Here is a 270175-nt window from a genome sequence, read left to right as displayed (position 1 = left end):
CGGTCTATAACTGCAGGCCATGTTCCTGTCATGCTATACGTACTTCTCAGTTAAGAACAGCTTCACATATGAATCTTTATATATACATACAGTGACATTCTCATGAGACCTGGGTTAAAAAAAAATCTTAGCAAATACTCTTTAATGTCATATTTTTGTCAACATTGGCTGCTTAGTATCAGTACAGTGAGTGTTTGCAAGTGTAAATGATCACATGGCTGTGTTTTTAAAGTAGAGTTTTTGGTAGCAATAGTAGGAAACTACTGTTATATGATCTGTCCTCTTTCTGACTTAATATTCAACAGATATTAACAAAATTGCTAATATAGTGGTGAACCATCTCTCATGGCTTTTGCTCGTAACTTTGTTGATTTCAAGACTGTGTAAAACGGCTGATGTCAAAAGAGTGAGACGTGCTGTTTGTAGCCCATAATTATTTTTTTCTTTAACAGGAAGAGCTGAAGTGTGTATGTGGCACGACTTGATAAAAAAGCAACACCAAAAGAGAGACTTTGATCCTGGTAACTACAAAGTAACTCCAATTACGGGGAGGAGAGAAACACAAATAGCAGAGGATATGGCTTTCCAAACAACATGTCATCAAGCAGCAAAGCAAGTTCATTTGAGGAGAACTTGGGGGGAGGAGGGAATAAGTTCATTTTCTTTCTCGTTCTCTCTCTCTCCCTTTCTGCCTATCCTCCCTGCGTTCCTCCCACTTCTTTTTTTTCTTCATTCAGCCTTTCTGTACAGTATGCAATAATAGTGTTGCACACACTCAACACAAACTTAAGAGCTGACTCGACTGTATGCAAACAAAGCAGCGCAGCATATGCCAAAACGTTTACAAAGTCAGTTCGTGTAAGTCTAATTCATGCAAGAGTGTAATTTGTCTAAAAAATGAATTTTCCTGTAGATTTACTAACTTATACTGTTAACGCTGCTTTCAATAGCTTTTATGATCGAAAACAAACACTAATAAACCAGAGAGGCTTGATGTGAAACATAGTGCTGTAATCCTTAATACAAGCCCCTTCATGTATTGTACAGTGCTTGCAACAGATGGATCTGGTTCATACTGGTTTTCCAACAGGCCTGTTAAACAGCAGTATTCGAGAAAACGACATTAATAATCTAGTTTCACTGTATGATTGAAACCACAGGATGCTTTTTCATTTTCGCAGTAATAGATGTTTAACAGCAGATACAGTGCAACGGGGGGATTTTTTGATGTTGCAGAGTTCGTGCACCTATGCAGCAGTCCTGCAACACAAACACCAAAGTGCTTAGATAAAAGCACCAACTGCCTTTTTATTACAGAGAATTTCCTGTTTGAAACGTGGAGCTAATAATCACTTTTTTTTCCAAGGGCAAAGTTTGTTCAAACTACTGCAGTTACAATGTCTTTCGGCTACGACTTGCTGTAAAATATGCCAGAATTTTTATTTCTGCTGCAGGTTTGTGCTTTAAGAGGCAGTAATGTCAGTATTAAAATTTCTTTTTACTTGGTGGCATGTGTTTGCTACGTAAACTTCTCACATCAGTAAGTTTATATAAAAGCTTTGCTTGCAATGCATTTAGCAGAACAAATAGTATGTGAAACAAAATCCCTTCTCAGTAGCGGTTAAGATTTAGGCTTTGTGTTCGGTGCAAGCGAATTAGACACGTGTACAGTGTGGAAGGTGACAGTAAAGGGAGTGTAAAAGTGCAGACATGAATAAAGGGAGGCTTAAATACAAAGAGGAACATCAAGGCCTAAACAGAAAGATAATCAAAAATGAGAAATACCTGAGGGTTTGTTTTTGTTTTTTTGTCAAGATCAGGATAGCGTTCACCAACAAACAATAAGGCGGTGGTGCAGACGAAAAATAAAGGCGGCTTAGAAAAGAGTCAAGAATACATTTCCACATCCCTCTCTTTTGCTTGCAAGACGAGGGAAAGGCTCAGTAGTGTACCAGCAAGCAACCCCACTCGAACAGGGGTTGGGGCTTGAGAGCAGTTTTTGGGCCATGCCCTCCTCTCTCCCTGCCCACTTTTGCCTTACTGCCAAGAGAGAGAGACAGTAGGAGAAAGGGAGCTCGGCAAACAAATCACATAGTCACTAAATTTTACTTACATGGTTCCACAATATATACAAACGTCATGTGGCTTAGAATTGACGTTCCCCACACTAAATGGGAAAAGCCATATGAAGCAAAGATTATGTGTCATCAAATAGACATCTCACTTTACTGTAGGATTTGCAGCTGGGAGGGGATAAAAAATGCAGAGAAAAAGACAGAGATGTAAGCTTGGGCAAAGAAATCAGAAGTGAGTACTTACATGCTGTGTTGTAACAAAGCCAAGAGGTTTGACAGATTTATCTACAGTTGGGAAAGACTTCAGTATTCCTGTAGCATTTCAGAGCAAATGAGTTAAAGGCTTCTCTTGGAGCTGAGCATTAAAGGCTTTTGTCAGCAGTTGGCATCATTCCCAGGTAGTACATGCCTCCCATTTTCATCGTCTCTCAGGACGTCTTTAGTTGTTCTGCACCTGCCTGTGTCTTTATTCAGATTTTGAGCAAAGCAGCAAAGGCAGAGTTCGCCTTTCAGACTTTGGTTTAGTTTTGTTGTAGCTGAGAGTGGAAGGCCCTGTTTACTGTCAACATAGCGTACTAAATGAGTGGTCTCGGGTGTTTACCACAATACATCCTGAAGTAACAAACTGTGTCATCGAGCTATGAAGCAAAAACAAAGGCAACAGTGCAGGCCAATCTGTGAACATAAACAGATTCAAAATAATGTTGCACACGGAGCTTCACCCAGAAATGAAAATCACTTTGATAATCCCATATTCCAGTCTTGAATAGAGCGTACAGGTTTAATGTTCGAGGGTGTCCCTGCCAAGAATGCCACAGACAATGCATCTTTCCTCAGGCAACATCCAAGACAGCTTCCTGAGTGACGTCACTGAGTCTTCATTTTTCTTTTATTCATTTCTTACACATACTTTGAAGCCTTTCTCTTCCAATGCAGTCTTCGATCCAGAACATTTCTGTTGATAATCTTGAAGACTATATACATTGTCAAAGAAAGAAAGCGTGGCTCTTTGCTTTTTTTTATATCTCGACAGGCCGAGGAAGAGGTAGGAGCTGCAAACTCCTTGCACAGATCTTACTCTGTGTCTTTCCCGTTCTGCTCACGAGCTTGTAAAAGTTTCAGCTGCAAAGATTTGGGCCAGCCTCCGCTGGCACCATTTCAAAAGAGCACTGCCTGTTTCAGAAGAACAGCGAGGACAAATCTGTGAGGAGAGCGCTGTCTTTTTGCACTCTCTCCCACCACCCACACTCTCTTGGGGGCTCAGGGCAGTGACCGCTCTCAGGACTTTTACTCTGCTCTCAGGGTAATGTCAGCTCATGCCAGCTCAATCCTTAAGGCAGCAGTACATCTGTTAGAGATCCACGATGGTTTGAATCGCTCAAGCAAGCCTGGTCTCTATCACAGACACCCAGAGAATAGGAAATGCAAGCTACAGCACTCTTTCCTGGATACTTTGTCCTACTTTTCAGATGTGTGTCAAGCTCTCACGAGGCTCAGCACTCCTTGTGTTACAGTTCGCACAAGATCCTGGCTGCTCTGCCTTTTTCTTTTTTCTTTTCTGCTCCGAGTGGCCCCGGGATTCTCGTCTAACCCTCCACGTTGCTGCCTTCTTAAGAATTTATAGCACTCCAACTGTGCTTTTTATGCAACTTTTACACAGAATGGCATTAAAGAATAATGAACTCAGTGACAGGAAGTGCAAAAAAAAAAAATAGGTTTATGTTTTTACTGATGCAGTAATTTAGCCTGAGTAGTGATTTGCTCATAGTCTAAGAGTAAGCTCTGGGTCTCAAGGGGTTTTAGTTGTTATTCTAATACTTTTTTGAGTAGTGGGCAGTACTGTGCTATAAAATCTAAATAAAGAATAGACTGGGGTTTTTTTTTGCTTTTTGACCACACCTTGAGTTTGTGTCAAATTTCTAGATTCTGGATCCTTCCCTGCTACATTGCAACATTGTATTACTTTTGCTATCTATACTCAAGAAACACTATGACCCTTCACACAGCTATGTACAAGTATCACATATGAGAAGCACACTCACCTATGCATATATGTGTATCTTTGTGTTTATTGTATATTTTTACGGGTTTAGTTGGTGCCAGTGTGTAAGGACTCTCTTCACTGGGACTCTACCCTTGTTTACATTTGTCATCACCTAGTCACCTACAATCTAAGTCAACCTTTAACCTTTTTCAAGAGTGTTATGGCTAGGTAGTTTCAGTTAATACACTCTATGTTGTACAGTACAGCCTTTAGTTGACCTGCTATTATCCAGCTCAGAGGATTTTATAAACAAGAACGAGCTACTAGCGAGGCTTCTGAGAGAGCCAGTGTTTCTAATTTGTTCCTTCGTTGATTTGGCAATTTTTTATGTTTGTGCCTTAGCAAACTTTGGTTTTCAGCATGTTTTTTAATCTTCCCATCAATTTAACCCTTGGAAAAGCTCAATTATGAAAATAGAAAGATAATTTATTGTTTCACCCTTTACTAAAATCAATATATCAATGGCATAAATGAAGAGGTTTGTTCATTTAGGTGTGTCTGTTTGTCCATGCTGGACTCAAGTGGCCTGTATTATAGCTGAACACAGTACGGTATCCATGGATTTGTGCCCAGCCATCTGAAGTCCTCTACACTCACTACAAATCCTAAAAGAGGTTTGGGATTGTTTAGCTTTTTCTCTTGCATTAGCAATATGTCAAGATTTCCACTAACAACTCTGTTTACAGGGTTTTTTCCTGGCATCAAATGGGCCTTCAGTGGGGTGATCATGGTGTACAGCTAAAACAATGAATCTATGTCTTATTATTTGTCCGGAATCCATACATCTTAAAAAATTATTTCTGAACATTATAAATAAAAATCTAAACAGAAAAGCAACATTTTGAAATGATTTAACTCGCCAGCCTCAGTTCTTAAAATTAGTGCTTAGATGGGGTACTATTGTAACAGTAAACGTCAGCAAGTATACATTCACTGAAGCAGTTTAAATGTTTCGTTGAGACTTTCCTTGACTTTTAGGTGATGAAATGATGAGGACTTTCCCACACGCGAGGAGTAGAAGAAGAACTAAGCAAGAAGAGCTTGGTAAATCAGAATATAAATATGATACCATAAAGACCTTAAAATGAATGCAGTTATTGTGTTATGTCTGTATGTGAATTGTGCTTGTATGCTTGAGAGGTTTGATCTTTGTACAATCCTAGCTGCTATTTTTGTTCCTGAATAACATATTTCCATTTATAATGAATGGAAAAGACCTCCTGCCATTGTCTTTTTGCTATCCTTCCACCTTCCTCAGACAGTCTTCCCTTTGGGGATATACTCATGTAAACCAGATTTCCCTGTTTCGTCTTCATTGTTTGTGCTTCCTGCAATATGGGCCTTCTCTGAGTTGATTCACTCGGTTTTAGAGTGTCTCCGGGTTCACGTCCTTACCAGCATGCTGTTTCAGCACTAAACCCATGGGTGAACTAAAATACCACGATCATGCCCCCTTCTCAGGTCCAAGGTCAAGCTATATGTATTTCAACATATATCTTCTTTGCTTAGTGTTTGCACAACTGCTTTGAATGGCCTCCATTTCACCATAACAAAGATTAATGTGTTTTCATTTCATTCAGGCTTGTTGTTACAGTTGTTGGCATAGTAAGAGCTGCTTTTACAGCCGCTCTGGTATAGTCTGTGACACTGCTTCTCATTGCTTTGACGATGTTTACTATCTTCCTCGTGGTGATAAAAATAAAACTAAAATGGGCTGGAGACACACTGTATGGTGAGAGACACATTGTATGGTGAGAAACACACCGTGGTTTCTGTCTCTTTAAGATCGTGATGGCTTCTCTGCTGCTCCCTTAAGGTCACTCGCCCTCCTTAGGCCGCCTGCCAGCTGCCATGTTACTGTCAAGCATTTGCAGAAATGCCAGCAAGGCCATTAGTCCAGAGCGTTTTCAGCAGTCAGCAGTCTGGACAGTGTGAGCTGCACAGTGATGCAGAAAAACAAAGAGTCTGGCCCATATAAAACTACAACACAGTGCTTTCCCGTCTTTGTTTCCTATTACTTGTTATTGTTCACTTCTGCTTTGATTTATTTCCTCCCATTCCCTCTGTGAGCACTCAGGCTACAGCCGCATGGGACACGATGATGAAGAAAACCTCCTTTTTAACTGTGAACGTGACAGCTTGTGATTCAAGCCGTCATTTTTAAAATATGTCGAGATGAATCAAATTACAGTTTCTCCATGTTCCCTCTGGTGTCTCCCAGCTGCTTCATGCGTTGTTTTCTGTCTCTTGGGGTACAGCAGCATCTGGTGGTCAGCTGAGGAAATGACACTTTGTTTTTGATAGTGACACTAATTTTTAATCTCTATTTTTAAATGAAAGCAGGAAGGAAACCGCAGGGCTTGTGGTTATAACCAGATCTCTAGATTCAGTAGTCTTTTTGTAACGCAGTGTGACTGTGCGGTTACACCTACCTGAATTAAGACTGCACATTTTTATTTGTTCTGAATCTCTTTGAATTTCCATCTTCCGTGTTTCTCCACAGAGTTGATGCTAAAAATTAAAAAAAAATGTGCACAGATGGTGAATAGCTGATTATAGTAATCCCAGTTGAACAGTCATGGCATCATGTTTGTCTGCAAGTTCATGGGGGGACCTGTTGCTCGATGAAAATCCTCTTACAACTTGTATCACGTGACTACTTTGTGGGCTTCACTGTGTATATGGAGGCTTGTGAGTAGTTGAGACACCGTTGCCTAAGAACCACACACCTACTAAAGAATTGTATGTTTGTAATGGTATGGTTGTAATACGTATAAATATGTACAAGTAGGTTTAAAATCACACGATTTTTGCTGGATATCTTACAATTTCTGCCTCGCCACAAACACATCATGAAAGAGGCCTGGATGGATGGCAAGTACAGTATGTAAACATTCCATGCAGCACTTTAGAGCTTTTCATAGTCCTTACCATGCAAGCTTTTTTCCTCTTTTTTTTCCTTTTCTCCTCATGCCGTCCATCAGGTTTATGGATGATGAATGGTTATTACTGCGCTACCACACTCAGTTTCCAATGATACAGACCAAGTAGCGCTAAACCAATAAGAAGGGAAAGCTTTATGTGCTGCTATCGGGTGGACCTACTTAGGCCCAGTGACCTGTTAATCTAATATATCCACCATTGCATTTGCAGGCTATAGCAAGGGTAAGAGTTTGACTGCTCTATAAATTGTTTCTTTACTGCTTTATTAATTGTTTTTGTAAAACTGTCATGGACTGAATGATTCTTCTTAATGCTTCTCAAGCTTCCTTATTCTTCCTTGAAATGAAACATAATATCTTTGGGTCTTGGACTTTTGGATTTTTATTGGGATTAACAATTAACTCATCAAATAAATAAATAAATAAAAACACCACTAACTGTCAGCTTTGTTGACCTTTCACATATTTAGAAGTAATTGGTTCCGAAATCCGAATCAGAGAAACTTTATTAATCCCAGTGGGTAATTGAGTTGTCATAGCAGCAAATATACAACAAACAGTAGAAACCGAGTTATGACAGATAAATATTAAGATAGATAGATAAATATAGAGATATAGGCATAAATATGAATATACATATAAATATAAAATGGCAAAAGTGACAATGAGTGCATTGATGTGTGATTAATTGTGTTCCACATGTGTGGATCTGACCCAAGTGGATGAATTAAAGAGTCTGATAGCAGCGGGAAGGAACGACCTACTGTAATGTTCCCTCAGATAGCGAGGTTGAAGAAGCCTGTTGCTGAAACTGCTCTTCAGATTGTCCAGTGTGTTATGGAGGGGGTGGGATTCATTGTCCGTGATTGCCAACAGTCTTGCCAGCATACTGTCACTAATCATCTCCTCCAGGGTGACGAGCTTTATGCCAACAACAGACTTGGCCTCCCTGATGCGTTTGTTTAGTCTGTTTGTTTTGATGCCTGCACCCCAGCACGCCACAGCAAAGAAGGTGGTGCTCGCAACAACAGACTGATAAAACATATAGAGCAGCCTGCTGCATACATTGAAGGATCTGAGCCTTTGCAGAAAGTAAAGCCAGCTCAGACCCTCTTTGTCTGTGTTGGAAGACCGCTCCAGCTTGTGATCCAGATTGCAACATTGCAAGCCAAGATACTGCTGACTGTAGGTGTGACACACAGTACATTGGGGGGTACCTTGCCCTGAAGTTGTTATGAAGATGCCACTGGCATGAAAACCTCGAAAAGAAAATTTTCATGTAGTTTTCTGAATGGTTGAAACACGTGACAAACAACTCTTCTCCCTCCTCCCGAGCCTTTCTTGGTTTCTCCCGTTGACGTGTTCCTGCAGAGCAGATGGCTTTACACATAAATCCTATTAACAACTTTCTGCTGATGGAGATGCAGTGAGCACAGGGTTTTCTCTCTCTGTCATCATCTCCCCTGAGAGGTCTGCTTTTTTATTTTCTAAGCCATAAAAAGAAGCGGTGGGAGAGCTAAATTTGGAGGCCACGTCATGTCTGCAGAGAAGGTAAAAGGTTGAACTTAGGTTTTTGTAGATTTTCTTTAAAAAAAATATTTTAAATAAGATTACTTTTCTCTGGACTTTAAGCTCCTCGGGGATAAAATGTGCCAATATTTGGGAAGTGGACTACACAAGTTACTTTTATAAGAGTAACTTAACACTTCACATGACGTTATTTATCGATATACTGCAAAGTTTAAAGTTGTACAGGTGAATTTCTCATATTTCTGTTTGTTGTGGAGAGGACACATATTTGGAAGCATGCTTCAGGGATTAAAATCAGTCAGTAATCCAGACATTCAAGCAAACTGGAATGCTGCTATGGTGCATGTCTGAACCAAATGCAACTGCAAAAGCATTTTCTTAATTCTTACTTTACTTTAACTTTTATTTCTATATTTATTTATTTATGTATTGTCCTGGATTTTGTGGCAAATCTTGCACCATCAGTAAAATTTGTTTAATTTGACTCAGTAACATTATATTTGAGAACAATACAGTTGCATATTGTGTAGTTGTACAACTGACCAAAATTAATTACACTTGTGACTGTTGTTGGTGAAGTCTAAACTTACAAAATGAGCATCAATAATCATAAGTGCTATACGAATAGACAAATATAATAAACAAATGTGGTAATGTGGCTAAAGCGTCCAGTGACATTTGATAACTTAAATGCAACAATTCATCACAATACAGCAAATGTCAAATCTGCTGCCATAACTCTGAGATGCGGATTTCCTGTGGACACAAATAGGCCTGCATTTAATAGGATTACTTTTCCCATCTCCGGTGCTAGCGATCACACTGACCTCGTTGTCTGTGACTTTAGATGTTGACATATTGTTTTTGTCACTTAGCACAAAAGTTTAGTCCTAAGACTCAATAAATGTATGAGATGTTTGGTAAAATAAAATCCTTTTAATTTAATATCACTGATGTAGGCTGTGTGTATTTTACTGAAAAAATATCAAAGCTAATCTCATTGTTTAGATGATTTTTTTTTTTAAATAAATAGATTTTTCAGAAAGGACTATTTATGGCTTTGGACATATCTTCAGTTGAATGGGATTCATGTTTTCAAAATGTTAATACTATGTATAAAGAAACAGGCAGTAGATTTATTCAACTTAAGATAATCCATAGGTGGCATTGAACACCGCAACAATTGTATAAATGGAACCTGGCCTCTACGGACGAATGTTGGAGATGTGATGGTCAAAATGCTTCGATTTTACATATCTTATGGAGCTGTTTGGCACTTCGGGATTGGTGGGAAAATATAATGGAGGTAATTTTCAGTGTTTTAAAAAAGAGATTTGGTATCTCACCAAAACTGTCCATACTTGGTATAACCACAGAACTTTCTGATGGAGATTTTTCCAGTTATACAAAAAGATGTATTATTTTTGCTCTTACTACGGCCAAACGGGTCCTGCTAAGACATTGGCGGAAAGAGAACCCCCCTCCCTATGAAGAGTGGCTAAAGACAATGGCTAAGTTGGCGTCTTACGAAAAAGTGACTTATGGTTTATTAGACAAATTGCATCAATATGATTGTATTTGGTCCCCCTTTACAAGCTGGCTTTCTGTAACTTGAAGAACAGAGGAGTAATGACAGAGTGGTGGTGTGGGGATTGGTGTGTGAAGAAAGAATAGGATAACTTCCCTTTGTTTTGGTTTTTGTTTTGGTTTTTTTGTTGTTGTTGTGTTTTGGGGGTTTTTTTTTGGGGGGGGGGGGGTTGTTGTTGTTTTGTTTTGTTTGTTTGTTTGTTTTTTAAACTATTTATTTATGTAAAAAAAAGAAAGGACTATTTACAGGGAGAAGAGCCCCCTTTTGACTTGGCTTAAACTTGTATACACTTTAGGAAGAGGTTTGTGTTATAGACGATAAAGAAGGAAAAGCAAAAAAAGAAAAGTTATAAATAACTGCATTTAAGATGCACAAAACAAATGTACTTTATATTTCAGAATCAGAATTGAGTATAAAATACTTTCTCGTAATTTACGATCCCATTTTAGCTGTCACGTTTTCATCAGGGAATCGTAGCAGGCATGACTTCATCACAACGCAGTGCAGTGGGTGTTTTCTCCAGGGCTTGAAGGCCTTGGCAGGTTACTTAAAATTGTTGCAAAACCTGTTTGTTTCTCCTTTTCTTGTGTTTCTTATGAAACGGTCTCATCAAGAATAGAAACAGATTGTTCAGTTCTAGAGGAGACAGACTTACATGCATCACATCATTATTACCTCATGCCCTGTTTCTCCATTAACTTCCTTTAAACAGTTTTTATGCTGATTTACAAATCCAACGCTAAACTTATCAGGCAGATTTGACAGGAGCTACCAGTGCAAAATAAACAACTTTCACTTCATTTGAATCATTTAGAATAGAAAAAAATAATGATGCCACTTCTGTTCATCTTTTTATTGTCTTTCTTCCCACTGTTTTCCTCACATCTGAATTTGTGATGGTGAGTTGTTACATATAACAGTCTCGCTAGTTTGACTAAATCTTTCACTGCATTTTATGTCTTACCATTTTAATTTAGCTCAGTTGTAGTAAGGGCTCTATGAGTATTGCCAATAATCTTTTTTGTGTGCTTAAAGAAAATCTATAGAAACCAAAAAAGAAGAAAGAAGAGGCCAATGGTACAACAGAAGCCAAGCTGAATGGAATTGAGACCAAGCCCAAAAAAGCTAAGACAAAGAAGAATGAAGATGTAGCCAAAGAGGACAGTTCTGCCATTCAGAGTGAGGAGATAAAAACAACTTTTACTATATCATCTCTATTGTAGTCTAACGAAAGCAGTTACATATCTTTTTCCTTATCAACATTATAGATGGGAAGAAAGTGAAGAAAAAGAAGCTAGAAAAAGACAAAGAGGAACCAGAAAAGGAAAAACAGACTAAAAAGAAAGCAAAAAGTGCTCCAAAAAAGAAAAAAGGTAAGTCAACAATGACTGTAATATTGAGTTTTCACTGGGCTGTGTTAAAGCTGGGGTGTGTTTCCTATACAATGACACTTTAAGTAACTCCCACAAAAATACGCCATGTAATTTCAATGTAGATTGAGTGCACTGATTTCTATTACTATAGATTCAGACTCAGATGATGACGATGAAGAGGACGGTGAAGATACTCCGAAAAAGAAAACTAAGAAAAAAGCAACCAAGGATAGTTCTCCATCTGCAAGCTCCACCCGAGAGAAGAAAACTAAAACTAAAGGTATGACGATGAGGAGAAGAAAGCTGTTGTCTAAAGGGCGTTAATGGCGTGCTCTAAACACAAGTTATATGACCAGATTGTAATTAAGAGGATTAGATGATGTTATTGTGTAATGGCGTGTGAGCCATTTAGTGGAAACACTTACTTACTTGGCTGTGTTGTCACATAATAATGAACTAAGTGGTTTTCCTCTAAGTAATTAACTGTGGAAAATGTAATTAATTATTGCAGCATGATGTTACACACCAGCATGTTTTTGAAGTAAGTGAATAAAACATTCTGAATAAATAAACAGAATAATTCGGAAAACTGAATCAGTGAAATAATCCAAACAGAACTGAATTTTTGATGTGAAGCCATGTTTTCTAAGAGATATTTTCTTTATTCCATCCCATCATCACTTTCAGGTGTTGCTAGAATGTGGATATTTTTAGTCCTGCTAACAGCATGGCTTTAGCAGTGTGAGTCATTCAGTAGGTCTGTCCACAACTTTTATCCAGATTGAACAAACTACTTAATCTACTGTGGATTCCCAGATAATGTGTCCAAGTGAACCTTAAGTTTGACATTTTTGTGGTTTTATGTTGTGGCATCACCATATAAAATTTCACTTGTTGCAATAGTATTGAGTGCATGAACAGAAGGCAGCTTGACATGTTTTCAGTTCATTGCGATGTTTTAGCTCTTCAAGACGCTTCAGTTCTCAAAAAACTCCCAGGTATTTAACCCCCAGCAATAGCTGTGCTCTTGGAGGTGATCCTAATGGTGACTGACCCACTGTTAATCATGTGAGTCATCATGATGTGAGCCAAGATGGGAAAAAATGTGTGGGTCATTGCCATCATCTGGGTCAAGGTGTGAAACCTTGCACCACATTGTCTCACCTCATCATCATGAGAGCTTTTGTGGTTTCTTGAGGCAAGGTGTAAGTGGGGCTTGAAACATCTGGGAGGGGATCACAAGATTACGTTGGAGCTGATAGTTGGTGTTGTATGGTAGAATGTGAGGTTTTTGTTCTTGTAGGTAGAGCAGGGCGATATGACCAAAAATATTTATCTCGATATACATTTGAAAATTTGCAATAACGATATAACTGACGATATAATTGACACTAGACAAAATACTTTACAACTCCACAACTTTATTAGTGCAAAAGTGTATTTTTTATTATTAGTGTATTTTCACTTAAACAAGCAGCTGTTTTTTTATGTGCATTAAAATTATATAAAAATGTAACAGTGCAAATGCAAATTCCTCGCTGACAGTTTAACCAAAAGGCATTTCCAGTGGAAACTGGCCGACATATCCTGAGCACAACCATGTATAATATCCACAAAACTTAAAAAGGGGTTATACACACACAATACGGTAATATTATGTTGAAGCACAGTACGTATCACTCCGCGAGGCTCCTGCCTACGATAGCCGTAATGCTCCGACAATCCATCAAGCGGTGCGGGTTTGTAGCTTAGCAAAGTCGTACTAAAATATTTGACAGATTTTTGAGCGCCGTGTACGACATAAAATCGTTTCGAGGTCAGTAAACACAACCACAATTCATACATAAGGCACACGGGATTATAAGGGGCACTGTCAATGTCAAAAAACACAGTAATAACGACGGCCTGCTAGCATGCTCTACCAAAAATAGTGCTTTGTTGTGTATCTGACGGTCGAAAGCTAAACCAGTTCCACACCACTGAAGCTGCAGCATTTTTACAAACCACTTCTGGTTCATCCGTTTCATTCAACGATCCACTTTCGCCCTTCTCATGCTCCGTCGCCGCCGGCACGCTTTTTCCGCCATGTGCATATGAAAACAAAGGCACCGCGCATGCGCGTTTTACCCAAATTCTATCGCAATATTTCATTTTCTTGTCGTTGCCGAACACTATACCGGTATTACCGTGAACGATATGAAATGGCCCAGCCCTACTTGTAGGCTTCCTCAGTTATTTTAGAACTGAAGAAGCCTCTTACAGAAGGTGAGAGGAAAAACATACAATCTGAAAAGATGTCCAGTCATTCAAGATTACCATGACCTGGTTGACTGAGAATATACATAGACATACTCTATATGTTTCAATACTAAATCTTTAGCTATTCATTGTAGTGCTTTATAAAATGTCTGGACTTTTGACATGATTTCTCCTAACTATACTTAAATATACTCTACCTGTACTTTGTCTTTTTTGCTGTTAATAAATGTGAACGTGCTAAACTAAGATGGTAAACATGATACAGAATGAAACCCCTGAGCATGTTGACACTGTGAACATGTTAAGGTGTAATCATGAATACTTTACTCAGGGCGCTTATAACCTTCTCCCACCAGTCTTTGCTTCTGTTCCCTTCATTTATTTGCTCAGTGAATCTGAGCATAAGATATTTGGAAATGATGTTGCTATAATTATTCCCAAAGCGCTCTAACTCACCTGTTTGTCAAGAATTTTGCAGTGAGCTGGTTTTAGCAGGACTCATTCTTTGATTGCAGAAATGAACTATTGGCTCAAATCTCTGCATGAGATACAGTATTTATAATAGAAGATTGGCCACACAATTACTTATGTGATCAATCTCAAAATGCTCTCCAAAGCATTTTGTCACCTTTCACCTCATTGTGTTTTTTCTGCTTGCAGCTTTAATAGTTTTGTTCTGGTTGTCCTGTTGTCAGCTTTCCTTGACAGCTCTAAAACTCACTGTGCACTCTTGCTCAGTCACAAACAACAGGAATAGTGAAAATAGTGGAGATTTAAAAAGAAAAAAAAACAAACAGCCAGATATTATCCTCAAGATACAGTAGACAGTTAAAAGAGAGTAAATATTAGGTAACTGTAAACTTAACTCTTAAGTGAATGCTAATGTTACTCTGTAATTTACTTGGCAGGGAGTTAGAAAGGTTTTTACCAGTGTAGCAGTGCATACCTTAGCGGATGTTTAACTATGTATTTTTAATCCCCAAAGTTCAACACTGCCAAAAACATTCAGGGAGGACTAACAACTTTTAGCAGTCTAAACGGGAGTAAGTCTAAACGGGAGGGCATGTTGGGACAAATTCGTCATTGTGGAAAACGTTTTAAGAGGAAGCACTGAGAGTGTTACGAGTGTAATCGAGGTTCTGAGAAATTTGCTCCACAGATTTGCGCAAGGAATTTGTTCAAATCCTTCACTTCACTTTGATGTCCTCCCAGTTATACACTCCTTGTTTTAGCAGCTTGGATCCTATGAAGGTAAACAAACTGAGGGCTAAAATATGTCGTCTGCATCCCAGTTTGCTTCATCAGCTTTTCCTTAACTCTGAAAATTAATAAAAGGTACTACTATAATGGAAGCTTAACATCTAAATTCGGGTGGATCCAAGCTGAGCCCTAGTCACTCTCACATTCGCATGCTGTCCGAATCTGGCAACACAGCTGGAAGAAGCAACGAGAGCAGATTTTAAACTGAATCCACACGGAGTCAAGATGGCATGCTCCAAGTTAGTTCTGTTGCTACACATCTGTCTCACACATAAATCTTTGTTGACTTAACTGATAACAGTTTGCATTTTTTGGAACTCACACCATAGTGCTCACTAAGATTACTCTCTACACTCTGCAAGGGAATTTACATTTTGTTACATTTCTCAGTGTGTGCTTCCAATTCTTCAGGTTATCACATTTAAGAATAGACAACATTTTTATTAAACTATATACTTTTTTTCCTTAGATGACAAAGATTCTGATGGAAAAGAAAAAAAATCCAAGTCAAAGGAAAAAGACAAGAAGAAGGAACCAGCTTCAATGTTCCAGATAAATGAAGACAAAAACTCAAAAAGCAAAAAGAAAGGTGATTGCATTTTTTTAAACTGACGAACTGTAAAACTCTGTCTTTGTTTACTTTACCAAATGCTTTGCCGCATAGCATCCATGTTAAAATGACAAAAATTGAAACACTTTACACTTGTTTACTGAACAGCGGCCAAATCGGAAAGTGACGACAGTGAAGAAGAAACAAAGTCAACCAGATCAAAGAAAAAATCCAACTCCGGCTCTGCATCGATGTTTCAAACATCAGCAGATAAGGACAAAGACAAGAAGACAAAGAAAAAAGGCAAGTTTATTACTAAAGCTTTCCTCTGTTGTATTCACAGACAAGCGTGTAACAGCTCTGTTGTTTTTGTCAGCAAAGGCAGACGAAAGCGATGATTCTGAATCAGAAAAAGAAGAAAAAACAAAGAAGAAGAAGGGCAAAGGGAAGAAGAAAAAAGTATCTGACTTCAAACAAATCAACCACAACATTTTATTCAGTCATATTACACTTTAACTTTCATCAGAGTGGACCATGTTTTGAAATGTTCTTAACCATTCTTCTTTATCAGGAGCGCTCTCCCTCACCTGAAATTGAATTTGACAACTTGGAGAAGTTTGTGATGGAGCCAGCTCCGCAGGGTGTGACTGTGAAATGCAGAGTGACTCGGGATCAGAGAGGGATGGATAAGAGCCTCTACCCTTTGTATTACCTTCATCTAGACAATGAAAAAAAGGTCAGTATCATGTTTTAAAAAGTTGCAAAATGCAGACCAAAATTGTAAACACAGTACAACTGCACATTCAGTAGTTCTCCTTTCATTTATTAATTTTAATTACTGCTATCATGGACAGTTGTCATTTGTCTGTGTCCTGTCCCCCCCTCCCTTTTTTCTTTCTTTCTTTGTAGACGTTTCTACTGGCTGGACGGAAGAGAAAGAAAAGTACAACTTCAAATTACCTCATCTCCATCGATGCCACAGATTTATCAAGAGGAGGCGAGAATTTTGTGGGAAAGCTGAGGTAAAAGGATTTTTGTTTAAATTGCAAAGCAGGTAAACAAATTGTCACATATAAAGTATTAATTAGGTGCATTTAACTGAATGTGTTTTATACATTGCCTAGGTCAAATTTAATGGGGACTAAGTTCACTGTGTTTGACAACGCTGTGAATCCAGAAAAAGCTCTTCCAGACATGTCTAATGCTCGGCAAGAGTTAGCAGGCATCATCTACGTAAGTCATTTTACTGCAGAACATTGAACTACAGTGCATTATATGAATAATAAGAACTGTATTTGATTTTGTTTTGGTTATTTCTGACAACAGGAAACCAATGTCTTAGGAATAAAAGGACCCAGAAGGATGACTGTCATCATTCCAGGAATGAGCAAAGACAATGAGCGAGTACCCCTCCGACCAAGAAATGTAAATTCATTGTAAATACAATCATATAAAACACCAGGTCAATGAGGGCAAAAGATAAAGGCCTATATGAAAATTCAATATGAATTGACTAGTCATAGTTTTTGTTTTGTTTTTGAATGTCACACAATCTTAAGTCACACAGTCCTGGAGAGTAAGTGGAGGCCTGAGGAATGGAGAAGTGTACTGGTAGTGATCTTTAAGAGTTATGGTGATGTACAAAGCTGCAGTAACTACAGAAGGAATAAAGCTGATGAACCATACCACGAGGATATGGGAAAGAGTTGTTCAAGCTAGATTAAGTAGGGAGTTGATAATAACTGAGCAGCAAATATGGTTTTATATTATGAAAGAGCACAACAGATGCAATATTTGCTTCGAGAGTGTTGATCGAGAAGTGAAGTCCAGGAGTTTTACTGCGTTTTTGTTGATCTAGATATGATAAGGTGCCAAGAGAATAGTGGTGCAACGGATCACGGTTGATCCGTAATCCGAACCGATCACACTCCATGGTTCGGGACGCACGTGATCCGAAGATTCAAAAAAAGAAGGAAAAAGTCTGTCAAGTGATAGTTACGGCCAGCGCTAGTGGTCCAAGTGGAGGAGTAGAGGAGTTTGCGGCATTTAAGCAGTCCTTTGCTCCCCAATCCGACCGGGCTAAAGCTATTACAAAAGCTACTGGGGTGTTTAGCTGCAGACGTGAGGCCGTATTCCCTTGTGCAAAACAAGGGGTTTAAACTATGATGAACATGCTTGAGCCACGCTATGATATTTCGTTGCGCATCCACTTCAGTGACAAGATTGTACCCAGGCATGTATGAGCAGGAAAAGTTATGGCTGAACAGTCCCAGGCATCTTCTGTTGCCCAACTACAAATGGGTGGACCTCCAGGTCAACGGAAAGCTACGTGACTGTGACCGCTCATTATGTCACAGCGGAGTGGTAGATACAAAGCCCTGTACTGCCCTATACTGCACCTTAATTTGTTTTTATATAATTCCGTGGAATGAGTCTTGAGTTGAATGTTTTTAATAGGCAAAAAATACTTAAATAAGTTAATAAGTAAATGTTAAAATTTTGTCTTTTTTTCTTTTTTTGCTGATCCAAAAATTGATCCGATCTGTGACTTAAAACCGGGATCCGATCCGAACCGTGAGATTTTGGATCCGTTGCACCACTACAAGAGAAGAACTGTGACATTGCATGAGGAAGGCAGAAGTGGTAGAGAATTATGTGAGGGTAGTGCAGATGGATTCAAGGTGTCTGTGGACTATGATATTTACAGAGGGCATTGTGATTTGTAGTGAGGGAGCAGATAGAAGAGAGTTTGGAGAGGTGGAGGTGTGCTGCAGAGAGAAGAGGAATGAGACAGAGAGAGCTTACTACGTGTTCTAACTCTGCACTCTTGTGCAGTCAAGCGTAACACCCAACAACTAAGATTAGTTTTGTTTCTAAAGAATGCAGATAAATAACTGTAATTTGTCATCTTAATCATTAGAATAATAATGTGCTGCTTTCAAGCAAAAACAAGAAATTTGAATATTCACAAATGACTTGTTAAGTCTTGTCTATAGCATTAAGAGCAACACAAGGCCAGTGGGAATGAACTATTTGATGTTGATGTTTACCACTTGTGTTTTGTTAATTCTTTGCAGGAATGTGATGGCTTGCTGATAAGATTCCAAAACAGAAGGATGGAAAATCTGATCGAGCTTCACAACAAGACGCCTGTGTGGAACGAAGAGACGGCATCTCATGTGCTCAACTTCAACGGCAGGGTCACCCAAGCCTCCATCAAGAACTTCCAGATAGTCCACAACAAAGATCGTGAGTGGCTTTAGCTTGTCCACAACTACTATATGTTAAATAGTTGGGCAAAGAAATGAAAAGCAGTTTACTGGCAATGCATAAAACAACACAAAGATCTACACAACCTAAATGAGTATCTGGGTATTACTGCTGACAATGTCCATCTCCCAATAACCACAGTATATCCTGCAACCAGCAGAATAATGTGCCATGCCATAAACTTCAAATCATCTGAGAAATTATTCCCTGAAGAATACAGTGAGTTCAGTGTACTGAAATTGCCTGCACAGTCCCCAGATCTCAATCCACCAGAGCACCTTCGGGATGTGGTGGAACATGAGATTTGCATCATGGATGTGCAGCCGGCTGCATTATGTTATGTCAATATGAAATAAAATCTCTCAAATAAAATCGTAGTTAACCTAACCCCATGCATGTGTTTGGACTGTGGGAAGGTGCTGGAGGAACTAGATTGAACCCATGCACGCACTGCAAGAACATGTTAAGGTGTGCACTGGGGGCAATATTGTTAACCACTGCATTGCTGTGCTGCCCCACAAGGAATTGGGCAGTTTTTAAGCCAACAGCAGGCCTAACCTGGTACTAGCAAACTGTACCTAATAAAGTGGCCAGTTAAATTATGTCTCATAGAGACAGACATTGGTCAGTGATTATTTTACTTCTGCCTGTACAACCCTTAGATACAATTTTTAAAAAAATGATTTCTTCTGAAATTTAGAACTGCAGTTTTTCATATTTGAAATTTCTTATTTATTATGCCAAATGTTTTGTTTGTTTGTTTGTTTGTTTGTTTGTTTGTTTGTTTGTTTGTTTGTTTGTTTGTTTGTTTGTTTTAAAATCCCAAGTCAATTTTGAAGTTTATATGCTGAACTTGCTTTACAGTCTTTAGACTGACCAAGCAGTTTATGCAGAATAAACGTATATGGGAATTCAGCTTGAATATTTTATATATTTTATTACTTCTAAGTACGTACATTGCCATGATCCATCTTATTAACTCCCTGCCTGCCTACTTACGTACCTACCTACCAAACCACCTACCTATTTATTTATTAAGATAATTACTCCATTAATGAATTCTTTTGCTTTTTCCAGTGGACTACATTGTGATGCAGTTTGGACGAATAGCTGATGACATTTTCACACTGGATTACAACTACCCGCTGTGCGCTGTGCAGGCCTTTGCCATCGCACTTTCCAGCTTTGATGGCAAAATTGCTTGTGAATAACACACAAGTCTTCAGTTGTGGACTCACACTTAAACCAGCATACAACAAACCCACATTCACATCAGATCAACCAAGCGTCTTTGGAGTCGCCTACACTTCCTGTGATAGGTGTCGATAACAGCAACGGTTCCTCAAATGTGACAATACCTGCTGTTGTGCTGCTGTTATCCGTGTGAGTGCCCCCAGGTGTAAGAATCAAAATTGTTGTCATTTTATCGTCTGATCTTGCATGACATGGTGCAGAAGAATCCTCTGTTTTTCATTCTCAGTATTTCACTGCAATCATCTGAACTTCTGGGAACTACAGAAAGACACACCATTGGGAGTCCAGTGACTGGAGAGTTATGTTTCAGGGAGATAATTGTACACCTCATTTATGAAGGTGTTTGAAGACTATTAACATCATTAAAGGATGTTAAACCATGAATTTATCTTTTTGCTTTGTTGTGCTCTGACGTATTGTGTTGCTGTATAGCGCCAATTTTTTGTGTCAAATGTGACCGCAGGAACACCAAATTACAATAAAAATATTTCTCTTTAGGGCAAAATCAAAATACTTTGTGACAGTAATCATCTGCACAAAAGACACACTTTTATTTTAGGTTTATTCAATTTTATTTAGCGACTGTGAAACCGTTTTGTGTATCTGTATACATTAATATACACATAGGTGTGAAAATCTTTTTTCTAGGCATGTATGTTACGTTTCTCCAAATATATATGTTTCTAGATAACTGGCTCTAATGTGAACTCCTGTAGGTTTTTCTATGTTGTCTTTTTTAATTTCTTTATATTCATAAACATTGCCTTTGCTGCAGGCTTATGGGAATAATTCAAATGAATTAAATTTCCTTGTTAACTAAATCGCTATGAAGTCAGCTTGTATAAATGTATGTTTTTGTCATGTTTTTGTTGTTGTCATTTTTTATCTTTTCTTGTCGCCCTGATTCACAGTAATATAGTAAATTTAGAGTGCTACTGACTGTTTGAAGATGGTCAGTACCACTCAGTACCACCACAGAATGACAAGATGTGCAGGTTACCCCAATCCTTCTTCCAACCCTACAAATGGTGTTTTAATGGGTGTTTTTTTTTTAATCTGTTAGAACAGATATTTATAAAATATGTTTTATAGTTCTATCTTCTCATGCGAGAGAGCGCTTGGCAGATATTCAGTCACATTCCAGTTTCCAGTTTTACAAACACCCACGATTTTCTTCAGTTGCCTGCACGTTGAGAGGAGCTTCACTCAGCATGGAAAAACCTGTTTGAACCGAGTGCCTCCAGAGTAAGTGAGAGGTGTGTATTCTGCCTGAACCTGCTCAGGCAGTTGTCCAGACTCGCAAATTAAATGAAGCCTAAAACTGGCAGCTCCTCTGGAGAGATGCTGTAAGGTGAGTTCTTCCTACCCCCATTGTTTTTTTTCTGTAATATGAGTAATAGTTAAACAACTGCCAACATTATTGTAGTCATGCTGATACATTTGTACTCTTAGACACAATGTGTGAAAATGACTGCACACTACTGTCTAATATGTGTGTGGTGTATAAACGTTCATAATCTAAAAATGTTGCAACCATGTTATTGACCAACAGAAGGAGCTGTTGCTGGATGGAAAGGTGTGAGTGTAAGCTTATAAGATTTACAGTGATACACACATGGTTACTAGTTAAACCCTCTTTCCAGTAAATAAGCGATAATACGAGGGAGATTAATATTCATAGTTTCTATGGGAATTTAGTGTAATCTGAGCATTTACAGCGTATATTTGTATAATTGCATGACAAATGTATTATTATTTGTATAGTTAGACTAAAATGTGAAAGTAAAACTACAACAAAGACTGTTACAGATTACACTCACTAATTGGCTATATACTCGAGGTAATTGTACAATAAATGCCAAGAAAATACTATATAATATAATATTAATATAACATAAAATATTCCATTACTAGTAAAGGTCCAGCTTTCATGTTTGTGTCTCTGTCAATAACATTTAAGCAGTAGTAATGCTCCTTCTGATTCTCATTCTCATTAATGGGAAATACCCCACTTGTATTGAAACTGTCTTTTATTTTGTAAGTAAACTCTAGAAGCTATCTACACCCTTAACATCTGGACTTAACCCTTTAATTTACCTCAAGGTTGAACATTTTTCTAATGAAATGGTTTTACTTACTTATTTTACAGGATAATTCAGACTCAAAATTGACTTATTGCCTCATTTAGACTTTAAATTGGAGTTTTAAATGACTTTCTGTGGGTTATGCAGGTTTGACTGCATTAATGTCAACATCTGTTAGGGGAAAATTAAACCACAGAGTAAACCACTGAATGTGTGCTGTTTGTTCTGTGTGACATTGAGATGGCATCATTTTCTATTGAGTGTGTAGGGGACCTTAACATTTTCTTTTTCTCTGTCTTACTGTAAAATTAAGACTAAAATTAAGTTCCAAGGCAACGTGAAGGTGACTCCATCGTTTAGTAGTGAACATATTCGCCTTACATGCAAAAGATTCCTGCTTTTAGAATGAGAGAAGACATAAACCCAGCCTCAGGGGGTCACGAGCCCAGGTAATCATTTATGTGCCAGAAGTGGCATCCAATGTGAAATCTGTGCCAAATCAGATATGCATACCCATCGCTTGTGGTCACCCCTTGGGGATGAGCCAGCAGGTGAAAATACCTCCAACATATAAATCCCATTTATTCAGTAGTGATTAGTAGTGATGTAATTTGTTGTGATCTTCTCTGTTCTGTTTATATTTATATACTATACCATATCTTTTTATCACTAATATTTTGGATAGGATAATATTTCCACATGTAACTAACTGCACAAGTTTCCATTTTAAACCCTATATATTATTATTTAGAAAATTTTAAAAATTGCATTGAGGTTTTGAAACATTAAATATTCCATGTTTCTTTAAAGTTATTAAAAGTAATACAACATAATATTAATAATGTTTTAGAAAGATTCATTTAAATACTGTTCCAGTGTTTTTATATAAACCCACGGAGTCTTTTATGTAAATGGCCTTTATATATTTCTTACCTTTGACATATTTCTGCGAGTGTATGTACTGCCAGACTGGTTTTTCGGACAAGAGGTTCCAATCAGCGTTCAGGGATTTTGTGGGCGGGGCCTGCGGTGAAGTCACTACCCCCCCTCCAAAAGCTTGTTGATTGACGCGCACCAATGGCTCCTCCTTGAAAGTCTTTTTTTTCCCTCCCCCTTCGTTTTCCAGTGTAGTGAGTTGATTTCATACCAAAGTCATACTTAACATTCCACTTATACTGTCAAACCTCTGAGAAATATTAAGGAAAACAACAGCGCGCCAAAATATAACAAAGTTACTGAATTGACCAGTTTCCCCCACTGAGGAGAATAAGCTGACTGCAAGAATAAAAAGGTAAGTCTTCCACAAATGTTCCCTCTTTCTGTCCACAGCCTTTTTTCTGGGGAGTTTTTTCATGCCGCTTGTCTCGGTGAAGTTTTCAGATCATTGTCATTTTTTACATTTTTCCGCGGAGCTCCCTGCGTTGGGAGGGAAGAAAACATTTGCAGTTTGATACTCTATTGTGTTTGACTTTCCCAGTGTGCATGGATATCTTTGACAGCCTATGTGCAATCATATTTCCACCGGTAGCCCGCTCATTGGCACATACTTTTACCTAAAAGAGAAAAAAAAAAGAAAAAGGTTTTCTCGTTTGACAGAAGGAAATGGGAAAAACATGTTTGTTTTTTGTCTCGGACAGTTCATACCTGGATCCAACTCTTCCAGCGTTGCTCCTCAAGAAGAATCCAACAGTTTTACAGACAAGCACGGAGAGAGACGATTTGGACGAAAACGTTTTAGAGGAATACACAACATCAGCGTGATTTGGACCTCTGCATCACTAAGGTAAGACAGCTTCTTGATTAGGAAGCGAGGTTAAATAAATTCTGGAGGTCTTGTTGATGCTTCCTACATGGAATTACAAATACAGAGTAGTTTTCTTGATAACGCCTAAACAAACCAAGATTATCTCATATAAAAGTGTGTGTGTGTGTGTGTGTCAGCTCAGCTACGTCTGCTTTCGCTTTAGCTCTTGCCGGGCAGACTGTGAACAACATTGCAGTATGTTAATACATTTTTAAGACTAAATTTAAATCAAGCATTTTCTTCATCAAAACACTCACAAATTAATATGAACGATTTTTAAATGGTTTGCATTGAATCAAAGTTTTAGATTAGAAAACCAAAGCTTTTTTTCACTCACATCTGGAATTACACCTTAAAGAAAAATCTAAATTCATTTATGTACATGCACATTGAGGTGTACAAGAGTATGCAGTGTAAACCACAGAATAAAAGTTGTTATAGAAAGTATCTGTCTATCTATTTAACTATCTATCTATCTATGTAGTTCTTTGTTCTTGACTTTGTCAAACGTGGCATGTGATGATACACTGCAAAGTCCTTCTAAGTACATAATTCATAGGTGAGGATTTGAGATGCATGGATACGTAGCGAGCTAATTGTATAATTATATGAGTGCCACCTCAGGCTACACCTGCTATACAACTGTTAGTAGAGACCTAGGCGAAAATAATATGTGTCCGTTTTGACAGAGCCAAACGTTGGCACCTCCTTTATCCTAAGTTTGCGCGGTCATATGAACTGCACAGTTAAATCACTGACAGTCAACACGTTTGACTCAACGGCAGAATGCGGTCTGTCAGGTTGGTCGCTGTTAGCAGAATAACCTGTTAACGTCTGTTACTGTTTTCCCCAGCAACATTTCCTAAAATTCAAGGCAGAAGGAAAGCCTTTCTCTTTTTTTTCTTCTTTCACATCATTGTCTTTCATAAACACAGTTGTAAATTAAAGTATGACATTGATTTGGTGTAGCCCTTTAAGCCCAATCTAAAGCCTTTTAAAGCAGAAGGATAATCGGCTATCAAATAGGGTGGCTCTTTTCTTGCTGCCACGTTAGGTCATGGTTGAGAAGCCAGATCTCCAGTTTGGGGCCTGCTTAAGACCTACATGTGGAAATGTTCTGAAATGAAACACCAACATGAACAACCAAACAATGTGCCCTTGGTAAATGAGACACGCCAAGATGCCTAATAATAGATTTTGATGCTGATGGGTAAATCTGGAGAGGATTAAGCATTCTGCTGTTCCGTCAGATTCTCTTTCATTGTTTTCATGCAGCCTGAATACATCAGGCCTCCCACTGTACAATGTGGTCTTTTTTTTTTCCTTGAACATACTTTATATTTCTTAGCCATTGCGGATTCAGTATTTACACTTTGTACTTGTGTAGGAGTTAAATTAGGGGAAAGTTTTATAGCTTCACCATGTCACGGAGGTCAATTAGATTACTTGTGGTAGTATCCCCTAAATGTGGCTGTTTTCTCTCCTTTTTTCATCCCCAGCTGTGTTCCTTCGGGCTGTTTATTAGAGGGAAGAGTTAATGAGCATGTGCTCTCTTCATTAGGGTAACAAATCAATCCCCTTATGTTTTTGATTTTTCTTTTTAAATATGCTTAATCAGAAACTGCAGCTACTATAGGTATTTCACATTATTTGCGGTGTAGGGCTAATTCCAGTGGTGAAGTGCATCCTGTGTTTGCGCTGCAGAGAGTTTACTTTGGATGCAGGTCTGTTGACCGTTTGTCAGTAGCAGCTTCACCCGTTTGTGTCAAACCCACAGAAGACCAGCTAATGAGCTTTTGCCCATTTGTGCAGACATTGGTCGCTTTTTAGCACCAATTTCAGAAGTTCTCGTCCAAATGGTGGACACTTTTGCCTCTGTCAACCCAGACCTGAACAAATACCACTTATGTCTGTGCGGCGAGGACACAAAGAGAAAAGCCTGCAGCTCTCAGCAGAAAGGCATTAATGATGATCTGGATTACAATATGCAGTTTGACACTGTCAGCTAGTAACGGCTGGACTGAGCTACTTGTTGGAGTCATAGAGCCAAAAAAGAAAGTGTAAAAATCTTTCAAAATAGAATTCACTTTGAAAGTCCTCAGTAATGCAATTTATCAATATTTTATTCACATTAATTCACTGCACATGTTTACATATCCTCCAAACTATGAGGTTTGAACAGATAAGCTTTCTGGCCTCCTCTTCAGACCACTGAGGGGAGGAGCTGGGGAGTGGCTGAGAACAGAATACTCTTTGTGTCAGTTGTCCCCAAGTTGCCAAAGGTTTTAGTTGTTCTTCCTCTGGCAACCAAGTGTTAGCAATGTTCCACATTTCTTTACTCGAAAGAAGAACTCAGAAAGAAATGTTATTTATGACAATGTCTGTCTCCTCTCCAGCCTCCATTATAAATAACAGGAGGCTTACTCCTGCACTGCTTCATAAAGTGTCTGTCTGTGTGTGTGTGTGTGTGTGTGTGTGGCCTGTGTCGCACTGGAGCTCCAGTGACCCAAGGGCACTCATGTGAAACTCCTTTAATCCCTCTGCTCAGTGTTTTGGGTTGGGGGATGATCTCCCTCTGCAGCACAGTTCATTTTAGTTGCTCCTAATATAAAACATCACAGGTGTAGTCGTTTTTAGGCTGATTAGACTTTTGTCTTCAACAGAAGAACAAGTTTAACCTTTGGGTGTGCTTTTTATGTAAGATTGGAGGTTTATTTTCCTCGTGATACAGCTCGTATACAGCTCTGATCACAGCCGTGGCTGCTTTTAAATGCCTTGTGCCACGATTTATACGGTTGCATGAATTATTGGCTGGTGCATTCGGCTGCAAAGTTATGCATGTCTTAAAGGTTTCACAGATTATGGCTTTAAACCGCTCCTCTCACCACAAAATGACCAATTCAGGCTAGAATGGCTTCTCTGCAACGTTCCCCAGAAAATTTCCGATTAAAATGCTGATTCAGGCTGTAAAGAAAAAAAAAAAAAGTAAAAGCTCTCTGGCTTTCTGGCCCTGCTTTGTGTCAGTCTTTCCCTTTTCAGCTGGATTAGGCTTAAATCTCTGAACATGTCACAGTTCAAGGTAGACTAAATAGCCAGCAGCATCCAGTGTTAAAATAGAACAACAAATGAATGAATCGGGCCTTATGTTCATTCTGTGCCTTGACGTGTGATACTCATTTATCCGCCTTAGACTCTGTGACTCATAGGAAACCAGCCACCTCTTTTTGCCTCCATACAGCATGTTAGTCAGTTTCCATGCTATGTGAAATGATTAAAAGAAAGCAATAAATAATAGTCATTTCTCTTCATTTTCATGGTGTAAATAATCGAGGAATGTGTGCCAGACTCTTCCAGCTCAGATCGCTTTCTTTTCTTCGTGCAAGATGTTATTCTGAGCCTTGTGTTTTTTTCCTCGGGCAGGCAGCTGGTATCAAACTGCAAATGTCTGACTTGACAGAGTGTGCATGTGGTACATGTGTGTTCATGTGTTTGTCTTAGCTTTTCCCCCTGCCTTTCTTTCTGTCTCTTGCCGTGTGAGCTGTTGGCCGTCCAGCCCTCCTCTCACTCTCAGCTCTGATTGTTTCCTGAGTGCCTTGCCAGATAGGAAGTAGGAGGAAGTTATTGGAGGAGCTGGAGAGAATTTATTAGGGCCAAACACAGACGCAGAAGGGAGAGGGGAAGGTGGTGACTCTGATTTTTTTTTTTTTTTCCTTTTTTTTTGGAAGATGGGGCTCGTGCTTTCATGAGTCTTAGAAAGGCAGCGGTGCCTTCAGCAAACGCAGAGAGCACACAGCCTGACACTTGTGCCAGCTCATCACCTTAGATTTATCTCCTAAATGAAAGAGCAGTGCTGCAGTTAAACATGTGCATATGTGTGTTCTGTGTCAGGAGGAATAAGGCCATGTTTCTAGCTCTTGTCAGAGAGCAGCTTTCCTGGCCCGGAACCTAAAATGTTTTCTTTATCTGTAATCTGACCTTAGAGAGCAGCTGCTCCTTCTGCCGCCAAGACCTGTTGTTTCCCCTGTTAAATGTGTGTGTGTGTTTGTGAGACTGTTGGTGTGTGTGGTGGGGGTCTCACTTTGAACGAGAGCACTGACCCTACAGCTGTGAGCACCCTTCAACCTTAACAAGATGTGTGCTTCTCTAATGTGGAGGAGTTTGGGTCTGTGATTTGTAACTGTGTATACACGAGGCTTTAAGTTCAGTGGAGGTGTGTTTTACTCCCAGCTAAGCGGGGGGGGCTTATGTCTGCCAGTAGGGGCCTGTTCTTTGCCAACAAGTGTCCCAACTCTTACAGCAACTAAACAAAGACTTCATTTATAACGACAGGAACAAATCTTGTAGTGTACAGATGGAAGAATATACAATCCGACTGTGAGCAATGACAGAGAGACATGCAAACACAACAGGCTTGATGGATCAACAGTGGAAGAGACAGATTTGAAGGAAATCTGTTAACAATCTGCTTTGGGACATGAGTCAGTAGAACTGAGTCATGGGGTGTACAGAGATGTGAACAGATGAAGGAAGCTGATCCTTTCATGGTGCTTTGTTTGTGCTTTATCTGAAAAAAACAATAATAATACAAACGATATGCACCACCCCAAGTGGCCAAATGAATCTGATGTACTAACATTACAGCCAAAATAGGTTTTTGCATCCTGGTATTCAGCTAGTGAGCTTTATAAATAACTTGATTCTATAAAAAATTATGGCTGACACACTGAAACAAAATCCTAAAGCAAATGTGCGTGTTGCATTACATACACCTTCATTTTGATAAGGCATGTAGAATTTTTTGTTTAAAAAAATAAAAGGAAAACACCTGTAAAGATATATTGCAAATATATCTAATGGCTGTGTCAGATATCTTGTTTATAACCTTGGCTCCAATGTGTCTTCTACTGTTTCAGTCCTGTGGACCAGGTTCAACTTTTTAATAGTTGCTGTTAAAGGCTTAAATACCACAATGGCAAAAAAGGATGATTTCTGTACCAACGTATTAGAGATCACAGAATTCATTTTATATTTACTTCAGGTGTTTTTAAAATGTTTAAATGAGTTACATTTACAAGGTTGTGTTTTCTACCTTAAATTCAGAGTAGGAGTAACCAGAGTAGTTTGATGGTTTTATTTTTAAAGCTACTAGTGTATTACTATGATCCATCCTGTCTGGTCTTTACTGCTTTAAAAAAAGCAGTAAAGAAATCAAGAATTTATTTTTATAACGTTTTTTTTTCCTTCAATTTTCAACAGAAAATGTATTTGCTGCATTGACTTCATTCTCCATCTAAGCCTTGTTACTGGCATTCTACACAGCCAGAAACTGCAAGAAAAACAAATGTATTAATCAAAAGTGATGAATTTGTCAACAGTTCTCATGGAAAAAAAAAATTTTTCACAGCGTGTGCAAATAACTCATAAACAGAGAAGCCGTGCAGGTTCAATGGAACCAAAACGGATTCAAATGGAGTCAAACATTATGCTCGTCACATCGACAGCAGAAGGTTGAGGGAAAATTTCTTCCTGCTCTGCTAAACCATGACATGCTCCCTCGGATTTAACAAGTACTGTCATTGTGAAATGGGCACTTGTAATTGGTCGGGGGGGCATTTAGTTTCATTTTTATTGAAATAATTATTTTGAAAATAGAAAATAGAACCTAGTAAAATACTTATTATGGGCTGTCAGGATGGGTCCATTGTTGAAGTCGGTGGGCCCAGGACTCTTAGGCTGACCCACAATGCTGTAGACTGTTTAGAAAAGATGCATATAGCCCTCTGTCACATCCCTAACTTTAGCAGAAAACAAAGAAAAAAAAAGATTTGGCTCCTGTACTGCTGTGAAGAAGGGTTGGCTAGTCAGACCGAAATATTTTTTTGTATATGGCTATAAACAAGTAATTTCCATGACTGAATGTTAGCATAGGGGTCTATGGAGTCTGATGATCTTTAGGAGCCAGCCTCAAGTGGCCGTTAGAAGAACTGAAGCTGTTGGCTTCATTCTTATAAGTTGTGGTTTTGTTTTTTGGGAGGCCTTTCTGTGACACATGTAACCTGGGCGTTGAAATAATAGTTTCCCTTATTGCTATACAGCAGAAGCTTAACTGAAATGGCACCCCCTAACAGCAGCAGCCTCCTCTAGCAGGAGAACACACCTTGCAGTGTGGCAGGAGCAGCTCAAGGAAAGCAATAAAGTGCCTTTTACCAGGCCTCTATATTCTCAGATCCCAATCCAGTAAGCATCTGCATGTTGCACAAACCCGATCCATGGAGGTACCACTTGCACCTACTTCTGTCCTAGTACCAGTAACTGCAGGACTATCATCAAAAGGTCCTACATCGATAATAGGTCAGAGCTATTTGGGTGGCAAGCTCGCCATTTTAATATCATGGCCTAATTAACATTTTACTTAACCTCTTAAGCCCCAACGCCCCCTGATACGGGGGCAAAAAGCAGTAGATCAGGTAGGCTTGGGGCTTAAGAGGTTAAGAATGAATCAATTGTGTTGTGTTAGACAAAAATGAGACGGTGGTCACTTTCATGAGTAAACCATAGTATGAAATATAAATCTTATAAGGGTGATTTCTGTTTCTTTTCCATTCAGCTTAGACAATTGTGACACACATTTGCTGACATTTTATAGCACAATTGAGAAACTGTTATGGAACTGATACTGATAATAACCAGCAGCTCCCATGTACAAAACTGTGTGTAAGACTTTTAGATCTTTTGCCAGATGGAAACACTTATTTTTAATGTGTCCTGGTTGGATGACACACTGCTCTCATATTTTACATAAAAATCAGGGACACACCTCCCCTTCCTCTGTCTGGGAGTCAGGCCATGGGACTCTGAGACCAACATGCTACAGAATTCCAATGTGCAGCAGGAATGTAAATAACACTGCAAAGCTATGTGGCTCGCACAGTCACTGAAACAGCACCATTCATGCACCAGAATCCCTCTACCCATTTTCCCAGTCCTGTACCCAGCGATCACATTACATTCTGTTTTCAGCAATCGGCTTATCTTTGCTCCGGCTCCATCTACGAACTGACCGGAGTTTGTTGGCACTGCTGTGAGTTTACCTTCTTCTGAGACAGGGCTGTGTGTGGTAAAATGTACCAATGAATTCCAGAAATTCTACTGAGTCACTCTCAGCTGGCTTGCTTGAGGAAAGTTGTCAACATAGCCTTAATCAGGAAAGGGAATCCATAAGTCACACAGAATGGAGGAAATCACTTACAAACACCTACAGGCCGGAAAACAGATTCTGTTTCTTTCAGTAAAAATGAAATAGGTGTCTTGGCATTCAGCAGTTGGTAGGATAACATTTAGTCAAACAGAAAAGGCAGAGCTGAAACATTTTATATGTTGTCTGTTATTCCTCAAATTTATCTTCCACTGAACATGATATCATCTTGGGTCTCTCAAATGGACCAACCAGATGGGTTTCTACTTACGCAGCGGAATTCCAAGACTACAGTGAGGCAAGACCTTGAGTCAAACTTTCTCTGTCATGTCTGATTTTTATGGCCTGACGGCAACATCTCCTCTCGAGTCCAGCGGTGGGAAAAGAACATCTGTCGAACCTCGAAGACGTTTAAGGCCAGACAGGATGGATCATAGTAATACATTTTAGCAGAGACTAAACATCCCACCGTGAGAGCCATGTGAGCCCACTGAGCTAGGACAGCAGTGTAAGTACCACAAGGGCACAGTATGTGTCCAATAGCTTACAAGTGCAAAGTTAAGCTTTAAGGCTGTGTTTGGTGTGCAAAACCAGAATGTCATTAACTTTAATTTGTATTTAATTTCAAGCCCAAAACATTAAGGATATTCCTTTTTAAATCTCATGTAAGAGGAAAATTCGAGTAGAGAATGAGAAACTGAGGATTTTCTGTCACCTTTGCTTCACAAGTACTTATTGCTCATTCAGTTAATGCCACTCAACATCAGTCAACTGATTTATTTTTTCTATCAACACTGAGGACTGTTTGTATTTTAATCATTGCAAGTTGTTACTATGCTGTGGAGTTTCTCACCCAAACTGGCTCGAAGGGACATTACAGTGCATTGGTGAGAGATCTTCTAATTTAATCAGTATGTTAATTACAACTGCTTTACTGGTATTTTGGGAGCAAATCATGTTGGACAACTAAATCCCAAACCTCCTCATCCTGACTCATTTAATTGGCGCTCTCTACAAGTATGAAACTAGCTGTTGCGTTTGAGTCCATAAGACTGTCCGTCCAACATTTATCATGATGTCGGGGCCATTGTCCTGACTTAAATCCTGTGACTCCACTCGGAGATGTATTGAAAAATTGCTCCACTGACAATGCCCTCCCTCTAGTCTGAGCTCTGAGCGTCACAAAGTGGGAGCGTGTTCACTGCTGATGTTGCATTCCAGCTGGAACAATCCCACTGTTTTCCAGACTCCAAAGTGGACGCCTAAATTGGACCCCCCTTCCCCCCTCCAAAGTCCCCCCCTAGTCCCCCCCCCCCCCCCAAATACACACCCCTTTCCCCCCTCTGCTCTCAAACCTACCATCCAAACCACCCACCCACTCCTCCTCCCATACATGCATCCCCTGGTCTCCTGTCCTTATTTGGGTAAAGACGTTCTGAGTGCTCGTTGGAGGGGAGGGAGGGGAGGGCGCTGGGTTGACACAAGGGAGGCAGGAGGAGAAACAGTGAGCACTCGCAGCCCTTTCTTAATAAGGACATGTCTGGAATTCAGGCCCCTCTCTTAGTGAAGAGCCTCTCTTTTGCAGCACCTCACTCGAACACGCTCTTGTGAGCACTTGGAGCTCCATTGAGGTCGTCGGATCTGATGTTACATTGAGCGCTGTTTGCGGCTCTTCGCTGCTCACAGTGCAGAGGAGGTTCGCAGTGTTTTCTCTGCTATAATTGGAGATAAACAACAGAGCAGCCACCTCTCCCTCCACGCCTCCTTAACTGTGCCATCAGCCTATGATTACGGTCTCGGCTTTACTGAGGCAGTTACCCCGCAGCACCTGCGCACACATTAATGACATACTTTGAAAGACATCTTCACACCAAGCTATATGACCACCATATGCTATACTTGAGATTGAGATAGACGTGTATTGAAGATTACATTATTGTTTATAAAAGTAGACGTTTTGTGCTGGTTTAGTTTTTAATTTGTTCCAATGCGGACAGCGTGACAACAAAGTAAAAATCACACTGGCAAAACTCTTGTGGTTGTTTCAGTCTGCTCACACATTTTATGGTTTTAGCTTCTAAAATGTAAAGATGTGATGCTAGAATATGCCATGTATTATAGTAGATTGGTTATTTTAGGGTTTTGAGATGTTGCTGAAATAAAACATTGCACTTGAAATCATCACATTTTGCTGTTGGAAACCATAACAAGCATTTCCCAATGTCTTAATTTATCTGCCCACATGACATTGTAGGCCCAAACTTTTTTTTTTATTGTTGGTTTGTTTCTTTAGCAGTGCAAAATGTAAGAAGTTAAAACCAGATTTTTTTTCTTTTCTACATAAGTAATTAAATGGCAATTCATAGTTTATGAAATGGTTTTACACAAGTCAGTGCAGGGCTTTCTAATTGTTTACTTGAACACATTTTTGATTCTTATTTATCGGTAAAGTATCACAATTTTCCCCCCCCACAAATTGGCTAGATAGATTATAATTAAACTAACCCCAACTCTAGCAGTCACTGGGAGCAGTCCAGCCCAGTGATTCGTGAGGACTGAGATCATTTGAGCTGTTGATGAGTGCTCAGTTTCAGTGTTGAGTTTTAACACCGTGACCCTGTCTCAAAGGGTCCACCGTAACCAGGACCCTCTCAGCTAAAATTAGCAGCTTGACTTGTGGATATTTCTCAAACTCTCGCTTTGGTTCAGTGTCATCCATAAAATGAATGTTGCATGTTGCTTGTGGTAGTATTTCACTGTAGGAACAGTATTGCCATACTCTATTCACCTTTGATCTTTTGTAATTCCTTTTAAATGATGATGGGAAGGGAATGAAAGCATCGCTAATCCTTCGCCTCTGCTTTTCACCATCAGACATTTTGTTATAGCTACAGTAATTGTAAAGTGTGTGTGTTGTTCTACGTACTGATGAAAAGCATGGAAAAAGAAAGCCTAGGAGAGATTCCTGTGCTCATGAATACATTATAGTGTATGTGTAGTATTTTTTTTTTTTTTACATTTATATTTAAGTTTCTTCTTGTTAAAAGGAAATTTATTCTCTCTTGTCTCATCAAGTTCCTCGTAGTGTGTTGTACCGTTGTTTCCATTTGTGAAGTTGTAGATTCTTTACCTTGCACTATAGAGAGGATGTTATAAATGTCTTGGCTGTAAAACTGCCATTACAAACAGGGGTTTTATTCACTATTGTTACTAATTTATATTTTCACCTGAGAATAGAAATGTTATGGGTTGATTTTTATGCTATTATCATATCCTGCATTTCTAAACCTCGTAAAATAATGGTCAGTAATGGAAAAAAAGAACTGGCTGGGTCTGTATTTATCCATTATACTTTATTTTTGTCAGTATCTGCAGAAATGCTGAAGCAGAAACATAAGCATCCTGGGAGGATAATGGTTACCTCATAGACTTCCATTTTAGAAACAATACAATGCTGAAAAGGCAGCTTGAAAAATACTTAAGAGCCATGCCTGCAGTCAGCCATAAGCCAACCACACTGGAACACAGTTCCCAGACCACAAGAATTTTTTGAGGCCAGCGCTGATTAGTGAGGTCTTTAAACTTCGTTTTATGGAATATCTTGAATTCATTTGGCCATTTCAGAGACATAAAATCAAGGAAATTATCATAATGATTACGGGTTGCATTGTTTATTCTTGCAAATTTAATGACTGCAATAAAAAAAACGTCAAAGAAGGTAGTGGCTGTATAGATGAACAACATTCCTCTTTCAAGGAGATCTTCTTTGCTTAAGTCAAATGTTTCCAGTTGTGAGGATTTCTAAGACAAAAAAGACAAATTTGAGATTTGAGTCAAATTTGAGTTGTCTTAGATATAACTGAATTGATTGAGTTTTACTAGATATCTCCTCAAGGTTATCTGGTGTCTGTTCATAGAAAGCATCAAGTCAAAATAAATTTTTTTTGAAGCTCAGCAGTGTTGCTTCATAAACTCTAAGAACAATGTAAGACACTTGTTCACTCCTGATCCATTTGCCTGCTGCTTAGCACATATCACAGCGTGTCCATCAAATTCATGAAACTCCCCCATCCAGTTAAAGCAGTACTTCCACAAACCGACCTCTGTACAAAAATAAGACAATTTTATGTTGGACATTTTATGTGTGTTGCCAGATAATGTCACATGTCCTGTACCTTGGCTTAATTTGGACATTTAAGTGTAAAGCTGGGACCAGCATGGATGCCATAGTGTAAACAATGGCTTTGATCTTGATAAAAGATCAAACTTCTACTATGGCAACATCTGTAAATTCTACTAGGTGAGGTTTTACTGGAGAAAAAATATATAATAAATATTATTATAATAGTAATAGGAACTAAAGTGAAACATTGTGCTTCACTGATTTGTTTTATATTCTTTTTTGGCAACAAATAAGGGTTAAATTATGGCTTTGGCAAAACAGACAATACTTTTTCAATGAGCGTTTCCAAATAATGCTGGACTGACGATAAACTGTTTCTACATTTCCTCAGACCCTTTAACTTGCTGTTTGGGTGGAAAAACACTGTTTGTTGGGTTGTGTTCTGGTGATGATCATAAAAATTGTGATCAGTATGGGACTTTTAAACATGTTTATGCAACTGTATTCAACAGATCACCTACAGATCCTTTAATACCGGGGCTCAGGGTTGGGCCCAGGTGGAGCCGCCACAATTGCGTCCAACGAGTGGAGCGCCAACGGTAGCCCAGAAGATGGGCTGGACGGGGACAATGAAGACAAGACCATGGACGGGGATGCCGAGGGTGTGTGGTCCCCAGACATTGAGCAGAGCTTCCAGGAGGCCCTCGCAATCTACCCTCCCTGTGGAAGGAGGAAAATCATCTTGTCAGATGAGGGAAAGATGTATGGTGAGTTCACTGGATAACTGCCAGAGTAACAAAAGAACAACAATTACATGGAAATCCACTCCATAATGAATGCACGAAAATGAGAGAAACATTCATTCCACAGAGACTTGTGGCTAAAAGAAAACAAACACTGGCAATACTTTCCTGAAAAGAAATGAAAAAAATACTTTTTTTCTTTTTGCGCTCAAAACTTTGCTACAGAATGTTTTCTTTCCACTCAGAGCTCTCTTTAACAAGTCTGTACCTGTTGTGCTGTGACCCAGGGGCAGGTTCTTCCAGTCGTACCAGCACTCTCAGAGCTGGTTATTGCTGTCCTGAGAGCAAATCGGCTGCTCTCCCATTGATTTACACCTGTCTTTTTCTTCAGAGTGTTTTTATTGCTTTGTTTTTTTTTCCCCCTCCTACTATTTCACAACCTGTCCTTGTGTTAGACACACAACCTCTTTATCTTCTTTTTATCTCTAAACAACATCTTATATACTTTTTTTTTTTCTTAAACACACTGGTATCACTGGGAGAATTTTGCCTTTAGGTAACCGGTTAAAGCCGGTTTTCAGGAGAACTGTTGCGTTTGATGCAGGATGGCTCAGTTAAATTAGCAATAATTAGCCCAGCATGCATCGAGACTCAGAACAAAAACATCACATCGGCCTGCTGTTCTGCCGAAGAGTTTAAACATCCATATGGTTTCGGAATAGTTGCGCTGTTTCCTGCAGCGTGTCCATTAAATTGCAGGTGTTGAGCCCCTAATGTCCTGAAACGCTCCAGATGGAGATGTTGGCAAGGCCTTCCGTAGAATCACTCGCATGCAGGTGTGGGAAATTTAACACACTTGTCTTTGATTATTTTGATCGTACTCTCCCATTCCTAATGTCGAGACTGTTTTCTTAATGAGATTTTATTATTTTATCTTGGAAATGTAGCTGAAGAGCCATAAATGTTGAATGCGAGAAATCAAGCTGGGTTTTTTTTTTTACGTTTGTAATTGCTGTGCCCTCTTTTTGATTTTGCTAAGTTGCAGTGATATTTTTTTCAACATTGTAACTCAGCCCCGTTGTGCTTAGTAAGAATTTCCTGCCCTTTAATTAATGTCCATCAAGGCTCTAAAAGTTTAAACTTATTGTAGCTTCAGTGCAACCATAAAAACCATCAATCATGGCCATCAAAATGTCAGAGGGACTGTGTATCTTAGAAGCATCGATGTTTGTTTCTTGTGTGGCTTTTATTTGCTTGACGTCAGATGGGATTCTTTTGGCATGATTCAACCAAGATGGAATCTTATCCTCATTTGTTCAGCAGATTCGGATATTCAAGGACAAGCACATACCTGAGATTACTCAGCCACTGCTGCAGCTTCTGTTGTTACTCTCAACCTGCCTTAAGGAACAAAGTAGTCATGAAACGTGTGGTGGATTAAACGATTACTCAAAACTTACTTAAAGTTTTGTTTGCGTAGATGAATTTCTAATAATTAGTTTGTTTATCAAATATTTCTGACATACTGCTTTTTCTTTTGGATAATTTTAAATTGAATATTTTATGGTTTTGCTGATTAATGTAACATTTTATGGCATTAAATACGGTCACAGATTAATCCGCCCCAAAAAAGGAACATTTTAGCATGGATTTAACAAACAAATGACATATACGTATACTGTAAATAATGTAGTTCAGTTTGCACTCACTATGTGATGGCACAAATTATCCCAAAGATCTAAATTTTTATGTAGGTGTCTATTGCACAGGATACACCTATGCTGATACATTTATGACAGGTTAGTACTGGCTGACAACAATATTGGTTGGGTTTTATCCAATGCGATTTAATTTTATATGAGGTAAATCAAATAACATCTATCAATTTTTTATTTTGGCGGATTTGAATATCATGCATAAACATATAGATATGATATAATGGGAAAAATATTGTGACATATGTCTACTAGGTGCCAGAGCTAGATTAGAACATGCTTTGACTTTTGCACACACATAAACTTTTGAAGCATTTTCAAATTTACCCAAGTAATGTTTTATTCCACTTTAGCTGTGCAGTGCTGTGTCTTCCCTTCCAAACATTTGTCATGAGAACACCAACAAAGAAGCAGGCTCAAACCTGCCCCTTCAGCAACAAACTGTCAAGACCCCTTTTAGAAGCCCTTTTTTTTCTAGAGCATTAAACACCCTCTCCTTTTACAATAAGTCATCGGAGGCTCTGCTGGGAGAGCCAAGGAATGCCCCCAGAAGAAGCCTTCTCACAAGGTGATTACCTCAGACATCTAAAAGCTGCCCTGACGTGAGGTTAGGGGAATGTTAACGATTGCACTGTATGTAAGACTGTCTACCTAGCAGTCTCAGACTCCAATGGCCTCCAAAAGCAGGCAAGTCATCCCTCCCATTGGGAATTCCATTTTTTCTTCCAGGATTTTTATTTGCTGGGAAACCTTTGCAATTTTCCATTAGCAAGAAAAGACCACTTTATACTCATGTGTTCACTGCTCCACAAGCCTGTCTAGACTTCCCAGTGTCATTTCCAGTCACTTACATAGCTCAGGGGTGACAAAAAGTTCAAATAAGCCCAACAATAAGTTTTATTAAATCATGTGCTAACAATCAGATTCATAATGTTAAAAAGTAAAGTAAAGTTTTATTACCCTAAGTTGCTATTATTTAATTTATTGGCTTGATTCTGCTTGCATTCAGTGCAGGAAGTAAAATGCAATACACTAAAATACAGTAAAATTGAACACCAATGAGGTTGGTTATGTTTTAGACTCAGAGGTCACTGTCTCAAAGTCAAGTAGCTAATTCATGCCCCTATAAAAGCAAACTTTAATGGGTTTTATGACCCCCATACTTACTTACATACTACTTTAAATGTTTTATGCTCCACTTTTTAAATATACTTAATGTCTTTAACAAGTTTTAGAGCTGCTTGTTTGTGGATTTTTTTTAAACTTGGGGATAGGACCAAGCAACCTATTTACAAAATTCAATGCAAGCTAAAATGCATATAATGCTACAATGCAAGCTTATAAGCTTATATTAATAATCTTATAACAGACAGGTGAGGGGAGTCAGTCATCTCATCTTATTCGTAAGTAAATATTTACCAAAATGTCAAACCTTTTGGTTGCTTTTTCAGATCATTTGTTCAGATTAAAGGAACTCAGTTGTTACAGGCAAAGATTATCGTCTGCATCTTTTCAGATTAACGAAAAATAAAACATTTAAACAAGAGTCAGGAACTTTATTCTTGGTAAAATGAACTGGTTGGCTCACGGCACACAGTAAATTTAGAGGAAGTGTCGTTAGAAGATGGAAAAAATGTTGCCCGTCTTGTTTGGCCTTGGGGCTGTGCTGACATGTTGTTCACCTACGTTTTCTGGCCTCAACAGGTGTGTCAAACCCAAAGCACACACCTTTTTCGCTTTTAGACCTGCAGCTGTCACTACTAAAGAGGACTCTGGGTAATAAAAGTAGAGAAAGATTTGAGTGCTAAACAGGGATTTATGTCTGTTCCTACCTTCGTGGACCGATGTTGAATTGCCAGCAGGTTCAGTGCATGTGCACAACTGTCACAAAACACAGCATGTATGTGGACATATTTAAGAAAAAGAAAAGGGGGCGGGCAGCTTTGATTTGTAATGATGACTGAGCAGCCATGTAGCTTCTCTGTCAGTTACTCACTGAGATGTAAGGAATGTTTTCAGTCATGGCTGAGCAGTATGTTAGCAATTTTGGATTACCTCAGTGTTATGACAAGGGAGGAGAGAAGATAATAAGGGCGTATAAAAGGTTCTGGGTGGTGGGGGTTATGGGGAGTGAAGAGAGAGTACCTTTTTGCTCACTATCTTGGTGTGTAAGTGGAAAATTCCAGCAGTAATGTAGTATAAGAAAAAGATAGGCGTGTCTTGTCAATGAAGAGGTTAAGAATGGCAGCCTACAGCGATCTGAGGGGGTGTTGAGCAATCAACAAAAAAGTCATAAGCAGTTCAAAAGGCGGAAAGAGAGATGGAACGACCAAATGTAGAGAAAATAGAGGACAATGAGACTTTGCATACCACTGTACAAGTGTGTCTGTGTTTTTCTAAGCACCTGTCATGATCCCCTGCAGTCCGTGCTACTCCCGCTCTGATCCCCCTGACCGTGTCAAATCTGAGCAGATGTTGCTACCACGGGTGCGGATTGAAGACGCAGTAATTCTGTTGCTTTTTTTAATGTCTTACAGTTTTAAGGAAGTAGTATCCTTAAAAAGTATCAACTGATCTAACCGGTCTTTCTGGGTATTCTTTCTAAAGAAGAACTTGCTGAAGTATTAATTAGCACAAAAAAGCTACTGGCGTACACTGTTGCTACTGCTTTGATGTTTTTAAGAAATTAATGAATGAATTATTTTGTTAATTTATTTTCGGAGTATATTACACCTACTGCCTCCATATATTTTTATAGTCAGGAACCTTTTTATTCCTGCTTAAAATAAGGGTGCGGGATCACCTTTGCTTAAAATCACTATCCACAATTTTAATTCCAGTTTTTCTTACCTGTGTCTAGATGTGATCTAGTTACAACTGCGCTATAATGTTGGTTTGTGCAGTTCGTACCCATTTAAGGAGATTGGCAATATAAAATTAAAAGAAAAAAAAACAAACAAACAAAAAAGAAAAAAAAAAACAAAGTCACTTCCTTATGAGCTGTAGTTAACATCTTTAAAGGATGTCATGCTTTTCATTTCAGATGGTTGACATAATTCCTGGTACTACATTTAGTTGTTCAGGACTTCCCCTGCAAGCTTTACCAGTATGATTCAGCTGCATCTAAACAAAAGAAAGGAAAAACTCTTTACAAAATAAGTTACACCTCCAAGGTCCAAAAAATGAAGACGCACCTCAACTAAAGAACTTCACTGTCCAACAGGTGAAAGGTTATTATTTACCACACAATTCAGAGCCATTACTGTGCTCATCACTGTGGGAAATTTCAAAAATCTTAACATCTTGACATCACCATAACAGAAAGTTGAGTTTTATTCAACCTCTTTGTAGTCCGGAAAGTGTGCGAGTTACACCTCATCCACATCTTTCAAGTTCTTATCTTTCTTGGTCAAGCCTGTAGCACCAAGTTAATTTCAGTACACAGTAATGTACAGTGAGATATCGGTTATATTCATATCAGAACTGTGGGGTTGTTGTTGCTGCATTGCTTTTTCGCCAGCTGAAGCGATTGAGAGTGACAGTTGGGTGGGGGTTGATGTCATTGTTCTTTCTTTGCCACACTCTGTTGGGATGGTCGGCAGCAGGTGCGGCTGTCTGCTGACTGCGGGGTCACAGGGTGCTGTTGTTTTGGGAAATGGGCTACTTTACTGCCAGGTGGCAGTTGCTGGCAGAGACAGTTATGGCTTTGTGTTTCCTGCAAGAGTTACTGCCCTTCTCAGCTGCCCTTTTGCCCCTTACCCCATCCTGATGGCCTTCACTCCAGCTCTAACCCCTGCTTCTCCCAGGGCTGGGAGTGCATATGAACATATGTGTGTTCACCCGAGTTCTGGCTGTGTTCACGGGCCCAGGCCAATCAGACTGGCTAGCACAGATGTGACAGGCTTAGAGGAATGCTAGGAATGCGGAGGCGCTGAAGCGGGTGTGTCCATCCTTGGCCCGGGGCAGAAGGGGAGGGACTACCTCAGTATCGGCAGACAGTTCAGCTCTGCTCTGCTGGCCGACTGCCGAACTGAGTGGTTGGCTTGTACGGTGAGTACTGCAAGCCTACTGGAGATGGCCTGCAGTACTTTTATGGTAATTGCACTAACCATGGCCTTCTGGAGGCCAAGTGCTAAAGTGAAAAAAACAGGACTTGTTTCTGCTGCTATTATGTGTCTGGAAAGCTGTTGAACATCTAGACACATAGTCTTTTGTGTGTTCATGAAGGCGCATCTTGACCAATTTTGTTGGTGTAAATTTATGTCAGCAAGTTTTAGCAGAGTTAAGGCCATTATTCATAATAATACGGCAGTTCAGCCTCTCCCTCTGGCCCGATTTTCAGCCACAGAAACCTAATAAGCGTGACTTGGCAGAGAAGATAACTGAAAGCACTGATGGACTGATTTTCCATTGAGACAACATAATAACACTTTTTGCACTTCTCATACTCCAGAGATGATTTTTGCATGACCACAGCTGCAGTTGTTGAAAAGGTATGGCTTGATGAATCACATGCGCCGCACTGTAGATATAGAGGACCGTGAAAGCCCGAAATAGAATCCTGTTCTCTGCACAACCTGTTTGTGCAGAATGTCGAGTGTAGATGTTATGGCATGGGGGAAAAAAAAACGCGGTTCTGTTTTTAAGTACTCTTAGTAATTAGGCTTTAGGGCCATGTGAGCTGAATTTAAGGAGGTGTGAAACAAGCTAGTGAAAACCCAGGGATAAAACAAATAAATGTACTATTTGCTAATTTGCTTAAAAAAAATCTCCCTATAGGAAACAGAGGTGTTTCTGTGGCTCCTGACAAGTGTTCTGAGCTTTGAGAAATGCCACACTACTTTTCTTTTGACATGAGATCAAGACTTGAGAAGAGTGCCACCTTCTGTCCAATTTGTGATATTGCAAGTAATCTCCAAATGTTGAATGATATTTTATTTTCAATCTGTCTGCCAGTTTGTGTGTCATCGTATTAAAAATGACTCTGGAGACACCTGCTGTTTGTCTGTCTGTGCTTAGTGTAATCCAATTACCATCCTGTAAGATAAGCCCCCACTATTTTTTTGTCTCTCTTTTACAGGTCGCAATGAATTAATAGCGAGGTACATCAAGCTGAGAACAGGCAAAACCCGGACAAGAAAACAGGTAATCGAGTTTTTTACGACTTTAATGTTTTGGTCCAGCTACTGACTGGGTGACGTAGGAAAAATCCATCATCAAAACAGCTTTGTCTGGTGGCTTCCTTAAAAAAAGTGGATTATGAGTACTTCAGAGGACAAGCCTGGTTTTAAAATTTACTGTATTATTATTATTATTATTATTATTATTATTATTATTATTATTATTATTATTATTATTATTATTATTAACAATTGATTTGATTTTGGACAAAAATCGTATAGACCACAAATTATCAAACTGAAACATTAAACAAATACATTTTGTCAAACTTTTAACTTATCATTTTTATTAATTAGTTCATTCAATGTCTGTCTAGACCAGGGGTCGGCAACCTGCGGCTCTGGAGTCCTTATACTGCGGCTCCGGGTGGTTTGGGAAAATAAATTCAAAATATTTAGCTGAAGTGTATTGTATTTGTGTTTAGTTCTTTTTTTTTAACTTGTAGTTCTAAATTGGAAGATTATTGTGATTTTGAAATATATAAAAATAAAATTATATTCTATTTTCACCGCTCAAAATAAGCGTCACACTCGCGGAAGCCGGTATACCCGCCGAAACGCCGTGCATTTATCGAGACTTTCGACCCCAGGTAGGCCAGTTATGGATCTTCGGATCCACATTATGTCAGCAGCTCCACCATGAACTATGTTAAAACAAACACCGCTCACGCCTCACAGATGACAGCTTACAGTCCTGCGTAAAGATTTTTCTGTTCAAACAAGCCTTTTGTTGATCTATGTATTTTATATTCTTTACATTATTTACATTTGATCTTTTACATTGTGTATAATGTCTATTGATTGTATTGTTTATTTTAATATTTGTGTACAGCGCTTTGTGACTGCCTGTCTGTGAAAAGCACTTAATAAATAAACTTTACTTACTTACTTTAGTTGTTCACACAAAGCATAAAATTTCCCAAATTTCCCCTTGTGGGACAATTAAAGGATTATTCTATTCTATTCTATTCTATTCTAAAAGTAAAAAAAACAATATATACAGTGTTATCTTCATTTTAGATTTCAAAAAGTATTTGCGGCTCCCAGTGTTTTCTTTTGCGTGGAAACCGGGTCCAAGTGGCTCTTTGGGTGTTAAAGGTTGCAGACCCCTGGTCTAGACTTTAATATGAAAAAATAACTGCTTTGTCCTTTAAATCCACTTTCTTATTTTATGTGTAGATTTCTTAGTGTGTGTCATGATCCTGTAAAAGGTGTGTGTGTGTGTGTGTGTGTGTGTGTGTGTGTGTGTGTGTGTGTGTGTGTGTGTGTGTGTGTGTGTGTGTGTGTGTGTGTGTGTGTGTGTGTGTGTGTGTGTGTGTGTGTGTGTGTGTGTGTGTGTGTGTGTGTGTGTCAGCACTTGTATAGATGAGTGGCCTGTGTGCATGGATCTGCATGCATGTTATCTTTATGCTCAAATGCTGTTTCACACCCCTTTAGGTGTCTAGTCACATACAGGTGTTAGCACGGAAGAAAGTTCGTGAATACCAGGCGGGTATAAAGGTAGGTGCTGCCAGCCTGCCTCCCGGCAACACTGACTGGGCGTCTCTTTCCTCTTTGGTTACGGCTTCTCTCTTTCTTCTCTTCTCTCTCTGTCTCCTTTCTTCTTTCCTCCTCTTGGCTATTTTTCTGTGCAGGTTTCTAGCCACTTGCAGGTTCTCGCCCGGAGAAAATCTCGCGAGATCCAGTCAAAGCTAAAGGTATGCGCTTCACTGCGGCCTGTGGGGCTGGTAAATGCTTGGCTTGGCACTAACCTGCTAATTTGTGAATATATTTATCAGTCCTTGCTTTAAGATGAGGTTTATTCTGGCTGCATAAGTAGATGCAAGCTTGCCATGCACATTATTGTTTAACAGTTAAGCTTTAGAAATCATCATAATATTGCATCTGTGCCATGCATACAATGCACCGACAGAGAGAGTTTTTACTATGATTTTGAGCTGTAGGAATGCATTCAATCTCATCCTCTAGCCTTTACTTGAAATGAATGCTGCACAAGCTGATGAAATGTGAATGAAAGATCATTTAGCTGCATGTTGCTCCAGCTATGTATCTTTCCTTTGTGCCAGTCATGCTGCTACATCACACTGTACTCTTCTGAGACCTTTCCTTTCCCTGAAACTGTCTCTGACATCCTGAGCTCCTAGAGTGTGCTTCTTATTAATGCCTTTTGTAAAAGTCAACATAGAAAAATAATCCTCCATTGTAATCTTGTGCCTCCTTTTGACTTTTCTCAAACTTCGTAAATCCTCTTTCAACTCTTTATGCTTTTTGTTGTTTTTTGCATTTTCACATATGAGTAACAAACTATATCCAGACACTACTTAATACTAAAGATACTGTGATCTTTTGAATCCTAACCTAAGCCTAAACTTGAATTAACACAGACTAATCTGGGGGGAAATGGCATTCATAGCAGACTACACAGAAGAAAAAACTGTGTAGTCTCATTTTGTCAGTGGTGACATCCTATATTCAGTGCAGTGCACCCAACAGTGGCTAGTATTCTAAATTAAAAAGAAGCAGATGCATCAAGCATCACCTTTCATAAATTTTGACTTTATTTCTGAGCTGTCTACAAACTCCTAGGTTATGTTGAATACAAAGACCCCATTTAAAATGAGATGTGTTTTTCTGATTACATAGACTTTTCATGGTGAAATCTTCACCCTGTTCCTCCCTTGTTTGTCTACAAATTCTCCGCTAACCGTACAGGTCTCACAGAGGTCACTTTATTAGTCCTTCTAATTATCTCACATGAATATTTTAATGAAAAAATAATACACTTTTAAAATGACTGTCTTGTTTGGACAAGACATAAAGGATCAAGGAACCCACTTTCTGTTTGAAAACATTAACATGGAATAATTTATTAGAATTTATAAGAATAAAGATTATTTTCTTCTGTTTTGACACGAAAGCATTAGATACCCTCATTCCTTCTGTGTCCATGTAAGAAAAAAAATCCTAATCGATTTAATACACTTTACACCAAGCCCATTAAACATTCACTTAACTTGTAAATCAACTACTGATTATATATTTAGTTCAGTTGTTTGGATTTAAAATGCATCATGAGTGCATTTTTGATAGGTGCAAGGATTGATGAGGTCATTTTTACTTTTTGCCTTGGTTTTGAAACGTTAACACCCAGAGGTCGAGGGCAGCCATGACGGACTCTGAGTTTATCCAACTCAAAGTTCTAGAAACAAAAAAAGAAAAAAAAAAGTTTTCCAAGCCACTTTTTAAGTGAAGTGTACATCTGAAGTGTAACAGTTGCAAATATCTACCTGCTGTACATCTCATATGTTGCACAGCGATAAGTATTAAGTAACAAGTTATAAGGATTTAACTTCCTTGAGATTTTATATCTGCTGAGAAATAAAACAAATAATCCTGTTTTGAATTGCACTCAGATTTTATATCCTCTTTAAAAAAAATCAAATTCATTCTTTCCTCAATGAAACAATGAATTGGCTTTGTGTTTCCCCACATATTTACAACAACTTGAAATTGTTAGTTATTCCTTATTTTCACAATACAAACAAAATCAAATATGGACTTGGATTTGGACGCTCAGATTTATACGTATGCCCACCACAAAAAAAAAGATTAACCTCAATATAGTTTTGAGAATTGAACAGTACTAATGGTTTCTCTCTTTTTTGATTCAGGCGATGAATTTGGTAAGTGAATTTGACTTGTGCAATATGCTTCCCTCCTCCCCTTTGTTTGGCAGCAACACTGCACTGTCCCTTTGCTATGGCCCTCTGCTGGCATGGCGCCCCAACCCATTGCAATCCCGCAATGAAGCAATGCTTCGAAAACAGCCACGCTTTGAGCACAGTGTTGCTCCACATCCTGCTACAATAGTTTAATATCCTCCAACCTCCGCCAAAAGTCAGAGTTCTGCTTGCTTGGCATAAGGTGTCATTCTTTGATTCGGGTTCTCGCTTCTGAGGCGTATTTCTTTAAATTGCAAAGTCACATTTTGGTGGCTAAATTGCTTTTTGCCATTTAGAAAAAGAGGAAAATAGTACATTTCAAAAATCTGAATTGACATGTTTGTAATTGAGAAACAATGTGTACTTTCAAAATAATGATAATTTACAAAACAATTACTTCAGGTAATTTAGACACCAATTGGCTGCATTTGGATCATTTTTATGCTACGTTTCAAGTTTCTTATAATAAATTTTAATCTAAATTGTCCATGTGTACTCTTGCAACTTGAATCTCTTTATTCTGTTTTCCTGTGGTGAGCCTTATAACACACTGACCTTGATTTTTTTCTGTACTTCTCTTTGCTTCCTTCTGACAGCTGCTCTTTCAAACAAACATCTTCAAAACAATGTTGTATTGATACTTTACAATAGATTGAATGTTGAGCTAAGCTAATGTTAACTTTATTTAGAATAGACTAATTAATCATTTATGAAACATACACAAACAGTGTCATTGTTTTGTATTATCATTAGGATAGCATACTGCATTGGATTATGCCGAGGTTAGGCTGCCACCTTGTGGCTGACTCCTCTTGTTTCTCTCTGTCAACCTGCAGGATCAGGCATCTAAGGACAAAGCCCTGCAGAACATGGCAGCGCTGTCATCTGCACAGATCGTCTCTCCGAGTATAATAAATAAACATCTTCCACCACTGCCTCCGGCCCCGTATCCACCAGCCAGAGTGAGACTGCTGTTCAATTTTTGGCAATTAAAAGGCATTAATGTTTTTCATTGCAGTTTGAAGTGATTCAAATGGGCACTGACTTTTATTTTCTTCTTTACTCTGTAGTTCTGGCCTGCTCAAATCCCAGGACAGCCTGGACCTTCTCAGGAGTAAGTAAACCCCTGCACTGAACGCACAGGAACTTTGTGGTATCATGGTATTCTTTCTGAAGTAAGACGTTGGTGATAGAGATAAGTAAACGCATGAATAAGTAAATGAATCACTGATGAGGTTAGGTTTAATATCAGGTGGGTATTGCAGGGAATGTTTAATGAATAACGTTTTTGTACACCAGGCTGGTTCTAGATTTCAACCCGGGAAGGACTCCTGGGCTTGGCCGCACCAGCCATGCGTAAGTTCCCCCTAGCCAAGGTTCAACACTGAGCACAAAGCAGTACTAACTCTTCTACACTGCATTGTATGTTTTCTGCACTGATGTAAACCACCATCACCACCACCACGCAATAGACTGCTTCAGATTTTATTAAGAAAAGAGGAATGTGGTAGATGAATCCTTGTAGTGTTTGATGATTTGTGTTCACACAAAAAACTTGTATGCATTTTCATGAATTTGTCAGCAAAAGCACGATTAAATGATGCTGTTTTGCATCACTATTAAGCAATGAAGCAGGTGGACTTACGCCTAGCTGGTGCAGCAACACATGCTTACACTGATACACTAACAATTCTGCATAACTGAGGTACCCATGTGTCACAAAAATCTGGTATTGGAGTCTTTTTCTCACTTTCATTCATTACTTTTCAGTATCAAACCATTTGCACAGCCCCCATACTCGAGCCTACCAGGTTCTGTAAACCAACCCATACCAAGTAAGTTTGAACAAAAATAAATCAATAAATGGAAACCAGAAAAGGAAAATGGGCGTGATATATTAATGCTTATGCGTATGTGTTTGCATACATGAAGATTATGAGCCCTTGGCGCCACCTCCTGCTCCAGCCGCTACTGCAGTGCCAGTCTGGCAGGATCGGACCATTGCCTCCTCTAAGCTGAGGCTGCTGGAGTACTCAGCCTTCATGGAGGTCCAGAGGGACCCAGACAATGTGAGTTAAATATGGTCTGCACCATATCCCAACCAAACAGCATTTGAGTAATAAGAACCTGTTTAAAAGTGTAGTGGCATTAATACATTTAATCCCATTTGCATTGTCCTGATAGTTTACATCACTCTCTCTCTAATGCTGATGTTTGAGGGTTGTGTTTTAGTTGTTTTCTTGTTCGTGCTCCCTGTACTAAATCAAGTCCTATAGCCAACGTTTATCATCTGCTCTGTCTCTGTCCAATATAGTACAGCAAACACCTGTTTGTCCACATCGGACAAACCAATCCCTCCTACAGCGATCCGCTCCTTGAGGCTGTGGACATTCGGCAGATCTACGACAAGTTCCCTGAGAAGAAGGGTGGGCTCAAAGAGCTTTATGAGAAAGGGCCCCAGAATGCTTTCTTCCTTGTAAAGTTCTGGGTATGTTGTTATTATAATCTGTCACTTAATATTATCATGCCTCTGTTTTCTACAATTGGAAATTATGCAAACTGCTTTTTTTCTTACAATACCATGCTACATGTGGTGATAAATTACATGATTTCAAGATAAGAGGCAATGCATTTCATAGAATGTTGCTTCATTTACATTGCGTTTGTCTTTAGTTAATAAATGTTCTTTTGAATAACTTGCATCCACATCTTTATTTATTTATTTATTTTTGCAATTTAAAGTTGATGTCATGTGAGGGCCTTTTGTCATGATGACATGTGTGCACTCTGCAGGCTGATCTGAACAGCAGCGGTATGCCAGACGGTCCAGGTTCATTCTATGGCGTCAGCAGTCAATACAGTAGCATTGAGAACATGACGATCACTGTTTCAACCAAAGTCTGCTCATTTGGCAAGCAAGTTGTCGAAAAAGTAGAGGTACGCCGGTGCTTTATCTGAGAAGTATGTTTAATATTATATGCACATTGTTGTCTGTTCTTGACTCGCCTGTGTGTGTGTTGCAGACAGAGTATGCCCGCCTAGAGGGAGGAAAGTGTGTTTACAGGATCCACCGCTCTCCTATGTGCGAGTACATGATCAACTTTATCCACAAACTGAAACACTTACCTGAAAAATACATGATGAACAGTGTTCTTGAAAACTTCACTATCCTACAGGTAAAATACAGTAAATTATAGCTGCTTAGTTCAACATTTAACCTTAAATTTACGCTTAATGTCCCCATTAAGACCAGTTTATCAGTTGATATTTGCTATTTTCTAATTATTCACAAATCAGCTGATCATTATGGGCTTATTTCTAAATGGACTGTTCTTCTCCTCAGGTGGTGACGAATCGCGACACACAGGAAACCTTGCTCTGTATAGCATTTGTTTTTGAGGTTTCCACGAGTGAACACGGGGCTCAGTATCACGTCTACAGACTTGTTAAAGACTAACAGCTCTTCAGGGAGGTTTTGGAAAAGCCACACAATAAAGTGTGGCACAGTCTCTCTTTAACCAGCTCAACGATCCAGGAGAAATTATGAAAACATTCAAAGCAATGCTAGACCGAACTAACATGGACACATTATATACTTTAAAAAAGTATCCAAGGAAGAAAAAAAAAAAAGAGCGAATCTCAACATGCCAGCACGCAAAGAAATTTTGAAGAATTGCAGACAAGTTATTTTCCATGTGTTTAAACATGATGTAGATGAAGTGGGTCACTTTTGCAAAAATCGATGGAGCCTGAAATGTTTTATCGAGGGGATGAGAACGTGTTTAGGGTTGAAAAGACTCTTAAAGTATCCAAGGGAACACACTCTGAGCAACAAGAGAAGTGTAAATAGCATTGAAAAAGTAGAGAGAAAATTACCATGGAAGTGGAGTCAAGTTGTGTTTAGGTGTTTAGGAAACCAAGTGCCTTTTTCTCCAAAGATTATGATTGCCTGCCACTTCGGATTGCCTTATTTTTACTACCTCTTGTTTTTAAATGAAAAGAAAATATTCATACAGGTATTTTGAAAAGAAAATGTGGAAAGAAACCTCCGATCAACATCTTTTGGGGCAGTTCTTGTATTCAGGCACGCAGAGGAGTGGGATAACTAATTCTGATGAGGTCTATGTTACAAAAAAAACAAAAACAACATCCCAGGTTTTACAGTCCAAGTGTACAGGGAGAAGGTTAATTGTGTCGCCATGTTATTAAGGTTCTTTTTTTTTATACATATATTATTACACAATTAAAAAAAAATCAGGTCTTACAAGCATCTATCTATAACTGATTTTGACACTAGGGATGTCATGAACCTTTGCTTTCCTGACATAAACCCAGGGCTTTGCCTTACTTATGAGACGCCCTGTTATTTCTCTCTGTTTGAAGACGTGTGCTCAGTTGCACTTAAAAGATTAAGAAGTGCAGCAACACAGTGCTTATTTTCTGCCTTGAGGTATGTAGCGTTACTGAATAAAATGAATTGTTTCTGTACTGTGAGTAAGTGGATACTAAAGGAATATGTGTTACATAGGAGTATTTGGGGGTGGGGGGGGGGTCTTCATATTTGTGATCAGCTAAACTCAGCACAGAGACCATGGTTAAAGCAGAGAGAAGTTAACCACTGTTTCTTTTGTTTAAAAAAGAGACTGTATGCTGTGAAGTTGGTACATTTGCTTCACTCCTCTCTGTAATGTGTGGAGAAGCTGCATTCATTAATTAAAATACTTTTTGATATTTAAGACATTTTTTTTTTACTGACATTACATATGAAATAATTGTTACATCAATCTGAATAACTGTCTTGAAAGAGAGCTATTGTCTCTGTGCTGTGGAGTATGACCATTGATTGTTATTTATAGGGCTGACAAGAAATAGCAGGAGGGAAGGGTGGGGTATTGGTGATGATCATTTTCCACCATGATGGAGATGTTAAAAGTATTGTAGGACTTATATTAGAGATAGAATTTACTGCCAACTCATGGGTCCTGCTAGATGAGTGTCTACTCTGTGAGGTTCACTGGACAAGTTCAAATTTAAAATATTGTATGGTGGCATACTTGCACCTGGCTTTGAATGTCATATTTCACAAGCTAGATACAATAACACTCCTCCTCTAGTAGGTATCTCAGTCTATCTTTTATACAGACATTTTTGCCATTATAAAGATTAATATTTTGTTTTGATTCAGTTGTCTTGACTTTCAGTGTTTGCCATATGCTTCACTGAAAAAAAAATGTGTGATTGTGCTGATATTGATAATTAATAATGAGATATCTAATGTATCATATTCTGAATGGTGTGGGCAGTTTTCTTCTTTGTTTTTTGGTTTAAGATGGTTTACTATTGTCTTTGTTACCAATGTGCATTGCAATTTTATACTTTGAGTAGAAGTTGGACTATGTAATCAACAAATGTATCTAACAATACATGACGCATGGTGCCTTTGGGGCCATCCCCCCCCCTCCCCAGAAAAGTCATTAAACCTGTTTGTAAATTTGTTTTGTCTATAGTGATTCATTTTACAGTGGGTGCAGTGGTTAGCACTGTCGCCTTCCAATAAGGTTATGTGTGTTATAATTTGTTGCTTTTTGCAGTCTTTTAACCTTCCATAGAATATTCAATGCTTCACTTATTCCACATTTTATCATGTTAGATTTTTATTACAAAATTGATAATATTCATGATTTACTTTTACACACAATACCCTTAACAAAAGTTAGCTTGAAATTCTTGCAAATGTATTAAAAATAAAATACAAAAATGTAACATCTACATGGGTATTCACAGCCTTTGCTCAAAGGTTAAATTGGTCAAAATAATTAATAACAAATTTAAATGAGTCCTTCGGAAAAAAAACTGGAACACAACTGATGACAATTGAGCAAAAGTAGAAAAAGGAAAGGGAAAAACATTTACCTTATTTGGTGCTAGGAGATCAAAATGATCTCAGTCTGGAGAAAATGTTCCTTTTCTCACTGGATAATAAATGTGGCAAAAAGAAACACAAAAACTGCACTAAAGACAATCTTATCTCTTCTCAACGTGAATGCAGATGAGTCAAAATTTTCACTTTCCAATAAACATAATTTGGTGCCTCACCGCTGTACGACACAGCAGCTGTATTGGTGATTTTACGTGATACACGCACCGATACCGCTACAGGGCTTCAGGGCTTTGTTCTGGATACACACAACAGCGCTTCGGTATTGTTTGATCCATAACTAGTAGGGATGATATTGGCCAGGTGACGAGTAGTGTCTGGTTTCCTCCAGGCATGACGCTTGTTATTCAGAGTTCAATTTTTGTCTCATTTGTTTCCCATGGTCTGAGAGTCCTTCAGGTAGGTGCCTTTTGGCAAAGACCAGCTGTCATGTGCCTTTTATTGAGGTTTGGCTTTTGTCTGGCCACTCTACCATGCAGGTCTGATTGGCAGAGTGCTGTAGAAATGGTTGTCTATCTGGAAGGTTCTCCTCTCTCCATATAGTCAGTCATGAAGATAGTAGGAGTACTGAAGGCTAGCTGGAGAGCAAAAGAAAAGGCTTATAGTGTGTTGTATGTGAGACTGGATACTAAGGAAGGAGAAAAGGACTAATGACAGGTTAAACAGAGAAATCTAGCTGGAAATGATGTGCAGAAGGTCAAGGTGATTGAAGATAGACATGGAAATGTGCTAATGAGTGAAAAGAGTTTGCTGCAAAGATGAAAGAAGTACTTTAAGGAACTGATAAATGAAGAAAATGAGAGATGATGGTAGATGGTGGACAGTTATGAAATCAGGGATTGCTAAGGTTAAGTAAGGAGGAAATGAAGGCTGCTATGAAGAGAATTGAAGCCAAAAAGATGGTTAGTCCAGATGACTTATGTGGAGGAGGAGATGTCTATGAGAGAAAGCAGTGGACTTTTTAACCAGATTGTTTAACACACACACTGGAACGGTTCGCAGCCGAGTGTGAAGCAGCAGGAATGAGGATCGCAGATACAAGCGGCGGAAATGAGCTTCCTCCGAAGTGTGGCTGGCCTCTCCCTTAGAGATAGGGTGAGAAGTTCAGCCATCCGGGAGGGGCTCAGAGTAGAGCCGCTGCTCCTCCACATCGATAAGCTGGAGGAGGTGGCTGGGGAGAGGGAGGTCTGGGCTTCTCTGCTTAGGCTGCTGCCCCCGCGACCCGGCCCCAGATAAAGCGGATGAAGATGGATGGATGGATGAATGGATGTTTGACACAAACTGAGTGAGAGGAGGCCGAATGAATGGAGAAGTAGTGTTCTGGTACTGACTTTCAAGATCAGAGGGTGATATGCAAAACTGTAGTACCTGCAGAGAGATAAAGCTGATGAGAAATACTACAAGGAACTCTGTAACATAAGCACAGAGTTGTTGAAGCTATGTTAAGAAAAGAGTTGACAGCAAGCAGCTTCTGTAAATAACCCTAAATGCCTTTTCAGTTTTCAGCGGCAGTCACGGGAGTTTGAAATGTGATGGTTTAACGGAACCTATGGAGATTTCTTTTGTCATCAGCAGCCCCCTTGATAGAGGCACAAGGTATGGTTATGACATAAATAAGGACATGTTTAGATGTTTTTGTGACAGAGGCTATATTTGTTAAATGTTACGTTGAAACGTACTTTATGTTATAAGGTTTACGATTGTAAGAGTGTGGATTTTTTTTTGCTTACACGCTGTTTCTATGTATACATCCCCAGCTCTTACGGTGAGATTGATGGTTTACTGCCATTAAACCTTCAAAACGTCATCAGTAAAGTGTCATCCTTCATTTGGGGGAGGGGGGGGGGGGGTTGCTACAGTTTCATACTGAGAAAGTATGAAGCCATTGTATGACACTGCGATCTTTAGTGAGAGTGGGAGCAGGTGGAATAGAGCCTGAAGAAATGCAGGCATGCTTTGGAGAGAAGAGGAATGAAAGGTAGCTCATATTTCCATTGGAAGTGACCACTATGGACAGGATTCAAAATTAGTACATCAGAGGGACAGTTCAGGTTAAACAATTTGGAGAGGAAGTTGAAGAAGAAGGGCTGAGATGGACTGGACATGTACAGAGTAGCGATAGTGAATATAATAGACAAAGAATATTGAATATGGAGCTGCCTATGACAGTTAACAGATTTAACTACAATGGTCAGCTTTTAACCACGTGTTTTGCCCTATAATATAAATTTGTCTTTTGCCTACAGATTGATGATAGCGCAGAAAAAAAAGAATGTGTATCTACAACATAGAAAAAAGATTAATACACAGCTCCAATAAAAGATTTGCACATTTTATCATTCTCTCGGCTCTTGAAGGAGGCGGTCGTACTTTCTCCCTCTCCCTTATCTTTCCTGCTTGGCTTCTCATGTCTTGTATAGTCTCGCTTATTCTCTAATCCTAACAGAGTCTCCCAGACTTGTTCTCTAAAAACCTAAAGAAGAATTATGGATTTGATACGGAATTGACATCCTCCTGGGCTTGGGAGAGCCCAATTGTCCTGCGGAGATGTTTGCTGCCGGATACTCAATGGTCGGTTGCGTCGTGTGTCTGGCAACACTCTCGATGGAGGACATTGAACGACATCTACGAATTCGGAACTATGATAGCAGAGTTCTGGCTGAATGGAGCTGGCTCGGACCTGGCTTATTGAAGAACAAGGAGCGGCTACAGCTGTTCAAAACCCCACAAGGCTGGCCGACATGATAGACGATAGGCAGGGCTGTGAGTACTCACACTGTGTTTTTTTTTAACGCAATATGGATGCAATCTTGGAGAAGCTCATGGCTCTGTTATATGGATAAGATCTTGAAGAAGAACAACGGGAATTGAGAGACCTGGTGACCAGTGACGGACATTAGACCTACTGTAAAACTGGAAGCAGTTTGTTCGGACTAACCAAAACAACTACCATCTTCATCTCATGCGGCCCCCCTGGCGCCAGCTGGATGCTCAAGGAAAAAGCTGACGGGAATCACAAATTCTCCTTAGATAATAAGACTGTTTGTTGTGACTCTCTCCCCCCTCATTCATGGCCACCCGCGTCGACCAAAGATTGTTGACTTTTGCCTAACTGGGTGATGGGACACCTTCTCTCGGCTGAACACGGAACACACACACACGCATGTACACTGACACAGACCTACACTCACCCCCCACCCCTTCTAAACGCCTTTGAAGCTTAGTCTTCTATGTTGTGAGATGTGATGATTCATGTGCTATGTGCTGAGGTGTTTTTTTTTCTGTTCACAAACTGATCTCCATGTTGGAGGTCAGCCTGGAGGAGTTATTTTTTTTCTCCTTGCCTTTCCTCATGTTGTGCATTTTCTATGGTTTCGGTGGTCGCTGCTTGTGTGGTCGACCGGCCAGTGCTACCTAGCCTGACCTGTCATGTTTGTGTATTGTATGTATGGTTGGCAAGGTATCATCTATGTTAATTGCCCCATGGGGATAGATAGTCTTTTTGACTTGACTTGATATCTAATATTATTCAGGCAATTAAGCATTTCACATGAACTGTTCACATTGTTGTGAGTAACAATTTTGCTGAACCTATCACCTGCCAGTCAGGCTGCAGAGTGCTGCCTGCTGTGGCTTTCACATTTTGTGTTACCATGCAGTTTTTATTAATTTAAATTTTTGTCATTTCAACCTTTATTTCTGTGATATTCGGACATGTGTATTTCCCTTACTTTCTCCATATTTTCTCCTTATTGCCCGAGTCTTTATAGAGCATTAGCGCACTTTTTTCCAGATTTTGTTTCACTTGACTTATTTACCACCTGACTTATTGCTGTGCCTAGGGCTGTTCGATATAACGATATATATCAGATGACGATATAAAAACATCTATAGTTTCATTTTACGCTATTGTTTGTTTCGTGGTGTCGCAAAATAAACTCTTTACGGCAATATTTTTTCATCATTTTGATGGTCACTCTAGTGGATATATTAATTTCTTAAAGTTCTCTTATTCTTTTATATTTTATATAACCACACTACTGAGGGACAAGCACCTGTTTTTATGCATTGTGGTTAGCAACAACAACGGTGACAGCATCGCGTGTCCGCTTGTTTATGTTCCCCATAAACCTTTCACAATAAAGCTCAAGATCCTGTTGAGACTTTTCAGAATAAACTGAATCACGTGAAAGAGCAGATTATTTACGGATGAGTAAGTAAAAAAGAGCCGCTGGGTGCTAAAAAATAAACCTTAGACTCAAACGTTGGAACAGGCTTTTCACCGCAGCACGTCGTGTAATAAATACTCATTACTCACAAAGAAAACGGCGGCCGTTACAACTTATGTCTAAAAATGTATCGTTTCATGCATCGGTTAAAACACTCGACTCCAGGTACAAGACGCCCAGCTGGAAACACTTCATGTGGTGTAATCTATATTGATGTACATCATGCGCCCCTAGGCGGCAGTACTTACCATCTAGTCAGGAAATGGTGGTATGTGATTAGCACGAGAGTAAGCTAAAATAAAGATGGTTGTTGCTCCACGTTATCGCTTGAGCGGGTAGTTTTATTCAAGAGCCCAACACAACATGGTGTCAGAAGTGCACTCGCTCTAAGCGGTGAACTGAGAAAATTGAAAAGAAAGTCAGCTTGGCGATCGGCTAGCGACAAACATGACGGAGCAAGCAGCAGCTCTACCGGCGGCAACTAGCCCGGTTATGGCAGCTCCACCAGCGGCTACTTTCACCATCAAGCCACCGGAACCGTTCGACTTCGCAAAGCCCCAGGAATGGGAGAAGTGGATCAGACGTTTCGAGCGTTTTAGAATGGCAAGTAATCTGAACAGTTCAACGGATGCTAACCAAGTGAACACATTAGTTTACTGCATGGGAGATGAGGCTGACGACGTGCTAAGGGGACTTGACCTAACAGACGGGCAGCGCCAGCAGTACGATGCGGTCAGAAACGCATTTGATAGACATTTTGTCCCCAGAAAGAATGTGATTTATGAAAGAGCAAAGTTTAATAAGCGAGTACAACAGCCATCAGAAACAGTTGACTCCTTCATAACAACTCTATATGCTCTCGCTGAAAACTGTGAATATGGTGAACTTCACGATGAACTTTTGAGGGATAGGCTCGTTGTGGGTCTTAAAGATTTATCACTGTCGGAGAGAATGCAGCTCAACAAAGATTTGACCCTAACCAAAGCTATCACAATGGCGAGACAATCTGAGGAAATAAAAAGACAGCAAACTGACCTAAGAGGTGAAAGCAGCACTGGCAAAACAGCCGTGGATGCCGTGCATGTCAGAAAATCACAGCCAAATAAATTCAGAAGCAGAGAGCAAAAGCAGTTCAAGCCACAAAAACCACAAACGACAAAACAAGAGAAAAAAACATGTTCTAAATGTGGAAAAGCACCGATGCACCCAGCAGCACAGTGCCCAGCTAAAAATGCAGAATGCCACAACTGTGGGAAACGTGGACACTACGGGAGAGTTTGTAGGTCTACAACTGTGCATGAGGTGGCAGACAGTGCAGGTGGACTTTTCCTAGGTGAACTGGATTCAGGAGAAGACCCGTGGCTTGCTAACATCTGCGTGAGAGGCAAAAGCATGACATTTAAATTAGACTCGGGGGCAGATGTCACAGCTATCTCAGAGGAGACATTCAAAGACATTAAGCAGCCAAATGAACATTTGCAAAAAGCTGAAAAGCCACTGTATGGACCAGGAGGTGCAGCACTGACCGTGCTTGGGTCCACAAAGGAAGACATTTCCTACAGTGACAGGAGCACTACAGAGACAATCTATGTAGTCAGAAATCTGCGCGTAGCTCTCTTAAGCAGGACAGCTTCTGTGAGACTGAAACTAATTGCCCGAATGGACAATGTTGACCTTGAGACAGTGAAGAAAGCGTACCCGAAACTATGTGATGGGCTTGGGCTTGTTCAAAAACCATACACGATTAAGCTGAAGCCTGACGCTAAACCTTATTCACTGAAAGTGCCAAGGCGTGTTCCACTGCCACTACTGGGCAAAGTCAAAACAGAGCTGGAGAGGATGGAACAGTTGGGAGTAATCAGTCGTGTGGAAGAGCCCACAGACTGGTGTTGCGGCATGGTCGTAGCCCCCAAAAAGGACAAAGAGAAAGTCCGTATCTGTGTGGACATGACACCATTAAATGAGTCAGTGTGTCGTGAAAGATATATCCTTCCCTCTGTAGACCAAACACTAGGCATGCTCACAGGTGCGCAGTATTTCTCCAAGCTCGATGCTAACATGGGCTTTTGGCAGATACCGCTGTCCAAAGAATCTGCTCTCCTCACCACATTTATTACGCCATTTGGTAGGTACCATTTCAATCGTTTGCCATTTGGTATTTCCAGTGCACCAGAGCATTTCCAAAACATGATGGTGACGGAAGTGACAGCCGGCCTCGCGGGAGTCGTGTGCCACATGGACGACATCCTGGTCTGGGGATCCACGAGAGAGGAGCACGACATGAGACTCCATGCTGTCCTCGACCGTGCAGAGAAGGCGGGCGTCACCCTGAACATGTCAAAATGTGAGTTTGGCAAAAGAGCAGTGAAATTCTTAGGATTCATTGTGTCATCTGAAGGCATGAGTCCTGACCCTGACAAAACTAGTGCGGTGCAGAATATGAAAGAGCCAAGCACCGTGAGTGAGCTTAGGAGCTTCTTAGGAATGGTGAATCAGCTGGGAAAATTCATCCCAAACCTCTCCGAAAAAGACAAACCACTGAGAGACTTGCTTTCAACTAAAAACATGTGGTACTGGGGGCATGAGCAACAAAACGCGTTTAGCAGTTTAAAAGAAGAACTGTCATCCGCTCCAGTACTGCAGCTTTATGACCCAAACAAACCCCAAAAGATCTCAGCAGATGCCTCTTCATACGGGTTGGGGGCAGTTTTACTACAGAAAGACAATGACGTGTAGTCACCAGTCGCGTATGCCTCACGATCATTGACAGCCACGGAGCAGCGCTATGCTCAGCTGGAAAAAGAAGCACTGGCGCTCACCTGGGCCTGTGAAAGATTCAGTGACTTTATTCTAGGGCTGCACTTTGAGCTTGAGACTGACCATAAGCCACTTGTGAGCCTACTTGGAGGACAAGCCTTGGATTTGCTTCCACCACGGATACAGAGATTCCGCATGCGCCTAATGAGGTATTCTTACACTATAAGGCACATTCCAGGCAAAAGCCTCACCACAGCCGACACGCTGTCACGGTCACCGCTGGCAGGCAGCGTGATGCCCAGAGACAATGATCTTATGGAGGACACCGATATTTACGTTGACGCGGTGCTGGAGGGCCTTCCTACTAGCAGCAAATACCTTACAGATCTCCGTGAGCAGCTACAGTCTGACAGCGTCTGTTCCCAAGTCATGAAGTTCTGTGCAGAGGGCTGGCCGGACAGGAACCAGCTGCAGGGAGTGGTAAAACACTACTGGTCCGAAAGAGCAGTTCTGAGTGTACACAATGGACTACTGCTGCGAGGCGCGAGGTTGGTCATACCTGCAAACATGCGAAATGCAGTTTTGGACAAAATACACGAGGGACACCAAGGGGTAGTTAAGTGTAGAGAACGTGCCCGACAAGCAGTGTGGTGGCCAGGCTTAAGTAATCAGATCAGTGAACTTGTCCTTAAGTGCAGGTTGTGCATACAGGAGAGAGTTAACGCGAGGGAACCTCTTATGCCCACACATTTACCTGAGAGGCCATGGCAGAATTTAGGAGCTGATTTGTTCACACTAAAAGACAAAAACTATCTGTTGGTAGTAGATTATTTCTCGAGATATGTAGAGATTGCTCAACTCAGCCCAACTCGTTCAGCCAATGTGATTGTGCATTTAAAGTCAATGTTTGCACGCCATGGCATACCTGAAGCATTGATTACCGATAATGGCCCACAATTTGCATGTCAAGAAATGAGAGACTTTGCAAAGGACTACTGTTTTGAGCATGTCACCAGTAGTCCCAGGTACCCACAGAGCAACGGCGAGGCGGAGAGGGGCGTCCAGACCATCAAGAATCTCCTCAAAAAAGCTAGCGATCCATACAAGGCATTGCTGGCATACAGAACAACAGCACTGGCGAATGGCTACAGCCCGGCTCAACTTCTCATGGGACGCAGGCTTCGTACTACCTTGCCAATGCTTCCTGAAACCTTACAGCCCTGTCTGCCTGATTTTCAGCAGATTTGTCGTGCAGAGAGAGAGAAAAGGCTGAGACAAACCGAATGTTTTAACAAAAGACATAGAACAAGAGAACTGGATAAATTGTTGCCAGGGCAACCAGTCTGGATCACGGATGCAAAAGCACAGGGCACAGTGACATCAGTCCACCCAACTCCGCGATCATACATCATCAGTGGACCCCAAGGGACAATCAGAAGGAACCGCAGTCATCTTGTGCCGATCCTGCAAACAGAGACTCAAACCGAAGCAAAACAGATCCAGTCCACTCCTACAGAGACTGTTTCTGAGCCAAGCGCACCACATACACCAGGTGTGGTTAGAACCCGGTCTGGTAGGGAAGTGATTAAACCGAAAAGACTTGATCTGTGAAGCTAATTGTTTGGAAAGGGGAAAGTTGTATTTCAAATGCTAAGTTGTGGTTTTGAGAATAGCATGTTTAAAAGGTAAAATGGTTGGACATATGTTACAAGAGAAAAGAAAGTGTTTATGAAAATACCAAGTTTATGTTTCCTGAAATGCGGGGGTATGTCTGTATTGAAAAAAAAATATTATGCAGTTATGTTTTGTTTGAAGAGCAAAAGAATGTACCAGCCTAACTTCAGTAAGGGGGATGTGGTGTAATCTATATTGATGTACATCATGCGCCACTAGGCGGCAGTACTTACCATCTAGTCAGGAAATGGTGGTATGTGATTAGCACGAGAGTAAGCTAAAATAAAGATGGTTGTTGCTCCACGTTATCGCTTGAGCGGGTAGTTTTATTCAAGAGCCCAACACAACACTTCACGCAAGTCGAGCTGCGCGATTTTCACAGAATTTAGAGGAAATGTTAAATTTTTGTGATTTATATCGTTATCGGACAATAGAATTCTTATATCGGGGTATGAGATTTCGGTGCACAGCCCTAGCTGTGCCATTGCATTTACTCCTTAGATTTTTTGTTTGTGTCATAATACTTACACATTTTTGCTGTAGCAGTTTTTAAATGGTTGAAATATATTCATTTTACTGGTTTAATTTAGTCTGAGCGCCTTTTCAACTGATTACATGGTTTTTGGCTTAAAGAACTTCACGTCCCACAATTGAGCGCGGCCAAGGAAGCCTAAGTCCGGAAACAAGCAAGGTTTTCCAAAATAAAAGTACTTTTACAAAATGTAACTTTTGGGATATTCAAAATGAAATCGGTGTAACAAAGCATTTATACCAGCAATTATTTTATTTTAAATACATACGAATGAGATATTTCCTCTCGCTAACATAGTAATACTGATGTTCTGGTTTTATTTTGAGGTAAAAAAAATAAAACCGGAGGTCATAACCATTATTTATTTCCTTCTGACTTTACATAGACAGGAAACCCACGCAGCAATGTAAAACGTTGAATGCCGTTAAAGTCTGTCCACTTCGTGAGATGCCGACCGACAGACAATGTGCCGTCTTCATTATTATTACTTAGGGTAACAGTGATAGTGAGCTAGTACGGCAGCAGGAAGTGTTTTGTACACATTTACGACGCATCTCTGCATGAACGGCCCAGTTAACTTCAGCTGACGTCAACAGACTCGAGGTGAGTTAAACCAATTAATAAATCATAATATAAAAACCGGCAACAGGTTAACGGAAACTAGACCCAGCTTCACTTCTACAGACTAGCTAAACGGATATTTGGAGCTTACTAGCCGTTATTTACGCTCACTAGTTAGCCACGCCTACCTACCAGCGATTAACACTTTGACTTTTATACTACATAGTATCAAATTTCCACTAATGAAGCATTCCTAGTGTAGCAGTGGAAGTACCGAGGTATCTAAAATGTTATCTTCTTGAGTGTTCCGGGAATATTATCTGCTTTTCCTGCCATAACACCGAGAACAACCTGCATTTCTTCACTGTTTCTGCATTAAACAGACTTTGAATGATTTGGGCACATTTGAGTTTTAATGGAAACACTTAAGCTGTTATCTGGCTACGATTAATTATTAGTAATTATTGTGAGTTTACTGCTTTGTGGTTGGTGTAGAACCCCTGCCCTCTTCTTTGTTCAACCTTTTTTCTAATGCTAGTCTTTAAATAGCAAGGACATTGTATATTTTATTTATGCCACCAAAAAAAACGTCACACAGTCTAATATTTCGTTGGACCGCCTTTAGCTTTGATTAGGCACCCTGTGGCATTGTTTTGATAAGCTTCTGCAATGTCAAAAGATTTATTTCCATCCAGTGTTGCATTATTTTTTTCATTAATTCTCAGTGGGGTTAAGGTCAGGATTCTGTGGTGGCGAATCCTTTTGTCAAAATGATGTCTCATGCTCCCAGAACCACTTTTTCGCAATTTGAGCCCGATGAATCCTTGCATTGTCATCCTGGAATATGCCCGCTTCATCAGGGAAGAAAAAACCCATTGATGGAATAACCTGGTCATTCAGTATAGTAAGGTACTCAGCTGACCTCATTCTTGGAGCACATACTTTTGCTGAACCTAGACCTGACCAACTGCAGCAACCCCAGATCATAGCACTGCCCCCATACGCTTGTACAGTAGGCACTAGGCATGATAAGTGCTACACTTCATCTACCTCTCTTCTTACCCTGATACGCCTCTCGCTCCGGAACAGGGTAAATCTGGACTCATCAGACCACATGACCTTCTTCCATTGCTCCAGACTCAGAATCTTTATGTTTCCTAGCAAATTGAAGTGCGTGTGAAAATGCTCTTGCTTTCACTATTAAACCTAGCCCTGAGTTCTACTATTGTTTTTCTTCCATTTGAATTCGCCAGACGTTTAAGTGATCACCGATTACGATCATTCAGGATTTTTTTTCCGGCCACATTTCTTCCTCGAAGATGATAGGTTCCCACTATCCTTCCACTTTTTAATAATGCATTGGACAGTTCTTAACCCAATTTTAGTAGTTTCTGCGATCTTCTTAGACGTTTACTCTGCTTGATGCATGCAAATGATTTGACCCTTCTCAAACACACTAACATCTTTTCCACGACCACGAGATGTCTTTCGACATGGTTGTTTATGAAATAAGAAGCAACTCCTTGCACCAGTTGGGGTTTAATAACTTGTTGCCAGCTGAAAGTTAATCGCCCATGCAGTAATTGTCCAATTGGAGGCTCTTACCTATTTGCTTAGTTATATCCAGGTGGCGACTTTTTTTGGCCACGCAGTTTATAAGCTTCTACTATCATGTTTTGTGTGGGCTAAACCAATGATGCTTCTGACCCTTTGATTCTTTCACTGCATTGCTGCTTCCCCCTTTTCTCTCTAGCTATGTCAGCAATCGGCAGGCAAGTTGTACTCCAACAAGAAAAAAATCTGCAAAATTTGCCTAACATGTGACATAGTAAGTTCTGCCTAGGTCAGCTTTTAATCATGTGTGTTGCCCTATATTATACATTTGTCTTTAGCCTACAGATGGATGATAGTGTATGAATATGTATCTACAACATAAAAAAATAAATAATACACAGCTGCAAAAACACGTGCACATTTTATCAATATGTAATATTACACAGCCAGTTTAGCATTTCACATGAACTGTTCAAACTGTTTACACTGTTGTCAGTAACAATTTTGCTGAACGTGTCAGCTGCCAGTCAGGCTGCAGTGTGCTGCGTTTTCACATTTTGTGCTTACCAAGCAGTTTTTTTTAAATTAATTTTAATTTTTGTCACTTCAACCTTTATTTCTGTGATATTCGGATATGTGCACGTCCCCTTCTTATCCAGATTTTTTTTTTCCTTATTGCCCGTGTATTTATAGGGTGTATTAGCACACCCAGATGTTCAGCTAACTACATCGGCAGTAAAGCTCAGGCAATATCTAACAACTGTTTTTATGTGACACTTTAGGATCCATCCTAGTCACCTCACGTGAGCCGACATTCCTGATTTGAAGCTTCACTGATACGCCAACATGTCTAACATGGACTCTGTCAGAGTGCGAGTCTTCTCTCTGAACTGCTGGTCAGTGGCTGTGGTTTGTGGAGATTCTTAATGCATTGCTGTGATACACCCATTAAAAAATAAGTCATGCTCCACGCACTTTATTTTTGCAGGGGGATCCGATATCTAAGCAAACACTGTCCACAGCGCTATGCCATGATTGGTGAAATGTTGTGTAAGGAACAGCATGATATTGTGTTACTGCAAGAGGTAGGTGGAAGCCAGCTTACAAAACAGTTGATTGCAGACTCACTGTTCTGATAAAAACAGGGACTCTGCAGGTCGTACATAATGTGTTTGTTTTTTAATTTCTTATCTGTACACCGCCACAATGGATTTAAAATAAAATATTCAGTATGTGATTGATGTACAGGAATTACACCTATTTTTATACATAGTCTCCCATTTTCAGAGGCACCGCCTCGGACTGACTGGGCTGTTGAAGAATATCTAATTTCTTTGCCTCAGAAACTCTTGTTAGCTTTTGCAGCATCCTTTGTGATCAGTTTAACAGCTTTTGTCTGAATCTGAGCAGAATACAACCCTATAAACCTTAGAATTCAGAGTGCTAATTCTTTTAGCAGTCACGTTATCAAACACTGGCAGCCATATATGCTATAGAATTGCCTCCACCTTGTTTGACAGAAGATATTCTATGTTTTGGATCATGAGCTGTTCCTTTCCTTCTCCATACTTTTGACTTGCAGTCATCATGGCACAAGTTAATCTTGGGTTCATCTGTCCAAAGATTTTTTTCCAGAACTATGCAGGCTCCTGTAGACGTTTTCTGACAAAGTCTAATCTGGTCTTTCTCTAATCTTGTGTAATCAACAATAGCTCGTTGTGCAGCTAGTTTCTATTCATGACCTTGATAATGATACCTCTGCCTCCTCAAGACTTGTTTTGGTACTGCTGAGCTGGCCAGTGTATTCTTTCTTTTTAAAATGATATATTGTTGATTTTGCTACACCTGTATGTTTTGCTGTCCCGCCCATTGGTTTGTTTTGGTTTCACCCTCCTTCACTTGCATTAAAAACTCTTGAGTTCCAATGAAAACATACAAGATTTAAATTTCAATGCTTGGACTCAATTCCAAATCTTTTATCTGCTTCATTTGTTGTGAATGAAAAAGGGAACACGCCTCAACTTCCCATGGTTAAAGTCTACACTTCAGTCTCATCTGGACTGATTTAAAATTACAAAAAGTCCCTAACAAATTCTAGGCTGCAGTGCAATGAAAGTAATTTGACCCCAAGTTATAAATTAAAATTAGACATGGGTAAATCCTCGTAATAATGCGTGGTATTCAACTTTCTGAGTGACATGCAAATGTTTTTACAGGTGTGGAGTGAGAAAGACTATCTCTTCTTGAAAAAGAAACTTGCTTCTTGTCACCCTCACTCTCATTACTTCAGAAGGTAATGTTTCTGCCGTCTCACACAAAAGCTCACTGTGAAATAGTTTCTCTAATTTTTAACCTTGAACATCTCAGTCTGAGATTAAAGGTCATGATTGGTCATATCTTCAAAAGGCCATAATGTCTTTATCTCTGTAAAATGTGCTTGCGTAACATTGATGTGTTTGAGAAGTTCACTGAAACTATCAAGGGTTCACTTTTTCTCCTTAATTCTTCCTTGACCTCCATACCAAAGAACAAGACTGTGATTAAGCTAAGGTTCTACCTTTCTAATCCCCTCTGTAGCTCACAAAAATGTCAACTCTAATAGATAAGTTCTCACATCTGTTGCAGATACTACCGATTTGTACTTAGAGTAAGATACTGTTGAACTACACGGAAACCAAGTATATGAGTCATTATTTATAACTTTTTGTCACATGTTTCCTTTGCAGTGGCGTCATAGGCAGTGGACTGGCCATTTTCTCCAAACACAGAATCCGTGACACATTTCTTTATCGCTACTCACTGAATGGTTATCCTTACATGGTAAGTCTGGAGCGATGGAGATGGAGAAAACAGTATCTTGTACTCGTGTTTATCAACAAATAAAAAATCTCCTGTAAGAGTTGCACCGTTAAAATTCCCCAAAGTAAAACACTGCGTCATCAATAGTAAAATTACTTGTTTATGCTAAAAGACTTTAACTGTATTAAATATATTGTGAAATTGTCATTGATGTATAAATGTGTGAACAGACTTTTTGAGTAGACATTAGGGGAGTAGCTCATTTTAATTACTGTATTCACATACTTCGAAAATAGGTTCTTTGTTAGCGGTAATTTTAGTTGTTTTTCTTTTGCTATTACTCTATGTGAGAATGCACAACTTTAAGAAATAAATAAAATATGCAGCAGAACCAGGAGCAACAAATTTGAGATAAATACCAAACTAAAAATAGCTGGGTTTTTTTTTAGGATTGTAGTTAAGTATATTTAACAAAGAATTCAATTTTTTGGCACAACCCTGATAGCACGACAGTATTAGTGTCAACTTTTTTTCCCCTGCATTGGCTTTATCCAAAATGATCTGTACTCCTCATATCACTCTTCGTTTTCACTGTTTATTCACAGTTGTTATTTTCCTTGTTAATTAGGCTCACCATGGAGACTGGTTTGGTGGTAAAGCTGTTGGCATGGCTATCCTAAACCTCGGCAGCCTGACTGCAAATGTCTATGTCACTCATGTAAGGTTTCATAACAGCAGTTTTCAGCCCTACCTGTACATGATTTTCTATTATTGATCAATGTGCTGTTGTCCTTGTGTACTGATTTTAGCTGCATGCAGAGTACTCCAGAGAAAAGGACTCTTATCTACCTCACAGAGTGGTTCAGGCCTGGGAGCTGCAGCAGTTCATTCGGTACTGTGCCTTTGCTTGTTTCTTTATATTTGTTTACATATTTACTAAAATGTTTGAAGTAACATTACAAGTAACATTTATCTCATTTGTAGAATACAATGACTAACATGTTTGGTTTTTTTTTCTGTGCTTCTTAGCCACACCTCTGCTGGTGCAGATGTGGTCATTGTTGGTGGTGACCTCAACATGCACCCTCAGGACCTTGGGAACAGACTACTGAGGGCTTACACTGGACTGCAAGACTCTTATTTAGAAACAGCTAAATTTGATGTATGTAGAAGTATTAATCTGTATTCAAACAGTGAGTGCAGTAATGAAATCAAGTGCCTGTTTTTATTTATGTAGATTCATGCAGATTTTAGTGCATTTAAATTGACATCACTTCAAGTTGAAATACGAGGCACAGTGGCAGTCTTAGAGTTGCCACATTTAATTTGATGCAAAAGGAAGTTGGACCATAAAGTCTTGGCTATTCATTGTGGTTCTTAGAGCTGCACACGACAGATTGGCTCAAAAGTAGCTTTGCTACTGTGTTATTGTGGTCTCATATCTTAAGGTCTGAGCTGCAAAGTAAAATGGTATTATTCAAGAAATGCCAGGGTTGTAAACGTAGAAGCAGCTTTCTGTTACACTTTGGTTTTATGTAAACTGAATTTAAGCAAGTTTTTTTTTCTTGCAGGGATGTGAGAATGGTATGACTCTTATAGCAGACAACCCTTTTATTAGTAAAAAGGAGCTTGTACCCTTTGAGAAGGGGATTCGAATCGACTACATACTATTTAAGGTGAGTGAAAGCAGCATGTCATCTGATGATTTTTATAAAGCCATGTAACTGCTAAAGCATGATTGCCCTCTTGTTATTCCCAGGGTTCTACAAAAGCCGAGGTCCATTGTGATTCCATGTGCACTACCAAAGGCTCCGTTCCCAACCATCCTTTCCCATACTCCGACCATGAAGCTCTCACTGCTGAACTGAGGCTGGAGCCGCACACTCCGGCTGAAACAGGAAGTGACAGAAAATTGAAGAATAAGGACTCTACTACAGGTATCTGCACACTGCATGCCAGCAGGTTGTCTCGTGTAAAGGTGATTGATTGTACAATTACTTTGGTATAAATTATTCAATGGAAAACCCATTTTGATTCCTCCACTTTTACCTATCAGAGTAATTTTAATCTGTCAGACAAGAAAGAAAAAGAAATAACAGCCCTAGTGAAGCTCTGTAGCCAGGCTGTACTGCCAGCTTTAAGTATATGCTGGTGTTTTGTTTTGTTTTCTGGCTGCTCTTCCAAAAGGACTATTCCAGGCCACATGTTGTAATTTCATCCATGGTTAAATAGTGCCAGGAACAGTGGGTTAAATAACATGGAGCACAGTGAATATTTAATGTTCTGTTGTAACAATAATCCTGTCCAGTATAGAGCTTGACTCTTCAACACTTTCTGCAGTGCTTTACTGTCCAGCTTTGTACTGGTATAAAGGCTCCACTCTTTCTCTTGTCTCTCTTTCACGGACTTAGGGAAACTGGCTGAACTGGTTGACATTGTGACTGAGGCCCGCACTGAAGTCAAAGTGGGCTTGCACTGTGCTGAGAGGATGCGCTACACAGCAGCACGCACTGGAGTGATGGGGCTGGCTCTGCTGTTCCTGGAGCTGGTCATCGCCGCGGTGCCCTACTTAGCTCTGGGAGCAGAACAGCCTTTCCCTCGTACCTCCTTCTACCTGCTGGCTGTGCTGTGCTTTGCCATTCTGCTGACCACCTCCATGTTGTACATCTTTTACACAATGGAGCTGAAATCACTCCAGGGGGCTGAAGACCAGATGAGGCTGGGTATAGGTAGTCTGCAAGAGAAGCTTAAGGGCTTTTGTCTAGCTCAACTTCATAATCCCTCAGGAAGGCCCCCAGAGGTTCAGGAGCCCGGTGCCTTTGAGCCAGAGGAGTAATGCAGAGGCCAAGAATGTCAAAGTGGAAAAGGCGACTTTGAAGTCACTTTTATAGTGAACATGTGAGGAGCTTTGCTCCCCTGAATATTTTAGATTTGGAGATTTATATTCATATTGCAGAATCAATCATAATTGAAATGCTTCTCTGAAAGTAGTGCAGGGCACATGCATTGACATTATATACTTTTATATAGAGATCTGTAGGCTTTTATTACACCTACATTTCACTTGATGTACCTAGAATATACAAATGTACTGTAATGCTTCTGTGCTGTTATGCTGAAGGTCATTAAGTCTGACCATTTGTGTTTTTTAGCCTCAGGTCCGATTTGCATTCCACCCACCAGTAGATTCACCGGGACCATTTTTTTCTGTTTTTATTTTAATGCTTCCCTTTTTTGAGTTTAATAATTAACTGCACAGAGATTATGGTTCCAGGTTGAGTTTGACCGTGTCTTTAATGTGTTAAATACATGAAGAAAGTAGCTCTGTGGTTTCCATTGCAATAGAAGACACAGACACTCCACATGTAGGAGGTTTACATTTCAGTCAGTAATATTTTTCCTCTACAACAGCACTTGTCAGGATCCTTTGTACTGTAGATCAGCGGTCCCCAACCTTTTTTGCGCCACTGACCGGTTTATGCCCGACAATATTTTCACGAACCGGCTTTTAAGGTGTCGCGGATAAATACAACAAAATAAAACTAGTACCGGTACCGAAAAAAAGAAGATTTATTCATAACACACGTGAAAAGACCAAGGAAAACCGAGTAAACGATAAAAAACGATAAAAACCCTGAAAACTATACATTTCACACCTGAGCCTCAACTCTCGTGGCCCGGGACCAACCGACTCACGGACCGGTACCGGTCCGAGGCCCGGGGGTTGGGGACCGCTGCTGTAGATAAAGGAACCAAGTCTGTATGCACGTATCATTTGTCATGCTCTCTGTTATAGTGTCTTAATCTTAAAGACAATCTACTCTCCTCTCATATGTTCAAGTATAGAGTGAAAATACTGAAAATGTTCTGCTCTTGACTTTGACCTCCTTTGGTCACATTTTTACAAAGCACAATATACCATAGACAATAAAAACAATACACCAGTTAGTGTGCAGTGCACTTTGTTGATTAACCTGGTGAACCACTTCCCTATAGTTTTGCTAGGAGATTGCTTAATATGTTACATTGCTAAAATACCATGTTGTAACTCAAGAGTTGGAACGTTTACTCTCACCTCAGTGAAGAAGAAGCACTTAACAGTTCTTAAGTTCATTATGATTTATAGAATTTCAGATACTTGATGTTCATTCCAACTCTCAAACTGTGATGGGCATGATCATGAAAGCAATAATAAAGACTTTATGCACATGCTTATGAACTGCTGTGGCTCTATGTAGACCTGACAAGTCGTCAGGAGATGGCGTCTGACATTTCAAACTATAGTTTGTATTCCCTGAGATTCACATATTCACCACTAGAGAGCAGTCAAAGTACAGTACAGTAACAGAGCTGGTCTTTCTCTAAGTATGTCATTGATTTAAAAAAAAAAAACAGCCTTCACAATATTAAATATACCAGACAACGGCTGTGAAAACAACAAAGCCAGTGAGAACATAAGAAGCCGACAACCTAACATGATAGATTAGGTGCCAGCTCACACCTTTAGCATGCACAGTAGACAAGCTCAGACATGGGTGTGGTGCATTCAAATGCCCTCCCCCCCACTGCAAATATGAATAATACATTAACTGCACACAAGGTAGAAGTTTCAAAGTCGAAACACAAATATGGCATATACAACTGCATATGCAAAAGTTTAAGACGCGCTGACATGTAAGGTGTTGTACACCTGTGCAACTTTGATTAAAACTGCATGTTTGGAAGTTATTCTGTTGCACTTTCCAAAATCTAATTAATAACCTTCCATAAATTATATAGGTATACAAAGCCTGGCGTTTGTAAAATGGAAAAAGGATACTGGTAATGTAAATGATAGTCTCAAAAGGCTATTTACAGACTTTTGTTGTGCAAAAGGAACTTGTATTGTAAATTTTAGCAAACAAGTAAGTAGCACCTTACCAGTTGTGCTTTTTTCTTGTGCGTTATTATTAGTCAAGTTATATTATCCTGTTATGGGACATATTGCACACAATATAAGTCAACAAAGTCAACTGTTTTGTTTAATACTTTTATTTCTTTTGCAGCATGCTGTAGAAATTGCAGCCTTTTCCGGCTTTCTCTGTGCTCAAGGAGGAGGAAAAAGAGCGTGTGAACAGGTCTAAACATGGGTTGACCTCACTCAACACTTCGTTTTCCTTCTCCTTATTTGCTTGACTTTAGTTGGCAACAAAAGTCTTGTTTCCATAACACAAACAACACAACTTTTAATCACTCAGTTATTCAATCCGTTTTTACTCCTGTGATTGTTTTTAAGCAGATATCTTTTGAGTGAGTGCCTATTGACCTTTTCAGTTCAAACAGTGCGTGTGTGTATGTATACAAGTTCATGTTGCTGAAATGTGTGCTTTAAATCTAGTATTTTCTCTCGTTGTCATAGGTTTTGGTTAAACAAAAACTAAACCTGGCATTCATTTCTAGGTGAATAATTACTTACAGCATAACTGCAACTACAACGAAGTTACATAAAGTAGAAATATTTGATGACAAATAGACTGCTTCACTGTTATTATTTTCCAGTACTTTAAATGCGCCTATGTTATGTTCTTTGCCAGACGGTTTCTTATACGTATATGTTAAAACAACAGAAAAAAGTAAAAGTGTCACGCTACGGCAGTCCTGTCGTCCTATTGTGTCCGTATGGGCGCGGTTTATTGCGCAGGGCAGGGCAAGGTGCGCTTTCTTCAGACTGCACGTTCGGCGGCTGTCGAATTTCACTTATCTCCCGCGGAGCCGTCGGGACATTTAGCAAAATGTCGAAAGGAAACCCGTTAAAATCTGTCATTTCCATCGGGAATGTGGACGACACGTCACTTGCGATGCCGTCGGTTAACCGGAACCGAAGCGCACAGCAACGTGTCCTGGAGCAAGTTCAAAGTATGAAGCGGACAAAGTCGAGGTCCAGCACCAGCAGCAGGAGTGGAGCTACTTCTTTGCCTCCAACAAGTAAGATCTGCCACGACACCCAGAGCACAGATACAGCTTTGGACGCTTAGGAGTATCAAGGAGGAGATCTTGGAGATTGTGAGCCTGAAAGTGAAAGAAAGCAGTTAAAAACGTTGACCCTGTCGTCTTCTTCAGGTCTCAAAGGCTAGCGCGTAGAAAGCCATTCAAGAAACGTGTTTCTCCCGTTTGGGTTTCGCCGTTTAAGGTCTATACAGAACACAAAACCATCTCTCCTTAGTCCCTCAAGACGAAATTCACAACTTTTTATGTTCGAATATGAAGTCAACATAAACCGAAACTTCATATTAATATGCTAATCATTTGTAGATGTTTTTGTTGATAATATTCTGTTTTTAATTACAGAGAAGCTGTAGCTCGAGCTGAATAATACAATGCATCAAAGCAAAAGGAAAAAATGACTTTTTGTTATGGTTTTAACAAGAGAATCAGTCTTAGAATGCCTTGCTATTGGTTCTCCAAATCTCTGGATTCTAATATTTTTCTGAAAGATTACCTGATGCATAGTGTTTGATTGTGCTGGAGAGTACTCGACATCAGCTCAACGTCAGCTTTGAATTAAGATAGCATTTGATTTGTTGCATTTTCATGCTTATTCATCTGATTATTGAGCCCTTGTGTTCCATGGGTGCATCGTCAGGTCAGGAGAGGAGACCCCTTGCATCAGGATAGAATTTTTTTTAATAACTGATAAATTGCTTAAAGGCTTCAGTATTCTTGTTTTCATCCCGTTTTCACCCCAGTAGTACTGAGAAGGCATTTAACCATAATTTAGGCTTTTTTGTTAACAAAATGTACTGGTTGTGCAACTGAATGTGCAGCATAAACTGCAAAGAAATATTAATGTCACCTCTGATCTGTGTACTTTGAATTAATATCTACTACTACAACAAAAAAAAAAGAAACAACACAAGCAAATCACATTGCTGTGTTTAAAATATAAGAAACATTTTGAAATAAGAAAGATAGGTGTAAATTATTTAATTAAGTTATTATGATGTTTTTGACATTGCTCAGCTTTACTATACCACAGGAAGTATGACAAATGATCATTTACTATAAAAAGTGTGGGGAGGAAATAATATTTATTCACAATATAACATTTAACAAAGATTGGATTTTTATAAGAGACGCTACATAACCTAAATACAATTCACAAACTGAGGATTCAGAGTATCGGTGCAATAGAAATGACAATAGAAGCCTGTATAGCCTTAAAGACAAACGTAAGACTGTTATGAAGCGCAAATACTGCAAAACTGACCTTACAGAGCTACAATAGGATGCACTTCAGAAATAATTTGAGTAATGTCAGAAAGCAAGTCCAGCACAACACAGTCTGCAGAGTGTGCACATAAAGGTCAGTAAACAAATGGACACTTGTTCAGCAGCCTAACTAACAAACAGAGTGCAATCAGTTATGTGGGTGTTATGAGGAAAGGCGTAATAGAGCTAAAAGAGAGAGCGCGGTGAAGCTTTCTTTCAGGAAGAAACCAAAAGTTAGTGGATGTCACATGTGTAGTGTTGCTTTCTCACAGAATTTAATATATGGATTCATAAAATGAGAGTTCCACTGTGACCGTTACATGTTTAAAGACAAGAACCCTTACAGACGCTGATATATTTATGCTCCCACTTAAGGCCTCTGCTTTCTACTAGGCTGAAGTGTTGTCTAACTTTTATTTCATTTCCTTCTTTTTTCTATCAGCACGGTAAATTTATGCATAAACACTACATCAGATATGCCGACAGAAAAAAAGAAGTTTAACTTTTAACTTTTTTTGCTAAAGGCAAATGCTGTAAATTAGTGATCATAAATCAGGGGATTATTGTACTGTTTTACAGCTTAATAATGTCTTCATTTCTCCTCAGGCCCTACGTATGACTCTGTGTTTGAAGAAATTCCAAAATCACCGCAGAGCACAAATGGAATTACGCTTCTTAAGAATGGCTACTCTAGAAGTGTAAGATTATGAATATCTTTTTTTTTCACTATTTGTAAACACAAATATTTTGTGGCATTTAGGAATGATTCCTGACATTTTCGGAATTGTGGCAAAAAACTACCAAAAGACATTATTTATATTAGAGCCTTATTTTAGACTGTATTACATTTAAAAAATACCACATACATTATAGCATCTTCTTTTATTAGTATTATTATTATTGTTTTCGTTGTTTAATTAGTGACACTATTATCAAAAATTAATTTCTATTTTTAAAAAATAAAGGAATTTTTAAATCAACCATCAGATAGTGGGTGAATGAAATATTCCACTGACACATTGTGGGACTTGTTGAGAACGAAATTGTGTAACAATGGTCAATCATTAACCCTTTGAGGGTTGGATTCAAAATCACACCAAGTTTAATCTTGTTTCCTTATTTTTTTTTACGTGTATTTTTGGAATCATTCCACAGTCAGAATATTTTTAGAGACAAGTCCTGTGGGGTAATTTTTGCTCGACACCCAAACCTTCTAAAATCTTACCTGCATTGCTATTTTTGGGAAGTACTGATTTATCATTATTTTATTATTTTATTTCTTTTATGTATATGTATAGATGTAGCTATCTATCTTTGTAAATATAAGGTTTGAATAGAAAACGTGAAGACACAAAAAATGTTTTCAGATCCTTCCAGAGGCTCCTCCCACACAAATCTATTTAACAGCTTGCCAGGCATTACACCACAGGGTTGCAAACCAAAACGCTCTTTCACAGTTTGATTTGCTCCATGCGAGTCTCAGTGCTGGTAAAATAAGTCTTTGTGACACAGTAATATATTTGATTGCAAACACATGTATCTTTTTTGTGGCTCTGCAGCTCAGCTATGAGAAAAACAGTACCCAGCAAAAAGCCAACATCTCCCAGGGATCCAGTGCGAACAGATACACAGTATCTTCTGCCTATCAATATAAGAGTCACTATGCCCCTGTTGGGCCTATGGGAGTCGGTCAGAGCAACAGCAGCCGCAGCGAGCCCAATATGGCATTACATCAGCGCACTGTGCCATCACGTTCGGGCCCAACAAAGAGAATCCAAACCATGAAGACTGGTGCCAGCAGGTCACAAAGAGCCACCAGCCAGTTTATAGCGAGGACCACGGTACCCCCACCGCAGTGTGCTGCAAACGGTTTGACTAAAGCAAACAATCAGTTCATATACAGTCGAATAGACACAGTTAAATCCCCAAAGCCGACCGTTACCGAGCCTGCATTCAAAAGCAAAATGGATTCTGGGTGAGGCGGAAAATACAATTTATCATTTCCTGAATTTCACATTTAAATTTTATGTTATGATTAAACAAAATTGCTAATAAAAAACCAAATATCTAAATATTTTTTTCACAGCTCCAATGGAAATGCCAAAATTGATAAAGCTGATATTACTATGAAGGAGGCTGTGGACTATCTAGCCAGTGATGAGGAGACGTATCAGCACTGTGGAGCTTCCTGCATCCAGCACAACACTTTCATTGACGACAAAGCTAAAGAGGAGGTAGCTTACCTCATTCTTAATATGGTTTTAATATGTTCATATGTTTTTATCTTATCTTGCTGTGGTGTTGGAATGCTTATCAAGTGTAACCTGGATCAGTATTGCTTTTATGAGACATGGCAAATGACAAAGGTGAAGGAAATACATTGAATATGAATCACTTGTGTTACAGTAAAAAGCACCTTCAGCTGACTTTTGTGATGCGGTGCTATATAAATAATCTTTTATTTGATATTCTAAAAAATTGCAACTGGCATATTACCAAAACCAGTTAAACTTAAAATCCTTCAGATTTCAGTCATAATTTATTCAGTGACGCTTTATTGGATTTGTAGTAGCAGTGAATGCAGTTTCCAATTACAGCAAATGCTGAGTAGCTGCTAAGTCATACCATTGTTAAAAATGTACTTCATGCTCTTTAATAATGCAATCATTTTATATTAAGCTTCACATGGATTCAATACTAAATGATCACTTGAACAAAAATCATTTTCTTTCTAATAAAAAAATGATTCCAAGCTGCACTTATCCTGAAGTCATGTGTTCCCACAGGTCTTAAAGCTTAATGGCATTCCTCCGTTGGTGAATCTGCTGCGCAGCCCCAGTTTGCAAGTCACCTCTACAGTCTCAGCTGCTCTTCGTAACTTGTCCTTCAAAAACGAGAAAAACAAAGAGGAGATACAGCGCTGCGGTGGCATCACGCAGGCTGCTGCTCTGCTCAAAGATGCAAACTCTTTAGAGCTACAGAAACAACTGACAGGTACATATTATCACACTGAAATATGCACCTCTATACAAACGGACACACACCTAACCAAACAAGTCTGACAGGGAGCAACTGGTGTGTAGTATCACATAACAGTGTTTACATACTCATCAAGTTCTGGCACATTATATATGTTTACTGTTTTTCAGAGGAAACTACCCAAACGGCTTTCATTTAGGTGCAGTTAAACAAAGATTCTGTAAATGTGTTGAAGAAGGAACAGTTAACACTATGATTGCATCTGAGTAACACGTAAAATAGTAAAACAGTTGAGAAAACAGCCAAATACATATATAAACCTAAACCTATAAAATCAGCATGAATTCTTTTATATTTTTGCGACAGGCAGTGAACGACTTGGGTTTTTCTCTGTATCTATGAAGCGCCTTGAGGCGAGTTTTGTTGTGATTTGGCGCTATATAAATAAAATTGAATTGAATTGAATTGAATTGACTATTTCACTCAAAAAAATAACTCTTTGAATGAACATAAAAAAATCATGGAAAGAATTTCCACGTAATTAAATTGCTTTATTTTAGCATTATGCAATTCTGTTATTCCAACTTGATGTACTTGAGTTGGACTAACGTGATTAATTAAGGATGAATCAACTGTTTTACTACAGTTGAGTCCAACTTAATTTAATTGAGTTGATCCAACCCATGCAAATTACGTTAGTGCAACAAAAATGCTTAATCGTGATAGAAAGCCATTTATTAATGTGGAAATCCTTTCCATGATTATTTTACGTTCATTTAAAGAGTTTTTTTTTTTTTGGAGTGTTCAACAAAGTGTAACAAAATCTAGAGTCTGGTTAACATAAAATGTTAATGGATTTATAATAACTTGCACTCCTCTTATCTTTACCAGGGTTGCAGTGATGCTGGGGCCTATCCCAGATGTGATAGGGTGGGAGTCAGAGTACTGGACAGGTCACCAGTCTATCACAGAGAGACAGACAACCATTTACACTCATGTTCACAGATATTTTAGAAACTTCAATTAACATAACTCTAATTTATGCATGACTTTAACTGTGGCAGGAAACCAGAGTACCCAGAGAGAACCCACTGCAAACTTGGCCAAATTGCAGATTTGAACCCAAGACCTTCTTGCTGCGAGGCAACAGGGCTAACCACCGTGCCACCGAGCTGTCAATCTAGACTTAAAAAAATAGGGAAACTATGATTACAAGGCTTTATATAGAATCTTCTGTACATTTTTGTCCTTTACAGGTTAAACCGCAATAAATAGCTGAGGCATATACGTAGTGTGTGTATGGTTGTCTGTCTCTTCTAACCCTAGTGATTTTCCTGTGGTTTGAATTCTTGTGTGATCTTGTGAATTTTGTGAATACAGGCAACTAACCACTCTTACTAGATCGTATCATGTCATCTCAACAAGAATAAATTAAGTTGCTGGATTTCATGCAGATCCTACATGATTTAATTACGTTCACCACAGAAACATGAAATTATTTTGTTCACATTACAAGTTTGAATTTTGTAAATGTAACAACCGCCCAATTTCATTTTTTTGTCTGTTGATTGACATTTTGATCTAACCGGTCATGTTTCCTTATCTTTCCAGGTCTTCTGTGGAATCTGTCTTCTGTAGACCATCTGAAGCCAGAGCTGTTGAAGAGTGCACTGCCAGTTTTAATGGAGCGTGTAATCCTTCCTTACACAACAGGTCCCAACCAGCTCAATGGGAACAGTAAAGATGCTGACATCTTTTTTCACACCACAGGATGTCTTAGGTAAGAAGAATCATGTTCTAGCAGAGCATCACCAATGAATTCATTGCCAGTTACATGTAGCGACTAAGTGCATTCAGGTTTGTAGACACAATTAACAGGATCTGCTGAAGCTCTAACTGAGCATCAGAATGAAGAGGAAAGATGACTTCAAGTGTGGCATGGTTGTGGGCAGATGGGCCGGTCTGAGTATTTCATAAACTGTTGATCTACTGGAATTTTCTCACACAACCATCTCTAGGATTTACAGAGAATGGTCCAAGAAAGGGAAAATATCCAGTGAGCCTTCTTGATGGCTCAGAACAGAGTCGAATGCCCTGGCTTCTTTCAGCTAATGAAGCAACAGAAACTCAAATAACCACTTGATACAACCATGGCCTGAAGAACACCGTAGTACATCGAATGTTAAAGCACATGGGCTATAACAGCAGAAGTCCACACCAGGTTCCACTCCTGTTGGATAAGAAACTGAGGCTACTGTGTGGACAAACTCACTGAAGTTGGATAAAAGAACATTGGAAAAAAATGTTTTCTGGTCTGTCTTGATCCCTACTGCAACACTTAAATGGTAGTGTCAGAATTTGCTGTAAACAACATAAAAACGTAGATCCAGCCTGCCTTGCATGAACAGTTCTGGCTGCTGAGGGTTGCTGGGATATCATCTTTGCACACCTTTGGCCCCTTAGTAACAACTGAACATTATTTAAACACTACAGCCTTATTGAGTATTGTTGTTCCATTGTTATAATGGATGCACACAAGGTAGTTTATTAACTCAAAAATCTGTTTGAGTCAATTTGAACATGTGTTTAAAAAATATGTATGAGTGTTTTTTTAAGGTAAGCTAGCTTCTTTATCAGGGTTGCTCATTGGGGTTGCTGCTTTTGAAGGATTGTCTTGAGAGGTCTGTTGTAATTGTTGGTAATACATTGTAATCTAATAACATAGAGTATGATAGGGTATCAGCTAAAAACACGACTCCAATCTAAAGCACCTGCCTGACTTCCTGTATTGTTCTACATTGCAGCTGTTTGTTTTCTGTTTTAATAATGACTGTACAGGATTAACATTGTTTACTTTTAAGGTAAGGTTCGATTGTTCTTAGATGTGATTTCTTTCAAGGGAATCTTGATACCTTTTCTGTGAGGCCTTGTGTAACTGCTTTAGTCTGACAGATAAACACAGTGGAGTACATACAATGACTGAGTAAAGTATTTATATACTTTGCTTGTAGATGGGTTTGCCAACAGTATTTCTTACTCTGGGGTGTCTAATTAGCATGTATCTTGTGTTTTAATTTCAACAGAAACCTCAGCTGTTCTAAGCAAAGCTACAGACAGACAATGAGAAAATGTCGGAGTCTGATCGACTGTTTGGTCGCTTATATCAAAGCGTGTGTGCAAACAGGAAAACAAGATGATGAGGTAAGTTGTGTGAAAAGCATTGTATATGTAAGTTTTGCATAACATGCTATAGAGAAAGCAGGGTAACTGCTGTGCTCAGCTTGTACATGTGCTTTTTAGAACCTAGAAAGTTCTCAAAAAGTGCTTATTATTTAATTCTGCATAATTACCTGCTCTAACTGACTTTCACATTTAGTGCCACAAAGTTTTGTTATGTAATCAAATGATCTTAAAGAACCATCTGTCGTTTTGCAGTAATTTTCCATAATAACTCATGATGTAATTATTATAATTATTGAAAATCTGTCTCCATTATTCTATGTTTATTATTTTAGGGTTATAGTATAAAGCGCCTTGACGCAACTGTTTTGATTAGGTGCTATGTCAATAAAAATTCATTTGAATTCATATTTTTTATTAGTTTACATTGCACGTTTCATGTCAGTGAACTCAATGAACTCTTATGTATGACTGTTATCGTCTCTATGTTTTCCCCTGTTGAAATCAGTCAGTCGAAAACTGCGTGTGCATCCTGCACAATCTGACATTCCAGCTGGAGGCCGAGGCTCCTGAGCTGTTCATCAGGATCAATGCTTTGGGTAAAAACATATACGGGAGCAACAGCCAGGACAATATCAATCCCATCGGTTGTTTCAGCACTCGGAGCAAATCACTAGAACGTGAGGTGAGAAAGACAAATGCACATATTAGAATGGATAAAGTCCTAAGTAGTACTTTTGAACTATCAGAAGTAGTTTAAAAAGTACCTACAAGTACCTGTCAGTCTAGACAGAACCTGTTGTCCCTACCTTTCCGCTCTGCTGGAAGGGTGACAAATGATTTATCACTTGCGCCAACATTAGAGAAGTCATTATTAATTCCAGTGTTTGAAATTGACAGTGACGGTGGGAAACTTTCCGATCTGGCTCCTAAATGTCTGTGATAATTGTAACCTTATACTTCAGTCTGTTGCTCATTTGATAAAACTTTTAGAGCTGATTCAAAACAAAACTGACATGTTCTTGTAAAAAAATAATAATAATAAACCAAGAGACAGAATCTTCAGTCAGTTTTTAAAGTCACATCACCTGAAAAGCATATTAGCACTTAAAGAACATACATTTTTTATATTTTTTTTATGAATAGAACTAAAAGCAAAGGTTTATTTATTCAAATAATTAATCAATAAGAGAAATACACTTAGCATACCGATCAAGTAAATTTAATTTGACCAGATTCTATTAAATTAGAAAATGGTTTATATCTCCATCTCACCATCTCAATAGTTATTAAAAAAATGTTTACTCAAAAAGCAAAAAACCACAGTTCTTAGACATGCATGGAAATGACTAATCCAATAGTCACAACAGAGACTGAGAAATTGTTTAATAGTCTTCAAATCTCGTAAAGGCGTGTCCTCTTGGTACATCTCCAAACCTCTCTTTCACGGTTGGCTTATAACCCAAACAGACCTCTAAAATAAATCTTTTAACAATAAACAAAATTGTATTAAACTTTTTGTAGAGTTGCTACATGATTTTTGGGGGTGGAGGGATGAATTGTTGTGTGGTGTACTCGACCCTGTGATGAAATGGCTTTTTTTCTGCATTTAAAAAAAAAAAAATCCAAATAGGCACATTAATAAGGAGAGCACGCAGGATGGGTTTCAACGTGTAGCACCGTATTGCAGCGGTCTCCAACCTTTTTTGCGCCACTGACCGGTTTATGCCCGACAATATTTTCACGGACCGGCCTTTAAGGTGTCGCGGATAAATACAACAAAATAAAACTAGTACCGGTACCGAAAAAAAGAAGATTTATTCATAACACATGTGAAAAGACCCAGGAAAACCAAGTTAACGATAAAAACGATAACAAAATAACGCTGAAAAACGATAAAAACCCTGAAAACCAGACATTTCACACCTGAGCCTTAACTCTCGCGGCCCGGTACCAAACAACTCAGGGACCGGTACCGGTCCGAGGCCCGGGGGTTGGGGACCGCTGCCGTATTGCATTCAATACCATCCCTTTTTTCTGAATTGCCCATATTTACTTCATGTTCCTGCAAAAATTGTTATGCACACTGTGAGTCTCCACTACTTAAAAACAATCACCTGCATTTAGAGATTAAAAAATGCTTTTTCAACTCATTTATGGAGGACAATTTAGTAGGCCAGAGATAGATAAAGATCTTGTTCTCTTTCTTGTCCAGTATCATTTTGACTTCCCAGTTATTGAAGAGTCACAACCTGCTGGGGCAAGCTGGCTGTTTCATTCCAAAACCCTGGAGAGTTACCTGTTTTTGCTTGGCTCTAGCCAGCGAGAAGAAACACGGGAAGCCTGTTGTGGAATATTGCAGAGTCTCACTGCACAGGAAGGCCTCGTAAGGAGAAATATGTTACAAATAGCTGTCTAACACTGATAAAATTTTCACTTGTCTTTTAAACTTAATTTTGGTTGCATCTACAGCTGTCATGTCATTTGCTGAGTTCAGAGGCTGATATGGGCTCTTGTATTCACAGGTCTCCAGGGCAATTGGTCAAACCATTGTACAGAAACTGAATGGGCTTCAGGTTATCAGTCCCCTCTTGAATTCAAAAAAAGTCAACCTGCAGAGGAGCACAGTGGATTTAATAGCCAACTTGACAAAGAATCCTGTCCTGCACAGTGCCATCAGTAAGAATTGGTTTTAATTCAAAATCTTTATATTTGCCTTTATTGTGTACTTTATTCTAAATCTAAACAAAAGGCATTTTACTCTTAATTTTATCATCCTAAAACAATAGAATAGTCTTTACCGTGAAATTTATCATCCTGAAAAATCCTTTGCAGCTTTACAAATTAGTTTGTGTTAAACAGTCAGTGGATTTTGTTTATCTTATCATTAAAGGTCGTAAAGGGCTTCCAGAGCTGCTGGTTATCCTCAGCAATGGCACCACGGGAGGGAATGAATCTGATGATACTCTTGCCATGGCCTGCCAGGCTGCCAGCTGCCTGTTTATGAAGAATCCCGAGATGAACAAGAACTTATTAAACAACAAGCTGATAAGCTCCCTGAACGATCTCAGCAAAAACATGTACGATTCTTTGTTTGACTGCAGAGAAGTTGGTGGTTTGTATATGACTTAAATAAACAAACAGGTTTATTCAAGCTGTGGGGAATATCTATGATTTCTTTGGAATTTGTTTTTGTAAAATGTACACGCCAAGTACATGTGAATTTCATGCTTTCAATCCAGTTTAAACACTTCCTTCCCCTCTCTCATAGATACTTCCCTAAATCCAGCAAAGCGTCAGCCCTGTTTCTCTGCAAACTTTGGTCTGACAAAGATTTACAAAGCTTCCTGAAACGGGTGAGTGCTAAGATCTGCCATGTTTGGGTGTGTCCTCCGATTATCTTACCTTAGACTCCACACCTCCCTCAGGTATTTGTGAGAATCCCATTTAGAAAGATTGAAGGATTAAAATGCCAGCTTAAAAACGACTGAGACATGAGTGATGTAGCTGAGGAATCCCGCAGCTCAGGTTTTAGAAATCACTTGGGGGGACTTTGTTTGCACATGTTTGTTGTCAAGATAAATCATTTTTTACCTTTGCCATTAAAGCAAATGAGGTTAATGTTTGAGTTGAATGCACCGCTTACTGTTAGACGAGTGTATTGACCGATGCAGAACACTCATTTATATTTAACTATTTATCCTGCAGCAAGGGATGAGCAAGTCCTTATTTGTGAATGACATCACCATGGCGGTACAGCGGTCACTCCAAGTTGTTGATTAACAGCTTATCAGACCTCTGAAAGTTGTTCAGTGAAGTAACTCACCTGCAATGTGTCTACACACCCACAGGACATAAAATCACAGAAGCAGAGCAACATTTCCCATTTCATCCATAAACTCTACATAGTGCATCCATGAACAAATCACTACATGATCTTTTATATGCTGTAAATTTCTGTTTCATTGTTGGAATATGGGTGAAAGTCTAGTACAATAAGAGCAAAAATGCAGAAAGTGCACACTTCTATTTGCTTTTCTCATTTTTAATGCTGTCATGTCATGTTTTTATATACAGTTTGTGTCCAAGCCTTCACTTTGGAACCATGAGCTTGCATAAATATATAGTGACACAATGCCTTGGCTTTCATCTTGCACTGAAATGTGTGTCATAGCATGTAATGCACATGTAAAATTTTTGACAATGCATAACATGACCAAATAAAAAAATAAATGATATTCTGTTAGCATGGCTGCTGTAGGACATTTGATGTATATCTCTATTTGTAAATACAACTTTTGCTGTTGGGATGTCCATCTATTTCATATGTAGGATTGCCATTTTGAAATTAGCTAGCTGTATTGAACACAGTACTGGTAATAAAGCTGAAATAAATATATTCTTTTGGCTGCAAAGGTAATCCAAGAATAGTAAGTTTCACGGTCACTGGTTCAGCATGAAGAAGTTTCCAATCTCCTTCATGTCTTGTCACACCCCTTGGCTGCAGTTTGAAATGCTTCAGGGCAGATTAGCAACTCATCTCTCGCATTCTGTTTACTCCACCCCTATGATTTATTTTATCAATCCAGGCACTGCAGCTGTTGTTGCGCTCACTCTATTATATAACTGTTGACTAGATTTGAACTTTGGTCGTCCACATTTCAAACCACATAATCCACTGAACAGCCATGAGGGGATTTTGGGTCCGTGGGTATTATTTAGATTTAGACTTCTGGCACAGCTGACCTTTTTTTAAATAATCACTTCATTGTACACTGGAGATTTATGTGTCTGAATGTGTTCATTAATAAAAAAGCTTGTATTACTGTGAGAATGCATCAACCTTATGTGGATGTCATATGTCAAAAGCCACAAATAAAACAGGATAGCAAAGTAAAAGTAAACTAACTGGAATCTGTCACATAAAACTATTAAGTCCAGTTTGCCAAAAACTACAATCTGGCTTCATTGAAGCAGGTGTGGCTTTTATAACTATCATAGAGTTGGTATTCATCTGTAAGTTCCCACGAGTGCTGGAGCCACAGATACAAATGCTACGTTCATTTTCATAGATACAAGTTTATTGAAAGTCCTTGCAATCACAAAATCCTACACACCAGAATAGGTTCAGTTGCTCTGATTTCTTTCAGTCAGTTTTTTAAACTTTTGGATTCAGTCTTAAAAAAAATCCTTATGTGTTACACATGGTCAGATGAACACAAGTTAAACCACATCATCTGATCTGTCTGCTATCAGTAACTTAACATGCACTTTATTCCACTAACAACATCTAAAAGAGCGTACTTTTTTTTATTGTTCTTGCATTTTCAAGTATTAAGAAAATATTATTATCCAGCTTCTTATTCTCAGTCATTTATGGATGGCTGATGTTGCTGATGCTCCAGCTGATGTCAGACGTTACTTCCTCAGGCCACGCTTGCTCCTGCCACCCTTTGAACTGAGAATAAAATGAAAGTCAGCAGAGATTCATCATATCAGCGAGCACACAGCCTAGCTTTTTGGTGGTCATCTGTAGTGCTTGTTCAACCTTGTATTCACTCCCACTGGTCGTATATCTGTTTGTGAAAACTTGTATGCAAGGCTGAGTGGCTGCATTCCTTGTGAGCTGACCCTTGAATTGATCTTTAGAAATGTATTTCATTCTACTGATGCAAATAAGTCACTGCGGCTGCATTTGAAATTTAAATTATTTTAAGTAAATTTTCTGTCTTAGGGCTTACCTGTGTCTTTTCTAACATTTGAACTTCGTGTCACTGACTTTTTACATCACATTTCTTTGTCTTGCTAAAATCTTGGGTTGCTTTTTCTGAAGTAACTCGAGTCAATATCCATTTGCACTGTTAAGCAGTAATTGCATTAAGATCAGTTTTGCAGCATTTCACTGAATCTGAATAGAGAGTGTAGCCCTGTGCACTTCAGGATTCATTCTTCTACCTTTATCAGCAGTTAAAACATCAATTGCAGCTAGTGACCTACTTCCAGTAACAGCCATAACTTTGCCTCCACCGTGTTTAATAGACAATGCGATATACTTCAGAACAGAGCTTCTTCTACTTACTTTTCCTCTCCATCACACTGGTAGAAGTTACTCCTGGTTTTATCTGTCTAAAGATTTTTTGTCAGAACTGTTCAGACCCTTTTAGATGTTTTCTGGCCAAGCTAGGAACTCATACCTATTGTGTGGCTGCTGTTCCTGCTCTTGATTGTAATCAGTGGTTTGCACCTTAAATCCTTTTTATGCCCATTTATCACTGTCTCTTGAAAGTATATCTTGACAATTATACTACAACCTCCTGGAGAGTTTTCTTGACTGGGTCTGATGTTGAAAAATATTTTTTTCTCTTAACCATGGAAATAATTCTGTCATCATGCTCTTTAGTTGTCTTCTGTGGTCATTGAGACTTTTTAGTGTTGGTGAGCTGGCCAGTGCATTCCTTCTTTTTAAGAACCAGATTATTAATGAGGCCATTCCAAAGGGTTTTGCTATCTCTTTGATGCTGTCTCTCAGACTAATAATGGCCTCGCTCACTTGCATGAACATGTCTTTGGAACTAATTTTAAATAAAAAGTGAATAGATACCAAATGCAAATTTTACATTAGGAATAAACTATTTTATATGTTTAAGATGTCAAGGAAAACAAGGGAAGAGGCCTTATCTAGCCATGAAACCGTTTATCAGAAAATTGCTCAATTACTTTTGAGCCTTTAGAAATGGGTGACTGTAGAAAAAGTCGTTTTTGCAATGCAGTGCAATATTTTGTTAAACTTCAATGTACATAGACAAAATTGCAAAATTACCACAAAAAATGGTCAAAAATACTTACAAACCCATGTCAAATGTTTGTGCCTTTGGCTTCTACAAACTTGATGTCACACTGGGTGCATTTCAGTAGCTTGCAAGAGTTATGTTTTCATTATCATTTGAATTATTTTCAGAATATGGTGAGTTAAAATACTTTAGTGAAAGGTTTTTAGTGATAAAAAATTAAAATAAATAAATAAACAGTGTGCGTATTTGTGTGCATATTATCTGAATATAGAATTACCATGACTCTACTCATTCGGGTTGGAGAACACACTACAAAAGCAGCCCTCATATACTGGAGTGACTTTAATAGCTGTATAATGGGATGTGCTAACCAATAACTGCCTACTATGTTTATCTGTTGTTGTTACACAAGTCCGTGTCCCCTGTACCTTTATAACCTATGAAGGTTTTTATAAATTCAGATTTATTTCAGTCTGATAATGTTTTTCTCTTATTGACTCAGGTGTGTTCCTGGTTTGCATATTCTGCATGAAAACCAGTATTAGAACTTGTTAGTTTTTATTCAGCCCTTCAGTATATTTATTGTAAAGCCTACATGGCGTCAGCTGGAAAAATATGCATGGTCTTAGTTTGGGTGTGTATGTGTTCTTCAGACATGACAGCATACACTTTTCCCAGTCCTGTTTGACTGGATATATTCAGGAAATTTTAGCCCTACTATAGGGGTTGCCAAGACAAACGGTTACTTCTTCTACTGTTTCAAAAGAATGGAGACCATTGTTGTTAGAAAGCAGGGGGGGAAGCTGAAATGAGAGGAGGTGGAAACCTTTTATTGATAAGTTTCATTACTACTTTCTCCTCTTACTTTGCTGTAGTTCTACATTTCTACCCAGCTTTGCAGTCTTTAGTCCATGCTATGTGTTAGAAAGCACTAAATAAAATCCTAATTTTTGTACGTTACCTTTGCTACTCAATGACAACAGAAACCACAAAAGAATAGACTTACATTTTCTGATGATCACTGACACGATTTCTCAGCACTGTGACCTGAGAAAACAGTAGTTTAACAGTTCATTGATATCTATACTGTGAAAAACCAACATGTTGACTTCTTGGCATTTGCTTTACTACATAAAAATTTTCACATGTTCTTGAAAACTGTGCAACTAGAAAAACAGCAAAGAAAGTCAACCTACAATATTGTTTTTTCCAAGAGTAACTGGGGAGGTTAAATTCATACCAGTCAGACATAACATTATTAACTCCTGTTTAATGTTGTGTTGTTCCCCTTTTTGCTGGCAAAACAGCCTTGAACCATGGTATCTAATAGACTCTTGAAGGTGTGCTGTGGTATCTGACACCAAGATATTTACAACAGATCCTTTAAGCCCTGTAAGCTGCAAGGCGGAGCCTCCATGGATTGCACTTGTTTATCCAGCAGGACCCAAGGTTTCCAAGCAGGTATCACTGGTGTCTTGCAAACATGATCCATGCGACCAGGCCACATTCTTCCATTGCTCCGTGGTCCAGTTCTGATACTCATGTGCCCATTTTTAGCACTTTTAGTCATCCAAAGGCGCCAGTAGGGGCAATAAGAATTACCATTACCTCTGTTGCCAATTTGAGTTACAGTAGCACATCTGTTGGACCTCAACACAAGGGTCAGCCTTCTCTCCCTATGTGCATCAATGAGAATTGGCCATCCATGCTACTGGTTCACCACTGTTCCTTGTTTGGACCACTTGCAGGGCTAACACAGTTCAAACTCAGATTCACACCTATGGGCGATTTAGAATCACCAATAACCTAACACCACTACTCTAAGGAAAGCATCTGGACTTCTTTAAGTTTCTTGAAGATGATTCACCTCTCATCTGAGAAGCTTCTTCAGTTCTAAGAGCAATTGGTGAAGAATCACAGATTTTTAAGGCTTATTGTTCCTCTGCCTAATCCACGAGCCAAGCTGTGAAAACAGGTGTGGGTCACAATCACCAAAACCTTGGCTAGATGAGTACTATATCCCTTCTATTTTGGATCTTTGGCTGAGTTCCACTCATAATATATAAGAAAAAAATTGTGACTCATTGCAATGGGTGTTCCCAGGCACGACACTTTCATGTTTTGTTTTCATCTTGGCCTGTATCCTAGAATCTGTCCACTCAGAGAAACTTTTTTAGGTACAAGTGGCTGCAACAACATGAATCTGTTGACATTTTACCTCATACTTCTGCTTTGTGCATTTTTGCTGAAGTTCAAATTTCTCGGCCTCTAGTTGGCGCAACCAGTCCCAAAGATCCTTAGCCTTTTCTCTGTGGAGAAAATGTTATGACAGTTTACTGTATAGTGATCAGATGATGAATAGAGATGTTTTTTTTATGTAAATGAAACATATTTGGAATAAATCAAGAGAAAGTAAAGTGTTTTAGTTACAGTGTCCTTTTACCTGAGTTTGTCCTCTTTCAAATGATCAATATTTAATTCTTTGCGTCGATCATTCAGGATCTTTCTCTTCTTTTCTCTTTCTGTTGGTTTTTTTGTCCCATTCTGTGTTTGCTGGAAAGGAAACAAGCACAAGCTGAAATGCACTTTTATTTGGACTTTATAGTAAGATGCTTTAAGGGTAAACTAGATTGTTACCCTGTATCCAGTGAAAGTCAGGTTGGACAGAATCATCTTCTTCCTTGCATCGTCATCTGCTCTCTTCTTGGCTTCTTCTTCTTCTTTTCTGGCTTTCTCTTCCTGTTGAAATGATGTAGAGTACCTTTGATTGTTCACACTATTTTGACTGCTGGAAGTGTCTGAATTTGCACAGACTGAATACAATTCATAGGTACAACTGTGGATTCTTAGACAACTTAAACATGTAGGAAATATCTGTTATGTTCTGAAAATGTTACTCTGTAGCAACTACACTTACTGCTAGTTTGTTCTGCCGTTCTCTTTCTCTCTCTGCTCTGATCTTCATCTGCTCTGCTCTCTCAGACCTGCGTTTCTCCTGATATTGAAAAGGAAGGACATTTTTAGTTGAAACGTAACACAATCAAATGGTTGTTGAAACTATAAAAAGAAAAAATAACATACAATACGCTGTGTGAGGCCAATAAGCTCTTCTTCCTCCTTCTTACGCTTCTCAAAGTGAACTTCAATCAAAGTCTGGAGCTCAGTCAGGTCTTTTTCCATTCGTTTCCTTTGAATGTCCTGAAAACATCAAGCTCATATTTTATTTAAACAACAACGGACTAAAGTTTACAAGTGTTTGGATTATTTGTTCATTTTAGTTGGCCCTAAAATTAACTTACGTCAAAGTCCACTTTTTCTCCATCTGGGATCTTGGGAGCTGCCAAGCCAGGCACAAAATTTGGCCTAAGGAAAACAAGAATAAAAAAATGTACCTAAGTATGTATTTTAATAGAAATTGTATTGTGTTTGACTTATACAAATATTTTAAAACTTTTCTTACCTTTGCTTGGGCTTTGCATCATCTGTGTATCCACAATAAAAAGAAATCAAAGCATTTAGTAAATTAAATTAAAGCATTGAGAAATATTAGAACACTTATCCTTTGACACACAGTAGTTCCTGTGTTTTGTAAATAACCCTTCCGTACCTCCTTCATTTTCCTCTGTGGCATCTTCTGAAAGATGAGATGCAATGTCAATACTGATTAAAGAAACAAAGAGCTCACAGCTTAAAGCTTAAAGCTATGGAAGTAGAAATCCTAATAATGAGACGCAACCTACACAAAATCTTCACTCAACAAAACCGTTAGTCACTGTCACTTTAGACGCTAAGTGGCTGTCAGTGACGATGGCGTTGGAATGACCCTAAGGCTCGTAAAGCACTTAGTATATGAGTCCGTTAAGAGGAACATCTCCCAAAGAGATGATAGATATAAAGGGCCATGCAGTCATACAAGCGTTTCTTGTCCACAGGCTGCTTCAGATTATCTTGAAAGACAACTTCATGTCTCTACTAGAGTCTCTGTCCATACAAAGAATGTTTATCTATCGATGCAACATTTTGAGTTAACACTTAAAATGTATAACTTTACTTACAAACTACTTACGCTTATAAAATATACACCTAAAGAAAATGAACATATTTTCTGTGGTTCAGGTGCATTCTCAGCTATGAAACTTTAGTTTAGGGAAAATTGTAAAAAATAATAATATTTAATGTTTTTACACATTGTTTTCCTTTTACCTGACTTTTGGAATTCCTTCTTTTCCATCATAGATGAAAAGTTTGTTATTTAGAGCCCATCTGGATAACCCCTCCAAGCTACATAACAGAAATGTCATAAGCTAGTTTGCAGACTTTTTTCCTTAGATGGAGCCCTTCTGTCAAGTCTAGGCTTGAATCTAAAAGTGACACGACTTTGCAATAATGGTCCCATGGCTTTGTAATACCTTACCTGAAAATGTAAGAAGCAAATCTGATTATTTTAAATCACTTCATTTTTTAAAAGAGTTAAAGTTCTTTTTATGATGCTGTCTTTTGTCTTTTAGTTGTGTTATATTTTTATTTTTGCTTGACAGTATTATGTTAATATTAAAATTAAAATACTAGCTTTTTTGGATAGTGTTCCAGACAATACAAGTGGCTTTAGTCATAACACTCCTGTATTTAAAAATTCCTTTTAAACCAAAAATATCAATAAAGTAGGGAAATTACTTTTTGGCTTTTTCGACCAGCTTCCCTGTTTTCAGACTTTAAATTCTTCTTTTTTGTTTTGTTTTGTTTTTGGGGATTTTTTTTTCCTCCTATCCTCACCGCACGTCTGTAGGGAGAATCATTCCATCAAACATTTGTGGGCACAAATGGAAACTCAGCCTCCTGAAAAGAAGGTAAGTCAAACCAGCATTCGGGAGGTCCTCTAACAGGAATAAAACCGAACGTGTGTATTGTGCTCCTGCTGCTACCTTCCCCAAGGGCTTCTACTGAGAACATAGCCTGACCTACATTACTCACTAACAGCTACTGTTATCTCCATAGAGGGAGACAGGTGCTGCTTGGTTTCAGCCAATCTTCACATGGGCTTGGTTGGACAGCCCCACAAAGGAGACAGAAATAGAGGTATGATCCTTTGTCTCTGCAATGGTGACCCACTGCACCATTTGACTGGAAAGGACAGATCCACTGGGATGTTTATAAAAGGTGAACTATCTCACATCTCAGACTGAGAGGACTGACTCAGAGGACAAAGGTCAATCTGGCAGAAAAACTACAGAATAGCAGCCATCTCTACAGTGGCAACAAGATGCCAAAAATACAGTGGGCTGTTCAGTGAAGCCAGCAGCTTAGCAGATGCACTGTGTTAAGTAATGATGAATGTTTAAATGGAAGAGTGGAAAGCAACAAAGTGGCAGACAAAAGAAAAAAAGCAAAATTTTGCATTGTTGTCATAGATATTGTTTGTATAAACAAACAATAATACATTCATCTCTTTCACAATGTAAAGAGCAGAGGTCAGCGAAAAGCTATGAACTTTGGCAAATTAAATATGGGTGAGGCATTTCTACTGTAGCCGGATTTATGTAATGCATGCAGACATGCAGGTGCATGAATCTGCAGCTTGTAAACTAGAGTGCAAACAGAAACAGTCAAAAACTTATCTAGCCCATGCATGGGTTAGGTGAACTGACAAAATGACTCACGTTGTCCTCTGAAAAAATAAAAAAACAGACCAAAATTTATTTTGTTTCACTTTTTAATTCCATTTGCGCTGGCATAACTTTGCGAACGTCAATCTTGTCTCTACAGAAAATAATTCAGTACTTACTCGTATTCGGCATCCTCTGTGTCTGACATGTTTAGGATGCAGTTCCTGTAAATGCAAATATACATAGAAGCCAAGTTAATAACTTGGCTTCTACAGACTGAGAGAAACCCAAAATCTAACAAAAAAAAAGTATAAAATAGTTACAGATTTTGTTAGATTGTTTAAAAAGACAGAACAGGAGCATGCAGACTTACCCAGCTCGTGCAATGTGGCTCAATGGGGAATTGTATACTGTGTCCTTCACTGTGGGCTATAAGCTTTTAAACCCAGTAGTGGATCACATGGCGGCAAGCTGCCCATGTCTACAATGGGTGGGCACATACCTGCAAACAGATGGCAGATAGCATCTACTAGAATGGGAAAACATGTATTCTCTATGGACTTGCCTTGACTATTTTTACCCTTTAAAACCTCCGCCAAACTGCACAGGATTATTGCTCTCTGAAGGTTTCAGTTTCTCATGAGTTAGATTACCTATAATATTTCTGTCTGCAAACAAATACATTCTTGCATGGCTCAAGCTCTCCTGATATTTGCTTTCACTTCCTATTAAGATTCTGAAGATGAGTATGGTTTGCCTGCAGTTTTGTTATACAGTGAAGTAACTGTGCATTTTTCCCACAGTAGAATACCAAAAACAATACTCACATAAAATTCACACCCTTTTTCAGACTCCAGCCTGTGTTCATTGTCTTTGATCATAAACTCTGCCCTCAGTCCTTACATGCAAAAACATGCTACCAACAACATCATTTATGACCGTGCCAAGTCTTTTGATACTCCCGGTGTTTTCGGTAATGAATTTGACCCCACAATCAGGAGATTAGTCTTGACAGCTGAAGCCAAAACTTTCTTTGCAAAGGTAATTCAATGGGAGTTCCTCCTCCACCCTAACTCTTTTCAGGTTGGCTCTGTTTTCTCACATGTCAGTCACGTCTTGTCAAAAGTACAGTCAGTTACATTTTTTGCAAATATTCTATTCATCTATATGTATCATTATTTATTAATAATTTCACAGTTCATTCACTATGAGCTCATATAGGACCACTGAAAAAGAACATTACTCTTTGCCGGAAATTGTAAAAACTATTCCTTCACATCACCGAGTGAACTTTTTGACATGTTTCTAATATGAAACTGATGCCCGATGAATTATGGCATTTTATCATAATGTCTTTTTCTTTCTTTATTGCTTTTTTATGTGAACTATTTACACCGAGTGACATCATAGATCAGATAATTTTATATTTATGTTTTCTTTTTTTGTATTTTTGTGTGCATGCACATTATTGTGTTTGTGTTACTCATTCACAGAGTCAGAATCAGTTTGGTCAAGGAATTTACTGTCAATGTGATTTCCTAACAGGCTGAATGATGCAACCCTGTGTACCCATAAGCACTGTGTGGACCAGGATAAATAACATGCTGTCTTGTTTCAGTCTCATTTGAGATGAACGTTTGTTAAAGATTTGTCCACTAAAAAATAAGCATACAAAAAAAGCTGGTCGCATTTTCAAATTTTGGCTTGTACGTGTAAGTTTTTCCCCATAAAAACACATGTCATATATGTATATTGTTTTAAATATTTATGCCTAAACTTCAGGAAAATTTAAAATACAGTAATACAATTTTTTTTTAATGATTTTGATTTTCTTTGATTTAAAAACTATTTTGCCATACACATAAAGAACGAGGCTAAAGCTCACAAATATGAAGGTGGATGTTGACCTTTTTTTTGTATCATTCATTATTTTATTTTTTTTAGAAAGTTTGCTTTTTACAAAGTAAAAGCATCTATTCCTCTGCTTTTCATGTAATACGTGATGCAAACCACAGGTTACAACACTATCATGTTAATAAAGATATGTTCTGTGGAGAGATCTCTAATATTGTTATAGTACATAGGTTCTCAAGCACCCCCAAATTTCATCAGAGCACCCCTAAAATAGCTATATTAATAGCACTAATAAGAGCATATTTTAGAATTATTTTCTGGAATTATCTTCAGTGTTATATTTTCCAAACGTGTATGTTTACATCAGGTTGAAAACAAGTTTTATGTGCAGTGTTGTTGATGTCATGATGTTATAGTGCACTCACACAGAGGCGTTGTTGCTTTGTCATTAATAGACTAAGTAAGACTTTCGTTCCTGTGGCAGAAAGAAGATGTTCAAACTGTAAAGTTCAAACTGTTCTGATAATGCAGGGACAACGCTGTGACTTGTGAAGTGTCTGTGTAACCGGTGTGTTCCTGCGTTATGTCTGACAATGAAAGGTAAAAGAAACAAAGACCTCCAAGTCATTAACTTGCCCACTCCAGCCCCTACGACCAAATGCAAACAGTAGGGAAGAGGGTTAGCTCAAGCCACCACAACTTCCAAGCTAGCAAGAATTATCTGTTCATGCTATTAACTGTGTCTATAACACATATGTGGCACACACGTACTACACATTTACAGTATCTACCAAAGAGAGGCACAATGATGACGATATCTGACCTAAAAACACAATCAGAAACATCAGGGTGACTAAATATACAGTATATGTGTGTTGTACAATGTTGTGAAAGAAATGACACCAACTTCTACCACAGGGGAATTGTAGAAAAGGGGAAAGGCCAAAGGGGTACCCCGTATTTATAGGGTTGCACCAAAGAAGAAGAAGAAGGATGAGAAATGAGAGAAAACTGGTGGATTAGATTGAAATCTGTGATTACTCACTCTGAATCCTTCCTAGACACTACAATCGCTCATCCAGCATTGTAATGTGTATCCAACTGAACTGAGGTTTGGGAATGTGAAAAGGGTTAATTGCATATGAAAACAGCATATTCCATTAATATTAATTGCAAGGCACTGCTATCATTATGATTGAGAGCTGAGCCCCCCTACGTTTGAACCTAGAATCGCCTCTGTATAGTATGTAAAACAGATGTTCATAAGCCATGTTAGGCTTTATTCGTTTTTGAAATCAAACTTGTTTTTCCTCCTTTTAGACGTCATCTTACTTTCTAAATATTTGTTTAGCGGAATGGATCAAAAGCTGTCAAGTCACACCTTCTCTTCTTGACTTTATTGCTGAACCCCGCCTTTCTGGCACCTGAGTCGACGACTAAAACCACACAGATAAGCCTTTACCTCGTAATTACACTTATAAAATTCCCTTTAATTCCACGACACACAGACTCTCAACTCCAGCACGTTTTGTTTTTCTTACTGTACCACCGGCTATCACTGCAACTTTCACTTAATTGATAGCTTTTTCATCTGAACGTTTACTCGATGCATTCATTACCGAACCCACAATTATTCTCGTTGTTTGAAGTGAAGTCACAAGCAAATACTGCCACCGTGTGGTAAAATCAAAACTTGCTGATATGGACCAGAGCACCAGTTTTAATCTTTAGGAATAATCTTTAGGAATTATTTTGAGCATCCTTGGTCATCAGTAACTAATAGGGGGCAATTTAGCGAAATACCAAACTTTCCCCCTTATTAGATTCAATCCAACAGCAGAAACTACCGTATGTTATGTTTCTTTATATGTCGGAAATATAAATAAAGAATAGTGACTGTCACACACTGGTCACCACTCAGTGCACCAGCTCACATGAAAATGATGGTTAAGAGGTTACAGGTGGAAGGTTCCGTGCACAGGTTGGATCAACAACAACTTCAGCTGTTTTAAGTAGGCCTATTACCTCAGGATTACAACCCCCCTTTTCTTTTCCTGATGCATGCAGGGGAAAACAATTTTCTCTGCTTTTCATTTTGGAAACATATTCCTTCTTTCTGAGAAAAGTGAGACTGAAAGGAGACTATATTCTTCTGACTTGTGAAAACTTGCTTGGTGGGCATTTTAGTTAGAAGTTGTCCAAGACTAAACGGAATTTTGCAATTATTTCACATCGAGTCGATAAACATATTTTCAGAGATGGGTGGTGTGGTCCCAGAACTTACAAGCACACTTGGCTAGTGTCGGCAAATGACAACGTGGTGTCTAGTCTATTGACCTATGCAGGGACATGTGCAAAATTCACTGCTCAATAAACGGCGGTGGTTTTCTTTTTTTCTTCTTTTTTTGGCTACACGGAGCATGCGCAGACTGCAATGACGCGGTCTATTTAAACTACTGGTCCCGAGCCCAGTGTTTGCTCCAGTTCCAGGTTCGTGTGGCGTTTTCATCGTCCACAAAATGTCCAGTCATGTTGGACAGATGAGTTTTTAAGATAGTTGTGTTCTTCCATTGCTTCTGTGATTCTTCTCTGTTTCTCATCCTCGAGTGAACTAAAACTGGAGTTTCCTGTCTGGAGTCTTCATGGCAGACTGGTTCTTCCCGCTGGGTTTATTCTTTGCCTGTTCACTTACCAAACTTACAGTAAGTATGTGCGCTTTGTATGCTACCTTAGCCTGCAAATTTCCAGTTGCTGTACTGTTGAGCACGTTTATCTCTTGGCGGGTAATTTTGTTTCGCGTGTGCAGCTGTACAGAACTGAATCTGTGTGCTTTTGAAGTAAAGTTTCATTTAGGGTATTTTATTACAAAGGATATGCTTCTGTGTTTTAGTGTGTATGCATAAACACGAAACAGAGAAATCACTGAACACTTCTTCGACACAAGATGACTCAGGGACGATGAGTATAGAGATGTTGTGTTTATTTCAGTGTTGAGGAAAGATACTGGGTATTTAAACGACATGAATATGTGAAGTCACCAAGCATCCCTTATGCTTTGTGCTCAGAAATCTTTGGTATGCAAGTGATGGTGATTAGATGAAAGCCAGCTTTTTGTTCGCCAGTTGTTTTATTGATTTTGGCCTTTTGCAGCATCAAACATTTTCTTGCGGCCCTCCATGCCTGACATGGCCTCCACATTCTTCCTCCAGTCACTCACCTCCACTGTCTTCTCCTGCAGCACACACAGAATACATATGAGAGATATGATTTTTCACAGTTTGCCACTCATACTTGGCAAGAACATCAGCAGAAGACCTGATGTGCACATATGGAAACATCTTGTGCACAAGGGGAGTAAATGATTATCTGTATTAATTTCTTTTTTTTGCCCAAAGCATCTCCTGTCAGTAGCTGTGTCTGTATATTTTGCTTTTCTTTCTCATGACTTTACCTTTTCTGTGTCCTCCTTTTTGACGGATTTTAGGTTAGCTCGCAGATCCAAAGAGACCTTGTGTTTAGAGCCCAGTAGGGAGCGCAGGATGGCATCAGCAGAGACCCTCACCCTTCTCAGGTTAGGTCTCTTGAACTTCCCTCGCAAGTCCAATACCTTGATGTTCAGGTCTTTGATCTAGAGGTGATAATTTGACATAAACCCCTTACCTTTTATCTGAAGCCAAAATAAGATATTATAAAGTGACATACAGATATAAATGTATCTATTTGATGTTGATACATTTATTTTAGTTTTGTTTTTTTTGTTTTTTAAATTTATTTATTTTTGCTACAGTTTTGTGTTTTTTACCTCTCTGGTGTTATGGAAGACCTTGGCTTCAATATCATAGCGCTCCTCGTCCACCACATCTATTCTGGCATGCAGCTCCTCACATAATATCTGCAAAGTTAGATCATTTCCCCGTAATGTCCTGAGATGAATAACTGAGTTCTTGACAGTGTAATTTCTGTAACCACACGTAGCTTTAGTCTGTGGGTGGCAACAAAATGATGATGAATGTTAAATGGTACCCGTAGCTCTGCTAAGGAGAGGCCACCGGTCTGTATTGGAGGAGCTTTTTCCTCCAGATACTTTGCCTTTTGCTCGTCTTTTTCTACAATCTCCTGCTCCAGTTCCTCCTTGGCCTTGGCTACCATCAAGCTCTGAAACACGAGACACCGAGTAAATTTAATTATTTGATCGATCCTTCTGAGTGAGATATTATTGTGTGCCAAACGCTGCAGATTACTCACCTTCAGCATGAGCTTGCGAGAGGCTGAGATTTTAGATTTCCTCTGCGAAAAGCACAGTTTCTTTAATCATATTGTGACATTTTATTAGTCTACAGTAATGCTGATTGAAGTGGCTGTTTTTGAAGCATTAGTAAGTGTAAATGTATTTAGTTCAGTCTTACCTCTGGCCTGTTGGTTGAAACAGAAGGCCAACATTAGTGTTTTATTATTGATGACAGGAAATTCAATTCATTGTAATTCTTGACTGCTCCTGTCATGTTTAAATTATATTTCTACTGATTAAATTCTATTTACTGTTTGTAAATGATCCTCTCAATCGGCAATTAAAATAATAATAGAAACTCAATATACTTACGCTTTCTCAGGCATCTTGACTATTCAATTCCCCCTGGAAGACAAAAATAAAACCTTTTGTTTTTGAAGTGCTTGACAGTGGGAGCCACTTAAAGACACAATGGGCGAGTCAATGGTATAGTGTTAAAAGACTTAAAGTATACATTAGAGATATCCCAAGGCCTGTTATACCAGATTCTTTACGACAAGCGAGGTCGGTTATTCATGAAATTGATAACGGATGACAAAACTTTATTTTATCTAGCAATATTTTTTTTTAATTAAATTTATCAGACATTGTTACTTTGTGCTCATTGAACCTCCTGGATAAAATCATCTAGTTGCCTCTTAGTGCTGATAACACTGAAAGGGAAGTGATGGCAGACATGGAAAAGCATGCCAGGCCCTCGACATGGCAGCCACTCCTGATAGCATTTATTTCCCACTTTCACCCTCACTGCTTTGTAGGATCAAGACACAAATATAGATTGGCTCTATAAATCTTAGAACATCCCAGACTTAAACTGCATAACTGATGTTCACACACGACACGTATGATATTCTTTTTTTCTCCATTGATGGTGTAACATATTGTGTTACAGTACTTTGTTGTTTTAATTTATAGCCATGCATATATTTAGCTTATAGCCACATTAGCCAAAACAAGCAGACACCCTTCATAATTTATTGTCTTGAAGTAAGCAGTTTGGCCTTTACTGCTCAAGAGAGTAAACTGAATCTAGTTCAGTGGTTCTTAACCTTGTTGGAGGTACCAAACCCCACCAGTTTCATATGCGCATTCACTGAACCCCTCTGTAGTGAAAAATAAAATATGATTTTTTTCAAATTCAAGACATGCATATGTTTTTTACTGATGCACAAAATGAGCCGTGCATGTCATGGCGGAGGCTCTGCTGAACCCCTGAGACCGACTCACCGAACCCCTAGGGTTCGATCGAACCCAGGTTAAGAACCACTGATCTAGTTACAGATTTATATCGAGCTACTGAACAGTGTTAGCAGATCAACAAATCAACAACTGGGAGTGCTTTGTTGTAATGCTTTAAAAAGAGCAATACATTTCCTGCTATTCAGGTTATTTACTGTTTGACATATTTGTTACTTTTATGGTTTATGAAAAACAATTTTAAATTCTTGCACAAGAAAAGAACTATTATGGTTTGCTTTTCTTCCTGTAGGTAATTGAACTTTAAATCTTTGAATGTCAGACTACTGATCAAACTAAACCAAAAAAAGGAGTTGTCACCTTCGGTTCAGGTAACCTGTAATACATGTCTTTTTTTATTATTATTACTTTTTGCTATTTACTGAAATGCACACTATTTACTGATCTTTTCTTAAATACCAGCAGATTATATATTTGTAATAAAATTATATATTGAAAATTAATATATTACAAAGTGAAAAAGAACAGGGAAAACTACACTGGCTAGTATTCGGTGTAGCAGGAAGACTATGCCATTACCTTTCTTTGCTGATGTTGTGGATGCAGACAAAGATGAAGTGATGGAGAGAAGAACAGTGAAACATTTAGCTCCAGCTCCCTTTTGGCCCTTCTCTCTATCACAATAAGACTTAAATAGAAAAACACACACACACCATAAGAGGGGGTGGTCTCAAGATAATCGCGCCTGTGCTGCTTGTGTTGTGTTGACAGATCACCGCTCTTCTATTCTTCATAATAATATGTGTGAACTTTAATGTGTGGCAAAGTGGCATAAACAACATTCTGATGTGTCACCTCAGCAGTTTGGAATAAGTTTTTCATCTTTAGTCTATTTTTCCAAAAGTAAATTATTTAAAATTCTAGGCAGGATCAGTTATTGTTTTCCTCTGACATTTGGTCAGTTTTGTGTATACCTCCTCATCACCTCAGTTAAATCAACTATAAAGCAGCCCACAGTGTGTCTTGTTAGTACAGATGATTTTCTGAGGTTTTCTGTGGCTATTGAAAAAGATACTGGAGACTTGCCATGTCCCCTTTGAGACTGAAGGGCCCCATTGGTCTGATTAGGATAATGGCTGCAGACAACATTAAGCCCTTGGTTTTAAGACAGGAATGCAGTTTCCAGTGTTCATTTGGCCACGGCCTCACAACTAAACATAGACAAATTGCAACACCGTGTGATGCTGCCACTCTTTGATACTGGGTCTCAGTCTGCAATTGTGTGCATGCTTTGTATTTGGGGGTTTGTGTGCTCCAAGCAAAATAAAAACACAGATGAATATGGCTGTCTTTGTGAACACACATTTGTGTGCTCAGTTCACACTCACAAGGACAGTAAGTCCTTAAAGTAATCCATGAAATTATTTGTGCCTGGGCGATGTTTGTGTTACTGACATACGCTCCACTTAGTACAACAAACATGAAAGTCCAGTTTGAAAGTCAGTCATGTACATAATAGCCTAACAAAGTCCTGATTTGATACAGCAGCTTTGATCTAGAGTTCACACAGACAGTCCGATATAACCATCCACAGAGCCTAAAACATGTGGCTGTATATTTGCTAAAGCCTAGATCTGCTGGATAACGGGCACCACCTGTTGGTCGCATGTGACCAGAAGTGGGGCACTATATTGTTTCCATATATGCTGTCAATATCAGGAACTGCAGCAGCCAGAAAGGATAGAGGGTGGTTGCCATGAGTTTGCAGTCTATAGTCAGTCTTCTGCTGACAGAGGTCAATCAAATAGCTACGCACCTGTCCAGTGGACATCCTGACTGCTGGAACACAAACAGTTATTTGACAAAGTAACTCTGTCGAAGCTCTGTCAAGTAAGGGACACCAACAGTCATCTTTAATCAGAAGACTCTGAAATTGATGGTTGTATTTGTTTGATGTGTTGCTTTTTATAAAGGGGCAGATCAAAAGGCAAGACTGGGACTTGGGACAGCCCAGGCCTGTCACCCAGTGATGACTGAAAGCTGGGAAAACATTTCGTTTTTCAAAACTATAGCGAGAGAACAATGTGTTTGTACTCTTTCAGTTATAATGTAAGCTGTGTCTTATTCTTATTTATTTATTATTTTTGAAGCAAGGATGTGAAATGGACTATGCAGGAAATAATCTTTTGCTCTCACTAAGTCAGGACTCAATCCCTGCATCTGATTTGAGTTGCCCTCCTAGCTCATGGCAGCTGATTCTAATTCCACAGCATATATGGCAGATCGGCAGTCCTCTGAGTGTAGCACTGTTTCCAGGAAGCAGGAAGGATAAATACAGATGAAAGGGGATTATGTGGTGTACATCGCACTAGTCTCTGGGTGTTTTCTGGGGGTTTTTTGTTAGTTTTTTTTCTAAGACAAAAAACTTTAAAATGTCAACCGAATGATTCAGGTTTTATTACTGTGTATGTGGATAAACTGTAGTGGCAGTATTTGTTCTGTAAAGTCTGATATGACATAGAACTGAGTGCCCTGTCACTGAGTGGTCACATGACAGCATATTCCCTTCTTTGCTCTTGGATTTTTAATGTGATATGGTAGTGTATAACAAGTACACCAACATTACTTCAATATATGGAGAAATTTAAAGACAGACCTATTGATAATTGAATAAGGCATCTTATTGTGATGGAGTGCTACTCTGTTGCTTTCTATAGAAACTGGCTTAAGGGGATCTGTGGGGTTTTCCTATTTAACACAAACTGCTGCACCATTAAAATCACAGACGAGGGATGTGTGATTAATAATGCTGTTTAAAAATGCAACAGTCGATTCAAAAAGCTTGAGTACTGACGCTTATCTGTATGTTACCACCCACATAAACATTGTTCCAAAATGGCAGAAATCCCTACGGCAATGGCACTCCCAAACAACACATAACAAAACACTGGTTTTAAGAAACAGGACTGCAACTGCCACCCAGGCTAGATCCACAAATAATCTGCAAAGAAAGAATGAAGGATGGAGAGAATAAGTTCAGTCCATAGCAGACGCCACAGGAAACCCTCAGCTGCAACTGGATCGCCTACACAATATTAGCCATAACATTCTGGTGACTAGTGTATATTTATGTAAGCATATCAACAAAATGAAAGAGTTACGCTTTTCCCTGTAACACTTTGACGTTTGCGTGACTTTCTGCTGTAGTTTTGTTGCCGATGTGACTCACACATATTATAGATGGTGCCAAAATAAACAGCTCCTCTACAAATACCGCCACCACAGCTGCATAGCGCTTTGACCAGTGTGCCAACTCCTCGGTGCAGCCAGAGATGGGGCTGAATACTATGGCTCTGTTGTTCACCACAACAACTGGCATGTTGTTAAGTTGGATGATCATTTAGAAAGAATATCAAGCACACTTGAGATCACATAAACATGCATGCTGATTTAATCAGATCTGAGTAGCAGATAAAAAAACAACAATGAAAAACTTTGCACTACGACAAGTAAGGAAAACTTTCAAACTTACTGTTTGCTTTTGCCATTACATTTATTTTGTGTTAGAGCAAAAAATGCATTTCTTAAGATATTATTTATAACATTCGGCAGTAAGAAAAGCTTCAGCACCAATGTAACTGAGGCATGATTTAAGACTGTTTTCTCACAGTTGTCAGTGTATAAGTGTATTTCTTCTTTTGTTCTTGTTGTCTATTGTTTTTAGATGTTATTTAAATTTAGCACTCGATAAGCCAGGTTGCTTTTGTGTACACGTTCTAGTGCTGTTTAAGCCAAATTGTTAACTACTCAGTGAGTGCACACTTTGTGTTTCTAGTAAAGTAGAATTAGATGTCAGTGTAACATTTGTAGATGTGTTTGCTACACTTGTGTCAATGTAGCAAATGTAATCAGGTAAATAGAATGCAATGATTTGCAAATCTCAAACTTACATTTTATTCACAACAGAATATAAAAAGCATAACAAATGTGTAAATTGAGAAAATGTACAATTTTTTTAAAATAAAATATGGTCATTTTGAATTTGACAGCAAAAACATGTTACAGCCTTGTCCCAAGCAAGTTGTGACACGGCCGTGTTTACCACTGTGTACCAACTCGTCTTCCTTTAACGGTCCATACAAGTCTGGAAATTGTTTCTGTAAACTCTGTATTTGTCTTCCAGCATCGATGGTGTCTTTCCAGATGTGCAAGAAGCCAATTTCACTGCTAATGATGTGCAGGCTTTAAAATGGAGCACTAATAACAAGTCAAATGGTCCATTATTTAGTCCACAGGATGCAGTGCGCATATTTCCCAAAAAATAATTTTTAAACTTTTAATCATTTGACCAAATAAATAACTAATTTGATTTTTAAAGGAGTTTTGGCACAAGTTAAGATGGCTTTTATTAGTCCCAGAATTGGGAAATTCTAATTGTGACAGTGGTGCTTCTAGATGGTATTCACATCTGGCACTTCTTTGGATAATAGAGGTTTAACCTGCATGTGTGGATGACACAGTGAACTGTTGAGAGACGATGGTTTCTAGAGGTGTTCCTGAGCACATGCAGGTGATATCCATGACCGTTATGTTTTTAATGTCGTCCCGCTGAGTTTACTGATGATCACATGATTCCACTACTGATTTTCATTTTTGTCCCTTGGACACAGATTTCTTCAGATTCTCTAAATCTTTTGATGATGGTATATTACTTTCTGGTAAAATTTCAGAATACTGATCATCAATTTGTGGAGTGTTTTCCAGATTGTTGAATCTCTGTTCCTACTGCTTTGTGTTTTTTAGTATTACGTTTGCACTTTTGCTGTCGTCATCCCAAATTATTTGAAAGATGCTGCTGCCAGCAAATTCAAAATGACCTAAAATGTTAATGAAAAAGTAAAATACCTCATTTTAAGTATGTAATGCCTTTTCTGTGTTCCATTGTGAATAAAATATAGATTTATGAGATTTGCAAATCACTTCTGTCCATCTTTATTTATAACCCATACACATCCCAACTTTTTTGGACTTGGGGTTGGACTTGGACACTGGAGTCTAATGCAACATCAAGTAAGGAGCGGACTCTGCTTGGTGATTATTTTCAAAGAGCTGCTGATGTGTGCTTCTTTCATTTTTCATTGCCTGTAGCTAAAGTGAAAGGGCAGAGTGAAATAAGCTACATGTTGACTGAGAGATCCCAGAAGCTGTGATATCAGAGCCCACCAGATGACAGTCCCAGGTGAGCTAAGGCTTCAGGCTTCACTGGGAATGAGCAAGAGCGCCTGCACCCTGACCAAAGCCAAAACCCTTTGGACCAAAGTTCTTTGCATAGCAACCTGTAAAGGAAATTAAAATGAATGAGAAATCCTGTGCATAATTTGTATATAGAATATAGAACTAATGCTGGAATTATGAGCTTGATAAGGATGTCAACATTTAAGCATATAAAATATTAACTATATACTGGGAAATTCTAATTTTATTGCTGTTTGTCAAGGGTTTACTACGAATGCATGAACTTAGAACTGAGAAAGACCTATAGTGGACCATTTTGCAATGCATAAACGTGTTAGTGCTTTCTGATGGAAGACAGAAGGAATGTGTGGAAAACATATTCTTAATTGTCTACTGAAATGTTCCTGTGATTAATGAATATCACACAAAGCGTTGGATTGGCCTCATTGATCATTAAATATTGGATTGGCCTTACAGTCATAAAGTCAATGAGGCCTGTCATTAGAATTGGTGTTAATTTAAAAAAAAAAAAAAACCCGAATGCATAAATTTAATGAAATCTTGGTCAATGTGTCAGAGCTGCTGCCATTTGAGCATCTGTCTCAAGTAATTTAGCAGTGGACATGCAGTTCAACTCAAACATAGTTACACATTACCAGAGATATCATAGTGATTTTCAATGTTATTTTGTCTTTTAACCAAGTTACTCAGTTGAGTGACTTTGAACAGAGAGATGGGAAGTGTTTAATATGCTTTATTATTTTGTCAGTTATAAACTGACATGTCTGTTTAAGGTCTTTATTTGGTAATTAAACTATGGTAATATAATATAATTACTATACACTTATTACACAAGGAAAAAATGGCATTTTCCATATTTAATCAGTGTGAACCTGGGGATATTTCTGTCTTTTATATAATACTTTTATACACAAACCTTTACAGTAGATCTCCCCATCTCTATCAGCAAGGGTTGTGGACTCCAGTCCTTTTCCACATTTGGCACAGCGAAAACAGCTCTTATGCCATGACTGAAGAGACGTGAAAGAAATGTTTTAAATCGTCATCTACTTTTATTTTGAAACAAGACTGCACATTGAGACTGCAGCTTTTCTCTTTCTTACATTGCCTCCCCCAACAACCTTCTCTGCTGCATACACTGTTTTCCCACAGCGTGGACACACGTCTGAGCCTCCTGCTTTCTGGGCAAACTTGGAGGAGTTGGGGTTATTTGTAGGGCGATGAGGAGCTTGTCTGCCATTAGGAAAAAAAAAAAAAGCTTTTCATATGGAATTAAGAAAAAGAAATTCTTTCCTCGTAAACTTTCCTCGTACTCATCTGTCATTTAAGCTTTAAATACAGAACCTAAAGAGGTTTGGTGTGTTTTATTATATCATGTGGTAAATCAAACATAAATAAAATATTAGTCTTTGTTTTGATTATAGAGTTCTTTGTTATATATCTGAATGTTTCAGCAGTTAAAGAAAGGAGGAAGTGATGTTTTTCTCACACTTCAGGCTTGATTCCAAGACCCTCTCCCGTATCCATACTCAGCGTGCCAGCTCCACCTCCGTAGCCATAGCCTTTTGGCCCATATTTCTTGCCATAGCACGATTTGCAGTAGATCTCATCCACATGAACAGCCACAGTTGTGCTGTCCAAGTTTTTCTTACACACCACTTAAAACAGAGATAAATGGAAAAACAAAAACAAATATACACATAGTTTTCTTTCGTTAGTTCTCAAGCATCTACAGCACGAGCTTATCTTTCAAAAGCAGCCACCCACCACAAGCCACCATTTTTTTTAAAAACAGATGTTTAGCTGTAGCATACCCACAAAGTCTGTGTGACAGAAGGGAATGGTGTATACCACAGTGGCTGTCTCAGATAAATACTGCTCAGTGTTTGAGACTGAGTGTGTGTACCTTCCTTCGCCATAAAAGGAAGCCCAAGTATTTGTCACATGTTTGCAGTGGATCCAAATAAGGACTGAGATGTCTTAGTGAAAAGCTGTGGATGCTCACTTTACTCCTGTGATGCCAAATACTCTGCATTCCTGCCGGGCACTTCTTATGATTTTAAAAAAGTTGTTGATCAAATGATTCGGATTACCTTAAATTCTCAATACTTACTGCACAGAAAACAGGATTTATGCCAGCTCTTTCCCTCACACTGCACTTCCTCAGCAAAGTAGACAGGTTTCTGGCAGCAGCCACACTTATTTCCTCCCCCTAAAGGCATTCTGCAAACACACAGGAGAGCTGCTTATGTATATTTCTCATCCACTGTATATATAATGTTCAGATCATTCTTGGTCAGCAGACAGAGGCCTTCTGCAGCACTTGAGGCTAGATACAACAATTCCTATAAAAGGAGAAGCACCCGTTTTCTTTGATATATTGCTCTTTCTTCCGTTTTCCAGTTTAAGCCTGCTGGGTTGAGTGGATAATAGAAGGGCTGTTCAGTCCTTATTGTAAAATGCAAAGTATCTTGCATTTTTTAGATAGCACTAAACCAGCTTACTCAGATAAAATGACGTCAGGCTCTGTATAAACACCACATCAATATCGCTCTGGGTTTCAAAAATTCAAAGCGTTTTAATGGCAAACACACTATGTGACATTTCAGATATGCCTGGCTCGTGCTGTCATACAGAGAAATCAAATAATCTACTTTCGATTTGTTTTGTAGTCACAACAACATTGTTAACAACTTTTGACGATCCAACATTGTTTTTTTTTTTTTTAAAGTATAGTTAATTATTTCTAATCACACATAAAACTGTCTCAAAAAATGAAAGTTTGTTTGAAGGTATTTTTAGCTATTAAACAGCAGTTATTTCTTATTGGATGCCAGTGCTACTGATGCTCAGGAAAAGCCTCTTGACTATTTCTAAATTGTATGTCTACAGTGCTTCTTTTATGTTAATATATTTACTTCCCAATTTAAAAAAAACAAAAAAACAAAAAGAACCCCCAAAAACATTTCAATTTCAAGTAAAACTTCCATCGTGCATTTCTTGCTTGCACCAAGTAAAGACAAATTTGTGCTGCAGCGTGAAATTGTATGATTAAGTGCTGAGATATAAAAAAATTATTCAAATTTATCTTACCCGTAACAAGTCAAAGCGACGCTCCTCTCGGTGGGTGTCTGATGAAACTGTGAGACAGCTGAGCTGAGAAGAGACACTTGTTAGCTGAGAAACAGAGGGAGGCCCATGTTGAAGTGAGGGAGGAGCTGTGACAAAAAGACACGGAGGGAGAGAGATGCAGGGAGGAAGAGGAGGAGGAAGATAATGAGTAGTTATCGAGAGATGGGAGGGTGGGAGAGAGAAGGAATGAAGATTCACTGTCTTGGCATGTGTTTTATATTGTGTTCTTGAATCAAATTACTAAATGTCTGCAACTAAGTTTGCACACTCATTGTCCCAAGTGGTAAGAAGAGGTAAAAGGTTGAATTTTGAGAGCTTTGAGAATTGAAAACTGATGTAAATATTAGATAAACATCATTTAATGACTTATTTTTAAACACACACACACACACACACACACACACACACACACACACACACACACACACACACACACACACACACACACACACACGATCAAAGCAACAGAGAGACAGGGCTTATATTGTTTGCACATGTGCAGAGGAGGAATAGTAGGTATTCTGGGTAAAGGGTGTTGAATATGGAGCTGCCAGGCAACAGAGAATGAATAAGACCTCATAGAGGGATGAATGTGGTGATGGAGGAAATGCAGAGGGGTGGTGTGACAGAAGATGGTCCTGAGGATAGAGTGAGATGGAAGCAGATGAGCTGTTGTTGACCCCTAAAGGCACCTGAAAGAAGAACAAGAGGAAGAAAGGCAGGGCAATGGAAATGCATTTTTTCTAACACAATGTATTTTGAAGTACGTTACATAAGCAAAGAAAATCATTAGAATATAAAAAGACTGAATAAAATTCTGAGAAAACTAAGCAAGATATAAAGTACATCCTCCACAAGTCCCAGTGACAAAAAATATGTTTTAGGTTTACTTTCTTTGTAACCATAGAAGTAACAGTGCACTAGAGAAACCACCAATTAAATAGCACAAAAGAGCAGCAGAACTTTTCATTTCAATAAAGAAACCCATTAGAAATATTTAGGAACCTTTAAAAAAAAAAAAAAAAAAAGAAAATCCATTTTTCTGCCATTTTGTAGCTGAGAGCAGCTTTAACTGTTTTGGTTCTGACTTTAGATAAGAGCATTACTATTATTCTTCAGGGAGAAAGACATTTGTGTTTGTCTAAATGGGAAATGTGCACATCCCAGTTTTTGTAGTGCTTGCACACATTCCTTCTCTCAGATAAGCATGAATAAAGGATAAAGTTTGTACTGTTTCCTTACAAGGTGTTTTACTAAAGAGATGCAACGTTCGTTTCCCTTCGGTACTTTCTTCAAAGACATCATTGAGTTTAAGTGATTGATGCAACTTTGTGGGCAGTAGTTTAGATATTTCTCTCGCGTTGCATTCACTTCACATGTACACTATATGGACAAAAGTACTGGGCCACCGACACATTACACCTACAGGAGCTCCTTGGCCATGAAGCTACTGGTGCACAGTTTTTGTGCTGATGTTAATGCCAGAGGAGGTTTAGAATTCTGCTGTTGAGTCAGCAGAGCATTGGAGACTTTTATGCACTATGCGTCTCAGAACTTGTTATCCCCACTTTGCTGTGGTTCCTAAATGCTCCCACTTTGCAATAATACCACTTACAGCTCATTGTGGAAAACCTAGGAGGAAAGTGACATCCTATTACAATGCCATGCTCAAATTTGATTCTTTAGAGCAACCTATTATTTCACAAACGGTGGTGAAGGCAGTCTGCTTGATTTAAGACTGAAAATACTTTAAAAATTAAGAGCTGTGATGCAATACTTTTGCCCATAATGTATGTTTAGGAATCCAATGGGACATTTTGAACCAGTGCTGATACCAGTGTGTTTGATTATTTTATTTCTGTTATTTCATTATTATTATCTCCTTTTGTACCACTGACATAAAATATATGTTATTATCAAAAACTAGCTGAACTGAAATGAATTAACTTAATCACGCTATATTTAAACATTCAGCCAGCTGAAAGCTGATCTTGTTTGTTGAAATATAAAATTTCATAAAAGCAACAGACATGTGAAAAAGAACTGAAGCTAAACATGTCTGTACGTCTATTATGGCAGACTAGCAGCTTTGCATATTGTGTGCATGTACATTTACCTGCTTCTGCTTTAAGAACAATTGCTGACATTTTGCTGCTGATCTTGTGCACTGTGACATTCAACAATTGTAGAAGGCATTCCCCTTCTTGGTGGAAAAAAAAAATGCACGCATGACCTTTCAGATGGAAGAGATTGATGCACGGTATGATATAAATCATCCCACTATTCAGTAAATCGTAACACAGAGTCACCGTTTCTTGTATTTTGGATTATTTTTTTAATCTTTTGCTTTGTCGTTCATTCGTAAACATGATTGATGCTAGGTTCAGATATCTCCCTATGAAAGAGACGGATAAGGAGAAGTGAAACCGATATGGAGATTACAGCCGATGCAAGGAGAGAAGTAAAAGCCAGCAGATAGTGATGCTGTGCCTTTCTCCCTCCCTCTAAGCCCTCCAGGCTCTTCACCATCATACGAAGAGACAATGATGAACTCAAGAAGCCTATTTATAGCCTGCCATTGGCTAACACTAGCCCTCTGTTTCTGCTCTGTGGACATCCGCCTTGGCTAGTTGTAGAGTATGTGCACATGTGATTAGGCTCATGACAGAGAGGGAAACGAGAGGAAGAGAGGGGTGGAGTGACAGCTACTCAATGGATTAATCCAGAGGAAGAGCACAGACTGAGAGGGAAAGCATGATAAGAGGCAGTGACGGAGCTGGGCTGTGGTCCATCCATCAGTGTGTGGAGGAGCAGTGATTGCTCTTGAAGTCTCATGGAGGAATTTGGTCCTTTTTTTAAAAGACAAAACAAAACACCTGACTTAAATCCAGCACTTCTTTGCTAATGATCTTGCTTTTGGCAACATTTCTTGCAGAAGCTTTGCCAGTTATCAGGTGAGGAGGAAGAGGTGAGCTGACTTCACACTGAGAATGTGTTTGTGTTGTGTTGGTGTGTTTGGCTGGGTACACAGCAGTGTTTCGTATTCAACTGATTGATATTCATAGTTTGGTTCATGTTGTCATATGTTACTTCTGCCAAAACAACCTCATGTAGCCTAATTTTTTCCAATTTTTCACTGGTTGTTTTTGTGTTTGTTTTCATTTCACTACTTAAGATTAAACTGTTTAGTTGAGGAATCTTTAAAAGTAATCTATGTCATTATATAAGCAAAATGCAAAAAAATGCATTAATATGTTACCTTCATCTTTATAAGTTTTTACGGCAAGTTTTTACTTTTTGCTGACCTTTTCCACACCATTTAATCAAACAGAGAAAGAGGAAAAAGACATAAAGAAAAGAAAAGGAAATAATAAACAACATTGTTTTGTAATTTTCTGATTAACTTCCTTAAATATTGCATTTAAGGATCAGACTGATGCAAAAGTCATTGGTTGCACTAGGCGCCCTTTTCGGCACATTGAAAAGTGTATTGAATTTGAACTTTTTAGCAGTAAACCTGTTTTCCCTCCATTCTGAATCTCTATTATTTTGTGTGAGAAAGCAAAAATAGCTTTTTAAACACAAGTAACCAAACGTGTTTGCAATGTTTTGTCTAATGTCATTAGAGCAGATTAGGATGGAAAAATATAACCGTGATTTGTTCAGCAAAAACATCGGATGCATTTAGAGTGGGGTGGGAAGGAGATAATTGTGTTTAGAGGGATTTTTGGCAGGACTTCAGCACTGAACAATCCTCTCTGTCTGATTCAGGGAGCAGCAGTTTGATGTTTTACTGAATCCATTGCCAAGTCCTGCTTTGCAGCACGCACTGTGGCCATAATGAGAGGCGTAGAGATGTAGCTACATGAATTAGCCAGCAGAGGTCACATATGGGCAGAGCTTATGATTGAGACACACCCGTTTTTCTGTCTGTGTTATATGTGCTGTATGCTGATGCAAAAGGTGACAAGGCTTATTATCTGAGGCAGCACATGCAAGCATCAGAGTGTGAAGTGCACAGTTAGTAACGTGCAAGGATACGTAAGACGATGAAGGACTTTTTTTATCATTGCAGTTCACTTGAGATGTTTGTACCTGCTTGTAATACTGATTGTTTATCTTGGCACCTTTAATTAAGCTGTGACTATGTTCAGCCCTGTGCGAGGGATCTTATAATGTAGATAGCAATTTGTATCTCTCAAGGTCAGTCTGTGCAGCGTGAGGATTAATTACAGTTTTCTGAAAATTTCTGCGTCCAGCCAGTGCACATCTTTGACTGTAATCCTCACTTATCGCCTGTTTAAGACTCAGACACAGAGGACATAGGGGTCTAATTTCTAAACTGTCACAGTCTATAATCTCCCCTTGTGAACTTAAGTCATCCTGCAGAGCGATTTAACTTCAAGGGCAGGCAATTTTCTCAAATGTGCGAGAATTATGGCGTACCCCACCATCAAATCACTCATTGCCCTCTGCCTTCACACCCGTTTGAAGTGTGTAGTTTCATTGCTTTCAGCACAGGTTAATTTTAGTTATATTTTACTACATGTCCTTAGCCTGCACATATTCAACCTTGTAAGCTGATCATATGACTCGCTTTCTAATATTTGGTTGTACCACACAGAGAGGGGTGTCTTAGTCACAGTTTGTAATCCCAGCCTCAAAGATTGAGGAAAAAAATGTGTGAACCCATGCTGTCACCATATCATCGCTCCTGTCATTCTTTTTTTTCCCCGAGCTGACACCTCTGAGCCGGCTTCCTTTGGCCCAGATTCTCAGTAGGGGTCTTGTTGCCTGTGCCCCGTAGGCAGCCAACTACAAACATGCATTGACAATTCAAATTAGTCCAGTTCACTGGCTCTAGCTGTGACTCAGGACATTGAGCGCCAGGCAGAAAAGATGCATACGCAACCCGCCAAGCTATGCAGTGACAGAAAGCGCCAGAGATTACTAAGTGCAGAGTATGCAGCTGTTTTATGAGCGTTTCACCAGGTATACGACCCAGTTTAAGCTCAGCACTTTTGTTCAGAAAGACTTGGACTGGAACAGTGCCAGGTCCATTTGCAAGTCAGAGAGAGATCGCCTGGTAGCTAAGTAGTCCCATCCACAGGCACCAGCAGCAGCTGAGGATGTGTCTAGAGTATTGTTATGCAAGCGGGAAGAGAGCAGTCCCACTTTGATCCAGGCATCGGACAGAGGCTGGGATGCTTCAGAGCTGGAAGCTGCTTCTTTGGGGTTCTGGGTATTTGCATACCGGACAGTAGACTTCCACAGGACTTTGAGCTGATGGAGGTCTGGAGATATTGCTCATCACTCAGCATCCACATGTTCTGAGCTTGTTAGCATCTCATTAAGTTTTGTCAGCGTCAATTATAGGTAAGTTTGGGTTTCTTGCTTAATAAATAGAGAAAACAATGTCTGTTTAATAATCCGTTATAATAAAAATAGACTAGCAAGAAATATGCTACCTGTTAAATTATTTTGAATATAACTGGACTTGAAATCATTTAAGTTAATACTAGCTTTTTATTTCCTGTTCTCTCTAAACATCTCAGTTGAATGATTCTACTACCATAAGTGCATTTTGATGTAGTATTTGTTGAGCATGCGAGGAATCGGCGCACACACAGTCCTTTAACAGCAGTGTCCTGTGGAGAGATTTCTATCATGTGTATGACAAAAAAGAAAAAGAGCCTGAGGGGAATAGGACACAGTCAAGCAGCTCAACTAATTCCTGCAAAGATTTTTGTCGTCCGTGCCTTGTACAGGGAGTCGTATGCCTTGCAAATGTCTGGGATATACTGCTGACTCATAACTGTTTGTGCTGGAGGCTACTTCTGCATCAGGCTCATCCATATCACTGCTAATCTACTAAGTTTACACAGAGCCTGTGATTATTCGTGTTTTGGTTTTTGATGTCCTCATCAAAGACTGAATCAATATGAGCTCTTGTTTCAGTGCTGGAAGACAAGACTTCCTTTGAAATTTAAAGATCCTTTTATGGCAAAGTTTTAGTTTTAAGGAGGGAAAAATATTTAAATATATCATTATATCAAGTCCGTGTGCTAATATATTGTGTGATTTTAATGGCTGCTTCAATGCCAATAGGCCTAGTTTAAGCAGAGTATTTAGCAGCCCAAAATTCAAGATATTTCTTTGAGAGGCTGATATAAATTCAAATATTGGGTTTATTGCACTGAGCTCATTGAGTTCTTTTCATTGACCAGTAATCCAACTGAAAGAAAATATCTTTATAACTGTTTACAGCTTTTCATCTCCGAATGGCCAAAACTCAGCTACAGTTTCAATGGCAGATTAAAACAAAAACAAGCAAACAAACAACTTCTCAGATGTTTAATGGTTTCCCAAATGATATACAAAAACTCTTCCACAATGCAGTGGAAAACAAAGAAATTCCTGGAGACTCTGTGAGGTGGTTGTGTAAGCTACACGCTGCACTCATCATGCTAACGTGCTGTGTGCATGCTGGCACTTCCACTATGCTGATGTTTAGAAGGTAAGCTTCAGTATCTTAGTGTAAAGTTAGATTGCTAACATTATGGGAATAACATTAGTTGGGCAAGAATACGATGAGGATTATGAATCCTGAAATTACTGGGAGTCAAACTGCTTGTCTGGTAAAAATGTGCCTATCTGTGTAACATCAATGTGATGTTTAGAGGGATAAGAAAAAATCTGACAAAGCATGCTCTATCAGCACTTTTTTTTTCAATTTGGTACTTGGTAGTGCTTTTCCGCAGACACATGCTGGTCTGTACTAAACAGAACTGAAGTGCCATTCAACGTGAGCATGCACTAATGCATACAGTGCAAACCATAAAGTAATTCAATTCTACAAAGGGAGTCCATACATGGGGCTTGGCATAACACTATAACACTAATGGTGGGTGATGTCATTCTAGATAAAACAGATCTATCATGCATGCAACTTGAACTTAACTCATTTCAGAGTTGCTGGATTATCATGACACAACACAGAAACAGTCGTCTGTGGTGAGACATTTATTACGGTGATTTTTATAAAATGTAGCTAAGGGCATATTTTAGCCTCTTCCCGGGAGTACCCATCATGTCCAAAAGACTTTCAGACCTGCTGCATTTGCAGATGCTTTGTAGTTTCCTTTTCATCATCCTGTCAAAAGAAGTAGCAGTGTAGGCATTCTGGTCAGTGAGCTACTGAACAGTAAAATAGCTCATTTCAAGTTACAAATACCATCAATAACAACGACAGTTGTGATGTAACAACACACGCATGCACAATGACGTTATGATGGGATGTTTTCAAATGCTGGAGACCATGATGTTCAAAGGGAGATTTATTTATTTATTTTCCCTTCTTGTAAATGCCACGTCTCAGAGCGTCCTGAATCCTGTGTGTGTGCCAGTGTGTGTGTGTGGTTTGTCTGGTTTGGAAAATCTCGTCCGCAGACACGCTCCAGTAGCAGACATGTTCCACCTTGGCTAACCGAAAATGACATGTATGCCGGCTTCGGAAAACTTGATACATATTTTATGTTTTCCATATAAAGCTGTTATATAATAATGGGTGTTCAGAATAAACCTTTGTCAGAGCTCAGACATGACATGGGGTGACTTCTCCCATTTTGTGCATGTTCTAGCTTTATGTTGTGTATGCAGGGTCAGTGATGGCTGCCAGGGGAAGCATGTCAAAGATGGCAATCGTGGGCTGCTTCTGCGTGACAATGTCAGGGTGAGCTGTGCACTCACATACGGTTTTCTGGATCATTTTTATGTAAATGGCATGGAGGAAAGATTAATGCATGTTATGACTCATTCTAATTGCTTTTTTTTTTAAAAGTGTACACATATAAAAATGAAGAAATGATTGTTTTGACTAAGAAAACCTCCAGGAAGAGCAGCGCCTCAGTTTTAAGTCTTCTGGTTACAATTTATGTCGCTGTTGTCAGCTGCTGAGTGACATGTTGCAGGCACACTGACATTTCAGCGCAGTTGCCCCCCCATTCTTCCCCTATTCTTCCATCAGTATCTGCACAGCTGAGCAGATAGTGATGGAAGAGCATTTTTGGTGTACTGTTAGTGAAAACCGTATGCATATTAACCTAGGGAGGTTCAAATTCTTTATTAAGCATTCACAGGACGCCACATTGCTGGATGTGTGAACTGTGTTGAACATCTGGCAGCTGTGGAGGTCTCTTGCTGGCAGGTATGTGGCTGAAGCAATGGACTGTGTTTTAAGTTAAACAGTATCATCAGTTTCTGGGAAAAGAACACAAACTCTGAACCCCACATGTGCAGTAGCACTGGGACAATGCATTAAAAGAGAGAACTGTATAACAAAAGCACGACTGTTTCACTTTTTTCTTGTGTTTCATGTGGAAACCTTAGCTGCTTGCGGAAAAGTTCAGTTTGCTGACTTGACATGCTTCAGCTAGGATTATGTTAAGACCCTACTGGGAGGAAAGCTCAGCCTTGATTGAATCTGGACTGATAACACTGCAAGATGAAGAGGGTTAACATTTTCATGAGTTTTTGTTCACAAGTGTTAATGTACACAGTTTTCACTGCGACTTTGTAAACTGTTGTAAGCAGTTTATTCCTTTCTGGCTAAAGGTGTGTTGTAGTTAAGAGAATTCTTAAATGAATGACAACTACCATACATGTATCATAGTGAAGCACCTTGTCATACGGTACAATTTTCAAGTTTGTGTCAAGAGAAAGGAAAGAAAGCCCTGGCTTTACTCTGCCATTCATTTTACTGCTGGCTATTGTGACAAGCTGATTGTGGTGACAGCTTTCGGGAATGGCATGAGCAGATGCTCAGTCGGTCATATCAGATGTGACTTTGACTGTGGCAAGTGAAAGAAGGACTTTGGTGATTCTGAGTTTGACCATGTACTGTTAAATAAATGTCTGCAAGGTAAAGGCTGTCACTGGCAAACTATCTGCTTTATTGCACATGGTATGGTGTAAGTTAGTTTAGTGTAGTCAGTCAGTCATCAATCATATAGTTTCAGCAGAATGTAGATAAAGAAAAGAAACTTGTAAATCTTTTAACCTCAGGCAGCCTGGAAGATGAAAGTAACAAATCATGTCTTACTTTCTTATGCATGATCTGAATCACTGTTTCTATTTTGGGTGTTGCTGGAGTTTGGTCCATGATTAAAGTATATTTTTGATCCACATTTCCCCTCCTACCTGTTCTAATAACCCAGTTCACAAGGCTGTTGAACCATCACAGACAGCTTCCCACACTTAGACTCATCGCGGTGCTGCAGCATGCAGGGCCAACGCTTTCATTTTTCTATATAATTTTCTGTTCACCTCAAACAACCGTGTCAGTTGCATAACAGCTGCATAACTACAGCAGCAGGTTGTTTTAGTGCGCTTAAGGGATTTCACAGCTGAACATACTGCACTGCTCATAATCCTTCAGGGCTGTGTATACTTTTGTTTGTTGTAATTCAGATAAATTAAATCATTTATGTCAAAGAGGCAACATGATGTGGCATGTCTACATGAAATGACCTCACTCACTTTTTTAAACGACAACTAATTACTAAATAATACAGTATGTTACTTAATTACTTCGTGGAGAAAGTAATTTGCTACACTACCCGTTACATTACTTTCAGTTTACTTCATAAGATGTCACATAATTGCCAGGTTAACAATATAAACCGTAGGCTGCAGTCCCACATGCCACACAAATCTCTATCCTAATGAGGGCACACATCCATTCTTTCTTTTAGTGTTTATGTATGAACACTGCAAAGCTGAAAACCAGTTCAACACAATTACAAAGTGATTGTCACAGTAATTCTACTATAGAAAGATGTACAGATAGAAATGCAGGCCACAATGCTGCAAACCGGACTTACTGCCTTTGTGACTTGTTCAAGTTCAGGGTCAGGCTGCTGGGTTGGGGTCAACATAGACTCAGCTTTGTCATCACTCTGGGTTATTGGCTTGCTTTGTGTTAGCATGCTGTCTGTGTGGATATTTGGAGCCGATGCTCTTTCTAAGCATCTGCAATATAATGTAGCTGTTTCTATTCTGGATGCAGCTTGCACCATTATGCGCCTGTTCCCCCTTGTTTGTCCTCCTCCATGCACAGGAACTGAAATCAGCTCATAATAGCTCAAGTGCGCAGAAAATTACAGAAATTAGAGCCCTATTTTACACATGGCACTTGCAGTATCTGTAAGAACTGCTGCTGACATGCATCCAACAATCACTTTAATCTTAAGCTTGTAATCTGTCCTCTGATCCCTTATTTGTAGCATCAGAAAGTTTTCCTGGATGACCCCTAGGTAATTCCACTATAGGATCCAGTACACCGAAAGGAATTTAGTTCAAACTCATTTATAAAGAAATAAATGAACAAAAAAATGAATAGTTTACACTATAAAAGTATAACAAGATAGTCACATTTTATCCAAAAAAATTCTCTGAATTGACATTTTTTGGAAATCATAGGATTTTTCATGATGGCATTCTTGTTGTTGGAGCACTTGGCAACACATGCTTCTGTATTGGTTGCTGCCTCATGAAGGCATTGCATGATGGCTCAGAATTTGACATCGATGAACTGCACAGATCATTAAAGCTAGCAAGATAATCACTAAACGTAAGGTGATAAACTACAAGCAAACCCATGCATAAATAAACTACTATTATATGCAGTTAACATCTCCCCAATACATATCCATTACAGTTCCTCCCCTCTTCATCTCTGCAAGCCACGCATTGGTTGTTGACAAGAAATGCACAACTACCAGTGCAGGAAAAATATGCTGGGATGCAACTATGAAATACTGTTCAGTACTGAGAGTTTGACTTCATTCTAATAGGATTAGTAAGCATTTATTTTGCCTATTTGGCAAGAACATGAATGTATTTGATGCTCATTTATAAGGACAAGTGCTTCACTCAAGCTTTAAAACATATAGATCAATACATCACCAGTGGCCCATAATATGGACTTAATATGTAACTTTTTAATGCTGTTGATCCTGCCATAGCATTACTGAACATGGTTAATTACATAAAGCGACTAATAAGGGTAAATCCCTGGATTAATGCACTTGCCTAAATGTCCCCTCTAATCTCGACATCACAAAAAGTACAGCTTTAATAAAAAAAAGACAATATGTCAGTAGTTAATAGTTTTATGGTAACATTTCACTAATTGAAGAACAACAAATATCTACAAGACTAAATGAAGTGATGAGAAGTTGGAGATCACAAAACTCACTTTACATAACAATGTACATGCCTTTCTATGTAAGCAGACACACACGGCAGATGAATGCTCCTGCAGAGTGCTATAAATGTGTTAGTCAGTGTGATGGATTGAGGAGGGATTACTTAACTATTGTGTTGAAATTGGGGAGGTGATGTGATCGCTGAAAAACTTGCAGTAATTCCCAAAATAGTAATACGGCAAGTTTTTCAGTTGGGCACTTAAAACAGTTGCTGTAAATATATTAGATGTTCACAAAAACGTGTTTGAAAACAAATCATAATTTGTTCTTAAAATTACTTAATATGTCATCAAACACACAGGAATAAAATGTGATTTGTTTTTTTTATATGATAGATGCATAGAACCACAACATCTAGTACTCGTCATTTGTTAAAATGAACATCTTCCATATTACTTAAACAAACAACGGCGCAGATAAAGTAATGTGTACCTGACAACACAGATCAGGGTTCAGTGTACTGGAGAAGGGGAGAAGTAGCAGATGAGAGGCAATAACCGTGGGTGGGTATACTTGTGTCCACTATTCAGGTTTTCACAGGTGAACATCAGGGGTACTTCCTTGCTTTTGTTTATTTTTATGCACGGGCCATCTTGGTATCTATCAGCAAGGTGCTGAATCATGCCCAATTTATAGACTCTTTGTGGCAGTGGCACTGAAACCTTGAGGGATGTGGTTGGCGGGAAAGACCTGCTTGATTCAAACCTGAGTGGCTCTTTGGTTATTGGAACTCTGTTGCAGTTTTGCTACAGTGTTCCACCATAAAGATGTGTAGTATTGGTTATTATTTACAAGTGTAATATTGGGTATTAGACACAGGCTTGCGGGCTATTTGGTCCAGGTACAACCATAGAGTGTTTTGGTTTGCATTAAAAGTCAGACTCAGTTCCCAATGGGAGTTAAGCTTCACCAGGGCTGCACTTTATCAGGATATTGTTTACGAGTAAGGGGGAATGGAGAAGGAAATTTAATTAAAGGACTGATGCCATGTCTGCCATGGTGCTTGTGCCATACAGCTTTGTTGTAGTGTAAAGAGAGCTGTGAGTGAAAGCAAAGCTGTCAGTTCACCAAACAGTCTGCCTTCCCCATTTTATCTATGACCAAAAGCTGTGGGTAGTCAACAAAAGGATAAGCTCATGGATACAAACTGCAGAAACGATCTCCTTCTGAAGGGTCTCTGTACTTACTAGATAGCTTACAGTAGCACCACTACACATCTACACATTGCAAGTACCCAGTTTTAGGTAGTTCAAGCCTTTGACCTGAATGCCTCCTAGGTAATGTGTTTTATGATTGTCAAAATGGGAGGAGGTTCAGAGGCCCCGTGGACTCGTAGAGATTATGGCTCTCGGCTGGTCTGGGAATGCTTTGGTCCCCCACAACCACTCTTCCACCACTCCAAGAAAAGCTGGAGGAGGTGGCTGGGTAAAAGCCGATCTGAGTATCTCTTCTCACATTGAATATGAATGAGTGAATACATTGTGCTAATCAAAGTTCACTCAGTTTTCCCAAATGTGAAAGTGTAAAGTTAGTAAATTGACTAACTTTGTGAGCTCCAGTCACACAACACTAATGTGGCTAAACACAAAACACTGATTATTAAGCAACAAGATAAATCAAATGCTACTCTTATTTCAAAAAGCTGATTCTTTTTATTTAGATAAACAGAACTAACTTTTTGGGATGTCCTTGCCTGGATGATTGAGCATGCATCACGATATTTCCATCAAACATTGAATGGCTGCAAATTTCCTCCAACTCAACGAGGGGAAAACTGAAGTCCTCATATGCGCTCCGGACAGCTTTTTATCCTAGATAGTGAAAACCCTTGGTCCTCTTTTAATGTATGTTAAATCCTCTATCAGAAATTTAGGTTTTGACTCGACTCTCACATTGGATGGGCATGTGAAATCTCTGGTTCGGTCTTGTTTTTATCATTTAAGAAATGTGGCTAAGCTAAGCCCTATTTTATCTTGTTCTGAACTGGAGATTGCTATACATGCATTTATTTCCTCATGCTTGGACTATTGTAACTCTTTATGTGTCTAAGCAAAGGTTCTCTGGATCGTCTGCAGGGTGTGCAAAATGCAGCTAGGCTGTTGACAAAGTCCTCCAAGTATTCACATGTGCCACCATTGCTATTTCAACTACACTGGCTTCCTGTTGAATTTAGAGTACATTTTAAGATCCTGGTCTTGACATTCAGAGCCTTGCATGGACTGGCACAACCCTACATCTCCGATCTGCTACAGCCCTATGTCCCTAGCAGGTCCCTGAGGTCATCTGATCAGGGCTTACTTGCTATAAAACAGACTAAGATGAGAACTAAGGGTGACAGAGCTTTTACCACTGTGGCCCCGAGACTCTGGAACTCTCTCCCTCATACATTAAGAACCGTAGACTCGGTAGTTGTTTTTAAAAAAACAACTCAAAACTCACCTTTTTAAAACTGTTTTTGGTTAATTTTTGCCTGTTTTATATTGTCTGTTTTACCTTTTTATTATTTGGTATCTTTTGTATAGCACTTTTTGAGGTGATATATAAATAACATTTTATTTATTTATTATTTATTTTTTTTTTATTTGCAACTTTCATTTAACATTTTTTTGTTGACTGGATTCAATTATCTTCTGGAAACTGGATCACTTACACTGTGCCTTACACCAAATATAAGAAGAACCTTCCATTAGTTACATATTTTCATAGTGCATATGCATATATTAAATTTGGATGTGTGCATCTGTGTGCTGCTGATCATTCTGAGCTGACCTCAGTTCATGTTTCCCCCAGCAGAGTTTCTCCTTGGCAAAGCTAGGTCACAGAAAGAAATGGTGAAAATTAGGAATCTGGGCCTTGGTGCTATATATAACAATTAGATCAGGCAACTTGTAAAAGTAGATAATATGACAGTCTTGAGAAAATTGAGTTATGTAGATAATGTAATGATGTACTCATTCAGCTCTTATCTGTTGGTGCTGGGCTACATGGGGAGAAACGTGAGCAGCAAAGAGATTGGGACTGTGCATTTCTCCAGCACCAAAATTAGGCCTTGCAAGCGAAATAAAATAGTTACTATTTTGCATATAATTATATGTGGCTTGATAAGCATTTAAAAGGTTCACTGAATGTTGATTATTTCTAGATTTATTTATTTTTTTATCCTTATTTCAGACATTTTCCAAAATGGATTAATGGCGTTTCCTGAAATTTAATCTGCTGATGTGTTATGAGTACATTATCAGGCCTGACATTATCAGCTGTACAGGGCTCCTGAGCAGTCTGGAAACTTTAGAGTAGAGTAAACTGATCCTCTGCAGACATGATGTTGGTCTGTTTAAGTATCTTTAGTCTGGCCTTCTTGCTTGATGATAGGTTTGGAGAACAATTTTAGCAATTTTAGCTCCACATAGAGTTAGCATGGTGCTTTGATGATGGCTTGCTGAAAGACTGGCATGTTTAAAAATAAATAAATAAAAAGCTTACAGTCACGTTTAAATTGTGACACATGATTCCAAAGGCAAAAGACTTAAGTATGACTCACTAATCTCTGGTCAGAATAGGTGAAGTGGGTGTGTGTATATGTGGCCTCGGGGAAGAGAAGAGAAACTAGAGATTGTTGAGCTGTTGGAGATGAAGGTTTCCCTCTAGTTTTCTCACTGACTTCTCATTTGCCAAAGCTCTCTGCAAAACAGCACTCTTACTTTAAGTTGCATCTCCCTATTAGGTGTAGCTCTACTATGAGAGCCAGTTAGCCTGCACATCACACTGCTTATTGTCTCTTTGTGGAACACAACGTTTGGACATTCTTTTATTCAGGTAAGATGAAGATTTTTTTGGCTATGCCAGTGTAGATTTAAAACAGAATATTTATTTGAGATATAGGTAAAAATGTAACTTTTTCTCAATGTCGATACCACCCTGTTATTTATTTAGAAAATTTAGAACAAATTAAGTTGTTGACTTTCATACAGATCCAACATGATTTAATTACGTTCACAATAGAAACATGAAATTATTTTGTTCAAATTACAAGTTAGACTTTAGTAAATGTAACAACCACCCAATTTCCTTATTTTCAGGTTTCCAATAAACCTGAAAATATTGGATACGATTTTCAGTGTACGTATCAGGGTTTCAAGGCATCAATAAAACACATGGAAGTATTGTGCAGATTTTAGTACCAAATATTATTTAAAACTATCATTAAAACTACTACTAGTAACAGTTATTTATTTAGACTAAAATCACATGTTTAATCACATTATAGACTAAATTAATGGAATGAGCACTGGCAAAACTGAATCTCGGCAAACTATTGGGAAGCATGTACTTTAACTTAATACAGTAAACACAAAATAAAAGTGTTTTTTAAATGCCAAAAACTACCTTGCTTTGGGAAAAGAAAAATGCAAAAACTAGTTGTTACACACTGAAACAACTAGTGCAACAAACTCTGCAGTAAAATGAATGATTTCTATATTAAAAGACAAACATGAAGCGCTTGAAAACATTTCAGGAACTTTTTTATGAGCATTGTGTAGCTAATTGAATGTCTACACTACAACTACACCAATGTATATCACAGCATTCCCACTGCTAATCATAAAAAAAACCCAGATACTAGAGTCATGTGAACAAAGGAGGTTTTTTTTTTTTTTGTGTGTGTGTGGTTTTTTTTTTTTTTTTTTTTTTTTTACATTGGCTTAAATTAGGTTTTGTATGTACATATTCAGAAAGATTAACCCTCTCAGGCTTGTTGCTAATGCACAACCAAGTCCTGCAGTGGTACTTCTGAGTAAAAAAACTCAACATATGTATGTGGGGTAATCAGGTTGTTAGTTTTTAACTGTTGCAAATTGGCAACGTCTGCCTTGAGAGGGTTGACAGGGCATGCTCATTATTTTCCTTTCTGTGTATATTTAATCAGAATGCATTATAGTCTTTGTAGTTATCTGATCGTAGGGCTGAAACCAATTCTTTTTATTATCTACGAACCATAAATTTTATATCTATGAAACTGTGTCAGAAAACTGCGAAAAGTGAAATGTCCAAAACAGATAGCCATCTAAATTTTAATTTACAATGATGTAAATAGTCAAATACTTGCACAATACTTGTTTTAGTTGTTAAATGAACTATAAATGTGTGATTATTCCATCAATTTTATCTGTTTTGGTGTTGAATGTAGCCTTATGCAATGTTGAAAGGGGTTCAGAAACATCACTGTGTCTGATCCAGTGGTTGGGCATTTGGATTTCTATCATTGTTACAGAGAAAATAATTAAAATATAGAGAATTAAAGTTGCCGAGCTTAAAAAGGATTCCAGTTTTGACTGAGGGCTTTAATGACAGAAAGTTTTTCTAGGAAATAAAATGTGAATCTGTAACACCTACTATACAATCCATTCAGGAAAGTCATCCTCATTGAGTTCATTGAAGTGGTATATATTGTTGAATCACTACATTGTATCTTTGGAGGAGAGGTGCTGTCTGCTGGCCATGACAGGGACAGACGGTGTTGGCATGGCCTGAAAGGAGCCATCCTCCTACCGCATGTGCCAAATGGTGTCAGTCTGCCACTGGCTTTCACAGCACGTTTCACACTGGAGGTTGTGGGTAAAGGACCAAGAATACATTAGGCAAAGCTGTTGAAGCATATGGCACATTTTGAAATGCACATGGTGCTTTGATTAATTAGAAATTAGGCAGTTTGAATTGTGATCAAAATAAGAAGAAAACAATTAATCTATTGTATCTTTTTAAAAAAGTGTTGTTTTCCTTTCATTATTATTAACCCTGGATTTTTTTTTCTTGCTTCACTGCTTCATGACGAGGTGCAATCAAAGGCCACACAAACATCATGAGTCTTTTCTGATCTTAGTGTTTCTCCCCAAACAGGAATTTGAACTGGTGACTGGTCTGTTTTTTAGACCTTCAAGCTACTTTGATGCTGTAATCGATACATAATGGTATAATGCTCCTTCCCCTCAAACCATCTTCTCCTCTTTCTTCTTTCCCACTCGCTCATGTTTGTATTCACTCAGTAAGTCATGTGGTTAGAAACTGTGTCTCTGAAGCAGACAGCCTGGAATGTGCAGCTGTTTTACAGTATTTAGTAAGATAAAAATCTCTAAAGAACACTCGTTATCCATCATTCACAATGTAGCAAATATAAATGTCTACACATAAACATTTGTATATTTTGATGTGCACAGAAAGGTTTAAAATACTGTTATTTTTTCAGTATATAACAGTAAGAAGGTCACTTAGATCTATAGCTTTTTCAGTGTCAACGGATTTGCTGAGTATTTTGTGGAAAATGTAATTTGGCTAAGTTTGTACACACAAACAAAGAATTTGACTCTGGTTCATATAGGAATATAACTGAAATAAAACCAGTTGGAAGCCAGTTAAGTTTAGTAGCCTGTAACAAAAAGGCATCAGAGATGAGTTTTCGCTCTCTGGTGCAGATTGATTGCAAAGTGCTGGCAGTCTGGTTGCATTTATAACTTGGTAATTATTTGAAAGCCTTAACTGTAGTTAGTCAAAGTAAGATCCCAATTATCTAGAGACAGTTTGCCACCAGCCACGTGAGCTTGCAGTCAAAGCAGTCACACTCTTAACCTGTGGTCAACTAGTTGGTCACTCCAGCTACTTGCAATTGGTTGCTTACAGCAAAAAAATTCAGTCCAGTCACCGGGCAAAGACGTTGTGATCCTATGTACTATAGTGTGACTTAGCCCTTATGTTAATGTTTAAAGGTCTGCATCCAGTAAATAAATGCTCACTGATTTTTCTGTTTCTAACACGTCATTGTTTGGTGGCATTATTAAAATCTGCAGAATGTTTATCACAAACTGGCTAAAAGTAGGTGGCAAGGAGTCCACGCAAGATGTTTAATTGAAGATAATTTAATAAACATAAACTAATCAAGCCACAGACATTAAAGAGGGTTAATGCAAGGTGAACTGGAAGTGAGAGACTGAACAGTTCATCTGAGCCAGCTTATTTAGCCTCTGAGGCCCAGATGAATGCATTAGCTGATGGCCTTGCCATATCAGTAGTACTCAAGTACTCACCCCATCCCACACCAACCCCCACCCCCCACCTCTTAATAATCAAGATTCAACCTTGACACTGGAACTGAACTAATCAGAAATAAAGCAAAATAACAGAAGGCAATATTGAAACATTTGAATATTTATTAGTACACATAATACTGCTACAAACATGTACTATTATTGCTGCTGCTGTTGTGAAAATATATTTTTTATCTTGTACTTGTTGTAACTGCTGTATTGTATTTGTCTTTCCTGAATTCTTTTCCAGATCTCAGAGCAGTGACTGTCAACAACCATGAGCAGCGGAGTGAATATCAAAGTCATATCTCGGAGGCAGAGTGACGCAGGTGTCAGCTCCAGTCTGCCGTCACCTCGAAGCACAATGTCGGTCTCAAAGGCAGAGCCCAAAGAGCAATACGGTGGGCTCCCTAATCCCACAATGCAGTATCAGCACAGCGCAAAACGACGGCCTACATATTCTTCACTGTCTGGTTCTTCAGGAGCTGCAGAGCTGCTGAGAGGTGCCGCTTTAAAGAACAACCTGCTGCACCAAAAGACTAGCATGTATTCACATAGAAGCTCAGCAGCTGCAGGGCGAGCTGATGGAACCTGCTCAGCTTACAGCAGCCCTCAGATACCAAGGAGGGAAGTTCCACGCTCGAAAGACACATCAGACATCCGCAGCGACACGATAACCCAGAAAGCTTTGAGAGACCTTCAGTTAAGAAGAAACACTAACAAGAACTGGACCTTTGGAAAGTATCGTCAGAGGAGTGTGGACAATGCACAAGAGGGTAACACTTTGCGACACCGCCCACCAAATCCTCAAGTAGGCTACGGAAGAGGACGTCTTCTTTATAGTAAAAATGCAAATGGAAATGAGATACCAGGAGTATCTTCAGCAGGAATAGAGAACTTCCAAAAAGAAGTGAGGAACATCTCCAACTATGACCTGGAAGCTTCTGACAGGGAGCTTTTCAACAAATCAAAGTCTTCCCATCAAACATTCAACCTGCCACGCAGAGGGAGTGAGCCAGGAAAGGTCAACATGGCTGCTGTTGCTCCATTTAGATTCAGGTGAGGGCAGTGTTTCACCTTTTAAGATAGGAAGATATACAATAGATTACAGTTTATTTCTAGGACACAGAAAATAATGCACACTAATAATGTCTCATACTTTTTTATTATTCATGGTCTTATTAAAAGAAAGACAAAAAAACCCTGCTCCCTGGTATCTGTTAGTTTATGCATATAGCCTCACTCTCTTGAATGCAGTATTCAGTGATCAAAAGTTATGTCTAAACAGACATGGATTTAAACCACCGTTTGTTTGTTTGACCTGTTTGTTTCTTTGTTTGTTTTTTTTGTAGGTTTAAGATTCACGAGGATACAGATACCTCCCTGGATGATCTCAGTGACTGCTCCTCTGACTCCATGGAGGTCTGTTGTGATGATCTAGGTGAGTCTTTTTGAAATTCTTTCCATTAATCTTTCTACTGGACACATCTGTTATAAAGCAGTTGTTCTTAATGTGGGATCTTGCACCTCTAAGGAGTTACCAAATAACTTTGGAGGGTCATAGACTTTGGAATTTCCGTGATCTTTGCTGCTGTCATATGAAATATTTAATTGTTCTCATTCATATGAGTAAATAATTATAAGAAAAATCAACAACTCTTTTGTGGAAGTGGCATCAAATTTAAGGTAAAACTCATTAATCTTTTATCTGGTATTCCATTTCTCTCTTATGGTTTATTCTTTGCTCTTTGATATTCAGTTAAGGCAAACAAATCACCTCCAAATACATGAAACACTCACATGTGCTGCCCAAACTTTTAAATGGGTGTCAATATAAACCCAGTAAAATTTATGCTTAATGATAAAAAGGGTGAATTCAGGATGCTAAAAATTATGAGCAAGACTGATGGATTTCCATCAGTCTTTGACTTTAAATCAATTCACTCTTCTTCTTTTCACTCTTTAAGTCTTTTCTAGTATTGTTATCCCCAAAGGACCTACCTAATTCATTAAAAAAAATGAACTTTTTTGAATTTTAAAAATGAACTGAAAGGGTCAGGCAGTTTATGCAAAAAAAAAAGAAGGAAAACAAGAAAAGAACCCTGTTTTCCCATTTGTTTTATATGCATCGTGTAACACTCAAGTTTTTATATGGCTGAGTGTTGACACTGAACTCAGTTCAGCTTGACAGTTGTTCTCACCAAACTGCTGCCAACTCGCAACAAAATCTTTATGCTGCTTGTACCACCTGTTATGTTCATCAGGATTTCCTGAAGCACTTCACTTTTTCTTTGTGTGCATGTGGGAAAACAGATTGTTGGCAGAGAGTACTTCTCTCAAATCGCACACCACTGTTAATGCAGCACTGTTTATCAATGTTTTTGACATCTCTGATGTTCCATTACATTCAAATTTCCATTTTTTTTGCATCCCTGCTGTGTAAAACATAAAAAGTTGAAAGTTATTTTTGCATCAGCCCTGTTCCTCACACATCCTGTTGCTTGGACACTGTAATACAAACATAACGTGTGAACATAAACAGGGACAGTGTGTTAAAATAGTTTGTATGGTCACTATTTCATCGTTTTAAGGGATACACTTTTCCAAATGAAGATTGAAGCAGTTACCAGCATGGCAGATCTGTTAAATCAAATTAGAGAGAGACTATTTTATTAAAGCTCTACTGTAAGTAAGTAATATTAATTAAGAGAAATAAACAGACATCACAGAACAAAATTATTATTTAAACCCGTATGTTGTAAAACTGTTACACATAAGCTTCTATATTTTATATTTTAATATTAAACATTGTTTTTAACCATTGTTGGAGAAGGACCAAGTTCTTTTAGAACTGTCACAATGATTGACAGTAATAAACTGGTCAAACGTGAAAAACCACTAATCTTTTCAGACAACAACACACAAACAACTAAAACTCAAAGTGTGAGCAACAGAGTGTGGAGCATTTAAAACGTGGACCCCACCATGATGTAATCGATTGTATCTGAACTCTTGAATTCTTGATTGTAATATTGTGGTTATTTTTTATTATTTACTTTTGACCCAGTGTCAATGATGTTTAGAAAAGAGAATGAAGAGCATCAGCAAATTTAACTTGTTTGGGCAGTAAGTGGCATACATACACTATAGTGTTGAATCGCATGGCTGCAGATACCAGTTTATTTGTGTATCTTACATGCGTGAAGTCTCGGTCTGTGAACTCCTACACAATCAAAAGCTGAACATCAAAACTTGGCACTTCGGTACATTTTAGACCCCTAAAGGTTCTTATTTTTATCAAATATGTTATCATGTTGCCTAGCAACCACTTATTAACAGACTGAGGTGACCTATTTGTAATGTTTAGGCATCTATAATAACTTATAAAGGCATCATACTTAATTTCATAACAGCAACTAATTTATATCTGCAAGATATTTGAATTCTGCATGATATAGCATGATGTCATCATGTTGCCTAGCAACCACATATTAATGGGCTAATTTATGGACCTGTAACACTTTATAAAGGCATTGTTTAATTTCAATTTCATGACAGTAACGTCTAATTTTTTGATCCACTAAATGATATTATGGTCTTATTTTTAGTAGATATTGTGACCATTATGTTGCTCAGCAACCGCCTACCAATGGACAAAAAGAGCCAATTTTTAGCATCTTTGCACCTGTAACAGCTTATGAAAGCATCATATCGTTTTTCCTTTTTTTGTGTGGGTGTGTTCTTATTTTCAGCATGTTAAAATCCCATCATTTATAGCCAAAAAACATGAATATTATAGTGTGCTATATAGGACATAATGAGCCCATCGCATTGCAGCCAACTAGCAATGAACCAAAATTATATTTATATAGTATATCAGGCTTGTCAGACATGTATGAGTATTACTGGCATGAGTTGAATACAGAAATCAATAACTACAACTGGACCAGATTTAGTCTTGGTTGGGCAACTAGTACATTCAGCCTAACAGCAAGCGATATTGACTCAAATTAACAGACAGTGATGCCCTCTTTAATGATTGAGTTAGCAAAATTCATCCCAGTAAAACTGAATTTACAGGGATGCATTTAAGTATTTTGAATTAGTTATGTTGTTTATTTTTGGATAACCCAAATCACACAGACTTTGAGGCTATTTGAAAACCCTTTAACTGACTTCTTAATTATCTTAATCACTTTGAGGGTTGAGAGCCTTCAGCCAGTCTCCTCTGGGAGAGACCAGACCAGCAACTGAGTGGTCCTCTGCCGAGGGTGGACAGATGCATGACTGAGAGACTGAGTGGTTTGATGGGAGGATCAGCTTTCACCTCCTGTCTGGGAGTTTCTCTTCTCCCCAGTGGAAAGACTTAGGGAACGCTTAAATTCATAGAGATGTGTCTTTGTAACCTGTCATATGTACATGTGTAATACTGATGGTTCCATTCGGCAGAAATAACTGTTCAGTTAGAAAAGTTTCCGGATAGGAAGACTCACTACTTTACAAACAGCAAGTAGTAGACAAGACCATTTAACCTTTGCTATTGTGTCTTGCAGCTTGAGCTCATCAGTAGACTTTCGTTCAGGAAAAAAAAATCATAATTATTCATCCCTTAGGCTTCTCACATTCCAGCTAACACAATGATTCCATTACATCTGTATTTAGAGACTCTTGCATCGCATTAGTTACCATATGTCTTCAACACAATTTTTACATGTGCTTTTAATTCTATGCTTCGACCTACAGCTCTCTGCAAAAGGTACACCTGCACATATTATGTCAAGTCACATGGCAGAGAGGCTGTTCAAATCATCTTGGACAGATGGTTTCTAATGACTTTGGCTGTATGGTTGTTGTTTGATTGCTTGGATATGATTCTTGACAATATTTTGTGATCAATACGTTTCAATATCAATATCAATTTCAGTATAATATATGTTATCCCACCTATTTGTTTACATATGAAGCAGGAAGGCAGTTGTTGTTTCAATCATTTGCAACATTGATTTTTCACAAATCAGAGATGTTGTGTTCTTTTTAGGCACACACATTTGTGTTTCATTAACTGGAAATGGCAATGGCACGAGTAAGTGGAATATGTAGTAAATCAGTAGTTGATGGAGTGATGGTTGCTGCTTAAAAAAATTCAATATATCCTCCAAACTCAGCATGGCACAAACCATTACAAATAAACACTTTCAGAATGCAATAGGCCTTTTTCACATTCTGTCTGAAAGCCCAGTAATGTCCATGTGACTCTTTGTGGTTTTCCCCTTCATGCACATGTGTTGGTCTGCCTGATGTTCCTCAGTGCATTGCATCATAGCAGCTGAGCACCCCAAAAACGATTACACGTGCTGAAAAAGGGAAATGCACCACAGACAGCTGTGTAGCTGTCCTGCCATAGAAGTGTGTGCGTATACACACACACACACACATACACACACACACACACACCTGCATTCACATATGGCCTCCTGGAGGATGTGAATCAGACCCACATACAAAAGAAACCAAATTAAAGATTCAGCTCCACCCACCTCGCGCTTGATGATGCAGTTTAAATTCAGTTTTTATATGTTTTCTAAAGGTGACAGTCACTGATGAGGTTTATATGTTGTTAAAGTGTATTGTCTTCTTACCAACTTCCAGTAATAGCACTTATTCATGTTTGTAATGCTGGTATTAATTCAACATTTATCTTAGCTACCACCAAGGAAATTTATAACAAAACTATTAATTAAAAAACAATGAAATCTGTACATTACAACCAGTGTTTGGTATCTGTACATTTTATCTTTGTTATGAATCTACCTGCACAAGCATTTAGCACCATCGGGCCTCTCTTGGCTTTTTGGAGGCTTGCACACAAATATGTCTTCACAGCATCTGTGCAGCTTGCGTTCCCGGAATCTTTCCCGCTGTTTTGCCAAAGAGCTAAGCAAATGAACATATGACGTGCCATAAATCCTGCATCAGGCAAAAAGGGTTTTTACATATAAACCCAGTCAAAACTTTATTTAGATGTTAAGTTTGTTTCTATGTTAGTTTCAGCATGCTAACATAATTAACCCTGTCATGCATGAATTATGACAACCTCAATCAGGATTTTTTTTTCCTGAAGTATTTTTATTCATTTTTAGGCATGAAAAGATGAATAAAAATACTTAAGAAAAAATCCTGATTGAGGTTGTCATAATTCATGCATGACAGGGTTAAATAACAATAATTACAATGAAACACGTCACACATTTATAGTAACATCAAACGACCAGTGGGTGGCAGGGTATGGAGTGACACATCAGTGTCCAATGTAGTGGTTTATGTGCAAGTATACCATCGACACTGACACAAATACAAGAAAACAGCCTTTGAATAGCGGCCCACTGTATTGACCACTATGTGTAAAAGGGTTAACAATGTCGTAAAGCAGAAACTTACTGGATAAAAATGAAAAGGACCATTAATTCTGAGAGGGAATGACCATATCTGGACAACATTTTTAAATAAAGTTAATGTGATTTATACTCTAAATGTTTTTTGTTTGTTCTAAAGTTGATGTTGAATTATTCCTCTCTGATCCAAATTAATTAGTTGGCCCACTTTAGGGACTTTCAACATCATTTGATAGAAAGTATTCAGTTTGTCAATGTCTGATGCAATCTTTATGCATAGGGGGCTTGTGATCCTATGATTCATTATGAAATCCCCACTCCCTAAACAAACCAGTTATTCACTGCATCGCAAGAGTGAGGTCACCGGCAGTGATCGCAAGTCAGGCAGGGAGGCTTGGATCTCGTGATGAGGAAGAACAAGAGTTGACATTGTTCCAGAAGCTAATTGCCAGATCAAACAGGGTTGCTAGTCCATGAGCCACCCCAGGTGCTCTGAAAGCCTAATAAAAAAGGCATTGGAGTGTGTTGCCAGCCTATTGTGAGAGTTAGAGTTGAACCCTCTCGACACTTAAGCAAGCAGGTCAAACACATCCGGTGGATTTGCACCAATTAGCGTTTTTTTTTAGTCATGTTGGTTAAGTGAATTGTGTACTTTAAAGGATTTTTTTTTATTTCATAGAATGATTACATATCAACATGTTCTCATTGTCACAGTTTAGTGTTTGGGTTTTTTTGGCAGCTGTGGTTGTGCATATCTGGCGTGGATGACATGCAGCATTTGCAAAAGAGTATTTCCATAGAGCAGCCTGCATGCGAGTTCTGCAGAGCCTGAGCCTCCTGAATCTTCTTCAGAGACTGCTGTGTCTAATACTGAATGACAATTATACTCGTATGTCAGCAAATAAACCCTGCACAAAATGATGTGACTGGAGTTGCAATTTGAAGTGTGTGCGTGCATGCATGTTTGCATGTGTGTGTGTGTGTGTGTGTTTAAATGCATCTTTTGGTGACGTAAAGATATTTCCAAAGTGTGGTTTTGGGTGTGTTACTTGCTTACACTGGCACATCTTGTTGCTCTCCCAGTCTGCAAAAGTGAAGTCACTCTTTTGGCAGATACACTACATTTTAAGTCATATTTCCAATTTTTTTTTTTCAAGCAGTGAACAAAACTATTCAGTTACTTTTCCTTATTTTCTCTGTTGACATTAAGTTTAAATGATTTTGTGCTTATTGTTGATATAGTATGACTAAAGGTCCACTAATCTTTTTTTGGCATAAATCAAGAATAGATATCTTAAAGAAATAGAAATCCTGTAGATAAGGAAGAGGTTCCTCCTTTTGTTGCAATCTGGCAGCCATCCTAATTTATGCTACAGGATGTAATTACATATGTAAATGGGTATCACTTAACACATTAATAACACCTCCACTACAACAATTCATGCACCACGTTAAGAGTATTGAACAGTGAGTGAAGAAGGGGGAGGGGAAGAACAAAGGAACCAGAGGAGATGGTGCGATAACGTGCTGTGTTAGAGGAAAATTGTGCCGGTTTAAAAAAAGCCGCACATGATCTATTTTCCTCATTCTGTTGTATTTTACATATTCTGCTGAGACACAGCGAAGCATCTTTAAATGAAGGAAAAATGAGGGAAGGAGGAGGGAGGATGGGAGGGAAGGCGGAGGCGAGGGAGAGGCAGCAGAGAGCAAGGGGAGGAGGGTGCACTGTTGCGTCTTCCGCCGCTGTCATTCTGCTGCTGCGCGGTTCAGCGGCATGAGGGTGTGCTGAAGGGAGGACTGTGGAAAAAAGAGGAAAGGAGGACTGAAAGGAAGGAGAGAAAGGGAGCGCCTGGGCAGCACTGCAACAGCTGCAGCTGCAGCAGCCTGTCAGGAAGAAAAGGAGACAGAGGGAGACAGAGGAAGGAAAGGCTGAAGGATTGCTTGGACCATTTCTATATATAATTTTGCACAAAGAGAAGGAAGTGTAGAAGCCTGTTTTCTTCCTCCTGATGCTTTTTGATATGGTCTCATGCAGGAGGAATGCTTGGAAATAGTGTGAAAGACAGAGAAGGAGATTTAAAGATGGAAAGGACGGATAGCACAAAGGCATACGGCCAAGCAGATGGCAAAGGAGTTGGTATGGCAGCTAAGAGGGCCAAGTCTGGAGTGCCCCAGAGCACACCGAGGGGAGAACTAAAGGTTTACCGGGCAGGTAGCTCTGAGGGCAGGATACCAGTGCCCTCTAATCTCCGCAAACAGAGGTCTATGACAAACCTGGCTGTGCTCACTGACGCCGAGAAGAAGTTACACCTTTATGAGCCAAAGTGGTGTGATGACATGGCCAAGCCTGGAACAGGGCAGATCAAAACGTGCAAGCCAAAGACAGCAGGGGGTGGCAGCAGTGCTGGAGGGGGTGCCCCTCTCTCCCGAAACCTATCCAAATCTGAACACTCACTGTACCAAGGCAAACCCAAGCCCTTTAGCCCTCTGGCTGCTCCCTCTGCCCTGAACAAGCAGAGCCGCATACCTCGTGGTCCTTACGCTGAAGTGAAGCCTTTGAGCAAAGCACCTGAGGATGGAAAATCAGATGATGAGATCCTGTCCAGCAAGGCAAAGGCCAATGGAAAGAAACCTGGAGCTGGAGCTGGAGGGGAATGCAGTGCCAAGGGTCAAGGAGAGGAAGGAGCAGACAAACCTTTCCTGAAAGTGGACCCAGAGCTGGTGGTGACAGTGCTGGGTGACCTGGAGCAGCTGCTCTTCAGTCAGATGTTAGGTGAGTACAGCCAAGAAGCCCTAATGCCTTTGCCACCACTGGGCTTCTCAAATACGATGTGCTATGAACCACATCTGCAACACGCCCCCCTTTGAAACAGCCACCACACGGCACCTGCTTGCTGCTCCCGATCCACATTTCCCCTGAACGGATTTTACACAGCTCACCAACTGTGGGGGGGGAAAAAAGCACAAAGACATCTTCATGCTTGCAAAGCATGCTACTCTTATTTTATTGAATACAGGCACTGTTTAGCATTTTAACATGAAGCTGAAATGATTCTTATTCCTCTAGCATGTTACTCAGGTTTTTGTGCTTTGGTTTTGGGCGTGTGAGATATTTTTGCTCGCAGTCATAACATTGCTGCCTGATTGCATTATGCCTGGGGGGGTTTTGGATTATTACCAACAGGCTGATCTCCTTCCGAAAGACTCTCATTTATGGCAACATGTGCATATGCACTCGAGGGTCCATCAGCTTCTCCACATATGCTTCCAAAAACCAGAAATGGGAATAACAGCATGCCATATTAAGTTCCTTTTAGGCACAGAGACACACATTTAGCCTCCTCCCAGCTTCATTCATCTGCAGAGCACTGACAGACGGCTTCCACCCAGTGTACTACTACACTGCAAATGGCAAAGAAAATGGCTTTGTCTGTGGAGGTTGTAGGTCAGGTTTTGTATCGGGAAAGCTTTTATGATAAATACAGGTGTTGATTATAATATAGTGGTGATTATGATTCTGATGATTAGATGTTGTATTTGTTTATTTTCTAAATAGATAGCTTTGTATTTAATTGCAGGTGTGTTGTGTATCTAATTATAATCTAATTTGGATGCACTGAACACCAAATCTAATTGTGAGATGTATAAAATGGCATGTTGGAGTGTATGTATTTCACAACTGTTAATCTTTGCCCTTATATATACATTGACAGACAAGCAAGCATGTCTTCTTCCATTCAGCTCAACATCATCATGTTTGCTGTTGCGTCTTAATGAACACATCTGTAATGATTTGATCTGTTATCCACGCTTCATTAGTATGTGGACATTTATCATTCATACTGGTTACACTTACATACTGCAGAGACCAGTAGGAACTTTATACTGTGCTGGATATTATACATGTCAGCAGCTCGAATCCCTTTTCTGTGGAGCCACAACCAAAATTGCTAAGAGTTCTGGAGGTTCGGCACCACACCCATATCTGCTTTATTAGCTTAAATTTGCAGCTCAGTGCTTGAGGCTGATATTTCTGTATCCCTCTGGCTCAAATGGAAGGCATTTTTGAAAAAGTTGTTTTATCTTTTTAATGAACTGTAAAAAGAAAAATAGCCTTCCAGAAACAGGCTACAGGGAAACACGGAAAGACATTTAAGTTTTAGCATCGAAGAAGAATTGATAAGCAAGAAACTGAGAAAAAATCTTTTCATGTTACACTAGTAATGTCATTGTTTTGGGTTGAAGACAGCATTGTCAGAGTTATAACAGAATGTTATGTTTTACCAGTTTACAGAACTTTTACAGTGAACATGCCCATTACTGCAAATATTTCTTTTCATGTCTGCAGTACATTCAAGGCCTGGTTAATGCTTATTTCTGTGCTCCGCATCAGCAGCATCTCTCGTTATGAGCTCCTTGAAAGGATGCATTTATTTATGAGTATAGTGGGTCTCTTTGTTTTCCAATAGGGCAAGAATGGTCATCTTAGTTAATAGGGTAATTTATTAATTTAACCATTTATGTTTGTGCAGGACACTGGAGCATTACTGTACATACGACTTCCTCATCACAAGGCAAGGTTTCATGCACATGGATACATAAAAAACTCCTTCCTAAGATCTAGAATAGCTTCACAGAGCAGCAGAATTTGGAATAAATTAAAAAATCAGTTGCATTACATTATTTTCAAAGTAAAGCACATACAAGACGTCCACAAAGTAGTAGAGTAGTACAGACAGAAATACATCTGATAAAACCCATCTACCCTAGACAACATGGGGACGAACAAATCTCATTTTGTCATAATTGGAATCTGTCATGCCAGATCTTCAGAAATGAAGCAGTGGTCTATATCTATCACAGCGGATCTAGAGATTATGGTTATGTTTGCCTTTTTTGTCGAAGCTACAGAGGCACGCAAGTGTCAGAGAAGTTCACTTTTACACAGGTTATCATAAGGGTAACTTTTTAAAGGCCACATTATCATTCTCATTTTACTTCTTTTAAGGTGGTATTTCCAGTGTATTAGTGGGAAACTCTTGTTATCTCATACTTAGAAAGGAGTATTAGTGCCACAGTAAGAAAAACAAAAATTGTATTGATCATTTTGAGAATAAAGTAGAAATTTTGAGATCAAAGTTGCTGTTTCAAGACATTATTTATTGCACGAGGGTGTAAGTGTTGGTATCCTTGCATCTGTCCATTGCCAGCTATTTCATTTTGTACAAAACTGCCAGCTCTTCATGTTTGTGTGGTTTCTCCATTTGACCAGATGCAGCTTTCTGCACCATATTATCAGTGCCCTTTTACTTATCACCACCACTAAAACTGATTCTGAAGTACGATTTCACAAACTCTACACAAGGCATGAAGAGGGTGTAGGAGCTGTGGCACTTTGTCTTGAAACAACAACTGTAATCTCAAAATTTTGACTTTCTCAAAATAGGATTTAGACTTTTTTCTCAAAATATAAATTTGACTTTGGACTTTTTCTAAACTTCTACTTTAATCTCAAAAAGATTAACATTTTTTTCTTAATGTAGCTCCAATATTCTGTTGCACATACCTGTGTTTTATACATTTTGAAATTTTTTTAAATGAAGAACCAAAGACACTTTTCCTCTTACACAATATTTTGAAAAGGTAGGGACTAGAGATTAAATAGTTTTATGTATTTTTACCACTCCACAAAGATAGTTTAACAATGACTGTTAACCTCTTTTTTTTTTCTTTTTGCACCATTAGTCACAGTTCATGTTTTCTTAGAAAGATAAATATTTTCCAGTTGTCATCTACTACGTCTGCCTTTGAAATAAGAAGGTTCATGTGAGCTGCAAAAAGATCCTGCCCTTCCTTTTTGCCCTAAAGCAAAAACCTTTTTTTCCTCTTTCTGTCAAGTTCTTATATTTCCATGTGCAATTTAACCCCTTGAACAGGCATAAAAGTGAAATGTGGAGGTTGAAAAAGACTGCAAGTCCCTCTTGTTTTATTTCTTGGTGACCTGGTGCAACATGCAGTTCCTTTAATGTTAATTTACCAGTGTTTGTAAGGTTAATTACTGAGGACCTCTAGCTATTTTAGAATGAGTCTTTTCAAACTTTTATCTTTTCCTACATTGTGAGTATATAGAGTATCTCCTGAGATGTTGCATCATTCATAGGACTTTCCCATTTCAGATCTGCTTCAGTATTCTGTCTGAGTTTCCCTTTCTCCATCCAACTGCAATGCAGGGTACCACACCGCTACTAAACAAGAACACAACACATAAATCTAATACTCACAGCAGATGTGATTCACATGAGCACTTTGTGTCTAGCATTCCTGCTGAAGTGTATCTCCCAGAATTAATCGCAAAGGAAATGAGAAGACTGAATAAGAATGCACTATGACAAAAAGATTTATTGCTCAGTGGACACCTCTGCTGATCTCATATTAAGGACATATTTGTGTTAGCATTGCAATTTCAAGATATTAATCTTCTTTCTGATAATATCAAATATATTAAAACTATTTGGGGTCACGTGAAGCCCATGCTTTCCCCAGAGTATAGTGTTTAGAACAGGGGTGGGCAATCTCAGTCCAAAAGGGCCGGTGTCCCTGCAGATTTTAGATGTGTCCTTGAACCAACACAGCTGATTTAAATGGCTAAATTAACTCCTCAACATGTCCTGCAGTTCTCCAGAGGCCTGGTAATGAAGTAATCATGTGATTCATGTGTGTTGACCCAAGGTGAGATCTAAAACCTGCAGGGACACCGGCCCTCGTGGACTGAGATTGCCCACCCCTGGTTTAGAAGAAGGCCACTAGACTACAAACAGATAAAGAACTGAAGAGCAGGATGTTGACTATATACCATTTTTATTTGAAATTCATGTCTAATCTGCTAGGAATCTCTCAAAGCAATGTTTTAGATTGTCAAAGGAGCTTGCAAAGAAAAGCGTCTGGACTTCTTTAAAGTCCAGACGCTGAGTCTTGCCACCTGTCCTGTGGAGGTGGCAAGACTCAGCTGTCCATCTGCATCTTAAGGATAAAGTTCACATTTTGGACAGAGAGGACAGATGGTTTGAAAGAGGAGTGAAAGAAGCCATCTATGTCCACTGTGAGCGACCATCTTTGAACAGAGGCGGTGGTTTACGACACCAACTGTCTGCCATCTATAATCCAGTTTTGAGTTCCCTCCCCAGACGCCTTAACGCCCACTCAGATCCTGGGCCATCTGACCTCAGGAATTCGCATGATAAGGTGGGGCCAGGTTTCACAATGAACTCACCCGAAACTCTGGCTGATTGGGACCCACACCCAGTTTCACACCTTGGCTCAGGCGATTAGAGGATCTTCAAGGGGTCCTTTTGTCCCTCTGTGGGGGGATACTCCCACTAGGTTTATATCTGGGACTCTCCACCATTTGACCTTAGAACTGAAGAAGCTTCTCGGATGAGAGGTGAAACGTCTTCAAGTAACTTAAAGAAGTCCAGACGCTTTTCTTTACAAGCTCCTTTGACTACGATGACCTGGATGACTGAGAACCTTCACAGACAATGTTTTAGATTATAAACACTCAATGATTAGCAATTGTGCAAGAAGATGATTACATGTATGTAATAAAATGAAAAATAATGAGGCAATAGCAAGAACTGCTGAGTATCTTTTATATGGGAAACAATGGAGTGAATTCTTGGCTGACTTTAGCTGTAGTTTGTACTGTAGCACTCCAGCTGCACTGCAATCTTTACTCAAAAATAGCTAGCAGAGCCAGACAGTTTTCTGTCAGAATAGCACTGAAGATTAAATCAATATTTCATTCTGGACCAGCTCTTGTGTGCTTATAAATTAGTTGTTGTCTTTTCTTTTTTTTTTTCTTTTTTTTTTTTTGCAGATAACATATTTAGCTACTGTATATTATAGTCCCCCTAAGTACACACCATTCAGAAAGCTCAGTTTTTTCAGAGTGGCATAGTAAACAAGGCTTTAGTTTGACTTGCAAAAATCACAATAGTGCATTTCAATGTGTAAACTCAAATTGAGGCTTAGAATTCACTCTCTGTGTGCTCTGCAGATTTAGTTCAATATCTACTTATGAGACGAGCATATGAATTGACTTTTGGTCCCCTGACATCCTCGCCTCTGCTTCAGCTTTTGCAGCTAATACAGTGAATATTAATTTCTTTCTGCCTGAGGGTTTTTGCCTCAACATTGCTGGGGAAAATCCCAACTTCCTGCATTTATGTGACAGGGGGTTTCTCTCGTTTGTTACAGCTACCACAACAGCGCTCCTAATTGTACTGTAATATTGATTTGACACGGTCACAACCCACTCACTCTATATTTTGCAGTGCACAGAGTATAGTCCAAGTAAGCTGACCTTCACTGAAACTGTTCTGGCTGCAGTTCAGCTTATAGTTAGCTGTATTACTTTGAACCGAGTGACTCTGAGGTAATGCTCAGCAGATCAGAAAATCTCTAGAAAGAAAGTAAAAGCGATCCTGGTGTGGCATGAATCCCCCTGGTGGCAGGTCAAAGTCAATGGCAGCCTTCCAATGGTGCATTTTTAGGCTGTACCACATCAGTTCAGTGGGGGGTAGAGCAGGGGTTGCCATGGTGAAGCTGCCTATGGAGTAACATTTGTCTGCTTAACGATGTGAACAAGCATGGGAGGTGTTCTTACACAGAGGATGCAGGTCACAGCAGTCCAAATAGAAATAATAAAAGGAAGAACATGCATATGGAGATGACTCAATATTAAAAACTAAGCTCAGAACACCGTGTGTCTGGCTTTTATTGTGATCTTCTAAATGTTTTATAACCTTTGCTTCTGCATCATTCACCCACAGACCCCGAGTCCCAGAGGAAGCGGACCGTGCAGAATGTCCTTGACCTACGCCAGAATTTAGAAGATACAATGTCAAGTCTGCGGGGCTCCCAGATGAGCCATAGGTAAGTAAAGTATATATATACATGTATTGATAAAATTATGAGATAAATCCATTAAAGTCAGTTTAAAGTGAAAAAACACACTTAGACCCTGCTGGATTGATACATAACATAATCATGTGTAAGCAGTTGTAGTGTGGCTGCTTACAGTGTTGCCACTTGGTAACAAGATAACAGAAAATTGGTTTATTGCACCAAGAAGGTAATCCTCGGTGGCATATATCTGCATGGTGTGCAGTTTTGAGGACAAAAGAAGTGGCAGGCCTACAAAAACTATCTACAGCAGAGATACAAAAAAAAACCCCGAGATAAGACTTAGAGAGATTAGACTGACCTTCAGTTGATCCAGCAAGTGTTTGCTAAAGTGTTACCAAAAATCTTCTCAAGTTATTTTTCAGCAAGGGAAACAATGAGAAAGGGCTGAGGTATAACAAATTACACAAATACTAGACTGAAAATCAGTGGCAACAGGTCACATTGAGTGATGAAAACAAATGGGAGATTTTTAGTTCAAATCATTGTCAGTATGTACGGAGGAGGTCAGGGGAGAAATAAAACAGTCAGTGTCTTCAGAGAACTGTACAGATAATTGAACTTGTGTCATGGTTTAGTGCTGCATTTCACCCAAAGGTGTTGGTCTTATAGAATACCAGATTTTGATCCAGTATCATCTGGAAAGCATCTGATTAGAAATTGCTTCATTTTTCAACATGTCAGTGATCCAAAACATAAAAGCATAACTAAACAGAAAGATACAGTCATGAACTAGCCTCCCCAGAGTCCAGACCTCAGCATTATTGACTTGTACAATCTGTTTTTGCCTTATGTGCTGCATTTCCATTTATGTTTCCACATGTTTAAAAAAAAAATGCTGTAGCCCTTCCATATTTTTTTACCTTCCTTCTTCTTACATAATTTTAACACTAAACCCATTGCCTCTATATTTTAAAACTCTCTTGGATAAGTAATGTTTTATGTCTTATCTATAACAAAGATTTAGTTCTAAACACCCACATGTGCATCATGGCACTGATTACAAACTATTATAAACTACCTGCAAAATAATTGACGGAGTTAGAGACTAATAGATATGGAAAAGTTTAGCACTAATGTTTTCAGTTCTATCCATCCAGAGTCTATCCCAACTATCACAGGACGATGCTATTCTGTCTTTTAGATGTTTAAAGAGGCTGTTTGGCCCATAAGCTTAATCTTGTTTAGTGATGGCTGTTATTATACCAGAAAGTTGAGAAGTGCTGCTTTAAAGCATTTAGTTTTAATGTAATTGCTCTGCTCAACCTCTTTGAAACATGTTGTTTAACAAAGAGTTGTGATTATAGTAAATACTCATTTGTGTGATTGCACGCTAAATCTTTCTTAGGCAGCTATCAAAAGGACTTCAGTTAATCAATGACTGACCCGAGACTTTGTTAATGGCTGCTTGCAGGACCGTCCTGTAATTTTCATCATCATAGTATTTTAAAGTCACTGACAAATGCAGAAATTCTCAGCCTTCAGGTTGATGAATTATCCACGAAGAATGGATAAAAATACTTGCATGGTCGTGGGCACTGCAATATTTATTTGGGTGACTCGGTTCATCTAGTTATGTAATCGACAGACACAGTAGACGCTCCTAGCCATTTGGAGGACGTTTCTGATTCTGACCCACTTACAACAGAGAAAATTTTTATTAATATTTTCTGTGTGTGGTCCTGAAAAGCAGAGTCCTTGCTAACCTGGAATACTTCCTGGTACACAAAAGCAGTATATTGAAGAAACAGAGAGAAGAGAGAGAAATGATATATACAATGCAACACGGAGATATCAATTTATCCATCTTTTAATCTTCTCCTAAGCAGCATCTTTTCTAGTTTTACTCCCTGAACTTGATACAACACAACTGTTGTATCTAGGTCAAGAGCGACTGAATGCCACTGTTGGTTTCTTTGAAGAGAAACTCAGAAGAAAAAAGAGAGAAGTTTTCTGGGTGTGCTGTGCACATCTGGAGTCTGTCTTTTATGTTTCTTTCGGGACAAGACTGTTAACCAATTGCTTTGAACATGTTTGTAAACCACCCTGACCCTCTCCCTGTGTGTCCCTCTAGCTGTCTGGACAGCAGTAATGTGGGCTATGACAGCGATGAAACCAATGCTCGCAGCATATCCAGCCTATCCAACCGCTCATCACCTCTTTCCTGGCGCCACGGCCAGGCCAGCCCTCGTCTTCAAGCTGGCGATGCCCCATCCTCCACAGGTGGCGGATACCAGGGAAGTAAGAGTGGTTCCCAGTACACAGCCCATACAATGCCTGCTCGCTGCTCCAGTCGACTCAGCAGCACGTCTCGTATTGAGCTCATAGAAAGCCTTGATGTTGATGAACCCGATCTCAAGTCTGGTTACCTGAGTGACACTGACCTTCTAGGAAAGAGCCTGCCAGATGATGATGACGACAACCTGGCTAACGGGTAAGGGCACTTAAAAAATGAGAACATGAAGCAATAGTTTGCTGCAGATGGTGCATACTGGTTTGTCCTCCATCTTTTTGCCTTAAGAAGGTCAATGAGAAGCTCGGCTGCATTTTAATAAGTAGGCACTCTTCTTGAAATGCTGGACATTACCTCATACAATCAGTCCTCATTTGCAAATGTGTGCATATTTTGCTGGTCAAAAAAAAAAAACCTTCATGAAGGAAACTTTTCACGTCGACATCATGAATTTCTCTTTGTTGCTGGAGCCTGATGTTGCTTGGCAGGCTTATCAGAGAGCTGTCATCAGCAATCTCTATAGACGTGTTTGGTATTTTCTTGCACTTTAAGGACTTCTCAAACTGCCCGAGACATTGTCTGAGCCTGTTTTTGCTGACCGTGTGGAAAGCTTCTTTTAACTTTTTCACTGAGGAGAGAAGTTATCTGGGGCTTTCTCAGTCACACAGTAAACACTCCCTCATTTCTGTGGTGTTGGAATCTTGAAAAGAGACACAGTATATACAGATGCACTAAATAGCTCCGATGACATATGTAGAAAGCTGCACCTGTGCAGTTTTTTTTTGCTCATCTTCTCACTCACTTTCCATCTTCCGTGATTCCCTCATCTCACATTCTTTATCTAATTCCCACTCACAACTTGACAGCTGACAGTGAGAGTGAGAGAGAGGGGAAGAATCCAGGACACTTCTCCAGTGTAGCAGCTTTATCACGGTTGCACATGCAGTGGGACTTAAGCTCTCTGGAGCACTCCAAAGGCCCTGCATGCCAGGTCACGTTCTTACTATGTGCACTAAGGAGACGAGAGGAAGTGAGGCACAGTTTAGATGAGTAGAAATTGGAGCATAGAAGAAGAAAATGCAAACTAGAACAGGGCTAAATTAAATGAAATTAACATGGAGAACTGGCTTCACAAGTGAAGATAGATGGTTAATTTGAAAGAGAGAGGTGAAAAAAGATCAAGCAGCAGAAGGCTGATAAGGCCAGGATTAAACGGGGATTATGTCAAATGGGTCCATTGCTCACAGTAACATCCATGCACTAAAAGTGTCCATTTAAATCTGCCCTGTATTTCTCCTTGTTTCTCGCTGCAGTAGCTCTGCTGGGGTGTTTCAAATTCATTAGAGAGGTGAGCGGAGAGCCTCACCTCTGCTTTTTGACACCGCAGGCAGCAAAGATGCTAATCATTTTATGTAACACTAGTTTCAGAATGCCTCATCGTGCTCTCGGTTTTAGGCCACCAAAGTCAGCAATCCCTAGACGTGCTTTCAAGGTGACTGGAAGAACTCTTGATGGGAAAAACGGGTCCCCATAGAGCATTTTTACCATTTATACCCAAAGCATGCTATGGATATGCCTCCTGTTATGCGTAATAACAGGTCACTCAGTCTACAAAACATACCAGGAAACAGAAATATTTTGTGCTGTTTTCTCGCTAACCTGACTAACGTTCGTGCTTATACTGTAGTTGGAAGGTTGAAATCCTGCTGGTTTGTTGGCTTGGACGTGACTGCAGGAATAACAGGGTGCTAATGCTCTATATCAAGAATGAATTGTGCCGCAGAAACATACCAACACCCTTTGGTGTAGATAACAAGCTAATCCAGTTTCTGAAGCAGGCGCTGCAGCACATGCTCTAATTTATGTATTTATTAATTTTTTTTTACAGTATTCTCTGTGATGCATTTGCATTTACTCCACATCCCCTGTCACACACTTACAGTTCAGCTCATTGAGAAGCTACCAGCTCTTGAAAATAGATCAGGCTCCTCCCGCGTAACCATGGAAACCCACTGAAAATCGACTGTAAGGAGAGGTGCCATTTCTGCTCCCCTTTCAGTAAGGCCCCAGGTTTACATTTTCATAAAACGTATTGATCTGAAATGAGTACCCATATAATCAGCTGGATATGAATGACACATTGAGAATGTCAAGTCACTAATGCAGTTGTAGTATGTAATACTTAGATCATGTAAAAACAACCCTGAAGGCTCAAGAGAAATGGGCTAGAAATGGAAAACTGAGTCAACTGTAAAAATTATAAAACAAAAGGCATGTTGTTAAGACTAACAAGTCTAATGGTACTGCAGCACATTGGTCAAGGCGTAATGGATATTGATTAATCCACACCAGGGAGCACTGCTTACATAAGATGTTCACAAAGACTGTTATCACTGCTACGGTGTGTCTTCATCATCAATAACCTGATACATAAGTCAGTCTCCTCATCAGCTCCAGCCTTCTTCAGACAGGAGAAGTCTGAGAGAAAGCTGCAACATGTAACCTAATCATGAGCTGGTTTGTCCTAATTTAATTACAAAGAAAGGATACATACCCTATCTAAAGACAAACAAGACGATCTGGGGATATACAGGTACAGTTCTGCTGCTTCCATTTGTCACCATTCAAATCTTAAGCCATCCAACAGTGCAGTGTACACCTACAGTTAATGAAATATTAATGACTTAACACTTCATAATCAATGTTTGTACACTGATATTGTACACTCTGTGGAACAAAGACAATCTGGCAGACTTTGCTGTGATCTAATCCATCGTTTTTGTCAAATCACTAATACAAAGGAGATGGAATGGCATTATTGAATTTCTGAGCCCTATAGGAACAATGAAGTCCAGCATCTCTAGCTCAGCAATCCAGTTTACTTCAATTTAATTCATTTAAATAACACCAAATTGCAACAACATTCACCTCAAAGTTCTTTATACTGTAACTTAAAGACCCTAAACGAATACAGAGGAAAATACAAAGTCAGATGACTCCCTAGCAGTTGGTGACAGTGGGAAAGAAAAACTCCCTTTTAACAGGAAGAAACCTCCAGCAAAACCATGCTCAGGGAGGGGCACCCACCTTCCATGAAGACAGGAAAAAAGACAGTAGAAGAAGAGAGCAAGAGACTAATAATAACTAATGATTAAATGCAGAATGGGGTATAAACACATGAAAAAAGGTGAGTGAAGAAGAGACACTCAGAGTATCCTGGAAAGCCCCCAGCAGCTTTGGGAGAGGATGTTTCTCAAGTCCAAATTGGGAGCTGGTTCCACAGAAGGGAGGTCTGAAACCACAAGTGCTATGAGGTCTTTAAGATAAGATGTGTGTGTAATAAAGCTGCAGGCAGACGGTTTGTTCTTTAGTTTCTTTGGTATTTGAATTGGTGTTGAATACTTGATTGGCAAAAACCAGCACCGGGGAGAAAAAATGTTTGAGCCTTTGTACAACTTTCTTCATTAACTGAAGTTACTTTGTCTCTCTGTGATTTAGCACTGGCCATGTAGTGGTGTAGACTTATGTAAAGGTGGACATGGCTTACAGGTTGGAAAAGTGAAGCATATCTTCTAATCACCCTCAGCTTCCTTCCTTTGTCATCTCAGTTAATAGTTTCAGGTGCTGTTTAAAACATCATGAGGTAATTTTATAAACTGCAGTCAAAAAGAATGATCAAGCAGGCTGAGCTTTAAAGAGGCCCTACCTTGTGATTTTGAAGTTACTACCATATGGACACGCATGCTCTCTGTGTTTCTTAGCCAAATCCACCCTCGCTCGACGCATCTGGTTTTAAAACACCAAGATGGCAATCCTGAAAGCACTTAGATCTTGTCTTCACCTCCTCTTCTCCATTAGGTATAGATAAAAGCACTGTATGAATGTTTGTGTGATAGCGCAAATGAGACTTTTGAGTGCTCAAAATTTAGTAGAGGTAAAGAAGTACCAGTCCATGTCCCATTTCTGCAAGTAAACTTCTTGACTGTTCTCTCCTAAAAGGATGTTTACATTCAGTTGCAACTAAAATTGCCATAATTACATACAGTGTAATAACAAAATTGTACATCATTTTCCATTTTGCTCTCAGTAGACTTGATGTCTGCTTGAAATGTTGGCTGGCAGTGAAGCTAACAAGAGTTTTTCTCATTTCACTAGCACTGCTCAGGAAGTGAGTTGCTGTGTTTCAGCTTACATTAGTGTGTTGAGCTGGCTTCTTATTTAGCCTTGACCACGTCAGGAATCATAAATGTTTCCTGTGGCTGCCTTCTTCACACCATATTGCCAGTTTTTAACCATCACTTATATGATATCATCCCATTAAAAGCCATATTTTGAGAGGTTGGTTTATGAGTGGACCAGTAATCACATTATATTGATGGCGGTTGTTTCCGTATCTGGTATTTACATTATGACTCCTGTTCAGCATTCAGTGTGATTTTTAGTGGTGTTGAGTTAGTTATGGTTGATGTTTTACAGACATTCAGCTGCAGTGTATGTAAGCAAGCTTTTCATGTCGAATACAGATGCTCATTAAAGAAATTACGTAATGGGATAAATAAAGCCTCATTTTTGTATTTTCTCAGAAGATAAACAGTTTGAAAACCTTAAACTGGAAGAGGGGAAAAGCAAATAGGTTTTAACCTTTCGACTGCTTTCCAATTATTTTTTTTCTTACAGTAGAGCAAAGGGCACTTAAATTCAATAATGAACTACTGATAACCACAAGAATCCGAGGTCAGTTTTCTCTTTTCTGTCTTTTTTTTTTCTTGACAAGGAAAGGTTTTTATGCCTTTCCTCAGTCTCTTAATATGAGAAATAGAAAATGTGAGATACCTCACCTCTAATAAAACATAACCATAAGCTTTTCATTGGCTAGGAGACTCATTTTAAACTATTGAAAAAAAATTAACTTTTATAATTAAGTGCCAGTCATTATTTGTTGCTCTTACACATACAGTTTTCTACATTAGCTTTGTTTTTTTCAGGAATAGATAAGGAGGCTGTAAACACATTAAAATAAAATCAATACATCAAATACAATGCGGCAAATACATCATCCAGCAGACACAGCCATCATTTGGAATCATAACTCAGTCAACCAGATTCATTTTGATCTGTCTGCTGCTTGATGCTGGGCATGTACAGTTAGTTTATCAAAGCCTTTTTACTTAAAGCAGTTACTAAACCAAAGCAGTAAGCTCTTGAGTATTCAGTGCTTTAAAGCTGTAACAGACTCAGGACACTGTTATTTCTGTGATTAATTTCTTTTCCCTGCTTTAAGCCATTGCTGTTAACATTGTCATAAGACTTGAATAAATACTACATAAATGGTTTTATTAGCAAATGGGCAAATCTATCGAATGTTGTAACCTCATAAATAACACAATATCATTAGAGTTGCTTCATATACGGCGTCCTGAAATACGGCGTCTGAAAACAAGAGTAACATAATAGTTTATCTCTTTCCGTTGTGTCCGTGATAATGTCTTTCTTTATTACTGCTAGAGCAGAGCAGAGCAGAGAAAGGGGGCTGGTTCAGCAGCATCACCCTTCTGATCATGCGGCAACATGGCTCTGGATGTGCTGCCATGGCAACCGTCTTCCACTGACCCAGTGATGGGGCTGCCTTGTGTGTCAGTGTGATAGCTGCTGATTTGATGTATGCGTGGAGGATGTGTATGTGCATTCTGTGCTGGCTTGTTTGAGATATGGCGAGAAAGGGTGAACGAAATATGCAAAGAAAAAATGAGAGAATAATCGATAGACAACGAGAAGCTGATGTAAAGACAGCATGATAACCACCAGATTGTTTTATATCTGGCGTTTTGGGGGACAGGTGCTTGTATGAAAGGGCGTTGTTTGTATTTCTGTTTGCATTATTGGATGATAACCGTGATTTACTATGAAAATAAGTGTGGGGAACAATAATTTTAGCTTTCCCCCCCCCTCTTTTGGACCTTTGGGCCCTTTTTAAATACTGAATATATGCCATTAATATCTTTGCCTTGCTATATATTGTGGGATAAAAACTTGGCTTAGTTTGCTCACCATTTCCATGGTTAAAGGCTTGGCGTGTGTGAAAGTAAGTACAGTTTTCTAATTTTTAAAACATTTCACAGCTTTATGGAAACTATGTGTGTCGGCAAGTACATTCTCTAATGCGCACAGGGTTTGCTGCAGTCCCCTGATCCTGGATAGATGCCCATGCTAGTCTGCATTCAATTTCCCTTTCCTAAATGGGCTGGACCTTTCTATTGTCACCAAGTGCTTCCTCGACAGTTGAGGCCTAACACGTTTTTTAAAACCCACTTAAACACATTTGCTCAAGAGTTGGTCTTTGGCTTTTTCTATTCTGGTTCCCCACAGGCATTGCTGGTATTACAGTTTAGTGAGCTAGCACTTGGAGTTTGTCATTTATGGGCTAGAGCTCAATAAAAAGGGATTTGATTTTCTTGATTCTGTCTACTACACACATTTTTAAGCTAAGTTAATTTGAATTTGTTTCAAAATGGTTAACAGGGAGGCAATAATGGAAAAAAGCAATCTCCATTATACTGTCCTTTGTGTTACTGTTGAGTAGGACAGAGAAATAGTGCACTCATTCTTCCAAAGTCAGCAGCTCGAACGCATCTGGGGTCAATATGGAACTCGTTTGGTCACTAACATACTGACTCCCCCAACACCAGTGTACTTCCACCTTCACCATCGTCCTCAGCCATGTGAATAATGGACGATTATTGCAACACCCAGGGAGGATGAATCATCCGTGTATCATGTCTGCGTGTGGTCGTCTGTGTGCACAGTTTGAATTCAGACGGTGTTTAAACTCAGCCCCAAGTGGAAAATGTGATACATCAACTTTTTCCCCCCCACAACGTTATGTTTAAAAACGGGAATCTTATGGCATTTGTTAATCTGTGATTCCCCACTATGGGAGTTGTCAGATTATCCGCTTTTGAATATGACTATTGAAGTCATTTTAATTTAAAATGTATTTGCTTTATATTGGATTTGGTTCTGCTTCAATTCTCCTGGTACACAAGTTGCATTACTCAGACAGTAAGCAGTTCAAGATCAGAGTTAAGTGCCATATTAATAAGAAACTAAAAACAGAGTGCAGGACAACACAATGAAACAATACAATGTCATAATACCAGCACAGCACAGATTTCCACACTATCAGGCTGTAAATGTGGCACCAAAAGGACTGAAAGCCTCAGAATTAGGTGTGGTGTCTATATTGTTTGCTATGTCTTTGAGGTGGAAGTCTCCTATGAGGTCGATGGAGATGGCACATTAATTTTCCAGTCCAATAATCCGATGACAAATACATTTTCTGTGGATCTGAAGAGATAGGTCAGCTGCAGTCTCTGAGACGGTCACTGATGCATCCCAGGCCCATTTGCTTTACTGATGTGCCACCGCTCTGTGCCGAAGGCTGCCCAGTCCTATTTGCGTAGTTATGGTCAACCTCAATACAGATCAGAATTGGGGGCTGCGAAGATCTGAGATGCATAACTTTTTCATCTGCAGTCTCTCTGAATGAATGATATTTAAGCAGACATAAATCACTGAACACAGAGCTGTCTTTCTAAAGCAGTTTCCCACATTGTACTTCTGAGCTGAACGCACACAACAGAGGAATGTCGGCTCTTTCTCGCCATCAAAGGTCTCAAAATCAAAGTCATGCTTTTTTTCTAAATGCCAAGTGGTGCCTCATTTTAAAACACAGCTGCAGAGCATGTACATTAAACTGTAGCCATAGCAGGCACAGCTTGAAATCATTGTGCCTCCTGCTGGAAATCAAATGTCATTGCACCACATTGCTGGACTCACAGCTTTCATTCAGGTCTATTTCTATCAGTCTCTTTGACCATTACTGAGTTCACCTACTTGGATACAGTGCAGACTTATAATGAAAAGCTACCGTAATGCTTGTTTTCCCTCAGGGGGAAAATGCTTACATGAACTCTTATTATGACATCCACATTATTCACTTTGCTACTAATTTGGATGCCAGTCTTTACTGATGAATTCAAACTGAAGAGACATCTCGCCGCTGACAGAGATAGAACCTGTTCATTTCTCATCAGTTTTTAGTCTTGCACAATGCAACACACTTTACTGCACCAGAGAAATATGGAACAAATGATTTAGATCAAATATCACAACAGTAGAGGTCGAATCCTGAAAATGGTTTTCTGCCTCAGTAAAAAAAAACAAGGTGCTGTGTTTCTCTCAGATGGGTTTAATCTGCACTTTATGAGTCTGTAAATACTTATAGTGGCATAATTACTCAATAACTTTCCATGTAAGCAAATGTACAAAGGATGTTTCTTACACATGCCATGTGGTTATCAGTGCCGGACAGCTGTTACTCTACAGCACAAACATGACTTCAAGGCTTTTTGGATGTCATCTTGTTTATTACCACTGTGGCCTGGCTGAGATAAACAGGAGATGTGAGTAACACATGTCTTTCTTGCACCGTAAACAGTTCAGATCATTTCGCTATTTTAAGCAACAAAATAATCATAAGTGTTTAGCTATTTGAAAGGAAAGTTTAGAAGTCACCAACAGGTATTTAAACATAATGTTTCATGTTGTTTGTAAGCAAAACGCAAAGGGCCACAGTCTGAGAAGCTTCTCTATCTACTGAAAAGCTTTTCAGTAGATAGAGTCACGGATATGAAAAGAAGGAGACAGACAAAACAAGATTGTATCAGGTTTGAATCTCATTCTGCTAAAGATATTTTAAGGGATGCCTTTATTTCTGGGAGTCAGGCTGACGGCAGTATAGCTGTTTATTTTTCACAAAAAGTAAAACCACTGTCCTTTAAAATTCCATTTAAGCTGGCTCTGAAATATTCCCCAATGTGAAAAATCTTCTTTTTCTTTCTGCATGTCCTATATATTTGTTTTTTCCACTTTTTGAAATTAGCAATGATTTATTGTCATGTTGCATATAAAGTGTATTGCTACTGCATTTCAAATGTAAATGATTTTTGTTAGGCACACACTGAACTGATTTGTAACTGATGATGTGGACAGGGTGTGTGGAGCTCTCTTGGTCCATAGAGCTGTTACCTCCTGGAGAGGTTTACAGAGCTGAGATCTGGTGAGATCATCACCTCTGCCAATGAAAGGGGGAGGGAGGCCTTTCAAGGCTACCCATGCCTCAGTGGAGGTCCTTGTGTCATTGTGGGCTTGCGGTTGCACTCACAGTGATTCAAGCCTTACCTTGGAATGACTTTTTTCCAACTAGGCCTTAGAAGTTAAACATCTTTAGGGAAATTCATCATGATAATCTTCTCCTTAATGTAAAAAGAAGTCAAAGTATAGAAATATCTGTTTACATAGTCTTTTTTAAAATTCTTAGTCCTTTTGTAAGCATGTTTAAAAGATTTATTTCAGCTCTGCGATTTGCACTTTGTTTGCACTGAAGTCAGTGGATATGAGTGATTCTGGAGTTTTATATGAACAATAAGCACCATTCAGCAGTTGTTGGATACTAGAGAAAAGAGGGACTCCAAAACAAATTTACACCAAGACACTCTTAATATACATCAAGATCACCCTGTTCTCATGACTAAAGTGGAAAATTTCCATTGGAACACGTCCTTGTAAATTAAACCAATTTTTTGACGCAATCAATCAAAACTATACAAGGAGCTTGCACTATTGCATTATTTACAGCACCCCATGTTGCTAAAAGCAACCTCTCAAATCTCCCTTCTTGTTGTAGGCCTAGTGGCAGTGTATCTATAATATGTAGCTAAGCTCATTAGTATTAATGCTACACGATACATAATGGGTAAGGTTCATGGCATCCATCAGAGGATTAAGAAAGTCTGCTCTCAGCCTTACTGCCAATTATAGTTGGTGTCTGTTCATTTTACTGCATTTGGAAGAGGGGGGGAGCACAATGGAATGCAAAAAAGGTGAACATTTATTACTCTATGCAGTTGGGATTTGTGCATATTTAATGTATTTATTAAAAAAACATACTTTTTTGGCTTATGCAACAGACAAGAAATGTTTTGAGTCTGGTATTTAGTTGTTGTACAGCCACATGTACAATTGGTGAAAATCAATATTGCTATTATTATTGTTGCTGTTGTTGTTAACACATTCGATGCTTCTGATAATGATACAACAAAGTTAAAACTGTTTTTTAAAAAGAACCCATGCATCCATCCAGTGTTTATTAAAAAACAAAACCAAACAACCAACCAAACAAAAATGCTCACAGTCGGCTCTGCTTAAGTATAGCCTTGCATTATCTGCCTTTATGACTCTAATGGGCATCCTAACTAAAAAAATGAACATATTGATATATTCATTATGTTTGAAACTAACATAAACTCATCTGCACATCAGTGAAGGGTTTAGAGAGGCCATAGGTCAATGGACATTGGTGGTGGTTTTCCCACAGACTTGTAAAATCGGATTTTTTACAACCAGAAGCGTCGCCCCTGCTGGCCATTAAAGTTCAAAGCAATCGTGAACTGGGCTCCACTCTTCAGACCTTGCAGCTGTTTCCATCTTCTATAAACCCTCTCAGGTTTTGCTATGCATACCTGACTTTTAAGATGTTCTTTATTATAGACATGAAAACTAAAATTCATATTTTAGAAGAAACAAATGATAACGGTATACTTAGACTCATTGGGAGAATCTTTTTAAGGTAATTAGCGCTTCAGGTGAAGCCGAAACATAAATCAAAGTATTCGGATTACATGGGGCGAAGTAAAGGATTACACCATAGGGAGTAATTGGAGTTGCCATGACTACCACTTCGCTCCACGGCAATTGGTCGTTGTCTCGCTGAGGACTGAGCAGCTATCGGGGTCTCTATGATCTCCTCGTTCGTTTTCTTTTTTTGCCTTTATGGGAGGGGGTGTTGCTCGAATGCTGAGAGACACGCTACTTTTCCTCTCGCTGAATGAGGGAACAGGGGTCTTTGCTTGCGGAGTGACTCTGCGCTCACTCTAAACCTGTACAAGTCACAAATGAGCGGGCGTGTTTTGGTCGGTAAAGTGCCACCGCTGCAGCCGGCGACACGAGCAAGGAGGACTTTCCTTTTAACTCCAAGGTAATGTATCATTAATATTTAATCGCCGTTGGCACATTATCTGCCTTTATTTGCCCCTGGGGCTAATATTCTAGAATATTAGCGTTTCTTTCTTTCTCCGCGAAGAAATGAAGCTCTTCAATGGATTTAAATTCTTCTAAATATTGAGCATCAGTGTAATAGCATAACAGTGTAATCGATGAAATCTAATTAATATATTATTTTTAATCATTTGACTTTTGCCGTTCACCTGTAACATTTTGCGCCGTGAAGTTAAATGTCACGATCAGACATTGTTTTTGCAGTTGAAGTTATAGCATCTGTGGAAAAACGCAGTTTTATTCTTGGAGGACACGGGAGCGCTGCTACCACAGCTATCTGTATAATGAAGGATGTCTTCACCACTCATTCAGCTACAGTCATGCGCTCCCAGGAGCCACATCATTATTCTTTTTTTAAGCCGAAACTTTGCAGACACATTGCCAAATTGACCTACAAGATGCTTCCTCCCTCCCGTGTGCTATTTAATCTGATATGATAGTTAGAATATTATCAAAGGACGGTCCCTGAGAAGCCTTGATAGCTTTTTAATCCTAAAAAAATTGATGTATTTTTTTTGTTTTTCTTGTTCATCCAATCCACCAAAGGTTGTTAAATCTACTTCCAGCTCCAGACAGTGACTAATGTCCACACCGTGCTCTGCCCCACCAACCACCTCTCAATCTTATTAAAACAGAAGAAATATTCACACTATTGCAGCTCACAAATCACAAATGGGCTCAAATCAGATATGCGTAGGAGTAGTGCCAGAGAAAACAAAATGTTAATTGCCACCCAATGTATGAAGTATGCACTACCCTAGCCTACTCCCACCCTCTCCCTGTCTGGATTTTACCTCCGAGAGCAGACAGCTTGGCTTGTAATATCAACAGCCCACAGGCCCTCCTGCCTCTTCCTAGGCTGACATCCCTGTGGGGTTATTCATGGCCCCTCTGTCGCCCCTGACAGAGGAGGTATTGTTCAAACACACCACTAACATCTGTGCCTAATGTAAATCATGAAACTTTTCTCACTGTTATTCTTACTGGTATGTAAGAACTTTTTCTAAAATCCAACATTTATTTTATGTTACACTCTTGTTGTCAAGAGGTCACATATCTGTGGCCACAAATCACTTTACTAAAACGCTGCTTTTATACATCAAAAAGCCTTAAAACCAGCACACAGTGTCAAGAAAAGCTTCTTCCCTGTTTTACAGCTGTATCTATAACTCAACTCATGCCATGTGTTTAAATCCATTCCGAATGTGTGTATAAACCATTTTTGTCTCCCTCTATTTTCCTGTGCAATTCCATGTTCCATGGCTCTGCTAATTGCAGACTGCAGACCCACAAAGAGCATTTTGAGCTCTGTAGGGAAACCAAAGAAAGGGAAAAGAACTGATTCAGCTCAAGCAGTTACTCTGCTTTTAAGAGGCATATTAATTTACCTTTTCCACTGTGCAACATTTTTGAGCGCCAACACAAATTTGATTACCACCTGTGGCTGCCAGTAGTAATGATGGGGAACATAATTATACCAAATATGAGCTGGACTTGCATTTAGCTCTCTGGAGATACCATTTTTAAGTTCACCATGGCATCATTGCTCTTCTAAAGCACTTCTTTTAAACTTCCCACTCAGATTGAACTGTTTTATCCTGTGATGTTTTGGTTGACCGAGAAGCTTTTTCTTGAACTGTATTTTCAAATATGAAATGCACCCAGAGACCTGATGCCCAGTGACCAGTTTCTCTGGGGTGTGCAGGGACTGCCCGTCCCTTCTGGCCTCAGGAGAAGGGCCAATGTGGCAGCATCTGTTTCAAGGCGAGACAGGACTTCATTGAAGGCTGTTGGGAAGGGTCATGCAAGGTTCAGGAGCCTGTCACTCTGATTTCTCTCATCCTGCTTCTTTTGAGCATAACAGACTGTTTTCTAAACACTGAACTGTCAGTCGCAGTACTTTTTATTTACCACGATTCATCAGCATGTCTTGAAGCTGTGCTGAAAAACTACAAAGAGTGCTGTCCTAGCTGTGCTGTCATTACGATTTATTAAAATATGGTAAAGCTCACATTTTTCTGACTTAAAATTTACTGCCCAAGCTGACCATTTTATTATGATTGCTAGACTGGAGTTTCCCCACATGAGTTGTGGTGCAGTGTGTTTAAAAAGGTTTATTAGCTGCTGTGAAGATTGTGAATGGTGGGGTTTGTGGATTGATGAAAGTTTCAAACGGCCATAAATTTTATGAAGTCAAGAAACCCAGGGAAGCAACTATTTGATGACGTCTCGTGTTATAATTTGGCACTTTGTGGTAAAGCACAGAGTTATGATCCACAGCTCGTTTGATAAATTTGAACTGCCACAGATTCTGGATTTGTTGAAATCAATAAATTGTAATTTGCACTTTTATTAAAATATATGGGACTTAACAAGTAGTTATGGCTTTAAATCTTATCTTTGAAGTTCCTAAAGACAGTGTTGATGTAGGTATACCATAAATTAAAGAAATCTTCTGGATATACGCCTGATGAGTTGTTCACCATATGGTCTTGAGCGCTGATGTGTTTGTTAAATCAAAGCAAAATAGCCAAGTTGGAATTACCTGTTTGTTTAAGCACGTGGCCTCCTCCAGAGACAGCCTGCTGAAGCCAGATGGACAAATAAATGCTGCTGCAAGACTTATCTTCTCCTCAAACACAGAGTTCTGCAGCTTTTCGTGCTTTACATTCACACTTTCAGTGGCACATTTTTGCTAAGTGGTTACTCTGTCTGGTTTCAGTTGGGACGAGAGCAGCTCCATTAGCAGCGGACTCAGCGATGGCGATGGCTCGGAGAATCTCAGTTCAGAGGAATTCAACGCCAGCTCGTCTCTCAACTCCCTCCCAAACACACCCTTGGGATCAAGGCGCAACTCCTCTGTTATGGTTAGTGAAATACTGTACCGGCCTGTAATACAGCATGTGGCATGTGTTCTTTCCCACAACTTATTTTGTTTGTAGCAAAAGATTGCTAAAGATTGCAGCTTAGTTCTTTACTGAAACCATTTCCAAAGCCACACCATGTGATTTAGTTTGTTGTGTGTTAAAGGCAATCCTTTGCTTTGGCAGAGGCCACAAAAGCCACTACAGAGCTTACCTTGTCACGGTACACACGGCTCTCTCCTGCTAGTCAGAAAAAAATGCATGTGGCGGGAGCGTTCCTCCACTCATGAATATTTTGGGGCTTCACTGTGCAATCCTCATCATCATCATCATCTTGCAGAGTTGCTAGAGTTTTCAAATGCGTCTAGTTAAGGATTCACTGCATCTATCGCACAGCAGAAGTTCACTAGCTGAGTTAGGTGATCCTGAAGAACCTGAATTTGAGTACCTAGTGTAATTGTGACTGTCACCATCGAAGGAATTCCAGTTCTTCCACTATTACTGCACTTCCACCTTACTGCTTCCCAAGGCTTTACTTATAATGCTTTTCCCAAAGGAAGGCGGCTGTGAGGATCCTATGCCCTGCCAAAGAGCAAGCTGTAGTTAGTCCAGGATTGCTTATTTACTTGTATACTTGCCTTCATATCTGAAGGTCTGGGAGATAGTTGCCTCTCCACATAACACTGTGCAAAATGAATGCAAAATATTAAGTTATGACATTTTTATCAGGTCTTTTATTGATGTTTGTGAAGAAAAACATAGGTGTCATGTAAGTATTCCATTCCTAAAGGATGTTCTGTTAAATTTGAAAAGAAATGAGCATCAAACTTGATTTGGTTAAGTGGCCGCACATTCTACCTTTTTCATAGGTAAATGCTGTGCTTTTACTTACTTAGAAATTGGTCTCTTGGAAGAAATAAACACTAGACCTACTCAATGTGCCATCTGTCGCTCTATAACAGGATAATATGGTGCCAAAAAGCAGCATGCCCAATTTTGCCCTCCGTGCTACCTCCTCGGTGCACCACATGATTTTTCTATTGTTGTGTAGCAGTTTTTTCTCTACTATATAGCCCTAAATTAGAAAAATAATGCTCTAGCTGTCCTCTGCTGTAATATTTTCGTTTTTACTGTTTAATGTGTTGATCTAAGTCTTAAAGTGTTAAATCCTTGAACATGTTTTTGTTCTCCTTTCTTTTGTCTCTGCGGGTTTTTTTTTTTAAATCCCCTTGGGGCGTATCAGTTTATCTCTCCCTCCTTCCCACTGGAATGCAGCTCAGATGGGATAAAGATTACAGAGAACAGTCGATTCCATAGATAACACAAACCATGTCTGACGGTTGCCCACATTGTGTCCTTCCTCTCTCTACAGCTCCGCACTGATGCAGAGAAGCGCTCTCTGGTGGAAAGTGGACTTTCTTGGTACAGTGAGGATGGCAAAAGCACCCATAAGCTTGGTAGCTCCAGCTTTGACTCAGGAAGTCTCAAGACAGAGGCACCAAGCAAGTGGAGAAAGAAGCCTCCAAGCCTTAGTGAAGATTTTGGCGGTAAAGGGGAACTGAAGAAGCCTCAAAGTTTGGGTCAACCAGGAAGTTTCAAGAAAAGCAGAAATCCTCCTGTGGGTGTGACCTCCCCCATCACCCATACCTCCCAGTGTATGCTCAAAGTCGCAGGTGACATTCTCTTTTTAAAAGCTTTTTTTTTGTTACTTTGCATCTGCGTGTATTTTATCCCTAACCATTATTTCTTCTGCTCGTCTTATGTAGTAACTTGGTGTGTGGCCAATGTTCTTAAACGTTTATAGCTTTAACACTTATACAGTCTATTATCTCACTTTTATGTGGAGTCCAGCAGTCCATAACAGTTTATAGAACAGTTGATGTGAGTTTGGTAACAAAATAAATACAGAAGTTTATTCCTAAATGTAAGCTAGGCTATAAGTTTAAATACATAAGTTTAAATTCATTTCACTTAAATAAAGAAAGTATTGCAGTTTCAGTTCCAGACCTTCTATTATCTTAAAACAAAGTGTGTTACTCTACATGTCTGCAGAGGCCCTGCCTTCCATCTGCAGCAGCTTTTTTAAATGTCCTCTAATCCCTAACAAAACAAGCCATGATTAAATAATAGCTTAGATTTGAGTTCCAGTAAGAACATTTGGCTGGCCTGCTTTTCATTTTAACCTAATTTTAGCTTTAAAAATAGTAAGTCGTTAAAATTATATCCAGTTCTGTGTAATTTGGCTGCAGGTTGAAGGTGGAAAAAAGTTCTCTTGGCTGTTGTATTTTAAACCGTATACTATATTTGACAATGACTCCATAAGTTAGCTGTTTTTCTGTCTGCTTTCATGAATGTACTGTAACCTGAACTTTAGCTACTTTAATGCTAAAGTAGCTAAAGTTAGAAAAAAAAAAGTAAGTAGAAAAAAATATCAGGCTTTAACTCTTTTTGTCCAATATACCCTCTTAAAAATGATTTACTTCCATTTGTCTTAAATGGACAAATAAATTTAGTTGGTTAATTCACTAGTATAGGCTTTAAAATATTGTTAAAACTTTACTTTCCGTTGTTTTAAATAAAAGTTTTTTTTGTGAGTCACTCTAAACATCAAGGAATACATAAAGGTTCTTTTAGTGCAGACAGATGTGTTTTGTTTTCATCTCATCAGTAATAGCAAAAATGACATGTATTTCTACTCTCATGTGGTTTGCTAGCCCATAAATATCCCTCCACAAATAACCACCCATTTATTTTTTGAATACTTTCCTCTGACAGGGTGTGATTATATTAAGAGGAAGGCTATGGTCATTGTGGCTGAAAGACAAATAGAACAAATCACATTCCCCCAAATTCCTGCTGCTTTTATAAGTATTTAAGTTATTTAAGTTTTGAATGTCAATGTAATATGTTTTTTTCTTTCTTTCTGTCTAACTAGCACCAAAAAGTGAGAAGCCACTGGACAAATCCAAGATTTCCATCAGAACTGCTGGTCTGCAGCGTTCCCGTTCAGATGCTGGCAGAGATCATCATGGAGAGCACCGCAAGCCCCCTTCAGGTCTCGTTAAACCCACTGCTGGAACCTCCTTTGGCTACAAGAGACCACCAACAGCAACTGGTACAGCAACCGTCATGACAGCAGGGGGTGCCACCATCTCTAGTGGCTCTGCTACTGTGGGAAAAACCCCCAAGTCATCTGGCATCCCTGTGAAACCTGTAGGAGGAGGAATACCCTCGGGTAGAAAGAACAGTTTTGATGCCAGCAGTGAGCAGAGCTTCCTGGGGCCAAACGCCCGAAACAGCATTCAGTACCGCAGCCTGCCCCGACCGGCCAAATCAAGCACACTTAGTGTGATTGGGCGCCCCACAACTCGCCCTGTCAGCAGTACAATTGACTCTAGTCTGTTGTCCTTGAAACCTGTACCCATAACTTCTTCAGGCCCCAGGGTTAAAGAACCAAGTAGCTCCAGTATTAAAATAACTAATCGAACAAGTACTGGCCCAGTAAACCAGACAGACCGAGAGAAAGAAAAGGAAAGGGCCAAAGCTAAGGCTGTGGTTGCAGACATCGACTGTGCTTCGCTAAAAGGAGAGGACACACCATCCGAATCAACAGGAGAGTCTTCTGTGAAACTGCATGGCCTGAGACGAACTAGCAGCAGCAAATACCCCGAACTGTCATCACCCACCATACCGAGGTTTGTCATTTTATTGATGTTCTGAGGGTTTTTATTTTCATTTTAGTTCAATTCAGTTTTATTTATATAGTGGCAAATCGCAACAACAGATGCTTCAATGCACTTTATACTGTAAGGTAAAGACCCCACAGAAATACAAAGAAAACAGAGAAAACCCCAACAATCATATAACACCCACTGAGCAAGAACTGTGGTGACAGTGGAAGGGGAAACTCCCTTTTCACAGGAAGAAACCATGAACCGTACAGAGACATGCAGTAGAAGAGAGCCAACAATTAATAATAACGAATAATTCAATGCAGAGAGGTGTATAAACACATCGTGAGCGAAAAAGGTGACTGAAGAAGAAATACTCAGTGCATCATGGGAATCCCCCAGCAGCCTACAACTATTGCAGGGTAACTAAGGGGGGCTTCAGTGTCACCTGGTCCAGCCATAACAATATGCTTTATCAAAAAGGAAAATTTCAAATCTAATCTTAAAAGTAGAGAGGGTGTCTGTCGCGCCAACCCAAACTGGAAGCTGGTTCCACAGAAGAGGGGCCCGAAGGCTGAATGCTCTGCCTCCCATTCTACTTTTAAATACTCTAGGAACAAGTAAGCCCGCAGTCTGAGAGTGAAGTGCTCTAATAGGGTGATATGGTACTTCAAGGTTGTTAAGATAAGATGGGACCTGATTATTTAAGACCTTGCATGTGAGGAGCAGGATTTTGAATTCTATTCTGGATTTAACAGGGAGCCAATGAAGGGAAGCCAAAACAGGAGAAATCTGCTCTCTCTTTCTCTCTTATGAACTAGTTTTTCAGCATCACTCTGTGAAAGAATGTTTCTAATATTAGAGATATTACACAAGTGAAAGAAAACAGTCCTAAATATTAGTTTAATATGTGCATCGAAGGACATATCCTGGTCAAAAATGACTCAGAGATTCCTCACAGTGTTACTGGAGGGCCAGGGTAATGGCATCTAGAGTAAGAATCTGGCTAGAAATCACATTTCTAAGACTTTTAGGGCCAAGTACAATAACCTCAGTTTTATCTGAATTTATGTCTTTAAGACATTCCTGCAGTTTAACTAATTGGTGTGTGTTATCTGGGTTCATGGATAGATAAAGTTGTGTCGTCTGCATAGTAGTGAAAATGTATGCTATGCTTTCTAATGATTCCAACTAAGGGGAGCATGTATACTGTAAACAGAATTGGTTCTAACAAGGAACCCTGTGGAAGTCCATAATTAGCCTTAGTTTGTGAATAAAACTCTCTATTTACATGAACAAATTGGAGTCTGTTAGGTAGATACAATTCAAACCACTTTATCCCACTATCTTTAATACCTACAGCATGCTCTAATTGCTGTAATAAAATGTTTAAAATTGAATTTAAAAAAAATATATATATATATTTGGGCAAAAGGCTTTAAAATAAACTGCATTCAATACTTAACAGGTTTTAAAACGTTCAGTTTCCTTTTTCATCATCATGTCTTTCATGCTTCGATCCTAGGATGCTGAACACTAAGTCTCTAGGTCGTCCTCCTAGCTTGGCTCACCTGGACAAGGTCAACTCAAACAGTCTCGACTCCTGTGTGACAATACAGGACCTTCCACCCAAAGTGCCCCCATACTCCAAGCTCCAAGACTTGGCTAGTTCCCACACGGCCACCCGCCTAACCCCTAGCCCAGCGCCAGTCCTTCATATTGATTCACCCAGCCCTTACGCAAGTGAAAGCCTGAGTGGATCGCCGATACTCTACCCCAAACTGTCAGGCATGCACCGCAGCTTGGAGTCCCTGCCCCTCCAGATGAGTGTGCCTGCAAGTGCAAGGTTTGTTACAACAAACACCCGTGATAAAGAAGAGAGGAGTACAGGAACCTGGGGGGCTGGGAGTAGGACGTCCCTCACCCTCTCAGACAGGCAAGTGTCTGAAATATGTAATGTAAACTGTGTCAAAACTGATATGTTTGGGGAAAAAAGGGGTTATGCAGTTTTTTTGTCATCAGTGTATGTTGTTAGAGTTTCTGCTAAAGAGTAACTCCGAACGGACAATTGGTTTTGTGTCCTTGGAGGAGAAAAAATGCTTAATACTTCTGCAACTAATTTGAAAAAGCATCAAAGTTTAAAAACAAACCCTCAAAAAATTGATGCAAAACCTTGGACCAAAAAACTATTTTATTTTTCATTTTGCTATCATTCAGGGATTCCTAATTCAATTGGCAATACAAGAAATGCTCATTGCACAAGAATTCAGTTATAAAAATGTCCACATGTCTTTTCATTAGAACAAGCACAAGAATTTGCATTTATCCTATGAGCAGAAAAGGATAAAGCCCAGCTAAGATGATGTTTCTGTGTGATGGTTTGGCTATACGTTTCTGTGCAGCTGACACACATTTCACTCATATTATATGTGCCTTTTTCCGGGAAAGGAGAGTCCAAGGTCTCATTTTGAAGATGAAGAGCTGCATCTATCACAAAATTTCTCTTTATTGAGATGGAGATGGTCCAGATACTTTCCTGCCAAAGGAATGTATGTTTAGGCAGACCCAGGCCATGTTTTCTGAAAATTGTGTTTTTATTCTTTTCGTTACAGCTTGCAAACAGATCGGAATACCTTGCCAAAGAAAGGCTTAGAGTATGTCAAAACACTTATTGTCAAATTGTCTATTTAAAATCATGCACTATGCTGCATCTTCAAGTAAATAACCTTTCTTTTGCAGACGCTATGGCTCAAACCTATCAGAGAGTGAAGAAAGTAAGCCAGGAAGACGGCACTCCCACAACATAGTCAGCATGACAGAGAGTGATAGCCCCCCTCAGTGGCCTTCTCCTACCCGCACCCTGCACCCATTATCCAATAAGATTCCTCTCACCAATGTGGGTGAGTTTATGTGTTCCATTTTGGCTGGCTAACAAGTTTTAAAAACCCTCACTTTTTGAGCTTTAACATTAAGGGCTAATCTTAGATTAGCGATGCTTCTTTTTGTTGAGCTTTGAGAGGACAGGGCTATGGAGCTCGTGCTGAGAGAAAAACTTTTACAGATGAGCAGGGTTTGCACAAGTTCTCTGTAATGCATTCTGTATTGTGAGTGAAGAAGTATTGGCCAGATGTATTAAAATAGATCTTTTGAAAATCTGAATTGAATTATGCCATATGAACATCTACTTAAACTTGAGTTTAGGTTCAAAATATGCTGGAGATGAATGCAACAGAGGTCAAGTGAGGCTATATATATTGCTGTTGTGTCAGTGTTGCCTTACACTTAGTCATCAGAATGAGAGTGCTATACTGTTCCAAGGTGTAGGACTGTTTTGTGTGTATATATGTATCTGTGTGGAGCACTGAACCATACCAACTCTCTGTTATCATAGTTGCCCCAATTTCCAGTGGCACCCCAAGGATATCGCGGTCCAACAGCATAGGCCCCCCAAGCGATTCTGCCTGCGATCTCTATGGATCCTCCCCTCTGGGCAGCAGTATGTCCCTGGTTGACCGTCCAAAAAGCATGATGCGGTCTGGGTCTTTCCGTGAACCAGGAGAGGATGGTGAGTCTGTTTGACTCACTTCCCTGCAGGGGAGCTTCCCAATATGACCTCAAATGAAACAAAGCTGTCTACTCATACTGCACACAATCTGTCTATCTGCAATCTAAGCACAATGTTAGACTCATTTAAGGGCATAATCTGTGGTGAAAATATATACAAAACAGCAACATTTTAATCCTGCTGCTACTCTTAGATAATTTACAGACATTTTAATACAGAGTCCAACATTAGGATACCCCTAACTTCAGTTTCTTAATGAAGTGATTTGTTTTAACACATTTAAGTATTTTTTTTAATTACAGAAATCTGAATGAATTTTAAACAGAATATGCTTTATTTTTGTCTGTATGAAGTCAGATAAGTCACATACTGTTTTATAATGTTATAGAATATTGAATAGGATTTGAGGGAGCCTTTGGTATATTAAAAAATATTTAATTTCTAGATTCTTTAGTCATTTATTTATAATTTTGGTCTATGATTATTTCAACATTTCTTTGTTACTTTGCAAATTAAAGCTGCCTTCTGTGAAACTACATTTTAATATTAAGCTTACAACTCTACCTTGTGTTTTCAGTGCATGGCTCTGTGCTGTCTTTGGCATCTAATGCTTCATCCAACCATTCCTCAGTGAGTATTTACAGTCTCTTTTTTGTAGCATAAGAAATGTTTTACTCTTAATCTTGTAGCATTGAACTTACTCTTTATGTCTACAAATCATCCAGGAAGCTGTTTTTTAAAAGTATTTCCTGTGTAGGATAAGGGTGAATTTCTCATTAGGAGACCAGCTTCCATAATTACAAGTTATCAACTGGTTTGACATGGGAACGTTCTTGTATGCATTTATGATTCCTAAGCCTCTTCTTGAGCTGGTATCGGGGTAGTGATAACTATTCTTAGTTATATTAAGTTATATTTACTTTGATGACTAGTTTTAATGACTGCCCGTGAACTGAATCCTCTACACTATCCCTCTTACTTTCGCCATGCTTTCTTAAGAATGAGGAGAGGATACAAGGGGAGGTAAGGCAAACATGCCATACATCTTCAGATCCCATTTTGCCTTTGTACTCACCGTCTATCATTTCCTGTTGAAATGGGTTCTGTCATCAGATGGTGTCACTGGTGCTTCAGAAAGTCTGAGATTATATCTCAGAAGCTCATAACTCAGTTCATTTAGTTTGATCTTTAATATTGTGTGTCCTTTAACAATACATTCTAACATTTCATGAAGACAGCCAGTTCTCATTAAATTCTGAGTGCATGAGAAATATGTTGAAAAGAGACTTTCATCCAATTTCTGTTGGTTTAGAGTATATTTCTGGATTATTTTGATTGCTGTGGTGGAGCATTAACCTTCATGTTACATTGTTTGTACATTCTTTGATTTAACCAAACAAAGCTATGCATTTAACACATTCCATTACTGCATTATCATTATCAAAGTTTGTGTTTACATCTTCATCAGCTCTGGTTTTATGTCTGAGGTATTGTGTATGGTGCTGTGGTCATACTGTTCAAACTTGATTTACTATTTGTCTACAGCAAATCCGCAAGTTGAGACGGGAGCTGGAATCCTCCCAGGATAAGGTTGCCAACTTGACCGTGCAGCTTTCTGCCAATGTACGTAAGCCTTACCCCTACCTCCTGTATCCCTCCACCCTCATTTTTCGTCTGTTTTCCAACGTTAATCTGATAATAACTTGGCCACATAACAGGTATTCTCTCAAAGTGCTCAACCACAAATGTAAATTCCACTTGATTTAAGTCATTGAACTTTTGTCCCACAACCAACTAAAAGCAGGTGTACCCGCCGTTTTGTGAGGCTTATCTGGGTGTGTAAATCTTTGCTAACCTAAGAAAATAAAAAAACTACATTAGTTAACTTTAATGTAGTCTAACTGTAACCCTGGCATCTACTTAAAGAGCATGCTGGACACAGAACCTAAGATTTACTCCCCCTTATTGCACTTAGGCCGCATTACGTCTTCTCTCTCTAGAACTACTTTCCCCCCGCATTTATTAAAATCTGTATCCTCTTAAACAAAATCATGTAACCCTACATCCGGCTACTCGCTTGTAACTTTGTTTCTACCAGCTTTCCCATCCCAGCTACTTTTAATTATCTTATTGTACAGCTTGTGACCCTTTAATCTGCAGTTTCTGATGCAGTAGACAACATTCTTCTTTTGCACATGCACTAACAGGCTTTGCTGTTGACTAATCTGGATGTTTTGATGTATGTATGGGGAACTAAGTGTGTTTGTTGGTCTGTCCGTATGTTTTTGTAAGAGGTTTTCGCTCTCCTAACACCATTATCCCTCTTTTTTACAACCTGGGCTGCATTGACTGCTGGACTCACTGCTGCCCTCTGCCTGCCTCCCACTGTCCTGTACCTCTGGATGCTGTGTGTAGCAGCTAGGCCAGGTTTGTTAGTTACTTTCAGAGCACCCTGTCTCACTCTCTTGTGACATCTGACATGGTGGTCTTGTGTTGTGGTGTGGCGTAAGCCTTCCAATTTGAATGCTAATTTTCATTTTAAATAGAGCTACGACTAACAGTTACATTCATTATTTAATATAAAACAGCTGATCTAAAAAAAAAATGTTGCAGCACAGTTTTCTGAGGCGTCTCTTTTTGTATAGTTAGACTTTTCTAACTTTGACTTATTTTTTACTTTTAGGTTTTAGATTTGTAGGCTGACATGAGTTTTACTGGAACGTCTTTCCGGTAGTGTAACATATTAGGTTTGCTGAAGGTCTGCTGCTCTTAGCGACAATTCAGTAGCTGACTGCTCTTTACTTAGGTGGTTAGGATAGCTTTAAAAGCTTCTGAGGAGGTCAGCAGCAAACCTAATAATGAGTCAAGCAGTATGAGACAAAAAATGTATTTTAGGTAGCACTAAATGTATACCAGAGGGTAGTAACAAGTGGACTTTTGGACATGGAAGGTATTCTAAAACAACTGAAAAAATAAGTCTGCAAAAAGATGCTTGTAGAAACTATTTATTGTAAAACAAAGAAAAACTCACATGTACCTGTTAACTAATTAGATGTGATTTTGTTATCCATGGCTTTTGAGGTTAACAACCTTTGTCCCATAGTGCTACATCCGCTTGAACGTTACTACCATTACCATAATGTCCTTTTTCATCTCTGACATCATCCGCAGCTGTTGACTCTTCCATCCCTTCTATCCTCTCCCAGCAGATGAAGAAAGCTATTTGTTTGACGTGGTGTGAGTGTGTGAGGCTGCAAATCGATTTGTTTCAGCTGGTGACTCATACCTGTCTGCTGCCTCACCATCCTTCACACACAGACACACACTCTCTCTTTGTAGCCTTTTAACTCTGTGTCTTTCTCTCATAGGCTAATCTGGTCGCAGCATTTGAACAAAGTCTGGCCCTGATGACAGCACGCCTGCAGACACTGTCTGTCTCCTCAGATCAAAAGGTATTTTGGCGATATTACATTACATACATACATGTTACATGAGGAAATTTGATGAGAAAAGTAGGTAACGCTAGAAACACGCCATAAACAATCTCTTACATGACAGCTAAAAGCAGACAGAAATTACTACATAATCAGCAAATAAATTCCAGTGATGTTAATCATAAACTATGCACTCTGCTCATTAGGTTAGTTTTGTGAGTGAAAAGGAGACCAAGTTGCATAGTTGTCATGAAAATGAGATGCGAGTCATGATAGGATTTCGATGTTGTCACTCAACACAACCTGACATCCTTAGTGAAAGCTAAGAGGCATTCCACAGTCCTCGGTACAGAAAAATCTTGGCTCAGTTACTAACCCATCAACTAACATGACTACATACTGATGTTTCCTTAAGGACTCTGAGCTTACTGAATTGAAGGACACCATTGACATTCTGAAGGCCAAAAATACTGAAGCCCAGGAAATCATTCAGGGGGCCCTCAGTAATCCGGATGTCACACCCAAAGGTACAGACTGCGCTTTATGATATACAGTAGGATTTTGACTGTCATATACTTCTGTCTCCTTGTTCAACTCTTCTGTTTTCTTTTGGGTATTCAGAGCTGCAGATCAACCGCCAGAACTCCTCAGAAAGCCTCTCCAGTCTTGCCAGCACCACCAGCCACTCGAGCATGGGCAGCTTCAAGGAGCAGGAGGCCAAGAAGAAGAAGAAGAAGAGCTGGGTGAGGAAACACTGGTCACTGACTACATTTGTGCCTAAGAAGTTCACCAGGAGTCTTAATGTACCGTCCTGTATGGCGTCTATGCAGGACAATATATGGCAGGAAAAACAAATACATTTTCATACATTTCATAGTTTCATACAAATCATCAGGAAACGAGATGAAAGTAACAATATTTGTATCAATTTACTGATTCCAAATTGATCAGACTCTTTTTGTGTTACATATAACACCTGAAATGTATGGTGGAGCTATAGAATTATAATTGCTTTTAATTGTGATTATAACAATACAGCTCAACTGTTATATGGATGAATATTTTAAAGGAATGAACATGTCCTGCTTCCTTTTCTTGTTGTGTCTTGTGTGTTCAGACTGAGAAAGTCAGTTGTTGTCCTACTTTACGCTCCTGCTTGTGTGTGTGTGTGTGTGTGTGTGTGTGTGTGTGTGTGTGTGTGTGTGTGTGTGTGTGTGTGTGTGTGTGTGTGTGTGTGTGTGTGTGTGTGTGATTCGCCTCCTGTCCTGTTCCATCTTTCTTATTAAATATGACTCTGGTCTCTCCCTCATGCTGCCCCGCTTTTTTATTTTTAGGTCTTTGAGGTGAGTGATGTTGCTACAATAAATAAAACTCAAACCTTTTCCACTCCAGCCTGCATGTGCTTTGAGTCATACTTCCTAAATGTTGGGAAATGTTCTGTCATCCCTTTTTTTGTTTGTTTATTTTTCAAACATACACAATTACTGTATGATTTAATCGTGCTTTATTATTAAATGTTTATTATTAAATTTATTGTCTTGTAGACTTCAAACTGCTGTTACAAAAACCCCAACATACTAAATGAGTTTTATTAAACTAGTTTGCTGTAAATCTAACATTTCACCAACTTTTTTTTGTTTGGAAATTTATATTTGCCTACTTTTTGTTTAAAAAAGCCACATTCTGAGAACTCTCAGGTCATCACAATCACTTTTTAAGAATTTCTTTTCAGCTGTCTTTTGCTTTTATTCTTGTTTTTTTTCCAGGCTTGTTATTTATTACATCTTGATTTCATGTATTCTCCCAACAGTTACGCAGCTCATTCAACAAGGCTTTTAGTAAGAAGGGCTCAAAGCCAACTGGGCCATATGCTGACATTGAAGAGATTGCCACCCCAGAATCCTCAGCACCTTCCTCCCCCAAAATCCACCATGATGGAGATAACCCTCCGGTGTCAATGAAATCCTCAGCCTCAGCATCATCTTCAAGGTACCATACAAGGATCTTTATCATTGTTCTATTTATATGCATATCAAATAAGGAATTGAATCACAACATAAATAAATACAAACTTCTCGTAGATGTGAAAACAGAATATCACAGAACTCTGCAAAATTTTTATTTTCCTGTCATTCCTCTGATCCCTGCTACAGTACCATAATGATAATTTTCCCATAATTTCATTGTCACCAGACTCTCTGAAGGGAGTGAGGCAGGTGATGATAAGGTTGTAACAGACCTGCGCACAGAACTGTGGGAGAAGGAGCGTAAACTGACAGACATCCGCCTCGAGGCTCTGAGTTCAGCCCATCAGCTGGAGCAGCTGCAGGAGGCCATGAACAACATGCAGGTATATGTACTTTTGTTTGTTTCATAAAAAGGTTGGCCTCAAAGTGCATTTCATTTTCCAGCCGGATGTTTATTTTATGAAGATTTTTGTCTAGACCAGTTGATTTGCTTTTGTAAAAATCGTAACCTTTAGTGTTTTGTATTTTGCAATTGGTAAACAGCGCAGTGATCGGTAATTTTATTTTATTTTTTTAAATAGAGGACAATCGAAAACCTGAAGGCTGAGAACGACCATCTGAAGACAGGTACTCCCTGTCCATCTCCTGGACCCTCCAGCTCTGTTTCCCAGTCCTCAGGTCTCACTGCTCTGGGAAGCTCATCACCCCGACAGTCAGTAGCCATGCACGTGCCTAAAAGCTACAGCAGAGGGCTGAGTGAGGGGAGCAGCTCAGGTATAGCTCAGTCTTTGGCATTTATATTTATAGGAGTAAGAATGCAACAATGAGTCAGATAACTGGGTATAGTACTTAGATTTTAAAAAAACAAAACAGAACAGTGAAAACAAGCATGTTTATCTGAATGATAAAAAGAACTTCTCAACCAAATTTATTTGAAGAAAAAAGAATTTGATGTAATTCAGTATCACTGAAATCATTGGATTTTCTAGAATCCCTATAATTGCCTCATGCCTTTATTTAGAATCTATATGCACATAGATTAAATGTCTGATAACAATAAAAATTAAAGTTACAGTGTCAAGGCAGTCAAAATCCATTACTTGTTTCTGTGGTCATTTAATACATGGTGATGTAAAAATCCATGCTTTTGTTCTGAAGTCTATAAAATATGATCTTTTAAAATTACAGTTCAGCAGATAAAGAATATAATGCAAAATTAACACTGCTTGTTTCAACTTGTGTTGCAGATGCCTCATAAGCTTTCTTTTTTCTGTTTATACACTCTTTGATTTACTGCTTAGCAGACATCCACACTGCAGATTCTCTCAGCCTTTCCTCACAGAGAGATGACCATCGTGTCAGGGTCGTGGTTTGTGTTGCAGATCTACGTGTCTTTAAAGATGTATGTTTTCATAAATTTGCTTTTTCTAAATCCTTCCTTTCCTCTTAAATTGCCTCTGTCACCTGTTAATCACCTATTAACTTCACTTTGTGTCAACAGGAGGTTAAACAGCAGGATTTCTTTGTCGGCACTGTCAGAGTGAATGGCAGGATGGATTGGGTGATGCTTGACTCAGCTGTCAGTCAGGCTTTTAAGGTGAGAAATCCTCACTCACTGCAACCTGTTAAAAAGCTGAATGCAAATTTGAAGCATGCTTACAATTGCAATTCAGCTGTCACATTAACTTTAGCATCAAGACGAGCATCAGGAGCGCTGTTCAGAGGTGTAAAGTAAGACAGAAAACATACATACAAGTGCTTCTGAAAATGGTATTTAATTCAAAAACTCATATCTTCTACATTCACATAAAGTGAAATATTTAAAGCCATTTCTGTTTTAATTTTGATGACTCTGGCGTAGAGCTCATTAAAATTAGAAATCCAGTGTCTTAAGTTATTATGATTTTCCCAAGATCAATCAAAAAGAGTTTATAATAGAGTAATGTTCAACATCTGTAGTATCCTCATCATGGACCAGCAACCACCATTAAAACCAGCAGATGATATTCATTATAGACTGAGGAAATTTCACACTGGACTTCAAACATCTTGGATTCTCTACCTCTCTACTCTTCCTGCAGTCTCTTGGGACTTGATTTTTAAAATGTAAACAGTAGACAGTAAATCTTTGAAATGTAAAGTTTACAGTCATCTAAAAAAAATGAGACTTTGTACCATTGAGCAACAGTCAGGTCCAGCTGTAGTTGTCGCACCTTGCTGAAGATATCTGTATCTTAAACTAACCTCACTTCACTCCTTGTGAATCTCTTCCAAGTTCTTGAGTTGACTTTTTCAACAGTCCTCTCAAGACTGAGGACATCCTTGATGGTTGCACACCTTTTCCTACCACCCTTTTCCCCTCCAGTCAACTTTCCATTAGTATGCTTCAGTACAGCCTCTGAAGACAGTCAACCTTTTAGCAATAACTTTCGCTAGGTTACTCTCCTTGTGGGAAATGTCAGTGATCATCGTCTGGACAACTGTCAAGTCGGTAGTCTTCTGCATGATTGTGATTGCATATACTGAACTGAAATGACAGTATTCATACCATTTTAATAGTACTTAAACTTAAATTGAAATATTCGAATATTTTGAGTTATTTTTTTATGGAAGGAGCTTTAAGGTTTAACTCAAAACTAATATTGAAAATTTAATATATGATAGACTAAATGGAAATTACAAACTTTTTCATAATTCTAGTTTTTGAGCTGCATTTTTAAACTTTCTGATTTTGTTATGAGGGTAATGGGCTTGAAAGATCATTCATTTTATTTGTGTGGTGGTAATAAAACCAAATGTGTTGTGTGGAGGAATAGCTCTAAAACTTCGTAATTTTTTGTTATACTTTGTATATTTTGTTATATTTTTTTGTTGTACTGTACATATTTTTCTTCTTATTTTTCTTCTTCTTCTTGTAAGGAGTTTTCTTTACTTAGTTTTACTCAGTTCTGCTTTTCTTTACTTTTTCTTCCAGGTATACACAGCCAAGGTGGACCCCACCTCCAGTCTGGGACTGTCTACAGATTCCATCTACAGTTACAGTATGGGCCACATTAAGAGAGTGCTGGGAGGAGAAGCTCCTGAGACACAACCCTCGCGCTGCATGTCACGAGGCCCCAGTAGCATCACAGTGGCACTGAAAGGTTTGCAGAAAATGTATAACTTCTAAAGTTCTACTAAATTTAAGATGTTTTATTCACAGAATTAGAAGTAAATTCATTGAAACGTAAAGTTTGGAATTCAACATTCAAATTTCCTAATTCACAATGATTTTTGTATGAGGCTTTTTTTTTTTAGCTTGAGGCGACTTCTCTACAATCATTTGTGGTCAAAACCAATGAACTGCACTGTTCTGATCCTCGGTCAAAGCAGCTGATGAGGTCATTATTTCTCCCCAAACGCTATTTTATTAAAATAATTATTTTTGACAGTTGTGACCTGAAACACTACACTTTATGTTATCCATATGTCTGTCCGATTCAAACACTGAATTATATTTAAGGAGGAACTAATTAGAATTTAATGGTCAAAAGTGTTTGTTTGTTTTACCCCACAAAAATGATTTTTGGCTTTGATCCAAGAATTCAGATGCATTCCTATGTATATTATAACAAAGTTCAACAAATATCAATACAATAAAATTGTGTGATTTATATCTAGAAGGTCAAAGGTCATGTCTAAACAGATATAGATGTAAACAACAACGTGACCTGTTGTCAGAGGCTCACTTGGTTGTGGGCTTAGCGTTATCACTAGGATTATATATTTGAGATATATACATTTACCCTTTGGCACTGTTTTGTTTTGTTGATTTGCACACATGTTGAGCCCATCAGTGATTCTAAACCAGAGTGATGATCTGTGGGGACGGTCATGGTTCTGGTTTGGTGGTTGACCCCGCTCCACCTTCGCATGCAGGAATGCGAGGAGCCAAGTGCTCGGAGAGCTGGGAAAGCAGCGGCAGCCCAGACAGGGCTCTGAGTAACACGATCTCAGGGCAGTCAGGCCCAGCTGGTCGACCAGCGTCAGACACATGGGCCCCATAGATGTTAAGGAAGATTGCACTTCTGCAGGCTGGGGGATGGGGGTGCAAAGACTTCCTACACTTGATGCAGAACTATTTTCAGAGTGAAATGCTTGAGCTCTGTGCTCATTATGAAGGACGTGCAAAGTAATATAAATCTGTTTTCACCACATCTTCTGACTGAAGCCAGTCCTGTTTGCAATGTGTATTTTTTCTGGTATAGATATTAACAGAATTCCAATCAAGCATTTAAATATCATGTATCAATCTGCACTTTATCACCATCGCTGATACATCCAATGTAATTAGCAGATAGTCATCAACTTTGTTTATTAGAGCAGTTGATCATGCAAGTCATTCTTTCTTTCCTTCACTATGCTCAGGTTTGAAGGAGAAGTGTGTGGACAGCCTGGTATTTGAAACTCTCATTCCCAAACCCATGATGCAGCACTACATAAGTCTTCTACTCAAACATCGTCGTCTAATCTTGTCTGGGCCGAGTGGCACTGGGAAGACGTACCTCGCTTCCCGGCTGGCTGAGTACCTGGTGGACCGCAGTGCTCGCGAAGTCACGGATAGCATTGTGGTCACTTTCAACATGCACCGCCAGTCATGCAAGGTAACAGAAACTGATGTGCCATTAAAGATCCCCACAATTCTCCTTCCACAGACTGAGTTTGTCCAGTCTCCACCTGCATGATTTTGCTTTTATCATTTTGTATTGCAATCTCTGTCTCTTTCTTTGTAGGATCTGCAGCTTTATCTTTCTAATTTAGCGAATCAAATAGACCGGGAAAGCGCAACGGAAATACCATTGGTGGTTATTCTGGATGATATTCATGATCCTGCTTCCATCAGTGAACTTGTCAATGGTGCTCTAACCTGCAAATATCACAAATGGTAAACTTCGTCTCCATGAATACAACTTGATAAACCATAGTTATGTAGGTGCTGAATGTGGCCTTAACTGTGCAATATTGTTTAGCCCTTACATTGTTGGAACAAGCAATCAGCCAGTGAAGATGACCGCAAACCATGGCCTGCATCTCAGCTTCAGGTTGGTTATAAATGACTATGTAACTAATATATAGCAATAACCTGTTGAAACTATTAATGCTGGTTGAAGAATTTTTGCATGCTTCATTCAATAATGCTGTCCCAGTACTATAAGTAAGAGGATAATGATAGCCTTCTAAAAGCCAAAAGACCAAAATAAAAAGACGTCTTTATAAATATTAACATTAATAGTAGTTTATAAAGAATACCTCATTCTTATCATTTTAACATTAACTATAAACTACAATGTATCTAATGTTGGTGTAGCTTAAAGGTAAACCTGCTTAAATAATGAAATATGTTGTTAACAAACTATTAAGTCTAGTGTTGTGACATGCAAATATGCTTTTCATTGTCTCAGGATGGTGACCTTCTCGAATAATGTGGAGCCAGCCAATGGCTTCCTTGTGCGATACTTGCACAGGAAGTTGATGGAGTCCGAAGATGAGAGGAACTTGACCAATGAGGATCTAATCAGGGTGTTAGACTGGGTTCCCAAACTGTGGTATCATTTGCACACCTTCCTAGAGAAGCACAGCACATCGGATTTCCTCATAGGTATGAAGCACTTGAGAGAGGATAACTTTAGGAATTAAGAAACAGGTTTAGGGTTGATGTGATAGTTGTTGCTGCATTCTCACTCTTCTTTCTGCTTTTTTCTCTTTAGGCCCTTGCTTTTTCTTATCCTGTCCAGTCACAGTGGATGAGTTTCGATCATGGTTCATTGATCTTTGGAACCACTCTATCATACCATACCTGCAAGAAGGGGCCAAGGACGGCATCAAGGTGAATCACTTTAATCATTTAAAGTGAAAACTTTTAATCATCTTTTATTGATTAGGGCAGCCATAACAGCAAATAAAATAAGTAATTCTTGTTGAAATAAAACTTGGTCAAGATTAATTTGCAGTTTGATTATTCTCTGAAAGCACCATAGACTTTCCTTTCACAGGAAATGCTGTAGTCTAATTTTACTTTGGTGCTATGTTGTGACTCCTCAGGTCCATGGCCAAAAGGCAGTATGGGAGGACCCAGTGGAGTGGGTGAGGGGCACCCTGCCTTGGCCATCTGCCCAGCAGGACCAGGCAAAATTGTTCCACCTACCTCCTCCCAGCATCGGCTCCAGCAGCCCCTGCCAGCCAAGTGAGGAGAGGCCTCACAAAGAGACTCCGCCCAGCTCCATGGAAAATGATCCTCTGGTAATAGAGACAGTGTCCCAATACTTTCTATTATTTCTTAAACTGATCTGCAAACCTGAGAAGTTCTAATTTCCCAAATCTCTCTCTTGTTTTTTTATAGATGGCAATGCTTTTGAAACTTCAAGAGGCTGCCAATTTCATTGAATCACCAGACAAAGAAGACGCTAGCCTGCCTAAACTTTGAATACAAAGCTCACACCTAAACACTTAGCTCTCCAATTTTTTTGTTTTTGCTTACTGCACTGCAGTGTATGCAGTGCATATTCAGGAACAAATGGACCCTCAGAAATGGTTGTGGGGCTATTAAAAACCATCATTCCTGCAGGAGAAGTTTGAAAATATGACTTATTAAATCCAAATCATTTAACCCATTCAGTATTTTCCAAAAAAACTGTTAAATGAAAAGCTATGTTCTCTTACTTAACTATATATTTAAGAATCACTTCACATAAATCAGATATCTTTACCAGTATGGTAGCCCTCAGTACTTTTAAATTGGTGCTAGTGGATTGTTAAGAAGTCCATCAGCTCAGCACTTCAGCTTCAGGGGACTTCTGCAACAAAACACACGGTCAATCCTGTTTTATGCTCAAGGGCACCTTGAAGTGTTTGTCAAAAAGAGCCATTGGAAAAGAGTATGACAGCATCACAGATACCAGTCTTTCTTGCAAAGTTCTTTGGCACATATCTACTGTATCAGTCTTTGAAGGCCAAATCTTACATATATGCAATCCTGAACTCTACAGCCCGAGCAGGTGAAACTTATATGCCTTAAGACAAAGACATCAATGTCACCTCAACTTAAGCAGAATATACTGGTGCTTTTATCAATAACATCCTAAGACAGCCACATCCTAAGCTGTTTCTTTAGCTTTCTATATTATATATTACAGTTCATCATGGTTACGTTTCACAGCAAATCTTCTTCATAGTTTATGAGTTAAATCTGCTGTCATACTCTTTTGCATAAAACAGAACTTATTTATCAGTGATGTAAGTTCATCACTTTGTCGCTGCACACTTAATTTTGTTTTAGTCGCTACTTAAGTAGTGCCACCAATGTCGCCATATGTATCAGGTATTAGATACTTACTACACAGGGATGATATAACTTAACAAACAACCTCTAATGAAGACATAACGAGTAAATGTTATTTAAATCCAATTCAAGATTGTTTCTCTAGAACATTTATGTAGGAAAAGGCACATCTATTTCAAGTCTTTCCCCAAACATTCAGACTAGTTACTGTGTATATTCTGTAAATACAGTCAGATTGCATTGCAGTTACTTTATCTACATTAGTTGGTGCAAATATCGAATATACTGAACCAAATACTGTACTTTAATCATGCATATTGACTGTCAAGTTAGGGTTTTAAGTTCAACTATGAATGTATAGAAAATACCTATACAGCAGCCGTATAACAGTCATGTAGGAGGTGCTTTTAAAGTAAGCCTTATCAAAGTTCTACTGCTAAACACTTTTATTAATGGCTGAGCAGGGTGGCTTTAGAGCTGCCTGTTTCCGTTTCATTTTTTACACGCTTCACAAACAAAAAGAACATTTTCTCCCCACTCTCGTTTGATTTCATTTAGGTGCGGTACTCATGGTGCTCCTTAAAAATGTCCCAAACTGTTTTAGTGTTGGATAAAAGCTGTGTAGATGTTCTGGGTAGGTTAGCAAAAAATTGTCTGTAATTTCTGTCAACCGCAAAAGAAATATGAAATATATTTGGAAGAAAATGTGTGACAGTTCATAGGAGATGTTATTAAAGACATTCTGTAGTGGCTGAAGTCATGTGAGATCTTATACGGTATATACCCGAGTTGATGTCCTGCAGTATTTACGTTTGAGAGGATTTTGGGCACATGATGCAGAATCAAGTAGTAGAGAATGCTTATTCCAAGGCAAGAGTTAAAAAGAATTAAAATGCTTTATGAAGAATTTGGTGTAGATGTGTGTAAACAAGCCCCCTATGGAGTAAATGACAGATTGTTGTGCAAGTGGTGTTGAAGTAATTCTTTATCCCCAACATTTCGGTGCTCAGACTAAACTTCACCTGAAGTAAAACCTGTAAATGAATGTTGGACCACTTAAAGACAGCTTAATAAGAAAGTCTAAAAACTTATGTCTGAGATGCTTCACGCTTATTTGCTTTATTGCACTGTTTGTATAAGGCTGGTTTTAAATTTTCAAGCTAATCTGCAGCTCTTACTGGTCACAAGCAAACTAAAAAATGAATGAGGAAAAGACATCGAAGAGCAAAAACGATGTCAAGTGTCTGGGACTCTTACCCTGACATCATGCTGACTTTGATTACTGTAAATATGTGAGGTATCAGACTGTGTTACAAGCCCCTCTCTGATCTGTTTTGCAGGTTAACTAAAGCCATCAACTCCAGCTTCTCATTCACTGGTTATTGTGCCTGTTGTTCTGTGGTAGCTGTGATTTGTGTTTGCTTACTAGTGTACTGGGACTATGCAGCAACTTCTACTGGTGTTGGCAATCAGCAATGATGAAATTCACAAACAAACACTGTGTTTTCATATGGTCGGGCTTTGAGTTCTTAATTCGGACCAAACTGCACCACAAGATAAAAGTGTCAGCTGGAGATACGGAGCCTTAAAGAGAGGAGGATTTGTTTGGTGATACATTGAAGACAGGGTTCATAAGTTTAGCTGATGTGTTTTGTCCTTATGAATGGCAACTAAAGTAATGCAGCTGGACTTGTAAATCGTCAAATGACAATAAAAAACGAAATAAAAAGCAGTTCAGTTCCAGTTTATCAAATCACAACAGTCCCCTCAAGGAAGGTTAAATAATCTAAAGATGAGGTGGAAATAGTTCGCAGTTAGTCTGCATTAAAACAAGTAAAAAAAACAATCTGACATCTTAGGCCAATACATGTTGCTGAATAGTCATATTTTCGCAAAGCTTGTTGTGGACTAAGATTAAGAAAACAATGTTACGCTGTATGCAGTGTCACTAACGTGCAAATGTCAAGGGTTTCTAAGTGTTGTAAATGCATGTAAACTTGCTGTGTGATGAAAAAATGTTAACATTAATGCATTGTTTAGGAAAATCATTGACAATAGATGATGTTTTCTTTTTTTAATACTCAGATATTTGATATTTCTTTTTTTTTTTCTAAAGAATCCTTTGTAAAAGTTAATTTCTCTATTTTGTACAGAGCATCATTGTAAAGTCTGTAAATATATCAGCATTCTGGATGCGGCAACAATCACTGAGGAGGAAAAACTAAATCTGTGAGAGAAAGATATATTTCTTCAAAGTTGGGTCCAATACATGGATAAGGCATGCTTCTGAAGGCTTTCATCCACTTATCACTGTTTGTTGAAATTAATAAAATACATGTTATATTTATTCTGTTGCGTCTTGTTCAAGTTGACATGAGTGACCTGTTACTAGGAATTGCAATAACCATTAAGTAGAGTTCATCATATCAAATTCATTTAAAGAGGCTTTTTTAAATTAGTAAAGCCGTTAATAATGTATAGTATGTATAGTGTACAGACTGGGACAAATTGAGTGGGGTCTAAGTTATACATGGTGTCGGTATCCATTACATGTAATACATTAGGGGGCGTCGTCTGAAAGTGCCGAGCCATATATAAGCCTGCCACCCCCGCAGGAATGATGGCACTGGATACAGTTCGAAGGACTTAAACGAGTTGGGAATTAGCTGCTATCTCCAACATGCCGTCCAAGCCTGCCCCAATCAAGAAGGCGGCTAAGAAAGAACCAGCCAAGAAAGAGGAGGCAAAGGCTCCAGAGCCGGCTCCTGAACCCGCTCCCGTGGAGGCCCCCCCTGCTGAACCCGCACCGGCTGAAGCTGCGCCTGCCCCAGCCGAGGGAGAGGCCCCTGCTGCCGAGGGAGAGGCTGCGCCACCTGGTAATTACCCGTGCACAGCAGTGTCTCAAACGGCCCACCTTTAATCGTTTTTCTCGATGGCTGAACTTTTGATAAGTCGGTAACCCTTTAATTGATCCAATGGTAACCTTTTAGACACGTGCACTTCTGAGGGGTCAGTGTGAACTGTTCAAATGCTTACTTTTGCCCTTCTGCAGAAACATAATGACGCTAACTTGTTAAGTTCCTCCTATTATGTGCTTTCATGCGTCACCTGTGGTTTTACAAGCAGATAATCCTAAAGGTCACAGTGCATTATGAAACATTTGTTGTAGGAATGTATGTTGACAGTGCATGTTTAAAGACTACAATACGTTTTTCTATAATCTATAACACATCTATAACACTTAAATTCGTCTTGTTGAACACTGATTTTGAAATCTAGCGCCAACATTAATGCTCCCACTGACTTGACTCACAGTCACACAGAGGAGTATGTGTTCATTTTTATTTGAATCGTTTAACTCCATGCTGGAAATGCACACTCCGTGATGTCTTCTACCATAAAAATGAGTGCACCAACCCTTAATATCAGCTGCCACTCCTGCTTTTGAGGAATTGCCAGCTGCCTTCACTGATGATGGTAAATTAAAGGAGTTCACTTGTCCATTAGTGCTTTCGCAACTACTCTAAGTGACTTGTTGATAAAACTTTCTGCAGTGCTTAGTCTCAAAACATGTTCCACCTTCCTCAATGCATTAATTGATAATATATAACACTTAATAATAACTACTGTGAGTGCAGCGATACAGGAGGCTGCACCAGCAGCAGTCTCTGCTGGAGTTTATCCAACCTGCAAAAATAGAAAACGTGTTCCTCTTCACTCCTCTCTCTCTTTAACAACTCAGATGATTTTGTCATTTGAGACTAACTGGATGGAAATTCATCATGTGATAGCATTGTTAATCCTTTGAATTCCCAGCAAAGGGGACAGAGAGCTGTGAGTTGCATACCTGGATTATATTTGATGCTGTCGCTCTGCTCATTATATGCTGTCAACAATAATACAAATGCCTGTTTAACATCAGCTGAAGCTGCTGAGGCACCTGCACCAGAAGAGCCTAAACCACCTACGCCCCCACCACCCAAAGGTAACCTTTTCTTGAAAGTGAAAACTTTATTTAAAAACCTATTTCATTGTTTTTTTTGTCATTTGCGTTGCGCTTATTACAACATTAAAATAGGAAAATGTATTCCAACATACTATAAGCTTTGTCTTTAAAATTCATTCATGTAATAATTGTATTTTATGTGGCATCTGCAGTGCCCACAAGCGCTCCTGTGGATCTCTTTGTTGAGGATAAGAACGACACTTCGGTCACTATCATTTGGAGCCAGCCAGAGAACATTGGGGATTCAGGTCTAGATGGGTACACCATTGAAGTCTGCAAGGATGGAAGTAAGCCCTGCTCTTCTCTGAACCACGTGCATCATATAGCAGCATGTCCACGAAAGGGGTCAGATAGTGGTATTAATATACCCTGACAGAAATGTCAGCTGACCTTTGAATTACTTTTTCAGCTGCAGATTTTAGGGTTTCACAACGTGCATCTTTAATTGCACCATCGTTTTTCGTTTTTTATTTTTTCAAAATATAGTCAGGAAATTCTTATTTTTTTTCTGTTTTAAAGTGTGTCAGGCACATCAGCAGCAGCTGTTCCTGAAGTGTCAGTCGCAGAGTTATATCACGAGCTACCTAACCTTCTCCCTACAAGGAAAGAGGCATTTCAGGAGCCGCTGCAGTCTTGCTGGATGTTCTGCATTTAGACTTACAGCACTAAGCTAATGTCAGCAGCAATACAGTGCAGGCTTGATTTAGCAGACCCACACAACAATTTAATGAATATGAACGCTGCAAAAAAAGGAGAGCTCACTGTCCTACATTTTTCTTAGTGCCTGATAATTTGTATAAATTCACTCAAAATCAAACTCACTCTTTCTACATTTTCCATATTGGGCAAACTCTTCCTTTGAAAAACAACAGCTTTTTAAACTCATTCGTCATTGTGTGTAATTTTTCTCATCCAGCTGAGGACTGGAAAGCAGTCAATGAGGAACTGCAGAAGTCTTCCCGCTTTGTTATCAAGAACCAAACCACTGGTGACCGCCTGAAGATCCGAGTGGTTGCTGTGAACGAAGGTGGCCGCAGTCCTCCCGTTAGCCTCCCTGAGCCTGTGTTGGTGAAGGAGGTCGCTGGTAAGAAGTGTTTCCAGTAGAGAACATAATCTGAACATTTTCAAAGGGAATTTTACCTCTTGGAAAACCAATTATTTACAAGATAAACTAAAGGGTACTAAATCCTGAATTAACAATACTATTTAATATATTGTCTATGCTATTTATGTATTTAATACCATAAACTAATTGTTTTACAATTAATCAACCATAAAAGCTGTAAAAAATCATTCCAAAATCAGGCCATTCTCTACTCTTATTTCCCAATTTTTACATCAGTGCTGTTTAAGAAATCCACTAGAGAAGGGAAATAAAATACTAGATAAACAGACGTTCCACATCATATATATGAAATTAAACTTTCTCCCAGGTGCTAAATGATTACATTTAGTGTTTAAGAGGACAGTGCGTACCATCTGAAACAGATATAGCCTAAAGTTTATGAGAAAGGGGAGTTGCAAAGTGCAGGAGTCAAAGCTAAGAAGCTCAGCGATGTTTTTCCTCTCAGCTGTCCATGTCCTGCTGGCACATGCCTGCAATGTTGCATTTTAAAACTGCGGTGTTCTCTCTCGTTTCCACTTTGAGTTGAAACCCCGACCCAGCTGGCAACAGTGTGATAATTACACACTTGATAAGTGGACGGTTTTACTGTTGCTGCACACCTTACAGTGTTAATCATAGACAGTATGTGTATCTGAGGTGAATTGCTGTGAAAGATGATTGGACCCTGAGGGCTTTATAAGGAGGAGCTGCATGACTCTGGGTCCCCTCACAAATCATCGTTATGTGTAATGGAGAGTCAAACAGGGAGGGAAGGCAACTTGATCCCAGCTGAACTGGCAGTCTTTCAGTAGTCACATTAACCATCGTGTTCACCATAGCGGGTGGCCTCCATGTAAAATCGACTTATGAATGGTTTCCTACAAAATTATCGCAAAGCTTTAGAAAATAACCGGGATGTCTGTGCTGTTAACGCAGACTTTTCTATGGAGGGGTTGGCATTGCTTTGTGATCCCTGCCAGGATTCACACTGACGGGAATGTCAGGCTCCCTTCTCCAAGATCGATGGTGTCAAGTGATCTGACTGCAAGCATTTAGGGAAGGGTTAAGAGCAGAGAGGGGGTGGATGGTAAATTCCAGCCTGTCCTGACTCAGAGTAGAGAGGGGGTGGATGGTATCCTTCTAACCTCTCAGATGACACCTAAATCTCATGACACCGCTGGAGATTCACTGTTTATCTTGAAACATGCCATGGACTTTACAGCACAAATCTTTATTAAGGTTAATCCTCTCCACATGAAGTGATAAGACACCTAACATGCAATGTATACTTTCTAATACCTCAGCTTACCCTCTTTTTGATTTTTTTTTTATACAGTTAACAGTTTACATCCCATCTAATGTTTACTCATCATCTGCTTTTAGGAGTGTCCAGATGAGTGTCTGCTTATCTCATCTGCGATTTTAATGCATTCTGATGTGAGTGGGGGTAACCGAATCTCCAAATCATGCGTCATGAGCAGCGATATACTGACTACAGTACGCCTGCTTTATTTAGAGACCTGACAAATGTTGCTGGGCTGCACTCAGCAGGTGTTGCTTCTCTGCAGATCACTTTTACAAACAAGCTACAGCAGGACGCTTCCAAGTGTCCTGCTGTAGCTTCATTCACTGATTCTCAGCTTTCAGTTACATCGCACAAAAGAGACTGCACAGCAAGGAACTAAACAACAAGTGTAGATCAATTTTTGTGAATACGATAATAAATAAAGCAACAATTAAAGCATTCAGATCAACTTTATGTTAATTTGATTTATATTGATTTTGGCATGAAAACATACAAATGTAATGTTTGTAAAATTACATGTTCATAGGTCTCAGTTTATTCTTTCATATGCAACTTCATGTGTATGCCATATTAATAAAGATGCATATATATGAATTTACATGCCTGTACACTCAAATCTTGCTTAAGTACTCTCCTATGTTGTTATGCACTAAATAGATCGAAAGACTCTATATAACTCCTAATCGCTCCCTCACTTACCGCTAATACATACATACATACCCCAATGTTAAAAACAACATCAGCTAATCATATATGACATTTACACAGTTAATCCCATACAGTCAACTATACAAACTCATCAAGAATAAATAAAAAAAAAAAATCACAGCTAGTGTAAATAACAATAACCCATTTTTCAAAATGACTTCTCTTGCTTGACAAAGACTGTAATATATTTTTTAACAAGACATAATGCAGGCAGCATGAGGATGTGGTGGTTAGAACTGTTATCTCTCAGCAAGAAGGTCCTGGGTTTCAATCTAGTGGGTGGGACCTTTTGCGTGTTCTCCCTGTGCCTGTGTGGGTCCTCTCTGAGTGTCCTGGCATCCTTCCATAGTCCAAAGCCAAGCATGTTAGTTTGAATAGTGATTCTAATATGTCTGTGTGTGTGACCTGTCCAGGGTGTATCCCACCTCTCACTCTATAACAGCTGGGTTAGGCTCCAGCTCAACTGTGGCACTGAATTGTATAAGTGGAAGAAAATGAATCAAACAGATGGATGAATGGACAATGCGATGTTAAATAATGGTTCCCATTGAGAGTAAAACAAATGATAAATAATGATAAATCAGGCTAGTGTATAGGGCGACAGTACCTTATGATTCACAAGTCACTATCCTATGACTGAGCCTTGTTCTTGGTTTCTCTGTTCAATAAGGACAGATCATTAGAAGCAATTGAACGTGATTTATTGATCTACAGAATTCAATTATGCTATTTGCGATTAGACTCTGATGACTTAACACAAGAGAATGAAATCCCAGCGGTGATGGCATTAGGGCACAATCCTAGATGTTGGTGGTGGTGAAGATAAGATGGAGCCTTGGATGGAGTGACTTGCGTGAGGCGGAGATGGGGAGGAGGTGGGTTCCGCAAGAGAGAATGAATGATTTAGACTGAGCTAGTTGGAGCGTCCTGCATTCTCATATCTCGCAAACAGCATGCGAAAGAGAATAATTAAAATAACCATTAATTATTTTCCTCATTGATTTTCTCTCCAGATCGTCCCAAGGTCCGTCTGCCTCGTTTTCTTAGGCAGAGATATGTCGCTAATGTTGGAGACAAGATCAATCTGACCATCCCCTTCACAGTAAGATTGGAAGATTTCTGCGCATCGCTCCATGGGTAATAAATAACACACTGGAATTCACTGTCTGTTTGCTTCTTCTCTCAGGGAAAACCCAAACCTGTGGTCAGCTGGACAAAGAACGGGCAGCCCCTTGACACAAAGAGGGTGAACATTCGCAGCACCGAAAGAGACAGCATCCTGTTCATCCGTGCGTCTGAGAGAGAGGACTCTGGAGTGTATGAGATGTGTGTGAAGGTGGATGACTTTGATGACAAGGCTCAAATTACCCTTCAAATTGTTGGTGAGTAAATTTCTGATACTGTGTGAGATGCCTTTAAAACTGTCCTATTTGAGAATCAACCCATGCCTGTTTGTTCGCAGAGCTGCCAGGGCCTCCTGCCAGTGTAAAGATTGTGGATACCTGGGGTTTCAATGTTGCTCTGGAGTGGACTGCACCCAAAGACAATGGAAACACAGAGATCACGGGTTACACAGTGCAGAAGGCGGACAAAAAAACTGGAGTAAGTATTCTGTACCAAAGGGCCGCTTGTTTTCAGGTCATAACAGCTAACTCATTCTGATGATTAATAGTAGCATCCCACTGATAAATTACATACTGCATGTCCTGAATCCCCAATGCTTCTGCTAATAATCCATCATGTCTGTGTGTGTTTGTGTGTTTAAAGGACTGGTTCACTGTGTTGGAGCATTACCATAGACTGAATGCCACCATCTCAGACCTCATCATGGGCAACACCTACAAGTTCAGAGTGTTTGGTGAAAACAAGTGTGGAATTAGTGAGGGTGCTGCTGTTACAAAAGAAGAGGCCAAGATCTTGAAGACAGGTACTTTTTTAAAGAGCTATAAGGCATTAGAAGGAAGATATCAGAAATGTTTTAATTTATTCATTCATTCAGCAGTGGATCCTGCCTTAAATTTGAAATTGTTGGCATCTGCCATCAGTAGGCTTTTCTTAAATTTAAACTAAATTTAAATGAGAGGAGGGACAGTTGTTTGGAATAGAACTAAATGAATCAAAAATTCACTTCTGTAGCGTGAAGTGTGGTTGAAATCCCTGACAGCTAATCAGGGGACCAATAAATATTAAACTTTTTGATTACTATTAAGAAAATGTATCACCCACTAGTACAGTATACTGTAATCCCTTTAATCTTACTCTTAAATGCAACAAGAACAGCTGGATTTCCATTTCCTTTATTGGGAGGAAATCAATTACAGGAACCGCAGGCAATCTAGACAGTTCAAAATAAAAGATCTTGTGCAGCCTGAATGCTCCACTTCTGAAATCTTTGACAATTTTTGCATTTCTATAAAGGACATTTCTGGAGCCAGAAATGAACATTTTGATTTGTTTTACAATAAAAACTAAAAAACAAAATCGATTTAGCTTGTTAAAAATTTGTATGAGTTAAAATGGCTTTTGACCTCGTTAGTCACATTTCTTTCTCTGGACAACCTGTTCAGGATTTGTTTTTTCTCACATGTAGCACAAAACAGGAGACAGCCCACATTAGATGTGTTTCCACTAATAGAAACACATTTTTTATGTGATCCCCGGATAAAGCGTGATGCACAAGGCAATATACACAACAGCAAATTGTTTTTCTGACATTTCACTGGATAATTACCTCTATTTTTCTTATGAGCGGACAGTCAGACATCACACTGACTTTTCACTCAGAAACAGGTTAGAAAGTGTGTGAGGGGATGTATAGAAAAGGCCATGGCTGCAATTCATGTTTCTAATTTTTTTCATTCTACATATTTTGTGTTTTCCTCTATTTTCAGGCATTGTCTACAAGCCTCCTGACTACAAGGAACATGACTTCAGTGAGGCACCCAAGTTTACCACATCCCTGGCTGACCGGGCCACTACTGTTGGCTACAGCACCAAGCTGCTCTGCTCCGTCAGGGGATCCCCAAAAGTATAGTAACATCGCTCTCTATTTGCACTCTATTAGCACTTCAACAGCATCAATTGTAAGCTCCTGTTGGTCTCAAGACAACAGTAGTGTGCTTTTTAATTTCAGTTCAGTCTACAGTCATTAACTTGATGGACCAAGTTACTGCTTGTAAGATAGATCACAGAGCTTGAAGCTTTTTTTTTTCATAAAACTTGCTTGATGAATCCACATGAATTGTATTTACATTCTTGTAATTCTCTAATTCAGTTCATATATTCATGATACTAATCAAAAGTTCACAGCGACCACTGTCTTAAGGTGCTTTATACTGTGAGGTAGAGAGTGAACATCAGTGATCAGTCTCCTCTGCTTGCTTAAATACTTTTTTTCTTTTCCCACTAAATATCACATTTTAAAATGACAAGCGAAATAAAAATGCTCTATGTCAACACCTCAATCCAAATATCTACTACAGACAGGTGTGAAAGCTATTTTATTGGCTACTTTCTGGTTGCAGTTTTGTTTGCAAATTATCGGCATATAAAAGTGTGTGGACGTACCCTTTTATTACATTCTTCATACAGATACATACATCACAATAATCGCAAGTAATGCTAAAAGGATAATAACTAGGTAAGAATCTTCGAAGTGCTGATCTCATGTAAAACCACACCCCAAATGTCCACCCGGGTTCATCATACTTCAGCACTGTAATTCATTTATTATTAGGTCCCTGTTACTACTACCTGTTATTAACAAAATACAGAAGTTGAAGAATGTTTGCTTTGCTTAGATCATTGCTACATATGTAGAACCTCCGACACAGTTCTGGTCTTTCAAATATTAAAGTCTAAATGTGCATGCAGATTAGATTTTACCAGAGGTGCAAACTAGCTAGACTGTTCCATAGGCACCTTCTTCCTTAAACATACGGAAGCTGCATCCATTAGCTCACTGTCTCAGTCCCTTACCTCTTCTTTCATGTCTGCAATCCACTGGGTCACCAACAGGATGTAGGATCAATGGTACTAAGCACAGGACGATGCGAAGAGGCCACCAGATATTTATTATCTTTTAATGCCACTAAACTCCCAAACTTTGTGTGTACGTTGTTTCTGCTTCAGTCCCAAAGCCACAAATATGTCAACAATACTTTTGTTCATAGTCTTTGCAAGGTGTTTTGCTCTTTACATCCAGTTATACTGTATGAATCGGTTTTTCTACAGCCCAAGATTGAGTGGATGAAAAACCAGATGATTATCGGAGATGACCCCAAGTTCAGGCAGATCTGTGTCCAGGGTATCTGCTCCCTGGAGATCCGAAAGCCTGGCAACTTTGACGGTGGTGTGTACTCCTGCAGAGCCAAGAATGATCACGGAGAGGCAACTGTCAGCTGCAAGCTGGAGGTCAAACGTAAGTCAGGATCTTAAAGCTGTACTAAAATCCGAGGTCTTTTGGAGTGTGTAAAAACTCTATTTCAGCTGTAGGACTTGCTTTGTCGGTATCCTGAATATCACGTGTCTTTGTGTTATACAGAGCCAGTGATTGCAGATGCCGACAAGAAATAAGCTGACATTGTGACGCTCGCAGGTGAGAAATCTGATTTATTTTCTTTTAATACTTTGACACTTTATTTGCTCTCAGAATATCAGTACACCAAGTATACAACTTTGTCACAACACTTTTAACAGAACGGTAATATTTCGGGGTTAGCTTTGATTGTAGTGCTGTTGTAGCTGGACATTTGTGTTAAAACAATTAAATAAGATCCATTGGATAGGTTGATCTATGTGTGTCTTCACCAGCTGCCTAAAGGACTTGGTGTCCATACTTGGAGAGAACTAAACTTGGAAAACATGGCCACTGCCACTGAAATGGTCCAATCACTAGCACCCATAAATTAAAACTGTAATGACTCCCCATGCACTCAGTTTGGAGACTTAATCACATTTCATCAACTCAGCAGAAGTAGCTGCAGTAGCTTCCTTCAGGAGCATTTTATTTGTAGGTCACTTCTTAACACTTAAACAGTACAACACATAAAAAAAATACAAGAAAATTATTTATGTGTGCTTTGTTTCAAATCACTGCTGTTTTTGCAGCTTAATTTATTTCTTAGCATATGTTTTTGCTATTTGTTCAACTGATCCAATCCCAAATTAGACTCAGAAGGAAAGGGGCCTTTGCAGTCTCAGGTGCCTGACAGTGTTTCTAAAATGGTCATCCACACTGATATATAAAAAAAAACTTTTGTAGTTTAAATAATGTCTTTGTTTCCCTGCAGGAAGGTGCTGGATTCCTGGACGAACATGTATATATGGCTGGTGACCACACTGCCTAATGGATGTAGACTGATCTATCGCCAAGCCCTAACAAATATTACGATGAACAATGAATTATGATGAAAAATAATTACAATTAAATATTAAATATCGTCACCATCGCTACAACTGCATTTTTAAGTCCATATCCTTGCCCACAATCAGCTTTTCCCCAACAACACAGTCTATGGTAACTAAATTATGAATTCGTCAGACACTGTTCTTTCCTATTTTATCATCTAACACCAAGAATTTTGCAGGATGGATCTTCTGTTCCTCGTAGGAGAACTACATGTAACATCAATGAGTTTATACCAATAAACTATTTAATTTCTGGTTTTATTTTTTCAATACATTGTTTTCTGTAAATTGTAACCACTGCCATGTAATGGCTTCTATTGTGTACAGCAGTTTAAATAAAAACTTAATATTGTGCTATGATAATCTGTAAAAGCTCTATGGAGGGAAAAAATAAAGCAGGGATCATACATGGAGAACACTTATGGTGTTATATATTTATATAGATTGCAATTGTTTATGTTGACAAAACAAGCTATGCTTGCTGAGGTTTTTAGAATATAGTTACACTTCATTTTTTAGGCCTGTTGGTACTGATTTACTTTATTTACTAACTAAGTGTGCTACTAATTTGAGCAAAAATAAAGAATTCAGTTGCTCCAAATACAAATAATGGATTCCATGTAATTGTACACAAAGTCTTTGAGCAGGTTAGGTAAGCCAAACACATTTAAAAATACTGTTTTTTTAAAAAATTCAATACTACCTGAAAGAAAAATACAGGTTTAAACTCAGTTTTGAAATTCATATTTTCTTTATAATTTTTGCCAAATTACAAAATATTTTCAAAATGAAAAAGAGAAAATTCATCAAACACTTAAAAAAAATCCATTTGGAACAGGACAGAGGTGGAACATATCCACACATTTATCTAATACCTTTCCTTTTCAATGTCAATACTGCTACTGAGTATATGAGGCTTCTGGATGAAGTCCAGTAAGAAACTGGAGACAGCAGTGTTGTTCATGTGACTCTTAAAGACCCAAAAGTACTACAGCATACCAAAACGTCCATAATAATAATACCAGTGTATAATACTGAACTTGTAACTATTTGGTCTTGAAGTTATTGGCATAGTGATACAGTACCAGGCAGGATGCCAGAGATATCCAGGTTACAGAGACGCATGGGTTCACACACAGGCTGACAAAATTAGCCCTGGTGCTCCATCTCCCGTGGGTTATTTTAGGGATCAGTAGCTCAGCTGGCAAAATGTGCTTTTAAGTCACGGCATAGAACATTTTTAAAAAGGATTGGATAAATAAAATTATTCTGGTGGCAAAGTAATAAAAAAGGGAAAAGTGTTCAAAACCTACATAATAATGAGTGACCCAGCTAAAAAAGAAAAGGCAGCTTTATTCAGATTATTTGAGTGTGGCGCCCTCTAGTGCTTCAATTAAGTAATGACATCTAGAGGAACTAGAAATAAAAGGATAGACTGTCAAATGAAAACTATGTTCATAAGTCACAATAAACCCCGCAAACATGACTTTTAGAGGTCAACAAAGATCAACACAGTCAAGTGTAATTTATGTCTTTAAATAGATAGGCTCCACTGTTTCCTGACATTTTAAGTTCTTGCTTAATTTGCATAGTGCAGCTTTAACCTGTGGGCTATGAGCCATAATGGGTCTCAAGCCTACTTCTAGCTGTTCCCTGGATGCTGACATGCCGCAATAGGGTCATGGAGCAAGAGACTTCCTGTCTAATTTAGATCCTGCACTGAAAAGGTTTCCAGCTCCCAATGAAAGGCGTCACTATGTCACAGATGGACTGTGTAAAAACATGCATTAAATAATATAGTATATCCACCAAAAAATATATTAATAGTAGAGTGAGGATTACGGGTTTTTTTTTCTACTTTGAGATCAAAACATTGCTGTAAGGCAAAAAATATATACTGCAGATATCCAGAAATTCTGTTAAAAAATTGTTAATGTGGTTTTTGGATATATTCCAAATAGCAGAAAGAACTCCCTAGAAGAAAGATATCCGTGGACGGCAGCCATCTGTCTCAAACAGTTACTCTGAGTGAGTGGAGGGAGCATTGAGGGAAACCACAAGGAAATGCACTGGATATGTTGGTGAGGCCAGCAACTGCAGACCAAAAATGTGTGGTTACGAAGATACCTGTAGAAAGGTAGCTGGGAGACGTTTGATTCAAAGCACAGCTGTTCATCCTCATAGTGCAGGTAACATCATTGTATTCTTTGTCTCGTTTTACTATTACATCTTCATTTTATATGTGAGCCTCATTAGACTCCCTGCTTCACCTTTATGAAAGCAGACCTTCACAGCTGCTTCAGGCACATATTCTGCCTCTAATCTCCATGTTGAATTACCACTGTGCCTCCCTTTCATCTATTCCAATTTATTGCTATAACGTTCAGCAGGAGGCAATCACCAAATATCTTCTGGCTGAATAATTGGATTCTATCAAAACTTTTTTTTTCTCCATCATTCTCCCCTCAAGAATGGGAGCAAATCAGCACAGCAGAACGTAAAGTTCATAGAAATCCTGGATGCTTCAGTGATGCAGCATCTGTGACACATCTTGCGGTGTTGCTCTAACTGTGGGTAATGCGCCGAGCACTGCCCGGTCACTGCTACAGGATGTCAAGGGTAACGCCAAAGGCAATGAAATGGTGCGTCGCTCTTGAAGGGTAGCCTGATTGCCATTTGCTGCAGAGTTTTGGCAATGGTCCCAGAAGGTTTAATAAGCGTAATGGTAAAACTGGCCATCACAACAGTGTCCTGTCGTTGCTTTTCATTAACAAATGTTGCACCAGTAAATCAGCTGGATAGACTGTCTGAGCCACTTTTCATTTGCCAAAGATTTATGCTGTTAAGGAGGAATGAGAAGAGGATACTGTTATGTGCAAACAAATACATTCCTCCTCATTTCTTTTAAACATTTACAGGTACTGTTTGGGGAAATTGGTGCCTCTGGAAATTGTGTATTTTTATGCTTCTCCCCGGCCACACAGTACGTGGATTTTTCTGGAGGAAACTGCAGAGGAAGGCTGTCCAGCTACCATATTTCAAATTAAGATGGCAGAATGAGATTTCATTTAGTCGGTTTCATTCTTTTAAAAACAAGATACCAAATAGATATGTGAAAAGTAAAAGAAAGAAAAAAAAATAGCCGTTTTAAAGCTTATGTTATATCACAAAACCTTAAAGAGATGGCCAGTAGACACGTATACAGTAATATGCTGTCAAACCAAACTAGACATTTCTCTGCTGGCATCCTGCTGCATTAAAGCTCTACGTATATCACCTTGACTCACTGACCTTTGCACTTTTTGTTGTTGAATACTATCTCCCACGTGAATGACACAGTTATGTCTCATCCTACTTTCTAAATTATTTTCCAGTTACATGTTGGATGCTTCTGTAGAGTGGATGAACTACTTTGCCATTTCTGCTTCACATTAACTGCTTCAGAAAAAAACAACAAACTTCCCATCTGTGTTCTGCTTGCCTCTATACTGCAGCAAAAACAGCCCAAGTCACTCCCCCTCTCCCATCCTCTCTCTCCTTTTCACCTCCTCCCCCTTTTCCTCTATCCTCTCTGCTCACACCTCACTGCACTCAGGTCCCCATACAGTTCCTGCAGCAGGGAGGTACAACACCTTAAATCGAGCTCTGTTTTGAGAGGCACTGCAGACTGCTGGTTTCCACGTTCACCCTTCTTTTCATCACTCATCGATCCTCCTGTTTTTATACTCCCTCCTGCTCCTCTCGTTGTCCCCCCCTTTCTGGTTTTCCTCCTGCGTCTAATTCTCAAAGCTCAGCAGTCCCTGTCTGCTTGTACTGAGGAAAAAAGTGATAGAGTGAGGAAGAAAAGAGGAGGAGCACAGCTATTAGTGTGCCAAAGAAAATCTAGACCCCTCCCTATCCAACTGATGACGAGGAGAGGTTTTATTGAGTTGGTCCTTAGCCAATGAGCATGCAGTGCCGGGAAATACAGCAGTGGACCTGCACCGGCTCTGATGCTTGTGCTTATTTCAGTGTGTTAGAACAATGTTAATGAGTGTATCCTCTCCTCCCTGCCCGATCTGAGCACGCATTAGCAACAAACTGAGTCTCGTTTATGTGTGTCTTCTAGGACAGAAACCTCCCCCAGGTGACACTGGGACCTGCTACTACTTTTTTTTTTCTTTTTTTGCAATGTATTTCAAGGGTGGGATGAGTCAAAGGGCAGACTATTAAGACTTCTCTCATCTCTTTAAGAACATATCTGACCCTGTTTTCCGCTCTCCTTGGTTAGGAGGAAGCACATCTCTCTGCAAGGTAAGCTGCATTTTCCCTCTATGTCCAAGCATTCTGTTACTGGTTCTTTTGCTGTGTGGCAAGTTGTCACAGAGGCACCTAGCCTCATTACACACATCCTGGATGAATGTAGAAAAAAAAGCCCTGCACAGAGAAAAAGAGAGAATAAATGGCTCAGGGGTAATTAGAGCAGACAGTCTTAGCACTTCTCCTTTTAATGCAGGGTCTCGTATTAGAAAATCTGCTATAGTGGAACTTTTAAAGCATGCCAGTAAGTCCCTTAATGACTGGTGCGTAGCATCATGTAGCGCTGCAGTATAATGTTACATAATAAACAAAGCACGTATGAGTGAGATAGAACTTGAGAACTGAATTTTTTTTCACTGTTAAACAAATATTAATTGACTTTCATTGGCTGATTATGACAAAGATGATTATAAACTGATTAACAGTGAGCGATGATTGATTTTTAGTGCGCAGACATTAAATTGTTATATGTAACAGATTTTCATTTGTTTCATTTTTTTCATTTTCTCACTGTTTTGTTTTGGTTTCTGTTATTTTATTGGTTTGTTTTGGTGTGCGAATGCTCTATAGGGATGATGGTACTCGGTTTAATGTTATACAGTAAAAATACACTGGGAGTGTGTGCAAAGTCAAATTTGCTGAGCCAGCAAGAGTGAAGGGCCCACACAGAGTCTGCAGAGCTCAGTGTTTCAAATGAATCTGAGTCATCTTATTAGTACTTAGATTGGTGAATTTAAGTACTCCATTGCAGCCTTTTCTTTAAAAAAAGATTAGATTTGCTTGGCTGAAGGTGATTGAAGGTAAAGCTTTCTGCATTACAGCCTCTGATGGATACTGAGTTAGGAGGCACATTCTTCATGTTAAGCCCCATATCTCATCTCCAATATCTGTTTGTTCTGTTTTCTTTTTTTCGTTTCTAATCAATTAAAAGTGACTCACGTTTTGCTGCAGAAGAGGGGGAATACTCTCTTTTGCATCGTTTGTTCCTGGGCTGATTATGATGCAAAGGTGTGAACAGGTCAGGTGATGCTGTAGTCTCTTTACTCTCCAGGGATATTATGAGTACATGACAGGAACACTCCTCGGAGTGTGTGCCAAATGAGGATTTTCTTTATGCATTAGCAGAGATGAATCAGTGCATGTGCAGGTGCAATATGTTAGCAGCTGCATACATATGGTGCATTTTGTGCTGCAATAGATGCTTAACAGAGTAACATCTTGTTTTTTGGTTTTTTGTTTGGTGATTTTTTTTTTAAAACATGTAAACAGTATACCGAAAGCTGCATGAAACAAAACAAGCAAAATATCACGTTAACATTTGCTGATTAATTGTACATATCTTAAAAGCAGTGGAAGACATGTACTCTTGTTTAATCCTAAGCATTCTCAATAAAATATGCATTACTTTTTATCCAGTTTCCTTAATGAAACCTCAATAACAACACTAAATATATTTCTGATTACACCGAATTTATACACCATGTAAAATAAAAAATATAATCACATATAGTTTTGGCAACTTTATGACTTTACAGCCACACGTCAATGCTGATTGCAAAATCTGAATAAACCTGGAAAACTAAATCTTGTAACTTTTATTATCCTAAGAAGTCTGTTTTTAATTTACTCTTTCAATATCAACCCCATTGACTTAAATCTGCACATGCATATTTCTGCTTTCATAATCATAATAACATTATTTTAGTTTTATTCAAATTGCATGATTCTTTTCAGGTGTATTTTGTTGACCCTTTGTTATCCATGGACATTACATTTATATGCACCACTGACATCACATGTCATTTTTTTTCTATTCTCATCTTATTTCCACCCAGCTCTGTCATTTCATTGTTTTAAAAGCATTTAGACATTTATCTCTTACACACCTGCATTAGTTTTTCTTTCCTGATCGGTTTATTAATTGTACAGTTCTTATCATAAACTATAAAAACTGGAAGATGGTCAATGATTTCATTTACCAGTTATCAAATATCAGCTATGCCAGTTAGAAGCTCTATCTTCATATATCATGGATGCATATATATCAGTACTGTGGCCTAACAGAGTCTAGAGTTCTTCTTTTAGTATTTTAAATAAACACAAATGACTAAATGTTGATTTGTTTGCTTTCTCATATCTTTTATACATCTCATCTGTAGGACTTTTAAGATGGTCCAGATCAAGTTGCTATGGTGACTAATCAAAAAAGAGTGACAGATTTTGAGATTAACAACAAGACTCCAAAGTTGTACGAGACATAAAAAAATGGTTCAACTACATCAGTTGAGTCATTTCTAAAATGTCTAAAGGATCTCATAAAGGATATCAGTTTGTATTGTTTTGCACTGCACAGTTTGTGTTGCTGTAGTAGCAAAGAAGCTGCATACAAAGAGGACACACAAGGACTTGGTGTGTTGTGATGAAATCAGTAAAGCATTTCATTGGGGTGGGGGGTGTCCTCTTTTAACATATTTATGTAGCTTCTTTGACAAAGGTTCTTTCAGCAGTAAGTGTTCAGTGTGATTTCCTAGTGACAGTGTTTTGATCTTTTTTTTTGTTTGAATATCAAATCAGTCTTACAGAATTTATCATAATTTCACACAAAATGAGGTAGCCCACTGGCATTTGTTGTTCCCAATAACATGTATCACAACAATGCGAGTATCACATGGGCTCCAACTTTGCAGATTAGTATGAAATGTTTGCCCTCAGTTATTGGATTACTATGGCATTCAAGTTGGCACCATCATGAGAAAAGATCTACACTGTCCAAAATTTACTTTGTGACTAATTACTACAAATCCACCAAATATTAGAATGCAACTATCCTACTGATGGTTTCCTTTGAGGCTTTGTCTCACTTTTTAATGCTCATAGCAAATGGGATACTAACCATGTAATTATGAACATTTCTGATAAATTTTTGTCTTTGCAGTTTGTAGACTAAGTGATTTGCAATAAATAAATGTGTGATGGCTAAAAGTAATGCCATGACTTTTTCATGTCAGTATGCTGATGTTAGCATTAAGTTCCCAGCTGCTGTTAACATAGGTTTATTGGCCCATTTCCACTCTTCCTCCACCACATTAAGTGCTTTACAGGCCAAATAGCCTCAAATCAAAGTGTGATATGAAGCACTCCAAGAGCAGGTCTGCACCAATGGAAACTTATCAACCAGACTCAGTTAAGGAGTGGCATTAATTATCCAAATAAAATAGAAATTTTCGACAGGTTGGTAAATGGTTTTGAAAATTGCTTCATGCTTTATTCATTTTTAAATGTTTTTATTATGCTAATAATAAAGAACATGAAAGAAAAAAATAATTAAAAAGCTGCAGCATTAAAAAAATATTGCCTGTCTGAAAATAACAGGAACAGAAAAAAAGATTTTAGAATAATTTAACTTGATCTTAATTTTGCTGTATGCTAACTGGAGGAAGGTTAGAGAAAGGTTGTGGGATCTTAAAACATGCTTCTATATTTCTGCCTTATCTCTTAATTAAGAGGACTCTTTAAAAGAGGCAACTCCACATGGAATTACAATTATCATACAGTGGGAGGTTGTAGGGGAATTAAAATATCCTTAAATAAATATATTAAAATATTAAAATAATATGGTTTTAAATTTGCACGTTTTTTTAATTAAATTCTTTTTATTCGAATGACCCTACTGGTCTATAACCAAATAAACCAAACAAACCATATTTCGCTGCATGCCATAGCAACCTAATGACTGAGTAAAAGTGAAATTACCTAAGCCAGAATATCACTAATGTTGTATTCCTGATTATAGACAGTTGTTTGTACTCAGCTCCTGATACTCTGAGTTTCCACATTACATTTCCAGGTTTGCATGCCTGGGGGACTTCTGCTGCTTGATGGTTCATGAAATGGGAGGCTGTTCTGCAGTCTATAATCCTCCTCCTGTCAACCTATATCCTCATTCACAGCCTGTCAGGTGCATCAGTGTACATGAAGCACACTCAGAATGATGTTTTTCATTTACAGATAGCAACGTTTGTGTGTGTGTGTGCACATGGATCACTGGTACTGGTACTGGTACAGTGAATATAAAGAGTACCATGTCACAGCATGACATTTGATGATTTTTTTCATGTTGATAGGCAGCATTTTCACAGCATTTAAGTTAAGAGGAATGTTGTTGCTGTAGTTTTGCTGTGAAAGCTGCTGAATCAGTGTCTTTGCTGGTGCTGCAGTATATTTCCAGTTGAATTCCACCAGTTTAACAGATAACTGCTCAGGGATAATAGGCGAATGACTGGTCTGTAAGGATCTGTTTTGTGTCAATACTGAATCTGACTTCTTTTGCTTGAACTGCTTTCAGTCCGCTGGCAACACAGTCAAAAATACATCAGCTTCGTGTGGTCAGTTTAAATCAAGCTAAGCCAATCGATGCAGTAACAATGTAGAATACTGCAAGGAATGCAAAAAAGTAGCTCACAGCAGGGCATCCTTTTGTCGAACAAGATATTTATTATTTTTACTGCATTTACTATGGTCTGCTGGTCATTCAGTCTTACACTGGCCAGATGCAAAAGTCTGGAGCATTGCTGGAGCATTACCTCTACTACATCTATTACACTAAATATCTGATCATGCGAAAAAACAGAGCAATAAAAATGATCCTCGTGTCTTTTCACATATTGAGGCAGAGTGCAGACCTGTTTGTGAGGATTTGCTGATGAGAATTTTTTTTAATGATGCCAGTTTGTCTTATCCTCTCTCAGCATCACACCCTTGACAGATCTGGAAATTTGGTGGAGCAGAAAATGGGGGATGTTAAGATTGATATATGATGGTCTTTAAAGATTTTCAGATCTTTTAGATTTTAGCAGACTTATATATCCTGTAAACATCGTCCTGCAAAGATGGAAGCTCTGTTACGTATGTTTTTGAGGAAGAATAAGTGGGGGAATTATTGCTCTTTGTTTAATTAGCAAGAGTCTACAATAAAATCTGATGTAAAATGGTTTTGAGGCTAGAGGACATGTAGAGAAGTCAGATGGATCATATAATTAGCTGCTTACTGAACTAGTGCTCCTCCTGGCTTCTCTTTACTCAGCACTGATTTGTCTTGTTGTCCCAGATCTACGCATTTGGACAACTCATCCTTCACTGGTGGTGGTGTGGTGTATTCTTTCTTTTTTCTTCCTTCTTAGTCTCTAAATGGCGCGCCCCTCCTCCCTTCTACTCACAGCCTATATGTACTAGTGTAAAGTGCAGCATTTGATCCAGCTTAAACAACCTTAAATCTCAAACAATTGGAGCTAGAGATTGTGTGCTTGTTAGTTGTGATGATGGTCTCAGTTTTCCTTATGTACACACTGAATCTTTGTGCATTCATGGCACTTAAGCAATGAGAACTTACAGATCCAGTCTTAGATGGGCCGGACTTCCATCTAAAACACACGAGTCCTGTCTTGTATTCAACCATGTTCATGGACTTTTATTTTTGACTTTCTGTTTCCACTCAATATTTGTTCTAGTTAAAGACACCAAAATGACCCAGTTGAGTTTAGAAAATGATTACAATGTAGATGCTAATACAAACTTTTTCTGCAACAGTCTCCTTCATTGTTTTCTTTAACAGAATGAAAAGTTGACATAAAGGCGACCACACCAACAGAAAACATTCAACTATGATTTTAATTTCTCCACAAGATTACACGCAGGCCCTCTATGGTTGGTTTCACACTGGACCAGCTGGAGGGTGGCTCAGCTGTGATCTGGTATTATGTTGTTAGCTGTACCTGACTTAAAATTCCCCAAAAAGCAGATAAAGACAGATGTGTTGAAAAGGATCTAAAACACAGACCAGAGAATATGGCCAGCAAGGCTACAGATTATGACCACTTTGTCAATATTTGTACTATGCTTGATTAATACCAGTTTTTTTTATTGGCTTGCACAAAGAAGAGTGTTGGGATGTTGTCACTTTTAGGTGTGAGACTATTTTTTGAATGAAAAAACAAACAAACAAACGAGCAATTGCAAAACTTGCTGCTATGAGCTATGAATATCATCAAAGACAAAAATAACTATAACAGTAAACCTATCAACCGAGTTGAAATATGTTCCTGAAACCCATTAAACTCTACTCTGCAATCTGTATCATGTAGCTTCCTTGTTTTCTAACTTCTTTAAAGAAAATATAGATTATTTTCTTTAAAGAAGTTAGAAAACAACAAAGAAGTTAAAGAAGTTAGAAAACAACAACAATGGCTTAAACTTACAAATGATTACATTTCATTATAACAGGACATTAAGTGTAGATACAGCAATACTCGGTACTTTAAGTCTTCTATGTATTGTCCCCCACTGGGTATAATGGAGAGATGTTAAATTTAGATCATTTAATTTGGATCTTTACTGGGGCATTCTTTATCATTTGCCACGTAGCATTTGTTACCACCAGTTTTTCCATTATTTATTTATATTCTTGCTTTTGAACTGAAAACAGCTTCCTGTTGCAGCTGTAACAATGCTGTAAAAGTGGTGAAACAAGAGAAAAAGTTGCAGTTAAGAAAAAAATGCTGCAGACTTTCAAAGTCTGTGAAATGTGAAAAGGCTTTTCAGTGACCCCTTTTATATTGTCACATTTTTTTCTTTTTTTAAATTTTATTCATATTTACAGTTCAATATATGCTTAAAGTTCAGGTAAAACATGTCTTTATTTTTCTATGAAAAAAATGGAGATAGTGGGTTAACCATATTACTCTCTGTAAAAGTATTGTCAGTCAGAATTACAATCATAATGCATTATCTACTCACAGTGGAAACCATCAAAACAAAAGAAAGGAACTCAAAAGAACTAAAAAAAATGTATATTACTGAAATGTTTACTAGACAAACTTCCATAACAAGGCTTTACAGATTACCCCCCAACTGAAGATCTGCAATCCTTTTTTTGTCTATCATTTTTCTTTTATCCCTCAATAACTTCCCATCACAGAGAAATAGTCTGTGGGCGTGATAGTTGCAGTAGTTAATATACATGGATGCACACAGGGGAAATTTAGTGGAAAGATGCTTTGTGTTTAATAGCTTCTGTTAGCTTTGCCCATGTGAATAGAATTATTTTCCACTAGTAAGTGGATGGTAATATACTGTATTATAATTATTCTATTTATTCCAGACAGCCAAACTTGAAGTTTGATTTTGTTTGGCTGTTGCTGTTTAATCATTCAAAGGACACGTATGTCTGTGAAGGTTCTCAGTCATCCAGGTCATTGTAGTCTAAGGAGCGTGGAAAAAGAAAAGCATCTGGACTTCTTTAACCTCCTAAGACTCTTTCATGGCATGCATTTTTAATTTTTCTTTGCTATTTTGGTTGATTGCGACCTGATGAATTTAAAAACAAAGAATTACCAGATTTTGGGTTTTTTTACCGAATTTTTGTTTCTGAGAAAAATGAGATCCACGTATGAGGACATTCATTTGAAATTTTGATAGAACAGTGGCAGTATAATGTCCTTGTAAGCAGATCAAACTGTAGAGACTGCCCTTGTAGAGGAAAAAAATAAGTGTTTTTGTCCAGAAATCCCAAAATGTGATGTCCACATATGTGGACGCTAGGTCCTAGGAGGTTAACCTTTAAACTTAAAGAAGTCCAGACGCTTTTCTTTTTCCAAGCTCCTTAGACTATGATGACCTGGACAACTAAGAACCTTCACAGACATATTGTCGTGCACTTTGGGAAGAATTCAAAGGACACACACATTTTTCCCAGAGATCAATTAGCTGTCCTCTCATTCAGCACCTTAATACCACACATATCCAACATCGTTTGTTTTAATTGCTCCCAAGCTGAGTTTACTTTGCCGACAATTCAGAAATAAATATGTGGACATTTATTAACCACTGCTGAACAAGTTGTTATCCAGTGGGTGATCAGAAAGACTACCAAGACATTTTTAAAAGCCCCAATAGAAAAGAAATCATAAAAATAATAAAATGAGTCATGGCTGAATTTTTCTCAGCTATATCTGTATCCTGTTAAAGTGTATACTTACTTTATCATGAAAATTTCACTATCACAGTTTGAACATTTGCTGTGAAAATGTGCTGTTCTGATAACTTTGTACATAGATAAAAACAAAACACAGCCATTCTAGAAATTGGTACAGTCTTTGTGTTGTTTTCAGTCCTCCATTGTCAGTGTCCCCAAATCCACAAGAAACGTGTGGATCTGCCTTTGTTTGTGCCACATTTTATCGTACTGCTAGCAAATGCCAAGTACTTAGATCCTCCACAAATGTCAAAGATGTATATGAAGCACAGGTGTAACTAATAATGTTTATGATGGCTGCTTTCCAATATATTGTGTTTGCAATCTATTGACTGCAAATAAATACTATGACTTGAACGTTCAAGCCAAAAAGGGGAAAACATGTTAAAGTATTTTGCAGACGGTCTTCTACTTGTTCTCTCTGTCTGCAAAGTTTGTAAAATCAGCTCCATCACTCCAGTGAATGGAATACACACTGATATACTCTGTGCCATCTTTGCTTGATTATCATGACCTGCATTGCCATATGTAAGAAAATCAGTAAATAAACAAGTAAAGTCTAGAGACTCACAGTCCACTCATTTTCTCTTACACTTCCTAATCTATTCTCACTTCTGCATTGGCATGGACAAACAGGGCTTAATCTTTATCACATTATAGTCAGATTTTCCAGATCTCTGTGTGTGTATCTCAAACTTTTATTATTCTTGTTAGAACATGGCTGGACCTGCTGCCTATATGTGAAGCAGAGGAAAAATCAGCATGAATGAATCAAGGGGACCTTAAAATGTAAATGAGTTTTTGTTAGACCTAGTCTTGTTCTCATGCTATATGTCAAAGTCAAAATGTCTGTCATAAACAGGGTCTGTACGAGTTGTGACGGCTGTGTTGACAGTCTAAATATATGGTGCATATCCTGATAGCAACATTCCCATTTCAAGTCCAGCTTCTGGCCTGCTTAATTATTTGGCTTTAGGACTTTGCCCAGCAGCCCTTTCGTTTGATTAATAAAGTGACTTTTTGTAACAAATTCATTAAAGTGCAGTTTTCAGCATCGTTTTTCACTTGCTCATGTTGACATTGATGGAGCTGTCAAGGCTTGCCCATCTTTCACTTAGATGAATGACATCATTCCAGCTACTCGGTGTGTACACGCAAACACACACACACACACACACACACACACACACACACACACACACACACACACTGTCCCCATGCTGACCAACTGCTACTTCTGAGACACCCAAACACTGCAAATGATGTACAGAGCCAACTACAAGCATATGGTCTTTTCTGTTTATTGTTGCCTGTGCTGCAGTAATGACTGGCCATGAGTGTGTGTGTGTGTGTGTGTGTGTGTGAGTGAGTGATAGAGAGAGGGAGAGAGAGAGCAGGATACAGTATATGCATGTGTGTATGAGTGGTACACAGAGACATGGCTGGAAGGAAAAATGCTACGACGACAGGCATAAAAGATGTAAGAAATTAGGAAACAAGAAACAAGGCAGGAAGTGGAGGAAGAGAGTTGCTAGCTGACTATTGGACAATCTGCCTTCTAGCTTCGTATTTCTCCATTACACCCCTGCATTGCAGCACTCCCTGCAGGAGCTGGAGAGGTGCAGTTTTTTCCACATCGTCTCTGCTGCCTCAGAGGAGATAAGTCCTCTCAACAAAAATGTCCCAGCACAACTCAGCACGGGGAACACGTTGTCAGCAGCTGCCCTCTGCATATGTTTACTATGTGAGGCTTTGATAGTAGCTGTGTTGCTCTTATTGACCTCCTAATGTTGCACTGTGCTCAGGCCTGACTCATCCACTAGAGAGCAGGGATGAATACTAGAGAGGGAGGGAAAAGTTTATTCATTCACAGGTGCTCATAAAAGAATGCAAGAACCAGGGAGAAGCTGAGTATCCCACAATGCAGTGGGGATTTCAGTAAACCATACTGTAAAAGCACAGTTTTTTGGGGAGGGTTAAGGGCAGAATGAGAATTTTGCAACAATCTAGTCACACTAACTGAAAAATATACTGTAACAATTTTAATAAATCTTTAACACCCATCCACGATCTTTTAATCTGACTGGTATTATTTTATTGATTGAGCATTTTGTTTTTGTTTCATTGTTTGTTTGTTTTGGTTATTTTGCGGCCATCTTGTGATTTCTATTTCTTCATACCTATGGGAGCTCTAATGCTAATATGCTGCTAATATCAAAAATAAATAATTTATTAATAATAAATTTCATAAGAATAAAAAAGCAAAACAGTCACTGACTTCTCAGAAGAGGTTTTTACAGCTTACTCATATTTTTCCTGGTTTCGTTAAATTGCTCTGCCACGAGGTGTCAGGCCATATCAGGTCACTCCAGGGAACAACCAGAAATCAAGTAAGAAAAAAAAAAAAGGACAACAGGCATATCAGTTTCATGACGGAGCCCCATGCAATCTAGGGCAAGGCAAAAGAGTGTCTTAAATGAATAATTAAAGATGAGATAATAACATAAGATATACTTTATCATAAAGAAAAAATAGATTGTATAATATCTAACAGTCTGTTCATTTACTACAATCTCCTTTATTACAATGGCTTAACTTAAAAACCTTAAAAAGTGCAGACATCACTATTTAAGCAGTAGTAACTTAAATGCCCTATATCTTAAAATATCTTACACAAATCCATGAATTGGCCATATAACCCACCTAACCTCACCCTAGCTGCTTATTTTCTTCAAAGCCAGATCATTTCTGCTCCCATGGCCCCACTGCACAGCCATTTCACTCTACCAATCCATTAACTTCTAATTAAAGCATTAAGCTTTTAAGATGAATGCAGCATTTTTTAATTCACTCCTAGAGCAAAAATGTTAAAATAGTCTTTTGAAGGATAAGTCTTTTGATATTACAAGAAAATCACAAAAAAGCAGGAGAAAACATTAAGGCCTATTCAAGCATAATACTGTGGTGACTTATCCACAGTTTAATATTCTATCTAAAAAGAGGAACACTGTGTCATTTTTTTCCATAGCTAAATGCATTTAGCAGATCAAAACTGACCCTACAAAGCAGAGAAGACAAATGTCTCTGGGCATAACTTTGCAGTTCTCAAAAGAAAAAAAAAAAAAGAATATGCTCTGTGATGCAGCAGTTTTATATGAGATTCCTGCCCTCCTCTGGTAGAAGCAGCTAAATGCACTGCAACCTGACATACTGCAAGAGTAGCCACATCAAGCCAGGCATCTAACAGATGACAGCTGAACTTAAGCATCTAGAAAGGTATTTCCCCAAGGAGAGCACTGAAAGAAAAAGGTTTTCAGGCAAAAGCAAGAAAAAAAAGGTTAAATGCCAGAATTGCAAAGAGTTCAAACATGTACAAACATAACTGCTTTAGGGATGTTGAACATTTGAAACACATTTATCACGCAAGGTTGAGCTACAGGCACCTAAAGTTTAATTTTTAAACCTCATATGTTTAGTTCTGCATCTGCGTAGGTCTCTGGCTCAAACAGCACGTTTCATTATGTAATAGTTTTAGCTCAATACAGTGGGATATGTTTTGTTTGTATTGTAACTCGAGAAGATGCTTTTGTTATCTCCTCACCTCTAATCATCACTGACAAGTCTCCTGAGGGATCAGTGAACACCAGACAAATAGGAGTAATCACTCTTTGTTTCAATTGTTCACTCTGAATGACTTAACAGAAATGGTCAATTCAGAGGGTTAAATCATACTTCTGAGATCAGTTGTTAGCAACCATTTAATTGCATGGAATAGATCTGATTTAAAAAAAACAACAACAAGAAAATAAAAAAACTGCACCGCCTTAAGACTTTTTCAGCTGTCCTAGTGCATACTTTTGCTTTTTATTCCTGACTTGTGCAGGCTGTGGCTTTATTAACACGAACCTCACCCTAGAGTCTGTGCATATTGATCTTTTACAACTGCCCTCCAATACTAGACCGTAGAGTGGCATGCTGCAATCAGTTGTGTGAGCAGCATCACAAATGAGGCTGGGGGAATGAGAAAGATGGAGAGAAAGAGGTAAAGAGGTTGCGTACATAAGTACATTGAACAGAGAGACAGAGAGGGTGTAGGGAAATATGTGATGGGAGGGTGGAAAATGGGGGCGATGGTGTGCATTGGACAGAGGAGGAGGAGGAAGAGGAGGGGGAGGAGGAGGGGTGTAGTGCTGCAGTGGAGAGAAGTGAGAGGAGACTGCAGTCTCTGCTTATGGGAGAGATCAGACTATGTTACCACAGCTCTGAGGAACTGTAACCCAAACACTTATTGATTGGATGGGCCACCCCACGAGGGGAATACCACATTTGACTGGTGAGTTTTGTCTTGAAGATCTTTGTAGATTAAAAATGAGTTAAGATGCACAACTGGACCACAGTTATCTTAGAGGAATCTTCTCTGCATTTTAAACTGGGTAAACCATATCAAACTGCTATGGTTACACTGTATTCTCCGGTCCTGATTCTACTTATGAATGAGGATGTGTCAGAGCCTGTTTTTTGTGACTGAGTGATATTGGCCAGTGGTGAGCTGCCGAAATCCTAGGGAGATAAGGACTGAGTGCTAATGGCACAGAGGTAGAAGGTAGGCTAAAATAAGAGGGGAAGGTATGGGCATATATTATATTCTATTTCCATTCAGTCACTTCTCTCATCACTGCTCTTCTCGGAGGAGACAGAATTAACTTAGGGAAGTTCGGGTAGTGGAGAAAATCATATCTGACTTAATGTTAGGATTTTTTTTAACATTGCAGTCTCAGATGTGCTTCATTTTAGGGGTGAGGATGGGTTTAGAGACAAATGAAAGATACGGGCAGGCGATGAATGTAATGTTTTTGAAGAACCTTTATGGACCAAAAACTTTATTCTTAACCATTATACATTTCAGCTCAGTGGCAGCAGTCTGCATTCGTATCATGTCATGCCCACCACTTGGGCAGTGACTTGACACTGGCCTTGAGCCAACTGGTTATTTGATTGGTTGGTCACTTCAGCTATAGACGTTATCAGTATTGCTTAGCAACAATGATGTGCTTGCCCACAGCACATAGACCACCACTGTATGTGAACAGTGCACAGTCTACCTTACAGCAATAGAAAGTCTGTGCTAAAGTGCACATGTTGAAATGCAATACTTATCGATCTGTGGGCTGCAAATTAATTAAGATTGGGTTTTTATCATCATTATGTTTGCCATATTCTGACAGTTCACTTTTACTTTGAGGTACTGATATCCTTAGCTGCGGACCACTTCCTTTGATAATGACACATAAACTGTAGCAACACAGTTACAGCAACACAGTTACAGATACAGTTGAATACTGTAAATGCTGATATCTATAGAAAAAACATTAACATCTAGCTACTGTGCACTTATTTAGTGTTTTTAGATTATGATAGTTCTGTATGTGCATCTACTATTTGCATAGCTGAGAACAGCTAGCAATGAGCCACAATGGCTGAGACTGCTGAAGCAATTAATCACAGTTTGACCAGACCTCTTCTTTGTGCAAGCATTTCTCTAACCAGGTGTTGCAAAGAATTGTGGGAAGCTACCGTATAGTTCAAGAAAGACAATAAACTGGATTCATGTTATATGAGGAGGACATGTATGTACATTTTACAGTAATAAAAATAAAATAACAGTGTTATAACAAGCAAACAGCTGATTTAAAAGCTGATAGTATTGTACTTTAAAGCTTACACAATAAAAAGTAAAATTTTTTTATAGTAAGAAACTCATACAGATCACAGTAGATCAACTGAAAAAGGTGTAACGCTAGCAAACTTAGTTGCCAGTACTAATTCTATACTTGTCTTACATCCATAGCATGGATATAAAACATTATACCTAATGTGCTTAGCAATTATAAAATATGTAAATCATGTTACATTTTCCTTAGTTGCTTGAACACATCTTAATTCTGTGACCTTTTCTCTTAAATTGCTTTATTTCTTTGAATTCTTTACCCTGGAGTGAAAAACAAATAAACATGGAAACATTAGCAGAGTGACAAAACGAATAAAAGGATGTCAAGCTGCCAGTTATTCTTAAGCACTATGCTGAGTTTGTGGGGCTCATGTAAGAGTAAAGGCAGCATCAAAATCATATTATTTGGTTTAAAAAAAACATATCAGTCAGAGCAGCAGCTCCTAGAAATATATCACACTGTGGTAAATAAGTAGTCTTACTGACACAATTTAAACCATTATGCTCCTGAGATATACACAGTAGTCAAATAAATGACTAAATGCAGTAGGAAACAATCATGTCCCAGCACTATAATACAGTTATTCATAGTTAATTAAAACTAAGCAGGTGTTTTCAAATTCATCTAGCGATCTGCAGCAGTTTGACAAACAGCAAGGTTCAATTAGACCAGAGCATTGACATTTGTGCTCAGCAGTAAATGTTAGTGTTGTTGCTGCCACCAGCAGTCATGCAAAGAGCAAACAGAGAATACATAACATAATGCTCACTTGGGGCTGAGAGTTAAATTGGAGTTGTCATCTGTTAAAAGAGGGCCCTTCTGAGAAGACACTCATTTTATTAGAGTATGTTGGGAGGTGAAACTGATTTAGATGACTGCCTTCTTATGTTATTTAAAGTCACAGCTTAGATCTCCAGCTACCTCTAACCTGTTAAACTTCAGTCTATAAAATTTCAGAATCTATTTTAAGATTGATCTTAAAACATTTGAACTCTTAAGGTGGAACCTTCAACTATTTATTGGTCTGATCACTTCAAAACATTGATTAGTCGGTTATAAATAATAAAAATAAATACAGATTAGTTGGTTGGTAGAAAAAAAACCCTATTACCAAAACTATTCAGTCATTTACCTTCAAATGACTGAACTTGAGTGACATACATTCTTCATCCATAGGGTTGTGTGATGCCGGCCCAACATTTGCAGCTAGAACAGCTTAAACTCTTCTGAGAAGGCTTTACACAAGTTTTACGAGTCTGATTTTTGTGGGAATTTTTGTCCATTACTCCAGAAGTGTATTTGTGAGATCAGACACTGACATTGGACAAGAAGGCCTGGCTCGAAATGTGAACTCTAATTCATCTCAGTGGTATTTTATTGGGTTGAGATCAAGGCTCTGTGCAGGCCAGTAAAGTTCTTCATCCATAATTCCCTTTCCACCAAACTTTATACTTGACACAATGCAGTTGGACAAGTATCGTTCTCCTGCCAACCATCAAACCCAGACTCACCCATCGGGTTGCCAGACAGAGAAGCGTGATTCGTCATGTCAGGGAAGGTGTTTCTGGTATTTTTCCAGAAAAATAGAAGCTTAGATATGGTTCTGTCACATATAATAAGGTCTATCTTAAGGACCTCTAAAGCTCACTCATCATATATATTTTTAAGTAACAATACTCTGCGGTTTGACAAGCAACTGACATTTGCTAATTTTGAGTTAGCAGCTGTTTTCTTCTGGTTCAAGTCATTAAGACAAGCTAATTATTCATCTTTAATGTCTCTCTTTATACTTACCTGACAAAATGATGCTGTTTATGTATTGATTATTCTATAAAATCATTTAACAATTGTGCCATCATGTACATGTACAGATACTCACATATATTGAGGACTCCTTTAATTTTGGATAACTTTTTAGACTCTCCTTTAGGCCTGGAAGATCATTGTGTTTGAAGGTGGAGGTGTAATCATCTCAGGTCACAGTTTCACACACACACACTAAATTATCATATCATCAGCAACATCAAGGGCTTTCAACTTCTGCGACTTGTGTGATGAGTGTGATGAGTCCCAGATGAAGCATTGTTTTCATACTCCCCATCTTTCACAGAGTTGAGAAAGCTTATTGCAGCTCTCAAGGTCATCATCACTCAAACATAAAATTAAAAATTATAATGGAAAGCTGAGGAATCACTTTAGCAGCTTTCTGGAGTTTTAGATTACTTACTAGGTTAATAGTTGGCAGGGAGAACCAAAAATCATGCCGCCAACTGCAGTGGTCTTGACTGATATGTGGAAAATTAATGTATTGTTTTAAGTGAAACTGCAGTCTTTCTAACTGTCTGATCTGCTAATCTAGTAGATACTCTACCATACCTGGAGTGATTATTCGGCTATAAGTTTAGGCTACACAAAAATGCATTTCAACAATACCTTTAAGCCTTGTCCATATATGAAGTTGCATTTCACCTTGAAGGTGAGGGTTGACTCCTAGTGGACATTTTTGGTTGCTGGTGAATAGGTAACCTAATGTATTTACCACCCCTCTTAAGAAGTTACTTCAATCTTTGCCTCTGTTGTTGGTGCAGATGGCTAAATTTGACTGAGTTCCATTATGACTTCCTCGCTGTTAGCCTGAGTTTATTCTAATTCAACATTTAATATTTTTCACTTTCTTTGACAAATCGTCCATGATACCACTAAAGCAATTTTTGTTGCTTCATATTTGATCTCTTTGTGTTTCAGGGACGCTGTGCCTAGTCTTTGACAATGAAGTTCAACTTGTTCAGACGGCCACAGGCCATGACAGCGGCCGAGCCCACCAGTGCCCCCACCATGACCATGGCTCCCACCTCAGCCGCCATGTCCACCTCAGCACCAGATACTTCTGGCTCGAACAATACAGAGATCAGCAAGAATGACATGTTTGAGGAGATCAAGAGCAAATTCTTGAACGAAATTGATAAAATCCCACGTAAGTAATGCTGCAGAGCTTTTTACATCATTCCAAGCATTACAAAACATTCACATTTGGCAAACACCAAAGTTCCATTCAAATCAACTTTTCCTCGTTTATTTTGAAATCAACAGTGCCTCCGTGGGCTTTGATTGCCATTGCTGTAGTGGCAGCATTGCTAATCCTCACCTGCTGTTTCTGCATAATCAAAAAATGTTGCTGCAAGAAGAAGAAGAACAAGAAAGGAAAGAAGGGAAAGGATGGCTTCAACATGAAGAACATGCAGGGTGGTGAGGTATGATGCCTCGCGCTTCCTACATGCAAAAGAGTCAAGGTTACAAGATGCATTGGTGAAGTTTTGTCGCTTCTTGTCAACAATAATTTATTATTCAAGTTGTTATTACAACATTTTAACAATGTTGCTAACTAAATCTGATCTTTTACCAGCAGCTTTTTTAGCCCAGGCTGTAGAGGACACAAGGAGAGCTCTCTTCCCCTCAATTTGTGTTGTTGTTGTTGTTGTGGTTGTTTAAATGTGTGACGTATTCCATTGTGCTCCATGGTGAAAAACGGCACACTTTATCGAAATGTGGCAAAGAATAATGAGCAGAGAACTTACAAAACAAAGCTTATCATATTAAAAGGTAATGAATGAAAGGATGAGGCCGGCAGAATGATCAGGAAGTTGTGAATCAAAGTGCAATAAAGTTAAGGATAAATTCTTAATTTGATGTGCTAAACAGCTTATATGAACATAGACTGCCCTGTGCTCCACTGACAGTTAATTAAAGCAATCAACTGCTTGTGTCCACAATGTGAAATTATCACCCTGAGCCTAAAACAAGCGTGTCATTTCTCATCATGATTGTGGTGGTGTTGATTGCCTCTCTTTTTGAAGTGTGTTTGGTGTCTTGTGAGTTGAATCTCTTCCTCTCTCTGCTCTCCTCCTTTTCCGCTTTGTGTCTGTCTTGTGTGTGCCTCGTGTTTCTTGACTGTGGTGGACTCCTGCTCTACGGTAGGTGGATAGCTCATGTCGATGCTCTCTGGCCCCCAGGGCGGAGGGGGGTTTCATGGAATGAAAGTTGTAGCTTCCTTTGCTATTTTTTCTTTCTTTCTTTTTTTAATTTCCTCCCCATTAGTTTGTAGTTTTTTTGGTATGATAGCTTGAGAATGTAACAATGGAAAGCTATGATGTGCTCCATAAACCCCAGAGAGGAGAGTCTAACCATCTAACACATTGTTCTTGGGACAATGTTACTGTAAATCACACCAATATGGAAAGTATTGGATTAAAATATGATATGCAAGACTGTTAACACTATTAATCTGTGCATGTGATAAAGGGCATGGCTGGTTGTTTGGGAGACATGGGAACGGTGATGATAAAACTGCATGGTGAGCCAAATATTTGCAAATCTCTTCGTTTTATGGTAATACTCAAGGAGGAGGCAGGATGGGACGACACTGGATGACCCAAAGAAAAGTTTACAAAGTCAAGATCACTTAAGTTACTCAATAAGAAAAATCATATTGAAGCAGTAAGGCTCTAAAAAAAATTCAAATAGCTGGCTGTGCCCTTTAATCCTGATTTAGTTTTGTAATAATGGTGAGGTGAAAGGAGAAGCATTTATTTTGCCACATTAATTTAAAGAAATGCAGGTTAACAAATTTGAAGTCTTAAAAATAAATCCTACAAAATAAGATACATCCCCTTGCCCTGAATATTATGTCACATTTTTTATTGATTAATATGCATTTGTTCCTGCTGTTGTGAGCTAGTTCCTTAGGGGTCTATCCAAACCTATATCTCCTCGCTCATTTGTTAAGATTAAAGGCCTTTAACAACAAGAAATTATTCTTATTTTCAGTTTCACTATTACGATGTGGCATTTATTACCCTTCTTAGTGGAACTAGCATGCAATGCCTCCACTGACGCTGGCTGTCACTGTACTGCTGAAGCATGTCAGATTTAAGGACTTGCCCACTGATCCACAAACACTGAGACAATCATTTCACAGTTTCTTAAAAACAAAAGTAGGGATACCAATTACAGGCAGCTATGTCCTTGTAAATGATAAATTCCTGGTTTTTATCATCAGGTGCTGTGCAGGTAAGCAGTAACCAAAACATGTATCTCCCACATAAAAACTCCTGGAGCTCCAGTGTCTGTGGCATGCTGGCTGTTATGGGGAACCCCGTATCCTGGCATTTTGTACTCTTACCTTTAACATAGCTTTTTGTTTTGTTACCTTTACACTGCAGAAACATCAGGATGACGATGATGATGAAGGAGAGACTGGACTGACAGAGGAAGAGAAAGAGGAAGAGGAGAAAGAGCAGGAGAAACTGGGGAAGCTGCAATACTCTATAGATTATGACTTTGAGAATACAAAGGTCTGTGGTTATCACATTTTGTGAACTACAAAAAAAGCTCTAGAAATAATTAACAATTTTGGAGGGAGTGCTTCATGTGTTCTGCTATATTTAAATTACCCATTTGAAATTTTTTAGTGTTTAAAGACATGTTTAAATTAAAGAGTTAGATGACCCAATTCATGTCATCTTCAGTATGGAACTCGCTGTAGTAGCTTGGTTCTGTGCAAAGATAATAAAAAAATGTAAAGTTATAGTAATTAAATGAATGCTTTTTCTTGTTTATTTAACCCAAAGTGCAAAGAAAAAAACAAGCTTTTTCTTTCATGGGTGTCATGAATGAAACATTTTCTTCACCTGGGAGATGCATAGTAGCAATAATACCACATAATGCCACTGTGCTGAGTAATCCAGCTCATAATAGGGGACTCTAAAGGTACCAAAACACTAAAGCAAACATTTTAATTGAAAGATAATACCTTAAGATTTCTCTAGTTAATTACTTACATTAATCCAATTCCCAGAAAGCTGAAACTGTTTGTCTGGACAGTGTTTTTAGTGGGAGAAACATTTTTTCACTCATCCAGGTCACTTCTTCAGTCGCATTCCTCCCACCGCCACCCATGAGCGGGATCAACTTTCTGGGATTTCCTTACCTGGATCCATTAAGACATTAATCAAATATTTGTATTTATTTATTTTGTGTAAAGTATTCTGAAATTTCACATTCAATTATGCAAATTAGGCATCATTGCCAGTTTTGAAAACTTTTCTGGAACAGATATCTGAACATTGGTAAGAGTGAGATCAATGAGACTCGGAATTCTTCTTTCATTCTTTTGACGTATTAAAGTTTTTACAAAGGGGATATTGGATAGCTGTTTTTTTTATTACTCCATAAATCAGAAATTACTGTCAGCAGCCAGAAAAAGAGTAATTTTCCATGACATTTTGAGGAATAGAGAGTTCCCTAATTCAGCCGTTGAATGTGAACAAACACCAAATATAAACTTCACAATTTTAATAGCAACAAAACAGGACAGTTAAGTTGATGTTACTATACAAAACCTGAATAGGAGTATGCAGAAGATGAACATTGTCAGTAAGACCACAGTTATTTTTAGGGCTGAAAAGACAAAAAAGGCTAAACCTTAAAAGGGTAACTTGTTATAGTGGCTTGAGGTAAATAAAAAGACATTTATCTAACCGTGGCACTTCCAGCAGCTTAACTGATTACTCGACAGCATATGAGCAAACCTTCATGTGCTCAATTAAAATGCCAATAATTCACTAGATATGAAACACAGTAGAGGGTGAAATGGCTGTACTTTTAATGTATCTGTAAAATATAGACTGCTAAAATCTGTATTTTCTAGCACACAGTGTAATACATTTTTTAGAAGTTACCACACTGTGACAATTGGATGACACTGAGGAAAAGCTTCTGACATCCAGTACGTCTCCAGTCAGCTGAGACGCTTGTGGTGATGGATTGCGAGGCTTATATAACTAGTCTGAGGCAGTGACCCTCAAAGAAAAGTTGCATTTTTGCCTGATAAAATTCTGTTTTCACTGCTCCTGTTGCTTACATACACCCTCATTTTCTCCACACAGCTGACAATTGGCATCCTTCAAGCTGCAGATCTCATGTCCATGGACTCAGGTGGAACCTCAGACCCTTATGTTAAAGTCCTGCTCTTCCCTGACAAGAAGAAGAAGTTTGACACCAAAGTGCACAAAAAAACACTGAACCCTGTCTTCAATGAGACATTTGTTTTCAAGGTGAGTCTTGTTCTTATATGAAAACATGCAGCTGTAAAAAGAAAAAAAGAAACATAAATCTTATTTGAGCAAGTTGTGTTTTTTTTTACATAACACAAATCATTATCTCAGCCTTTTGTGTATGAAACTGACAGTATGTCAGGTTTGTCTGGCTCTGTGTGTGTACCCACTGGCCTATGCAGCCTACATCCTACATGCTGCTCTTAGCTGCTCCTAGCTAATAAGCCCCGCTGGGACTTCGCAAGTCTCTCTGGGTCAAGCTGCAGGCGATACCAGTCTGCAAAATTTTAAAACAGCAGTAGAAAAATATCTTATTGCACAGGCTGCCCTTTATTGCCATCTCCAGATGCCTCCCATGAGAATTTCACTGTCAGATTTATTGTTTCTCCATCAAAATTTATTCCAGATATTTTCTTTCTTTTTAAAACAGAAGATGCTTTTTTTTAATTTCACGTCTGCCTATGCAGGTTGTAGTAGAGGTGTCCTCATCTTCATTTTCACATAGATTTCTGTGGATTGGAGTGTAATAACTTGTTTTTCCTAATATGTTTGTTGTTTGCATTTGAGAAAATAACCGTGCATTTCATTTAGTGCTTTTAGGGTGTAATATTTGTCTGGTTTCTCAGATTATTTTCTCTGATAATTTATCATTTAACATTTTTAGTTCACTTAGTTTTTTCCATTTAGTTTTGATTATTGACTGTTTTCTGTATAGCAGCTGCTAAACACTATAAATTTGTAAGCAAGTATTTGCATCATTTAATGAGGGTTTTTTTCTGTGGGACTAACTCGCCCTTTTCAAGAAATCCAGAGGCAGTTCATGTGAAGCTTAATGACATTAAAAATAAACATATTTATCCTGTGACACAGATAAATACAATCTATAAGTGACATTGTGTTTCTTGGTCAGGTACCCTATGAGGAGCTTGGTGGAAAGACCTTGGTGATGTCTGTTTATGACTATGACCGATTTTCTAAACATGATGTTATTGGAGAGGTAAAGCTGCCCATGAACACCATTGACCTTGGACGGCCTATTGAGGAGTGGCGGGATCTCGAGAGTGCTGATCAAGAGGAGGTGCTTATTGAACTGATTCATTCTGTGCTTTTTAAATAATAGACCATTGATATTCTAAACTTTCTGGGTGTCAACCAACACTAAGAAAAAGCCCAAAACCAATTATGAATTGATGCTACTATCAAGTATTGTCTGTCTAGACAGAGACCAATTATGTCTTATTTTTCTGAGCCACAATGCTCCATTGTTGACCAAAAATCAATTAAGAACACATTCAGCTCCACCATTGCACCAGCTTACATGTTCCTTCATTATGATAAATGGTTCCACTATAGTTTGTTTCTCGTTAGTCTGCCATGAATACTTATTTGAGCACTAACTGTGTATCAATTCAGGTTTAAACACAGTTAAATGTAATTCACCAAAAATTCTCCCTCTTTATTTATTTGCATTTAATTTTACTTGAAAACTACCATTTGCATTATTCCTCAGCAGGGCCGAGGGGCTTGATGTTGACTCGGTTGGAGAAGTCAGCAAGATTTCTATGGCACTGGTTGATTATCCCATCTTTAATATTCAGAAATAATTCAGCTCATGGATTAGTTTGCATTTCTTAAAAGATGGAATTTCATAACAGTGCACAAACATTCAGACACATATAGAAATCAAACAATTTATTTATGTCAGTGGAGCAACAAATTTCTCTCCTTGCATTTCTACACCTGTGAACAATGATGCTGAGATAGTTTGCTTGAATAATTAAGGAAACTATCTCACTATTTTAAATTTATCAGAACTGATTACACACATAACCTGCTAGTATCTCTAGTCTTTTCCAGTGTCTTTTTCGAGGTTATCCCTGCCCCCAGTCATCAAAGTGGATTTTCGAAGTCTAAAAGCTCAGAGCGATCATAAATCCAGATAGAGGGGTTTTATTCCAAATAATGTCACTGTCGCAGCAACAAAAACCCCTCAGTTTCAGTCTAAGAGTATAAATCTTGATAAATAACAGCTATGTTTTGCACCCACCCATCACAGAAAATGCATTTTATGGACATCTGATGAGTATGTGTGCTTGTCATTTCTGTGTCTCTTACTGCGAAGCCTGAGAAACTTGGAGATATCTGCATCTCCCTTCGTTATGTCCCCACTGCTGGAAAACTCACTGTCTGCATCCTGGAGGCAAAGAATCTGAAGAAGATGGATGCCTGCGGTTTATCTGGTAGAAAAAAAAAACACATCTCTTCCTTTGTGAATTTTCTAGGCACATGCAAGAAAATTCAATTCGAAGAGAAAATTCAAAGAAAAACCATTTAAAATACAAACAAACAAACAAATTAAGAAACACTAAAGGTTGTGTCATTGACAGAATAAGTTTTTCTCTTTTGTTCATCATATTCATTTTTTTTCCAGATCCTTATGTAAAGATCCAGCTGCTCCAGGGTGGTAAGCGTCTGAAGAAAAAGAAGACTACAGTGAAGAAGAACACCCTAAACCCATATTACAATGAATCCTTCAGCTTTGAAATCCCCCTGGAACAGATGCAGGTACAGTACAAGTCATACAACACCTTTTGGACTTCACTGATATGTTATAATAGCTCATGAATGAATCTCCACTACAGTTTGAATGATGAAATGCCCAGAAAACAGATCACTGATTAAATTTTATCTTGCTGCCTTCTCAGAAAATCTTGGTGGCAGTCACAGTGTTTGATTATGACAAGATAGGTAAGAATGATGCCATTGGAAAAATCTTCGTGGGCAATAAGGCTACTGGCTTAGGTCTGAAGCACTGGACTGACATGCTGGCTAATCCACGCCGTCCCATTGCCCAGTGGCACCCATTGCAGCCAGAGGAGGAAATTGATGGCCAGCTGGCAAAGCTGAATGCAAAGAAGTAACACATCTCACCAACCAGCTAATGCACTAACTCAGAAATCCAATCTTCATCCCTACTTTGCATGAATTTCACGACTTCACACATGACTATTTGTCTAAAGTCCTGCTCAAAAAAAAAAAAAAAAAAAAAAAAAAAAAAAAAAACATTGTAGAATATCTGAAACTCTTTTTGAGCATCACATTTCCCACATTAACGTATGCTGAGAAGAATGGTGTTGAGTTACCGGGTGACTGGTTAATGAATGATCGACTTTTAGTCTTTCCTTCATTTGAAGAATCTCATTCTTAGGGTGCTGACACTGAATGGGAGTATTGGTGAAGACAATGCTGGATATATATATATAAAAAAAGGCTTTAGTTTAGTTTATAGAGCATGCTTTACTTACCTCCCCACTGCTCTGCGTGCATCACGCCCAGTATTGTGTCTTGCTAATAACTGTGCTTTAACTTGCAATAGAAAGTACTGTAATTTGGGGTTATTTCCTGCATAAAGTTTGTCTTAAGTCTATCAATGCGAAGAGATTCAAGTGCAGATGAATCAGGTTGAGATCAATGAATGCAACAATCAATTCTGGAATATGTATGACATTTTTCTTGATTTTATCAGCTCACATATGAGATGGTGCAAACAGTGCAGCAGAACCATATAGCAGGGATGATGCAGTTGTCTGACTTAACTTGCTTGTTTTGTGTTGCCACGAAGGCCCATCTATGCATTTAGCTTCAACCCACATTTCTGTGTCTTCAGACAGGTGTAATGTAAGACAGGAATACAAGGGTGCCTTCCTGATATGACACTTTGAGAAGTAGTGCAGGTTTTATTGTTTATTTTAAAGTGGTTGAATATTGTTCAAAATGTGTCAGGGACACTGTGAATGTGCCATTTGAAATCTGGCTATGTTGACCACTTGGATGTAAAACCTTACTTATCCATTGTAGAAGTAAGGCACTAAAAAGGATTACCAATGATGCTGAAAACAGTGCTGACTATGCTTCTTTGATTTCTGTTGTTTAGTAAAAGACAGTGCCACTTTGGTTATTATGTTTTGACATTCATTAAAACGATTCCACGTCATTGGCTGATGTTGTAGTTCTACTGTAATTCACTTCAATATTTCTGTAGTTTCTGCTGAAACAACATGAGGATTTCTGTCAAAGACGAAATGTTTTTATAGATTATTGAATTTGAAATGTAAGATGTCGCTTTGATTTTTAAAAGGAAGTATTAATGAGGTTTGTAGAATCTAAACATAGCAACTGTATCATCAAACATATACAATACACACACCCTGGACCATCTGCTTGAACCAAATAGAGCTGCAGAATAGAGCATGTATCATGCCTCGCAGTATTTTGTCTTGTTTGAATCACTCGGTCGGGACACAAGCTTTTTGATCCTGGAGACAGGGCTGCAATATGGTGATGTTGAAACTTGTAGGCAAATTATTAGTGTAATGTCTAGTGGCTTGGAAGCAAAAAAGGACACAAAGAATTGATTATTATAAAGGGATGACTGAGGATAGAACATTTAAAATGTTGACATTTAAATTCCACTGAATTTACCAATGACCTGATCTCTTTCCTGTAGCAGCTCCTCTTAACTAAAGAATCATGACTGTCCCCATATTGGTTTCTTTGAGTTAAATGTAGACATATGTAGGATTAAAATTGTCATTTATTGCAGGAACCTTAAAACCCCCCAAAAATAGCTTTAGAAAATGGATGACACTTTCTCTAATCACACGTGGTGACAACCTGAACCTGAAAAATCGTCCTAATTTACCGAGAGGGAAAAGAGTCAGTATCACTTTCTTATAATTCAAATCACTGTAACTGAAATCATTATTAATGACGACTAATTTCTGGCTTCAAACACTGTCTAGAGCCTCTCTGTTGTTGAGTTTCACTGCTTACGTAGGTAATTTTGGATTCTGAACTGGCCATGAATTGATGGAACTGGACACATGTCCAGGGTTTTACCCCATCCCTTGTGGATTATCTCCAGGGATTGGCTCCAGCCCACTCATCCACTCAACCGGAGTTGATACATTGATGTTATCAGTGAATTCTAAGTGAGACAAAATCAGGGAATCTGTGTTTTGTGAATTACTTTCTTTAAATCAAAAAATCCAAAATCAGATCTTGGGAGGCCAACACATTAAAATATTTTCTCAGAATTTCTGAAACTAGAAAAAATTAACTCATAGAAATTTGTGTCTACATTGAGTGCTTTTAAATGTCAACATGGATTTTTCAGGACATTTTTATAAGGGGGCAGTTTGTTTAAAAAAAAAAAAGTGTTAAGGCAGTCGTTCGTTTGCATCCACGTCGCCAGCAGAAGTATCTAATGGTGAGCAGCGGCACATTGACAGGTTCATCCACAGTACTTCTTTACGATTGTTAACATATGCATCCCGCAAAATTTGTTAATAGGCTACAGCATGTATTTACAAGATGATGTAAATAGCTGCATGTTTTAAAGAGGAACCATAATTATATTGTGTATGTGTGTTTGTGTTCTGTGTCATTTTTATAATAAAACAGAGTATCAAAAAAGGATGCACTGACTGCAAAGTGTATGAATTTCTGCTGAATGTATGTCTGAACAATCCATGTTTGGCTTACCAGATTCCATGAATGCCTCAGTTAAAAACACAGCTGATTTTAGTGTCACATGGAAATCCATTGTGTTTTCATCAAACTGCACGATCGTCTGATTTTCCGTCATTGTTTTTATGTGTCTCTATGCTAGTGTGTTTTTTTGCCTCTGGCTACAAGTCATGTAATAATTGTTCGTTTCTGAGTGTATTAATACATAATCAGTTAATTGTATATATTTCAAAACAGGAGAATACTTGTTGTCTCCTTAATTTTCTATCTCAGTGTACCTAAGTGTTTCCTTTATGTACTCCTGCCAGACGGGTGTCAAGTCTTAGTTAATCAAATGTCAGTGCCGTACATTAGCTAACTGACTTGTAGCCCCTTTTTCGTCACACTTCATTAAATTGTACCTCCTCATCTTGTTGCTTTTCAAGCAAATTAGCTTTTATCTAAATTGGAGGATAAACTAAACTGAATTCAGTTAATTCATTATTCAGTAGTGTCTTCTTTGCTTCATAAGTAATTAAATATTATTACAGCATACCAGATTATTGATGCTGTTCTTTTAAGTAGCTACCATCTAATAATCAAGCAATCAATATTTTTTTTTTCATTACAAATGCCACTGTATGAACTGATATACTTTAACTAAGGGATTACAATAGGATGAGCTGGTGTTGTGTTGTTTGTGCATGCTCTGAGATACTGACGCTGTCTGCCACATCATTTACAATGTGGGCCTTCATTTTTTTGCTTTTTGAGTCATTATCATTTACGATTTGATAAAGCCTTATTTATAAGATGGAGTGCACGGAGATGAACGCGCCTAATCCTCTCTGCACTCTATCTTTCACATTAAGACTGTGTTTCTGGTTTTGAGGAGATGAGCTGAAGACAGAGGATTAATGTCTAATTCCAATATCTTTTTTGTGGAGAAGCACCTCATTACATCCTTTAGTACACTGTGTGTCAGCACATCCTCTACTCTTTGATATGGAACTGATGTGCTGAAACTGAAACATGTGCTAGTTTATGTATTTTCAACAGGAGTGTAGAGCCAGCATTCGTTAAATGGTCTTCTGTTAAGGTATGTTAGCACTTCTCTGCGATGCAGGCAACAAAATCCCTGTCTTCCTGGGTCTCACAAGCTGTCTTGGGCACAGAGCAGACCCAAACAGTGCAGATTCAACATTCAACATTCGAAATGCAATACTGCCAACCTGCTGCTTCGGTAATGGTTCCTTTACAGTCATGATCCTGTTAAGTCAACATAGCCATATAACAGAACATCCAAAGACAGTCCGGCTCGCTTATATATTCACTTACCCAGCAACATAGACAAGGGAAATGCTTGAATGTCGTTCGTCATTCTTGTTTTGTCTTGTTGTAGAGGTGTGTCAATAGTTGTGCCTTTTTGTGAACTGCATGATTTAATTCTGTACAGAATCCATGTTTTTCCAGCAGAAAAGCAAAGAAAAAAGACCAAAAAAGTTGTACTCATACATCATTCTGTGTAGAACTGAAGTACTCAAGGGAACCAAAATATGAGGATGTGATCAGAGCATATCTCTGTGTTGTTCATATGTAATAATAGGAAATAAAGGCATTTTAAGTAGCTTTGTCCCATGTGTTGTGTAAATGTATTTAGAGGATGCATTTCCACTTATGGTCAGCGGGTGGCGTTGCATGCATAAAATAAATACCAAGAAACAGCTTAGTAGCTGAGTGTGACACATAGAAGACAGCCCAGCGTTAAAAAAATGTAAAAAGACAGAGATTGAACCGATATTTTACAAGAAAGCTAAATTTGTTTTGACACTTTTATAGGGAAAAAATAGATAAATGCATAATTTTTTTAAACATTTTTTTCTATTTAAACTTGTAAGCCAAAGATCGTGTTACTTGCAATATCATCAGTCAAGGTAAAGCTCTTAAATCAGAGATGACACTCCTACGTTCCTAAAAAATGTTTCTCATCCATCACCCACTGTCCCTGATAGTTCAGAGCCCATTTTCATGATCTGCATATGGAATAGGCCAAATATTGCTGTTTCCATGGCAATGCTTCTTTGGAAATACCTGCAATATTTTGTCCTTTTTTGTGAAAGTGTCTACTCAGTAACAAAATTTCATATACTGTTTACTTGAGGACAATTTACTCACGTAAAGACAGTAATAAGAAACACATAAACTGGCATTTGCCTTTATTTAGAAATATTTAGTGAGTTTACATTTAAAATTTTAAATTGATGTATTGTGCGTTTACAGTTGGACAAATGTGTCTTCTTATAGGTGAACAGGAGGATGGAAAATCAGTATTAAATCAACATCTCTTTCATCTTTCTAAACAATCGATAGAAAGGGCTCAGTTTAATACATTCTGCTGACCATTGTACATATCTTTTCAGAAGATGGACTTATGCTTTCAGAAATTTAAAGGATACAGATTAAAATATGACTTCTTGAATCCTTTCTTCTTCTTCCCTCCTGTCTGCTTCCCTTCTCACTTGGAGAGTTTGGTGATGACACGGATTAAAGCCCCATTCTCATCCTTTAGTCTCTGGTTTTCCATCTTAAGCTCTGCTTTAATCTGAGGGAAAAGAGAGTATAAAAACATAAGGATGGACAGAGTATCTAAAAAGTCCTACAACTCGTCCCAGGTAGAGCATTTCTGCTTACAGTGGTTAGTATAAGGATTTGCTTGTTCTTAATTTGTAGTTTAAAAGTAAGTTCATATTTTGGTAGTGTCTTCATGGGCTACACACCAAGGACTGGTTTTTATTTCTGGTCATGTCAGTAATCTTTTCAGCCTTGGTCACATCAAATGGGAGGTAGCAGGAAGCATATTCAGAGAACAACAGACCACCCGCAGCTAATTTACCTCTTAAAACAAAGGCATAACCTTGGATTCTTGCAAAACCACAAGTAAACATTTTTTGCTATAAACAATATTTACTTTAAGTACAAAATTTGTTTCACTAGATTTGATCAACAGTGACCACAACACCCCGTAACTGTCATAGCATTTACATACAATATTAATAAATACAATGAATCTTGATCTGTGCAGAGACCACTTTTTAAAAGTTGTGCATAACACAGGAGAGAGAAACACATGGATACAGAAAGGTGTCTTCTAAGAGAAAAATAATTCTTGCTCACAAAGTGGACAGTAACAAGGTCCTGCTTAAAGTGAAACTCAATACAAGTTTGCTGGTGTTTATAAATGATGGACGTAGCTTCAGTGTCTGAAAAGTGAAAGCAAAGAAAGTGCCTTAAACCTACAGTCTGTCTTATCACCAGCATGAGATGGTTCCTGCATGTTCAGTTGTATAGTAATCTATGGGGGGAAAAAAAATGCTTTTTGGCTCCTTTGATCTATGGCCAGGCTAAACACTCTCCTGAGGTCTTAGTTGCTACTTTTAAGTTCTCTTTTTAGATTCTGGACCCCATTCAAGTCAAATAGGATGAAAAAACCAGGTATGCTGCAGAGAGGACCTACCTTGTGACTCATAGTTTGCTACTGTATAAGTGTTCAGTGCTTCTTGGTTTCTCAATCTGATCCATGGCCTGAGGCTTCTAAACCTATTTCTAACCAAACCTGATATCATACTGACTACGGTATGTCCATCTTTTATCTACATTCTATGAAGGTTTCTGGTTTCTACTCTTATTAGTAACTGGTACAGAAAGAAAACTGGCCTAAAGAATAAACGACAGACTGATCTTTATTAAACAAATACAATAATGTGTTCATACACACTGACAGACAGATACTTTTAGACCAGTTTTGAATAATTTCTCTGTTGTAAAGGTATATTTTTAGACCAGCATCTTTGTTTAGGTCTCTCATTCACAGACAACAAGATGTTTTTGTTTGCATTCACTTGTACAGAACACAGCAGACATTTGTGGGCTTTACGCTGCAGATGAATACTGATTGCTCAGTCGCTGCAGTGCTCACACATTCCACAGCCAGCAGAGCATAATGGTGACAAATGATGTCAGCTAAAGCCACTGAAGACAAAACAGCTGAGACCACAGCACCAAGTTACAACCAAACACTTACTGTATATTCTCAAAAGAGACTTAATGTTCAAATTCAGTTTTAAGGCATTTATAAAACATTTACCTTCAGTTGTTCTTCCATATCTGATATCCTCTTTTTAAGGCTCCAGCTTTCCTTTAAGTATAATCATTAAAGGTAATTAAAATAAATGAGTAAAAATGCTTAAAAAACACTTCTCCTCTTGAGTCCATACCTTTTTTTCTGCTTCTAGCACATTGGCCCCACAGTCATCCTGTCTCCCCTTCTGCAGTAAAGAGAGATTACTATGAGAAAAGATTGCAATTTATGGAAAGAGCTTGATTCTACAGTCTCTGTTACCAATGTCTCATATTTATGTAAAAAGAAATGGACTGTTGCCCTTTTTAAACAAATGGTTAATTTGTTTCTCAGTAGTGTTTCTGGATCATTACTTCAGCCTTGCTTAGAGTACCTGTGCTCTCTCCAGCTGGTCTTGCATCATGGTGAGTTCCTGTTTACTTGTTTCCAGTCGGGACTTGAGCCTTTGATTTGTTGCCAGTGCCTTTTCATACATCTACAAAATACCCACATGTTAGCATTTCCACCACCAAACACTGCCAACAGGACTCATTTTTGTGGTAGTTTCAGTTTTCATCATTTGCCATCAGGGTCAGATTTCTTCCTTAAAATATCTTGACAGACATTAGATTGCCATTAGGTTTAGTATATGTGTTACATGTATAATGAATCATATTGACTTTGGAGACTTTTTTCCTCCCGTGATGTTCACATTAGTGGCTGTGAGGGAAATGCTTCAACAAGTTTTGGATGAATCCCTCATGGCACTTGTGTTTGTCAAGATAAGCTGTGCTATCTTTGGTGATCATATTACTTTCATAAAGCGACATAGAACCCATTAGCATCTTAGTATCTGTCCCCCTGAATATGTGATTCTGATTCATTTTCATATAATGTCATATGAATAAACTATTTTTCTCATCTGACAACATTAAAAACATTTCTATTTGAAATTAGATTTGATTATTATCAGCAGTAGCTCCCATTCTATTCATCATTTTCATTAAATCCAAATGTTACGAATTATTGAGCCCACTGAATCTCTGTTTGTTCTTTTTATTTTTATTCTTTTATTACAGTACATAAGCATCTACAGTACTGTCAAAAAGTAGCACTCAGAATCTACATATTACAAATCTATAGCAGTCGTGTATATTTGTATTTAAGGTGTATCGCATACCTTTTTATAATCATTATTTGCTGTCTCTTCTTGTGCCTTTTTCCTTGCAGATAGTCTGTTCTCTCTTTGTAAAAAGTAGGACTCAGCATGGTTTGTTGATGTGTCACTGGAGACATCAGATGATCCAGATGATCCCAATCTGAAGACACAGGAGATGTATGTAACTATTAATTCAGATTTAGCACACTCTTTGCCCAATTGAATGGATATACTCCTGTCAGTAATGGATAGATTCCTGTTTTTGCTGTCATTCTGGTACGTGGTAATGCCTTTCTTACTGATGGTGTAAATCAAATTAGAAGAACCTTACCTAGACACCCTCTCATGCTGAAATGAGAAGAAAATGTTTTAGAAAGGGGTGCAATCTGACCAAAGTTTTTAAAAAAAAAAAAAAAAATACAGTATGACAACCACACTAAGCACTTTTAAAAACATTCCCGATTATCTTAACCAAGATATCAGCTGTGCTTAACCCCAACTTAAACCTTACATTGCATAAGGAACCATTTCAACCCCATTTTCCAGCACATGCACAAACAAAATAAAGGTAATTTGGACTCAGAGTATATTTTATTACATGCGCAATGTCAGCGAATATAGATACAGACTTTATTATCAATATTCATGCAATCGCATGTCTGGGTTTCTGAAAAATTACTTGTTCAAGAATTATGTTGAAAGGGACTTTTAGTGGGGAAAAAAAAGGTTTATGGCAGTCTGAAATTCTCAGCCAAGTTAAAGGGGGGGAGAGGAAATGATTCCTTAAATAAACTGACAAGCACAGATAGCTAAAACACATCCAAAAAAGGTAATAACTACTGCACGGACTACTGCTTACCTCTAACTTAGGAAATAATTTCCTTAGGAGATGACAAAGTATAGGATAATAAATACATCAACTTATAAGGTTAGTAATTATAGTATAGTATGAAATATAAGGACTATATATATGGTACAAAGTCTTCCACACCAGTTCTGCTGAGTTGACGGTTGAGATCCAGTGACTGGGAAGGCCATAGCATATTTTTTTAAAAGTTTGTTTCCTTTTGTGATTTGAAATTTTAAAGTTAAGACAACTAGCAACAATAAGAAGAAAAACGTGGATGTAAAATGTACACTTGTGCTGCCACATTCAACTGTAGTGAAACTATAGACTGTATCTAAACAATGGACTTAGCTTTCTGTTCTGAACACTATAGCCATTGTAAAAGTCCCTTGAGCCTCTATTCTTCCGTGGCCAGCAACTGGCAGTGCCTATGATGCAAATAGAAGTCAGACTCTATAGAAAACATTCACTGGCTCCTCTGATCCATGAGCTCAACAAACACTCTTCTGCCCCCTGAATAGTCTCTAACACTTGCTTGAAATATGTTTACCGTTACTGCAAAAAATTGTTATGTTGTCCCCATGCCTGCATGTGTTTTTGTACTGGCACTCAGGCTTTCTCTCAAGATACGTATTTGTGGTTTATCTGTTCATTTTAAATTGGCCATAAACATGAGGTAGATAAAGTACTTAGATTATATATGCTTGTAGCTCGTAGCTTGTAGTCCAAAGCACTTTGAGTGGTCAGTAAGACTATAAAACACCACATGAGTTCCACTCCATTTCCATTTCCTACAAGCGCCTTCAGTTTAATGTCACTCATGAAATTTGGTTTCAAAACAGCTAGCAGTGGCAAACATGCTCAGCTAGAAGTTTCACTGCAGGACCAGTTATAGATGATGTCACAGTGGCTATATCCAGCTTTATCTACAATCTGTGAGTGTAACTCAGCACCATAGAGTATAGAAAATAAAGCTTTTTTTTAAACATGTGTTTACTGTTTTTCTTGTGTATTTTAACTCAGATTGCTCTTGTTATCTAATGCTAACCAACTAGTTTCTGTGTCTGAATTCAACCAAATAGCAAGAGGAAATGAAAAATAAACAGAGAGCCAAGGCAAAACTAAACAGTCATTTTAGAAAAAGGTCAGACTGGAGTCTTCGTTTCAACAGTTGGATGTGTTTGCAAATGCTGTTTCTTTTGCTCTCCATGCTGACTGCTTACTTGCATGCAACCAAACCTGCTAAATCATCGGTCAATAGCACTCAGACTACAAGCAGCCCATAAACAGAAACATTTTCACTACCAAACATTATGTCCCTTGCCTACAGATTATGGATATCCATATAAAGAATTTCTTTATTAAAATTAGTAGGAACAAATTAGCAACACTATTATGTGCTTGGAGGACTTCTTGGATACTTGTTATTGTTATACTTTAAAGATTTGTCTGCAATAGGTATAATCTGGTAAGATTTTATCATTTGATTAGCAAACGTTATGGCACAAACATCCTAATCTTAGAGAGCAAAAGAAAATATATGCCCAAGTCCTGTGGTGACATTAGCATTTAGCTGAAAGCACTGCTGTTCCTAAATACAGCCTTGTAAAGATACTAGCATGGCTGCCCACTTTTGTGTGATGTGAGAGATTAAAAGGCAAGAAAACAAAATACAGCCTCCAGTAGACAAAAATAGCTTTGCCACGTTTCTTTTCTAAACCCACCTTTTAATCCTCTTTCGTGAAGTGTGCTTTCTGTTTATTCATCATAAGAAAAGCTCTTACTGTAACTCTTTTAGTGCAAACAATACGTTTGTTTAAAGCTTGAAAAAGTAATGATCTTGCTTTTTGCCTGTACTTCTGCATTTTGTCTTTTAGAAAATTCAAACAGAGAATTGTCTTGTTAATATAAGACAGTCCACACAGTTACAGTTTACACTGCATCTTTATTCTTTCAGAGACCTTTGGTAGAGACTGTAGTATAAACTTAAGCCAAAAAGCCGATATGTATCCTATGCCTGAGGGCTACATGTCACGTGAAACTGATAAAGTAAGCTAAATTCTCTAAAGAAGAGACGGGGTTTTAAGTTGAAGGCACATTGTGTAAACAGTGATACGCTTCACTTCAGACATTTATGGGATCTTTAAAGAGATGACATCCAGTCATGTCTGCAAACCTTGCCATGCTAGGTAAATGACAATGAACAATATACTGTAAACAGACCTGGAAAAAGCTCTGATTTATATTAAGCAGCATCGCACAGAAACAGATGCTGATCAAAAAGTTTTTGTGTCTTTGTCTCATGAAGGACTGACTCCATCTGAAATCTGTCCTCCAGCCTTCCCAGATTCTGTGAGGGACTTTTTGTCTAATGACCAGCTATTCCCAAATGGAAAATATGAGCTTCCCTTAGGACTAGCGGAGAGATAAACATCCATAAATACTGGGTTCCCACAAGTCAGTCCTCCAAGCACTCTGTCCCTCTTTCCTTCTGTTCCTCTTCATCCTGTCTTTCATCCCCCCCTGCTCTGTCTCTCTTTCTCTCTATTTTTCTCTTGCCTCCTCCTCCTCCTTTCTTCCTGTTGCCCTTTCTCTCACAAACTTTTCTCTGCGTCACACCATATATTTTTCTCAAGAGGTTCTTGGTTTGCATAAACAGATAAGACTGCTAACTGCTTATTACAACATTTCCTTCAAGTTTTCTGCTCCCTTGCTCACGAACATCAATGTGTAGCTTTATTTATCAGTTTCTGTGTTACTATGGTCATTTGAACTATCCCCATATACAGTAATGAACAATATAAAACTGCACATTCTCCACATGGTTTATTACAATTATCTAATAATCTAACTGCACAGACCCCAGAGTGCAATAAAATAAGTAATCCTAAAGATAAGCTTACTAAATTACCACAAAATCACCTCTGCAGTGATAGAATGTCAAACTGGACTACCAAAATAAAACATTGTAATCATGTTGCAGAAACAGTTGAAGAGACATGAAGTCCAGCATATTTTGAGAAATTCTACTTCCCTAATTTTTCCTAATTGTACTGCATAAATCATAGAAAATGATTAGCTAATGCCACACAATTATGTCCAAAAAACAAAACAGACCAAAAAAATAGATTGGATTGAAGGCAGTGATGAGTTATGTGTGTTCTAATGTTCAGAAATACCTCTGTGGCTTGTTTTCAACACATTTCTTCGACAATGACCGAACCTCAAAGTTAATGTTTTCCTTTTATGGCATTTCCTGCCACTGAACAAAGACTTAAAAGATTAAAGACAATCAGGCCTTACCCGCAGGCTCTTAGTAGTGGCAACAGAAGAAACTGGACAAGAGTCAGAGAGCTGCTTTCTGATGCGTGACGGATCTTTGTTGTGAGAGGGTAGAGATGACATCGCTCCTGGGCAGCTGGAACCACTGCATGCAGAAGTATTGTCGTCAGAAGTATGTCCAATTTTTTTTTAATGTCCTTCTTAAACGAAAGAGAAGTAGAGAGATATGTATTTTTTTATCCAGTAAGATTAAAATCAGATTTGTTTTTTCTTTGGTAAAAGGACAATCCAAGCGTCTTCTTCACGTGATAGTGAGACATTGCATATCAGAAGAGAGTGAAACAATTGCACAAGTGTGAGATAGTGGGGGGAAGTGGTGGGAGAGGGGAGTAGGCGGGCTGCAATGTGTGTGCGTGTGCATGCGTGTGTGTGTGTGTGTACCAAAGGATTTTATAGCAGCATTGTGTAAAGGAATTAACAAACGAGAGTAAAAATTACAAATACAAATACAATAAAAAGTCATATTAATAGTGTTTTAAAATGAATATACATTATTCTCTTTTTAAAAGAAAAGCCTGTTTTGTATATTATGGTGTAACTTTGATGCAATGTAAATTCTGTAAATGTGATGCTGTATATAATGCAAAGGGAAGTAAACTTATTTCAAGGCAAAGAAGTTTTTTTCCCTTGTGAATTAAAATGTGATTTACTATAGAGTCATTTAAGCAAAAGGGAACCAAGGCTTTTACATTAAAATAAATAAATAAATAAATGAAAACCTACCAGTTTAAATAACTAGCGGAAGACACTTCTGAATGCACAGTAGTAAAGGAAGGAAAAGTAATAATAAAAACATATAGGGTGCTTGGCCATGGAGACATGTGTATACTATGTCTTACAGTATATTCTGTCGTTAAAGGTTAATCTTTTGACCGAGCTCCAAGTTGCATGTGTCTGTGGTTACATTAGTTGCAATGCAGTGTAACCAGCTCAAAGGCAGTTTTTGGCATTCATTTATCTAAAAAGGGTACATTTTCTGTGAGTTATTCACAAATAATGCACTGCTGTAAATGTGTGCCAGTGGTAAAGACACACTTTTTTTTTGCAAAAATATCTGATTCTGAGTAGTTTCTCAGCATTATGAGAGGTGAAAGTTTTAGGAATCTTAGTCATACCAAACTAGGGCTTGGTTTTATTTCTTGTTTCAGCCTCAGTCAGTGTACACATCATCTCCATGTACTCTAATCACATTAAAAATCTAATAATTCTACAAATTTAAATTTTTACAGGAATGCTGATGGGATCACATCGTACATGATGTAACTGCAACTAAAGAAGAATTCTGGATTATTCTATTTATTTCATGCTGGACAACAGCGAGACAGTGCAGTTTACATAAAGTGCAACATCCTAACAATGCAGGAGTCAGTCAGTCACTTAAAAAGGGCTTGCTGTTGTCTATTAATCAGTTTCAGTTCAAAGGCTGAGGAAGGATGACAGTAGTCCACTTAACATGAGAAATCTGAGGTATAGATACATTTAACAGTAACCTGTAAACTGGCTACAAAAAATAAATAAATAACGATTAACGGCACATATCCTCTAGTTACAAAGGTTTTGTTTTCTCCATATCCCCTTTATTCAGTATGCTTCATCATCATATGGTAGTAACCAGGCACCACCTGCTGGCAGAAAACAGTAGCTTTCACAAAAGAACTTCACACTGAGAGAACTGTGTACAGTGATTTCCCGTTTTTAAATTGCTATAACTGACTTGTTGGCCTATAATATGTGAAACATATGTCAAATGCATCCCTAACGAATGATATCAAGTCATCTTGAGCCACAAACATGACATTCTTGTCATAATGTAGAACCCACAATATGGGAACCTGACATTTATGTATCCTTTATTTATCCAGTTAAAAAGTCTAATTGACATTAAAAATGACTTTTTAAAGAGAAATCGGACCAAGAGGATGGCAGAAATATAACCCCTTTGTAAACCCTGTTCACTAAAGTCTATTTAGTAATATAAGTAAAGACATTATAAAAAGCACATGGAAACATCACGATCGGACACATTCACAGGGCTTCATCAAACCGTCATTAGCAACAAACTAAAATGTGCTGAAAAGAACGGACACTGCAAAGCAAAGAAAAACACTGCTCCTGTAAACAGGCGCTAGCTACCGTCTAGTAGCTTGAAGACCCAAATACTGTCAAGACACACCTCAGCTTAGGCCTCTACAGGCCAGGCGTTCTGACTCAGACGCCCAAGCTCACCACAGCACTGAAGCTGCTCCACGCCGAAGGAGTGAGTAGCTCTTCAACAACTTTTACTGTTGGGTGGCTAATTGCTGAGTGAACCCAGCTGTGCACTGGCTACTCGGGGGAACCGGATGGCGGCCAAAGTCAGGTGAGAAGGAAAACGGGACACACAAAAACACATAACAAGTTTGCTAGAGCCGTAACAGTTACACGTTTATCTATGAAGTGAAACTGCAATGCTTCCATTATTTTATTTATATCTTGGTGCCTTGTTTTTAAACTCGTGTATATATGACGTGCGTGTGTGTTTTAATGCAACTTCCGAAGGATAACGCTAAATGAAATAAGTAACTATATTATAAGTACTTAATATTAATTAAAAGTCCGGTTGATTAGAGGCGATAAAGTGCTTCTGTGATCTCCATCACCTGCTGGAGGTTTTGCTGTTGTAAATACAGTTTCTTAACCTCCTAGGACCTGGCGTCCACATATGTGGACATCACATTTTGGGTTATTTAGACCAAAATACTCAATTTTGCTCTACAAGGGCCTGATATCCACTTAAGAGGACATTACTGTTCTATCAAAATTTTAAATAAATATCCTCATATGTGGATCTGATTTTTCATAAAAACAAAAATAAGGTAAAATAAAATCTGGTAATTCTTTGTTTTTACATTCATTGGGTCCCAATATGCCCAAATATCAAAGAGAAATTAAAAATGCATGCCGTGGAAGAGTTCAGGTCTTAGGAGGTTAAGATTGTGCTGATGTTACACATACATCCCTCTTCTCAGAGGCCTGACTGTAAAGGTACAAAGGACCAACACTAGCATTCACCACACTAGTTTCTCCAACAGGTGGAAGCTGCTTCTTGTTGCAGCCGGTATGATTTTTACTTCACAGTAGAAACAGCAAAGGGAATTAACCAGAGTTGGGTGTCTTCTGTGAACTAAATTCACTTCATAGCACTTTTTTTACTCTGCTGCAGCACTCAAAGTGCATTATACAACTTGCCTCATTCACACAGACACTTTTGTCTATGCTTTTTCTACTTGAGTGCTTTCTTTCTAACCTTCACACACATTCATACTCCAATGGATGCATCAGAGATCAATTTGGGATTAGGATCTTACTCAAGGATATTTGGCATGCCACCAACCTTCCAATTAGTAAATGACCTGCTCTACCTCCTGAGCTACAGCAACATATGTTTTCCCTGATATATTTTCTATTTGGAAACATAGATCTACCTATAAGTCATAAGCCTAAATAGCTTAATTACCACTAAATTACTACAAAATATGATTTTGAGGAATGTTTGAAACTACACATTTACATGGTCAATAAAAGAGGAAAGAGCTTGACTTGTAACATTTTGCTGCAGTTCAAACACTAATATATTAATACTAAAGCCTTTTCATTTTAAACATATGAAGTAAGATGGAAATGCAGTCTTTTATGTTTTCTGTACCTGGAAATATTTTCATCTCTCTGCCATCTGATGTGACTGTCTTTAACTCTGTTATTGCAGCATTCAGGTGTCACACTGCACATTCACCTCAAGAGAGAGCTGTTTCATCATAATTCATACTTGTTGCAGTACACAGTTAACCTGGATATTTTGTGATTTGCCATAGCAAACCTTAACACGGAAAATAAATATATGTAATCTTAAGATACTAGCAATGGCACTTCACATTTGTGTTGAAATGTTCAAACTGTCTTTCTTTCACAATGCTTTGGATCCATTTCCAGAATAAAAAAAAGAGCAATATTTTAAACTATTTTTGCAACATCTACCATTTAAACAAAAATGACCACATTTTCCATTACATTTTATTTATTGGTTATATTATTTCCACATAGGTGTTTGTTCAGCTTCTTCCCAGGAGCTGTGGCTTGTCTTCACTCTGCAAAAAAAGCAATATTGCTCTAAGGTTATTTAATCTACATACTGCAAACTCAAATGTTACAACAGGCAATCAACTTAGTAAAAACATTATGATTGTTAAACCTTGTGAATACCTCTGACATTCAGCATCATTGATGACTCCGCAGTCCCCAGTTTGTTCTGTATGACAACTTTGTATTCCCCGTTGTTTTTGGGTCCTACTCTCAGTATAAGCAAGGAGCAGACTCCACATACATTTGTGATGTGGTAGTTGGTGTTTGTGTTGAGGCTGATATTGTTCCAGTACCACGTAACACGTGGAGCTGGATCACCCTTAATGGCACAGCTCATGTAGCATTCATAACCTTGTGGGGCTGTACGCCTCTTCAGGGGAACAATAAAGGAGGGAGGAGAATCGAAGATCCGGTGTTTTATCTCTGGCCTGTTTACTTGGAACTTTTCTGAAACAAAGAATTACAAAAAGTAATTATATTTTAACAAAAATAATAATTAAGTAGGGGAGACTGGGACACTTATGATAAGGCATGGTTAGTGTTAATTAGTGAAATTTAAACATTATGTTGATTTCAAATCTGATTTCTTAGATTGAAGTAAAGGTTGTGATAAAAGTGTGTTATGCATTTATCTTTAATAACCATGGGTAATGAGCAGACACATTTAAGCTCACAGATGAGTCCATATTTTGAGCTATCATGCACTTTCTTACTGTCAGTTTTGCCGTCTGTTATTGGCTGCCTGTGCATATTTTATTCTCGTGTATTGAATACAGAAAAGGGCTTATTTAGTTTATTAATTGACAATCTGATTAATATTTTTATACTTTTGTGGCTCAAACCCCAGTCTAACAATGAATGAATGTCAGGGAAATCTAATAGTTTACTGTTTAAAGAAGTCATCACTTTCTTGAGAACCTAGCTTAGCTTAGGAACAGTGATTTAGTTTGACAGTTTGCAAAATGATTGCGAGTTTTGTATTGTTTTCACGATTAAACTTGAAACAAACCTTTTTCCTTTTTGGTTTCAAACGCAGGGGACTCGGAAGGAGGAGAAAGGCCCATGTCATTTTTAGCGAACACCCTGAAGTGATACTGCCGTCCAGGTAAAATGTTGACAACTGTGAATTTGTTGTTAAAGAGGTTGTCTGCCACTGTTCTCCAAGTCCGTTTGAAGGAGTCCCTCTTTGATACCATGTAGTGCAGCCTGTCATCCCTTTTCTCATCTGGAGAGGGAGTCCAGGACAGTGTCACTGTTCCTGGGATATTCTGTTCCAGCTCCACTGGACCTGGAGGTTTAGGATCATCTGGAGAAAAATTTAGAGATTTAAAAATACTGTTTAGTGATATAGCAGGGCTAGGTTCCTGATTTTCAGTCTAAATTGTACCCTTGATGGTTTGGACAGGAAATAGATTTTTGTACAGCTTCTGCTGGATAGGCTTTGAATTAGAACGATTTTCATTCAAGTAAAACTCTTAACACAGGTACAGCTAGCTGCAGCAATAAGCGCAGCTTGGGGAAAAAGGGATTTCTTGAAATAGGCAAAGTAAAAGGCAGAGAGACAATTGGACTGGAGTATTTTGTTACAGTCACAGGATTATGGCTTTAAGCATTCCCTTATCTACAGTGTCGCATGCCTTTAATCTGATCTTAAAGTAGTACAACCTATGTGGCACATTAAGTTATAAATACATGTATTCTATTCCTACTTTAATCACATTGTATTTGCTAAATCATACGTTTCCATGGTAGTATGAATACAAATAGAATCCAAGTCACCAAATTAAGTTATTATTCTGTACTGCAATTACCATGCAACTGTATCCAGCCAACTTACAGGATAAGTAGATTTCATAGTGTTACTCTAATTTGGCTACAATATATGGTCTTATTTAGCCTAACAATGACAAACCATTGCTATGGCTCTTGGACAGTTACCTGTAACTCTGATTTCAACATTAAAGCTTTCCTGGCCAACCATGTTCTTGACAGTAATGGTATAGATGCCAGTGTCCGTCCTCTCAGATGTAGGAATTAAGAGTTGAGATCCTTTATCAGAGTTGGTAATGGTTACATGCTTTGGTACTGGAATACCATCCTTTAACCAAAAGATTTCAGGCATGGGAGATGCCTGTAGATGACAGCATAGGAGTCAAATTAATATATTGCTATATTAACTAACAGCATTGATTAGATTCTCACACAGTGAACAGAGTAGAAGCCTGTGGAACAATACCTCAAAGTTGATGTTGAGGCGAACAGTGTTTCCAGATTTCACCACCACAAAGGTCTTCATGTTGCGGTCTTTAAACTTTGGTTTGACTGTGAGGGATAGATTTAGAATACAATACTATTAAATTTGTAATTCATAAAGCTGCTGAGGGAGTTCTATATTTTTAATCTCTCTACAGTATTGTGAGGACATGCTCTGTGTATAGTTGACACAAAGGGTATAATTAACCTTAATTCCATTGTTAGAACCCCCTATTTTAGTCATAATTCAACTACACAGAAAACCTGTACTAGTAGTGAGAATGAAACTAACAACTAATAAGATGCACTCATTAGTTTTTCTTTTACAGTTCTTCTTTGAGTTTGACTACAGATTTAAATTGCTATGCTTGGTGATATGATGCATTTGAAGCGCAGTTTTTTTGTCCATGCTGGGCTTTATAATCCTATCAGATGTTTTCAGTCATAACCTGTCTTGTCACAACAATTCTCACCCGCCGTCTCGTATATCTACAGATATTAAATGGGCGTATGGCATACAAGCATTATTTTTTGACAATTGTAAGCTTTTTCGAGACAATTGTTCCTCTCTGTAGATGTGTTGTATTCGAAGAAAAACTGCATATTTTCTTTGGCATTTTGTGAAAAATAAATATAAATATATCTCATTTTAGAAATAATCAATAACCAAACTATAAAAACTGCATTTCTTACCAGGAGGAGGCATAGCAATGATATAATTATCAAAGCTCTGAGGTTCTCCATCACCTCCATAATTGGTGGCAATTACTCTCACCCAGTATGTGGCCATTGCCTTAAGGCCAAGCACAGTGTAGGATGTTAGAGTAATTGGGATGGTATTACAGCGGGTCCATTCAAGGTTCTCTATTGGTCTGATCTCCACATAATACCCTTGGGCTTCATCTTCTACCCCTTGCACTTCCTTAGGTTTAGTCCAAGCCAGCGAAAATGTCGTGTAATTGGAAGATGTTAATTTAAGGTCTGTGACTTTGCCTGGGGGTTCTGCAATAACAGTAAGGTGAGAGTGAAGCTTTTATATTACACAGCAGAGAGAATTATATTTAGTTTAAAGAATGACTTTCATGACTGAAAAATCCCTGCAAATACAGTAAAACATAAGTCTGTGTGATTAACTTACTCATTGGATCTCTTGCAATAACTGTGTCACATGGAATGCTGGGATCTCCAGCACCAGACAGGTTGACAGCTGACACTCGAAATTCATATGCTGCTCCTTCAAATACGTCTTTAACTGCATACTTTGTATCTATAGACAACAGAAGGAGCAATTATATCAATACAAATCTGCACTGATGTGTGCAGGTACATCACAAGCATTTATTTGTACTCTTGAGCTAAATGTCCTGCGCCTCAGCATTTAAGTTGTATACCTGTAATTGGCCCCTTTTGATTTACAAGGCTCCAGTAATTGGTGCCTTTCTTGTTCTTTTCCAAATTGTATCCCACTATTTTGGTTCCTCCGGTGTCACATGGAGGACTCCATGCCAGATTAATGCAGTCTTTAAAGGCACTGACCACTTTGGGTACAGCTGGTGGTCCAGGATAACCTGCGGGGGATATATGACACAAAGTGAAAGTGAGTTAATTAATCAATGTTGCCACGCCATGTTTCTCAACATTACTTTTATTTTTTCCATCATCCATAATTAGCAGGTGGCTGAAAACTGAAGAAAGTGTAAATGGAAGAGTATTTATTAGACACATAAATTCAGAGACAGTGTTTTAATATATTTAACATAGCTTTGTATATATTATTTATGGATTTCTTTTAGCTTCTCCCAAAACATTTTATTAGTGGCTAGTCAGGGTTTTACTGCAATAAACAAAGTGTTTCCACCTGGATACTAAAAAGACATGCCTTGTAATACTTCCTTCTAAACTGAACAAAGAAAAAGTAATGAAGAAGAAGGCATTAACTGAAAACTTACGTAATACACCAGCTGGTATGTCCTCTGTCTGCAGGTAGTCACTGATACCTTCTTCAGTCTTCGCTCTGATCCGGTAGCAGTATCTCCTTCCAGGGTCCACATCTGAATCTTTGAAACTTGGGCTGTTGCCGGCAATCTCACCAAGACTTGTCCATTTATTTCGCCCTACTTGTTGTCGCTCTATGATGTAGTTTGCGATCGGACATCCACCATTGTCTTTTGGTGGTTTCCATTTGAATTCAACAGATGTCACAGCACTTTCCATAATGTCCACAGGCCCTTGTGGAGGTGTTGGTTTGTCTGTTGACAACATGACAAGAAATGCGTCAGAGGCATTTATCTTTGCACATTCTACATTTTGCCATACCGTTTTTGTTCAAATAGCAACCAGGGCATTTTTTAAAATTTACTTAAGTTGCTTAAGGCAACAGGCCTTTATTTGACGCACGGTCATTTTACAAGTAGGGATTTATTTCTATGACTGTCTTTTAAGATAATAAATGGATATTTTCATGTTGAAAGCCTCAATCCAGTACAGTTCTGTTGGCCATGCTGGAATTCATGCATTATGGTAATTAGACTGTAGTGAATAATTGCTCAGGTTTCTCTGTAGACAGGCTCTGCTCTTAAAGCAATATCTCCATTCTTGCATGGGGATGGGCCTCAAACCAGCTACCAACTAAATTATTCACTATTCACACCACTATGAACAATATAATTTGTGCTTCATTTACTTAATTTATAAAGTAAATAAAGCACAACATAAGCAAACAAACTGTAAATATAATAGAGAACCAACTTAGAACAGGTCATTATGCCAGATAATATGTAACAATTAAGCTAATGCCTGTAATTTTTGCTATTACAAAGTCATAATTTCCTAAACATACTCCTCTAATTGCTGTATTTATCTCCGGAAAATTAAAAGCATTATCATTTCAGTGGCCTTTATTTATTTATTCATAGGGCTTTTTTGTGAAACATTTGCCAGTGTACCTCTTGCACACTCAAGTAGAAAATGTTATTTTTCCACAGCCTGTTTATGTCTAACATGTCCTCTGTTGTTATCACAGAAACTGCCAGATTATATCTGAGGAAAACTCACCCAGTACAATAAGTTTGGATATTGCCTCTGTTGTACCAAATTCATTTTTTATTTTGATTTTCACCTCTCCACTGTCTTTTCTTTGACACTTAATAAGGCGTAGTTGACTCTCAGTATCAGACGTTTCAATCTTCACATTGAGGGCTGGCAGCAGCTCATCGTCATTCTTGTACCACTGTATAGTCATTGGTGCTTGGCCTGAGAATGGCAGCTTCCATTCAGCATTTTCGCCTGCCTTTATAATGACTGGCTTTGTGAAATTTCCTAGTGCATCAGGGTCCAATTTTGGTGGATCTTCAGTATAGGAGAGACGGGAAAAAGTGTTTTATTTAAACATTGAGAAGCTTTTTAAAAGTGTTATTATATTATTTGAAGTGCTGTCAGTGTTAATCTCGTTAAAGTGTTGTCAACGGCAAAACCGCGTTAACGCGTTGACACTGCAGCGATCTGCGGTAACTCGCTAACAGAGATTTGCCGTGTTAATGCGGTTATGGTGTTAACGTCATTTTAACGAGATTGACACTGACAGCACTAATTATTTGATATGTTTTGCTGTGCTACAGCCATGTTACTCATTATATTCTGACCTTGAATACTAAGTGTTGCTTCTGATTTACGTCCTTCAGCTTCAAAGCGGTACACAGCTGCATCATCTTTTTTACAGCAATCAACTATCAGCCTGTGAAAGGCTCCATCTTTGATAATTGTTACCCCATCTTCATTTGTTAGCTAGACAAATAAGTAAATAAACAGTAAAAAAGTGATTGACTATATAAAATGATACTTATTTGTAGAAAAAGAACAAAGTTGTAGTTATAGTAATTTCATATACAGTGAATTGTGTCAATTTACACTCCTGTTTTACTCCTTTAACTTACCAGTTTCCCATTTTTGTACCAGCGCCCTTCTGACGTCTCACTGCTTAGTTTGCAGGACATCTCCACCCGTTCTCCAATATTGGCATTTGTATCTGATAGCCCACTGACAAATTGAACACCTCGATCTACATGTGAAAATGTAAAAAATAATCACGTTATATAACAAATTATGTTTTGATTATTTTAAAATCACACATCAGTAGCAAATTACAATAGAGACAAAACTGAAAGCACATAAGCGCACACTTTCATTTAAAAATCCTTATCATTACAGTATGCACTTTCTTATGGACAGCAGATGGGATTGGGAAATATGTATATTGTATGATTATCTTTCACTAAAAATCTAACCACATTCACTTTTGTCCATTTTTTCCCCCTGGAATAGAAATGATACTTAAGCCTCAAACATTATATCTGATCGAACCTTTAGTGGAGTCATCCTGAAGCACTGATTGAAAATGGGCTGATATTGCCGAGTTACAAGTATTTGCAGACGCTAACCCTTGAGAACAGCTGAGCTAAAGCTTTGACATTATAATAATCTGCAATCTGAGCATACATTATTCAGTCTTTAAACCATGTTGTAAGGAGTTTTACCTAAGACAGTGTCAGGAACCAAGGGCCCAGTTTGTGATCGCTTCTTCTTACTCGCATCATCTTTTGTATCTTTATCATCTTCTTCGCTTCTTAAGTGGTTCTTATCATCTCCATCAGTTCCATCACCATCCCTGTCACCAGAACCATCGCCAATTTTACCACTGGAACCATCCCCAGCCCCTGAACCATCCCCAGCCTCTAAACCATCTCTTCCATCACCCCCATCTTTCGCATCTCCGAGTGTGTCTGCAGCTTTCTTTTCAGCAAGTGCTCGATTGACTACCTTGTCCAAGCCTTGGTTAGACAGATTATCATGTCCCTTGCGACCTTTCCGGCCATCTGGATCCTCTGAGTTACAGTAGACACACATAGAGAGAACAAATCAGTTATTCAGTCAAAAGGTTTGACTAAAATGTAAATGATGAGCAAAACGGGTTCAATAATATCACAACTATCAAACATTCAAGACTATTTGTCTTTGTATTACACCATTTGCATTTTTATTTGTTGTGCTTTGTGAGTACAAAAAAGAAAAATGTCCCACCTTCCACCATGAGAGAGGCCCTGCTGGAAGCAATACCAGCAATGGCATAATATGCCCCCTTATCTGCAATTTCACAATCTTTTACTCTTAATGTGTGAGTTAGTTTGTCCTCTGAGACGGTGATCTCATATTTGTCCCCATGTTCAAGTGAGGAGTCTTCTCTTGACCAAGTAATTCTGTTGAGTGGTGTTGACAAAACGCACTGAAATACAGCGTCCTCACTTTCAACAGCCTTAGCATCCTTAATCTTGTCTACAAACTCCACTGCAGGCACTAAGAGAGGAAAAAAGGTAGATTTTGAAACCCAAGATGATCTCATTTCCAAAATATAAGTGTACTTGATTTGTTTTATAAACTTTAAGAGTAGTTTCACTTGCCTCTGAAGTCAGTTGCAAGAACATTTGCCTCTTCGACATCAACCTGGTAAAATCCAGCATCTTCTGGCTGAGGGTCTTTAATGCTAAATATATAATTTGTTCCTTTTTTCCTAAGGCTATGTTTTGAATTTTCATCATCTGCATAAGGAACCATTACGCCATCCTTTTGAGACAGAAGTAGTAACATTATTATTTATATATTTATTTTCATTATTAAATTATTATTTAGCAAGTTTTATTAAAAATATATTTTTTTGCTGTTTTAGAATGCTTTTAAATTCACCTTGTATAAGTTAACTGCACTATTGGGATCCCATAGCTGCATGTCAAATCCAAATTCAGCTTTTCCGTTTGGTTTCACTTCAATTTGTTTCACATTGTCCAGCTGCTCTACAACCTATAAAGGAAAGATAAGAAGTTTTATCTAATGTATGTGTCTGCAAGTTTTGTTTTAAACTTTACTGCTTAAGTAATCACGTTTTGAAAAAATGGAAGGAATTAAATCAGAAACATTTAAAATAACCAAGCAGACTTTAGCAGGATGAACTACCAGGTTTTAAAGTAAAGCTCAAGATGCAAGTCAACCTTCTTACTTGTTTAAACTCAGCAACATGTTGTTGGTTCAGGATACAAAATCCAGAATTCATGTGCAACTGTTAATTTACACAGTACCTTTGCCTGTTCGTCTGCCCTTTCTTTCTTCATCTGGTTCAATCTCTTCAACATCCACCGAAAGTCAGTAACCCCAAAATCCAAGCAGATTTTTTCATAATTTTTCTTTGGTGCGCTTATAAGCAGTTCCCAGAGTTTAGGATCAATTTCTCCCTCTTTCTGTGGTGGGAGTTGCTTTTTCCTAGTGACAACAACACTAAAAAAGGACATTGGAGGCCATTACAACACGCAGAACAGATTTTGAATAATTTGACTTTGATGTGAACTTACGTTTTCTTGAGCATTGATCTAAAATCCTGTGGTTCCTGCTGACCTCCTGAAAGAAATTTTGACTTAAATTTTAAAATAAAATTCTGCCATCTGGACACTTTTTTCACTTTGTGGTATTTTTTTTCCAAATCTAATTGTGAAGGATTCTTATAAGGCTCTGTCAATTTTTGTTTAAATTTTACTATTTTGCAATAAAAAAGAAACTAATTTTGCTACCGAAGTAAAATTTTGCAAAGAATAAATATGCTAAAAGTCTGTAATTCTAAAAAGAAACTTGTGGATTGGACGCTATTAGAAAAAGTAAACCAGTTCATGTTAAACTATGCTTTCTTACCTCCCTTGCTCTTCTTCCTGAAGCCGGCTTCATACATGCATGAAAACAACAATAGAACAAGAAGTCATTAATTACCAGACATGGTATATTGTAAAGTTGTTTAACTCAGTTTTTATTGTTAACTTTAAAGCTCACCTGCAATGACATTGAGAGTGGTGGTGCAGACAGCTTTTCCGTATTCATTGGTGGCAAAGCACTTGTAAGTGTCTGCTTGGTCTGGATTGATGTTGATTATCTGACAAAAAATGATTCTCACGTGAAATATGTAAATATTTGACAATAGTGGAATCAATATCTGAGTCTATCTCCCAAAAAAAGTTAAACTTGGTTATGGAGCTTTAGCACCATATGTCATGGTTTGGGGTCTGTGACCAAGCTTTTTGGGTTTTCCTTTTGGTTCATGACCCTTTGCTTTATTAGGATATTTTAGGCTTGAGTTTATCTGTTGTTTATTTCTTCCATCGTATTATGAAGATGTTTTAAGTTCGAGTTTATTATCAGTCTGTCATGTCTTCTGTGTATGTTTCCCCAGTTGTGTCTGTTTGGTCTCGCTACCTCTCTCCCTCGCTTCCATGTTTCCCTCTTGTTGTCTCCTCCCTTCAACTTCCCAGTCCGTCTTGTTCCTATGTGCCTTCTTTCCTCCTGTGTCAAGTGCGTGTCTCAGTCTGCATCCTAGTGTGTTTCCTATTTTATATAGACAGTCTCTCGTCCCATGTTCAGTGTGTTTAGTGTTGCTTCCCCTGTGTGGTTATGTCTATTTTTCCCAGCCATGTTTCTGTTTCCACTCTTCTTAATCATCCTCTGTTTTTTCTTTGTACCCTGTCAGGTTACCTGCATTTCACGATCCATGTCCAGGTCTCATTTTCCGTAATCCCTGTGTTTAGTGTTTAGCTTTAGTTCGCTCAGTTTAGTTAAGTCTTCATTAAATTTTCATTTGACTTCTATTTGGATTTTCATTCAGCCTAAATAAAAGGCTCCCCTTTTGTTTAAACCCACTCATGTTTTCAAGTGTCCGCGTTTGGGTCCTTATTCTCTCGCCACACAGTCTGCAGCTGCAGGTCCGTGACACCTACAATTACTACAAGTTTACAAATAAATGCATATTGTACACTTAGAGTTACAACTGTTGTTTTAATTGTTAATGAATATTCAAAAAAGAATTTATTGACTTTAAAAATGTTTAGCTTGAAAAATTAAAGTTGGCAAATTATCATTAGCCCAATCCTTTTATTTTGTTCTTACCTCAAGAATGTGTTCTCGAGCTCTTTCATCATATCTAGTCTTGTACTTTTCTGGGTCATCTATTTCACCTTTATTACGCCCCCATGTCACAGTTGGTGCTGGCTCTCCACTAACCATAGCTTTGAAAAAGGCTTTTTTACCTGAAATAATGAAATCATGACAGTGATGCAGGTGTTAATAATTATGCTCTATTGTTATTGTCAGTTTCACTGGCTATGGTTGTTTTTCTACCTTCTTGGACAGTCACAGCAATTGGTTTGCGGGTAAAGTCGGGGGTCGATTTCCCTGGTGGCAGTTGCTCCACAGTCTGAGTGATCATAACCCCAGGAACCCTGGACCTTTTCTTGATAGCCACTGTCAAGGGAAGGTTTGGTGTTTAACAGCATAGCTGGTTGATGCTATGAATGTAAACATGAACAGGAAGCCTGCTACCAACAGAAAAACATAGATGTTACAAATGCATGTGTCTGCAGAGTATATATTATTTAGAACAGTTGCAGTTTCACACTGGAATTTCACAAGAGGTCACCATTTCCTTACTTTTCTTAATGTTACAGCTAGGTCATGGCAAGATCTTGAAATATGTTAAACTCTATTGACTAAGCTGAAGTTTGGATTAAATTCTACACATTTTTTTTGTTGTTTAATTAATTTAATGTATTAATTTAATGTAATTTTTTCGTTAAATGTTTAATTTATGTATAGATTTTTGGAGGACTTTTATTTTAAAATTAGACGGTTTTAACCTGTTAGCATGATACGTTTTCATTTATTTTTATTTATTTTTATTTTAACCAAGAAGTGACATAAACCAGCAGGAATGCATGGAAAAACATAAATGCTAGGAAATTGTTATTGTAAAAAATTGCAATAAAAATTGTGTCTTGGACAAGTTGTAAGTGTGTCTATTTAAGAAGTCATTATAGAGTTGTAAAGTCAGTAGATCGACTAAGTTTTAGGATCTGTTACTGTATTAAACACTAACTGTGTTCTTTGTGAGAACAAAAAGACACGTAGCATATTATTCAGGGTTTTCTGTTTGTTTTTTTGCTCTTATTCAAAATTCCAATCATATAGACATGTTATAGAGCACTAAGTTCATTTAACTTATTGCTGGTTTTAGATAAATGCATGGTGTTCAGCTCAGCGGCATTAAGCACTCTGGGGCTTGTACATTTAGTATGTGTTTACTACTACATTTTATATTAACATAATTCAGCATATATAATCCAAACTGTCTAAACATCATTGTAATATATTTTTTAAATATATTATATTAAACCATACTTTTGTTACCAAACTATGCCAGAGTTAAATATGGAGATACCAATCATATTCAGATTTATTCAGTGAGGAGGAAATTAACAAAAAAAAACTAAACTAAAAAACAAATCTGATCAGACATGGAGTATCCAGGGATAACTTCTTTGGTCATGCCTTCTGTGAGTCACTTTGAGATTGTCTACTCTGCATATTTTTTTTCTGTGGCTTTAACATCGTTTGAGGGCATTTATTTAATATTCATCAAACTTTATGTGTAATCTGTCAAGGGGTTGATGCACATGCTTATATCATCTGGACACAAGCAAGATTCTTATAAACTTGTAACTGAAGCATTGATTTAGACATAATCTAGCAGGAGAGCATTTTTGCTTTTTTTCTGCATAGCAATTACTACATGAAGAATTTTTGGATTTTTGGCAGCAGGGACCTTGGCAGGAAGACATTTGGTGAGAATTTGTTGACTGTATAAAGTAGATATTCCTGCTGTAAACCCAGCTAAACCATATGCTTACTTTTTATAATGTCCATTCATTTATTTTTTTTATTTTCACCTTTACAAGTAAAATCACAGTGAACGTGTATGTCAGTTTGTTTCAATACTGTATACTCTGCAGATTATCCTCCTTATGAAGAAGAAAACTAAAATATCTCATTTATGAGGCATCCCTAGAATGTCTTTAGAGCTAGATGGGAGTCCAGCTGTGATATAAACGGATTATTCTGAAGCTATAGGCCCTGGGCAGTGGAAACCCCCCCCCCACACACACACACAAATTATTCAGTGCGAGAATAGCAGACTGTATGGCAGTGCAGAAGGAATTATTAATCCTAATTGTTATTCATATAATTTTTCCAAAATTAAATATGTGTCATAACCATAGGGACTTCTGCATTAAACAGTAAATGCATAGCAGTGGAGCGAACACAAAAAAGGTCAGTTCAGTTCAGATACAGGTGACAATGAAGAATGACATCATGTTAAACATCAAAAGAGATAAATATATGCATAAAATAACGATAGACATCATTTACACGATTCTCCAGTTTTTTAGTGGATTTGCCTGCAGTTGCCATGAGAGAAAGTGTGCTCCGAGTCTTTTTTTGCAACATTTGTTTTCTCAGTTCATTTTTATCCTGGATAGAAGCAGAAATGCCTGCTCTCTGTTATAGCTACCCACAGGCAGAATCAGCAACGACTGCAGCACAACAGTAATATTTGAAAACATTTATTGCAGTCTGTAGTTTAGAATTATCTTGAGTAATCCAGCTGGGGTTTTATTATCTCCAGGCTTGATGAATGATCTAAACTGAATTAGCTGATCACCCAAGGTGTGATGTAGGTCAGATGGATGTGCAGCCTACAAAAGGTTATAAGAACAGTGAGCTTGTCTACTGTGAAACACTGGTATACTACAAAGCTGGACCATTAATGATTTCAGTCTCCTCTGGCTCTGTTTTATTAGGGAATAGCTGTCCATAGTTTATATTTGCTAATGTTTCACATTAGCAAGTCAATGAGAGTTAAGTAGTCTGATCCTGAATGATAGTTAATCCTACTTACGGGTACAAATAAAGGAACCTAAACCTCCATCCCTTTACTTCCCATGGTAGACTTGCTAGACTCAGCAGCTGTTGCTGTTTTTATAGAAGCTAGAAATATATAATATATATAATATATAATATCACATTTTTCATACTTACCAAAGGCTTTTGGGTCCTGGTTTGTTTTTGAACTCATGGCGATGTTTGATTGTTGATTATCAGATCAGAGGTGCGATCCTTGTGTGGCTAAAGTACAAAGAAAGACTGTCACTGTTAACTAATGCTGTCATTATAATCAAAGCTGATTTCATCAGTATTAAAAAGCCTTACATCTACTCACCAGCCACTTCATTAGTTACACCTGTTCAACTGCTTGTTAATGGAAATATCTAATCAGCCAATCACATAGCAGGAAACCAGTGCATTTAGGTATGTTGAAATGGTCAAGACAACCAAGTTAAGTTCAAACTAAGCATCAGAATGGGGGTAAAAAAGGTGACTGAAGTGACTTTGAATATGGCACGATTGTTGGTAGCAGACACGCTGGTCTGAGTATTTCAGAAATTATTTACAGAGAATGGTTCAAAAAAGAGAAAAGTGACCTTCGGTTTTCTAGGTGAAAATGCTTTTTGATGCTAGAAGTCAGAGGAGAATGGCCAGAGTGTTTCAAACAATTGAACATTGTATAAAAACACCCCATCCTAGCTGAGTATTGTCACTGAGCATATCCAGCCATTTATGGCCACTGTGTACACATCTTTTGGAAGCTACTCCTAGCCAGGTGTCGTGTCACAAAGCTTAAATTATTTCAAACTGGTTTCTTAAACATGACAATGAGTTCACTGTACTTAAATAGCTTCCACAGTCACCATATCTATCCAGCAGAGCAGGTTTAGGATGTGGTGGAATAGGAGATTTGCATGGATTTGCACCAACTCTGTGATACTATCGTGTCAACATGAGCCAAACTCAGTTCTAGCAAGATGTAACTAATGATGTAGTGGGTGAGTGGATGTTATGTTTTATACATTTTATACAAATTTAGCCTTGAATAATAATGAAAGAAAATTGCTGCTGACATGATAAAAAAGGTACAGTTTTCAGTACTCATACTTCATATTGTCCATATATGACCAAATTCATCCTGTATTTTATTATGTTTCCCTTATATCTACATAATCAGCAGTTTGCAGGAAACTCGAACAAAGTTTTGTTTATCAGTTATTTGTTTATCTATTTATTTTTTGCATGTAAGTAGTTTTTTTAGCTGAGATTATTAAATACATTTCATAAAGGAAACATCTAGAAGAAAATATATTATTTCTTTACTGCAGCAAAAATTATGAGAAGTCTTAATATTTTTTTTTTTCTTTTGCAGTCACAGTTATATTCAGTCTCACTTAACCATTCTTTTCTAGTAGCTGCTAGTGTGGCAAGAATCAAGGGCACCTAGAAACAGAGCCATGGGCAACTAGAGTTTGAGAAATCCTGCCTTCAAGCATCTTCTCATGTATCATTAAACTGGGAATTCCTTGACTTCCTTGATGCGTGACTTGTGCAGACAGTTGGAGACATGCTGGGACACTGTAAATGGGGAATGTGAAATCCCACCTAGTGACTCACTCCACCCAACTGCCCGTGGAGTCAGGTGGCTGTGCCAACAATTTAACTGCTCAGGATCCAAACATAGAAGAGAGCTCAGTGTTTATATCAAAGTGATAAGGCGATGAAGTAACCTGTATATCTTTTTTTTTTTTTTTTTTTATGCCATCAATGCTTAAAACTGCTCCTTTGCTTTATAATACTCCTTAGGGATATCTCTATGTAGACTCTTAGTCATCCAGCTCATAATAGCTTCAAAAGAAGATGACTGCACTTCTTTAAGTCTAATTTAAAAATAAACTTCAAGTTCAGTACACATTTTCTTAAGTGAAAAGTGGAACCTTAAATAACAGTGGATAGTAAACCAAAGAAATGCTTCGTATAGGTTATTTTTAATCTTTAAGTTAGTTCAGTAAATATTTTAATGGCTATAGAGCTGAGAGGCTTTTAATTAGAACAAAATGGACCTTATATCAAGATTATGGCCATAAGGCTTTTTTATACAGTGTTTTATTTTTAGGACCATAAAAGAGACACTGAAAATGTGAAAAAGCATATCTGACCTTCATCTACAACCCAGAAAAAAAAAGCTTAAGCTTTGATGTGTCACAGTGTCTGTAGTTCAGACCTGATTTATAGGTTCAGTCTTTTGTAAGTCATGGGAAGCCAAATGGGAAAGTCACACAGTTAAATGTCATTCATTGTTGAGATCTTAAATGTTAGGACTGATCTCAAAAGATCAATTAATGTTTCTCCTTTTCATAGAATTGTTGTAGAAATTGATTTTTTGACTGTATTGCATTAAAGGTTGTACTACCACACAAGAAGATCATCAGAAAGACATCACTTTGATATATCAATTTTGCACTGATATGCAAATGGTAATATACAACCAAGTCATAAAATCTCCAGGATCTTTGTCTTCTGTTTTTCTGTTTTCAGTATTATTTGACTTCTATAGCAACTGAAAATATCTTGATAATTTTCTTTATTAAATTATGTTTAACATTATTATTATATATTTATTATAGGTGTAAATTTACAGGATAATCATTTACTAGAACTAGACTGCACTTTCAGTCAAATAATACCTTTTTGGTGTGCCATAGTTATAAAATAGTACTAAAAGTCTTGACGAATTTGCTTGGTTGTCAAAAGCACTGCATAAGAATTTCAGTCAAACCTCATGTTTAAAATATTAGTTTAGTAGTTCTTTTGGGACACTGATTAAAATTACTAACATACATTCTTTCTAATAACATAAGTTGTACTCACTTTTTGTTTTTTGTCGTCTCTGATCAGTTATCCGCCTTCAACTTGTGCTCTTCTCACTACCCAATATTTCAAAGGGGACACTCCTTTTTGTTCGGTGATAAACGTTTGGAGCACATAGAAACCCTTACATGGATAGTTGGTAAAAATCCATATTACAACGCTGGTAAAGGCTCGAGGCTCATCTTACGCATCTCTATGAAAGCGATCACTTTGCAGTTGTCACTGGAAATACATTATGACTGTTCATTCAATCTGGCATTGGAGATACTGAGTCAACACTTTTCAAACATTACTGTTGAGAACATAAAAATCCCATCAGCACTGTATATTAATATGAAGATTTAAATTGCACCAGATTCAAATAAAACTAAGATGGATTCCAGCATATTCTCATTAATTACAATTACATTAGGGATGGTTATTACCATACTCCATGGTTCAAGGTTCAGACTTATAATGCCTATAATTTCATTTTATAGGCAAACTATCTAACTTAAAGGTTTTGACTGGCAGCTTCACGAGGTCTATAGTAATATGATCACTGTACTATGGACTTTATTGGTCAATAAACATTAACATGAGACATTTTATTTGGTAAAATAATCTCTAATTGAAATGAACAGATTGACTGTTCCAATAGGCCGCTAAATGTATCAGCGGAAATTCTCACAGCATGCCTTTGGTATTTGGGAGGTCACACTGTGTCTGCTTTGGCATTATAGAAAGGTGGTTGCTTGTGGTGTTGGTGGTATGTTGAACTCTGTGTACTGAGCAGTGGTTAGCAGTCAGAGGTTAAACAAGTGTGGCATATCAGCGCAGTTAGAATAGTTACTCTGACCTTTTTAAAGTAAATCACTCAACTGCAAGAAAACTCTGATGACATCAGGAATATCACCACTGAGCTGACAATGGAGGGAAATGCGGTAAGGACTTTTACATAATCTAGTAGACATTTACACAATTTCCTTAGGGATTAATAAAGTATTCTGATTCTGAGACTTGAAGCTGGGTTAATATAAGATCATTGCTGCATTATTTTACTCTATTCAGTAACTATACACTGCTACACTTTCGCAGATCATTCATCCCAACAGCAGTTAGACTCTATAACTCCTCAAACACAATGTCATAAGTCACTGGACACTGTGAACATCTTCACAGATGGAACACCTTCCATGTGTATGGACATGTGCAGGTATATATGTATGTATATCTATACATATGTATATTTAGTGTGTACATGTCTATAAACAGGAATAGTAGTGGTACAACAGCTATATCAAGCTATATAGTTTATGTCTTCCATATTTCCAACCATATCCATAATCACATACTGTGTATGCTACCATTGTATGTAGTGTATTATCTTACTTTTTTTCATTGATTGTACTTATTGTATTTTTGTATTTCCTTCTGATATCTGTACCTGAGCTGAGGTGACGCAAAAATTTCCCCGTTGTGGGATCAATAAAGTCTTATCCTATCTTATCTTATCTTATCTAAATGAACAGGTTAGATCTAGTACAGTAACTATTCTCATTGTCAACATGGACTTCTTTCATAGTAGCTTTACAACACTAGATAAAATGCAAATCGATGTCTTTTTATTTAGATCTACATGAATAAGTATGTAAAGGAAATGGATATATGTGGGAATGAAATAAAATGCACACTTGGATCATAAGTGCTTGATGTAGAACTGTGACGTGCATGTTGTCATGGGCTCATAAATTGGAGCCATGTGGTGCTTGAAACCCATGCAATGCTTTGTATCAGTGAAAAATAGAAAAAGTTCTCAATAAAACAAGAATAAGTGAGAAGGCAGAACACTGAGTACACATCAGTTTGTTGATTTATTACAGTTACAATTTGACAGATGTTTTTATACTGAAGATTGCCACTTCACTCATTTTAATAGTTATTATTACCAGTGACAGGGTAACAATTGTAGATATTGCACTTCAGATACATCAAATGAGTTTGCATTAAAGCTCTTTTTTTTTCTTCCCAAACTTTGTATTGAAAGTATATTATTTCTCTTATATAGCAAACCAAAAAATTCATTCATTTTATTTCTGTATTTTCCACAGGATCTCAGTAAGAAGAAAAGCTCCACAAAGGTTTGTTGCCAATTAATCTGTTCAGAAAAAAAGCAAAACAATTATAAGAATAAACCCTTCATCACAAACTACAAAAATATAATAATACTCTTAAATAAAGCTTACCTCTGACAAAAATTTTAGCGGAACACTCTGCCTTGCCAAAAGAGTTAACTGCGACTACCTTATATTCCCCACTGTCCTTCGACCGAACTTGGAGAATATACAGGGAGCAGACACCAAAAGAGTTGGTGATGTAGTAATTATTGTCTGAGTTGATGCAGATGTCGTTCAGGTACCAGGATACAGTTGGGGCGGGATATCCTCTAACGGCACATGTCATAAAGAGTTGGTAACCTTTAGGTGGTGTGTGGACTTTCAGAGGGACCAAGATAGATGGAGGTCTCTCAAAGGAGACCTCTGTGGAAATAATTCCATTTGAAGTTACTGGAACTTAAAGAGAAGGAGTGTTCAAAGTTAGTATTTAAAGTCAGATTTTAATAATGTCAATAAAGGTCCAAGAATGTTTGCAAAATTGCTTCGTACTAATCATATTTCAAATAGCAGCATTATAACAGTTTTACATATCCAGTGCAACCCTGAACTTTTCTTGATATGTGGTAGAGCTCAATGTGAGAATACATATCCTGTCAGCTCCCTAATGCAGTCTGTGCCTGTTTGTCTGGGAAATGTCAGAGTGAGCGAATGTAAGAATAATAATCATCTGGAGAATTTACACTGACGCTGAAGAAGTTGTCATAGTATGGCGTCCCACACATGATGCAACTAAACAACTAAACAAAGCCTTTATATTGTGTGCTAAATTTGAGAAAGGACAACTTCATAAGTGTGATGACTCTGCCCAGAGTCTGAGCAGGAGTGCAACTGTTGGCTAATTGTTTGAAAGTGCATGTTAGCTATTGTTCTCTCTTGTCCCACCAGGTGAACATATGTTTTGCTTAAGTTTAATTTTGTTTTCTTTTTATAGATCCAGGACTTTCGTTTTAGTTTAGAAAAATGTATTTAATTAAATTAAACTCCTTTATCTATTAGGCTCAGGAAGCATAAGTATACATTGGGATACATTTTATTAAATATGCCATTCTTTTAAGAAAACTGACAAAACACATCACACAAACAAATCAGAATAATGCAATCATTAACCAAGACATACCAATAAAGGGAATGATGAGATGATTTCTGTTTTAAAAAATGTATATACTGTACTTTTAGCTCTTAATACAGTGTATTGTCCACTTTTAACTTGCAGTCTTTTATAATATGTTGGCCTGGGTTAGCCAGGCAGGTTTAAATACACGAGGAAAACCTCAGAATCATTCTAATAGTTTGATTGTTCTTGGTTGTTCAAATTATGGTACCTCTTACATTATTATTATTAATGTAGGGTGTGCCTACAGTGATGACACTAGATTTTAAATGACACAAAATGCATTTCATGAAAATGTTTGTTTCTGACAAATTAGCTGTTATGGTCACTGGAAAGCACCTAAATTATCAAACTAATGCACCCTATAGTTTAGTTCACCGTTAATCAAAATAACTAGCCCACCTTTATTGATGTTGGTGCCCCATGTAGGTGACGGAGATGGATCTGACAGTCCCATATCATTCTTGGCATAGATTCGAAAATGATACTCTGTCCCAGAAAGGATGTTGCTAGCTGTGTATGTGTTAGTGAATAGACGGTCTGCTATAGTTTTCCAAACTCTGTTGAGGGAGTCATGTTGAGAAACCATGTAGTGCAGGCGGTCATCAAGCTCCTGGTCTGGTGAGGGAGCCCATGATATCACTAGCTTTCCATGTACTGTTTGCTCTAGTTCCACAGGCCCTGGAACCTTGGGTTCATCTAGCAAAAAACAGAATAAGTTACAGAAAGTGGGATAATTATTTTGCTAATACTCTGGTTCAGTTCGGCAAATTGAATAACAATATAGTCTATTATATATTTCACTAAGTACAGAAACTAGTAGTGATACAACCTGTTTTACATTAATCATAGGCTGATATCTATGTCCTTACCTGTGACTCTAAGTTCAATGTCAAATGAAGCCTCACCCACAGAGTTTTTGGCTTTAATAGTGTAGATGGCTGAATCCGAGCGCTTTGAATTGGGAATAACAAGCTGAGATGTTCCCTCTGTATTTATGATATTAATCCACGCAGATATTTTCTCGTCATCCTTCAGCCAAGTGATCTGAGGTGGAGGTTCAGCCTGAAGATATTGATATTGGATAAATTACCTTAAATGTGAGGCTAATCCTCCCTTGTCATGCTGTGGTGAACTTACAACTCAAAAAATATGACAAGGGAAGTAAATGCAGAAAATACTGGCATGACAGATTTAAGAGTTATTAAGGGATGAAAAAATACTTGGAAACCTGATTTTAGGTTCATTCATACCTCAAAGCAAATTTTGACACGAGCAGAATTTCCTGCTCTGACAACAATGAAGTCCTCTGGATCCTTAAAACAAGGTCTCACTGGATATAAAACACATAAAACATTCAAATTCATGCAGGAAAAAAAAATCCCTGCTCTGGATAACTAAGGTAATCATTTATATTCACACTGAAGCATGTCAAGACTTACTGTTGGGATTCTTTGCACACACCATTTCAGATGGAGGGCTTGGATCTCCAGATCCTGACTCATTGATTGCTGTAACCCTGAACTCGTACTCTGAACCCTCAGTGATATCTTTGACTGCGTACTTTATGTCTGGAAAAATATGATTAATGTCAAGATAAAAGAGTCAATTTTCTTTAAAGAAAGGTGCTACTTGTTCTTTAGGAGTAGAAATTATTTTTGTTTTACAAACCTTCAATAGGTTCATTAACTGCATTTAGGGGCATCCACTCATTTGTGTCCTCCTTCCGTTTCTCTACTTGGTACCCAATGATCGGCACTCCTTTGTCATCCTCTGGAGGGGTCCAGGTCAAGTTGATACAGGTTTTTGAAGCACTTACCACTGTAGGAGCACCAGGAGGACCGGCGAGTACTAAAAAAATTGTAAGAAGTCTAATTAATTAAATAATCTCATCCTTAATATTTAGGACATACTTAAATTAATCAAAGACATTTGCAAGCAGTTTCTCTTAAAGATGGAGCAGAAATCCAGCCATGATAAAATGTTAGATTTCTATTGTAGCTGTTCCAATGATAAAGTATTTAAAGCAATCACAAAAGCTACATGAAGGCATTTTCATTTGGATTTGCTGAGAAACACTAAACATGACTTCATTTTTCTACACTCACTCATTATGCCAGCCAATATGCTTTCAGCTGTCTCCAGGGCATCACTAATACCCTCAGGGTTTTCTGCATAGATGCGATAGTTGTATTTCTTTCCATGTGTCACATTCCTATCTCTGAAGGAGGTCTTGTCCGCTGAGACGTCTCCAAGTTTTGTCCACAGACTCTGTCCTGTCTGCTGCCGTTCTATAGTGTAGTTGGTTACAGCAGATCCGCCGTCGTCTTTGGGAGGGTCCCATTTAATCTCAATTATTGATGAGGTAGTTTCAACCGTCTTCACTGGACCCTCTGGTGGACCGGGTCGATCTAGATATCATGTTAAATTTTAAACATAAGTATGGGAGTTAACAAATATTAGAAAGTTTATTGATTTACCCTTTAGAAAACCTCATTTTCTCATATATTTATCTTTGTTTCCATACCAAGCACAATAAGCTTAGATGTGGCCTCTATGGCTCCAAATGGGTTTTTCAGCTGGATCTTTATTTCCCCTGTGTCTATCCGCAGGCAGTCTCTGAACAACAGGCGGCTGTGATTGCGCTCCCTCACAATCTTAACTCCTCCTCCATCTTTCAGCTTAGTGCCATCCTTGAACCAGTTGACCTCCAAAGACTCCTGAGGAGGAAAGGGCATCTTGAAAGCAGCATTTTGTCCCACTCTTACTATCACAGGTTTAGAGAACTTGTGAAGGTCATCTGGATCAAACTCGGGTACATCTATGAAACACAAAGCACAAGTCCATTTTAAAGATCTGTAACTTTTTTGCCATTTAATAGAAGTGTAACAGCGAGAGAAAGTATATTATACCTCCAACTGTAACCTTCCCTTGTGTGCTGTGTTCCCCTGATGTAAACTGATAAACTCCAGAGCTGTCATCACTGCAGCTTTGAATTCTTAGCTCATGAGAATTTCCATCTTTGGTTATGGTCATCCCAGCACCTGAGTTTAACTGAAAAGGAAATTAAAAAAGCAAAGGGAAAGTACCTGATATGGCAATTTTGTTAACACAATTTTTTATAAAAAATTAGTTAATGATAGAAACATATTGTAGGTAGAGTTTTCTTGTTTTTCATAATACTAACTTATTCCAAATGCTATCTAAAATGGAAAAATATAGATTTAATAATACTTATTCATTGGCTTTACCTGCTTTCCATCTTTGAACCAGGTGCCATCACTGTCAATGTTCATCTTCACTTGCAATTCAGCTGATTTTCCTCGAAGGGCATAAATATCAGAAAGCCCAGAGGTAATTTCAGGCTCTAGGAAACATAAATGCAGTTAGAATCCTCTTGGCATTCTTTGTGATGAAGCTTTGTCTTTAAAACTGCATGCATATTGAATAAAAACAGAAAACATACAGTATTTAAATGTTTCATTTTTATTCATTTCAGTAAATAGCTATGTTTAAATGAAGGTGAGAACTTTCTAGATGTTTTGGAAGGTTTTTCTGTAATTCTTCAATAGTTTAACAAGTTTGTGAAACAAACAAGTGACCACATCTGGGGATTGCTGCAGTTACTGGCTCCATAGACAAGAAAGTCCCTTTAGACTCCCAACTTAAAATCCACTTTAGGCCTGAGTCTGTATAAGTCTCTATAACACAGACTGAAAATCACCAGTGAACCCCTGGTAACCACCAGTTGTTAGGGAAAATGTGTATTCCCTGACCAGCTTGTGAATAGTTGCTGCTAGATGAAATCATTCACAAAAGGGCTGCTGTACCAGATACCTTTTTGGAAATACTTTGGTTGCTAACAGATTCCTACTGTTGCCTATTGTTTATAGGAACTGTCTGCAAACACTAATGCTAAATAATCAGCAAGCGGTACTGAAAAACTTGAAAAAGTGCAACAGAAACTATAAGAAACATATGACCAGTGTACTTGTCAACAAGGGTTCCTCCACACAAGTACTAAGTTTTTTTTTTTTTTTTCTTGGGTATCAAATACTTATTTTACTCAATGAGTTCCAGACCGAGGGCGATTGTAGGCTGTTTTTCTTCCATTTCCTAATAATTGCACCAACAGTTGTCACATTCTTACCAAGCTTCTTGTTGATGGTCTCATGGCACATTCTAGCCTTTAGCAGGTTTTATTGATTCACTGATTGAGTTGTAAGGGACCAAATATTATTTCGCTCAATGACATTAAAATCAGTTTATAACTTTTATGTCATTCGTTTTGTTTTTTTGTTTTTTTTGTTTTTTTTCCCCTCTGGATTTTTCGTTGATATTCTGTCTAATTAAAATCTATCTGCATTAAAAAAGTAAGCAGGGGTTCGAATAAAAAAATACATTGATGTTAATGTGTTATTTTTTACACTTCTGTTAAAATCGTGTAAGCTACCATATAGATATTTTATTAGTCTTTCTATATTGTTAGTACTGTAGTGTTTTTTTTTTTCAGTTTTAACTATCTGGCATACCTGCATATGCAAGTGGTTGATTTAGCATTTCACTACCACTGGTTTCCTCAGGTGAGTGGCCTGATGGCAATAACAACAATAAGTGATTTACATAAATAATACTTTTAAATAGTTAGATGTAAGAAGGACTTTAGTTCTCAAAGTAATTTTAGGATCTTACCAGTGGTTGGTGCCTCCACAACTGGTGGATGTGAACCTGTCATTGTTGGTTCATTTACCACACAAAAAAAAACAAGTCAGAGGTTGATAGATTAACACATTATAATTACCCATATAATAACAAAAGTTGACTAACCACATAAACAACATAATATTCATATGAAAAGTTGCATCACACTTATCTAAAATGACATTTTCTCTCTCTTGGTTAATGTGGTTAATGTTCATTTAAAACCACTTCTGGGCATTCTTACTTGGTTTGGAAGCTGCAGCCACAACTGGAGTGTCAGTGGGTGCAGCAGGTGGAGGTGCAGCCTCTTCAGAAGCTTTCATTTGCTCTTTTCTTTCCTCTTTCTCCTTTTCTAGTTTTGCTTGTTGCTCTTGGGCAATTTTCTGTAAATCCTGCCCAGATCCCCCTGCCCTTGTTGTTTTCCTTGCTGTCTTTTTACCCTTTGGTGCATCTTTATCAGCTGAATTGGGAAAGACAATTAGATTTGTGACAGTGTGCACTTAAAAAAAATGTATTTTATGTCATGAACTCAATAATAGATTAAATTAATCTAATCTTTCAAAAAATATTGTCAGTTAATTATATCATATATTATAAGATAGCCTTTTGGTGGGAGATAATATACCTTCAATGACAAGCCAAGCACTGCAAGATTTTATCCCTGCACAGGCACAATAAATTCCTTTATCTGTCACCATGCAGTCTTTAACCACCAGCCTGTGAATGAGCTTGTCTTCTGAAACCTCAATGTCATATTTATCTCCCTGTTCCAGTGGCACATTTTTGCCAAACCACAAAATCTTGGCAAAGGGGTTTGACAAGACGCACTCAAATACGGCATCTTCTCTCTCTTTTGCCTTTACTTCCTGAATCTTCACCAAGAAATCCACCATGGGGACTAAAAAATAAGACATTTGTTTATTATACTACATTATACATGAATTTATTTCAACATCCTTCATTTTGTTGTGTCATGTGCAATTGTAAAAATGCTTACTTTTAAAATCAGTGGAAAACATATTGACATCCTCAACATCCAACTGGTACAGCCCGGCATCCTCTGGCATTAGGTCTCTCATGCTGAAAATGTACTTTTTTCCAGTTTTCTTAAGGCTGTGCTTGAGCTTATCACCCAGTTCTTTTGTGTAAGGGATCATTTCACCATCCTGTGGAGTGTGTATATACATTGTTATTTTCACATGTTTTTGTACTCGCATAGCACAATGTAGCTGCAAGACAATAGCAAAACAAAACAAAAAAGTCTTATTTGATTAAATATTGATAGCATTATAACAGGATTTCATTAAAAAAAAGTAAAAACTCATTACCAAAGCTGCATATCTAATGTTTAAACATAAAAAATGAATTCAAAGGTTGTTATTTGGTATATATCATCTAATTATCTTGATGCATCTTTGCAAGCACTCGTCATATTATGGCTGTGGTATTTTGGGGTGGTCCTAGAAAATGACTCTATTCATTGTTTTCTACTATTATGGTTTAGTAGCGTTAGGACTTCATTCTATCACTTACCTTGTACAGGAATATAGAGCTGCTTTGTTCAATGAGGTCCATGTCTATCTCAAAGGATGCAGTGCCATCTGCATTGACCTGAATAGGTCTCAGATTAGAGAGGCTTTTGACGAACTGGGAGAAAAACAGAGGAAGTAATAAAAGGAAAGCAAACAGACATTTTTTTTGCAACTAAATAGCTTTATTTATTTTTTCAAGAATAAACTTATAAACAAATTTAAGCTTGTATAGTCAACATCAAGCCTCATAAAGGAAGTAAAAAAAATCATGAACCGAATCACAGACCTGTGCTTGTTCTTCCTCCCTCTCTTTCTTCATCTCGTTTAATTTCTTGAGCATCCAACGATAGTCAGTTACCCCAAACTCTGCACAGATTCCCTCATAATCTTTCTTGTCAGCGCTAATTAAAAGCTCCCAAAATTTTGGATCTATTTCTCCCTCTTTTTTCTCAGGTTGCTCAGATTTGGGTTGAACCTTGCTGGAAATGGATATAGTAAACAATTTGTAAATCTATAGATGACGCATGGTGATCAGTAGACTACCTCAATCCTACCTTTTCCTTTTTAGAACACTCTTAAAATCCCCTTCTATTGCATCAGCTGCTTGCTTTTGGGCTTTGTTTTTTTTAAAGCCCACTAGAAAGTAAAAAAAAGATGATACATTATCAACTATGTAGGAAAAAGTGAAATGACAGAAATAGCCTTAAGCGTAGAAGTAACAAAGTATCAAATTTGGCAGAATCTGCATGCAGACTCAAATACATGCAGATTTAATAACTCTATGATTGCTTTCATCACACTATCTCCATATCTATACAAAGCAATTAGTCCTTACCTTCAATCACATTTAAAACAACTGTGACCGTGGCTTGTCCATATTCATTTGTGGCGAAGCATTTGTAGGTATCTGCTTGATCTGGGGCAACATTTGGCATCTGGACAGTAAAAGATATACTGAGTGTAATGGACCTAGAGAATTAACAACCAAATGTGTTAAATTTCATTTTGATCTAATTTATCACAATTCGTGGTGTGGAAGTCAATAATGTGGTTATTATTGAAAATTGTATAACTGTACTTTTTGTAACAAAGATTATTTACCTTTGATGTAATCAAATATCTTTGTCTTCTAGATTGTCTTTACATTATCTGCTTCTCCTTTATGTGAACATGTTGCTTTAGTTTTACTGTATCACTTGCCTCAAATGTGTGCTCATTGGAAAGGGAATCGTATTTACTCTGGTACCGGGAAGTATCAGACACATCTCCATTATTTCTGCTCCATGTTACAGTTGGTGTTGGGTCTCCAATGACAATAGCTTTAAAGAAAGCAAATTTCCCTGTAAAAAAAAAAAAAAAGACAGGTCACTCCCTGGAGACAGTGAAGAGATCCAAATACATACTGTGACATTTAGTATGGATATTAAATTGAAATGGGTGAACAGTAACTGTTAATGCATTCACATTACAGAAGCAAAAAGATCATTTGTGTTATGCAGAATAGATTTGGTAACATTGTCACTTCTGCAGATGTTTAGTCACGGTTTATGCAATTCTACTGACATAGGCTTCTTGGTTTTGAAAGGCAGAGACTTTTTCTTTGGGCAAATTGAATTGATCTAATCCATTTAGCAGAATCACATATTTCCTTGGGATGTTTTTTCCCCTGAATATTAATGTTTAAAATTATTTTTTTTGCTATGAAACATACCCTCTTGGATGGTCAAAGCAATTGGCTTGCGGGTGAAGTCTGGATGGCTCTTTCCTTCTGGCAGCGTCTCGATAAACTGTGTAATCATCACTCCAGGGACCTTAGATTTTTTCTTGATCCCAACTGTCAAGAATTGGAAAATGAAATGTCAGTGGCAATACATGTGACACTCGGAGCAAGGAAAAGGATGAAAATCATAGCCGTAATTGTATTCGCCATCAAAATCTGTTGTTTTGTAAGCAAGCCCCCTTAAACCATTGCTGAAAACACATTCTATTACTTGATGTTTTAAAATGTTAATGTTACTCACCTTATCACCACTCTGAGTTATATACTAAATGTAGTAGCGTTTGCGTTTTAGTCAGATTTACCTCTTTTACATCTTCTGTATGAATCCATATTTAAAATTCAGCCTGAGAACAGATATTTAGTAATGCATCTACATATTCACACAGATTACATGCATATCAAGAAATTCATTGCATATGAGTTCTTGATGCCTTCATGAGCAGTAGGTAGATAAATGGCTAACATTTTTTTTCTGTTGCTTTCTTTACCTTCTTTAACACTGTAGTTCTCTGCAGCAGGAGCTCATGTACTGCATGGATCAGCATAGTAGTAACATTGGATTTGACTTATAAGTTTAACTGACCCAAAAAACAAACAAACAAGCTAACAAAATTAATAAATTTACCTGCAGAATATTTAATGAATAGTTATGCTATATAACTATTTAAAAAGTAGTACCAATATACAATCTGCACTGTAATGGTTACAGTACACATTTCCTATTCTATATTGCTACTGCTTATCAATGAACGTGTGCTTGCTTAAACCTGTAATATTGTCTGCCTGATGTATGGTATAGTCTTAGTAATAGGAGGAATTTAATAGACAATGTACATTCATGACTAGCAGACAAATTCCGAATTATGCAAACATACCTAATTTAATAATTTTCCCTCTAGAGTCATAGTACTTTTTATTTTATTTGGTTAACACTTGCATGTTGCAGATTGATGTTGAAATTAGAATAATAAAGCAAAAATCAGTCGTTTAAATTTGTACAGACAGTGTTTTGCTAGTCGATTATTCTGTAGTGCCACTAATAGACAGTTATATGTAGTGCTCACCTTGGCCAGCGGCTGTCCCGTCTGTCACTTTTGATTTTCTAATCATCTTGGGTCTTTTGATTCCTGAATGGATTCAGCAAGAATTGGGGGAAAAAGTTAATTTATTTAGGAAACATAACACAATATTTTCAGTGTACTAATTTATTAAAATAGCAGGAGCATTTTTTAGTTTTGTATTACTGGATTATTGAGTATTATTAAGTATTATTGAAAGAAATTGTTTAAAGATTCAGTTGAAACTGAGACTGAAAAGTTATCTGGCACCGAACAGCTTAAGAGAGGTGTTGCGAGATGTGACCGACCTTTCATTAAATCATTAAGTGCAGGAAAGTTTGGCCATGTTTGAAAATGTTCTTCTTTAGAAACTACAAAATGTACAAATTGTGAGTTTTTTGTTTTTGTTTTTTTCTGGGGGACTGATTAGTTGAGGACAAATTCAAAACAAAGAAGGATTAAAAATGTAGAACCTGTTATGGGAGTTCTTAAGGGAAATACTGTGACTGGTGACAAATTCAGACTGTTAATACACGGCAAAAGACACAGAACATGGACATCTGTTTTTGCATGTCGTCTAACTCTTGCCCTATGCCAAGAGTAATTAAAGTAAGGAAAGCAAATTTTTAAGAATAGCTGAGAAAAGCCAAGATTTCTTACCTCACTTTATGACATTATTGTGTAAACTATTATTAATTTGTAGTTTTCTTCTTGTGACGTTAAGATACAGCAAGCTGACGTGTTGTTTAAATGATTACATGCTTAGCAAATTCACATTTTTATGATCTTAAAGATCCATCCACAGCAGGGATCTCTACATGGCTTTCATTACCCACATGATTGCTATACTTAGAGTGACAAATGTCACTTGACTAAAATAGACTGAACATTAATTTTAATGGATTCAGTGTTGCTGGGGCTTAAGGGGATTTGCAGAAATGTTAATATTTTGTTAGAACATTAATGCATAATTGCAGGAATTAGATATTTTTATCAGTGCTGGTTTTAAGAAAGATGAGATTGTATGAAATGATATGAAAACTAACAAATTCTGTCAATAAATCCTTTTATAACCATCACTCTGGTTGAAATAAATGATAAGCTGATGTATTTATTTATTACTTTTATGGGTTTTTTTGGTTTTGTTTTTTTGGATTTTTTTGTTTTTGTTTCCATATGTTGAGAAACATCAGCTTGATAGATTTTATAATGACAGGAAGAGATCTGGGATTACATACTGTTTAGTATTGTATGCTGAGATTGTCAAAGCTGTCAGTCAAAACAAAGTCTGATGGGAAAAAAAATAAGAGAAAAAAGGAAAAGAAAAACTGTACATGACTATAGGTTTAAACATGAAAACATTGCTTGGATATCTAATTTTGTATACTGTAAAAAATATCATTTGACAGAGAAATGCTAATGTTCCCAAATGTTCCCTCTTACACTTTAGCAGTTTCATCATCACATCTACATATACTGTAGTTTTTAGTTTGGTGGAGAGGGAATTTTTACAGAATTTGTAAATTCCTGTTGCTAGTGTTATGAAATGAGTTGCTTTGAGTGGATGTGAGTCAAAGTCGATGAAAATTTGTTTCCCAAAACTCAATGTTTCCAGAGCACTTTAGTTCGACCCATTTCCTGTGTCCCAGGACCAGTTAAAAGTTCTGTGGGCTGCGTTGAACTTTATGTCCAAATGAAATGAAGTACAGAGCTAATGTTCTGAGTCATTGATCTAACAGCAGGGAAGGGTGTAAGACGTCTACAGCTGTTATGGCAAAATCCACCAAACTGTGTAAAGCTCTTTCACATATTTGTGAACAAGAAAATAAACTGTTTCTGAATGCCTGAGTAACTTGACTAATCATCATATTTTTTCAGTCTGTATAGCTCTACATTGTTGCTGATTAATTAGATACACTGACTTTATATTTCAGATGCGTGCGACATCTTTCATTCTCATGTATAGTATTTGCAGAAACCTAGCACATCCCGTTATAGACACGTGATATTCTAGGGTTTCAGCGCTTCATGGCTGTTGGAAGATGAGAAAACTGGACTGTCATATGATAAGTCACATGCCACATAAAACTGTGAACATCCCATCTTGCACATCTTAATATGCTTGTAAATCACTTTTGACAGGATAATGTCAAACTGAGGTGAAACTTTTTCAGTCTAGCAAATTAAATCATTATAGATTACCACATTTTCTATCTATGGGCACAAAACAGATAACCTTCATAATCAGTCTTTTTTAATTTTTGGTGCATTTACTTATGATTAGAGCAGCAACTAAATGGTGAAAAGACTTTTAATATTTTAAAGTATTCAGTAAATATAACAGAAAATGGTTATTGCTAAGCACATTGTTGTATTCTTGTATTCTTAGGATAAATGGGATGAGATTAAGCTCATAACTTGAGCTCCCATTATGGTTGTTCTGCAAAGTTATTTTTTATGGTCAGAAAAACCTTTGAGATTTAGATTTTTCATTTTTTTGCTCTAGAAATTCTTTTTTTGTGTACTTGGCTTCCAACACACTCCAGTTTAGGACTCCTTGCTGTGTGAGTTGTTTTTATAGGATATATATCGCCTTTGCTGATGTTAACTTGTTGATGTTAATGCCACCAGCTGCTTCTCTGACTGGAGATGAAATACAGTACGGGATAGTATACTCAGAGACTGAGAGCATCATAAAGATGATTAAAAGGGAGACACCGTGAGGGGCATGTTCAGAAAGCATGTGGCTATCTACGGAGATGACGCTGATGCCAGTAGCTTAGAGTGCCAGGTTTGCTTAAATTGAATTTTTCCAGAATTTCACCATAAGCTATTTTGTATTTTTATGCAGCTCATTTATCTATTTAAATCTTCATTTAAAACTTTGAGGGGCCATAAATTGATAAGCTGATGGATGAAAAATTAATAGAGCAGATTAGAGTAACTATTCATGAAGAAAAATTAAAGTTAGGAGTTTAAAAAAAATAAAAAATAACATGCTCTCAAAAGGATCATTCTTGGTTTTAGGTATGGCTGTGAAATTTTCAAAGTTTTCTATGTGCAAGAACATAGGGAAAAGTTATGAGTAGTAAGGATTTTTTGCCAACTGGCTACAATTATATACAAGATCTGGAAATCACATAAAGTTCATTTTATTTGAACTCATGTAAGCAGTTACTTTTGTATACTGACGTGCATTATTGTTGCATTTTCAAAATTTTTGAAAAACCTTTTGAAATGCATATTTAATGAAACATAGGAGCTGAGTAATTAGAAAACAACTTCACTGTACTTAAATAATGTGAATGATGGAAGATTAAACCACTTTCATGTGGACAACAAAGAACTTTTATTAAGTCAGCTCAGTTGTGTTTATAGGCAAATACTTTGCACAGTTTATCACATGGACTTACTGTTATCTTTAAGATTTAATATGGCCCAGAACTGAGTGTTAAAAACTAGAGCCATGTCTTAATACTTAACACCTTCATCTAAGACTGGTGATGTATATAAGATGAATGATGAACTCACCACAGTACTCCTGTGATCCTGTTCAGTGGTGCTGCTTCCCTGGCTGATATTCGAGTGTTGCCTTCCTGGTCTACAAGCTATTAAATCCTTACAGGAATGCCAATGACTCTGCGACAAGCTCCCACGTTGTCAGACACCGTGCCTGCCAAGAAAGGGGATTGCTTTTTTGTTTTTGGCATAAATCACAACCTCTAGATAGGAAGACGGAAAGCCAAGGCTGCCTGCAAGCCTTGTGCTGAGATGACCATAACTGGGACTTCTTGTTGACAAATACATAAGCTTCCTCAGGACATTTACTGTGAATGACACACCTAAAAATGAATCTTGTTATGATCACACATACCACTTTTACAAGACTTTACATTTTACATTCTCCCTGTTTCAGTTACTTTATTCTGTCCCTTTCACACATTGTTACAGATCATTTAGTAATACTCAACTAAGCAAGTGTGTACACTAGTGTTAAAGTCTTCAGCCACCCCCATTACTTTATACTTAGCTTAAAAAATGGGAAATACAACTGTGACCACTACAGCCTTCTTACATGCAGCTGACAGCCTCACACCCTCTAGTATTTATTCTTCAGTATTTGAATGGGCTTAATTAGCCACATTACTTGGTAGTAATGCTCTGAGAGGACTATAGAGGAGCTTTCTTCTGGGATGGTTGAACTAAAAGGGCTAAATGATAACAAATATGCATGGAAAAACAATAATATATACCAAACTATATTCTTTATATACGTTGCTGCACAGGAAAGGTGCAAGTCACTGACAGATTTTTTTTTTCCTCCTCATCTTTTGCCCCGAGAGCCTTCTAGTGGGCCCTGTGCTCTCTGTCTGGCACCATGGAGCCCGATTGGCATTTGCCATAGAATACCAGAACTGGCAGGTCCACCACTGGCACCTCATACTGTTTACAGACATAAAAGGGTGTGTGTGGGGAAGCTGTTGAGAAGATGCTGCCTGTAACATCATTCAGCATGACCTGTTTGAGAGTGGGTCAGTCATGGTCTGGGAAGTCATACTGTATCCTTTCAGGGATGCACAGACCTCTACAGATCTGGATTTTTGGGGTGTCTTTGATTTCAGACCCCCATAGATTGATAATCTTCAGTGCAGTAAATTATGTAGGATCTTTTCATTTCTAATACATTACCCATCCCATAATGATTCCTGCGATGAAGGGGATTTCTTTTAATTGAGCAGTGTATTAACCTACAAGGACAGCTTTTCTGTTCTGCTGTCATTAAAATTTCTTCTTTTTCTTGTTTAATAAATCAGCTTTGAAAGGCTGGGAAATCCTCTGAGGAATTAAAGTACTGCTCTTTCCAAAGCAACTTTTCTTGAGCACAGGACAGCAATCATTCCCAAGAATTAAGACTGTATTATTTCCATTGTTTCTGTATTTAGTAACAATGCAATTCTACATAGTTGAACTACACTGTTACCTCCAATTGATGTTATTTTATACATCCAAAAGAATGTTTAATAGGGTAATTTTGTATTGACCAAGAATTGTAAAACTACTTTTAACACATCACAGAAAATTAACTTTTTTTAATTAGTAGAAATATCTTTTCTGTTTAACGCACTAAACCTTGGGGCTGTTTACGTATATGTTAGGAGTCATTCAGACTTATCATGGAGTCATGGTTGTTGGCACTTTAGACCACTGCCCAGTTATTGTGGTAACAGAGTTATGCTCAGTCTGAGCATGAACTTGTGTGTGCGTGCGTGTGTGCGTGTGTGTGTGTGTTTGTGTGCGTGTGTGTTCAAGATGTTTAATAAAAGCTGGATGTGTGACACAAGAACTATGAGGTTTTCAGACAGTGAAAGCTGATATGAGAGGCTTGATGGGCTTGACGGCATTTATTGCAAAAGGTCACAAAAGTCAAAAGCTTCAAATGCTACCCTCCAAAACAATGATGAAACAAGCTAAAATTGCACAAAGCAGTATAGTCTGAACTAAGGTAGCGTGTTATCTGTGTGTTACCATCACTTTTCAAAAGGTTTTTCTCCCTTTTTCGTTTAAATGCATAATACGTCAGTATACTTAGCATAATAGAACTACAGTTAAATGGCTGAAAGATAAATCACTTATGGCATATATTTTTATGTTCTCAAATGAGTGCTTATTTTAGGTTGTTAAATTAAGGGTATGCTTTTGCTCCTTACTACATTACTACAGAGAATTTCTATATACCATTGGTATGTGGTTATAGGATTCCAAATGTCAAAGCCTAATACAGGAAACTCCTACTAATGATGTGTGCCACTAATAATAGGATACAGTGTGGCTACTGATAATGTTTGCATGTCTTAGCACTTTATAAAAGATGTTTAGTTATTTCACAGTTGTACTTTGTCATCCACATGAAATTGTATCACTTATGACTTTCCCTAGCAACTTGCAACACCAGAGTAAAAGATAAATTTGAAGCCAGTCATGTATTTTCACACAGTATACACTGGTTTGTAGGAAAACTGAATGTTTTTGCAGTAAACAGTGTTTAAAAAAACACATCTAACGTTATTGGTGGTTTAAAATAGCATATCTATATTGTCTTTGTTTTAAAATCCCTTCCCAGACCCACTCACATGCTGGGCCATTTCACCTCAGGAAATCACATGATAGGGTGAGGCTAGGTTTCACAGCGGGTTCATCTGAAGCCTTGGTTGATTGTGACCCACACCCGTTTTCACACCTTGGCTCGTGTGGTTAGGTGAAGGATCAATAGGGGATCCATGCCCCCCTTGGGGGACACTCGCATAGGGCTTAAAAAAAATCTGGGTCTCCACCATCTGCTCTTAGAACTGAAGAAGCTTCTTGAATGAGAGGTGAAATGTCTTGAAGAAAATTAAAGAAGTCCGGATGCTTTTCTTTCAAAGCTCTTTAGATTGTTTGTGGGGGTTTTCACACCACTTTTGTTCAAATGCAGCATATTGCGATGTTCTAGACTTCAAGTTTCTCAAGAGTATTAAATGAAAGTATTAAAACAATCCTTATATTATAATTGTAGCACAATTATTATTATTTTTGCACAGTGAACTCTGAGCCAATGTTTAAACATGAAAATCTAAAAAAGAATATTGGTAAACTATATAAACTATAAAAGATAAAAGCCTGAAATATTTACTGATCTGTCTTACCATCAGAATGAATCAGAATCTTTAATTTGGAACAAATACATTGAAAAATGTCTAAATACTAAATATATAAAATATTAGATAAAATTTGGGAAAAAAAAAACCAAAAGACAAAAAACAACAACTTCACATTGCAAAAAAAGTTTCATGATTGGAGATGGAATGACGCAGATCTTGAAAATAAAAGAAAACATTCACATATTGAACTAAATTGTTCAGAGTA

The 270175-nt window shown here is 38.3% G+C and overlaps 13 protein-coding genes across 29 annotated transcripts; 7 read left to right on the top strand and 6 right to left on the bottom strand.

The window, feature by feature from the left end:
* The first annotated feature begins 8485 nt into the window (after positions 1 to 8485).
* tulp1b (TUB like protein 1b) lies at positions 8486 to 20966 on the top strand. The gene is made up of 13 exons (XM_087841350.1): positions 8486 to 8612; positions 11226 to 11358; positions 11448 to 11552; positions 11704 to 11832; positions 15541 to 15660; positions 15790 to 15924; positions 15998 to 16080; positions 16193 to 16357; positions 16531 to 16643; positions 16746 to 16854; positions 16948 to 17046; positions 18699 to 18870; positions 19969 to 20966. The coding sequence occupies exons 1-13, from the start codon at positions 8598 to 8600 to the stop codon at positions 20100 to 20102; spliced, it is 1512 nt and encodes a 503-aa protein (XP_087697476.1). The 5' UTR covers positions 8486 to 8597; the 3' UTR covers positions 20103 to 20966.
* A 2376-nt stretch (positions 20967 to 23342) lies between these two features.
* On the top strand, positions 23343 to 52206 carry LOC102786312 (transcriptional enhancer factor TEF-5-like). Of its 8 annotated transcripts, XM_035904521.2 has the most exons (16): positions 23343 to 23520; positions 23867 to 24012; positions 35864 to 36118; positions 42890 to 42954; positions 44427 to 44489; positions 44624 to 44686; positions 46661 to 46672; positions 47548 to 47673; positions 47782 to 47825; positions 48011 to 48067; positions 48482 to 48546; positions 48644 to 48780; positions 49026 to 49199; positions 49505 to 49648; positions 49735 to 49887; positions 50055 to 52206. In XM_035904521.2, the coding sequence occupies exons 3-16, from the start codon at positions 35995 to 35997 to the stop codon at positions 50166 to 50168; spliced, it is 1341 nt and encodes a 446-aa protein (XP_035760414.1). In that variant the 5' UTR covers positions 23343 to 23520; positions 23867 to 24012; positions 35864 to 35994; the 3' UTR covers positions 50169 to 52206. The 8 variants fall into 8 exon arrangements, with proteins under 8 accessions (XP_035760414.1, XP_006782893.1, XP_006782892.1 ...); XM_006782830.2 differs by lacking the exon at positions 44427 to 44489; XM_006782829.2 differs by lacking the exon at positions 46661 to 46672.
* Positions 52207 to 62218: 10012 nt separating this feature from the next.
* smpd2b (sphingomyelin phosphodiesterase 2b) lies at positions 62219 to 70966 on the top strand. Its single transcript, XM_006782834.3, has 11 exons — positions 62219 to 62444; positions 64739 to 64852; positions 64945 to 65041; positions 66173 to 66249; positions 66683 to 66776; positions 67384 to 67473; positions 67565 to 67647; positions 67785 to 67917; positions 68327 to 68431; positions 68515 to 68692; positions 69167 to 70966. The coding sequence occupies exons 2-11, from the start codon at positions 64803 to 64805 to the stop codon at positions 69589 to 69591; spliced, it is 1332 nt and encodes a 443-aa protein (XP_006782897.2). The 5' UTR covers positions 62219 to 62444; positions 64739 to 64802; the 3' UTR covers positions 69592 to 70966.
* Positions 70967 to 72301: 1335 nt separating this feature from the next.
* pkp1b (plakophilin 1b) lies at positions 72302 to 84400 on the top strand. The gene is made up of 13 exons (XM_006782835.3): positions 72302 to 72719; positions 74610 to 74701; positions 75563 to 75978; positions 76090 to 76237; positions 76790 to 76997; positions 78594 to 78762; positions 80066 to 80183; positions 80671 to 80847; positions 82378 to 82548; positions 82688 to 82841; positions 83056 to 83242; positions 83434 to 83518; positions 83871 to 84400. Exons 1-13 carry the CDS (start codon positions 72302 to 72304, stop codon positions 83943 to 83945), a joined length of 2418 nt encoding a protein of 805 aa, XP_006782898.3. The 3' UTR covers positions 83946 to 84400.
* An 825-nt stretch (positions 84401 to 85225) lies between these two features.
* Positions 85226 to 90581, bottom strand: tnnt2b (troponin T type 2b (cardiac)). 2 transcript variants are annotated; one of them, XM_006782836.3, is made up of 10 exons: positions 90561 to 90581; positions 90414 to 90435; positions 90253 to 90316; positions 90035 to 90151; positions 89871 to 89948; positions 89591 to 89692; positions 89397 to 89506; positions 89172 to 89262; positions 87960 to 88000; positions 85226 to 85620 (listed from the first exon to the last, which is right to left on the bottom strand). In XM_006782836.3, exons 4-10 carry the CDS (start codon positions 90131 to 90133, stop codon positions 85581 to 85583), a joined length of 561 nt encoding a protein of 186 aa, XP_006782899.2. In that variant the 5' UTR covers positions 90134 to 90151; positions 90253 to 90316; positions 90414 to 90435; positions 90561 to 90581; the 3' UTR covers positions 85226 to 85580. The 2 variants fall into 2 exon arrangements, with proteins under 2 accessions (XP_006782899.2, XP_087697084.1); XM_087840958.1 differs by having other exon boundaries at positions 85226 to 85613.
* A 6792-nt stretch (positions 90582 to 97373) lies between these two features.
* tnni1b (troponin I type 1b (skeletal, slow)) lies at positions 97374 to 98708 on the bottom strand. Its single transcript, XM_006782838.2, has 5 exons — positions 98656 to 98708; positions 98434 to 98565; positions 98213 to 98302; positions 97862 to 98038; positions 97374 to 97642 (listed from the first exon to the last, which is right to left on the bottom strand). The coding sequence occupies exons 1-5, from the start codon at positions 98662 to 98664 to the stop codon at positions 97538 to 97540; spliced, it is 513 nt and encodes a 170-aa protein (XP_006782901.2). The 5' UTR covers positions 98665 to 98708; the 3' UTR covers positions 97374 to 97537.
* Positions 98709 to 103605: 4897 nt separating this feature from the next.
* csrp1b (cysteine and glycine-rich protein 1b) lies at positions 103606 to 108320 on the bottom strand. Its single transcript, XM_006782839.2, has 6 exons — positions 108245 to 108320; positions 107265 to 107374; positions 106641 to 106809; positions 106255 to 106384; positions 106068 to 106161; positions 103606 to 105231 (listed from the first exon to the last, which is right to left on the bottom strand). The coding sequence occupies exons 2-6, from the start codon at positions 107371 to 107373 to the stop codon at positions 105155 to 105157; spliced, it is 579 nt and encodes a 192-aa protein (XP_006782902.1). The 5' UTR covers position 107374; positions 108245 to 108320; the 3' UTR covers positions 103606 to 105154.
* Positions 108321 to 113475: 5155 nt separating this feature from the next.
* On the top strand, positions 113476 to 180539 carry nav1b (neuron navigator 1b). Of its 4 annotated transcripts, none has more exons than XM_006782844.3 (31): positions 113476 to 113659; positions 126880 to 127688; positions 127982 to 128070; positions 141853 to 141955; positions 144060 to 144419; positions 158116 to 158260; positions 159630 to 159930; positions 161193 to 161952; positions 163454 to 163864; positions 164541 to 164582; positions 164668 to 164828; positions 165320 to 165493; positions 166071 to 166123; positions 166493 to 166516; positions 167039 to 167116; positions 168862 to 168945; positions 169343 to 169454; positions 169549 to 169670; positions 170738 to 170916; positions 171121 to 171277; positions 171476 to 171668; positions 172199 to 172296; positions 172396 to 172491; positions 173869 to 174037; positions 175302 to 175537; positions 175667 to 175818; positions 175904 to 175975; positions 176336 to 176532; positions 176642 to 176760; positions 176976 to 177173; positions 177274 to 180539. In XM_006782844.3, the coding sequence occupies exons 2-31, from the start codon at positions 126907 to 126909 to the stop codon at positions 177355 to 177357; spliced, it is 5751 nt and encodes a 1916-aa protein (XP_006782907.2). In that variant the 5' UTR covers positions 113476 to 113659; positions 126880 to 126906; the 3' UTR covers positions 177358 to 180539. The 4 variants fall into 4 exon arrangements, with proteins under 4 accessions (XP_006782907.2, XP_006782906.2, XP_087697083.1 ...); XM_006782843.3 differs by having other exon boundaries at positions 172196 to 172296; XM_087840957.1 differs by lacking the exons at positions 113476 to 113659; positions 126880 to 127688; positions 127982 to 128070 and adding an exon at positions 134787 to 135794.
* Positions 180540 to 180814: 275 nt separating this feature from the next.
* mybphb (myosin binding protein Hb) lies at positions 180815 to 191007 on the top strand. The gene is made up of 12 exons (XM_006782850.3): positions 180815 to 181088; positions 182135 to 182197; positions 182371 to 182505; positions 183135 to 183302; positions 186351 to 186439; positions 186524 to 186719; positions 186800 to 186939; positions 187105 to 187264; positions 188229 to 188365; positions 189571 to 189757; positions 189881 to 189934; positions 190629 to 191007. The coding sequence occupies exons 1-11, from the start codon at positions 180893 to 180895 to the stop codon at positions 189910 to 189912; spliced, it is 1503 nt and encodes a 500-aa protein (XP_006782913.1). The 5' UTR covers positions 180815 to 180892; the 3' UTR covers positions 189913 to 189934; positions 190629 to 191007.
* A 3689-nt stretch (positions 191008 to 194696) lies between these two features.
* syt2b (synaptotagmin IIb) lies at positions 194697 to 223051 on the top strand. Of its 4 annotated transcripts, XM_006782853.2 has the most exons (10): positions 194697 to 194872; positions 195017 to 195039; positions 211549 to 211777; positions 211894 to 212054; positions 214023 to 214154; positions 215748 to 215915; positions 216826 to 216993; positions 218038 to 218155; positions 218347 to 218480; positions 218621 to 223051. In XM_006782853.2, exons 3-10 carry the CDS (start codon positions 211573 to 211575, stop codon positions 218834 to 218836), a joined length of 1302 nt encoding a protein of 433 aa, XP_006782916.1. In that variant the 5' UTR covers positions 194697 to 194872; positions 195017 to 195039; positions 211549 to 211572; the 3' UTR covers positions 218837 to 223051. The 4 variants fall into 4 exon arrangements, with proteins under 4 accessions (XP_006782916.1, XP_006782917.1, XP_006782914.1 ...); XM_006782854.2 differs by having other exon boundaries at positions 194697 to 195039; positions 214032 to 214154; XM_006782851.2 differs by having other exon boundaries at positions 194697 to 195039.
* A 592-nt stretch (positions 223052 to 223643) lies between these two features.
* Positions 223644 to 231182, bottom strand: LOC102792214 (protein phosphatase 1 regulatory subunit 12B-like). Of its 3 annotated transcripts, none has more exons than XM_006782855.3 (7): positions 230850 to 231182; positions 227031 to 227047; positions 226721 to 226859; positions 225935 to 226036; positions 225698 to 225748; positions 225568 to 225618; positions 223644 to 224025 (listed from the first exon to the last, which is right to left on the bottom strand). In XM_006782855.3, exons 1-7 carry the CDS (start codon positions 230949 to 230951, stop codon positions 223939 to 223941), a joined length of 549 nt encoding a protein of 182 aa, XP_006782918.1. In that variant the 5' UTR covers positions 230952 to 231182; the 3' UTR covers positions 223644 to 223938. The 3 variants fall into 3 exon arrangements, with proteins under 3 accessions (XP_006782918.1, XP_006782919.1, XP_035760476.1); XM_006782856.3 differs by having other exon boundaries at positions 225698 to 225745; XM_035904583.2 differs by lacking the exon at positions 225568 to 225618.
* Positions 231183 to 234925: 3743 nt separating this feature from the next.
* On the bottom strand, positions 234926 to 248253 carry LOC102777137 (immunoglobulin-like and fibronectin type III domain-containing protein 1). The gene is made up of 23 exons (XM_087841211.1): positions 248217 to 248253; positions 245463 to 245585; positions 245232 to 245371; positions 244125 to 244224; positions 243990 to 244016; positions 243656 to 243701; positions 243386 to 243581; positions 242997 to 243110; positions 242714 to 242876; positions 242337 to 242609; positions 241793 to 242140; positions 241193 to 241317; positions 240902 to 241043; positions 240315 to 240608; positions 239210 to 239509; positions 238652 to 238828; positions 238399 to 238527; positions 237954 to 238262; positions 237244 to 237329; positions 236946 to 237138; positions 236017 to 236313; positions 235128 to 235454; positions 234926 to 235012 (listed from the first exon to the last, which is right to left on the bottom strand). Exons 1-23 carry the CDS (start codon positions 248251 to 248253, stop codon positions 235008 to 235010), a joined length of 3951 nt encoding a protein of 1316 aa, XP_087697337.1. The 3' UTR covers positions 234926 to 235007.
* Positions 248254 to 252939: 4686 nt separating this feature from the next.
* igfn1.4 (immunoglobulin like and fibronectin type III domain containing 1, tandem duplicate 4) lies at positions 252940 to 262269 on the bottom strand. The gene is made up of 22 exons (XM_006782857.3): positions 262146 to 262269; positions 261635 to 261774; positions 261270 to 261369; positions 260989 to 261070; positions 260721 to 260913; positions 260436 to 260549; positions 259900 to 260068; positions 259528 to 259800; positions 259147 to 259362; positions 258894 to 258929; positions 258734 to 258793; positions 257453 to 257568; positions 257114 to 257255; positions 256729 to 257022; positions 256310 to 256612; positions 255873 to 256052; positions 255644 to 255772; positions 255455 to 255534; positions 255074 to 255266; positions 254604 to 254900; positions 253160 to 253486; positions 252940 to 253071 (listed from the first exon to the last, which is right to left on the bottom strand). Exons 1-22 carry the CDS (start codon positions 262231 to 262233, stop codon positions 253067 to 253069), a joined length of 3537 nt encoding a protein of 1178 aa, XP_006782920.2. The 5' UTR covers positions 262234 to 262269; the 3' UTR covers positions 252940 to 253066.
* Between the last annotated feature and the right edge of the window lie 7906 nt (positions 262270 to 270175).

Source organism: Neolamprologus brichardi, chromosome 5 (assembly GCF_056152115.1).
Source record: "Neolamprologus brichardi isolate AB-2024 chromosome 5, ASM5615211v1, whole genome shotgun sequence".
In the NCBI taxonomy this organism is placed as follows: Eukaryota; Metazoa; Chordata; class Actinopteri; order Cichliformes; family Cichlidae; genus Neolamprologus; species Neolamprologus brichardi.
The sequence above is the reverse complement of the archived record's forward strand: the minus strand, read 5'-3'. Positions and strand labels throughout refer to the sequence as shown.

Coding starts and splice junctions, on each gene's coding strand:
- tulp1b (XM_087841350.1), top strand. Junction 11,359..11,447: donor GGACAGTTCTGCCATTCAGA/GTGAGGAGATAA, acceptor TCAACATTATAG/ATGGGAAGAAAGTGAAGAAA. Junction 15,661..15,789: donor CTCAAAAAGCAAAAAGAAAG/GTGATTGCATTT, acceptor TTTACTGAACAG/CGGCCAAATCGGAAAGTGAC.
- LOC102786312 (XM_035904521.2), top strand. CDS start 35,995: ATGGACGGGGATGCCGAGGGTGTGTGGTCCCCAGACATTGAGCAGAGC. Junction 44,490..44,623: donor AATACCAGGCGGGTATAAAG/GTAGGTGCTGCC, acceptor TTTTCTGTGCAG/GTTTCTAGCCACTTGCAGGT. Junction 48,068..48,481: donor CTTGGCCGCACCAGCCATGC/GTAAGTTCCCCC, acceptor ATTACTTTTCAG/TATCAAACCATTTGCACAGC.
- smpd2b (XM_006782834.3), top strand. CDS start 64,803: ATGTCTAACATGGACTCTGTCAGAGTGCGAGTCTTCTCTCTGAACTGC. Junction 67,474..67,564: donor CAAATGTCTATGTCACTCAT/GTAAGGTTTCAT, acceptor TACTGATTTTAG/CTGCATGCAGAGTACTCCAG. Junction 67,918..68,326: donor TAGAAACAGCTAAATTTGAT/GTATGTAGAAGT, acceptor TTTTTCTTGCAG/GGATGTGAGAATGGTATGAC.
- pkp1b (XM_006782835.3), top strand. CDS start 72,302: ATGCGCCTATGTTATGTTCTTTGCCAGACGGTTTCTTATACGTATATG. Junction 78,763..80,065: donor CACACCACAGGATGTCTTAG/GTAAGAAGAATC, acceptor TAATTTCAACAG/AAACCTCAGCTGTTCTAAGC. Junction 83,243..83,433: donor AACGATCTCAGCAAAAACAT/GTACGATTCTTT, acceptor CCTCTCTCATAG/ATACTTCCCTAAATCCAGCA.
- tnnt2b (XM_006782836.3), bottom strand. CDS start 90,133: ATGGAAAAAGACCTGACTGAGCTCCAGACTTTGATTGAAGTTCACTTT. Junction 89,263..89,396: donor TTGAAAGAGGACAAACTCAG/GTAAAAGGACAC, acceptor TTTTCTCCACAG/AGAAAAGGCTAAGGATCTTT. Junction 88,001..89,171: donor GCACAAAGCAGAAGTATGAG/GTAAAATGTCAA, acceptor CTGTTTTCTCAG/GTCACAGTGCTGAGAAATCG.
- tnni1b (XM_006782838.2), bottom strand. Junction 98,039..98,212: donor TCTTCCATAACACCAGAGAG/GTAAAAAACACA, acceptor TATCACCTCTAG/ATCAAAGACCTGAACATCAA. Junction 97,643..97,861: donor AAAAGGAGGACACAGAAAAG/GTAAAGTCATGA, acceptor TGTGTGCTGCAG/GAGAAGACAGTGGAGGTGAG.
- csrp1b (XM_006782839.2), bottom strand. CDS start 107,373: ATGCCTTTAGGGGGAGGAAATAAGTGTGGCTGCTGCCAGAAACCTGTC. Junction 106,162..106,254: donor AGGTTGTTGGGGGAGGCAAT/GTAAGAAAGAGA, acceptor ACGTCTCTTCAG/TCATGGCATAAGAGCTGTTT. Junction 105,232..106,067: donor TGGGGAGATCTACTGTAAAG/GTTTGTGTATAA, acceptor TTTCCTTTACAG/GTTGCTATGCAAAGAACTTT.
- nav1b (XM_006782843.3), top strand. CDS start 126,907: ATGAGCAGCGGAGTGAATATCAAAGTCATATCTCGGAGGCAGAGTGAC. Junction 163,865..164,540: donor TCCCTCACCCTCTCAGACAG/GCAAGTGTCTGA, acceptor TTTTCGTTACAG/CTTGCAAACAGATCGGAATA. Junction 164,829..165,319: donor GATTCCTCTCACCAATGTGG/GTGAGTTTATGT, acceptor CTGTTATCATAG/TTGCCCCAATTTCCAGTGGC.
- mybphb (XM_006782850.3), top strand. CDS start 180,893: ATGCCGTCCAAGCCTGCCCCAATCAAGAAGGCGGCTAAGAAAGAACCA. Junction 182,198..182,370: donor TACGCCCCCACCACCCAAAG/GTAACCTTTTCT, acceptor TGGCATCTGCAG/TGCCCACAAGCGCTCCTGTG. Junction 188,366..189,570: donor CCGTCAGGGGATCCCCAAAA/GTATAGTAACAT, acceptor GTTTTTCTACAG/CCCAAGATTGAGTGGATGAA.
- syt2b (XM_006782853.2), top strand. CDS start 211,573: ATGAAGTTCAACTTGTTCAGACGGCCACAGGCCATGACAGCGGCCGAG. Junction 218,156..218,346: donor GGATGCCTGCGGTTTATCTG/GTAGAAAAAAAA, acceptor TTTTTTTTCCAG/ATCCTTATGTAAAGATCCAG. Junction 218,481..218,620: donor TCCCCCTGGAACAGATGCAG/GTACAGTACAAG, acceptor CTGCCTTCTCAG/AAAATCTTGGTGGCAGTCAC.
- LOC102792214 (XM_006782855.3), bottom strand. CDS start 230,951: ATGTCATCTCTACCCTCTCACAACAAAGATCCGTCACGCATCAGAAAG. Junction 226,037..226,720: donor CAAATAATGATTATAAAAAG/GTATGCGATACA, acceptor GGTATTTTGTAG/ATGTATGAAAAGGCACTGGC. Junction 225,749..225,934: donor ACCAGCTGGAGAGAGCACAG/GTACTCTAAGCA, acceptor TCTTTACTGCAG/AAGGGGAGACAGGATGACTG.
- LOC102777137 (XM_087841211.1), bottom strand. CDS start 248,253: ATGAGTTCAAAAACAAACCAGGACCCAAAAGCCTTTG. Junction 238,528..238,651: donor TCAAAAGGGGCCAATTACAG/GTATACAACTTA, acceptor TGTTGTCTATAG/ATACAAAGTATGCAGTTAAA. Junction 235,455..236,016: donor TGAAACCAAAAAGGAAAAAG/GTTTGTTTCAAG, acceptor TCTTTGTTTCAG/AAAAGTTCCAAGTAAACAGG.
- igfn1.4 (XM_006782857.3), bottom strand. CDS start 262,233: ATGATTACACAGTTTATCGAGACGCTGCCAGAAGGAAAGAGCCATCCA. Junction 261,071..261,269: donor TGTTTTAAATGTGATTGAAG/GTAAGGACTAAT, acceptor TTTACTTTCTAG/TGGGCTTTAAAAAAAACAAA. Junction 255,535..255,643: donor GTGTGCAAAGAATCCCAACA/GTAAGTCTTGAC, acceptor TTTTATATCCAG/TGAGACCTTGTTTTAAGGAT.